The sequence below is a fragment of the Heteronotia binoei genome, chromosome 13, assembly GCF_032191835.1.
Source record: "Heteronotia binoei isolate CCM8104 ecotype False Entrance Well chromosome 13, APGP_CSIRO_Hbin_v1, whole genome shotgun sequence".
NCBI lineage: Eukaryota > Metazoa > Chordata > Lepidosauria > Squamata > Gekkonidae > Heteronotia > Heteronotia binoei.
This window is the reverse complement of record NC_083235.1, coordinates 25,802,533-26,038,454: the sequence shown is the minus strand read 5'-3', so window position 1 is coordinate 26,038,454 and position 235,922 is coordinate 25,802,533. Positions and strand designations below refer to the sequence as shown.

Sequence of the window (235,922 nt, the reverse complement as noted above, 5' to 3'; positions counted from 1 at the left end):
ATACAAAAGGATGCTTGGATTTATCTTTAAAATGAAATCGCTCTTTTGAAAGATAAGAAGCAGAATAAGAGGACTCAGTGGCTATATCTAAAAAACCCAAATGTTGTAACCAGTGTTCCCTCTAAGCTGAGTTAGAGTGAGCTAGCTCGCCGATTTTTAGCCTCCAGCTCACACATTTTTGTCTTAGCTCAGGAAGGATGACCCCAGAGCACAATAATCTATGCAGTAGCTCATAATTTTAATACCAGTAGCTCACAAAGTAGAATTTTTGTTCACAAGACTCTGCAGTTTAGAAGGGAACATTGATTGTGACAGAATTCCTCTCCCCACAAAATGTTGCTTTATACGGATCTCAGTAAGTCTTTTTTGGTTTAAATCCCATATGTTGCTTTGGAGATGTTAGTTTTCAATGTGCAAAAACCTACTGTGTGTGTGTGTGTTTTAGTAATGTATATGTTGGCTTAACTGGTCTGTGGAACAAAGACAATGCCTCCTTCCTGCCTTGTGGTACGAACAAGTGTACAAACAAGTTCAGTAGAGCCTACAGGAAACCATTAACTCCTCTGAAAACGGATGTGCGATACCTGCACTTTGTGCCCCATGCACTGAATTCTTTTAAACGAGATGTGCTTCATCTTGGTTTTTCCACATCTTTGTGGGAAATGAAAAAAAAAGAACAGAGCAGATCTCAGAGTGAAAGAACCAGGCGCTTGAAGAGGGCCGTTTGACACTGATGTGTGTCCAGGTAAAGCATAACTCTTAGATAAGTTAGACATTGCGCAAGTGACATCTGAAGTGATGAGTCAGCATGGCCTGGAGCCATGATCTTGGGTCTTTGTTCTTGTGGATTGATGGGAAAGCCTCGGGGGTTCATCTTCTACCTCCCTCTCTGTATGGAGTGGTGCCTTGTGACTGAGTCTATGTGGAGGATTGACTTAAAAGTTGCAACCCATTCACAGGGCAATCCTATCAGAGCTTCATCCTTCTAAGTCCATTGACTTCTATGGATTTAGAAGGGTATAACTCTGCTTAGGATAGATCCAAGTGTGGGCAGCCGTGTTCATCAGAAGCAACAGGACAAAGTTAGAGTCCAGTGGCACCTTTAAGACCAACAAAGTTTTATTCAGGGTATGAGCTTTTGCATGCATGCACAGTGGATTGCGCTATAAATCTGGCATTTAAATGTTGTGACCAGTGTTCCCTCTAAGCTGAGTTAGGCAGAACCCTCGATTATATGCACAATAACAATAAAATTCTTTTAATCTGGGAAATCTAGGCAGAACCCAAGACAGTGGCATCTCGTACTCTCTCTTGCCTTGGGCCTTTTGAATATTCTTTTATGCTTCCCATTTTCATGGGTATTAGGACATTTTTGGGGGGAGGGCAGGCTTTTAGCGGCTCATTTCCTTGGTGAAATAATTCATTTAACAAAGTGGCCTCTCTGGACCACAAACAAATCTTAGAATAAAATCTTGTTAGTTTTTAAGGTGCAGCAGAACTCTTATTTTTGTGAGAAGAGTTTTCTATATGGGGGGGGGGGTGTTCGTTAGCCTGTGGTTTATTAGGCACAGCAGGGTGAATCTTTCAGGTTTCATTTTGAACTGCAGGCTTCATTTTGGCTCTCAGAATTATAGCTGTGTCCCATGCAATTAAGTTCAGAGCACTCTCTCTTCCAGGGAGAGGAGATCATTAGCCATTTGCTTAGCTTTTGGAGCTGCACTGGGCCCCCATCTCAACTTCTGAAGCACAAGGCCTTTTTCAACCGTTCTTTCTTTTTTGGGGAGAGGGTATTTTTACGTGTGTGTGTGTGCGTGCATGCATGCACACGCCTGGAAGTCATCGTGACCTCTGGCGATTCCTACGGGATAATGGAGGAGGTTCAGAGAATTGACTTGATAGCCTGCTTCTGCCTTCCAACCCTGGTATTTTTTGGAGGTCTCCCATCCAAATACTTACTAGGGTAGTCCCTGCTTAGCTTCTGAGAGCTGATGAGGTTGGGCTTGCCTGAACTATTCAGGCCATGGCTTCGACCATTTTGTAATTCCCTGACTTGCCTGCCAAGAATCATGACTCAGAGAAAGATATGTCTGCAAACAGGGCTAAATGTTTGCTGTTTCTCTGATCAGGACGCCTCAGGTCATCTTCCCTAAAGCATAGATAATAAGCTGAGCGGAAACCTCTAGGAGATTCTTTGATTTGTGTTCTTTGGGTCCTGATCCCCTGAATCCGATTCCTGTGAGGTATGCTCTGACACTTAGCGTGTGAATGCTGACTATCAAGGGCTACAACTAGCTTGCTGGCTTTTCTGATGCCTGTAAAGCTTGAGCACAGCATATATTGTGTTTTCTTTCATAACAAGCCAGGTCTGAAGACCTGAGTAGGGTTGCCAGGTCTGTGTTGGAAAATACCTGGAGATGTTGGGGGTGGATCTGGAAGAGGGTGGGGTTTGGGGAAGGGAGGGTCCACCCTCCAAAGCATCCATTCAGGGGGAACTGATCTCTGTAGTCTGGAGATGAGCTGTAATTCCAGGGGATTCCCAGGTCCCACTTGGAGGCTGGCATCTGTAGGCTGAATAAAGAGGAAGGCAATGGCAAGGGTCCTCTGCTGCTTTTTTGACTTGAACACCTTGTGGTTGGGGATGTCATGAGATGGTTGCAACTTGACACCCTGCTCTTCTTAAAAATACAGAAGCGGGCCATCCGTAGGCTGGATGATGTAGTCGCGCTGTGAAGGGAAGGCAGGGGAACAGCGTTGGAGGGATGCGGTTGCATCCTTCCAAACAAATGCTAACAGGAAGAAAGTTGGGGAATCCCAGCAGGCTAGGAGAAAGCATCAGACTTGTTAATTTTATAGTTTCTCAAAACTGGTTCCTTAAGCCTGTAAGAAAAGAAAGCTCTCTGGGGGAAACCCTATGCTCCATACAGCTGTGTGATGATGTCTCTCCCTGCAATGGTCTATAAGAGCTTTCTGTCTTGCTTCCTGTTGCAACATCTATTCAAATGCTTCTTACAACTTCTGTTTTTCCACTTGATGGGGCAAAATATACATTAGAGGGGGAATCTGATTCTGCCCCCAACTGGTAGGCATTCTGCAAGTTACACTTACCCTGACTTACGGAGAACCTCAAATAGAGCCAGAGAGAGAAAAGTCTCAGGCATAGGATATGGTTAGATTGCTTGCCTAGGAAATCCCATCACTGGAGTTTCTTTGCATCTGTGGACAAAGCTACTTACTGAATTGTAGCACTGTTACCTTCCTCTTTCTTGGCTCTCTTTTTGAGTCATTGTTTATGCCTGTGAATGAAACTTCAAAGACGTTGGAAAGCCAGTTAGCTAGTCTCTGAAATAAGCAGCCATTTACCTAGGGTTGCCAGTCCCCAGTTAGGAGCAAGGGCTCCCCTGGTTTGGAGACTGTCCCCCAGCTTCAGGGTTATCAGAAAGCAGGTGAGTGGGGTTGAATGTCCACTGGGAACTCCATTATACTCTATGGAGACTGGTCCTCATAGGGTATAATGGAGAATCAATCTGTGGACATCTAGGGCTCGGGGGGGGCTGTTTTTTTTAGGTAGAAGCACTGAATTTTCAGTATAGCATCTGGTGCCTCACCTTAAAAAACACCCTACATTTCAAAAAGGTGGACCAAGGGGTCGAATTCTATGAGCCCCAAAAGAAGGTGCCCCCAATCCTTCATTATTTCTAATGAAAGGAAGGCATTTAAAAGGAACATGGTTACTTTAAATGTGATGGCCAGAACTTCCTTCAGAGTTCAGTTGTCCTTGTTATAACCTTGTTGCTGGCTCCACCCCCAAAGTCCCCAGGTATTTCCTGAGTCAGACCTGTCAACTCTACATTTAGCAAATGTGGCTTGGTTTAGGCTGCATTTTGAGGGTCTCCGTGAGAACTTTGGGAATGCAGGATCAGAAGGTGAACTGGAATCACCATTCCATGCGTGGAGTTCAAAGCATAATTATCCTACGGAGTTCATTGTCGCAGGATATTATAGTAGCCAGTAGCACAAATGTTTCGACTCAGTCTCAAGTCCTAGTTCCTTTCCTTACTACAGCCCCATCCACCCTGGCCCCACATGGCTTGTGTCTATACTGGTCCTATAATCCCAACACTACCTTTTTGGGTAGTTAAAATGAATCCCTGGTTGGATCCCACCCTGACTTTATACGTTCCCAAACTTAAAATGTGTTCAGTATTAGGTGACAAGAGATTCTTATGCTTTATTTTGGGGAGGGGGGAATCAACATGGAATTAATTTGCATAGGGGTTCAGAAAATCAGAGTAAGTTTAGAAGTAAGCCCCGCTTCAACAAGTTTGAGACTCTGCTAACTGAACAGAATCAGCAATGATGAGTGGTTTGTTATCTTGTATGGAGTGTGAGTTCTGACCAGGGCTTTTCTTTGTAGAAAAAGCCCAGCAGGAACTCATTTGCATATTAGGCCACACCCCCTGACATCACCATTGTTTCACACAGGGCTTTTTTGTAGAAAATGTCCAGCAGAAATTCATTTGCATATTAGGCCACACACCCCTGAAGTCAAAGCCAGCTGGAACTGCGTTCCTGTGCATTCCTGCTCAAAAAAAGCCCTGGTTCTTACTTGAAAACACAATTTTTATTTGGTAATGTATGGTAACAAATTATATTTCTTAAAAGCCCTGGTTCTGACCAACTTCAGTTCACTGTCCTGCACAGCATAATTGTGGATAATCTCAGTGGACTTTGATGGCTCTGGTCAAGCAGCCCATCAGGACTTGGTGAAGAGGCAATTCCTCCACCACCACTACCCTTCTTGGCTGAAGGCCAGTCTTTGTGTGTGAGAAGCGCAGTGATGATTTTGCAATGAACACAACACATATATTCTGTCTGAAGCATCTGAAGAACTTTGGGAATGCAGGATCTCCCTGGATCTGATGTGGGGTAGTGGATCCTTTGCCTTGTAGAAGTCCATTTGCTGTCCATGCATATTTCTAAATGCTACTGTTCCTCTCCTCCAAACTAAACCAGATAAGTGCCGGGCTGTAGAACTTTCACCTGCTTACCCAGAGAAGTGGCCTACACTCAACAGTATCATCATCCAATACCCTTGGGTTTTGTTCAGCTTGTTAGCATAGACATAGTAATATCAAATAGGACAGGTTTCTCTGCTCTGAAGAGACTGTGTCTCAGTGCTGTGCCTCATCATTCTTTCTTTGCAGGAGGAATCTCAGAACCCCACTGGGCACTGCTGTGCTCTCTAAGCCAACCATCCCCATCTTGATGAAATGCTTCCTGGACGATGGTGGCTGGAAGGACTGAACCGTCGTCGGAGCGAGTCCTCCCTGCGCTCCACAAGCTCTGTGATGCTTCAGGCCCTGTATAACTACCAGTACGAGGCTGAGGATGGAAGACGGGTGACCATCGTGGAGGGCGAGCTCTTCCAGCTTCTGCGCAAGACCAATGTGGACTGGTGGCAGGTGCGGCGGCTCAGTCAGCCCAAGCAGAGGAGGCCCATCTTTGTGCCTGCCACCTACGTAGCTGAACTGCCTCCTGGCACAAGGGTGGCCAGGCAGCCAAACGTTACCTCACATCTTCGTATTGGTATGGAACAGGGTGATGGCACAGGTGAGTTTTGTGGGGAACAGACAAATAAGGGCCCCCACAGTGACACTTCTCCTATGGAGGGGCACTGTATTGCCAGCGTAGTGTAGTGGTTAAGAACTGTGGACTCTCGTCTGGAGAACTGGATTTGATTCCTCACTCCTTCACAAGAACTTAGCTGGGTGACCTTGGGCCAGTCACCAGTTCTCTCTGAACTCTCTCAGCCCCACCTACCTCATAAGCAGTGTTCCCTCTAAGGTGAGTTAGTGTGAGCTAGCTCACCATTTTTTAGCCTCCAGCTCACACATTTTTGTCTTAGCTCAGAAAGGATGACTCCAGAGCAAATTCATTTATGCAGGAGCTCACAACTTTAATGCCAGTAGCTCACAAAGTAGAATTTTTGCTCGCAAGACTCTGCAGCTTAGAGGGAACATTGCTCACAAGGTATCTGTTGTGGGGAGAGGAAGGGAAGGAGATTGTTAGTGGCTTTGAGATTCTCTGAAAGTAGATAAAAGCAAGAACTGAATGGGGTCCCTATTTAATTTATTGAGATATTTATGCCCTGCTTTTCTCCTCAGTTGAGGTCCCAGTGTGCCTTAAAACATTGTTCTCCCCTGTCCCATTTTTCCTTGCAACAACAAATGTGTGAGGTATGTTAGGATAAGAGAAAGTGAGTGGCCTGTGGTCACTCAGTGAGAAGACAAAGAGATTGGATTTATACCCCACCCTTTGCTTGGAGTCTCAGAGCAGCCTACAATTTCCTTTCCCTCCCCACAAGCCAAAACGGATTCCCTGGCTGCAATTATGCACGCTAAATAATGCACTTTCACTTTCAGTGTACTTTCCAACTAGGTTTTACTGTCTGAATGGCAAAATCCAGTTGGAAAGTGCACTGAAAGTGGATTGAAAGTGCATTATTCAGCATGTGTGATCGCAGCCCCTGTGAGGTAGGTGGGCTGAGAGAGCTCTGAGAGAACTGTGACTGACCCAAAGTTACACCAGCAGCTGCACATGAAGGAGTGGTGAATCAAATCCTAGATTAGAGCTTGCCACTTTTAACCACCAAACTGGCTCTCTTGGGACTGAGCTTCCAAGGCAGAGTGGCAATTTGAGCCTGGGTCTCCCACATCCTTTTAGAAGGATATAGACAAGCTGGAATGGGTCCAGAGGAGGGCGACAAAGATGGTGAGGGGTCTGGAGACCAAGTGCTATGAAGAAAGGTTGAAGGAGTTGGGCATGTTTAACCTGGAGAGGAGGCACCTGAGAGGTGACATGATCACCATCTTCAAGTACTTGAAGGGCTGTCATATTGAGGATGGAATGGAATTGTTTTCTGTGGCCCCAGAAGGTAGGACCAGAACCAGTGGGTTGAAATCAAATCAAAAGAGTTTCCGACTCAACATTAGGAAGAATTTCCTGACCATTAGAGTGGGTCCTTGGTGGAACAGGCTTCCTCAGGAGGTGGTGGGCTCACCTTCCTTGGAAGTTTTTAAACAGAAGCTAGATGGCCATCTGGCAGCAATGAAGATCCTGTGAATTTAGGGGGAGGTATTTGTGAGTTTCCTGCATTGTGCAGAGGGTTGGACTAGATAACCCTGGAGATCCTTTCCAACTCCATGATTCTATGATCCTACTCTGGCACTCTAAGCCTCTATACTACACTGACTCAAGACATAGACAGCTCTCAAGTGGATAACGTGTACATTGGCAATATTGGTCTTGTCTGTTTGCACTATGATGTCTAGGATATATTGTAGGTCCTGGTTAGAACATTAACTGGTCTGTCCCTTCAGGGAATTACTCTGCCGGAGAGGGTGCTGAGACTCAGGTAGCCAGGACTGACAGACAGCAGGCTACAGATACAAATTCCAGGAGGGGCTTGGTGGACCCATCAAACTAGGAAATACATTTGTTTTCTTTATAGATATACTTCAGTGGCGACCCAAAGCTGCTTTCATCATTCCTGTTCCCCTTCCTATTATCCCCACAACAGCTTTGTGAGGGAGGTGATGCTGAGAGTTTGTGACTGGCCCAAGTTCACCCAAGAAACTTTAATGGCAAAGCTGGGTCTCTGTAGATTGATGAGAAACTTAAAGAGAAGCTTTAGAGGTGGCCAAAGGGGAAACAGTAAGAGCCCCGTGGCACAGAGTGGTAAAGCTGCAGTGCTGCAGTCCTAACTTCTGCCCATGACCTGAGTTTGATCCGCAGCAGAAGCTGGGTTTTCAGGTAGCCGGCTCGAGGTTGACTCAGCCTTCCATCCTTCCGAAGTCAGTAAAATGAGTACCCAGCTTGCTGAGGGGAAAGTGTAGATGACTGGGGAAGGCAATGGCAAACCACTCCATAAAAAGTCTGCCATGAAAACGTCATGATGTGACATCACCCCAGAGTCGGAAATGACTGGTGCTTGCACAGGGGACTGTTTTTCCTTTAAAGGGAAAACATGTTTATAAAATTATGTGCAAGTGGATAGAGGGAGTTGCTTCTCCCATTCCCAAAATACTGAGATTGAGGGTATCCGATGAAATTGTTAGGAAATAGATTCAGAACAGACCAAAGGAAATACCGGTTTACTCAACGAATAATTAAACTAGGGGATTCACTGCCAGGGAAGGTAGTGAATTCCCTGGACATGCACATAGACAGCTTTGAAAGGGGGTTAGACGAATTCACGATCTATCAGTTGCTACTAGATGTAGTGACTGAAGGGAGCTTCCATATACAGAGACAGCAAACCTCTGAATACCAGTCTTGGGAGGCAACGGTGGGCCTTGGCCTCTATACCCTGTTAGTTTGACCACCATAGCAACTGGCAGGCTGCTGCAGGAAACAGTATGCTGGACTAGGTGGACCAGTGGTCTGATCCGGCAGGGCTTTTCTTAGGTTTTTAAGATTTGTCTGGGGATTCCTGTCAGCTCTCAGCAGCCCTGCCAGAACCTGAAGGTGGGACATTTAGTATATAACACCATTCCCTAGTTGTGCTGGCCCCACAGCACTGTAGCAACCTTCAACAGATTGCTTTTGACACTAACATTCACCCTTTCTCTACCTTCCAGTACGTTTGGAAATGCTCTCCTGTTCTCTGGAGGACCTGTACATGCCCCCTCATCCTAAAATGGGCCTGGTGTCCAGCCACAGCCTTAGTCTACCAGTCATGGGATCCTGTCCCAGGTCCGTTGGCAAGAGTCTCAGCATAAGTGACTTATCCCAAACAATCAGTACAGATGTGGGACAAGTGGGCGAGAGCCAGGGGCAAAGGTCTTCAGAAAAGAGGTTGGCAAAGGTAAGAGTCTCCAAGGGGTAAGAGCCTATAATATAGTGGGTTCTATGGATCAATGAGGCGAGGTGGTAGTGAAACATCAGCTCTTTATTGATTACATAGTAAGGCTAAGCATAAGACTGCTGAACTGGGCCCACAGGGCCAACTATATACACACCCGTGTTCCTGTGCAAGCGTTTGATTGGTCCATTCAAGCCAGTAGGGGGCCTGTGATTGGAGCAGGGCGGCAGGGTTTTGGATTCTGTTGCCCATCGTTCCCAAGTCCCCAAGCTCCGGCCGTTTGACTCCAGTGAGCCAGGCAGGAACACGCATTCATTTCTCACTTGAATCCGCATACAGTACATCCCTCCCCTCCTAGTTCACAAGCCCTGACATACATAGTCTTTTAGGTAAGCCGGCTTGCGGTGCTCCCTTGTTGGCCGCCTGGGTGCCGGAGAGGGTGGCAGTGTGGCGGCTGCTTCGGGCGCGGTGGATGGAAGGGCCGGGGATGCGAAAGCTTCTGTTGGTGATTCCAGGCTCCCGGCTCCAGTGGAAGGTCGGGGGTCAGAATCGCAGCAGCAGCCGGTCCAGGGGCTGTCAGAGCCAGAACCGCCGGTGGGTCCCGCGGCCCGCTGACTTCCTCGACCTCGTCCCCAGGCGCCTCCCGTGACCTCAGTTGGTCCACATACGTTACAGAGCTCTTCTTATCTCAAGTAGTTTTGGATTACTGTAAATGTATTGTGAGAATGGGCTGTACCAACTGCAGGTATTGCGAGGTGCCATTCCAAATGCACCTATGTAAAATAACAGCAACAATATAACACTCCTTCAGGACAGCACAATCTAGCTAGTGCATTGCTGTGCTAGGTTTCCGTTAGCAAGAAGACTTTAAAAACAAACATAGGCCACTTTTTAAAAAGTGATTATCTGAACTTGTATGGTTCTTTCTACCATCTCAGGCATCTACTACTTCTTTTCCAAAACATTAATGTTTTATAGCAAAGTTAGTATCCTTTCAGGCCATCAAAGTTTTATTCAAAGTATGAACTTTCATGTGTACACACCTCAAATGAAACTTCGTTGGTCTGAAAGGTGCCCCTGGACTCTAACTTCATTCTGTTGCTTCAGACCAACATGGCTACCCACCTGGATCTATATGCATGTTTTATGTGTAGACCAGGCTGCTCATCAAGTCCAGCATTCTGTCTCTCCAACAGCATCTCGCCATGGGAGCTCATGTACCGTTGCCAGCTCTAGATTGGGGAATACCTGGATATTTGGGGTATGGAGCCTGAGGAGGGCAGGGTTTGGTGAAGGGAGGAACTTCAGTAGGGTATAATGCCATACTGTCCACCTTCTAAAGCAGCCATTTTCTCCAGATGAACTATTCTCTATCCCCTGGAGATCAGTTGTAATCCCAGGAGATCTCCAGCCACCGGCTGGAGGTTGGCAACTCTAGAGCTGATGGGGAGGCTGAAGCCCTCCCCGTGGTCACTTGTTCCCAGTCCCAAACACTCGGAGGTATTTCTGCCTCTGATCATGGAGGTTCATTGAGATTAATGTACAGACTTCTCGTCCAGGAAATTGCCTTAACTTGTTTTAGGTGGGGGAGTTCTGTGCTTAGAAATCCTTGAATGTCATTGGACTCTAAACAGTGGCTGTGGGGAAGGGGCAGCATGGGATCAGAGCTGGGGAAGGGGGGGAGGTTAACTCTTTCCTGGCTGCACCCTGCTCAAAAATGCTCCCCCTCCCCCTTTTCTTAAAAAAAAATCACCCACACGCAATCTTTTTGACTCATCAGGGAATAAAGCAGCCCCCCCACCGGGGGGGGGGGTATTTTCAAGAGGGGAAATGGCTCAGGAAAGAGTTTACCCCTGCCCTACAGCATGAGCCTCTCCGCCCTGCAGTTTTTTCACCTGGGGTTTGATGGCAGAACATGCATATTAGCCCTCAACCAGCAGTCATCTTGTGGCAGCTAATTCCATAATCACCTATTATGTGAGGAAATACATTGTTTCATCTGTCCTGAATGTTCTGCAAGATTTTTTGAGGGTATGAGTGTTTGAGAGTCAAAGCGCTCCCCTTGTCAGAACTTTGCCTTTTGAAAGCTCATATCCCCCCCAGAATCTCATTAGTATCTGAGGTGTGACAGGACTGATTCCTAGCTGTTACGCTGCCATCCTCTGAAACTGTCCTTTGTAGACTGACCACGGTAGGGTTGCCAGGTCCGACTCGGGAAATATCTTGGGACTTTGGGGGTGGAGCCAGGAGGCTTTGGGGGTGGGGCCCCAAACCCCACCCTCCAAGGTTGTGACTGGCATGACTGAACTTCAAAAGGAGTTCTGGCCATCACATTTAAAGGGGCTGTGTTCCTTTTAAATCCTTCCATTGGAAATATTGGAGGATGGGGGCACCTTCTTTTGGAGTTCATAGAATTGGACCCCCTGATCCAATCTTTTTGAAACTTGGAAAGGGGGGGGAGTTGAGAAGAGGCACCAGATGCTATGCCGAAAATCTGGTGCCTATACCTAACCCCCCCCGCTCCTCTCAAGAGCCTCAGATACCCATAGATTGATTCTCCATTATACCCTATGGGAATTGGTCTCCAAAGGGTATAATGGAGTGCCCAGCAGATATTTCCTCCCCCCAGCTTTCTGATGACCTTGAAGCAGGGAGGGGCCTCCAAACCAGGGGATCCCCATCCCACAACAGGACACTGGCAACCCTAAGAGGGGATGGCAATGACAGAGTGGTTAGGGTGGACTCGGGTAGGGTAATGGATAGGGTAGGGTTGCCGACTTTGGCTCAGGAAATTCTTGGAGATTTGGGGGTGCAACCTGTGGAGGGTGGGTTTTGGGGAGGAGAGGGACCTCAGCAGGTTATAATGCCATAGAATTCCCACCCCTCCAAGCTGCCATTTTCTTCAGGGGAACAGATTTCTGTATTCTACGGTTCTGTAGTCTGGAGATCAGTTGTAATTCCAAGAGATCCGCAGAGCCCCCTTGGAGGTTGACAACACTAAGTTAGGGTAACAAAATGAGCAGAAAGATTCAGGTTCTAGTCCTTGAGTCACAATACCTTGAGAGTCTAACCTGCAAGGCTGTTGTGGGGATAAAATGGGTGATGGGGGATGGAAGAACCTTGTAGCTGGTCCTGCCCTTCTAAGAAGAAAGGTGAGAAAGGTGCAAAAATATTTAGATACATTTACTAGGGGAGAAAGTTGCTTAGCCTTTCCCTTTTTTGTTTTGCTTTTGGAAAAAAAATTGAAAGAGGCCTAGCAGTGAAAGAGGCAGTTTTCAACACAAGGAGCTTGTAAGACAAAAAATAAACCTCTAGTTGGGGAGGAGAAACTTGGTTGGGGGGAGTGATAGGGTTGCCAGGTTGGGAAATATCTGGAGAATTTGGGGGTGGAGCCGGGAGAGAGGGGAGCTTGAGAAAGGGAGGGGCTTCAGCATGCTACAGTGCCAAAGACTCCACCCTTTAAGGCAGCCATTTTCTCCAGGGGAGCTGATCTCCACCAGCAGGAGATCAGTTGTGAAAGTGGGAGATTCCCTGGCCCCATCTGAGGCTGGCAACTCTAGCGGGTGAAAGTGCAGTCTTCAGCAGAATTACTTCAGCAGAACAATTCCAAGGGTCCAACTGGAGTCACGCCGCTGCTTAGAACGGCGCTGTTCTGCTCTCATGGCATCTTCTGGGTCCACAGAATGGGCTGAAGAGCGAAGGGGGCGGGTTTCTCCTCAGGTTCATGTGGGACTCCGGGGTGTTCACATTCTAGCAAGCGTTCTTCCGCACCACTTCCCTTTTTGCTCTTTCCCTGATTGGAAGGCGGCGGGAGGCCACGTTCACCCACAGGATGTGGGCAAGCCTGAAGGAGGGCCTGTCACTTCTCAGGGTGTGCCTCTTTGCTCCACAGCTGACACAGCCCCAGCTGCAGGCTGTAAGTATTAGCTGAGGAGGGTCCTCGAGGGAGGGCATCAGCCAGGCCCAGAGGCTTGAGATAGGAGAGGGGCAGAGGGCAGGTTAGATGGGGATACGGGGCAGGGGGAAAGTGAGGGACAGGAGGCTCTCCGGACTGTGGGAAATCATGACAAACTCCAGCAGTGAGGCTAGGGTGGTTCTCCCCCCCCCCCACTTCCTCCAGAGCTTGAGCAATGGGTGACAGCCTTAAAACGGAATAAGGGCTGTGTGTCCGGTTGAGGGTTTGGCAGGACTGGACTGGGAAGCCAAGGCTAGGAAGGATTTGTTGGAGACTGACAGAACTGCAGAGGGCCCATGTGGACCCTGGTAGACTTCAGTGCGTAGGACCACTTTTAGGCTTAGCATGAGTGGAGCTTGTGTGGTGCACAGAACTGAGCTTTGGCTAGCTGGTCTTCCTTCAAAGAGCTCAGGGTGGCATAGATGGGAATGCCTGATGTTTTACCCTCAGAATTACCCTTTGAGTTGCTCAGGCTGAGGGAAGGACGGGTCTAAGGTCATTCATTCCCCTTCATGGTTCAGCCCAACTCTCCCCAGTCCAAGTCTGATGTTCTAACTAGTTCCAGCATCCTATACCAGCCTTGGCTTCTCTCATCTTTGATTCCCAGCTTCCCTGGGATAGCTAGCTACAGGTAGGGTTGCCAATCCCCAGGTGGGGGCAGGGGATCCCCCGGTTTGGAGGCCCTCCCCCCACTTCAGGATCATCAGAAAGTGGGGGGAGGGGAGGGAAATGTCTGCTGGGAACTTTATTATTCCCTATGGAGACTTATTCCCATAGAAAATAATGGAGAATTGATCCGCCAGTATCTGGGACTGGGGGGGGGCTGGTTTTTGAGGGAGAGGCACCAAATTTTTGCTATAGCATCCAAAACCTCCCCCCAAAATACCCCCCCAAGTTTCAAAAAGATTGGACCAGGGGGTCCAATTCTATGAGCCCCCAAAGTAGGTGCCCCTATCCATTATTTCCTATGGAAGGATTAAAAAGGTGTGCAGTCCCTTTAAATGTGATGGCCAGAACTCCCTTTGGAGTTCAATTATGCTTGCCACACTCTTGCTCCTCGCTCCACCCCCAAAGTCTCCTGACTCCACCCCCAAAGTCCCCAGATATTTCTTGAATTGGACTTGGCAACCCTAGCTACAGGTGATCAAAAAAAGAAGACTTAGATCTTCAGAAGCAAGGATGAAAGGGGACAATATTTGCATATGTTAATTTACAGTAACGTAAGTGAATGTGCACAGAATTGTTAAGAATGAAATAGCTGTGCAATTCACTATAGTGCTAGTTCTCTCTGGTGCAGCAGGAAGAACTCAGTTCCTTGAGCGCCAGCCTGTCAATTGAATATTTCCAAAAACTTCTTTAGGCAAAAAAATCAGCTATTTTTTATTGGACAGAAGCAGAACCCAGAGACCTTCCTTCCTTCCTTCCTTCCTTCCTTCCTTCCTTCCTTCCTTCCTTCCTTCCTTCCTTCCTTCCTTCCTTCCTTCCTTCCTTCCTTCCTTCCTTCCTTCCTTCCTTCCTTCCTTCCTTCCTTCCTTCCTTCCCTCTTTCCCTCCTTCCTTCCCTCCTTTCCTCCCTCCCTCCCTCCCTCCCTCCCTCCCTCCCTCCCTCCCTCCCTCCCTCCCATGCTTCTTCCAGAGAGGACAGGGGATGCTCTGTTTTTATACCAGTCCTGCAAGACAGGTTAGGCTGAGAGAGTATTCTTCCCAATGCCCAGCTTCACAGCAGGGTCTGAGCCCAGATCTTCCTCATGCAACCAGCATTCCCTATGTCTTGTTAGGCTAATGTTTCTGTCCTGTGTCACCCCATGGTCTTTCACAGCTGTTTCTCCTATACTGCATTTCTTTTGTAATTACTACATTAGCAAGTCTGACCCATTCCTGGTTTTTTTCTCCGGCACTCCCATTGCCTCCAACTGTCGCTCATATGTGACCTCTTTTCTCAGCATGCATAATAGATGGCTGGTGTATGAACAGTGCGTCTTGACACATTTCTCCAGTGGGAACTTCTCTCATTGGTACTATCCCAGTCTCTTGCATTGATACTTAAAGGGAATGGTCCCCCAGCAATACATTATATCAATATCCAAACATCTGTACTTGGGTAGATCTTGCCACATCCTTAGTAGCCTCCTTCCATCTTAAGCAGCTTTTTCTCCAACGGAAGACCCACTTTAGTTAAAGAATGATTCCTAAGACTGGATAGATGATAGATAGATAGATAGATAGATAGATAGATAGATAGATAGATAGATAGATAGATAGATAGATAGATAGATAGATAGATAGATAGATAGATAGATAGATAGATGGGGGAGGAGTGAGGGAGGGAAAGGTGGAAAGAAAACAACTTCAACTTTAAATGCATTCTCCAAGCCTCTGGTTGGCTTGGCTTGGAGAAGTGATTTAGAAACAAATGCCTTCTCCAAGCTGGCTGATGAGTTGGTGGGGGCTTTAAGAGCCACACAATATGTGTGAAAGAGCCACGTTTGGCTCCTGAGCCACAGTTTGGCCACCCCTGAGCTAGGTTGTTCAGCCACCTGAATTGGGCCGGACAACTCCTGCTCGGCCCACTTGCTTCAGTGTAAGGTTAAGTTGTGCCAGTGCAGTGAACCAGATTGCACTGTAATAATGTAATGACAGTGGGGGTGGCAACCCTCTTGCCCAGGCTGCAGGAGTGGGCTGTGCATAATCATCTATGATATCTTCTAAGCCCGTAGTGCCTGTGGATACAGGGCACCTGCCAACATCTTTCCTGGCACCCACCAGGTGTTTTTGGAAAGTGGGTGGGGCCAGGTGGGGTTTTTGCCCAACAGGTTTTCTGACTGGCCATTGAATATTTGATTGGCTGTGCAGTGTTTTTTTTTTTTAATTGGAGGGTTATTCCGGGGTGTTACTAGCAGTGCCAGATTAAACCCTGTGGAGGCCTCTAGGCAGTGAAAATCTCAGGGGCTCCCTCACAAATTATCTCAGAGTTGGAGCTCCCCCACCACTACCCATGGCCCCCGCTGCAACCTGCAGGCACCTTCTCAAAAGCCCCTTTGACAAAGCTGCAGAGGAGAAGCAGAGAGAGGCAAACTTGGCAATGATGCCAGCAGCAGCTGCACCAGCCAAGCTGGGCAAAGAGTGGCTCAGTCGCTGGCTGCGCGTGCAGGCTGTGAGGGGGGAAATGGGGGGGAGCCAGCCTGGGGCCCCAAAGGCATGGGGGCCCATAGGCCCATGTCTACTTGGCCTAATTGTTGATCTGGCCCTGGTCCCCAGCACAATGATGTCAGCTGGAGGTGACATCATCATATCAGGGACATTGTGTGGTGATGCTGTGGTTTGAGGGCAAAACTCTATGGTAAAACTGGCTTCAAACCATTGGGCGTTTTCGCACTCACCTTCAGCCGGCGCGACCCCCCTCTTCACCGCGCAGGATCTGCGCGGATTTCGCACTAAACGCCGTGGAGCAGCCGGAAGAGCCGGAAACTCCCGGCGCAAAAGCCGCGCAAATGGAAACTGCTTTTTGGCGGTTTCCGTTTGCGCCGCAAAAGCGCCGGGAGTTTCCGGCTCTTCCGGCTGCTCCGCGGCGTTTAGTGCAAAATCCGCGCAGATCCTGCGCGGTGAAGAGGGGGGTCGCGCCGGCTGAAGGTGAGTGCGAAAACGCCCATAGAGTTTTTGTCCTCAAACCAGAGTCTCGCTGTGTGATGATTGCGTTGCAGATGTCACACAGTGACATCACAGCTTGGGGGTGGGGTGTCCCCCACTGGCCAGCTGGTCGGCGGGGGCAAAAGCCCCCAAAACCAGGGGAACCCTGACCCAGACCTGGGGACTGGCAACCTTAGGCTGCACCTACCGCGTTCTGTCAGAATTCCCAAAGTACCCACAGAATAAAAGAAGTTGGGAACTCGTGTTCTAAGTGATAGGGAGATGACTGAAGTGAAAGTATTCCACCTTTCCAGGAACTGCCTTGGAGTTTTTGATCAGGAGCTGCTCTCTCTCTTATGACCTTGTGAAAAGCACAGCGGGTTTTTTTTCTGCTAGATGTTGGATGTCTCCCGCTGTGGAAACCCTCCCAGCGTATTGCAACCTGGACGAGATGAAAGAGCTAGCCTCAGTGCGCCCCCAGCCCTCATAGTCCCTTGCCTCGAGTCCTCACAGCCCTGGGAGCTCCAGATTGATTCCTGCTTGCAGCACGGTTACTTTTTTAAGCCGGCGACGGGTGAGAAATCGTAGAAGCCGCCACAGAGGAACAACCGGGAAATGGTGAGGCTAGTGCTGTTGTGTGTGAGCGTTAGCAAGGGGCCCTTTCTTCTCGTCGCTTGGAGCAATTAGCCCACCATTGCAATCAAAACAGCAGGATGGTAAGCCTGTTGTCATCTGGCTCCTATCATGATTGTTTGATCAGAAGGCACTCGGCTACTAGCAGGGGGTGGGGGTGGGTAGGGTCGACTGGAGATTTGGGGTTGGAGCCAGGGAAGGACAGGGACCTCTTGTGGGGTCAGTGGGGTGGAGTCCACCCTCCAAAGCAGCCATTTTCTCCAGGAGGACTGATCTCTCTAATCCGAGGGATCCCCAGGCCCCACCTGGAGGATGGCATCCCTAACTAGCAATGCAGCTTACAGAGACACTGCCAGTCCTGTTCCCATATTCCTGTGAGTGCATGTCCATCCTTGCATACATCTGTTTGTAAGAAAGAGCCAATATGTGCAGGGCAGGCCCTGCCACTAGGCAAACTAGGCAATTTAGGGAGCCGGTAGGCTTCCCAACCCTCCTGCCCTGGCGGGGGACCCCAGGATTTCCACCCTCTTCCCCCACTCCCCAAAAAAAGGGAAGCGGGAGGAGGGGGGGGGAAACGGCGCCGGGGAGCATGGCGAGCCGCCCCATCCCGGAGTGGGCAAGGCCGCGCGCTGTTGCCGCCCCCTCCCCCTCCCTGCCCACCGCAGCTGCTCCTCCGAGATGGGCCCAGGCTGAGCCCATCTCGGAGGAGCAGCCAAGAGGCGGCAGCAGCACAGGCAAAACCAGAGAAGGGAAGGGCGGAGGCAGGCCAGGAGCATGGCGAGCCGTGAATCCGGGCCCTTCTAGGACCTGGACTTCCGGCTCGCCACGCCCCCGGCCCGCCTCCACCCCCCCCTCTGATTCCACCCCAGAGGCGGAGCGGAGCGGGCGAGGCCGCCGCGCCGCTGCCGCCCCCACCCCACCGCAGCTGCTCCTTCGAGATGGGCTCAGCCTGAGCCCATCTCGGAGGAGCAGCCACGGCGAGCGGAGAAGAGGCGGCAGCTGCGCAGCGGCGTCGCCCATTCCGAGACGGGGTGGCTCGCCACGCTCCCCGGCGCCGTTCCCCCCTCCCCCCTAGCTCCACCCCAGTGTCTCCTGGCTCCACCCCCAAAGTCTCCTGGCTCCACCCCAAAGTCCCCAGATATTTCTGGGATTGAACTTGGCAACCCTAGGAGCCGGCCTTCCGGGGGAGCCAAATTGGGCACCCTGCCATGGGACTCGGTGAAGTTATCAGTGGGGGTGGGGAGCAGGGCTGGTGCTAGGCTTTCTGGTGCCCTAGGCGAATCACCTACTAGTGCCCCCCCCATTATTAAAAAATATAGGAAAAATGAAGAGCACAAAACTTGAAACTTTTCACATAATTTAATTTACTGATTTTTAATTTTAATTTTTTTTAAAAAATATGATGTTATTTAAAAATTGCAAGAATAAGTGCTTGCCGGCCAAGTCAGGAAGGAGGGTGGTGGGATAGGATGAGGTGGGAGAGGGGGGTGGCTTGGCTTTGTTGAGGGCAGCTTGGTGATGGGAGAAGACAAGGTGACAGTAGTCAGGAACCAGAGTAATGTGTCTGGGAGGGGGACTCAGTGGTGCCTCCTAGGCCAGGTGGCGCCCTAGGTGACTGCCTACTCCCACGCACCAGTCCTGGGGGGGAGAGAAGTTAGCCTTGCCTAGGGTGCCAGACAGTCTAGGCCTAGCCCTGAATGCGTGTTCAGTTTAGAACTGGAACCAGAGACTGGTACCTGTGTAAATGTGGGCTTTGTATAACATGACCGGCTGTATCTGAGTTTAATGTAACATAAGAAGTGCTCGAGAAAAACCAACACCGATTTCCCTCTAGCCTTACGCCGCTCTCACTCGCCTCTTCTCTGCAGGACTGCTGCTGGATTTTGCACAGGCTGCCCCAGACCAGCAACTTTCCCTGCCTCTCTTCCCTCCGCAGCAAGCAGAATCCTCTGAAAACCAGTGTCTGTCTGCCGCAGAAGGAACTTGAAAAGGGGTGGGGCAACTCGCTGCCTCAGGGCAGCTTGTGCAAAATCCAGCAGCAGCCCCGCAGGGAAAAGGAGCAAGGAGACTGAAACAAGGTGAGTGGGGAATCAGTCCACGTGTGCACTGTACATGGATCCTATGTGCATCCGCTTGTAAGGTGCCAATCTCTGCTTGGGAGATACCTGGAAATTTGGGGGTAGAGCGGAGGGAAGATGGATTTTGGAGAGGGATGGGACCTCAGCTGGGCATAATGCCATAGGGTCAGTCTTCTGAAGCAGCTATTTCTCTCCAAGGGAACTGAGCTCTGGCATCAGGACATCAGGTGTAATTCCAGGAGATCTCCAACCTGGAGATTGCAGCAACCAGGAGAGAATCATGGGAAAAAAGAATGGCAGGAATACAAGCCTGAATCATCTGGAGGCTGGCAATCCTATTTAACTCTTAACTTACAAACAGGGCTTTCTGTCTAAGACCAGCTATTTCAAGTAGCTCTAGACTGAAGTAATTCTGCAATAGGATTATGCATTGCTAGGAAGGCATGAGCAGACAGCAATTTAAAAGCGGGAGCAGGTAGAAAAAGCCTGTCCCTTGGGACACTTTCCTAAATGGCAGGATGCATTCTTGCCCCTGATGCATCATTTTTGGGGCTGAGGTCATCACAATGGTTGGTGATGATTATCGACAGCAGTTTTTAAACTACTTCTTAGAGATGTGGTTATTCAGCAAATTGGCAGATTCATTTTGCTCCCCCCTCCCCATTCCTGGCCACAGATGCCCATCCCCAGCTGAGCCCAGTCTCAGTTTTTGCCACAGAGCAGAAACGTGCAGAAGGAACGTGTGTAGCTTTGGATCGTTGCTTGCTTTGGGCCTTTGTCAGTAATGGATTTGGAAATTCCTGGAGATTTTGGAGGTAGAGCCTGAGGGGAGAGGGGTTTGAGGAGGGGAGGGACTTCAGTGGGGTATAATGCCATACAGTCCACCTTCTAGGGTTGCCAACCCCAGTTGGGCAAACTGGAAACTGCAGTGTACTGATTAGCAAACACTAGAAATAAACCACTGCTTTTTTATGTTGCAAATAAATGCTTAAGCAATTTCTTTCATAACGGTGCAATTATATTATTATCATCACAAGCCAAAATTCATTAAATGTCCATAGAAAAATCAAAAAGTTATTTCACACCACTCTTGTATGGTAATACTTTACAGTCATCTGTCTCAGTTCTCCTTTGCTTGAAAGACGTAGATAGTCCCACACTTGTATATGATTCCTCCTATGGGTAGCAGACCGAAGTCTGACAGGTGCGGCGGCTGCACAGGTCCTAGGTTCAGTTCTGTGTTTCGTTCACCTTCCACTGGCCGCTTTCTTTTAGCTTTGGAACCCGTGCTAAAGGGAATTACTCGCACATTACAATACAATGTTACTTTGCAGCTTGCAAAGGTCCCAGGTTCAGTCCCTGGCATCTCCACTAACAAGGGTCTAGGCAAGTAGGCGTGAAAAACCTCAGCTTGAGACCTTGGAGAGCCGCTGCCAGTCTGAGTAGACAATACTGACTTTGATGGACCAAGGGTCTGATTCAGTATAAGGCAGCTTCATATGTTAAGTTTTAATATAAGCTTGGCTGCCACCTGGTGGCAGCATTGTAGTATTGTAATGTGCTTGGTTACCTGGGATGCTTTTAGTGACCAGGCTCTATTCTGAGAGGCAGCAAAATACTTAGCAATACTCCCTCTAATCTGTGGAGTCTTGTGAGCAAAAATTCTATTTCGTGAGCTCCTGGCATTAAAGCTGTGAGCTACTACATAAATTAGTTTGCTCTGGGGCCATTTTTCCTGAGCTAAGACCCAAATGTGTGAGCCGGGCGGTAAAAAACTGTGAGCTTGCTCCCACTAATTCAGCTTAGAGGGAACATTGCTTTGAAGTTAGTGTTTCTCAGATTGCAGGAGCAATAACACCCAGAGAGGAGTAATGGACAGGGTGTTGGACTTGATCTCAAGAGACCAGAAGGTTGGGCCAGAACCAACAGTTTGAAATTAAGTCAAGAGTTTCCGGCTAAGCATTAGGAAGAACTTCCTGACAGTTAGAGCAGTTCCTTAGTGGAACCGGCTTCCTCAGGAGGTGGTGGGCTCTCCTTCTTTAGAGATGACCATCTGACAGCAATATGGATTCTGTGAACTTAGACTAATCATAAAAGGGAGGACAGGAAGCAGAAAGGATCCTGTGAATTTAGGGGAAGGTATTTGTGAGTTTCCTGCATTGTGCAGGGGGTTGGACTAGATAATCCTAGAGGCCTCTTCCAACTCTATGATTCTATGAGAGGAAGGGTGGGAAGGGTTGCATCAGTGCTTCATTCTTGTGGCCCTTTCTTATATGCCCAGGGAAATTGCCACTTAGGGGTCAGGAAGCAATTTCCTCTAGGCCAGTTTGGCCAGGGATTCTGGGTTTCTTTTTTTTTTCTCGACATCTTCTGGTCACTGGAGGTGTGGAGAAGTAGTTACGAATTTCCTGCATTGTGCAGGGGGGTTGGACTAGAAGACCCTGGAAGTCTCTTCCAACTCTATGATTCTATGAAATCTCTACTCAGTCATGGAGTTCAGTGATTAACTATGGGCCAATCACTGTAGGTTTTTCCTTTTCCCCAGGGTTGTTGCGGTGAGAAAGGGGTAAAGCCACATACATCACTTTATACGATGAGAAGGGATGCAAATATTTGAAAATGAATAATGCAAGTTTGTGCAACAGTAAAAAATACCCCACATTGTTACTTTAGTGACAGCATGGATTGAGTTGGCGTATGTCCAACGCAAGCATGTGTACTACATGAACACACTATGCTGCCCTACGCTGAAGTTCTTGGTCCCTCAAAGTCAGTGTTTTCTACTCAGACAGGCAGCAGCTGTCCAGAGTCTCACATCACCTGCCTGGTCCTTTTTAGCTATAGATGCCAGCAGGGCTTTTTTTTTTTTGTAGCAGGAACTCCTTTGCACACCCCGATGTAGCCAATCCTGGAGCTTACGGTAGGCCCTGCGCTAAGAGCCCTGTAAGCTCTTGGAGGATTGGCTACATCAGGAGTGTGTGGCCTAATATGCAAAGGAGCTCCTGCTACAAAGAAAGCCCTGGATGCCAAGGAGTGAACTGGGAGTTCTGCAGATGCTCTCTCACTGAGCCACAGACTGCATGCCTGAACATTTAGAAAGGCCTCCTTCCTACCCTCCTGATTTTGTGTAAGAAAGATTACTCTTCTTGGGGAGGGGGTGGGTTCCCAGGGAGTCCGCCCACCAGATCTTGTACTGAGGAGGCTGCTCTGCCATTGAAGATCTTTGTTGACAAATGTTTGGCAGCCCTCCCCTCCCTTCCCAAAAGACTGCCTCCAAACCCCATCGCTTCCTGGCACCTTACGCCACACTGGACGTTTGGGCTGCCAGCCAGGTGCCTGAGAAATTCTGCAATAATTACTCTAACGAATGGACAATGTGTCCTGACAGAGGGGAAGGAGAGGACCTGCCAGCTAATCTCTGAGCCCCCTCCTTTCCCTCCTCCATGGCCACGTGCCCCCTGCCGGGGCCCGAAGGCCTGGTGCGTGCCAATGGCAGCCAGGGTCAGGGCAGGAAACGGTGAAGGGGGCGGCACAGAGACAGAGGAAAGCCATGTGGGCCAGGGAGGACTGAGGGTGATTGGCAGTGGGAGTCAGTGACTGAAATAGCGTGGGAGACCCCCTGTGGATTACGATCATAGGGGTGGTTAAAGCTGGGGAGAGGAGGAAGGGAAGCTGTTCTTTCTGTTGCGCAGGTTCTGGCTTGCCCACTGCCCTGCTCTCTTGAGAGAAGAAGTATATTTTTGCAATTGTTTCTTTTTTTTCCTGTTCCAGAGTTTGGGACGGTCCGAGAGACACAACCCCTCACCCTCAGCAGACCCTGCCCTGGGTGAAACATCGGGCAGGGAGGAAGACAGAGGGAACGGTGAGCCGCCTGGTAACCAGGGTCTGAGAAAGCTGAGCCACACCAAGTCCATGGTACTGCCAGAGACACGGGGGCCCAAGGTAAGTCATGAGGACTGGGAAGCTGCTGGATTGGGGTGTCCTTCCAGAAAGAGATGAGGGAATGAATGATCGTATGGCAGTGGGTATGGTATGAACATATACATATGAAGCTGCCTTATACTGAATCAGACCCTCAGTCCATCAAAGTCAGTATTGTCTACTCAGACTGGCAACAGCTCTCCAGGGTCTCAAGCTGAGGTTTTTCACACCTCTTTGCCTGGACCCTTTTTTTGAGATGCCAGGGATTGAACCTGGGACCTTCTGCTTCCCAAGCACCACTGAGCCACCGTCCCTCCTGGTATGGCCAGGAGATCCAAAGATTGTCTGGCAGCCTGTAACTCTAGCTCTTTTTGTGGCAAGCTAGATTTATTTGGGGGGCTGATAGAACTGTGACTGACCCAAGGTCACCCATCTGGCTTTGTGTGGAGGAGTGGGGAATTGAACCCGGTTCTCCAGATTTGAGTCTGTCACTCTTAACCACTACACCACATTGGCTCTAGGGTTGTAGTGGCTTACAATCACTTTCCCTTCCTCTCCCCACAACAGACACTCTGTGAGGCAGGTGGGGCTGAGAGAGTTCTGAGAGAACTGTGACTGACCCAAGGTCCCCCAGCTGGCTTCATGTGGAGGAGGAGTGGGGAATCGAACCTGGTTCTCCAGATTAGATTCCACTGTATTTAACCAGTACACCAAACTGGCTCCCCCAGGGATGAGGGAGAGAGAGAGGGGGATGGCCGTAACAGATGACAGAAAGTGGGTCTGGAACAGGAAGAAGGGGAAGATGGCGCTGGCTGTATGAAGTGGTTGGATGCACCAAGTATTGGGGCACATCCCTTTCTTTCTTGGCTCCCTCCCAGGGAAGTCATCGCCGGAACCTTTCCCAGCACAGCTATGCGGCCTGGGTGGTGGATTACCCCCCGCCAGGCACTGCCAATGGCTCCACTTCCAACTTCCCTGAGCTGATGCACGTGAGTAGCAGTCCCTTTTGTCATCTACCCCACAGCAGGGCCAGCCTACGGTACTGCAGAGCACCCAAAGGTCCAGGTTTATGATATTGGATTTATATCCCACCCTATACTCTGAATCTCAGAGTGGCCACAAACTCCTTTACCTCGCCCCTCCCCCACAACAGACACCCTGTGAGGTAAGTGGGGCTGAGAGAGGTCTTACAGCAGCTGACCTTTAAAGGACAACTCCTATGAAAGCTATGGCTGATCCAAGGCCATTCCAGCAGCTGCAAGTGGAGGAGTGGGGAATCAAACCCCATTCTCCCAGATAGTTCAGTTCAGTTTATTATTGCAGTCATTTACCAGAACATGTAAGTCATTTTGAACAACCTTAAAAGTACCTTATAAAAAGTCCCACAAAGAATCTACATATTAAGATTTGATGACTTGAGGGTTATAACAGTTATATATATATATATATATATATATATATATATATATATATATATATATATATATATATATAATTATTATTTAACCCTTTAAACCATTTAAAAAGTCACTTTAAAATTTTTTAAAAGATTTACAGTTTGGCCTATCTGTCTCACTTTTTGCGTTCTTTATAAGCCTGGGAACAAAACCTGGGAACAGATAAGAGTCCGCGCACTTAACCACTACACCAAACTGATGCCAAACCAGTCCAAATCCCCTCCTTTGGCAGGGCTGGAATCTCCCCTCTCCCTTTGTCCTTCATCTGAAGCGTGCTCATCAGGCAGAGGGTGAAGAATAAGCATAGGGGGCAGTAGGGGAAAGGGCAGTTTGCCGTAGGGTGTGGGTCTGAAGGGTTAATGAAGCAGAAGGGGCTGTGGAGGCAGAGCACTGGCTTTGAGAAGAAGAGTGCTGAACGAGGTAGGGAGGTGCCACTTTTCTCCTTGGATATACTCCCCAGCATGTATTGCATCTTCCTCTGTTTCCCCATCTCCTTTTGAGATGTGTATGAGTAAAACTAGACACATGACTGTGAAATTCCCACTAGGGATGGGGTGGCTGTTTGTCATATTGCTCCCCAACATCATGTACGTCTGCAAAATCAGGTTGGGGGATCCAACTCATGTCGCACATTTGCCTTGTTTACATGGTACGTTTTCTCCAGGCCCTCTGCCACTCTATGCCATCAGATGTATGTTCCCTGCTCTATGCTGGGAACACACGTGGACCTGATTTGCATCAGGACCACAACATATGAGAAAGGGCTTGATCCTTCCCCACCCTGCACTGTTATCCTGACGTAAAATGACCCCAAGAGGCTACTATTTACCCCATTAGGAAACTGTGGTGATAGTATGCCATCAGTTCACAGGGTACTCTGCTTCCCCAAGGCCATTTCCAAAAAATAGCATGTGGAAGTGGCTGAAGCCACTGGGGTCTTAGTACAGGGCCTACTGTAAGCTCCAGAAAGATTGGGTACATCAGGGGGTGTGACCTAATATGCAAAGGAGTTCCTGCTACAAAAAAAAGCCCTGGCTTCAGCCCTTTCTCATCTCATACCAAGGCCCCCCTGTGAACTGGGGCCTTCTCACCTAGAATCTGAATTCTCAGCACAAACTAGAAAAACAGAACATGTAGATAAGCCCTCAGGGCTGATGCACCCCCTCTTCAGATTGTTGGCTCCTTTTTTCCTGTACATCCAAAGCAAACTTTCTACCTTTCTGGTGAGTGAGTCACTCCTGGGAATGAGCTTTGCAAGCGAGCTTTGGCAAGCAAACGTTGGGGGTAATAAAGTTCTCCGGAGAGCAAGAGTCTGATATATGCCGAGAGAGGCCAGAGGACTGACTCACGGCTCCCGTGGATTTTCTTTTTCTTGGCAGCAGATGGTGGAGAAAGCCGGACATCTGAACAAAACCAAGATTGCTGAAGGAGGCCGGAAACTCAGGTACCCGACTTGAGGAGAGGCATCTGGCTCACCAGCCCCTTTGGCAGCATCTGGGATGCTTTCGGTTCTCTGGCCTTCCATGCTAACCTGGCTGGCGCCTCGATTCTGGCTGCTGCAGCATTTCACAGCTGAAGGGATTTTGACAAGCAATGTCCTGGCTGCGAATGGACAAAAGAGTTAGGAAGAGGGTGTTAGTGGATAATGGGGCCTTTCTCGACAGGACAGGAATGGACCAGTCAAGCTTCAAAGAAAGCAAGCGGAGTTGAGGTTGGGTCCTGTGCATATGAGAGAGAGAGAGGCGGTGCGAGGAGAGGAAGAATTATTGGGGAGCTGGGAGTAGGGTGGGTCCAACTGATCTTTCTTAGTTAATCCTGTTGTGAAACACAGAAGATATATGGATGCATTTAGTAGACACCTCATGTGTGAGTGGTTGAGGATGAGTCTGCAGACGCCCCACACTTTCTATGCCATTCTAAACAGGGTAGATCCATGTGGGCAGCTGTGTTGGTCTGGAGCAGTAGAACAATGTAGAAGTCCAGTAGCACCTTTAACCTCAACTTGCTGACATTACAACAGACTCTTATTTATAGCCCTTCACACTCAGGATACCTAATGACATAGTCAGCAGTCTGCTATTCTGGCATTTATTGCCTTTGCTGTTGTTTCTGCCCAGTCAACACAAACTAGCAATCACCAGACACCCCCCCCCCCCCCCAACTTGTGATTCTTTTAATCTGCGAAAAAACATTTCCATGATTTTGCATACTGATTCACTCCCCACTCTCTCTAGGACCGCTTTCCATTCCATCTTATTATCTGATGAAGTGTGCTTCTAGCACACGAAAGCTTGCATTCTGAATAAAACTTTGTTGGTGTTAAAGATGCTACTGGACTCCTACTTTGTAGGGAATCGGATAAACGTATGGAGCAGAGGTCCATCAGTGGCTATTAGCCCTAGCATATTGATGGAACTCTGTCTGGGGCAGTGATGCTCTGTATTCTTGGTGCTTGGGTGGGCACAGTGGGAGGGCTTCTAGTGTCCTGGTCTCACTGATGGACCTTCTGATGGCACCTGAATATTTTGGCCACTGTGTGACACAGAGTGTTGGACTGGATGGGCCATTGGCCTGATCCAACATGGCTTCTCTTACGTTCTTATGAACAGGGTTACTCCTTCAAAGTCCTTTGAAGTCACTAAGATTAGAAGGGTGAAACTGTGCTTGGGACTGCACTGGTAGCCTAAGATCTTGGGGTCACGGGATATTTACAGAATACAGGAGACAAAACTGCTGAGTCTTGATTGACTTCTATATCCGCCATCAGTCAACCATTTTAAAACCCAGAAGGGAGCCACGACCTGAAGTAGTCTCTAGGGACAACACCGCTGTCATGAGAAAAACTGGCATTTCCCCATGTGTAAGGTGATAGGGAAGGAAGTGCAGAAAGCTTTTTCTACAGTGGCCATTCTTGCAGGGCCTACTCAGCAATGGCCCCAATGGTTTTTTGTTGTGGGAAAGTTGGAGAGACATGTATATCACTGTTTTTTCCCCAACAAGGTAATAAAATGCTAGCCATCCAGCACCGAATTGGCAAACACACCTATTAGAACATTTATTTTAGGATTTTTTTGGGGGGGGGGTGCATGGAATATATACACTGTAGGTTTCTTCCTGAATTCTCCCCCTGCTTCTGCTTTTCTTATGACCCTCCAGAAAGAGCTGGACATCCTCATGGCTGGTGCTGGCTGGGAACAGCCTGATGTTCTACAAGGACCCCAAAGTTGCAACTGAATGGGTGAGTGGAGTGATTTGGCAGATGGAAGGAAAAGGATGTAAGCACTGATTGCACACAGCATCAGAAGGCACTCTTGTTCTCCCTCCCCGCTGGTCTCAGGGACACAGCAAGCTTGGCGTAGCATCCGGGAAGGTTAAAAGAAACCTGCTGTTTCATCCCTGCAGACTCCAGCAAGCAGCCGACCTGAAAGCAGCGTGGATTTGCGTGGTGCTCGCATCGAGTGGGCTAAGGACCTTTCCAGCAAGCGGAACGTTATCCATGTAAGCACGTGAATGCTCAGGGAATGGGTTCTGACCTGCCCAGCCTAGGGCACGTGAGGACCAGAAGTCATATTGCTGATAACTAGACGCTCCCCCATCATGGACTGATTTGTTATTCCCACACTAGGCCACCAAGTTATCTTTTAGTGGCTCCATATTGGACTTTTGGAGGGTCCTCAAATAGGAGCTTCTGTTTGTGCAATCAGTGACATATGGGAAGAACAGTTTCCAAGCACGTGGAAGGGGCTGTTGCTCAGTGGCAGAGCATCTGTTTGGCATGCAGAATTTCCCAGGTTTCATCCCCAGCATCTCCAATGAAAAGGACCAGGCAATAGGTGATGTGAAAGACCTCTGCCTGAGCCCCTGGAGAGCTGCTGCCAGTCTGAGTAGACAGTCCTGACCTTGATGGACCAGTAGTCTGATTCCGTGTAAGACAGCTTCATATGTATAGATGTTGCTTGGTTTTCCTGGGAAGTGGGCCTTAGGAATCCCTTCCCAATAGACTCTGTTCAAATGCAGCCACCAGTTTCTAAGAGTGAAAGCCATCTTCTTAACTGGCCTTGTGTTTTCTTACACAATTTCCCCTTCAATGATCAAATCGTGCCTTCAAGAAAGAAATAATAGTGGATGTGGGGGAACATCATCTACCCTGACGTAGCTATTCCTTTTTTCTTCTATCCACAGTTCCGCACGGTGACTGGCAATGAATATCTCTTGCAATCAGACAGTGAAGTTATCAGCCAAGATTGGTATCAAGCTATCAAAGGAGTTATCCGTAGGCTGGTGAGTGGAGGCTGCTAATGAGAAGGAGCTGCTAAGAAACTGTCTTATTCTTTCCAGGCTGGGAGATCACATGGGCTCAACTAAGCAACTCTCTCAACCTGGAGAGTCTGGGTTAGCCCGATCTCGATCTCGTCACATCTCAAAAGCTAAGCAAGCAGGAGGGGTAGGGCCGAATCATTGTAGGAGCTTCCTGGGCTGTGACATGCTAATGGAGGAGCTTTCCGGAGGGGATTCTTTTGTATACAGATTGGCTGTTGAAATACTAATCTTATCTGTAGTGCTGTTGTAAGCTGTAGAGCATTTTGGGTTTTTCAGAACTGGAAGCCATGCCCTATTTATTTTCCAGTCCTGAAAAACACAGAATGCCCCACAGCTTGCAACAGCTCTACAGATAAGATTAGTATTTCAATAGCCAATCCATATACAAAAGAACCCCCTGAGGAAAGCTCCCCCATTAGCATGTCACAGCCCAGGAAGCTCCTATGCGAAGGTCCCAGGTTTAATCCCCAGCGTCTCCAACTACAAGGATCAGGCAGTGGGTAATGCAAACAACTTTGGTCTGGGGCTCTGGTGAGCTGCTGCTGGTCAGAGGAGATAGTACAGGACTAGGGGTGGACATTGAAATGAATGGGCTTAGACTGGAGTCTCCTTAGGATTGCACTGTTAATCACTACACCAAACTGAAAGGAAGGAAGGAGAATAGATGGGTGAGGGAGGTGGAAAGAAAGCAACTTTGAATGCATTCTTCAAACCTCTGGCTGGCTTGGCTTGGAGAAGTGATTTAAAGAGAGAAGTGCCTTCTCCAAGCTGGCCAACAGGGCTGTGGGGGCTTCAGGAGCCACACAATAAGGGTGAGCCACATGTGGTTCCTGAGTCACTGTTTGGCTACCCCCAGTACAGACCAATGGTTTGACTTGGTAGAATGCATAGTTAGGTTTATGGGTCAAGGAGGAATTAGAATATAAGTGTTTGGCCAGCTGGTGCCGTCTTAACTGAGGACTCTGAACCACAGAAATGGCACATTGTACAGTTGGAATACGAGATGAGTACGAAACCCAAAATTAAGAATACAAAATGAAGCATGTTTGGTGGTGGAAAGTGTTAAGTTACAGGTGGCTTATGGTGGCCCCTCAGGATTTGCAAAGCAAGAGACAAACCGTTGCCTGACTCCCCTTAGCAACTTCCTTGGTGGTCTCCCATCAAAGTACTAACCAAGTACTAAGCCAACCCTACTTAGCTTCTGAGAGCTGACCACTTGGAGCTAGCCTGGACCATCCAGGGTCAGAGTCACGTTTACAAGAACCAGTTTTGTCCCCTCATCTTTCCAGTCTTAGGGCGATTTCCCACACAGCTTACCGAGGAGCGAAGTCCCTCCTCACCGCGCAGCATCTGCTGGGATTTCCCACCAACTGCTCCGCGGAATCAGGAAGTGCCGGACCTTTTGCGTCTCAAATGGAAATCGCTGAAACCCTAGTTTACGTTAGCAACGCGAAAGGTCCGGCACTTTCTGATTCCGTGGAGCAGTTGGTGGGAAATCTCAGCAGACGCTGCGCAGTGAGGAGGGACTTCGCTCCTCGGTAAGCTGTGTGGGAAATCGCCCTTAGCCTACTTGCCTTTCACTCTCCAGGACGAAGAGAATCCCCTGGATGAGCCTCTTCTGTATTCCCTCTGCCGGACAGGCAGCGCAGACCTTGTGGACCTCAGCTATGACGAGGAAGACGAATTGGGATGCCTAAAGAGTGAGACCTCGGCAGGTATGGGCTAAGCCCAGGACTCTTTTTTTAGCATGAACTCCTTTGCATATTAGGCTGTACCCCCCTGATGTAGCCAATCCTGCAAAAGCTTACAGGGCCTATATTACAGGGCCTAGTGTAAGCTCCAGGAGGATTGGCTACATCAGTGGGGTGTGACCTAATATGCAAAGGATTCCTGCTACAACAAAAGCCCTAGCTAAGCCGATCAGGAGTGGAGGGGGGGATGGAGAATCCTACAAAGTTGCTGCAATTGCGGCTTCCATTGCATGAGTGAAGGAGGGGGGATTGGGTAAAAAACAACAACAACCCAGCCTCATTGCAGTTGGGGATGGAAAGTGGAGTTGGAGCCACAAAGGCTTTGATTGACCAGTGGACTGACTTGGCATAACGCAGCTTCGGAGGATTTGTGTCTCACAGCAACCTCAGCTCCCCCTCTTCCTTCTTAGCACCTTCAAGTCCTGACAGAGTCTACAAAAAACGGGTCAAGAGCAAACTGAGACGGTTCATTGCCAAGCGGCCAACACTGCGGAGTCTGCAAGAGAAAGGACTGATTCGAGGTGAGTTTCCAGGGCCTCAGCCTCTGGTGGCAACCAGCATAGGACGTGTGCAGAGGATGCATTTTGTGCAGAGGATGCCTTTTCTGAAAGGGTCCTATCACACTGCTGTTGCCCAGGACACGTGAGCTGAGTCTATTGTGTGCTGACTGGATTAACCCTTGTTACTTAATGCATCCAGTGAGACCCTGGAAAAGTCAAACTGTGCCCCCATGAAAAGTGGGACCACCCCTGATGCAACAGATCTCTGTGTCAATCCCAGGTTCAGTCCCCAGCATTGCCGGTTGAAAGGATCAGGCAGTAGGTGATATGAAAGCCCCCTGCCTTAGGCCCTGAAGAAGCCCTGTCAGTTAAAGCTGACAGTACACCCCTGATGTAGCCGATCCTCCTGGAGCTTACAGTAGGCCCTGTAAGAAGACCCCTGTAAGCTCTTGGAGGATTGGCTACATCAGGGTGTGTGGCCTAATATGCAAAGGAGTTCCTGCTACAAAAAAATGCCTTGGGTTTAGCCCAACGGTTTTTTTTTTTGGCCACTGTGTGACACAGAGTGTTGGACTGGATGGGCCATTGGCCTGATCCAGCATGGCTTCTCTTATGTTCTTAATACTGATTTTTGCTGCTTCCACACGGGGTTGGAACCAGGCATGAGTGGAACCATGCATGAGGAGAGTATTTGCCTGCTCTGCCCCATCCCTGTACTTCTTGCTGCTGCTCTGACCTCTTCCTCTCTGTTTGCAGAAGTGCAAACATGTCAACAATCTTGTTAAGTTCCCCCTGTGGCCTGGCTCTTCTTCCTTAACACTTGATCCTTGTGTGTTACCTGTTAAATTTAATAAATCCTTATGAAGCAGAAAGGGAGGGAGAAGAATGGTGCTTACTACCTCCATTTTGAAGGCAGAGCTTAGCTCCACCCCCTCCTTGGTTATGGACGCTTGCTCACAGCTGACTTGCCCATTTCCTTTTGAGCTGGATCAAAGAGGTCTGGCTTCTTGCTCTGGCTCAAAGGGGAAAGTGCCAGGAGTCAAAAACTTCATGTTGAGATTAAGCACAATGTTGTGTGGAAGCCATGGCTACCTCCACTCCTACCCCCTGACAAAAGCCTCACTGGAGGTATGGAGTGCCTAGGGTGCTGGCCACCTGGGGGCACTGAGTTGGGTGCCCTCCATATGACTTGGTGACGTTATTAGTGCAGGGAGGGGGCAGGGCACCAGACGTTAGCCTTGCCTAGGGTGGCAGACAGTCTAGGGCCAGCCCTGGGTATGGAAGGAAAGTGGAACAAAAAGCTCTATGCGGAAAGTGCCTTTTATAGATCAGCAGGGTGACTTGGAATAAAGGAGCTCCAAGGAATTGTCAAGTTAAACTTGTTTGAGGAAGGGACTCCGTAGCAGAGCATCCGTTTTGTACAGAGAAGATCTGAGGTTTGATCTCTGGCATCTCAAGTTAAAAGGATCAGAGAACAGGTAATGAGAAAGCACTCCGGCTGAGACCCTGGATAGCCACTGCCAGTCAGAGTAGACAGGACTGACATGAATAGGCCAGTGGTCTGATTTACTATAATACATGTATTCAGTTTGGTGTAGTGGTTCAGTGTGTGGACTCTTATCTGGGAGAACCGGATTCCCCACTCCTCCACTTGCACCTGCTGGAATGACCTTGGGTTAGCCATAGCTCTCGCAGAGTTGTCCTTGAAAGGGCAGCTGCTGTGAGAGATCTCTCAGCCCCACCCACATCACAGGGTGTGTGTTGTGGGGGAAGAAGATAAAGGAGATTGAGACACTGATTCAGAGAGAAGAGCGGGGTATAAATCTGCAGTCGTCATCTTATTTATTTATTTAATATTTTATTTAATAGGCTTATATTTCGCCTTTTCCCGTAAACGGGCTCAAGGCGGATCACAACATATAAAAATAACAATAAAAACCTACATATCAAAGTTAAAACATCAATTTAAAATTAACAGTAAAAAGAATAAATAAAACACTCCACCGGCGGACAGGGCACAGCATATCAGTAACCAGTTGTAGGCCCACCTTAAATGATGGTAATGACAATAAGATAGCACTGTAATAAAGCATGTTGTCACCACAAGGAAGGCCAAATGATGGAATAATAGGATGCCCACTGCCTCAGCCATAGGCCCGGCGGAACAGCTCTGTCTTGTAGGCCCTACAAAATGGTAGTAATTCAGGTAGGGCCTGGATCTCCACAGGGAGCTGATTCCACCAGGCAGGGGCCAGGGCTGAAAAGGCCCTGGCCCTGGTTGAGGCAAGTCGGACATCCTTAGGGCCAAGGGTGGTCAGGAGGTGTTGCGTAGCCGATCACAACGACCTCTGGGGTGTTTATGGGGAAAGGTGGTCCTCAGGTATGTTGGTCCTAGACCTCATAAGGCTTTAAATGTCAGTACCAAAACCTTGAAGTGGATCTGGTACTCAATAGGTAGCCAGTGCAGTTGGCGCAGCACTGGCTGAATGCTTGCCCGTAAAGGCATGCAGTTAACAGCCGTATTGCCGCATTCTGCACTAGCTGAAGTTTCCAGATCAGCTGCAAGGGTAAGCCTGAGTAGAGCATGTTGCAGTAATCCAACCTGAAAGTGACCGTTGCATGGATCACAGTTCTTCTTCTGTAGACACCCAATGTGTAGTGCCCCTAACAAATAATATACTCCACACCCCAGTACCCACAGCAATTTTGGATCCGACTTTAGAATGGTATATCGCTTTCTGTTTGACAGTATGTGTGCATATTCAGATATCCATGTAATAACCTGCGCAGACCTTGTAAAAAGTGCAGCTTCCCTAGGAAGTGAAATGGACTTGTCCAGAGTTGCTAAGACATCCCCTGTTTTCTGCAGCTTATTTGCAATTCCCTTTGTATCCCCCAGCGGCCCCATGATGCAGAGTGGTAAAGCAGCAGTACTGCAGTACTATGGTCTGAACTCTCTGCTCACGACCTGAGTTCAATTCCGGCGGAAGCTGGATTCAGGTAGCTGGTACAAGGTTGACTCAGCCTTCCATCCTTCCGAGGTCGGTAAAATGAGTACTCAGCTTGCTGGGAAGAAAGTGTAAAAGACTGGGGAAGGCAATGGCAAACCACCCCATAAAAAAGTCTGCCGTGAAAACGTTGTGAAAGCAATGTCACCCCAGAGTCAGAAACGACTGGTGCTTGCACAGGAGACCTTTCCTTTCCTTGTATCCTCCAAATCTGTAATCATAACCCCTTGCTTGCTTTGGCATGAAGCATCTAATGTGGCTCAGAACATTTCAATACACAGAACTGGCTTAATCCAGTTTCCCCCCCTCCCTCTGCCCCTTGAGTGTGTGAGTGGCTGATGGGTCTGGTGAGGTAGTCCAGGGCTGTAATCAAAGCTGCCTTTAGCTGTATCGCCCCCTGCAGGTCCACCAAGTGCACAGCAGTGCTTCTCGTATTATGTCATCCTACCCCGCCTTGCTGATCCCCTGTCCTTTTTATCCTTAGACCAGGTCTTCGGCTGCCGTCTGGAAGCCCTGTGCCATCGGGAAGGGGGCACAGTGCCACGCTTTGTTCAACAGTGTGTGGAGGCTGTCGAGCAAAGAGGTAAGGGAGCCTTTACCTCAAGCCCCGTTTGGGCTGCTATGTTTTCCCCAGCCCTGACAGTACACTCCTGTGTGCATCCAATTACAAAAGGTTTGTAGAATTCATAATGGCCTCTCTCCCTCCCTTCCAGGTCTAGATGTGGATGGTATCTACAGAGTCAGTGGGAACCTGGCCATTATTCAGAAGCTAAGATTCATAGTTGATCGTGGTGAGTGTTTACAGTAATGTCTGGGTAAAAGGTAAAGGTGGTCCCCTGTGCAAGCACTAGTCGTTTCTGACTGTGGGGTGAGTGGGAGTAAAAGCAGGGAAGAAAGTTTAAGGGGAAGGAGGTACGGAGCCTCCCAGCCATCTCTTCCCCTACAGTGCTTTGCTTTGGGGAAGGACAGATTTGAAGAGCAGCAGGGGCCAGTTTGACATCATCTCCCATTATATTCATTTCAAATGTACTCTTTTGAGTCCTGATTAAGCTTTGAAAATACTGGCCTGCATGTTTTTTGCATGGTTGACTGAACTGAGGGAACAGCTGTCAGTGGAAGGCACTTACTGCCTAGTGACCATGCCATCAGCAACACCTATCCTCCACCCAATCTCCAGGCCATTTTGCCTTTGTGATTTCTTTAAAAATGCAAACCAACATTTGATTTGCTGATACTTATGAGTGTAAGGCAAGTTCTGAAGCCAAGATTGCACTGTGTGTGAAGGACGCACTACGTCCACTGTTAAAATGCTACATCTGCCTTTCCTTTTCTAACATGGCCCTCTGTAACTATTACGTTGCCTTGCAGAGCGAGCGGTGACATCGGATGGTCGCTATGTTTTTCCAGAGCACCGGAGCCAAGGTAACATTGTGTGCATCTTGGTACCTTTGTGTCTATATGATAGATCCTGGCAGCTACACTGGTCCCTTAGAGCAAGTAAGACAGTCAAGAACATCTAGCCGACACTTTTGGAGCAGCTATGTAGTGTGCAAACTTTTGAGTTCCTTCTGGCTGAATGCTCAAAAGAACAAAATACTTGGATACTTGGCTGTTTCTGTGCCAGGACCTCACATAATTATCCTAAGCTTGGGGTCTTCTTTAACCTGAGATGAAGAGGGAACTTTGGATTATGTTACAAATAGGGGAGATTTCTGCAATTAAGTAATGCACGAAACATTTCTATTGTCTTTAGAAATATATATAAAAATAGATTAAGGCATGTTGTCTTTTTAAAGCATTCTTTGGACCTCAGATATTTTTTGCAGGAGAAGGAAGAGGTGGGGCATAGGAGCCTTTGAAATGGGTTCACTATGTCTGGGGCAGGGATGCTCTATATTCTTGGTGCTTGGGGGGCAACAGTGGGAGGGCTTCTGGAGTTCTTGCCCTGCTGGTGGGCCTCCTGATGGCACCTAAGTTTTGGCCACTGTGTGACACAGAGCGTTGGACTAGGTGAGCCACAGGCCTGATCCAACATGGTTTCTCTTATGCTCTTATGTTCATAATTTTTTTTAATGAACCTTGGCATCTGGGATGCAATTCTGCATTAGCAGCAAGTGAGAATGGAACCCAGAAGGCGATAGCTACTATCCAGTGCTTTAGTCTGGGTTTGATCTGTTCTGTGTGGCACAGGTGCTGAGCTCAGGGGCCTGCTGCCACCCCTCAGGTACCACACTGACTCTGCTGTTTACCCCCACCAGAAGATAAGTTGCGCCTTTCCGACCCTCAGTGGGATGATGTGCATGTAATAACTGGGGCCCTCAAGCTTTTCTTCCGGGAGCTGCCTGAACCTCTAATACCATACAGCCTTTTTGATGAATTCATAGCTGCCGCCAGTAAGTGCCTTTCCCGTTCCTGTTCCTTTGTCACAACCAGCGTGCGCAATATGGGGCTTAGTGCTGAGTCAGGGTTGAACATCGTTGTATCCAGTATCAGAGCTCAGCTCAGGAAAAAAAACATGCTAGTGGGATATAAGTGAACTTGTATTCATATTCCCTGTCGGAGAAAGCGATCTCTCCAAATTCCCTTTGCAGGGCTTTTTTTTTTATAGCAGGAACTCCTTTGCATATTAGATCACACACCCCTGATGTAGACAATCTTCCAAGAGCTTATAGGGCTCTTAGTACAGGGCCTTCTGTAAGCTTTGGAGGACTGGGTACATCATGGGTGTGTGGCCTAATATGCAAAGGAGTTCCTGCTACAAAAGAAGCCCTGCCTCTTAGCACCTTTCCAGACACTACCAAATTCTAGTGCAGAATAAGGTCCAGAATAGGAAAAGGGCCATAGCTGAGTAGAAGAGTATCTGCTTGGTATGCAGAAGGTCCCAGGATTATTTCTGGAATCTCCAGTTAAAGAATCTTAAATAGCAGGTGCCAGGAAAAATCTTTATCACTCTTGAGGGAAGCTAGCCGACCTTGAATTTTGTGAAGCTGCATGGCTGTGAGATGGTGTTAATTGGGATCCTGAAAAAGATGATTTTTTTTGGCATGAGTGTGAATAATTAGACCAATAGAATTGCTCTTAAGTGGAATAAGACTGCCTGCTGGGCTACACTCTGAAACACGCTAGCACATCCAGAAATCACATTGTATATTTCAGGAGGCTTCAGTACATCAGATTATATTCACTTTGGGAATATTGCCAGCAAAATACCTTGGAGGAAGATTTTCTGCTACATTTCAAGGACATTGTTTATTAACTGAGCCTTTTAGTCTTTTGATACTCGTTGTTTGTTATGTTGATATTGTATATTATTTGCATCAGGCCTTGGATTCAGTGGGAGCTCACAGGAGCACAGCTCCTGAACCTTTCTGAGAGTTCCACCTCCTCCTGCTGAGAGTTCCACCTCCTTGTCCATTGACTAGTATGTGCAGCTGCATAACAATCCCTGGATGAGCTCCACCACCTATTTTTCTACAAAATGACCCCTGATTTGCATGATCTTGTAGCGATATTTGAACACAGTTTCTTTGTAGTTGTTTCTTAGGTACTTCACTACTGTGTTCCCCTTCCATTTCATTTGACTGATTCAGTATAAGGCAGCATCAGGTATACAGGACAGATAATGTGTTTTGCATATGTCATTTGCCTCTGTTAGAAAACATAAGGTTTTTCTAGCCCAACTGTTCTGGAGGGGCCACAGCCAGATCTTGTACATGGATGCGGCACCAGGGTGTAAGGTCAGGGTGAAGATAGATGTTAGAAGCAATAAGGTGCAGTTTGAAAGCTCTCACCAGTACAGATATACCATTTTCTGACTCAGGGCAGTTTTTGATGCTGAAAGTCTGATTCTGCAACATGGAAACACCATCTAAGGAGGGCCCCTACTGGACAGTGACCATATTATCATTCACACACTTATCTTAATCCCTGCAGCTGTTTTGCAACTTGTTTTGAAATGGTTGCTGTTTTTTTAAAAAACAAAGCTAAAAATGAATGTATGTTTAAACATATATACAGTACTTAAAATGCATTTCTTAAAAAGATCCAGAGAAGGAAAGAAGTACTTTCTTTGGTCTCTTCTGAATCTGTTGCCCATAAACATGCTCCTGCCCGCCCCCCCCCCCTTGCAACTGAAGAATGGCCTGTTACGTTTCCCCCCATGCAGAGTTGTCTGATCCTGAGGAAAAAGTCTCCAAGCTGGCAGGGCTGGTCCAGAGCCTCCCCCAAGCCAACCGGGACACCCTCCATTATTTACTGGAGCATCTCCGCAAGTAAGGGGTTAATCCTACCATTCCGTGTTCCCTGCTTTCTTACCCGTTTCCTGTCACTGGTATTTGCTAGGCTTGTTGCTAATATTATGGCTGACCCATCAAAGTGTATTCCTCTGATAAGTCTGTTTCCAGCTGTCTAGTTCTGGCAATCGCATTTGCTTTGCAAGTGTATTCTAAGTTCTGCAAAAACTGAAAATAGTAGCATTTGGCAGCTGGAACTGCATGACACATTGCCAGGGGGGGCACATATTCAAATTCACAGCGTTGAAATGTCAAAATACGTATTTCTAGGCTGTAGATAGATGGAAATGTTAAGGTTTCAAGATGTGCAGAGATAAATCCGCAATTTTAAGCATGTGCAGAGTGCCCTTCCCACATCCTCAGGGATCCCCAGCACTTAAAGATAAAATCCAGATTTTATTTATTTTTCTATATAGTCATAGCCCACTTTTTCCTCCCCAAAGGGGATCCACAGCAGCTTACAATGTTGTTCTTCCTGCCTCCATTTTATCCTTATGTTAACAACCCTGGCAGGTTGATTGAGCTGAGAGGACGTGAGTGGCTCAAGATCACTAAGCAAATGTCTGTAGCAGACCAGGGATCCACAGCTAGGATCTCAGGATACTAGTCCCACACTGTGACTGGTACACCCATGCTGGCAGAAGATCTTTGCACAAGCGGGGCCAAAACTTGTCGGGAGGGTGCATCCCTTCTCCCCCTTTGCTTCCTTCTCTAACAAACTCCCTCCTTACTTCCCCCTCCCTTTCTACTTCTTTCTTTGTTTCTCCCCCTTCTCAGACTATCCCCCTTATCTGACCACCAAACCCCTTTCTTTCCCCCCATCCCTTCTCTCAATCTACTCCTCCTCTTCTGTCAACCCTACCCCCTTCCTATCTCTCCCCCTCTTACTCCCCTTCCCTTATCTGACAACCTAAACTCCTCTCTCTTTTGTCCCCCCACCCTTTTCCCATCAATCTCCTCCCATCCTTCTCTGTCAACATACCTTGGCCCTCTCTAATTCTTTCCCCTCTCCTCTGTGGATCCCCCCTTCTTTCTCCCCCTCTACCCTTCTTGTTCAATATTCCCCCAGCTCTCTCCCTCTCCCTTTCCTTATCAGTAGAACCAAGCAAGAGTCAAGTTGCACCTTTAAGATCAGCAAAGTTTTATTCAGAATGTAAGCTTTCGTGTGCTAGAAGCCCATGTACTAAATGGATATCAATCTGCTATTCCAACGTAATTGTCGTTGTTGTTTCAGTCCAGTTAACATAAACTAACAAACATCAGACCCCAGCTTGTGACTCTTTGAATCTGCTAAAAAAGCTATTTCCATGACTCTGCATACTAACTCACTGCCCACTTTCTCTATATTTAGGAGTACTTGCCATTCCATACTTTTGTCTGATGAAGTGTGCTTAGAGAGCACACGAAAGCGTACATTCTGAATAAAACCTGGTTGGTCTTAAAGGTGCAACTTGACTCTTGCTTTGTTCTGCTGCTTCAGACCAACACGGCTGCCCACCTGGATCTTTCCTTACCAGTGTCAGGATGTTGCTTTCTGCAGAGGAGCTCCTGCTAGAAAAAGAGCCCTCTGCACCCAGAGCAGCAGGAGAAGCAAAAAACTGTGTACAAGAAATAAATATATTCCAAAAATTTATAGACTCTGATTGATTTCGCACTCACCCTGCACTGCTCTGACGATCTTCTTTTCAGCGCAGCATCCTTCCAATTTCCCACTATCTGCCCCTGGGCTGGTTTTTAGCGGTTTCTCTTTGTTGTGCAAAAACGCAGGTGCAAGCTGAAGCCCCGGTGCAGGTAGTGGGAAATCGGAAGGGTGCCACGCTGAAAAGAGGAATGTCAGAGCGGCGTAGGGTGAGTGCGAAACCAGTCATAGTATAAATTTCTTAAACAGATGTAGCTTGTGCCTAATGGAAATGCAATAAGATTTTTTGCTTGACATCAAATTGTGAATATTACAGAACAGTAAGGCTCTTGAAAAAGCATTTTAATGTGAAACGTGGTCTGAAGCCAACTGACACTTAAGGAATATGTCTACTCCAGAAGTTTATTTGGAGCCACATCATCTAAGAGGAGTGTTGGATTCCACACAGAGTTTTTGGAAATGTACAAAGACTATTTGTGAACGTGAACGTGGACTTTATGTGCAAAAGGACTGTCCTTTCTCTGCATTCCCTCATGAAAGAAATTGTTTTTACTGTGTTACTTGGTATCTCTGGGTGTTTAAGAAATTGACATAGAGTCTATAAATTTTTGGAATATATTTATTTCTTGTACACAGTTTTTTGTTTCTCCTGCTGTTCTTTACTGCGTTGCCACTTGCTTTTTCCTGCACCCAGAGCAGCTTCCTTATCTCTGAGCTGGGCAGGCCTCCAGGCCTGGTCACAGCAACGGTAGAGTCTGGGAGCTCCCCCAGGCCTAGAGAGCCTCCTAGTCACCAGTGCTGCTATGGCAGAGCCCAGAGAACCTCCCAAGCACCAGCGCCCCCTGCAGCTGGGCCTGGGAACCTTCCCAGATGGCCATGTTGCCAACAGCTCTGAAGAGAAAGGCAAGTGCATTTTCTGCACGTGCAGATAACCCAAGGCTGGATTAACAAATAGGCCAAGTAGGCACCGGCCTATGGGCCCCCATGCCTGCGCTGGCTCCCTCCCCCCCCCCGCCGGTTTTCCCTGGTTGTTAATGTTTGCTTTGTGTTCTAAACTGGCTTATGAAAATTGTTGGTTGGTAAAATTAAAAACATATTAGGAGCTAATTTGTGAGCCCCCCCCCCAAGATTTTGACTGCCTAGGAGCCTCCACAGGGTTTAATTTGGCACTGAGACGATCCCCCCACAGTTTATTTTTAAAAGCTGTCTCATTTTTCTGCAATGAAACCTCTGGAAACCTAATGAGACCTCTGGAAGGTCTCCTTAGTTTGAAGAAAAACCTGTCTGGTGTCAGCGTGGCCCCGTTCTATCACTTTAGATATCCACAGATGCGGGCCACGCTTGAGAAAGACATAGATAGCTATGGGCATGTTAAATGGAAGTTGGCAAAGGGAGGTGTTTCTATTCCCTTCTGTTCTCTCCGCTTCCTTCAGAGTGATGGAGCACTCGGATGTCAATCGGATGACCACGCAGAACATCGGCATCGTCTTTGGGCCGACGCTGATGCGACACGAATGCGATGTGGCCAGCCTGGTGGAGGGCATGGTGTACCAGAACCAAGTGGTGGAGCTACTCCTAGCGGAGTTTCCTGGCATCTTTGTGGCTTCAGGCACTGAATGACCTTGCCAGCAACCTGCCTCTGTCCCTGACGATTGTATCCTAAAGGTACTCTGGATCACAGATCACTATCAACCTGGAGCAAGCATTGGCTTTACCAGGCTCTGTGCCATTGCTACTGGTCCAGCTTAGCATCAGTGACTCATGCTATGGGACAGGAGGAGGTGGCTTTAGGCTGTCGCAGGGCCATCTTTCAGAAACTTCAGGCTGAGTCAAACTTGAAAGCTGATATCGCCGACAGAAGACTTTTGTCAGCACTCCCCATCTCGAGCACTGTCTGTTTCAGCTTCCTCAAGTGCAGCTAAGGCAAAACACAGAAGGCAGAATGGGATCGGTCTAAGTCCCGTACAGTCCCTTAGGCACTATGTCTATTGCTGAGCAACACTGTGGAAACAGGAGCCTGTCCCTGGAACCCTATTCACCCGACACCCTCCATCAGCCTTGTCAGTAAGTTCCCCAGCTTCGAGCTCACAAGACACTTTGCCCATATCTACTTGAGGCTCGTTGTTGATGGCTCATCTACATCATGGGAACAAAAAGAGAGCCGAGTCGCTCCCTGTTCACAGTTTTTACTCCAGTGGTGACCAGGCAAGTTGCTATTTAAAAGCCTGCTATTCATCAGGACAGCTCACCAAGCCCAGAGCTCAAAAGAGGGCATAAGGCAGACTCCTCTCTCCTGGCCCAGGCTGGGAGTCAAGAAAGCCATGAGCCTCAGGGAGTCGCTAGTGCCTCTTCTGTTAAATCGCTCGGGCATCTGGGAGGCCTCAGGTGATTCAACTTTACAATTCCTCATCTCTCTCTCTACAATTCTCATCTCTCTCTCTCTCTCTGATATGCCAGGCTGCCTTGCTCTGGTTTTTATACCAATTTACAGGTTCCTGATCGTGGCCCTGAAACCATTCAGGAAACTGGGTGCCCAATAGGTGGCCACCACTGATACGATGTGAAGGTACATCCATGCTAAAGAAGCTTTGAAACAGTTCATTGGTCATGACTTAGATTCCTGTTTCTTTCTCATAAGGCCGTTGTCTCTTTGCAGCACCACAGTGCCTGGGTTTTCTCGGGAGCCCTAGGGTTTCAGGAGAGGTGTGAACAGAATCTGGATGGTATACGCTTGGTAATCATTTCCCAGCCATCTGAGTGCAGGACTTTGGTGCCTTCCATAGCTCCTAGTTCTGGGATCTCTAACAGGTAGCTCATAAGTTATCGGTAGCCTGTGTGCTTCCTAGTAAACTTAGGAAAAGATTGCAAAAAGAGACACACTATACCCCCCCACACACCTTTTAAGCTTTTATTTTACAGGATTTTTCTCTGTGCTGCTTAGCAGGTAGCTTCATTCCTGCTGCTCTTCCTAGCCCCTATTCTGCTTCTAGGACACAACAAAACTTGGTATCGTGCTAGAGGGGATGGGGTACTGGTCTGTGGCCTGTTATCAACCAGGCTGTGAGTTGTATAACTATTTCATGATATATTACAATGTAGTAATGATAAGATGACGACATTAGATTTATATCCTGCCCTCCACTCCAAATCTCAGAGTGGCTCACAATCTCCTTTACCTTCCTCTCCCACAACAGACACCCTATGAGGTGGGTGGGGCTGAACTCTCCCAGAAGCTGCCCTTTCAAGGACAGCTCTGTGAGAGCAATGGCTGACCCAAGGCCATTCCAGCAGCTGCAAGTGGAGGAATGGGAAATCAAACCCGGTTTCCCCAGATAAGAGTCCGCACACTTAACCACTACACCAAAATAAAGTGCACAATTGTATCATCCCAAAATCACTCCCCTCCCCCCAGTCCATGGAAAAATTGTCTTCCACAAAACTGGTTCCTAGTGCCAAAAAGGTTGGGGACCACTGTGCTAGAGATGGAGTTAGAGAAGTAGCTGGGGGTGGTTGGGTTATTACTTAGAGGTAGCTGTCATTATAAGAAGAGGTGGGCCACCTCTTTCCTAGCTCCTTGCAGAAACAGGTACACCCCAGCTCCTCAGTGGGCTGAAGTTAACTCCTGCATTTCTGGCTTGGGATGGGAGATCCACTGCACCATCAGGGCAGATCGTGCCCATCTGACCACCTCTCCTCGCTTCTGAAGTCCTGCTGGGGCTAGGAACAAAAACATCTGTTTTCTCAGGATGTTTCATCATAAGAACATAAGAGAAGCCATGTTGGATCAGGCCAGTGGCCCATCCAGTCCAACACTGTGTCACAGTGGCCAAAAAACCCAGGTGCCATCAGGAGGTCCATCAGTGGGGCCAGGACACTAGAAGCCCTCACGCTGTTGCCCCCCCCCCCCCATGCACCCAGAATACAGAGCATCACTGCCCCAGAGAATTCCATCAATACCATGTGGCTAATAGCCACTGATGGACCTCTGCTCCATATGTTTATCCATTCTCATCTTGAAGCTGTCTGTGCTTGTAGCCACCATCACCTCCTGTGGCAGTGAATTCCGTGTGTTAACCACCCTTTGGGTGAAGAAGTACTTCCTTTTATCCGTTCTAACTTCTCCTAGGCCGCTTGTGCAGTTTGCCACAATTCCTGGCCAGGCACTGCTTAGTGCTCCATGTGTCAAGTTTTTTGATACCAAACAAGAGTTCCTCAAGGCAGCCCGAGAAGGGAACTGGACAACTCAGCTGCAGGTCTGCCGAGAAGAAAGGGGGAGAGATTCAGCAGGTGGGAAGGGGGCTTCTTCTGTACTCACCAGTTTCCTCCAGGAAATTCATCTCCTCCCTTAAGCTTTACAACTATCTACGTGTCTGTGGGGGGGTTATAGCAGAGAACCGGCAGTCATAGGATGACTTAAGCCCCTACCTTCAGATTGTGCCATGGAAAAGCCCCTCTATGCTGATAGGGTTGGATCCCAGACTAAATTTTCGATCAGAACACTCCTCCTCCCACTGTAGCCCTTTGATTTCCATGAAATGCTGTTCGGGGGGGGGGAGGGGGCGGAATAGGTGACCTTGAGGAACAACACGAGGGGAAGGAGCAGGAACAACATGAGCAGTTAGAGGCGTCCACATCAATTGCCGATTTAGACTGGATCCAACCCTTGAGCTCCATCCTTGACGTTACATGAGAGACACTGAATTAGGAAGCCCAAGTTTCCCTTGCAACATCTTGATTCTGCTCTCAGTTCCCGAATGTTCAGTGTGACGCAGGGGACGGATAATCACCAAGATCCATTTTGCTGGCTGTTTAGGGTTCCCTCCCAGCAGATCCACTCACCAGCAAATCTCCCCCCTCCCCCCCACACAAGGGAGCATGCTGGCTGAGTCATCTGCAGGCAAGGAGGGCTCCAGCTGCGGTGGGCATCAGTCACTCAGCCGACTGCAGACTGGCTTGGCTGGGCATGGCTATGCTAGCCCCAGGTGGCTGGAGCCCTCCCTCCTGACACAATGAGCCGGAACGGTTTAGTCCACAGCTTCTCAGACTGTTTGGAACAGGAGCCCATTACTAAAAGGGCAATAGGTTATGGCACTCACTTACAAGTAAATCCATGCTACTCTCTAGCCCCAGCAAGCAGAAAGCACCAGGATCTTAACATCAATTAACAATGAACAGTTTTCATGTTTAGTATTAATAAATATATGAGTGAGCAGCTATATTTCTTGCACACTATCAGAGCTTTTGTTGCAGGAACTCCTTTGCATATTAGGCCACACACCCTGATGTAGCCAATCCTCCAAGAGCTTACTGTACAGGGCTCTTCTTACAGACCTACAGTAAGCTCCAGAAGGATTGGCTACATCAGGGGGGTGTGGCCTAAAATGCAAAAGAGTTCCTGCTACAAAAAAAGCCCTGCACTCCACGTATTCTACAAACCAAACATGCCAGAGTCTCCAGCTTTCCCTATTCCTCTTCCCCACCCTTGGTCTCCTAGCCTACTTTTAGGTCCTTTTAGGTTTGAAAACCACTGAGTTAATCATTAGAAGGAACCAAGAGAAGAATGGTGAAGCTGCTGATGACTTAGAAACATAAGAGCTGGAAGGGGCCTCAAGGGTCATCTAGTCCAACCCCTGCACAATTCAGGATAGTCACAGTTGCCTCCCTGTCTCACTGCCCACAGTGACTGTGCCCAGAGGAAGACAGAAGAACCTCCAGGATCCCTGAGCCGATCTGGCTTGGAGGAAAATTCCTTCCTGACCCCAAAGTGGTGATTGGCATTGCCTCAGGCATGTAAGAAGGAGCCAGGAGAGCTGGGCACTGGCTCATGTCCCTTCCTGCCCTCCTCACAGTCTGCCTAAATTCACAGGATCAGCATTGCTGTCACAAGGCCATCTAGCCCCTGCTTAAAAACCTCCAAGTAGGAGGGCCCACCATCTCCCAAGGAAATCTGTTACATTGAGGAACCACTTCAACTGTCTTGAAGTTCTTCCTAATGTTTCACTGACTTGCTACGGTGGTGATGATTTGTGGCCCAAAGGATGCTGGCTGCCTTCCCTGGAAACAAGGAAATGCCAGGAGAAAACGTGATCGGCCGACCTTCCTTCTCCTTAGCTCTGCTAACCTCATCCATGTTCTGCCTCCCCCATGAACTACTTTTTGCAGCTTAATTGCACATACCTGGATGGGGCGAGGAGCTGTGGCTCAGTGGAAGAGCCTTTGTTTGGCATGCAGGAGGTCCCAGGTTCAATCCCCAGCATCTCCAGTTAAAAGGACCAGGCAGTAGGTGATGTGAAAGACCTCTTGCCTGAGACTCTGGAGAGCCACTGCCAGTCTGAATAGACAATACTGACTGATAGACCAATGGCTTGGTTCAGTAGAAGCCAACTTCATGTGTGTGAGCACAGATCCTCAGGCTCAAGTGTGTTTTGACCCAGGAAGTGATATCTTTGGGAACAACATCTGATCATCTAATTAAGTAAAAGCAGGGCTTTTTTGTAGCAGGAACTCCTTTGCATATTAGGCCACACACTCCTGATGTAGCCAATCCAACGAGAGTTTACAGGGCTCTTAGTACAGGGCCTACTGTAAGCTCCAGGAGAATTGGCTACATCAGTGGGGTGTGGCCTAATATGCAAAGGAGTTGCAAAAAAACCCCTGAGTAAAAGGGGGTTCTTATGAGTTGTCTACTCCCAGATAACCATGGGCATAATGAGAAACGTTTTTGGGGGAGGCAAAAAGCTACAGGAATGGACCAGAGGGCATCCGTGTGCCAAACCTGAACGATACAATTCTCTTGTGAGATATTAAAGCAACGGTTTGAAGCATTTTTGTTTCTTGAAGAAATACTTTCTTTAATTATTTTATATTGGTGTTTTTTGTCCCTAAAAAAAGAAAGACAAAGAGGGAGCAAGAAAGGGGGCGGGGAAAGATTTACAGGTAAAAAATACTCGCGCACGTATATACTATATACAGACCATCAAAATACATGTCATGATATGCCTAGAAAAATGTGTTTGTGTTCCTCCCCACACCCCCTTTTGCTTTAACACCTTCTTCCCTCTTCTGAAAGACGAAAAAAAGTCATCTGGTGAGGACAGGAATCAGTTTGGCTTTCAGGCTAAAATATATATAAAAGGAACAAAAGATACAAAACGAGAACTAGAAGGCAGGGAGTGAAGGGATATATTCTTTGGTTTCTCAGATTTAACAGAAGTTTTTGTTCAGAAAAGAGAAATCCCCCCTTTGGCTCTGAAGCTCAGGTCCTGCTTCTGGAAGAAAAACTGTTTCCACTGATTTCCCCCTTTTGTCCAGAGATCTCCCCACTCTGAGTTGTCAACCTCCAGGTGGTGGCTGGAGAGCTCCCGCTATCACAACTGACAGAGGTCAGTCCGCCTGGAGGAAATGGCCACCGTGAAAGGCGAATTCTCTGGCATTATACCCCCCACGGAGGTCCCTCCTCTCTCCCAACCCAAAGCTGGGACCCCTACCCCCACATTTCCCCCATGATGTTCCTAGAGATTCACTACCCCCTGCCAGGGAGCATAATTTTGGAGTGCACAGAAGGCAGGTTGCAACAAATGGGAATGCTGCTCCTCCTGTTTGTGTGAGACAGGGTCCAAGCAAAAGACCCCTAAATGAAAGGCATTTAAATGTTACGTAGACATAGGCTTCTGTTTAAAGAAAGCTGGGAGCGGTAGGGTCAAAATGTGGTTGCCTTACGTGTGCCTGCTTTTCTTTTTGTCATCCTCGATGACCTTGGCGAACCAAGTTTTTGAAACTTTACCAAAACCTGCTTCTCGGAAAAGACAGAGGCGACAGCACTTCTGCACGCATCATCTTTGAGACTTGGGGGTGGGGAGATTGCCTGGCTCCAACCTGAGATCTCCCAGATCATCACAACACTGACTTTTGCCAGATCTGTGCTTGTTTGAAAAATCCACCCAGAACAAGACCTCTCTGGCTCACACACCTCTTTGCTCCACAGAGGATTTTGGACCTGGGAATTCTGGCCCCTGAGTCATTTCGGTGATATGACCTGAGAAGAAGGGAGGGAGGGGATGAACTATAAACAGAGTTAGAGAGCATAACTTTGCATGCAGAAGGGCCCAGGTTAATCCCCCAGGGTCTTCACTTAAGCAGGCCTTGGGTAAAGTGCTGTAGGGAAGCCCAAGACCCTGGAGAGCTATCTTTTAAAAAAAACATATATCTATAGCCAGGCCTCAGATTCAGTGGGAGCTCATAGAAGCGCAGCTCCTGAACCTTTCGGAGAGTTCCTCCTCCTCTTGAGAGTTCCACCTCCTTGTCCATTGAAAGGTAAGTGCAGCTGCATAACAATCCCTGGGCGAGCTCTACCACCTATTTTTCTACAAAACAGCCCCTGTCTATAGCTGTGTGGTTAGTTGACACAGCTTCTCCCACCAAAGTGCCATCAAGGGGCCAAGAGTTGCACCTGTCTGCCTTTGATTCAGCTCATGGGCAGCCTGGTCTGCAGTGTAGGGGGAACAATGTAATGGAGGGTTGCAATGTGCGACCTGGACCCCATCCATACGTTCCCTCCCACTGCCCTGTCGTTCACCCTTCTCTATTTGCTTTGTGGCATACCAGGAGCTCTAACCATCACAGCAGGTGTGGGGCTGGGGCATGGGGATGGTGTTGGATGACATGGCTTGGGGTGGGAGGACAGGCAGGAGTCCTTGTGGCTTCCCGCAATATCAGGAGATTTCAAGGCACATGAACATTTGGGCTTGCAACCTGGTCCCCCTCTGTTTGCAGCTTCCTTCCCCCCACATTACGGGGTGCAAAGGACGGATCTGGTGTCTGCACCCCGCATAACAGTTGGACATGGCCTGCATGTTCTCTTCAACTCCTGTGCATTCAACTCCTGATTCTGACTGAGACAATGGCACATGTGGACGAGGAGTTCAGTGATTCTGATTGGGGGAATGGCACATGTGGACGAGGAGTTCAGTGATTCTGATTGGGGGAATGGCACATGTGGACGAGGAGTTCAGTGATTCTGATTGGGGGAATGGCACATGTGGACGAGGAGTTCAGTGATTCTGATTGGGGGAATGGCACATGTGGACGAGGAGTTCAGTGATTCTGATTGGGGGAATGGCACATGTGGACGAGGAGTTCAGTGATTCTGATTGGGGGAATGGCACACGTGGACAAGGAGTTGAGCATCCTCCCCTGCACTGTTTTTTCAGCCTGAAACAATCTAGGGACAGGGACGCTCTCTGGCTTATTAGGGACGACTACAGGTTTCTCCAGCTGGTCAAGTGTACCTTCATGGGGCCCTGGAAAAGTATATAACACTGCTTAAGTGCCATTTGACCACTATCTTCCAGGTGTAGCACGGGGACAATGGAGAGGTACGTTTGGAACAGAGAAGCCACCCGGGCAGGAGTTCTTACAGGACAGGGCTATGCACAGACCCGCAAATAGAAAATTTCTACGGCATTGTGGTCTGTGAGTGGCTTTTTCTCGGTTGTCCTTCATGCCTGATGGCTAGCCCCCTGTGCAAGCCCCAGTTGTTTCCGACTCTGGGGTGATGTCACATCACAGCGTTTTCACGGCAGACTTTTCACAGGGTGGTTTGCCATTGCCTTCCCCAGTCATTTACACTTCCCCCCCCTTCCCTCCAGCAAGCTGGGTACTCATTTTACCGACCTTGGAAGGATGGAAGGCTGAGTCAACCTTGAGCCACCTCCCTGAACTCAGCTTCTGCCGGGATCGAACTCAGGTTGTGAGCAGAGAGCTCGGACTGCAGTACTGCAGCTTTACCATTCTGCACCACAGGGCTCCCTAATCTTGTAGGAAGAATCTACTCACCAGCTTACACCCAGCCTACAAAATCCAGGCAGGAAAGATATTGGCCTAAAAAACCTTTCTGCATGGGGTGGAGAAAACCCTGTCTGTGATCAAAAGAACTCAAGATAGGTTGCCATGTCAAAAGACTCTCTGAAACAGTGCACCATGGGCTCAAAGCTACCCTCAAACTGTGGGACAGGTGGAGGACCCTGGGGGAAGAGGCACTTTGGAATGAGGCTTACCAAGAGCACTGGCTTCAGTGCGGTTGTTTGTGAGGAGCTCCTGAGTTTGCTCTGCCAGCTCAGAGAGTGGACTGCAGGGCTTTTTTTTGTAGCAGGAACTCCTTTGCATATTAGGCCGCACCCCTCCAATGTAGCCAATCCTCCTGGAGCTGACAGCCCTGTACTAAGAGCCCTGTAAGCTCTTGGAGAACTGGCTACATCAGGAGTGTGTGGCCTAATATGCAAAGAAGCTCCTGCTACAATATGAAGCCACTCCCTTTCCTGCAGATTCCCGGCCTTCATCCATCACCAGCCCCTTACGTAAGGCCGAGACTCATTCAAGAGGTCTGAGTATGCACAACAGATGCGGTTTGGTACCAAGAACTACCCTGGATGTTACCAGCCGGGGTCCTTTTCCTCTGCGAAGACCCCCCACCCCAATTCCTGACCCTAGGTTATTGAGTCCAGCCCAGTAAGAGCTACCTTTGTTACTTCTCGTACCAATCTGGTTTCAGTTAGAAGCAAAACCCTGCCCCTGAAGCTGTAAGGCAGTCCCTACTAGGACAGGGTGTTAAGGAACTGGTTCTCCCCTGCCAAGGAGTTCAGCATGGAGCTCATGTCCCCCACAGCCATGTTGGCCGGGACGCCAGCGGGGGAACCGGGGCCGATGGCCTCCGCTTCGTCCAAGATGGCCGTGAAGTCCAAGTGGGTGTTCTCCAAGTCCAGGGTGTCCAGGCTGTTGGACACCTGCTCCTCGGGCAGATAAGAGAAAGAGTCTGACTTCAGGCCGTCCAGCCCGGGGGGGTAGGGCCCGCCCGGATCCTCGGCCGCACAACTGGACGGGGGATGATGCCTAGGGTGGGCCCCCATCAGCTTGGTCCCGGGTGCTTTGCCCAGCTGCACGTGCATCTGGCTGGGATAACATGCCTCCTCGGGGCCGTGGAGAGGGGGCAGGCGCATCATCCGGCGGGGGCTGGCATCCCCACCAGAGGGTTCATAGCTCAGGCTGCTTTGCCGACTCAGCGGCTTGGGCCCGCCGGGCGGATGTGGGACCATCCCCGGGTTGTAACACTGGCTGTTGGGACCGGAAAGTGCTTTGTTATCCATTGCTGACGGGGGCCTGGCGGGGTAGCTGGGGTACTTGGGGGTGGGGTAAGGCTGGTGCTGATGGCACTGCCCGCTCTCTATCCCGTCCACGCCCATCAGGATGTCGCCGCCCGGCTGCTGCTCACCCCACATCAGAGCTTGCTGGGACTGCACGTAACTCCGCACCATCATCTCCTTGACTTGCAGCATCGGGGTCTGGGATCTCCTGCCGGGGGCTGGCCCCATGCCGAAGCAAGGGCCCTGCTGGCTCGCCGCCGGGTATTCGCCGCCTCCGCACATCGGCAGCACCTGGCTGTAAGGCTGCTGCTTCATGCCTTGGCAAGAGGCGAGGGCCGGATTGGCCGTTTGGAACTGTTGTTCAGCTTTGATGTGCGGCTGGCCAAACTGGAATGCGCCCCGCTGGCCTTCGCTGCTGCCAGGATCCACTCCAATGTGCTTGGCGTCCGGGAGTGGGTACTGGGTAGAGTGGCACTGCCCCATGCCCGCAGGAGGTGGGGGGTTCATCCCTGAGCTGTTGCTGTCCCACTGCCGTGCCGCGTGGAACACTGGGTTCATCGGGCAGGGAGGCTGGATGTAATCCGGTTGCTCAAAGCTGCCCTCGAGCTGCCCGTGGCTGCCCGGGCTTATCTGCAAGTCAGGCAGCGTTTTGGGGGTGCCCCTGAGAGCCGGGTCACTCTGGAGTTCCATGCTCACTGTTTGGCACGGGTAGTTTTGTTCCTGGTAGCCGAGGTACGGTTCGATCTCGAGCAGTTCCGGCTCTCCAGCCAGGCTGCCGCTCTCCATGGCCGCGCTCTCCAAAAAGACATTCTCGCTGATGCTCGGTGGGCGTGGCGAGAAGAGGTGGCGCTGCAGGTTGGCGTCAGAGCCCCCGATCGCCTGCCCACTTCCTCTGCCCATGCCGGCCGGGCTCATGTTGCTGAGACTTTTGAACCGTTGCACTCTGGGAACTGGGTGTGCCTCACCCACAGTCTGAGAGGGATCGCTGGCCCGGCGGGTGTTGTGATTCGGGGCTAGGTGAGGGTGGAGCATGCCAGTGCTGTAACTGTGGTACTCATTGGCGCTGTGCCTTCGCATGAAAGGAGGCGGGCCAGAGCCCGGGTAATCCCCTACAAAGCCGGGCTGACAAGCCCTTTCCATGTTGGGTAGAGGAGTCGGGGGCAGCCCGCCTGTTGCAGCAGCATACTTGGCCTTGAGACGGTACTGCTGGGCTGGCGTCAGGTTCCCCAGCCCCGGAAGACCTCCTCCGCAGTGGCTGGTGTCACTGGAGCGCCTTGAGGCATCCGGAGAGATGGGGTCATACCCATCAGGGGGCCCCAGCCCATTAGGGGCTCCCCCTCCCGGCAGATAAGGAGACACCATGGAAGAACGACGACTGACGGTGTAGGCTGAGCTGACAGTGCTGGTGGTGCTACCGCGGCGTTCCCCTGGCACGGGCAAGGAGGGCAGGTCACCGGATGACAGCTCCATGATGCGTCGATGTGAGACAGTGGAGGGCGGCCCGCACAGGCCAGACATCTCTCGAGGGGGGCCTGTGAAGAAGCAAAACAAAGAGGCTACCAGGACAGAGAACACAAACACACAAGGTTGATGTGCTGAACAGTCTTTGATCCAACAAAGCAGTATAGGAACTGCTTTAAAGTAGAGTTATGTCTATAGGCATGAAAATAATATTAACCGACTGTGCACTCAGCTTACCCTGCGGTCACGTTCCTCTTCTCTGCACAGCGTCCGTCAGATTTCCCACTATCTGCCCCGGAGTTACAGGAAGTGTCGTAGCTTTTGCGCAGCAAACGGAAACCAGTTTCCATTTGCTGCGCAAAAGCCACGACACTTCCTGCAACTCCAACGCAGATAGTGGGAAATCCAATGGACACTGCGCAGAGAAGAGGAACGTGACCGCGGGGTAAGCTGAGTGCGAAATGGGTCATTGTTCCAAATAATCATCACTGTTGGAGTGTCATTCTGTGATTGAAATTCATGGCGTTCTTTCCCAGTATGTGAATATTAATTGTGAGAAGCTTGAAGAAGCTAATAACGCGAAACAGGAACAATAGCACAATCCTGTTGCCTTATGATCGCTGACTGCATAATATTGCACCATCAATTTTCTTGTATCTGGCATTTATTTGCTTGAGAAGAAGGAATTGGATTCCTGATGATATATCGTTCCTTGGAGGGATTGAAAGGGATTGCCTTCACTGACTGTAAAACAATTGTATTTGATACTTTTGTATAATTTTGACTCTTGGTTTAATTTTTTGGAGGTTGAATATCACGGCAGCTTTATGTTTTGTTTCCCCTGCCCACCTGGGGATTGGCAACTGTAGTCTAACAAGTTTTCCTCACATCCTCTCCGAGTCTGCACAATCAGATGTGTGTCGTGAGCACTGTTGCTTGGAATTTTACTCCCAGGCACCCATAGGCTGATTCTGCCAGCACCCTCCCCCCACCCCAAACATAATTTTCTCAGCTGGGACACCCAGGGGCTACAGCAGTTGTGTGTGTGTGTAAAACCGCTTTCAAGTTGTCAATGAGTTACGGCGACCACTCATGGGGGTTTCAAGGCAAGAGATGGTCAGAGGTGGTTTTGCCCTTGCCTGCCTCTGTGTAGCAATGAATGCAGAACAGAGAATCCCTGCCATGTGGAAGCGGCCATAACTGTGTCTTCCCTGCTTTGGCTAGGAGGGCAGAAACCAAAATGAGAGAACCATGAGAAAAAGATGCAATCCAAAAGCACTCAAAACATACAGCGATGAAACCACTAGAAACTAGCTTAAAGTCATATGTAGCTAATACATTCAAATTTGTTACTAATCTGAGTAGTAACTATTCCAATAACAACTTGAACAGATTTAATTCATAAACCACATTAACAGTCTCCATCGGAAAGTGCAAAACCAGTTACACAATTTTATACAGTCCCATTAGGTAGTCCTTTAATTCAGGGGTGGCCAACGGTAGCTCTCCAGATGTTTTTTGCCTACAACTCCCATCAGCCCCAGCCAGCACGGCCAATGGCTGGGGCTGATAAGAGTTGTAGGCAAAAAACATCTGGAGAGCTGCTGTTGGCCACCCCTGCTTAAAGTGACCTTTGTACCATATCTTCTTAATCGATGTTCTTAAGTTCCAAGTTTTTGTGAAGGTTTATCTCTTGAAAAAGGCAGAAACACTCAGAAAATGTGAAAAAAAATCCTTAGAAAATTGCAAACAGATCCTCTATGTGATCCCACGTGAACAAATGTGTCAATCTCTTCCTGAAAAATCGATCCGTCTGTTGCAATTGCCAGCTTAAAGGTGTTTCACAAAGACAGGCTGTCAAAGACGGATTTGTTCAATAATCAGCTTCGCGCAGTTCAGTCTCCTACCTATTACATCTCTGGCAGGTACCAAAGTGAGAATTTGGTGATGTTGTTATTGGAATTTGTCAATGTTGTTATTGGAATAGCTAATATTCATATTGGTAACAAATCTGAATATATTACTTGCATATGACTTCAAGCTAGTTTCTAGGGGTTTCATCACGGTGTGTTTTGAACGCTTTTGGGCTGAATCTCCTAGAAAGACAGCAAGGGTCAGCAGTGTTGTTTCTCAATCAGCCATTTGGTGAAATCTCCCTGCAGGATTTGTTTTGTTATCTTCAGCTATCCAAGGACTGAAGATCTCATTTCGTTTAAACCAGGGGTGGCCAAACTTGCTTAACATAAGAGCCACGTAGAATAAACATCAGATGTTTGAGAGCCGCAAGACATGAACGTCAGATGTTTGAGAGCTGCAAGGAAGGAAGGCAGATAGATGGGGGGAAGTGGAAAGAAAGCATGGAAAGAAAGCAACTTTTAATTTTAAATGCATTCTCCAAGCTACTGGCCGGCTTGGCTTGAAGAAGTGATTTAAAGAGAGAAATGCCTTCTCTAAGCTGGCCAACAGGAGTGGTGGGGGCTTTGGGAGCCACACATTCTGTGTGAAAGAGCCACATGTGGCTCCTGAACCGCAGTTTGGCCACCCCTGGTTTAAACAAAAGTTTGGGGATCTGGGGCAGCAAACAGCATATTTCTTTATTTTTAGCATTTATACCTCAACTTTCTTCCTAAAGGGGAACCCAAGTAGCTTTCTCTCCTCCATTTTATCCTCACAACAACCCTAGGTTAGGGCTGAGAGCATGTGGGTGGCAGAAGGTCACCCAGCCAGCTTCTATGGCAGATTGGGGAATCAAACCTGAGTATCTCAGATCCCAGCCCATTCCCATAACCACTACACCAGCAGTCCCCAACCTTTTTGACTCAGGGACTGGCCCCAGGACTGGCCCGCCCACCATGTGGAAGACTGGCAAGGTGGGGGCACCAAATTCAGCCTCCCCCCGCAGTGCCTCCTCCTCCCTCTGTTTTCACAAGTTTAAGGCCAAGGAAGGAGCAGTGAAGCACCTCCCCGGCTCTTTAAAGGCCAACACCCCCCCCCCCCCCCGATCAGTTGATCAGTGGGGGAAACCGCGGCGGCAGTGGCAGCAACCCACTGAAAAAGCTGTGCTGCCCTTGCCTCCTACCCACTTCCTCCCTGGGCATGGGAAGGAAGTGGAGAGGAGGCAAGGGCGGTACCGCTTTTTCAGCAGGTCGCTGCCACCGTTTCACCCACCAATCAGCTGATTAGGGCAGTGTGGCCCAGTTCTAACAGGCTGCGGACCGGTACCGGTCTGCGGACCGGGGGTTGGGGCCCCCTGCACTGCACTATCCCTAGACACAGAATCTAGAGGAAAACCTGGACAACTGGATTGTTATGACTTTCCTACGGTCTAGCTTTTGGGCTTCCACTGAACTTTGCCCACCTACCTGCTCCAGAGATGGAAGGCAACTTGACTCCCTTTCCCGACAAGGGCTTGCGCATCTGCTTGAGCTTGTCGATTCGCAGGTTCTCCAGCTTGCGCAAGGCCGACAGCCCCGAGGTCCCCATGAGCTCCGAGGGCTCCTCCAACGCCGACAGGTCCTCCAAGCTGCCACCTGTGTTGGCGTTCATCTCCACACCGCTGTCGTTGTTGTTGGCGCTGCCCAAGGGAGAGCGCTCGCTGCTGCAGGACGACTGGCCCCCAGGGCTGGGCTGCGGTTTCTGGGGGTGTGGGGGGGGCAGAGCAGACAGGGTCGTGGTTAGATTGTGGTTGGTGACTTACAGTGGCTCCCCAAATTTAACTTAATTTAATTTTTCAATTTATACCCCGCCCCACCTAGCAAGCGGCTCTGGCTGGCTTACAACATAAAAAAAAACCTTACAAAAACATTAAACAAAACCAGATCCAAACTAAGAATATCATAATTACGGAATTAACAGAAACCATGATCCACATCATTGGCAAGAAGTTATTAGTCCCTCTTACTGCTTCCTGAGATGTACACAAAGGTACATTTTAACAGGGCTGCCAGTTCTAATTGGTAGTTTAACCAATGGAACTTTTAGTCAGCTAACTGAAAGGGCCAATTGCAACCAGTGGGGGTAAATTTATTTATGAGACTTGCATCCCACCCTACCCCTCAGTTGTAGGGGGCGGAGCAACTAATGAAAGCTGCTGCTTCCCAAGCTCAGCCAGATCAGGAAATTCTTGCCACATCAGTTGACCTGTCAAGGAAGCAGGGGTGGAATTCTAGCAGGAGCTCCTTTGCATATTAGGCCACAAACCCCTGATGTAGCCAATCCTCCAAGGGCTTACAAGGCTCTTTTTTGTAAGCTCTAGGAGGATTGGCTACATCAGGCATGTGTGGCCTAATATGCAAAGGAACTCCTGCTAGAATTCCTCCCCTGCAAGGAAGTCAGTTTGTCACAGTCTTAGAGGGTTGCCAGCTCTGGCCAGGGAGATTTCTGGAGATCTAGGGATGATGCCTGGGTACCGGTAGCACTTGGGGTGGGAGCTCAGCAGGCACGTGATGCCATACAATCCGCCCTCCAAAGCTAGACTTTTTCCCCAGAGGAGCTTATATTTCTTGTCTGGAGATGAGTTTTAATTCTGGGAGAAGGCCACGGTTCCCACCCTGAGGTTGATAACCTTCGTGGCAGAGGATTTCAGGGCATGTTCTGAGACAGACAGTCAGGAGATACTTATATTACACTTAATGGATTAGGAGTCATTCCGTCTCCCAGAGAATCCTGGGAATCAATAATTTTGTTAGGGAAGCTCAGGGATTCCCCACTCTACCTGGGGAACAGTATCCCTAGTTGCCTCTCACCCACCGGTCTCCCTTTATCAATTTAAGTTGCCTTGATTTCATTCAATCTGCGGTACTTACCAAGTTAGAGTCAGGCACCATTAGCTTGCCCTCTTCCTTCCTGCCCTCGCTATCCCTTTCCTGCTTCATGTCTCCATGGAGGGCCAGCATCCGGCTGCTGGGCACCGTATCGCCGCGGTGCTTCTTGGTGACGTGAGCATCTGGCCCGTGCACCGTCTTGACGTGCTTGCGTAAAGAGCTGGGGTCTGTGTAGCGCTTGGTGCAGCCCGGGATCTTACAGACATAGGGTTTCTGCCGGAATACCGACAAGATCATCAGAACCTTTCCATGAGCTTCAGAGACTGCATTAACCTCCTTGGTTGATCTGCCTCTACATTATGCATTGAGTGGGACCGTACCACAGGATGCAGCGTGTCAGAACCAAACTACACATTACAGCAGTCATAGGTTTGACTCATGGTTATCAATACCATTTTGCAGAGAAATTTGACCATTTTTAAAAAAATGCCATGAGGGGCCAATATTGATTGGTGGGGAGAACCAGGCGATCTTGTCCCCCCCCCACATGCCTTTTCAAGTACCGAAACCACTATGAAGGTTTTTTAAATGGTCAAATTTCTATTAAAATTGTAATGGTGGCCAGGGGTTAAACCCATGGTGACCATAATATGCATTTTGGCTCTCAGCAACAGCACAACCCTAGGCAGAGTTACACCTTCCTGACTTCAACAGACTTAGAAGGGTGTAACCAGGGTTTTTTTTTAAAGCAGGAACGCAGTTCTGGCTGGCTTGACATCAGGGAGTGTGACCTAATATGCAAATGAGTTCCTGCACTCTTGTATAGCGCAATCTAGGTCAGCTCTATGAAGCAAGTTGGACGTAGGACTATCCTGTCTGCAGGTCAGGGCTTGTCTCCACATCACTCCCTCCAACACTTTACAGATTTTTAAAAAGGACACTTGTGTATAGCCAGCACTCCACTTCTCATATATTAAGGGTCACCCTTCACATTTCTAAAGGTGTTTCTCCACCTGCCAAACACTGTATTCAGGGCTTTTTTTGTAACAGAAACTCCTTTGCATATTAGGCCATACCCCCTTGATGTAGCCAATCCCCCAAGAGCTTACAGGGCTCTTAGTGCAGGGCCTACTACTGTAAGCTCCAGGGGGATTGGCTACATCAGGAGTGTGTGGCCTAATATGCAAAGGAGTTCCTGCTACAAAAAACCCCGATTGTATTCTAGTAACCCACTACAGTCAGGGCCAGCCCTAGACAGTCTGTCACCTAGGCAAGGCTAACTTCTGCCCCCCACACTGAGAATGTCACCAAGTCACATGGGGGCACCCAATTCAGCGGCCCCAGAAGGTCAGCACCCTAGGCAATCGCCTAGTTTGCCCAGTGGCCAAGCTGACCCTGACTACAGTTTGTACTGGGCACTTTTAGGAAACAGGATCGAAAGGTTTTCTTGCAAAAGAAAAGCCTGCTTAATCTCTTGATGGATCTGGTTAAACAGCTGTAGCTCAAGCTACATTAAGTATCTGCAAAACAGTAAAGAGTCCCGTAACACCTTTAAGACTAACAAATTTTACTTTCAAGAAACACGAGCTCATGTTTCTCGAAAGCTTATTCTACAGTAAAATTTGTTAGTCTTAAAGGTGCTACTGGACTCTTCTGTTTTGCAGCAAGAGACTAGCACAGCTAACTCCTCTGGATTATCTGGAGAGGTCAAGGTGAGCAGCCCTGTTGGTCTGAAGTAGTAGAACAAAGAGTCTGCATATGTCTGAAGCAACAGAACAAAGAGAAGCATATGGAGCAGAGGTCCATCAGTGGCTATTAGCCACGGTGTACTGTTGGAACTCTCTCTCTGGGGCAGTGATGCTCTGTATTCTTGGTGCTTGGGGGGCAGTAGTGGGAGGGCTTCTAGCCCCACTGATGGACCTCCTGATGGCACTTGGGTTTTTTGGCCACTGTGTGACACAGAGTGTTGGACTGGAAGGGCCATTGGCCTGATCCAACATGGCTTCTCTTATGTTCTTATGTTCCTATGTTCTTAGTCCACTGGCACCTTTAAGACCAACAAAATTTTATCCAAGGGATGAGCATTTGTGTACACACACACTTCTTCAGATAAAAAGACATTTGGGGAGGTGTTACAGGGTGGGGGGCTGGGATGAAAGCAGGGCACTGCTATTTCGTGTCCACACGTGTACATTTGCATGCATGCACCAAAGAATCAAGACACACAGACTCCTTCCCACTTAGATCGTCAATTTCTAGTGACCCAGGGAAGGACAGTCAATTTCTAGTGACCTCCAAACTGAAACATGAAGGTCTCTAGTGCACATGGATGCTTGCAACCTTCTTGGAATGCATCTCACAAAATCGCCCCCCAAATGGAAGAATCAGGATAAAATTAAGACAGTGATTTCAAGAGGGACAGTGTTTGATATCTGGACAAAAGGGTTATCCCTGGTAAATTGGGGTTGTTGGAGCATATGCCATACCTCATTGGAATGTGTCCGGTTCTGGTGCTTGGCTCGGTCAGAGGCATTGGAGAAGGCCTTATTGCAGCCCTCATGCTCACAGACATAGGGTTTCTCGCCCGTGTGGGAGCGCAAGTGGGTCTTGAGGTTCTCCAGCCGTGAGTAGGCCTTGTTGCACCCTTCGAACTGTAGGATGACAAGGTTGTGACGGTTGACAGAGCAGAAGGGGAGACCCCTTGGAGGGCCTTTGTCTCTTCCAACCCCAGATCAGAATTTCCTTCTCCATGCTCGAGGCTTTGCACCCAAAACCATCCCACAAGGCCTCCAACCCTGCCCATTCACAACCAACAATGCAGTCCTAAACAGAGTTACAGTTTTCTAAGTCCATTGAAATTAATAAGATCTGAAGGGTGGCCTTAGGATGACACTGCAAGCATATGTTGAAGAAGTGCCAAATACCCCTGCCCTGGATAGCCTAGGCAAGCCCAATCTCATGAGATCTTGGAAGCTAAGCAGGGCCAACCCTGGCAAGTACTTGGATGGGAAACCTCCAAGGAATACCAGGGCTGGGATGCTGAGGCAGGCAGTAGAGCCACCTCTCTGAATGTCCAAGCCCCCAGTAGGGGTCACAAAAAGTTAACCATGACTTCCAGATATACACACACACACAGTTTTTTTTAAAAAAGTCAATGGGACATAAACAAGTTGAGTGGCAGTTGATGGACCAGTGGGTGAGGAAGTGAGCATCATGGGCCAATGGGAGAATCAGAAAGTACCAATACGCCTGGGCTTTTATATATATAGCATGTACATTCTACACTAACCCATTACAGACACACATGATTCACAGGCCATATAACCAGAGTGGTGAGGGGAGAGGGATGGCAGAACTCCTGCGTGTTTCAGAGTTGTTGCAACAGAAGACGTTTTGACCTGTTGAATGGCACTGAGAATTGCTTTGTCTTTATGCAGCCCTTCTGTGCAACGGCATACTTTATCTGCCCAACCCTGACAGGTATGAGAACTCTGCCCTCCTTGGCATAAATTCACTGCAGTGCACATTTTATTCAAGATTAAGGCTAACTCTCTTCCAAGTTTGTCTGCTGTGTTTTGCTCCCTGCTCTAATGAACAGTTAAAAATGCCTGAATGTTTAAACCCGACTCTGTGGACGCTCAAATACTTAGATGTATACTAACAAAGCTCATTCTCCACAAGAAGGTTCCAAAGTTTAATAGGGAGGGTGCCTTCTGCATCCAGCCTTAATTTTTGTCTTTGCACAAGCACACTTTGGTCCCAGCTTCATGATAATGGAAGAAGCGGTGTCCACTGTGGCCAAGCCTGGTGGTGGCTCCCAGATTGTGTTGCAGCTGCCGCCAGGCTCCCAGGGTCTGCAATAGCCGCCACTAGGCCTGCTGCAGCTCTCAGTGGCCTCTGCAGAACAACCCTAAGTGCACTGTCCATGTACAACCAATGCTTTTTTCTACTGGAGGGCGCTTACAGCTCCCTTTCCCAATCAGCATTCCCTCTAAGCGGAGTTAGCGTGAGCTAGCTCACAGTTTTTTAGCCTCCAGCTCACACATTTTTGTCTTAGCTCAGGAAAAATGGCCCCAGAGTAGACTAATGTATGCAGTAGCTCACAACTTTAATGCCGGTAGCTCATGAAGTAGGATTTTTGCTCACAAGACTCCGCAGCGTAGAGGGAGTATTGCTTCCAACACATTTTTGTTAAGATCTCTGGTTTTTCTTCACACCTGTTCCCCCAAGTGGGCAGAGAAATTTGTTTAGCAGCAGTGCAGCAGTCTATTCAGATATCTGCAGTTGGAAGCAAGACCTCGTTATTGAAGATATCAGTTTGAAAACCCTGTGCATGGAAGCTCTCTGGCCCTGGCCAGGCAAGTGCACACCTAGAGATGGAGACATACAACCGGCCAGCTCTTGCTGCCTCCGTTGGCTTTTCCTGTGCTTTCGATGTGCTGTGAGCAGGCCCAGAATACTAGGACTGATGCTTCCCTCGTGCCAACCCTGCCTCTCTCCCCAGATACGCCAGCTGGAAACCAGCCAGTCGTTTTGGGGTCCCTCCACCCCACTTACTGTGCACTTGTGGGGCTTCTCTCCCGTGTGGCGCCTCATGTGGACGACGAGCATGTACTGTGCTTTGAAGGGCCGCTGCTCCCGTGAACAGTCCTGCCAGTGGCATACAAACTCCTTCTTCTCCCCGTGGATGTGCTCGTTGTTAATGTGCTGCAGCGGAGAGAAGCAATACAGGGAGGGGAGTCAGTGGAAGCCGGCCGAGCATTCGGGGGATGCATTCCCTGCCCTGATAGTTCACCAGCAGAGCTAAGAAGGGAACCCAGCTGTTCCTCCTCCTGTCCATTTAGGACAGGCCCAGAAACGATGGGGCTAAATCAGAGGTGGCCAAACTTGCTTAAGGTAAGAGTCACAGAGAATAAACATCAGATGTTTGAGAGCCACAAGACATGAACATCAGATATTGGAGGGAGGGAGGAATAGATGGGGGAAGAAGAGGTGGAAAGAAAGCAACCTGAAATGCATTCTCCAAGCTGCTGGCCAGTTTGGCTTGAGGAAGTGATTTAAAGAGGCAAATGCCTTCTCCAAACTGGCCAGCAGGGTGGTGGAGGCTTTGAGGGTCACACAATATGCGTAAAAGAGACACTAATGGCTTCTGAGCTGCAGTTTGGTCACCCCTGGGCTAAATCAAGGCTGGCCACTGATTAAATTTCTCCCCCCCACCAGCTGAGGTAGCCATTAAGGGAGGGCAGGGCTCAGTGGTAGAGCACCTGTTTGGCATCCAGAAGGTCCCAGGTTTAATCCCGGCCATCTCCAATTAAAAGATTCCTTTAATTCCTTGGAAGTTTTTAAACAGAGGCTGAATGGACATCTGACAGCAATGCTGATTCTGTGTACTTGGACAGATTATGAGAGGGAGGGCAGGAAGGGCTGCATCAGTGCTAAATTGTTGGGGGTTTTTTGCCATCTTCTGGCCGTGGAGCAGGGTTCCCTGGGGGCGTGGGGTGGGGGAGGTAATTGTGAATTGCCTGCATTGCGCAGGGGGTTGGACTAGATGACCCTGGAGCTCCATTCCAATTCTGCAGTTCTATGATTAGGTAGTAGGGAATGTGAAAGGCCTACACTGAGAGAAGGGAGAGATGCTGCCAGTCTGAGTAGGCAGTATTAACTTTGATGGACCAAGGGTCTGATTCAATGTACGGCAGCTTCATCTGTTCATGCGGCTTTTAACTGATTCAATTGCATTTCTGTAGCCTATGGGGTGGGGTGGTGCTATAGTGAGAACCAGGGGTGGAATTTTAGCAGGAGCTCCTTCACATATTAGGCCACACCCCCTTAATGTAACCAATCCTCCAAGAGCTTACAAAAAAGAGCCTTGTAAGCTCTTGGACGATTGGCTACATCAGGGGTGTGTGGCCTAATATGTAAAGGAGCTTCTGCTAGAATTCCACTCCTGGTGAGAACATTGGGCTTGGATCAAAGTGGCCTAAGTTCAAGTCTTTACTCAGCCACAGAGAGGACCCCCTGGCATGATTTTTGCCTGGAGGATCACAGCAACCTCATCGGCTCATGAAGACAGGCAGCTACCCTTATTATAATCTGGGACACTTTTTTTTCTTATCCTGATTTATTACAGGGTTAAGCAGGAATTGCTCGGGGGGGGGGGGTTTGGTGAAGTCAGTCCCTCCTCAGAGCAAACGGGTGAGTGCCCCATCGACTCACATGCACCAGCTGCTCTTGGGTGTCGAACTCTTTGGAGCACCCTTCCCAGTGGCAGTTGGTCTCGTACACAGCCTCCGCCTCCACCTTCCCGTCTTCCTTCTCCAGCTCGTCCCGAGGATCCAACATACTTAGCAAGGGGTCCTGAGATAGAAAGAAGACGTGACGCATATTTAGAAGTTCTTGGAGATAATCTGGCGAGAATCTGGCCTATCCCTTCCCTCCCATTTCCTCCGAGAACAGTTCGCAGAAAGAAGGGAAACGGCTGTCCAATGAGTCCACATCCCGTGGGAGCTTGATGCGCTTGCCTGAAGCCCGAGAGTCACATTTGCACTGTTTTTTACAGGAGAGAGAAACCATTTTGTTCTGGGCCCATCAGAGGAACCGCAGCTCAGTGGCAGGGCACACATGTTTTACATCCAGGAAGTCCTAGTTTCAGCCTGTGGCATCTCCAGTTGAGTAACAGCAGAATCTGCTTTTAGAATCTGAAGCGCTGCCACAAAGTAGACTAGGTGGACCAACGATCTGACTCAGTATAGGGCAGCACCCTATTTTGACTGCGCACCTCTCATGTGCTCTCTTGCAAGCATCGTGCGCAGGGGTGGGATTCTAGCAGGAGCCCCTTTGCATATCAGGCCACACACCCCTGATGTAGCCAATCCTCCGAGAGCTTACAAGGTTCTGTTTTGTAAGCTCTCGGAGGATTGGCTACATCAGGGTTGTATGGCCTGATATGCAAAGGAGCTCCTGCTAGAATCCCACCCCTGATCATGTGGTTGTGCAGGTAGAAACAGTGGGTCCAGGTGCATGGCCAGGTTTCTCCTGAGAAATATATTGTCTCCCTAACCACACATTTAACTTTTTTATTTGCATCCATCGAATGCCTTAAAAAAAAAAAAAGGCTAGTGCCAGTAGAAATGTGTTAACATAAAACACAATAAATGACAATACCTTCCCTTCATCCACTCACTCAGCCCCAACCAATGACCACTCACCCAGACAAAAATAAACTCCTGGCTGGGCTCTGGTAAGCCTCCAGAGGAAAACAATCAGATAGAAGCAGAGCAGCTATGGAGGACATCTCTCTCTGTATCCTTGGTGTTTGAGCTTGACACCATAGAGAAGATGAGTGCTTTTTCTCCTCCTCAAGGATCACCACAGGATACAGGGAAGGAAGCCCTGCACATGCACCTTTTAAGTGCCCAAACAGCTGTGGGGTGGGGGTGGGGAATGCAGCCATTTTGGCACTCGATAAGATGGGGGAAACAAGAGTGCCTCAGCCTGCCACACTGTGCAGGCCCTCATGAGCAGGCTCTCGTGGTGCATTAAAAATGACTTTGATGTGGTGGTGGCCTTGTGGCAGCCTTGAGGACACCATCATATCTAGTTTGACCCTCAGACCTTTCTCCCAGTGCCATGTGACTGACCTAAGATGGCCTCCAAGGGGTGCCATTTGCCCTATTGTGAAAATTTAACTAAGGATGAGTATGAATGAGAAAAATGTGGTTTGTGTCATTTCAACCGAACTGGGAGATTTGTTTCCGAACCAAACAGTTTGTAGCCTGTAAAACCCTGTTGAAAGGGACCATAGTCCCTTTAAATGGGGCTTAAAAATGGGGCTTGCAGAAAGCCAAAAAAATCAGCTGAGTTTTTTGGCTGCCTTGTGCAGTCCCTTTAAAGCTTAAAGGGACTACACAAGACAACCTGAAACAGCTCAACTGTTTTTGTGGGGAACAGAAAACAAGGGTTTAAAAGGACACTAAGGCTATGATCTCACACTGTAAATAATGCACTTTCAATCCACTTTCCAACTGGATTTTACTGTTTGAACTGGCAAAATCCAGTTGGAAAGTGCATTGGAAGTGGATTGAAAGTGCATTATTTAGTGTGTGTGATCACAGCCAGAGTCCCTTTAAACCCCTGCTTTCTGCTCTATCCATGAATCATCACAAACTGCTTTAAAAGTTAGTCGAGATTTGTGATGGTGGACCTGTCATGGGCCAAGGTCAGACGCACATAAACTGACGAGATGGGCATGGATGAAAGCCAGATGCATGTCGGATTTCATGTGGTTGTCCAAACATCAGCATCTGGCAATGGTCGTTGGCTTGTTCGTGTCCCGAACTGCCACGACTGAGACGCGGACTTTTTTGATAGTACATTAAATCCAGAATAAGAATGCTTCCGATGACTTCCGCGCGTACTTTCTATGTTTGAATGCTCCATTGTAGCTGACTCGTCGCAAGCGCACATCCGCTTCCCTGCGAGAGCCCACTCCAAATGATATCATTGCACCAGCAATTGTTGACTCAGTCTTCCAACCTTCTGAGGTCGGTAAAATATGCACCCAGCTTGCTGGGGTGGGGGGAAGTATAGATGACTGGGGAAGGCAATGGCAAACCACCCCGTAAAAGGTCTGCCATGAAAACTTTGTGAAAGCAGCATCACCCCAGAGTTGAAAATGACTGATGCTTGCACAGGGAACCTTTCCTAAATGGAGGGGGGGAGGCAGATCGCCCACCTTTGCTGTCTGCCTACCAGGGGAGGAAGATGACCCACATTTGCCGTCTCCCCGCCAGGTGGAGAGACAGCAAAGAGAGTTGCCATGCTCTCCCCCCCATTTAAATACCACGTCGGGGTGTTTAAATGGGGGCGGGGAGGAAGATCACCCACCTTTGCTGTCTCCTTGCCAGGCGGAGAGACAGCAAAGAGAACTCCTGGGCTTCCCCTTCCTTTCTGGGTGTTTAAATGGGGGGGGGGGGGGCAGATCGCTCACCTTTTCTGGCACCTTAAAAAAAAAAAGCCAAGCACAATATCCCATGTACTGCGCTTGCGCAAGTGTGAAATGCCATCTCAAAAAATGAGGTCCTGTTGAGACCTCTGATCAACCAGCTACGGGACCAACGCTGCTTAGAACTGAAGGATGGAGGAAATTCTTTTTTTTTTTTCCCCCACAATAAGTGATTTTATTTCAGTTCCAGAAGGATGGAGGAAATTCTTTGTAAAAAAGCTGTGGGGTATAATAGCGACGGGTTAGGGATGGATTTAATGGTGAGTGTGACCACGGCCATGAACTTTGGTTTGCGAACTATGAACAGGGCATGATGAATGAATTTTTCTTCGTGGTTCGATTTGTGCCCATCCTTAAATGTAACATGTACGTCATCCAAATGCATGTAGCCCCCAACAAGGCAAATAGCACTCCCTGGTGCCATCTCAGGTCATGAAAACAGCACTGGAAGAGGTCTAAGTCTCCCTTCTCCATGTGTCATGGTCCTGATCTACATGGGACCAGCAAGCACTGGAGAAGCATACAGCTTCAGAACATGGCTCCTCCACCTGACCTGGAGATGTCCCTAGGAAAAATGTAACATGTAGTTAGGTTCTGTGGTGCAGGGAAAGTGGATGGGCCAGTGACTTCAAGCCCCTTCTATTCCTTGTCCCATCAGAAGACAATATTCTGAGTTCTAATCAGGTAAAGCTGAGCTGCTTTCCATGGGATGTGTAACCTACATGAAGCCTGTTTCTTGGAGGGCAAGAACACAAGGTACATTTTTTTCCCGAGCAATACCACTTTAGACTGCCAATAGAAGAATCTCATATTTGAGCGTTTCCCATCCCTCTCTCCACACAGAATTCTATGAGCGCTACATTTCTTCCCCTCGTGTGGGATTATTCCAATATCATAACCCTCTATCCACAACACCACTTGGAATCTGGAAGGAAAAAAATCAGAAAAGTCAAGGAAAAACTGTTCCGTGTGCTTTTGCTGCATGTGCTGATTGGTTCTTTTCGGTTCACCAATAGGAGTCAAGATGGGATGTAATCGGGGGTGGAATTCTAACAAGAGTTCCTTTGTATATTAGGCCACACACCCCTGATGTAGCCAATCCTCCAAAAGCTTACAAAATAGAGTCTTGTAAGCTCTTGGAGGATTGGCTACATCAGGGGTATGTGGCCTAATATGCTAAGGAGCTCCTGCTAGTATTCCACCCCTGGATGTAGTAACTCCACAACAAGATGGATACACCCAGAGCTGAGATTTGCATTACAACAGGACAAAAGGCATTGAGAACACCCTGTTTTCGCAATGCTGGCTGGGAGAATTTCATTCTCTTTGTCCGAGAACCACTCCAAGCCCTGAAACCAGGCTGTGGCTCTGGACAGGGTGTCCGTTTGTGGCTCTGGACAGGGTGTCCGTTTGCACAAATGCAAGCATGTCGGCTGTGGCCTGGTGTTACCTGTGTCCCCGTAGAGGCTGGGCTGGAAATGTCACCCTCCGAGCACTCCTCCGGGCACTTGGTGCTCAGGGCATCCAGAGGGCTGCCCAGGCTCGGCTCTGACTTCAGCTGTGGGAAAGAGACGGCGAGAGCTCCAGGTGATGGCGCCCTCTCCAACCCCAGCCCCACACCCAAACGAGGCCCGTTTCCCGCTCGTCTCGGCAGCCACCCATCTTTCTCCCCTGGATCGATCCTTCGTTCTAAGGGACTGCTGAGTGTGCCAAAGCACCCCTGGCTTTTAAAAAACAAATTATTCGGGGGCTATGCTCCAGGTTTTAATGCTGCACAACAGGAATGACATGGTCACCTTGGGGACTTTTGGTATTGGCGTGCTTCGGAACGATGCGCTGAGAAGGGTGGGCATGGCAGACAGGGGGCCCACTTACCTGGCAGTGCTTCAGCATCCCGCAAGGTGGCGGCATGTGGTGTATCATTCCCGTCCGTCCGGGGAGGTGTTCATGAGACCCACAGGGAACCATAGGGGGGTTGTGACCAAACGACATCCCCTGGGCTTTCTGGTGGCCCATGGGGTTCTGGAATCCAATGGAAGGGCTAAAGCAATGGGAAAAGAAAACACTGGCAGGACTGCTTCATGTGTGGGACAGTGTGTGCGGGTGCATGCATCAGGGCTTTTTTTGAACAGGAATGCAGTTCTGGCTGGGTTGGCATTGGGGGTGCGGCCTAATATGCAAATGAGTTCCTGCGGGGCTTTTTCTGCAAAAAAGCCCTGGCATGCATAAACATCACACCATGATTCCAAGGAGTGAAGTACAATTGCAAAGTGTGCTACTGGACACAGAATTTGGGTTCGCGAGTACTTTTGTTTTCATTTTTTAAGAAACAAGCTTCAAGCCCTTATGTTTAAAAATTGTATGGGATTTTTCAGTGCTGAGCATCCATTCCTCACTGGGGACTAGTGAAAGAATGAGTTTCCATTCATAATATGCCAAGGAGTTAATTTGTAACCTCAAAGTGTGCCTCTTCCCCTCAAGGCGTGGCTCTTCTTCCCAGCATCCTTCTTCCCTTCAAAGCATGCCTTCAAAGCATGCAGCATCCTTCTTCCCCTCAAAGCATGGCTGTTCTTCCCAGCATGCCTCTTCCCCTCAAAGTATGGCTGTTTTTCCCAGCAGACCTCTTCCCCTCAAAGCATGCCTCTCCTCCCTAGCATGCCTCTTCCCGTTAAGGCATCCTTCTTCTTCCTAGCATGCCTCTTCCCCTCAAAGCATGGCTGTTTTTCCCAGCAGACCTCTTTCCCTCAAAGCATACCTCTTCTCCCCAGTACGCCTCTTCCCCTTAAGGCATCCTTCTTCCCAGCATGCCTCTCCAACTCAAAGCATACCTCTTCCTCCCAGCATGCCTCTTCCTCCCAGCATACCTCTTCCCTTGAAGGTGTACCTCTTCTTCCCAGGATCCTCCTCCAAGCATATCTCTTCTTCCCAGCATGCTTCTTCCCCTCCAAGCATGCCTCTTCTTCCCAGCATGCCTCCTTTCCTCCAAGCATGCCCCTTCCCCTCCAAGCATGCCTCTTCTTCCCCATGTGCCTCTTCCTCCAAAGCAAGGAGCCCAAAGGTGACATCTCCTGAAGTTTTCTACTCCAGTGAAGTGGACGAAAGCCAGGACGGGCTCATTGCTTTGGGCAAGAGGCCAAAAAGGCCAAAGAAAGGAAGGAACGAGAGGGCACAAGGAAGCAAACCAGCAGGTACCATGGCAACCAGTGCCCTACAGGGACCAAGGGAGGCCTTGTTTTCCACTAACCTCTCCCAGAAAGGAATGCCTACCTGACGGTACCAATCGAAAGGTGTCCGTAGGAGCCACTGGCTGAGGCGCAGCGGGAGTTGATGTAGGCCACCAAGGAATTGGGTGAAGTGCGGATGACCGTCTGCAAGTCAATGCTGGCATCGGAGAGGGGGGAGATGGACAATGCCCGCTTCTTGGTCAGCTTGGCTGTACTTCGGGGGGTAGAAAAGCGTGTCCCTGATGGGAAACAGGGAGAGGTTATGTTGTCTGGGAGAAGAAGTCCAGACCTGGGAAAGGACATCACAGCACGAGTCACATGAAACAAGAAACCGTGACGTTAATGAGCCTTGGCAATCCTTTCTCTCATGTGCCCCCCTATTCCCTTTTGTCATGATCCTGGGCCTAGTGAGGCCTACAGGCTCCAGAAGCCTGCCTAGAAAGCCTACATCTCCCAGGATCCCCTCTGTCCCTGATTGGGTGGCAAGGTTTTGGAGGGAAAACTGGCCCAGAGAGGGGTGGGACCTGGGAGGAGAGCATAAAAGGGCCAAGCACAGACAGGGTGTGTTCTCTCTCGAACAGGCTGCAGGAGAGAAGGCAGCAAGAGAGATTGGTATTACCCAAGAGGGAGAGTTTGGTATTAGAGCACGGAATGTCTAGTTGGGGCCTCCTGTCTCCTTGGTCACAATTAAGAGGTATTTACTAATAAGGAAGATACAGGGGTGGTTGGGTGCTCTGGGTCCTCCCATGCAGACCCTTACCAGAGTGGTGGCAGCCAGTAGAAGGCCCTCCTAGGCCCCTGTTGTGTGACACCTTTCTTCTCCCTTCTTATGTGACATGGAAAATAACCACTTCTGTGGCATGTCTGTTGTTTCCTCCAAATGGCAAAGTACAGTTAATCCTCTCCCGCTTGGAGGCAAGAGAACAAATCATGGGGCTAGGACCAAAAGCAGAATGGCTGCCGGGGGTGGGGGGCTGGGGCTAGCCACAAAAGGTTGGGAAGCTCTGGGGCAGGCATCATCCTCCAATGGAGGCAGCTGCTTCTGAACAGGCGCACTTCCTGCAGACACAGGAAGTGATGCCTCCTGGATTCCCGTGAAGCACCTCCAGCTCCAATGAGATGGTGGAAAGAAAGGATGGGCTCCTCCCTTGCTTTTGAGAAGAAGTGCTTTGGCCAAGAAACAAATGGGTGCCAGGAAACCCACTGGTGAGAGTCAGTTTGGGGATCCTCGCTCTAGACTCACCATCAGCATGAGCAGGGTGCTCACTCCCAGGCGCCACCCCGTAGTTGTGGTGGTTTCCCAAAGAGTTGGCCTGGTGGTAATATGGCAAGTCGTTGATACCTGGAAGAGAACAGAATGAGCCATTAGAAATGGAAGTGGATTGTCCTGGAGACCTTCCCACTGCCCTATGCCGCATTCACTCAGGGCCCAGAGCCAAACTACAGTGCTATAAGACCTGCTGGACTTGGGACAATAGGCCATGTCTGTGAGGCAGAATTTGCCATTTTAGTACCTGTTGTTACTCTGTAATTTTAGATTTTATATATTTTAAATTGGCTTTTTACGGTTGATTGTTTTTAAGATGTAGCCCGCCCCGAGCCTGTTCTACAGGAAGGGCAGGCTAAAAATCGAATAAAATAAAATAAATAAAAATAAATAAATACAGGGATCCTGATCAGATGGGAAAGCGTTATAAAAAATGTTTCGAACGAATAAATGAACAAAACTAGACATTACTGCTGCCTTCCTTGCAATGCTCAACACAAGTTGCCAGCAGGAACCGGGCAGCCGTTTTGCAGTGGCAAGTCCCTGCTGGCTGCTCCTGTGTGAAAGTGCAGCAGCAGCAGCCGCCTATTTCACATCAGGCCTCTAGTGCAGTGAGGGGACCTTGCTGCAGTTCTCATCGGAATCAGACCTCTGCTGTGCTTTTAACTCAGGAGTTGCTGCTGGGTCTCGCAGATATATAGTATGGCTGTAAGTCCCCATGTCTTGTTTGGCTCTCGGATGGTTCTGCGGCAGGGATAGCGATGGAAAGGCAGACGGGGGGCACTGATGGACAGAGAGAAGCAGGGCTTTTTTGTAGCAGGAACTCCTTTGCCTATTAGGCCACACACCCCTGATGTAGCCAATCCTCCTGGAGCTCAGAGTAGGCCCTGTAATGAGCCCGGTAAGCTCTTGGCAGATTGGCTATATAAGAGTGGTGTGTGGCCTAATAGGCAAAGGAGTTCCTGCTACAAAAAGAGGCCTGGATAGAAGAATGCAGATGTGGGACTGAGATGTAGCAATTGTTATAGGACAAGAAGAGCCCTGTGGCATCAGTCTAAACATCTTTCTTGTCCAGGATTTTGTTTGCAGAAATGGCAAGATGGATAACCTGTTCTGAGGATTAAAATGGAGGGAAAGGAGAATTTATGTACACTGCTTTGGTTCTCCAGTGGGGAGAAGGAAAGGAAAGGAAAGGTCCCCTGTGCAAGCACCAGTCATTTCCGACTTTGGGGTGATGTTGCTCTCACAACATTTTCTCGGCAGACTTTTTTACGAGGTGGTTTGCCATTGCCTTCCCCAATCATCCACACTTTTCCCCCAGCAATCTGGGTACTCATTTTACCAACCTCGGAAGGATGGAAGGCTGAGTCAACCTGGAGCCGGCTACCTGAAAACCCAGCTTCCGCCGGGGATCGAACTCAGGTCGTGAGCAGAGCTTAGGACTCCAGTACTGCAGCTTTAACACTCTGCACCGTGGGGCTCTTAGTGGGGAGAAAGGCGGGGTTTAAATTAAGTTGTGAGGTAGTGGTTAGAGTGTTGGACAATGATCTTTTCTGCATTCCTGCTTTCCTCACGTATAAGTTCCTGTTTCTGTTTACTCCCTCTAGTGGTCAATTGGATATTCTATCAGTTTATGTATGTCATATCTTCCAGCAGATTTAAGGTGCAAGTTTTTATGGCAGACATAAACCAATGTAGTATCAAATTGACCACTAGAGGGAGCAAAACACTTGTGGAAAAGAACCACATACACACACACACGAAGCAACAGGAACTTTACAAGCGGGAAAAAAAATGAGAATGCAGAAAAGCCCTATGACCTGGGAAACCCAGAATTGAATCCTCAATCTCCATCTAAATTTAAAACATGCTCATATCCTGTATTGCCAAATGTTATACAAAATAAAAGGGTCTGATAGCAGATACAGAGTCATTCCTGAGAACACTAAATCAATATGAAAATTGTTCTGAGAGGCTTGAAAAACCTTAAGGAATAGGTGAATGGGTGAGCAGATTGATGAGATTATGGGCATTCTCATTTTACTTGCTGCTAAATGCCTGTGTTTTTGAGGGGTTCCCCCCTTTTCCACAAGTGTTTTGCTCCCTCTAGTGGTCAATTTGATATCACACAGGTTTTATTTCCAGCATATCTTCTTGTATAGATTTAAATGTTCAGAACAGAACACCCTCCTCCAGAAAAAAAAAGCACGGACTTAGCAGTGATTAAATTGGGAAGGAGAAAAGGCTATAATAAATAAATACACAGAACATGATCCATTTGAAGATTTCCAAGTGCACTAGGATTCTTCCGCAAGTGGAAGTATCCACAAAACTTCATACTAGTACCTTCTGCTCACTGAAACCTAGGGTATCTCAAACTGCTTTTCCACTCACAAGAAATGTTGCACAAGCCATTTCTGGGCAGTGAAAGACACAAGGGAGAAAATGCTTGATATTGCACAAGATCTTGTGAAAGCGGAACTGCACTGTTAACATTTCTGCTCGCACACTGTGGATACAGGGCCACAAAGTATGATCCCTAGACCACAGACAGGAGGTGACAGTGACACCAACCTTCCACCATGCTGCCGGGTTGGCTCTGCCCATGGAGCGGCCGAAGGTAACAGTGTTCCACGTAGTTGTTGACTGGTGGGTTCATTGGGTTGAACATGGTTCATCAGAGGCCGGGCGCTGTCATGGGCACATCTGCTTTGGCACGGGATGAGGCAGGCAAGGTAGAGGCCTCGTTCCTGCTGAGGGATCCAGATCTGCAAGAGACAGGATGTGCTTCTGTCACTAAGCTGGAGAGACCAACACTGAGAAACCCACTGCCATGGTAGCTCAAGACGAGTTCCCACCATATTTTGGCTATGCATTCAAAGGTTATCCTCAATCCTAGGGCTTTTTTTGAGCAGGAATGCACAGAAACACAGTTCTGGCTGGCTTGGTGCCAGGGGTGTGTGGTCTAATATGCAAATGCGTCCCTGCTGGGGGGTTTGCCCTACCCCAAAAGCCCTGCTCAATCCCAATGTATGTCTTCTGTGACTAGCCCCAGTCATGGTATCACACACGTTTAAATAAATTGTTGGGTATACTCAACATGAAATAGCAAAACAAACAAACAACTAAAAATCTACCCTCTATGAGCCTTGTAGGTCCTTACGATCAGCAACCCAACAACTTTTGGTAATGCCTGGCCCCAGAGACGTCCATCTGGTCTCGATGAGGGCCAGGGCCTTCTCAGCCCTGGCCCCTGCCTGGTGGAATGAGCTCCCCCTGGAGATCCGGGCCCTGCGGGATCTGCTTCAGTTCCACAGGGCCTGTAAAACAGAGCTCTTTCGCCAGGCTTTCAACTGAGGCACTTTTTGCCAGGCTTTCAACTGAGGGCAAACAGATTCTGTAGCTTCACACTCAGAAATTAAACAGGTGATGCTTTGGCTGGCCTTGGAAAAGGGGGAGGGGAACTGCTGCTTGCTTAGTCTTTGCATTGCAAGTTTCTGTGCTGAAGCGGAAGGCTGTTATAACACAGATGGGCCACCCTGCTCACAAACAGTGGCTATGGCGTACCTAGAAGAAAGTGGCCAGAGTGGTACCTTCCACATTCTGCTTCGAGCTCTCACATGACAGACAATAAGGAATGCAAGTTATCTTCACCCCTGCCAATGGTGTGGATGCTGAAATACACAGCAGCAGCAGCAGACTCAGGCAGCTATTGCATCACATCTTAGTTTTTAGCATTTTATTTGATGCTTCTCAACATCCAGCAATACCTCCTTCATTCCAGCAGAGGGAGCAAGGACCACAGCAAGGAGAGATGCATATTTTCCCCCCACCCTGACCTGAATAGTCCAGGTTAGTTCTGATCTCCGAAGTTAGGCAGGGTCAGCTCTGACAGCCATCTGGATGGGAGTTCTCCAAGGAATACCAGGGTTGTGACGCAAAGGCAGGCAATAGCAAACCACCTCTGAACATCTCTTGCCTTGAAAACTATATGGGGTGCCAGAAGTCATCTGTGAATTAATGGCACTTTCCACCAATCCATATTTTATCCTCAGGCTGATATAAGGATTTTGATGGGGGTGAGGGCAATGTCAAAGGGGGAAAGGTTAAAATCCCTTCCCCTAATTACTGTACCGGGGGGGGGGGGGAGGGATTGGCAGCAGCCTACATGTTCTGTAAACCAACAACAAAAAAATCAATTCAAGATGTTTCATGATCATAGATTTGGAAGGGGCCATACAGGCCATCAGGGCTTTTTTTGGTAGCAGGAACTCCTTTGCATATTAGGCCACACACCCCTGATGTAGCCAATCCTCCAAGAGCTTACAGGGCTGTTAGTACAGGGCCTACTGCAAGCTCCAGGAGGACTGGCTACATCAGGAGGATGTGGCCTAATATGCCAAAGAGTTCTGCTACAATAAAAGTCCTGCAGGCCATCTAGTCCAACCCCCTGCTCGATGCAGGATCAGCCTGCCCAAAAGCATTCCTGACAAGTGTTTGTCCAGCTGCTGCTTGGAGATTGCCAGCAAGAGGGAGCTCATCGCCCACCTGGGAGACCTGAGTTCAAATCCTTGCCATGACGAATACTTTGAACACACATGAACACTTAAAGCTGCCTTATTCCAAGTCAAACCATCAGTCCATCAGGGTCTGTACTGTCTACTCAGACTGGTAGCAGCTCTCCAGGGTCTCTGGCAGAGGTTTTTCACATCAACTACCACCAGGGGTTATTTTGTCGAAAAAGAGATACTGGAGCTCATTAGCACAACTCATTTTCATATGCCACATATTATACATCAGCTCAGCATCTACCTTAAAATGCTTCTTGGATTATAATTGTCATAATAAAACTTTACTCCAATTTTCCCTCTAAGCTGCAGAGCCTTGTGAGCAAAAATTGTACTTTGTGAGCTACTGGCATTCAAGTTGTGAGCTACTGCATCAATTATTGTGCTCTGGGGCCAATTCTCCTGAGCCAAGACAAAAATGTGTGAGCTGGAGGCTAAAAATCCGTGAGCTAGCTCACGCTGACTCAGCTTAGAGGGAACACTGCTCCCATCATACTTTTTCAATTACTTTCTCCTCTGTGGCCACAGTGACACGATGAGTTCCAACTGTCTCTTTATATGTTTTGGTTATTTCCCCCTTTTTTTGTGCGGAAAAATATTAGAAACTTTGTCAAATCTTAGAGTTCAGCAAAATTCTCTCAGGGGTTTGAAGAATAGAGCCCAGAAGCAAGTATTGGGGGGGGGGGGTAACAAAGAAAGAGCACAATCAAATTTAGAGGTTCTGGAGCTCTGCTCTTTTGAGCTCCTGCCCAGCATGAGACCCGACTACCACTTTCTACTGGAGGTGCTGGGGGTTGAACCTGGGACCTCCAGAATGCAAAGCAGGTGCTCTGCCACTGATTTGCAGTCCCTGTTTTGGCTCCTTGCTATGCAGGATGTGTCTTAAGGAACAACGTTTGACCCTTTAATATGCATAGTTCCCAGGTTCTTTCATCCAGCTTTTTTGATTACCAAAACAAAATTACGTCACCTTCGAGTACCAGACATCCTTCGCCCCCGACTGTGTTTTTCTCAAGAGACACCGAACAGCTTGTAATAGACAGCTGCCTCAACACTATGAAATGCTCTGAACATTTTGAAACCCTCTGCATTACTAAATGTGGTATATGATAGTCGGAATCCCTCCACGTTTACTCGGGAGCAATGTTCACTCTAAGCTGCAGAATCTTGTGAGCAAAAATTCTACTTTGTGAGCTACTGGCATTAAAGTTGTGAGCTACTGCATCAATTAGTGTGCTCTGGGGTCATTCTTCCTGAGCTAGGGCAAAAATGTGTGAGCTGGCGGCTAGAAATCTGTGAGCTAGCTCATGCTAACTCAGCTTAGAGGGAACACTCCTCTGGAGCCCAGCCACCTTAGTGTGTAGTGGCTTAAAGTATCAGAGTAGGAGCTGGAAGACCTGCATTCGAATCCACCACTTCTCTATGAAAACTCAATGAGTGATACTGGGCCAGTCACTCTCTCTCTTAACCTAAGAGGTTGATGGAAAGAAAAAAATGGATCATACCAGTGGTCCATTTAGCCCAGCATCCTGTCTCACACAGCAGCTAGCCAATTCCTATGGATGGCCAACAACAGGGCATAGAGGCCAAGGCCTTCTCCTGATAAGAACGTAAGAAGAACCATACTGAATCAGACCAGTGGTCCAGCATCCTGTCTCCCAGATTGGCTAACTAGATCCTCTGGATGGCCAACCACAGGGCAGAGAGCCAAGGCCTTCCCCTCATAAGAAGAGCCCTGCTGGATCAGACCAGTGGTCCATCCAGTCCAGCATCCTGTCTCGCACAGTGACTAACCAGTTCCTCTGGATGGCCAACAACAGGGCAGAGAACCAAGGCCTTCCCCTCAGGGCTTTTTTTAAATAGCGGGAACGCACAGGAACCCGTTCCGGCTGGCTTGGCATCAGGGGGTGTGGCCTGATATGCAAATGAATCCCTGCTGGGCTTTTTATACAAAAAAGCACTATGTGAAACAGTGGTGACATCACAGGGTGTGGCCTAAGATGCAAATGAGTTCCTGCTGGGCTTTTTCTACCAAAAAAGCCCTGCTTCCCCCCATAAGAATGTAAGAAGAGCCTTGCAGGATCAGACCAGTGGTCCATCGAGTCCAATATCCTGTCTCACACAGTGGCCAGCCAGCTCCTCTGGACAGCAAAAAACAGGGCTCAGAGACCGAGGCCTTCCCCTGAAGTTGCCTCCTGGCTCCTTGGTGGTTTAGCCTTAAGTAATGGTTCACTGACCTTTGAACACTGAAGCACTTCCTTCGCTGCTGTTTCAGATGCCACCACCTTTCTACTCTGAATCATCTTCAGGTGGTTCATCAGGAAGTCGCAAAGAAGCCATGAGAAATTCTCAGCTGTTCCAAGATGTCTCCAGACAAGCAGCCCCAAAGGGCCTGCATCTTTTGGCAGTCCTTGGGGAGGGTCCTTGTTGGTCACGTCCAGGGCTTTTTCTGTAGCAGGAGCTCCTTTGCATATTAGGCCACACACCCCTGATGTAGCCAATCCTCCAAGAGCTTACAGAGGGCCTACTATAAGCTCCAGGAGGATTGGCTACATCAGGGGGCCTGTGGTGGCCTAATATGCAAAGGAGTTCCTGCTACAGAAAAAGGCCCTGGACTCACAACTCACAACAGAATTGATGGCCAGGCTGGGAGAGCAGATAAGGGGAAGCATGGCTGCTCAAACGCCTGGCAAGCAGGCACCTTCACCTCCTTCAACCCAATCTCAGGCTTTAATGACGATTAAGAGAAAGATCCACTGGCTGTCATTTATTTACTAACTTCATTTATATCTCACCCTTCTTCCCAAATGGAGACCCAAAGTGGCTTACAGGATTCTCCTCTCCTCCATTTTATCCTCACAATAACCCTGTGAGGGAAGTTAGGCTGAGGGTATCAACCAAAGGTCACCCAGTGAACTTCCATGGCAGAGTGGGGATTCGAACCTGGGTCTCCGCGATCCTAATCCAATACTCAGGGGTGGCCAAACTTACTTAAGGTAAGAGCCACATAGAATAAACATCAGAGGTCTGAGAGCCGGAAGACAGAAATGTCAGATGTTTGAAGAGCCACAAGACAGGCAGGCAGGCAAATAGATGGAGGAAGGGAAGGAGGGGTGGAAAGAAAGCAACTTTAAGCTGCCATCTGGTTTGGCTTGGAAAAGTGATTTAAAGAGACAAATGCCTTCTCCAAGTCAGCTGATGGGGTGGTGGGGACTTTGAGAGCCACACAGTATGTGTGAAAGAGCCACATAAATATATAAATCATAAATAAACTAAACTAAACTAAACATGTAGCTCCCGAGCCGCAGTTGGGCCACCCCATCTAACCACTACACCACAGTGGCAGAGCTTGGAGGTGCTTTTCTATTTACACAACAATTCCTGAAGATATCAACTGTACTTATGAAGTCCAAGGACTGAACCTGACGTACATTTGGAGATATGGGACTGGTGCTCCCAGTCGGTTTTTAAAGACTGAAATCTCAGGTTCGATAAGAGTCCGGTACACCCAAGAACGGAGTTGTTCAGAATTGCTGGGAGTTCTGGATGTGGCTTTTCCAGCACAATTCTGCTTTGATCCTAAGAAGCAGAATTTTCGCCCCACCCAGGGGTTGGGCTTCTGTGGAGTGCCTCAGATACTTTGCGTGGGATCCCCTATAACATTTTATTCACATTATGATGAAGCGTTACCAGATGTGCCTTTTCGCTTCAAACAGCCATCCTCCAACTCATTCGTCCGGGTGAATGCCTCTTCTGCAGCTCGGTTTCTAAGTCTGGTCCCGGCAACATTTCAGGCACCAGAATCTGCTTTCCTACCCCAGCCCATTATTGAATGACCCCACATGCCTGCCCCATCCTGCCTCCTCCAGTCCTGTCTTCTATGGATTCCTGCCTTTATCTCCTACTGGCCTTGTGGTAGACCAGGGGTGGCCAAACTTGCTTAACGTAAGAGCCACAAAGAATGAATGTCAGATGTTTGAGAGCCACAAGGCATGAATGTCAGATGTTTGAGTGCCACAGGATGGGAAGGGGAGGGGAGGGGGGAAGAGGAGGGAGGGAAGGGAGGAAGGAAGGAAAACAGATGAGAGAGGGAGAAGTGGAAAGAAATCAACTTTAAATGTCTTCTCCAAGGCACTGGCTGGGTTGGAGAAGTGATTTAAAGAGAAAAATGCTTTCTCCCAGCCAGCTGACAGGGCAATGAGGGCTTCAAAAGCCACACAATCAATGTTCCCTCTAAGCTGAAGAGACTTGTGAGCAAAAATTCTACTTTGGGAGCTACTAGAATTAAAGGTGTGAGCTACTGGCATTAAAGTTATAAGCTACTACATAAATTATTGTGCTCTGGGGTAATCTTTCCTGAGATAAGACAAAAATGTGTGAGCTGGAGGCTAAAAATTTGTGAGCTAGCTCACGCTAACTCAGCTTAGAGGGAACACCACACACAATATGGGTGAAAGAGTCACATATGGCTGCCAAGCCACAGTTTGGCCACCCCTGTGTTAGACCTAGGACACGGCATGGCCTCCCACTGACCCCCAAGACTTCCAGTGTGAGTTCCATGCATGCTCCTAGTTTCAGAGGGGTACTCATGATGATAGTCTGCGGCAGCTAAAACAAACATGAGGTTTTATTCTAGCACAAGTTTTTATGGATGAAAGCCTACTTTACCATGTATCTGAAGAAGCAGCTGTAGGGTATGAAAAGCCTTTGCTAGGGGGAAACTGACACACTGATTTATTTTAACATTTTCAAGAGGACTTGCAAAAAGCAATACTAGGAAGCAAAATAAAACCAAACACCACCAAAGATCAAGCTCCAACAGCCAGCAAGGGAAGTGGTTAGTGTCAGGCCAGGAGCCGGGAGGCGCAAGTTCAAATCCAAGCGCTGCCATGAAAGCTTCAGGGTTGCCAAACTCCAGGTGGTGGCTGGAGATCTCCAGGGATTAAAACTGATCCCCAGAGCTCAGGTCATCTGGAGAAAATGGCCTATTTGGAAGGTAGATGGAGTCCCCTTTGGAGCCCCTCCCTTCCCAAACCCCACCTTCCTCAGGCTCCTCCCCCCAAATCTCCAGGTATTTCCCAACACAGATCTGGCAACCCTACAATGTAGGACGGCCTAGCCTCCCTCACAAGGGATGTTGCTGTGAGCAATAAATAGAGGACAGGAGAAAGTTGTAAGCCACTTTGGGTCCCCATTGGAGAGAAAAGCAGGGTATAAATGAAATGGAATAGATGGATGAATTAATTAATGCCAGAACATCCTAATATCCTGCAGTCTTCTGTCAAACCCAGTATTCCATTGTCCACCAAAACCCTCTAAAACAAAATCTTTGAATGCCGAACCCAAAAAAAAGGGCGGGGGGGGGGGGGGAAGAAAAATGTATTTATTATACTCTTTATATTTCTGCAGGCAGACTATTTTGACCCTGTGATTCTGCCTCTGAAAATCCGTTGCCAGAACTGAGAAGAGAGGGTATGATAAGGAAGAAAACCTCTGAAAAATACAACTGGTGCATGGAAGTATATAAGGAGTTAGGAATGGGGGGGGCCCAGGACATGAAATGCCTTAAGGGGTGGGGGGTAGAAATAACCCTAAAACCAGCACTTGATTTGGGTCCAGAAGCAAACAGGTAATCGATAGATATGCAGGTACTCTAAGCAACCTATCTAGACAATAGCCTAGCTTTTATTCAAGGTATAAACTTTCGAGTGCAAGCACACTTCTTCAGCTTGCACACAAAGCTTATACCTTGAATACAATTTTGTTAATCTTAATGCTGCCACTGGGGACTTAAGATTTGTTCTGCTGCTTCAGACCAGCATGACTACCCAACTGAATCTAAAAGCCTAGCTTGTTAGTCTTCCAGGTGCCACACATTTTCTCTTCATTTTAGTCTTCTGGTTTTGCTTTCCTTGGTTCACCAAATGTTGACTTCTTGGCTTACCATTATAGATGCAGGGAGAATCAAGTGGCCCACAAGGCCACACTTCTGGCTTCTCACTGAGGGAAACCACCATACCAGAGGAAAGCACTCTACAGTTGGACATAGCGGGGGCATATTACTCACCTTCTCCTGACTCTGTGTAACCCTGCCCTATCTGTCTAGCATTGGGTTGCCAAACTCCAGACTACAGAGATCAGTTCCTCTGGAGAAAGTGGATGCTTTGGAGGGTAGACTCTATGGCAGGAGTGTCAAACATCTGGCCTGGGGGCTGAATCAGGGCTCCTATCAGGACCCTGAGCAACTGGCTGTTATCTCCTTCCTTCTCCCTCTCTCTTCCCCCTGTTTGGAGGCCCTCGCCCCGGCTTAAGGGTCATCAGAAAGCAGGGGGTGGGAAGGGGAGGGAAACGTTTGCTGGGAACTCTATTATTCCCTATGGATACTTATTCCCATAGGAAATAATGGAAAATTGATCCATGGGTATCTGGGGCTCTGGAGGGGGGGCTGTTTTTTAAGTAGAGGCACCAAATTTACAGTATAGTATCCAGTCCCTCTCCCCAAATTACTCCCCAAGTTTCAAAAAAATTGGACCAGGGAGTCCAATTCTATGAGCCCCCAAAGAAGGTGCCCCTATCCATTATTTCCTATGGAAGGAAGGCTGTTAAAAAAGTGTGCAGTCCCTTTAAATGTGATGGCCAGAACTCCCTTTGGAGTTCAATTATGCTTGTCACAATCTTGCTCCTGACTCCACCCCCAATGTTTCCTGGCTCCACCCCCAAAGTTCCCAGATATTTCTTGCATTGGACTTGGCAACTCTATATGAGAGATTCACAAGAGGGTTTCCACAAAGAAGAATATATGGTTTGGGTGTATTCAACAAGCCAAAATTTATCTCTTTACAGAGCAACTGGGCAAAAATACTGCCTGTGTCCCCCCACCCCCACCCCGCAATAAAAGGTCCAGAGAGTTAGTCTTTTAAAATAAAAATAAACTTCATGGAAAGGGAGCTGGAATATCCTTGGGCTGCGCAGGCTCCATCAATTGTTTATGGCCTTACTGGGCAAGAATGCGTAGAGAAACGCAGAACTAACAGCCATGTACAAAGTATATTTCTTGCCTTGCATTCTACTTGTATCAAGCCTAAGAAACACATCAGGCTAAGAGCCATTTTCACGCTGTAAGAAATCCAGGCTTGCCAACCACAACCCACATGGTGCCATGGATGGTGTCAGACTATGTTTTGCAAGCAGATTGTAAACTGCTCTGAGACTTCAAGTGAAGGGCGGGGTATAAATCCAAGCTCTTCTTGCTTTTAAGTTCCTGTTTCTTTGGGGGTAGGTGTCTGTTCTGCATTTGTTTTGCTCCCTCTAGTGGTCAGTTCAATATTACACCAGTTTATGTCTGGCATATCTTCCTGCAGATTTAAATTGTGTGGCCTAATATGCAAATGAGTTCCTGTTGAGTTCCTAAATAGAGGGATCAAAGCGTGCAGAACAAAAGCCCCCCCCCCCCCAACTGAAGAAACAGGAACGTACAAGCGAGGAAAATAAGACTGTGGAAAAGCCCTTGTCATCCTTTTCTGAAAGGGGCTGCCCTCTGCCTTAAAGATCAGGTCTACAACTTGAAGGAGCAGTTAGATCAAGCATTTTGATACCCCTGTAGCACTCAAAGCACCAAGTGCTTTCTTAGGATGGTGTATACCAGCTAAAGCTTTGTCTGCATGGAGACAACTTTTGTACAGTGAGCCACACCCTGGTAACATCCAGCTTAACTTTTGGTGAAGCGCTGTATGCAGAGCTGCCCTTTAAATATTATTTGGGAACTTCAGCTGGTTTGGAACACAACCACAGTGTTGCTAACCAGGATTTGCCCATCTGAGCATAGTTAGCTGGGTTCAAAATAACTTCTGTTCTGTTTCCAGGCGCAATTCAAAGTGCTATATATAACCATGAAATGGCTTATGGCCAAGCTACACCTTCCCTCTGTATGACCTAGCTTTTTCCTTAAGATCAGCTTCAGAGGTCGTGCTCTGATTGTCTCCCCTACCCACCTTCAGAGATCAGGCAGGTGGTATCTGAGACACCCATGCCATTGATTCTGTTGTCTTTTTGATATCAGGTAACAGACTTTGGCCCTGACCTGGATAGCCCAGGCTAGCCTGATGTGAGTAGATCTCGGAAACCAAGCATCACCATCCATGGTTAGTCCTTGGATGGGAGACTGACCAACAAGGAAGTCCAGAGTTGCTATGCAGAGGCAGGAATCGGCAAACCAGCTGCTTGTCTTTCCTTGAAACCCCCATGAGAGGTTGCTGTAAGTCAGCTGTGACCTGACGGTGCTTTTCACCACCAATGGGATTTTTAAAAGTGTCCCCCACGTTTGGCGGTTAATAGGATTTATTGCTGCGATTGCAGCTGTTGTTAGCCACTTTGTTATGCCTTGTGGAAGGAAGGTAACACATAACTGTTTAGAATAAATAAAAGCATATCTGGACATTCATTCAGCCAGATAATATGTCCATGGCTGGATCAACAGGAATGTTTCCACAGATGGAAGGGTTTTCTTTCTATCTTTTGAGTGCAACTTTATTGCTTTCCCCCAAATGCTGATCTTGGGAGGTAAGGGAACCTCAAGGAACAGTGTGGTGGGGGATTTTGGATAGTCACGGGATGGGTGGTGAGGAGAGAAAGTCATGTTCCACAGTTGTGAACATTTCTGTCCGTGGTAACTCACCAATGGGTCCAAACCCACGGGTGTGTGCCAGTGCCGGATTAAACCCTGTGGAGGCCCCTAGGCAACTGAAACCTTGGGGGGCCCCTTGCAAATTATCTCTGAGTCTGAGAGCCTGCCCCACTGCCCATGGCCCCCACTGCACCCTGCAGCGGGGGCCCCTTAAAAGCCCCTTTTACTAAGCTGCAGGGGAGAGGCAGAGAGTGGCAAACTTGGTGAAAATGCCAGCAATAGCTACATCAGGCAAGTTGGGCAAAGAGCAGCTCAGTTGCTGGCTGCACATGCAGGATGGGAGGGCTGCAAGCAGGGGGAAAGCCGGGAGGGGGGTAATAATAATAATAATAATAATAATAATAATAATAATAACTTTTTATTTATATCCCGCCCTCCCCGCCGAGGTAGGCTCAGGGCGCCTCACAACATAGAAATACAATACACAGTAAAACCATAATACACAATAATTACAATTAGATAAAACCATAATTAAATCAACTTATATTAAAATTAACATTATGGTGCTATAACTCAGATCTTCTATAAAATTCAGTGGCTAAAACATTTCCAGCGAATCTATCTTGGCTCAGCATTAAGTGAAGGCCATTTTAAAGAGGAAGGTCTTGCAGGCCCTGCGGAATTGGTCCAAACACCGCAGGGCCCGCACCTCCTCTGGGAGCTGGTTCCACAGTAGTGAAGCTGCAATAGAGAAGGCCCGTTCCCGAGCAGTCTTCAATTTGGCTTCCCTTGGCCCAGGGATATTCAGCTGGTTCTTTCCAGCTGACCTCAGCGCTCTCTGGGGTTCATATGGGGAGAGACGGTCCCTCAAGTAGGCAGGTCCTCGGCCATATAGCTGGCCCGGGGCCCCTAAAGGCATGGGCGTCCATAGGCCAATGCCTACTTGGCGTAATTGTTAATCCAGCTCTGGTATGTGCATATGAAAGTTCACATGTTGTCAACATCAACCAACTAAGAAATACGCATAAACCAGCCAACATGTGCATTCATTGGACATCTTGGAAAGTGCATAAAAATGACCAGCGTTGACAAAGGAGTATACATCCTTCCTGCCCAATGTGCACAGTCTCCGAATAATGATGGAGAATATGTAGAACATCTGGCCTTCTATAGATTATTCAATGCCTTGCTTAATCCTTTTGCTTATTCTTCATTTGAACATTTTCACTTTCATTAGCCAGTGTGTGTCTACTTCATGATCTAACATGACTTGAAGGTTATGTGTATTGATCAGGCAATTGTACACAGTTCTCTATCCATTGTCATATGGACACATTTTCGACAATCTCATAAATTCCTGTGGCTTCACCCTGCAAATGGGTAAGATCAGCGGTTGCCGTATCTGAGCGTTCCCTGTTATGGCTCACACTTTTATCATCCCACAGAATGCCTAAAATGGAATTAGTCAAGAAAAGATTTTCGTAAATGAAACAGGGGCATGTAGTATTAACATCAGTGAAAAATTTAGGTGGTTTTTTAATTGCAATAAAACCACGTTGAGCAGTTTTAACACATTATACTTTTTTGCTTGCATTGTTTTCTAATGCTGCAACCCAGTTTTATTGCATGCAGGATACTGTTTTGATGGTGCTGTCCTCTCAATTTGTAATCCAGTTTTATTGCTATGTTTATGGTTATGTTTCCGTCTGCATGGTTTTTCCATTGGACATTCCGTCTTGAGTCCCAGCCAGAGGGGCAGACTATAAACGAAGTCAGCAAAAAAACGCCCTGCCAAGCCTACCACTAAAATAATTCCACGGACACAAATGGCAGGGACTGCTGCCATTCCTTTCGAAGATGTGGACACACGTGCCAGAAGCAGATTTGAAGACACAGGAGGTAAAGTACAGAGATTGGAAGAAGAAGAAGACATTGGATTTATATTCCGTCCTCCACTCAGTCTCAGAGCGGCTCACAATCTCCTTTATCTTCCTCCCCCACAACAAACACCCTGAGAGGTGGGTGGGGCTGAGAGGACTCTCACAGCAGCTGCCCTTTCAAGGACAACCTCTGCCAGAGCTATGGCTGACCCAAGGCCATTCCAGCAGGTGCAAGTGGAGGAGTGGGGAATCAAACCCGGTTCTCCCAGATAAGAGTCCACGCACTTAACCACTACACCAAACTGGCTCTCGGAAGAGCACATTACAAATGGCAAAGAGGCTACTACAAGCCTCTCCTGGCACTCCCAGCACTCATGCAGCCCACCAGGGGTCATTTTGTAGAAAAATAGGTGGTGGAGCTCATTAGCATAACTTATTAGCATATGCTGCCCCCCCACCAGCCAACAGCAACCTGACACAAGAAAGGAGAGCCTCGGGCAAGCGAGGCCTGCTTGGGCTGGCTAGAGATCCAGGGGTTCTTCTTGGCAGCCCCCCACCCCCAGTCAAAAGGCAGCAGGCCCCCTGCCACTCAAAATCACATAAGAAGTGCAGAAAGGGTGGCATGGGCTTCTCCAGGGGTTAATGAGGGCTGCTGGGGGCGTGGGAAAGCCTCTGGTGGCTGGCTGGCTGCCCGCTCTCCTAATCCAGGGATTGTTATGCAGCTGCACCTACTATTCAATGGACAAGGTAAGTAGGGACGAGGAAGAGGAACCCTCAAAAAGGTTCAGGAGCTGTGCTCCTGTGAGCTCCTGCTGAATTCAAGGCCTGGAGCCCACGATTAAGGAGACAGACACATGCTCCTCCAGAGTATTGTACTGGGAGTATTTCAGACCATTCTTCCCTTTCTACCTCTGCTTGTGTGTTAAGTGCCACCAAGTCAAACCCTGTAGGGCTTTCTGGGTAACAGACTAACAGAGCTGGTTTGCCATTGCCTTCCTCTGCGTCGCGGCCCTGGACTTCCTTGGTGGTCTCCTATCCCAGTACTAACCAGTAAGCCCTGCTAAGCTTCTGAAAACAGAAGCTACTGAGTCAAGTCTCTCTTCCATCTATTGACTGAGGTTCTGCCCTTCCTGGTCCCCTGGGTAAGGAAGGAAAGAGCCAGAGCTTCCTTTGCCCAGTTCCCTGGATCCCACAGGAGAAATACAAAGAAAGTACCTTTAAAACCAAAAAGTGCTAATGTTTTAAGTTTTTTTTTTTTTAATTGTGTTTGTCTGTGTCTTTTATAAAGTTTATATCACCACTACCTAATCTTAAATAGGCACACACATGGCCCGGCCTGCCACGGCCCAGCCCGACAAGGTCTCATTTATGTCATATCTGGCCCTCATAACAAATGAGTTTGACACCCCTCTGAGAAGTTTGCTTGAACATCCTTGGTTGGTAGCCTTAAAGTGCCATTCAATTTCCATTGTACTTTTCTTGGCAAACAAATTCAGGGTTGATTGAAACCCCAGCAGTGCCATGCTGGTTGCCAGCTGTGTGTTGGGAAATACCTGGAGATTGGGGGTGGAGACTGAGGAGGGTGGGGTTTGGGGAGGGGAGAGACTTCACTGGGGTATGATGCCATAGAATCCACCTTCCAACGCAGCCCTTTCCCCCAGGTGAACAGATCTGTGGCACCTGGAGTTGTCAACCCAACTTTCTAGCCATCACCCGGACAGCAATCCTCTTATAGCACAGCAGGTCCTATCAGATAGTGGAAGCAGCAACGCCACTGATCCGACTGAGAAATATACGTAGTTTGGTGCAGGACCGGATCTACATTTTTTTGAATGGAGGGGGGGGGGGCAAAATTAAAAAATGGCGCCCCCTTATCGGCCCATAGAATAGAATGTACTGCATACCCAATTTGGCGCCCCTCCTCTAGTGGCGCCTGGGGCAAGCACCCCCTCTGCCCCTCCTCCCCCAGATCCGGCCCTGGTTTGGTGCAAAGGAACCCAGGGAAACAGGCTTAACGATTTGGAAAGAGAAAAGAAAAGGGTTGATGTATATTGATGGAAGGGAGGATTAACGAGATGGATGGGGGGGGGGGGGGTCAGACTTAAGCAGTTTTACTTTCTTCTGCCTTTGCCAAAATCCAACAGGGGGGGGAGGGAGTTCCCTTATCCCCCTCCCCACAAAAAAGTGGAAAAGATTACAAGTGGGCCTTAGGGTTGCCAGCCTCCAGGTGGGGCATGGAGATCTCCCACTTTTACAACTGATCTCCAGCTGGTGGAGATCAGCTCCCCTGGAGAAAACCGTTGCTTTGAAAGGTGGTCCCTGGGTCATTGTATCCAGCTAAGCCCCCTCCCCTCTCCCAGATTCACCCCCAAAGTCTCCAAGTATTTTCCAACACAGACCTGGCGATTAGGCTTGCCAAGTCCAATTCAAGAAATATCTGGGGACTTTGGGGGTGGAGCCAGGAGCAAGGTTGTGACAAGCATAATTGAACTCTGAAGGGAGTTCTGGCCATCACATTTAAAGGGATCGCACACCTTTTAAATGCCTTCCCTCCACTGGAAATAATGAAGGATGAGACACCTTCTTTTGGGGCTCATAGAATTGGACTCCCTGGTCCAAACTTTTTGAAACTTGGAGGGTCTTTTGAGAAGAGGCATTGACTGCTGTGCTGAAAATTTGGTGCCCCCCCCAGACCCCAGATCAATTCTCCTTTATTCCCTATGGGAATCGGACTCCAAAGGGAATAATGGATTGCCCAGCAGGCATTTCCCTCCCCCCCCCTTGCTTTCTGATGACCTTGAAGCGGGGGGAGGGCCTCCAAACCGGGAATCTCCTGCCCCTATCTGGGGATTGGCAACCCTACTGGCGACCCTAGCTGGGCCGAGCAAAAATCTCTCCAAAAGATTCACACGCAACTGCCTCTCACGTGGAGAAGATTAACTTCGAGAGTGGGGAAAGAAGCGGGTTTCTAACCCGCAAGGAGATGGAAGGCAGGAGTCGAGGGCTTGCGGGCGGGGTTGTATCTCTGGGGAAGCCCTTCCCTCCCTTTCCCCGCGGCGGAGGGGGCAGCCGCTTGCAAAGTCTGCCTTCCCTTCCGTCCCGGTCCGGCACTCCGCGCTCCGGGTTTCCTGGCCCGCCGCAGCCCTTCCCAGCGAGGTGGGTGTTCTCGGCGCGTTTGTTATGACTTGGAAGCCGATAATGGCAGATCTTATAGACAGCTCCGTTCCTCCCGCCGGGCGGCTTCGCTGCGCTACAGAGAGGAGCGCGCTTGCTCGCTCGGCTGGCTCGCTGGCTTCGGACGGCAGACGGGGCCGCTGGGGCCTCCCCAACCCCCGGTCCTTGGATCCTGCAAGCCGGCGGGGCACGGGGGACGAGGAGGCAGGAAGGGAAGGGCGGTGGGAACGCCGCGAACTCCAGCAAAACCGATGCTTCTCTTGCACGGCGGGGAGGGAGACAGCTTTCTTGGCCAAACGGGACCCGCACGGCTCCATCGCCGCTCAAAACAAAACAAAACAAAAAACCACCCACCCCCACTTGCATCCGATCTAACCCTTCCCCTTGCTTCCTCCAACCCTTCCACATTTGCAAAACGGGCCATCAAGAAGCTCTGTGGGGCAGATCTGTTTTTGAAGCCGAACGCTGGCCTGCCCTTTGCACGTGTGCAGGGAAACTCCCTTCAGCAACCAACCATAACCAGCCCTTGCACATTTGGGGAGATGGTGTTGGGGTGAGAGAGGGGGGGGTACTTTTAATATAAAATAGAACGAGGTTGAATTCTGCTGTGCATTTTGTGTGCATGTGAAGTGTGCATGTTGCACAGGAAAGCTTATACCCACAATACGTTGGCCTTGAAGCCAATGGACCGAAACTTTGTTCTGTTGCTTCAGACCAACGCAGTTAAAAGGTAGAGGTAGATCCCTGTGCTTGCAATGGTTTCATGGCAGACTTTTTACCGGGTGCTTTGCCATTGCCTTCCCCAGTCATCTACACTTTTCCCCCAGTAAGCTGGGGACTCATTTTACTGACCTTGGAAGGATGGAAGGCTGAGTCAACCTTGAGCCAGCTACCTGAACTCAGTTTCCACTGGGGTTGCACTCAGGTGGTGAGCAGAGCTTGGACTGCAGTACTGCAGCGTACCACTCTGCTCCATGGGACTTCCTCCAACGCAGTTACCCACCTTTGATAGAGGTACAGGGACCTGGACAGCCCAGGTCTAGCGTTTGGACAGGAGACCACCAAGGAATACCATGATTTGTGCATAGGGCCAGGTGATGGCAAACTACTACTGAACACCTCTTTCTTACCTTGAGAACCCTACAGGTCCAGAGCTTTTTTGGCCAGTCCCTGTGACTGCACAATAAGGAATGGGTGACAATTATCAATTTATATAGCACTTTGAATACCTTGAAGTGCTTCGGAACAGCGATCTTATTGCAAATGTTACAACAACCCCATTTGGCAGCGGCAGGTCTGTATTATTTCCATATGACAGGTAGGGAGGATGGAGAAAAAGTTCGACTCGCATGCTGAAGACCTACATAAATCTGTAAAGTTCAGTTTCAAAGAGAGGCTCCTGGGATTGTTCCCAGTCTCTTGCACAATGCACTTCTAAAGAGAAGGATGTAACATTTTTTAGGATTGCACCATTAGCCAGTACTGACATTGGTTTTAATTTATTTTATTTACGCTATTTATAGCCTGCCTTTCTTACTCAGGGCTTTTCTTGAGCAGGAACGCAGTTTATTTATTTATTTATATTTCGATTTATATCCCACCCTTCCCACCAAGGTGGCTCAGCCAGTTCCGGCTGGCTTGGTGTCAGGGGGTGTGGTGTTTTTTTTTCTTCAAAAAAAGCCCTGCTGGGACTCAAGGTGGGATTGCACTGAGTGAGTCGATACGTTGGACAGCATGGAATAGTCAATAAGCAGTACAATAGGGTTAGGATTGTAGAACCAATAAGAAACCTTAAAAGCAGGGCTGAAATGAAGCATTATTGACACAACACATTAAATGGTACAGAAATTACATAGCAGGTCTCTAGTTTATAGAAGTATAGACTGCAGTCCCTAATAACTTGTCTAAGTAACTGTGACTAGTTTGTTTTCATTAATTTTATTTTTATCTCACTTTCCCACCCAGCGAGGTTCCAAAGTGGTTGACAACATTCTCACCTTCTCCGTATCATCCTCAGAACAACCCTGTGAGGTAGGTGAGGCTGAGAGTGTGTGCCAGGTTCGAGGTCACCCAGCAAGCTTTCATGGCTTAGTTGGCATTTGAACCTGGGTCTCCCAGATCCTAGTCCAAGGGTGGCCAAACTGTGGCTCGGGAACTACATGTGGCTCTTTCATACATATTGTATTGCTCTCAAAGACCCCACCACCCTGTCAGCCAGCTTGGAAAAGACATTTGCTTTCTTTCCATCTCTCCTTCATCTATTTGCCTGCCTGCCTTCCTGTCTTGCAGCTCTCAAACATCTAAAATTTATTCTATGTGGCTCTTTATGTTAAGCAAGTCTAGCCACCCCCTAGTCCTATATTGAACTAGAACACCACGCTGGCTACCTATGTGACAGGTGTGTGGAAGAGCCCTAAAAATGCTTCAGAGGTGTGGAAGTCTTGGGTCACATGGCCACACAAGGCCTCTTGCATCACATCAGGGCCGGATCTGGGGGGTGGGGCGGAGGGGGGTGCTTGCCCCAGGCGCTGACAGAGAGGGGGGGCACCAAGTTGAGTATGGAGTACATTGTATTCTATTTATTTAGTTATTCTTGCTGATTTCTAGTCCGCCCTTTCCCAGGTTGAGCTCAGGGCGGATTACAACATAATAATATGGGACCATAAGAGAGAGTGGCCCATAAGAGGGCGTCATTTTTTAATTTTGCCCCCCCCCCCTCCTCAAAGAACATGTAAATCCGGTTCTGCATCACATGCTAATCTGGCACCATTTCAAGCTATTTCTGCCTTGAGCCACCGCTCAAGATGTTGGTGACTTAGTGCTGAAAGTGAGCAGGGACCATAAGAATATAGATCTTTAGCAGCAGTTTGGGAGTGCCATCCTAAACTACACACTTAAAACACACCCCACGCATGCTTCTTGCCTGAGTTCCCAGCAAAATGGTAGGGCCACGGCTTACAGCTGCTCCCAAAGGAACAAAAGGGTACAGAATCCCGCAGTGCTGTAGTTATGGAAATGTACTTTGCACGTGTTCAATAGGTACTTTCTTTGTATCGCACAACATTGCTATAGGAACAGACAAGAGGCATGGTCAAAGATGCTTCTAAAGGGGTGTGGTTGAAAAAAAGAGGAGTTGATCTATGCGACTAAGGGTCAAATCAGACTTGGGGAATGCCTCAAATAAGGTTTTTTTTCCCGGGGAAGGGAGCTATTTTTTGCACTTTATGTATGTGTGTGTGTTTGCGTCTGAAAGTCATGGTGACCTCTGGTGACTGACTCCTACTAAAGGGATGGAGGATATTCAGGGATGGTTAAATAAAGCTTGCCCCTGCCTTCTGGCTCTGGCATTCCAAGGACGTCTCCCATTCAAGTACCTGCCAGAATCAACCCTGCTTAGCTTCTGAAATCTGACAAGATCAGGCTTGCCTGGGCTATCCAGGTCAGAGCCTTGCAGAAACTTTTAGTGAGAGGTAGAGAATAATGTGCTGACATGGATAGCTCAGGTTAGCTTGATCTTAGAAGCTAAGCAGGGACGGCCTTGGCCAGTATTCGGATGGGAGACCTCCAAGAAATACCATGGGAATGATGTGGGGGCAGAAGAAGAAGACATCTGCAGATTTATACTGCACCTTTCTCTCTGAATCAGAGACCCAGAGCAGCTTACAATCTCCTATAACTTCTCCCCCCACAGCAGACACCCTGTGATGTGGGTGGGGCTGAGAGGGCTCTCACAGCAAGCCCTTTCAAGGACAACCTCTGCCAGAGCTATGGCTGACCCAAGGCCATTCCAGCAGCTGCAAATGGAGAAGTGGGGAATCAAGCCCGGTTCTCCCAGATAAGAGTCCGCACACTTAACCACTACACCAAACTGACCCTCAAGTTTATTTGAACAGATTATTGCAGTGGCAACCTAGGCAGAGATCCAACAGACCACCATTCAGTGCCATTCCTTATGTCAATATCTTATTCCTGGATGAAGTCAAAGGTTACTGGAAGAGAGTTTTGGAAGGTAAAGTCTACTGGAAGCTGCGCTCCTGTGAGCTGCTGAATTCAAGGCCTGCTGGTACCTATTATAGTGTGTGTGTAGTAGTACTTTATTCACGGTCATCCGACCAGCTTAATACAAACAGAAACAAAATCATAAAAACAAACCCATCACCTCTTACACAAAGTTCCTTACGCCAACTATTACACATATTGTTAAAAATCATAGCCAAGATTTACATTCTCAATTTCCCTCCTTTCCAACTGAGCAACATAACAGAAACGGGCAATCTTAGTTGAAACATCAGAGTGAGTGTCAGACAGGAGGAAGGCAATCTGCTCATCCTCCGGCCTGCCCGCCAAGGACCCGAGAATTGGAGAGATTAATCTTGCCCTCAAGTCATTGTAATTTGGACACCGCAAAACGATGTGGAGAGTTGTTTCGACCTCATTGCAATTACAGGGGCACAATCTTTCCAGATATGGGGACCCAGCGTAACGTCCCAAAAGCACCGAAGAGAAAAGTGCGTTGAGTCGTGCTTTTGAGAAAGCTATCCGATATTTTGGGATAGTGATGTTGAAAAGATACCTGGCTGGGGACAGTACTTCAGCTTGCTTCCCTAAGAAAATGTGCGCAGAAAGACTAGCTCTAGCAGATCTCAGTTCCAGCTCAACCAACCTCAGGCGCAAAAGTTCTTTCGCATCCCTCAGTTCCATCATTGCTAGGGACTCAGGGGAGAGATCACAGAGTCTAAAATAATCTAGACACCTTTTCTCCCAAGTTCCCACAAAAGAGTCGAAGAAAATCAGATGGGGAAGGCCACCTGGCTTTGAGAGAACCCTCAAAAAGTAACAAAGGGTGTTTAACCACATAGACGTCTCGATGCTTGGGACGCCAGATTCCAACCTGATGGCAGTGTTTGGCACACAACTGGGAACGGACAGAAGCTTGCGCAAGAGTTTGGTTTGTACTATCTCCAACGGCTTGGTGGTTGAATAAGGGCCAATTTCAGCGCCATAGAGCAACTGGACCCTGGTCTTTGCAGTATGCAGCCTTAGTGCTGCAGGCAAGAATTTGGCCCCTTTAGAGATGTAAAAACGGTAGATGGCATCAGCTGTTCTTTGCGCAGATTGTGCAACATAGTTCTTATGTGCCACACGCTTTCCCTGATAATGAAAAATCACCCCCAGGTATTTAATAATTTTAACTTGCTCAATGGGTTTACCATTTAGAAACCAGCAATGAGCCTTGAAACGTTTGGTGAAGACTAAAACCTTGGTTTTATCTAGATTAATTTCCAACTTTTCCTGCAGACTGGTCTGGGTTAGATGGCGAAGGGCCCTTCGCATACCAATCTGCGTCCTGGATAGTATAAGCACGTCGTCAGCATACGCTAAAACTGGAATATGCCGATCGGCGAGCTTGGGAGGATGTAAAGCCAAATCATTAAAGGAGGTTAGAAGTGAGTTTATGTAGAAATTGAAAAGCAAGGGGGCGAGCACACAACCCTGTCTGACACCTTTGTTCACTAAAATTGGTTGGGTTAGATGGCCTTGAGATGAGCATCTTATCCTGATGCCCGAGTTGCTATAAAGGCTAACCATTAGCAACAACAGCCGTCTGTCAATAGACGAAGCTGCAAGCTTGTCCCATAACCTGGATCTGGGTATCAGATCAAAGGCAGCCTTAAAGTCGACAAAGGCTGCAAAGAGTCTGGAGCCCTTTGTGGCCAAATATTTATCAACCAGAAATTGCAGCACCAAAGTCTGGTCAAGGTGGGATCTTCCAGGGCAGAAGGCAGAGATGGGTGGGCCAGCCCCAATCTATGGGGAGACCCCAGCCCCAGTGGTGAAGAATTGGGACATCAGGTGCCCCACCCCAATGTATCACAAATCACGGAGGCTTGGCAGACTGGCCACCAATAATGCATTCAGTCTCAAGGGTAGAATCCCATCCCCCTTAGCATCGAGCAGCATCTGAAGATGGACCAGATGTTTCCATCTCAGCCACAAGCACAAACTCAGATGTTCAACCAGATGTTTGGGTTCTTGAAAACTCCAGTTGTGCATGCCTGGAATGGACAAGGAACAGAGTTGCTGGTGACAGATCTTGTGACTGTGTTCGTGTGTATGACAAGGACCAGATCCTGAATTGCACTTACGTTTTTTTTTTTAACATTCTTGCAATGGCAATCTAGGCTGAGATCCAGCGGACCACCATTTGACACCATTCCTTATATCAATACCTTATTCCTGGATGAAGTCAAAGGTTATTGGAAGAGAGTTTTGGAAGGTAAAGTCCACCATTGTTAAGAACCAACATCAGAGAGGGGGCATTGTGCAATATGTCCCCAATAGTTATTCACATGCTGTGGGCCAGAAAATCCAGGCTAATTGTTTGTGCTGGCGTGAGCCCGCTATACAGACTTGGGAACGCGTCACGGAACTTAACATGTTGGAACAATTTGTGACAATTATGCTCCCACTCACAACCGGGGTGCTATATACTCTTCGGAAGCGTTTGAAGCCACCAAATTGCTTACAGAATCATATACATTCCCAATTGACGACTGGGCGCTATGTAACTCTGAAAATGTGAGAAGCTGCCATATTCGTTACCAGTTCACAGCAGTGACATAGTACTACCCCCAATGTATGGGGAGGGACACTGGCTCAGTGGTAGAGCATCTGCTTGGTAAGCAGAAGGTCCCACGTTCAGTCCCTGGCACCTCCACTAAAAAAGGGTCCAGGCAAATAGGTGTGAAAAACATTAGCTTGAGACCCTGCAGAGCCACTGCCAGTCTGAGTAGACAATATTGACTTTGATGGATCGATGGTCTGATCCAGTATAAGGCAGCTTCAAATGTTCATGTTCATATGTGCTAGTGCAGAAATTCTCCCGCCCAGTAGAAACAAAAAGCTGGAAGGGGTCTCAACTGGTCATCTAGTCCAACCCCCTGCACAATGCAAGAAATTCACATCTACCTTCTCCCACTTCCCCAGTGATTCCTGCTATATGCCCAGAGTAGGCTTTGCCAAGGAAATTCTTACTAATGATACCATTTCATGAACTGATTCTCATCATACTTGATTGACACTCTAAGCCATGGAGTCTAATGAGCAAAAATTCTACTTCGTGAGCTACTGCCATTAAAGTTGTGAGCCGCTGCATAAATTAGTTTGCTCTGGGGCCATTTTTCCTGAGCTAAGTCAAAAATGTGTGAGCTGGAGGCTAAAAAACTGTGAGCTAGCTCACACTAACTCAGCTTAGAGGGATCACCAGTTGACACTGAAAGCCACAACTGTTAATATCCCATTCTCAGGCCAGTAAGTCTGTGGGGTGGTTTTAGCTGCACCTTGGAACAGATGTTGAGGAAGTTCGTAACTCTCAAAATCTGAGCAACGGCATCGTTGTTATCCTTCTCTCATTCTTTTCTTCACCATTCAGGAGGTACTGTAGTTCTCCTGGGGATCTCCTTATTTAGTTGAGATCTACAAACATTATGGCACCTCCTTGGAGAGGGAAGGAATAGCCAAACTATCCCTGTGTGCTCTTCCCTTCTACACTGTGCTCGGCCATGGATAGGCTACCATGGGCACAGTTTGGTGTAGTGGTTAAGAACCAGAATGGTGCAGTGGTTAAGAGCGGTGGACCCTAATCTGGAGAAGGGGTTTGATTCCCCACTCCTCCTCCACATGAAGCCAGCTGGGTGACCTTGAGTCAGTCACAGCTCTCTCAGGGCTCTCTGAGCCCCACCTACCTCACAGGGTGTCTGTTGTGGGGAAAGGAAGGGATGGTGATTAGAAGCCACTCTAGACTGCCTTTGGGTAGTGAAGGGTGGGGTATAAAACAAACTCATCTTCATACAAGCCAAGGAGGGCACCCTTTTGCTTTGCACCTTGGACCAGATCTCTGCCCAAGCAACCAAGGCACCAGCAGCACTGCAGGAACTGGCAACGTGGGAGAGGGCAACAAGCATGGCTTAGGCCTCCCCGTCCTTTATCAACTCCCCATCCCACCACAATGAATCCAGGAGATTTTGATTTTGTCAGCACTGCTGGAATTTAGCTTGCACCAAGTATGTCTGGGCAAGTTCAGCTCCCAAACACCCACCCAATTTGCCAGCCCACCAATATCTTCACTGGGAGAAGCTGCATTTTTTTTTTTTAGTACTTGGTTGCCTCACCCTGTACTAGGTTTAGGGGGTATTGTGTCATGGTTTGATTTCCACTGTGGCTACTCTGAGCAGGGCTCCCTGTCTTCAGAAAGGAAACAATGACTTCTGAATCAAGTTCCATGAGTTCAGATATGGGCTATTTGACAGGTGTGCAGAAGATCCCTTGAAATGCTTCAGAGGTGTGGAAGTCTTGGGTCACATGGCCACACAAGACCTCTTGCATCACATGCTAATCTGGCACCATTTCAAAGGATTTCTGCCTTGAGCCACCGCTCAAGATGTTGGTGCACTTAATGCTGAAAGTGAGCAGGGACATAAGAATATGGATCTTTAGCAGCAGTTTGGGAGTGCCATCCTAAACTACACACTTAAAACACCCCCCCCCCCACACACACACGTTTGCTTCTTGTCTGGGTTCCCTGCAAAACAGAAGGGCCATGACTTACAACTGCTTCGAAAGGAACAGAATGCTGCAGTGCTGTAGTTATGGGAAGGTATTCTGTACATGTTCATAGGCACTTTTCTGTATTGCACAGCATTGTCATAGGAACAGACAAGAGGCATGGCCGAAGATGCTTCTAAATGAGTCTGGTTGAAAAAAAGATTTTTAGCCTCCAGCTCACACATTTTTGTCTTAACTCAGGAAGGATGATCCCAGAGCACACTAATTTATGCAGTAACTCACAACTTTAATGCAAGTAGCTCACAAAGTAAAAATTTTGCTTAGAAAACTGCAGCTTAGAGGGAATACTGGCTATGGGTGTATTTTATTACTGTTCCCTTGAGCGGAAATGGTTTGAGGGTTAGCCTGGTGACTTGACATGGATGGCCCAGGCTGGCCTGATCTCATCAGATCTCAGAAGCTGAGCTAGGTTGGCTCTAGGTAGTTACTGGGTGAGGGACCACCAAAGAAGTCCAGGGTTGCTACACAGAGACAGGCAATGACAAACCTCTTCCACGCAGCCTGCCCTGCCTTGGATGGTCCAAACTGGCCAGATTTTGTCAGATCTTGGAGGCTAAGTAGGACCAGCCCTGGTTAATACTTGGATGTAGGGCTTTTTTGTAGAAAAAGCCCAGCAGGGACTTATTTGCATATTAGGCCACACCCCCTGAAGCCAAGCCAGCTGGGACTGCATTCCTGTGCGTTCCTGCTGTGCTTGGATGGGAGACCACCAAGGAAGTCCAGGGTTGCTATGTAGAAGTAGGCAATGGCCGACCACCTCTGTTCATCTCTTGCCTTGAAAACCCTACAGAGTCACTGTAAATTGGCTGTGACTTGCCAGTAGTTTACAGTATGGATGGGTTAGCTCTGTTGATCCTGGTATTAGACAGCTGGTTGTGCAGAAAGCTCCAAATTTACCGCATTAAATCATTAAAGGAGTGGCAGAAGTAATGAAGCCCTCTTAGCCAAAACAGACCGACTAGAGCTGGAGGTGGAGTCCTGAACAGTATCAGCAACACTTGGGATACATGCCTCACCTTGTCTCAGATCTGGCAGGTAAAGCCACAAAAACTGCAGTTCTCGGTGTATTATTTGATTTCTCAATAATATGCTTTTAACTACCCCTTCCAAAGAAATTGTCCCCTATGGGGCTTGCTGGAATCATTATGGGTGATCCTAAATAAGGGGGTAGAAGCCATGCTGGCTTTCAAGGCAACAGAGGATTCACACATTCCCAAGGCAGACAACGGGCCTTGGCTAATCAATCTCACAGGAGGGTCCACTTTTGCACAGACTTTAGGGTAGAAAGTTCTATGTGTAAGATTGATGGTAAAAGGCTATTAGCCACAAAGAATAGATGGAACATTTGTGTCCTGGGCAGTGATGCTCTGTATTCTTGATTCTTGGGGGGGGAAACAGTGGGAGGACTTCTGGAGTTCTGGCCCCTCTGGTAGACTTCCTGAAGGCACCTGGCTTTTGGCCACTGTGTGACACAGAGCACTGGACTGGATGGGCCTTGGTCTTGGATCATAAGAACATAAGAGAAGCCATGTTGGATCAGGCCAATGGCTCATCCAGTCCAACTCTGTCAGTGGTCAAAAAACCCGGGTGCCATCGGGAGGTCCACCAGTGGAGCCAGGACACTAGAAGTCCTCAGTGCACTAGATCCAACATGACTTCTCTTATGTTCTTGTTATCTAGTATCCCAGGTCACTTTATTGCTGAAAAGATTTGGTTATTGGAAATGTAGTGGAGAAGAGAGAAGAGAGATTACCAGAGGAAAAAACCCTTTACTGATGGTGATGGCTGATGACTTCTCTTGGGCAGCATCAATAATGGGAATTTATCTGTGAATCTACCAACAGGTATAATGAAACCTGCTTTCCAGCTTCTGTGATATGTTTGTATTATGGAGATACAGGACTTTTTTTTTGTAGAAAAAGCCCATCAGGAACTTGTGTATTAGGCCACACACCCCTGACATCCCCATTGTTTCACAGAGGGCTTTTTTTGTAGAAATAGCTCAGCAGAAACTCATTTGAATATTAGGCCACACCCCTGACACCAAGACAGCTGGAACTGCATTCCTATGCATTCTTGCTCAAAAAAAGCTCTGTGGAGGAGATGGGTTTTCCCTGATGTTAACCTGTGTGGTTCTTAGGAGGTTTGCAGTGTAGCAACCCTGATAACGTTGTTAAACTAGACTGAGCAGTGGCAATTGTTGGTAGCGTGGACTGAGAAAGAGCAATTGTGAAAAAGATTATTTGGATTCAGCCCCTCCTGAATTCTCCTATGGTGTTTCTCCCAAGTTTCGGTCCTTTGCCCTATACTTTTAAGCATTTATACAAGATATTTGAATGAGATCATCTGAAGATTTGGAGTGGGGTGTCATCAGTATGTTAATGACACTCATCTATGTCTCTCTAAACTGCCAGATGTGGTTGTCTCTGAATATAACTGCACGTTTGCTCCAAAGTCCTCAAACCCTCCACGCAGACTGTCAATCAGATGTGTACTGTGGTGTCCCCACTGAGCACTCATCTCCCTGCACCTGACTCAGACTGGACTACTGTAATGCACTCTATGTGGGGCTGCCCTTAAAGGTAGCCCAAACATTTCTACTAGTGCAGAATATAGCAGCTTGCTTTTTAAGCGGTACTGGGCAGCCCCACACATATGGCTCCAATCTTTTAAGAGTTGCCCTCTTCTGTCTGTTTCTAGACTCAATTCAAAGTGCTGGTTTTTAAAGCCATTAACAACCTAGGACCACACACCTGAAGCCACATCTCTCATTCCCACCCACCAGCTCAGAAATCTTTTGAAGGTCTTTTTTCTTCTGCAAGGTGCAATTGGTGTTCTCTGTGGAACAGCCCCCCAAAGGAAGTACGAAAATCACCTCCTCTGGGAGATTTTATAAATTCTGAAAGGCTGTCCTGTTTCAGTAACCTTGTGACTAATTCTCTGAGCTGTGATCTGTTTTGATGAGCTTATAATGATTGTTTGTTTATGGCATAGTTTAATGAGCTTTTCTGCTGTGTGTTTTGATAATGGTGGGTATTGACTTTTTTGGGCTATGAGTTGATTTTAATTATTTTTTAAGCTTCTGTTTTTATGAATTTTGTGAGCAGTAATAAATGATAAAAATAACTGTTATTGTTACTATTGTTATCAGGGCTTTTTTAAAGCAGGAACGCACAGGAATGCAGTTCCAGCTGGCTTGGTCAGGGGGCATGGTCTAATATGCAAATTAATTCCTGCTTGGCTTTTTCTACAAAAAGCCCTAAGTGAAACAATGGTGCCATCAGGGGGTGGGGCCTAATATGCAAATAAGTTCCTGCTGAGCTTTTTCTACCAAAAGAGCCCTGGTTGTTATCATCCTCATTATTACTATTATATTTCTGTGAGAGACTGTGGCTTCTCCAGGGTTTCTGAGAGAAATTAATGGCAGAGAGATCTCTGAGATACCTCTGAGATCTCAAATCAAATCTCCCTGCTCCAAGTCCTGTATATCCTACTCCATGCTGTGCTGATTCTTGAATCAGCTTTGGTGGATTCAACTCATAAGCAATGCTCCCTTTAAGCTGCAGAGTCTTGTGAGCAAAAATTCTACTTCGTGAGCTACTGGCATTAAAGTTGTGAGCTAGTGCATAAATTAGTGTGCTCTGGGATCATTCTTCCTGAGCTAAGACAAAAATGTGAGAGCTGGAGGCTAAAGTTCTGTTAGATAGTTCACAGTAATTCAGTTTAGAGGGAACACCATGGATTATCTCTTATGGTTGCTTAAGGTGCTTGAGGTAATGTTCTTCAGACTCGTAAAAGATCTGCTTTTAATATTTTCATATTCCTTTACGATGCTCAGAGGATACTTTGCCACCACAGTCCTCATCTGATTCTTTAATACTCCTGGGAATTAAATGGAATGGAATGAAAGGATATGGAGAAGACAAAAATATTTCTGAATATGTTATCTGTAAGAGAGGATGCAAAAGGGTTGTGATGCCAAGGGGACAGATACTCAGAGATGATCAGGGGATGTGCTCTTCCTGGTTAGAAGTGCTGCATAGTGTTTGACTAGGATCTTGGAGACCAAGGATGGACTGGGAAGCCAAAAACACCCTGGAAAAAGGCTTCATTCCCCCAACAGAAAGAAGGAGGACCACGTTGTACAAGGTTGGGGTAGCTCATGGCTGCTGCAGTTTCTGCTCACCCACACTGTACAAAGTAAGGACTGCTGGCTCACAGCAGTTTCTTGTTTTGTGTGCCACCTGGAGGTTGGCAAGACTGCTTGAAATGTTGTTCCAAGGATCAGACAGAGGGGGGACAGAATCCTGCCTGCTGCTATGAGCTCTTTGCAGGAATGGTAAGATGAAAATGTACTAAATAAAAAATAAACAAACCCACTGTGCTGTGTTCCTTGGGTCAACTCCACAACGCCACACACGGCCCCATCGCTCTCTGTCCATGAATGCAAGAAGAGCTCAGCAGGATCTTATAATAGTCCAGTAAAAGGTATCCTAAGAGCCCCGTGGCGCAGAGTGTTAAAGCTGCAGTACCGCAGTCCGAATTCTCTGCTCATGACCTGAGTTCGATCCAAGTAGAAGCTGGGTTCAGGTAGCCAGCTCAGGTTGACTCAGCCTTCCATCCTTCTGAGGTCGGTCAAATGAGTACCCAACTTGCTGGGGGGGGAAGTGTAGATGACTGGGGAAGGCAATGGCAAACCACCCCGTAAAAAGTTTGCCGTGAAAACGTTGTGAAAGCAACGTCACCCCAGAGTCGGAAACGACTGGTGCTTGCAAAGGGGACTACCTTTACCTTTTTAAAAGGTACCCTGCATCAGGAGGGGGAGGGTGTAGAAAAAGCCCAGAAGGAACTCATTTGCAAATTAGGCCACACCCCTGACACAAAGTCAGCCAGAACTCCATCCCTGTGCATTTCTGCTCAAAAAAAGCACTGCCCTGCATTATGGAAGGGAGGAGTGAAGGTGGCAACCCTTGCTGGCCATAAGACAGCTGTGACTTGACCCAATGACACTTTACACACTCGTTGTAGAAGGGAAGTACCAGGTTGTAAACCAGGGCTGCAGGAGACTGTAGTTAGGGACACAAGTCTAAATGCGGAGAGGGAAGCCAAGAGACAGCAGCAAACAGCTGGCTGCAGACGGGAAAGAACGTTTATGTACAGAAGTGCTATCAAACCATAACTGACTTAACAGTCAGGACGAGACCTGCATGTTTTTTGAGGGGGGGGGGCGCAAAATTAAAAAATGACGCCCCCTTATGGGCCCATAGAATAGAATGGATTCCATATGCAATTTGGTGCCCCCCTCTCCATCGGCACCCGAGGCAAGGACCCCCCTCTACCCTCCCCCAGATCCAGCCCTGTTAATGGTGACCCCAGCAAGGGACTTTCAAGTGAGAAGCAGAGGTGGCTGGCCCTCACCTTCTCTTGCAGAGCCTTCCTCGGTGGTCTCCCATCTAAGGACCGACCCTTCTTAACTTTCGGGATCTGCCGAGGTCAGGCTAAACACCATGCTGCCTTCCCTACCAAAGAACAGTCAACTGCGGCACAATCAGGGCCTTTTTTTGTAGCAGGAACTCCTTTGCATATTAGGCCACACACCCCTGATGCAGCCAATCCTTCTGGAGCTTAGAGTAGGCCCTGTACTAAGAGCCCTGTAAGCTCTTGGAGGACTGGCTACATCAGGGGTGTGTGGCCTAATATGCAAAGGAGTTCCTGCTACAAAAAAAGCACAATTCATGTGAACGTCTGATCCCTGGGTAAAGAAGGATGACGGAGCAGCCATCTGTAAGGAGACGGAAGCCCTTCCTGCGTTCCATCCCTCTTTCATAGACGTGGCAGTGTCATTCAGTGGAGAGAATGCAGATGGGGCCCTTGGATCAAACCTCCCGTGTCAGCAACAGCCTTATAGCTCACATATCTAGCCGAGGATGATCTCATTTCCTTGAATCCTCATTTCTTGTTTACTGGGTGGCCTTAGGCGAGCAACTCCAGTTGCTGAATTTTCGGCAGCTTTCCTGTGCCTTCGAGGATGCGCGGATTGCGCCGCTTCTAAAGACACAGTGGCCCTGCCAGAGAAAGAAAGCTTTGGCAACCCTACATGTTACGCCTGTTCAACCAGAGTTACTCCATCTAATAAAACGTAACAACATTTGTGACTTTCCTCACAGGTGTGATGGGAAGATATCGACGGCAAAGCGCTTTGCATCTTAAAAGCTCTGTTATATAAACAACCTTATATTGCATGCCTGTACATATATATGATATAGCTAAAAATAGCCAGTTCCTAATATTCTCTCTTTGTGTGCAAGCCAAAGGAATTATTACAGTCTCTTATCACTTCGAGAATCCAGGGCAGGGAAATGCGGATGGCTGACTGCAGGGCTTTTTGTTGTTGCAGGAACTCCTTTGCATATTAGGCCACACCCCTCTTATGTAGCCAATCCTTCAAGAGTTTCCAGGGCTCTTCTTCCAGGGCTACTGTAAGCTCCAGGAGGATTGGCTACATCAGGGGTGTGTGGCCTAATATGCAAAGAAGTTCCTGCTACAAAAAAAGCCCTGGCTGACTGGCTCAGCAGCGGTTCTGCACTGAATTCTGTGGGGCGGGCTGTAGTCCGGGACAGTAAAAGGAGCGCATCTCCTGCTCCTCTTCCTACTGCAGTCCTGAGCATAGTTAACTTAGAAGGGTGGATCTCTGCTTAGGATTGCACTGCCGGTTACTATGGGCAGAAGCAGGGCTTTTTTTTTTTTAGCAGGAACATACAGGAACACAGTTCCGGCTGACTTGGCGTGAGGGGGTGTGGCCTAATATACAAATGAGCCCCTGCTGGGCTTTCCCCACAAAAAGCCCCATGTGAAACACTGGTGACATCAGGGAGCATGGCCTAATATGTAAATAAGTTCCTGCTGGGCTGTTTCTACCAACAAAATCCCTGGGCAGAAGGCAGTTTTAGCCCCTACTCCAAGGGTGATTTAAACATTATGGAGAATGCAGATTGAGTCCAGGTTCCCATCCCGTAATACTGTCCCACATGAAATCAACTTTGAGTCCAGTGGCACCGTTAAGACCAACAAAGGTTAATTCTAGATATAAGCTTTCATGGGCACTTCTCCAGATACTCATGTGAGTTGTGGGTTCTCTTCGATTCTCCCTTTGCTGTCTTCCCCCGGCCATAGCATTCCCCATACCAGACAGCTTCAGGTCAGAAAAATGATGTAGCTGGAATGTCTGAAGCCCCTTCTCTGCATATACCACAACAGTGTTCAGGGCCGGCCCTAGACTGTCTGGCACCCTAGGCAAGGCTAACTTCCAGCACCCCCCTCTGCATTGAAAACAGCACCGCGTCACATGGGGGGCGCCCAATTCAGTGCCCCCAGAAGTCCAGCGCCCTAGGCAGTCACCTAGTTTGCCTAGTGGCAGGGTCAGCCTTGACAGTGATCAGGTGAATCAGGTGCAGTGCATGCAGGAACTGAGGAGGACCTGCCATTCACATGTGGCAGTCACACAGGCGGGGACTCCTGTGTTCTCCATAATGTATGAATCAGTTCTAGTTTCTCCCAGATGCATGTTTAGCTGCTGTTAATTTTTTTGCATTTTTTTATTTTGTGTTCTGTGTGTGTTTGTGCATGCGTGCATGTGTGTGCATGGGAATGTGTGTGCACCTGGAATTCCTGGAGACTTCTGTGACTGACCCCGACCTGGGGGCTTGGAAGATATTCAGAGAGTTGGCTGAATAAAGCTGCCCCTGCCTCCCAACTGCTGGTATTCCAAGGAGGCCTCCCATCCAAATACTTGCCAGAGTCAACCCTCCTTAGCTTCCGCGTAGGGTTGCCAATCCCCAGGTGAGGGCAGGGGATCCCCCGGTTTGGAGGCCCTTCCTCCGCTTCAGGGTCATCAGAAAGCGGGGGGCGGGGGGGAGGGGAGGGGAGGGAAATGTCTGCTGGGAGCTCTATTCCCTATAGAGACTTATTCCCATAGGAAAAAATGAAGAATTGATCCGCAGGTATCTGGGACTCTGGGAAGGCTGTTTTTTGAGGTAGAGGCACCAAATTTTCAATATATCCAGTGCCTCTCCCCCCAAAACCCTCCAAGTTTCAAAAGGATTGGACCAGGGGGCCCAGTTCTGTGAGCCCCAAAAGAAGGTACCCCTATCCATTATTTTCTATGGAAGGAAGGTATTTTAAAAGGTGTGCAGTCCCTTTAAATGTGATGGCCAGAACTTCTTTTGGAGTTCAATTATGCTTGTCACACCCTTGTTCCTGGTCCCACCCCCAGTGTCTCCTGGCTCCACCCCCAAAGTCCCCAGATATTTCTTGTATTGGACTTGGCAACCCTACTTCCGCGAGCTGATGAGATTGGGCTTGGCTGGGCTATCCAAGTCAGGGTTAGCTGCTGAGAGCCAGTTTGGTGTAGTGGTTAAGTGTGTGGACTCCTATCTGGGAGAACCGGGTTTGATTCCCCACTCCTCCACTTGCACTTGCTGGAATGGCCTCGGTTCAGCCATAGCTATCACAGGAGTTGTCCTTGAAAAGGCAGCTGCTGTGAGAGCCCTCTCAGCCCCACCCACCTCACAGGGTGTCTGTTGTGGGGGGAGAAGATATAGGAGATTGTAAGCCGCTCTGAGTCTCTGATTCAGAGAGAAGGGCGGGGTATAAATCTGCAGTCTTCTTCATTTTTATGGGGGATCACAAAGCACAGCCCTCGGGGACAGTGTGCTAGTGGGTGTATGCCCATCTGCATCTATATTCCGCTATACGTAGGCATGGGAAGCTGCTGTTTGAAGAACTAGTGATGTGAACCATTTCCACATGGCCCACACCCACAAACACTAATAGATCTCATGCCCACAAAACCTTACAGCCAAATATATATCGACTGCAACTTATTTGGGTGGCCCTTAGGAGCATGTAAGCAGCTCGTGGCACAGAGTGGTAAAGCAGCAGTACTGTGATCTGAACTCTCTGCTCACAACCTGAGTTCTATCCCAGCGAAAGCTGGTTCAGGTAGCCAGCCCAAGGTTGACTCAGCCTTCCATCCATCCGAGGTCTGTAAAATGAGTACCCAGCTTGCTGGGGGGAAAGTGTAAAAGACTGGGGAAGGCAATGGCAAACCACCCTGTAAAAAGTCTGCTGTGAAAACATTGTAAAAGCAACGTCACCCCAGAATCGGAAACGACTGGTGCTTGCACAGGGGACCTTTCCTTTCCTTTCCTTTCCTTTCCTTGGAGCACGTAATTCTGTGATAGATCATGGATGCTGTTTACAACAGACTTCTTCCCTTGCTTGACATAAATGAGTAAAGGCAAACGCACAAAAATAAATGATAATGAGTGTAAATATCACCACACATATATCCACAGTTAATATATTGAGACTGACATATGATGTATACAAGATAGCAATGCATGCATCTACCAAAAGAGATTATGGCTTGAAGAACTGCCTTTCCTGGAAGGACTTGTGTTTACATAAACCAGACTGGATTGTAGCGCATTGGACTGCGATTTGGGATTTGCACCCAATATGCAAAAGAAGGCAAAACCACAGCTGTTTCCAGCCATGAACTCATAAGGCTGTAAGTATGCACACGAGTCTGCACACTACAGCATGTTCTCTCTCACAGACATCCTATCAAGCAGGGCTTTTTTTGTAGCGGGAACTCCTTTGCATATTAGGCCACACACCCCTGATATAGCCAATTCTCCAAGAGCTTACAGTAAGTCCTGGATGAAGAGCCTTGTAAGCTCTTGGAGGATTGGCTACATCAGGGGTGTGTGGCCTAATATGCAAAGGAGTTCCTGCTACAAAAAAAGCCCTGCTGTCAAGGATGTGTGCACATATTACATTTTGCTTCTTGGGTCCCCGATCGAGAGATAAGGTGGTCAGCACTGAGATAACCCTCAAACAGTAACTAGAGGGAATACACAGGTAGACATGGCTCAGAAATCTACCGGGGAGTGGTGGGGGGGAAGAGATTCACTGAAGCTGAGCTATAATAAGAACAAATATCACACAGATTTAATCTTCACACATTATGGAGCCTAAAGGTTGGTTCTATGGAAAAAGCCCAGCAGGAACTCGTTCGCATATTAGGAGAAAGGGCTTCAGACTTCCTCTGTTCTAGGATATATGGAGATGGAACATTACTACATGTATGGGATACATTAAGATCTTCAGGAATACTGTGAATTCTACAGGAGTCCTGTGGCTGTGAATTTTACAGTACCGTGAACTGTATTCAGAAGGATTGGACTGAAAATTTTCAGCATAGCTTCCAGTGCCTCCCCCAAAATACCCTCCAAGTTTCAAAAGGATCAGACCAGGGGGTTCAATTCTATGAGCTCCAAAAGAAGGTGCCCCTACCCTTCATTATTTCCAAATGGAGGGAAAGCATTTAAAAGGTGTGCGGCCCCTTTAAATGTGATGGCCAGAACTCCCTTTGGAGTTCAGTTATGCTTGTCACACCCTTGCTCTTGGCTCCACCCCCAAAGTCCCCAGGTATTTCTTGGATTGGACTTGGCAACCCTATGTCGTGGGGGCAATCTAATGCTGCTTGTGTTCCTAGGGTAGCCGAGGGCCGCACAGGGAACTGCTGTTACTATCCCTCATCCTCTAGTTTGAACCAGGCCCAGATGCAGCCAGGCAAGGCAAAGCCCCAGGGGGCCCTGCCTGCAATTAGAGTGGCCTTGTCTCCGACTAAGAAAGAAAACTTGAGGGGAGAGAAAGGTGAGGTGGGGAAATGAGAAGGAGCTGACTGAGAAGGATGAAACGGGGAGAGTGTGTGTGGGTTCTTGCCTGTGTGTGGCATTTGGGAGTGTCTCCCCCCCCTTCCAGTCACCGCTTGTAAAGAGAGCGAAACAGAGCATAACCCCCCAAAAGGGAAAGGGCAACCGAGACAGAGCCCCTCACCCCGCTGGGAGAAAAGGGTTTCATTGCTGGTGCCGAGGGTAGCGGCCTTCCGCATGAGTTCCCCCTTTCAGGGCTCATCTTCCCCCATTGTTGGGATGTCACTAAGGAAGAATATGCTGATGGGGTTGGGGAGGTGGTGAGGAAAGGGAGAGGCGAGGTGGAGGGCCGGCAGCAGCGAGAGGTGGATGCTGTAAAGGGGGGGAAGGGTCAGGAGGACGGTACTGTGAAACAAATTTGGAGTTAGGGCAGCGTGAGGGCAACTGTCAGCACTTCTGCCTGAGCGAGTGTCACAGGCCGGCCCACTCTCCCTCTCTGTATGAGTGACAACCAATGTTCCCTCTAAGCTGCAGAGTCTTGTGAGCAAAAATTCGACTTTGTGAACTACTGGCATTAACGCTGTGAGTCACTGCATCAATTATTGTGCTCTGGGGTCATCTTTCCTGGGCTAAGACAAAAATGTGTGAGCTGGAGGCTAAAAATCTGTGAGCTAGCTCACGCTAACTCAGCTCAGAGGGACCACTGGTGACAACTGATGATCATAATACCCTGCACATAGAATGTTGCCCAGAATTATTTCACGTCTGCGTTAATGGATAGTTTTGACTTTAATATAGTATTTATTTAGATAATTGCCCTGACCTGGATGGGAAACGAGGTCAGCCCTGGTTAGTACCTGGACGGGAGACCAAGGAAGACCAGGATTGCTATGCAGAGGCAGGCAATGACAAACCACCTCTGAATGTCTTTTGCCTTGAAAACCCTATGGGGTCGCTAGAAGTTGGCTGTAACTGGATGGCACTTTCCACCTTTATATAATTATACTCAGGGCTTTTTTTTTGTAGCAGGAACTCCTTTGCAAATTAGGCCACACATTAGCCAATCCTCTAAGAGCTTACAGGAAGCCCTGTAAGAAGAACCTTGTAAGCTCTTGGAGGATTGGCTAGATCATGGGGTGTGTGGCCTAATATGCAAAGGAGTTTCTGCTACAAAAAGCCCTGATTATATCCTACTTCCCTGCCTAAAAGTGACCCAAGCAAATTACACTCTTCTCTGCACCTCCCTTTTATTATCAGAAACAACTCCATGATGTAAGTTAGGTTGAGATTGCGTGACTGGCTGAAGGTCACCCTGTTAGCTTCCATGACAGAGTGGAGATTCAAACCTGGGTCTCCCAGATCCTCATCTGGGACTCTTACCACTACACCGCACTGACTCTGGGCAGTACATATAGAATTGATACGCTACCATTAGTGAAGAGCTATGGTAGTGACCCCAACCCAAAAATCTTATGCATAACAGAATACCATTATCAGAAGAACCTTGCCCAGATCTGCCCAGATGTCTATCTAGTCCAGCATCCTGTTTCCAGCCTTAACCAGCTGGATGCCTCTAGAAAAAAATACAAGCCGGACTTGAAAGGCAACAGATCTATTGCATTGTTTGTTTTCAGCATCTGGGGCTGAGAGGCAGGGGTGGAATTCTAGCAGGAGCTCCTTTGCATATTAGGCCACACACCCCTGATGTAGCCAATCCTCCAAGAGCTTACAAAAAAGAGCCTTGTAAGCTCTTGGAGGATTGGCTACATTGGGGTGTGTGGCCTAATATGCAAAGGAGCTCCTGCTAGAATTCCACCCCTGCTCAGAGGTATACTGCAACTTAGAGTGGAGGTTCCATTCAACCATCATAGCCAACAATTCATACTCGATGAATTTGTTTGTCCAATCCTTTCCAAAAGCCATTTAAAACAGTGGTGATCTTGCCCTGACCTGATTAGCCCTGGCAAGCACAATCTCGTCAAATCTTGGAAGCTAAGCAAGGTTAACCCTGGCAAGTATTTGGATGGGAGACCTCCTTGGAATACCAGCAGTCGGGAGGCAGAGGCAGACTGTGTTCAGCCACCTCTTTGAATATTCTCCGGGCCCTCAGTAGGGGTCAATCACCAGAGGTCACCATAACTTTCAGGTGCACGCATATGCACACATACAAACACACACAAAATACAAAAAGATCTCCTGATCTTGTGGTAGTGAGTTCTGTTAAGTTTAACAGGGCTTTGTACACAGAAACTTCTGAACCTGCTGCCCATTGCTGGATGACCCTATTAGGATAGAGGAAGGCATTTTTCTCATGTTGAACTGCTTCACCCATTACAATCCTTGTTAACTCTTTCTCTCCTCTCTAATCAGCTCTAAAGTAAAAAAATAAAAGCCATAGGTGCATTAGGGAGGACGGTGGCTCAGTGGTAGAGCATTTGCTTGGCAAGCAGAAGGTTCCAGGTTCAATCCCCAGCATCTCCAAAAAAGGGTCCCGGCAAATACGGTAGGTGTGAAAAACCTCAGCCTGAGATCCTGGGGAGCTGCTGCTAGTCTGAGTAGACAATACAATACTGACTTTGATGGACCGAGGGTCTGATTCAGTAGAAGGCAGCTTCAAAAATATGTTCTCTTTACATTAGATGCTCCAGTCCCTTGGTTATTTTAACTGCTCTTTTCTGCTTCATTTCGGACTCTAGAATAGCCTTTTTGAGAGGGGATGATCAGAACCCAGCACGGTCTTCCGCCTCTGGGGTGAAATCAGAGGGGGGGTGGAGGCGGGCCGGGGGCGTGGCGAGCTGCTAGTCCGGGTCCTAGAAGGGCCCGGATTCACGGCTCGCCATGCTCCTGGCCTGCCTCCGCCCTCCCTTCTCTGGTTTTGCCTGCGCTGCTGCCGCCTCTTGGCTGCTCCTCCGAGATGGGCTCAGCCTGGGCCCATCTCGGAGGAGCAGCTGCGGTGGGCGGGGAGGGGGCGGCGGCGGCCTCACCCGCTCCGGGATGGGGCGGCTTGCCATGCTCCCTGGCGCCGTTTCCCCCTCCCCCCGCTTCCGTTTTTTGGGGGAGCAGGGGAAGAGGGTGGAAATCCTGGGGTCCCCCACCAGGGCGGGAGGGTTGGGAAGCCTAACTGTCTGTATCCTTTCGTTGATAGACGTGTACAGTACCAATAAATGTGCTACTTCTTGCTTGAGTAGCAGTTCAAATTCCAACAGGTGCAGCGAAATCCAACAGGTGCAGCAACACGGGACCTAGGTTCAGTCCGTGTTTCATTCACCCTTCTACTGGCCGCTTTTTTATGTTCTGGAACCCATGCTTAAGGCAAAAGCTCACATGACATATTATGTCTCTTCAGTTTGCATGAACCACAGAGTATCACTGCCCCAGATAGAGACTTCCATCTATACCCTGTGGCCAACAGCCACTGATGGACAGAAGCGATCAGATTTCCAGCTGCACCGTTTCATTTAACCTGGGAAAGCTCCATCAATAAGTCGGCATTTAAAGCCCTGGCAAGCAATGCACCTCCTTTTCAAGAACGGGTCAGAAAGCTCCCAGCAGCTCCCAACCCAACGCAACTCCCACAAACAATTTGTGTCTCCCTAGTGATTAATTCCCTAATGATATTGCAATAGTCAAAGTTTCTCTTCTGTTGCCGGTGCTGTGGGGCAGGGCTAGGCTGTGGCCTCTGCCAGAACACTCTGGAGCCAAACCTGGCAAAGGGAGAAGGGAGAATCCTGAAGGACTCCAACACATCCAAAACCCTCAGGCAAGAATTCGGGCTTTCCCAGCTGCTGCGGCCAAGGGAATTCTACCCCCGATTTTTTAAAAAGTACATTTGGGTCACCATAGCCCTACATTGCAAATAATTAATTTCACTTCCTGCCAAGGATTAGTGACCCTTTCGTGAGATGTTTGTGCTTGCAGGAAGGAAAAGGAAAGGTCCCCTGTGCAAGCACCAGTCATTTCCGACTCTAGGATGCTGCTGCTTTCACAACGTTTTCACGGCAGACTTTTTAACGGGGTGGTTTGCCATTGCCTTCCCCCGTCATCTGCACTTTCCCCCCAGCAAGTTGGGTACTCGTTTTACCGACTTTGGAAGGATGGAGGGAGGGCGGGATATAAATAAAATTATCTAATCTAAATTATCTAATCAAAGGCTGAGTCAACCTCGAGCCAGCTACCTGAAAACCCAGCTTCCACCAGGGATTGAACTCAGATCGTGAGCACAGCTTAGGACTGCAGTACTGCAGCTTTAACCCTCTGTGCCACGGGTTTGCAGGAAACCTAGGTTCAAATCCCTAATCAGCCCAAAGCATTGCTGGTTAGCCTCAGTAGTCCATCTCTTAAATGGGAATAATGTTGACCCACAGGAAAGGATTCTTGTGAGGACGGCAGGGCTTTTTCGAGCAGGAACGTACAGGAATGCAGTTCTGGCTGGTTTGGCGTCAGGGGTGCAATAATATGCAAATGAGTTCCTGCTGGGCTTTTGCTGCAAAAAAAGCTCTGTGTAAAACAATGGTGGCATCAGGGGGCATGGCCTAATATGCAAATGTGTTCGTGCCAGGCTTTTGCTACCATAAGCCCTGGAGGATGGTAAAATACTGCAAAAGACATTGCACATAATAGTGCTAGAGAAGAAGAAGAAGAAGAAGAAGAAGAAGAAGAAGAAGAAGAAGAAGAAGAAGAAGAAGAAGAAGAAGAAGAAGAAGAAGAAGAAGAAGAAGATGATATTGGATTTATATCCTGCCCTCCACTCTGAAGAGTCTCAGAGCGGCTCACAATCTCCTTTACCTTACTCCTCCACAACAGACACCCTGTGAGGTGGGTGGGGCTGGAGAGGGCTCTCACAGCAGCTGCCGTTTCAAGGACAACCTCTGCCAGAGCTATGGCTGACCCAAGGCCATGCTAGCAGGTGCAAGTGGAGGAGTGGGGAATCAAACCCGGTTCTCCCAGATAAGAGTCCGCACACTTAACCACTACACCAAACTGGCTCTCCAATGAGCAACTAGCTTTGCCACCAAAGGCCTTAATTTCTGTAATAGGGTTGCTAACCTCCAGGGGGTGGCTGGAGATCCCCTGCTACTACAACGGATTTCCAGTTGACAGAGATCAGTTCCCCTGGAGGAAATGGCCACTTTGGAAGGTGAACTCTGTAGCCTTACACCCCACTGAAGTCCCACCTCTCCCCAGACCCTGCTGTCCTCAGGCTCCATGTCCAAAATCTCCAGGTATTTCTCCACCCAGAGCTGGCACCCCTGCCTCTGCCTCTCCACAACTCTCAGCTACAGGAACTTCTCCTTTCTGCCTGTTGTTTCTAGGTTTTCTTCTGCCTTCAACCTCCTGCTTTTGGCTCTTTGCCTCCTTCTTCTGGACCACTCCAACACTCCTTTCTTAGACTTCCGTTTCTCAGGACTCCTCCAGCCAGCTTTTTTCACTAGGTGGGGCTACAACTTTTCCAAGGTGTAGCCAGACAGAGGCTGCAACACTACCAACTAAATAATGCACTTTCACTCCACTTTTAGTGCACTTTCCAACTGGATTTTGCCAGTTCATACAGTAGAATCCAGTTAGTGCATTGAAAGTGGATTATTTAGTGCGTGTGATTGCAGCCTCTCTCTGGTGGTTAGGGTTGCCAGGTCCAATTCAAGAAATACCAGGGGACTTTGGGGGTGGAGCCAGGAAACTTTGGGGGTGGAGCCAGGAGACATTGGGGGTGGGGCCATGACCAAAGTTGTGACAAGCATAATTGAACTCCAAAGGAAGTTTTGGCCATCATATTTAAAGGGACCACACACCTTTTAAATGCCTTCCCTCCATTGGAAATAATGAAAGATAGGGGCACCTTATTTTGGGACCCCCTAGTCCAATCTTCTGTCTTCCTTCCCCCTTCTATGACATCAGGGCAGCTCAACCAATCATTTTGTTGGGTGTTCAACACTGGGGGAAATGGTGTGCTCAGTAAGGATAAGCCTTCACACCCTGGTGCTGCAGTGTTAGTTAGGGTTGACAATGGCCTAGAGAAGACATGGCCAGTCCTTTTAATAGAAGCTTATTTACCAGGTGATGTTACTTCCTTCTACACCATGCCATGAAAAGCGTCAGCTGGCCATTTCCAAACACAAACCCTCTATTAAAGGGAAAGCGCACTGTTTTCTTCAGGCCAGTTGGCAATTTTAGTTCCAATCCAATTCAGGGGCCTTCTGAATTTTTTTTAAAAAAAGAACTTGAAGAAAAAATAGCAGGATCATGGATGCCTAGCATTTCAACTACTTTGGCCTTTGCGGAGACCAGTCTGCTTGGAGGGAAGGCTGTGAGCAAACATTTTGCAGCAAAATAAACAGCAGAAGAAACACAAGCCATTTCTCGACCCAGAAGAAAGTGCTAGAGAAATGTTTAAAAACACATAAAAACAGGCACGCCATTTAACCATGCAGGTCCTTTGAGAAAATTTAGTAGAACGGCAGTGTGTATTTTGTGATTCCTGCCTAAACCACTGGAACTGGTGAGATGTGAAGAATTCAGCAGCCCATCCTGATAGCTTGTGCAAGATCCTAGGTGCTTAAGGGTGCAAAGGTGTGGCCAAAAACATAGGGGAAATACCTGATGACATTTCAAAAGCTGGAGGGGGAGTCTGAGGAGGAAATTCTGAAAGACTTCAACGCTTGACTGTAAGTGGCAGAGAAGAGATTATGAAAAGCCAGCACATGCATGCATCTCTTTAATTGCATGTGAATGTAGAGTAATACCTAAAGATGTACTGCATGCAAGATATCTGCCATTCTAAAACTGTTCTTAATAAACAACCCTTCCTTCCTTCCTTCCTTCCTTCCTTCCTTCCTTCCTTCCTTCCTTCCTTCCTTTGATTTGTAGGCTGTCCTCCCCTGAAAACTGGGCTCACTGTGGCTTATAGCAATGATAAAATTACGAATTGTACAAGAACATTGTTGTTATTATTAATCACGGCTATTGCGAATAGCTAGATTCAAGTCCAGTAACACCTTTAAGACCAACATGATTTTGGGCAGGGGTGTCGAACTCATTTGTTCCACCACTCATAAATGAGACCTTGTCAGGCTGGGCCTGTGTGTACCTATTTAAGATTAGGTAGCAGAGATATAAACTTTATAAAGGACACAAACACAATTAAAGATTTTTCCTTTTTAAAAAAAACTTAAAACATTAGCGCTCATTGGTCTTAAAGGTGCTTTCTTTGAATTTCTCCCATGGGATCCAGGGAACTGGGCAAAGGAAGCTCTGGCTCTTTCCTTCCTAGGGGACCAGGAGGGGGAGGAGCCTCAGCCAATAGAAGGAAGATAGCCTTGGCTGAGTAGCTCTGCTGTGTGATAAAGAGAGCCTGGCAAAGCAAGCTCTGCCTCCCCCCCTTCCTTCCCAAGGGAGGAGCCTTAGCCAATGGAGAAAATAGAGGTTTTGGTCTGTAGCTCCTGTGCAATTGAGCAAGCCTTGCAAAGCAAGATGTTATGCAGAAGGACACAAAAGAGAGGGAGAAGGAAGCAGTTGACAGCTGTTGCTCAGGGGCCTGATAGAAGCCCTCTGGGGGCAATTCGGCCCCTGGGCCACATGTTTGACACCCCTACTTGGGGGTATGAGCTTTTGAAAGTCAAGGCTCTTACTGTGCTTATCTTGTTTACAGCTTCAGTTTCCCAAATTATACCACTTGCCTTTCTTGGCACTTTGCAACTTTTTATCCAATAGTGTATATGCACGCACACACAATCTGCACACATGCATCTGATGAAGTAGGTTCCAGCCTACAAAAGCATGTGCTAGAATGATTCTGTTAGCCTTCAAGGTGCCTTTTTTGGATGTACTTGTACCAAACAAATTGCTGACTTTCTGGAATAATTCATAATTTCTTGGCACGGAATCCTGATGCCAGGCTTTAGTGCAGAATGTTCACATTTATGGAGTTTAGGAAACCAAACTGTGCCCTATGCTAATTTGAGGAGGCAGTGGAGGTTCTTTAAGAGATGCCAGCCTTCAGGTGGGGCCTGGGGATCTCCTGCAATGACAGCTCATCTCCAGACTACAGAAATAATTTCCCCTGGAGGAAATGGATGCTTTGTAGCAGTTGTGGCCAAACTGTGGCTCTTGAAGCCCCTGCCACCCCATTGCCTGGCTTGAAGAAGGTATTTCTCTCTTTAAATCACTTATCCAAGCCAATAGATCCAAGTGGGCAGCCGTGTTGGTCTGAAGCAGTAGAACAAAGTAGGAGTCAAGTCGCACCTTTAAGACCAACAAAGTTTTATTCAGAATGTAAGCTTTTGCATGCATGCATACTTTTTCAGATGAGGCGATAGGGTGCAGTGGGCTGAAATACATGTAGTTGGTGGGTTAAGAGTGTAAACTGATACAAAGGATTAAATGGCAAAATTGTGTAATAAATTGGAAGGCCATTTGGTCTGTATAGCAATAAAAGTTGCCTGTTTATTGCTGTTGCTGAAAGTCTAGGTCAGCCAGTGGCTTGGGGAATGTATTTAAAGTTGCTTTCTTTCCACCCCCACCTTCCACCCCTCTCTTTCTTTTCTCTCTCTCTCTCAAACATCTGATGTTCATGTCTTTCATCTCTCAAACATCTGATGTTTATTTTATGTGATTATGTTAAAGCAAGTTTAGCCACCCAGCTGTAGTCTGGAGATGAGCTGTAGTCTGTAGTTTGGAGGGTGAACTCTATGGCATTATACCCTTTTCCTTCCCAGGCTCCACCCCCGAATCTCCAGGAGTTTCCCAACCTGGAGTTGGCAGTTTTATCCCCCTGCTAGTGGCCGGGGGGGGGGGGGGGCGGTAACCAACTCTATTGTAGAATCAGATTCAAAATACAAAGCTATAAGGGAACACCGCGACCGGCGGGAAACTTTTGCCCCAAACAGCATCCTATAGGGTTAAAGAACAAGAACGCTCTTATAAAGCCTGCAGGATATCAAAAGGAAGGTTAGTATCTCTCACGTATTTCATAGTGCAATTGGTGCGACGCTGTTTAGGATTACACCGTAAACAGAACGTGCATTTTGGAGATTAGCGACAGATCTACGACTTAATAACGTGGCCACCAAAAAGCAAAACAACAGAAACGTAGCGCGAATCACTCGCCGGGTAGTCGCAGAGGGCGCGAGCGTTTGTCTTTGAAGTGTGGAGGAACAGATGCCGCCAATGGGAGAGGGGAGCCCCGAGAGGCTGCGAGGAGAGGAGCCCTGAGAGGCCCCGATAGGCTGCTGCACTGCATTGACAGCCAACCGCAATTAGGACGGCCAGGGACGCCGCAGACTCCTCCAGTGGGCTGCTTGCTCGGCCTGAGATCCGCGTCGCCCCCGAAGGGTGTCCTTCGCCGCCGTCTTGTTTGAAGCACAAACACTCCACCCTTCCCGCCACTCCACTCGTCTGCTCCCTTCCCTATTCAACAAACGCCGGCTAATTCCTGAACAAACTCCACTATTTGCTTTCACACACCCGCCGCAATCCACACCATGCCCCCCTCCCCCCCCCCGGCACAGGCAGCGTGACCCACAAGTGGTTTGAAGTGCCGTGTTGACAAGACTTGCCGCCTGCCCGATCCTGGAAAAGGGGAGGGGGGGTGGAGTGGCGAAGTAGCGAGATCTGAAGGCTCAGAGAAGGCCGATGCCCGCAAGCGCCAGCCAGAAAAGAACGCAGGAAATGGGATCCTGCCACCAGTGTTCCATCTAAGCTGAATTAGTGTGAGCTAGCTCTTTTTTAGACTCTGGCTCACACATTTTTGTCTCAGCTCAGGAAAACGCCCCAGAGCAAACTAATGTACGCAGTGGCTCACAACTTTCATGCCAGTAGCTCACAAAGGAGAATTTTTGCTCACAAGACTCCACAGCTTAGAGGGAACATTGCCCGCCACCAGTGTTCCTCTAAGCTGAGTTAGTGTGAGCTAGCTCACAGTTTTTTAGCTTCTGACTCACACATTTTTGTCTCAGCTCAGGAAAACGCCCCAGAGCAAACTAATGTATGCAGTGGCTCACAACTTTCATGCCAGTAGCTCACGAAGTAGAATTTTTGCTCACAAGACTCCACTGCTTAGAGGGATCATTGCCTGCCATCACTGACCTCCTAAAGCCAAGCAAGCAGGGCAGAGCTCCACAGCATGTTTGGATTTGGCTGGGAGGCTGGATTGCAACTTCCATGGACACCCATGGTCGCCAACCTCCAGGCAGGGCCTGGAGATCTGCTATGACAATGAATTTTCAGATGGCAGAAATCAGTTCCCCACTTCCCAGAAGAAAATGGCTGCTCTTGAGGGTGGACCTGAGTCAGACTGAGGTGACGAGAGAGGAGGTCCTACAACTGACATTAAAAACTGATAAATCACCTGGCCTGGATGGCGTACATCCAAGAGTTCTGAAAGAACTCAAAGATGAAGTTGTGGATCTCCTGACAAAAATATGTAATCTTTCACTGAAATCTGCTTCTGTTCCTGAGGACTGGAAGGTAGCAAATGTCACCCCCATCTTTAGAGGAGATCTGGGAATTACAGGCCAGACTTCAATGCCAGGAAAGTTGGTGGAAACCATTATTAAAGAGAGAATTAGTAGGCACATTGATGAACACAAGTTATTGAGGAAGATTCAGCATAGGTTCTGTAAGAGAAGATTTTGTCTCACTAACCTGTTAAAGTTCTTTGAAAGGGTGAACAAACATGTGGACAAAAGGGACCCAATAGATGTTGTTTACCTTGACTTCCAGAAAGCTTTTGATAAAGTTCCTCATCAAAGGCTCCTTAGGAAGCTCGAGAGTAATGGAGTAAAAGGACAAGTCCTCTTGTGGATCAAAACCTGGCTAATTAACAGGAAACAGAGTGAGTATAAATGGGCAATTTTCGCAGTGTAGGATGGTAAGCTGTGGGGTGCTGTAGGGCTCAGTACTGGGTCAGATGCTTTTTAACTTGTTCATTAATGATTTGGAGTTGGGAGTAAATAGTGAAGTGACTAAGTTTGCAGATGACACTAAACTGTTCAGGGTGGTGAGAACCAGAGATGGTTGTGAGGCACTCCAAAGGGATCTGTCGAGGCTGGGCGAGTGGGCATCAGCGTGGCAGATGAGGTTCAATGTGGCCAAGTGCAAAGTAATGCACATTGGAGCCAAAAATCCCAGCTATAAATACAAGTTGATGGAGTGTGAACTGGCAGAGACTGACCGAGAGAGAGATCTTGGGGTTGTGGTAGATAACTCACTGAAAATGTCGAGACAGTGCAGAAAAGGGCAACTAGAATGATTAAAGGGTTGGAACACTCCCTATGAAGAAGGGTTAAAACACTTGGGGCTCTTTAGCTTGGAGAAACGGAAGAAAGATTATACATGGGATGGAGAAAGTAGAGAAAGAAGTACTTTCTCTGTGGCAGTGATGCTCTGTATTCTTGGTGCTGGGGGGGGCACAGTGGGGAGGGCTTCTAGTGTCCTGGCCCCACTGATGGACCTCCTGATGGCACTTGGGTTTTTTGGCCACTGTGTGACGCAGAGTGTTGGACTAGATGGGCCATTGGCCTGATCCAACGTGACTTCTCTTATGTTCTTACTCTATGATGTTATAGCTTGCTGAGGTTCCTCCCCTCCCCCAAACCCCATCCAAATTTTCAGGTATTTTCCTAAAACCAGAGCTGGCAATTCTATGCATACATATGGAGAAATGTGAAAAGGTGCGTCTTCTGATAGTACCAGACTGAGTTGTTTTCTGTAGTGTGTAACCCGCCCAGGGTCTCAATGAGAAAGATGGACTACAGAAAAGTCAATAAATAAAATAAAACCAGGAGGTTTTAAATTGTGTCCAAGACAAGCAGCAAACATAAGAACATAAGAATATAAGAGAAGCCATGTTAGATCAGGCCAATGGCCCATCCAGTCCAACACTCTGTGTCACACAGTGGCCCTCTGTGGCTAATAGCCACTGATGGACCTGTGCTCCATATTTTTATCTAACCCCCTCTTGAAGGTGGCTATGCTTGTGGCCGCCACCACCTCCTGTGGCAGTGAATTCCACATGTTAATCACCCTTTGAGTGAAGAAGTACTTCCTTTTATCCATTTTAACCTGTCTGCTCAGCAATTTCATCGAATGCCCACAAGTTCTTGTATTGTGAGAAAGGGAGAAAAGTACTTCTTTCTCTACTTTCTCCATCCCATGCATTATCTTGTAAACCTCTATCATGCCACGCCGCAGTCGACGTTTCTCCAAACTAAAGAGCCCCAAGCGTTTCAACCTTTCTTAATAGGGAAAGTGTTCCAGCCCTTTAATCATTCTAGGTGCCCTTTTCTGGATTTTCTCCAATGCTATAATATCCTTTTTGAGGTGCGGCGACCAGAACTGCACACAGTACTCCAAATGAGACCACACCATCGATTTATACAGGGGCATTATGATACTGGCTGATTTGTTTTCAGTTCCCTTCCTAATAATTCCCAGCATGGCGTTGGCCTTTTTTATTGCAAACGCACACTATGGGCGTTTTCGCACTGACCTTAATCAGCAGCGACGCTCCTCTTCACCTCGCGGGATCGGCGCAGATTTCGCACTAATTGCCGCGGAGCACCCGGAAGAGCCGGAAAGTCCCGTGGCTTTTGCGGCGCAAATGGAAACTGGTTTTTGGTGGTTTCCGTTTGTGCCGCAAAAGCTGCGGGACTTTCCGGCTCTTCCGGGTGCTCCACGGCAATTAGTGCGAAATCCGCGCCGATCCTGCGCGGTGAAGAGGGGCGTCGCTGCTGATTAAGGTCAGTGCGAAAATGCCCTGTGAGTTATCTACCACAACCCCAAGATCTCTCTCTTGGTCAGTCTCTGCCAGTTCACACCCCATCAACTTGTATATGTAGCTGGGATTCTTGGCCCCAATGTACATTACTTTGCACTTGGCCACAGCGAACCGAATTTGCCACGTTGACGCCCACTCACCCAGCCTCAACAGAACCATTTGGAGTTCCTCACAATCCTCTCTGGTTCTCACCACCCTGAACAATTTAGTGTCATCCGCAAACTTGGCCACTTCACTGCTCACTCCCAACTCTAAATCATTTATGAACAAGTTAAAGAGCATGGGACCTAGTACCGAGCCCTGCGGCACCCCACTGCTTACTGTCCTCTACTGCGAAGACTGCCCATTTATACTCACTCTTTGCTTCCTTTTACTCAGCCAGTTTTTGATCCACAAGGGGACCTGTCCTTTTACTCCATGACTCTCAAGCTTTCTAAGGAGCCTTTGATGAGGAACTTTATCAAAAGCTTTCTGGAAGTCAAGGTAAACAACATCTATCGGGTCTCCTTTGTCCACATGTTTGTTCACCCCCTCAAAGAAATGTAACAGGTTAGTGAGGCAAGATCTTCCCTTACAGAACCCATGCTGAGTCTTCCTCAATAATCCATTTTCATCAATTTGCCTCCTCATTCTGTCCTTGATAATGGTTTCTACCAACTTTCCCAGTATTGAAGTCAGACTGACTGGCCTGTAATTTCCCGGATCTCCCCTGGAACCCTTTTTAAAGATGGGGGTGACATTTGCTACCTTCCAGTCCTCAGGAACGGAGGCAGATTTCAATGAAAGATTACAGATTTTTGTTAGAAGATCCACAAGTTCAACTTTGAGTTCTTTCAGAACTCTCAGATGTATGCCATCCGGACCCAGTGACTTATTAGTTTTTAATTCGTCTATCAGTTGTAGGACCTCCTCTTTTGTCACCTCAATCTGACTCAGTGTTAATGCTGGTTACAGATGCCTTCAACGTGGCTTCTACAACTACAAGGAACTAAGTTCTGGCAAGCAGGGTGCAAACAAAGCACTCTCTTCTCCACAAGCTCATCATGTTTTAAGATTAATTATGCAATGCCTGTCTATTAACAGTGAACAATCAGAATGCCATCCCTGCTGCTAGAGGTGTGCTTTTAAATCTCTATATAACATTCCTCCTTACCTGGGCTTTTAACTGGAGGTTTTTATATGGCATGCATTTTATGGTTAGCTTCTATCTACTGCTGTGTGTGTATTTTATGTGGGTGTTATGCCCTGGCTTGAGGGTTTCCAAACCACAGGTGGGGTCTGGCGAACTGCCAGAATTATAACTGATTCCAGACAACAGAGACCAGTTCTCTTTGACAAAATGGCTGCTCTGGAAGATGGACTCTATGGCATTGTACCCCACTGATGTCCCTCCTCTCCCCAAACTTCACCCTCCCTGGGTTCCACCCCAAATCTTCAGGAATTTCCCAACCCAGAGTCTCCAACCCTACCAAACTGGCCAACCCTATTAAAACACAAACATGAAATGCCATTACAACCATTATTTTCATGGCATCATCCTCTTTTTTTAATGGTTGTGCTTTAATGGGTTGGCCTGTTTATTTTAATGGATTGTTTTTAATGGCTTTTTAAAAACTGATGTTTGAATGGTTTTGTTATCTTGATTGTAAACTGCCTTGGGGATGGAAGGCAGCATGGTGTAGCCAGATCCTGTAAGAGGCTAAGCCGGGTCTGTACTTGGAAGGGAGACCACCAAGGAAGACTCTGCAGAGGAAGGCAAGGGTAAACCAGCTCAGCTTAATCACTTGCCTTCAAAACCCCTTGTCGAGGTCGCCATAAGTTGGTTGGGACTTGACAGCACTGGGCACCAGTGTTCCCTCTAAGCTGAGTTAGTGTGAGCTAGCTCACAGTTTTTTTAACCTCCGGCTCACACATTTTGTCTTGGCTCAGAAAAAATGACCCCAGAGCAAACTAATTTATGCAATAGCTCACAACTTGAATGGCAGTAGAATTTTTGCTCACAAGTAGAATTTTTGCTCACAAGACTCCATGGCTTAGAGGGAGTATTGTTAGGCACCCACACAAGCTGCCTTGTCTCTGGACAGGGAGTATGTAAGTTTTCTAAACACCGATTATGTCCATGTTCACAATGCATGAGAAAAGAGGTTGTATTCTATGTTCCCTCTAATTCTCTCCCCCGCCCCCCATACTGAGTTTGGAACACTTCACATCTTGAGCAGAATAGAACTGCTGTAATCTTCAAATGGGCAATGTGTGACCCTGAGTGGCTCCAGGTTGCTGCTGAATGGGGCTTCATGTGTTAATGAATGGTTGCTCATGTGGGCACAGCTTTCAAAAAGGAGGAGGAGGAGTTGGTTTTTATCTCCCACTTTCCTCTACCTTAAGTAGTCTCAGAGGGATTTACAATCTCCTTTCCCTTCCCCTCCCCACAACAGACATCTTGTGAGGTAGGTGGGGCCTAGGGTTGCCAATCCCCAGGTGGGGGCAGGGCATCCCCCGGTTTGGAGACCCTCCCCCCGCTTCAGGGTCATCAGAAAGCGGGGGGAGGGGAGGGAAATGTCTGCTGGCAACTCTATTATTCCCTGTGGAGATTTATTCCCATAGAAAATCATGGAGAATTGATCTGCGGGTATCTGGGGCTCTGGGGGGGGGGCTGTTTTGGGGGTAGAGGCACCAAATTTTCAGTATAGCATCTAGTGCCTCTCCCCAAAACAGCCCCCAAGGTTCATAAAGATTGGACCAGGGGGTCCAATTCTATGAGCCCTAAAAGAAGGTGCCCCTATCCTTCATTATTTCCTATGGAAGGAAGGAATTGAAAAGGTGTGCCGTCCCTTTAAATGTGATGGCCAGAACTCCCTTTGGAGTTCAATTATGCTTGTCACAGCCTTGATCTTGGCTCCACCCCCAAAGTCTCCTGGCTCCACCCCCAAAGTCCCCAGATATTTCTTGAATTGGACTTGGCAACCCTAGTGGGGCCGCGAGAGCTCTGAGAGAACTGCTCTTGAGAGAACAGCTCTGAAAGAACTGTGGCTGACCCAAGTCACCCAGAAGCTGCATGTGGAGGGGTGGGGGGATGAAACCCGGTTCTCCAGATTAGAGTCCCCTGCTCTTAGCCATGACACCAAATTGATACTCAGCTTAGAGGGAACATTGGTTGTGTGTGTGGGAATCCTGGGCAGTGAAGGGTAGTGCATATTAAAATTAAAAACTAATAAGTCACCGGGTCCGGATGGCATACATCCGAGAGTTCTGAAAGAACTCAAAGTTGAACTTGTGGATCTTCTAACAAAAATCTGTAATCTTTCATTGAAATCTGCCTCCATTCCTGAGGACTGGAAGGTAGCAAATGTCACCCCCATCTTTAAAAAGGGTTCCAGAGGAGATCCGGGAAATTACAGGCCAGTCAGTCTGACTTCAATACCGGGAAAGTTGGTAGAAACCATTATCAAGGACAGAATGAGTAGGCACATTGATGAACACGGGTTATTGAGGAAGACTCAGCATGGGTTCTGCAAGGGAAGATCTTGCCTCACTAACCTGTTACATTTCTTTGAGGGGGTGAACAAACATGTGGACAAAGGAGACCCGATAGATGTTGTTTACCTTGACTTCCAGAAAGCTTTTGATAAAGTTCCTCATCAAAGGCTCCTTAGAAAGCTTGAGAGTCATGGAGTAAAAGGACAGGTCCTCTTGTGGATCAAAAACTGGCTGAGTAATAGGAAGCAGAGAGTGAGTATAAATGGGCAGTCTTCGCAGTGGAGGACGGTAAGCAGTGGGGTGCCGCAGGGCTCGGTACTGGGTCCCATCCTCTTTAACTTGTTCATAAATGATTTAGAGTTGGGAGTGAGCAGTGAAGTGGCCAAATTTGCGGATGACACTAAATTGTTCAGGGTGGTGAGAACCAGAGAGGATTGTGAGGAACTCCAAAGGGATCTGTTGAGGCTGGGTGAGTGGGCGTCAACGTGGCAGATGCGGTTCAATGTGGCCAAGTGCAAAGTAATGCACATTGGGGCCAAGAATCCCAGCTACAAATACAAGTTGATGGGGTGTGAACTGGCAGAGACAGACCAAGAGAGAGATCTTGGGGTCATGGTAGATAATTCACTGAAAATGTCAAGACAGTGTGCGTTTGCAATAAAAAAGGCCAACGCCATGCTGGGAATTATTAGGAAGGGAATTGAAAACAAATCAGCCAGTATCATAATGCCTCTGTATAAATCGATGGTGCGGTCTCATTTGGAGTACTGTGTGCAGTTCTGGTCGCCGCACCTCAAAAAAGGATATTATAGCATTGGAGAAAGTTCAGAAAAGGGCAACTAAAATGATTAAAGGGCTGGAACACCTTCCCTATGAAGAAAGGTTGAAACGCTTAGGGCTCTTTAGCTTGGAGAAACGTCGACTGAGGGGTGACATGATAGAAGTTTACAAGATAATGCATGGGATGGAGAAAGTAGAGAAAGAAGTACTTTTCTCCCTTTCTCACAATACAAGAACTCGTGGGCATTCGATGAAATTGCTGAGCAGACAGGTTAAAACGGATAAAAGGAAGTACTTTTTCACCCAAAGGGTGATTAACATGTGGAATTCACTGCCACAGGAGGTGGTGGCGTCCACAAGCATAGCCACCTTCAAGAAGGGGTTAGATAAAAATATGGAGCAGAGGTCCATCAGTGGCTATTAGCCACAGTGTGTGTGTGTGTGTGTGTGTGTGTGTGTGTGTGTATATATATATTTGGCCGCTGTGTGACACAGAATGTTGGACTGGATGGGCCATTGGCCTGATCTAACATGGCTTCTCTTATGTTCTTATGTTCTTATGCTTAATGTTGTTAACGATTTGCCACTGAATTGTAAATAAACCAGGGTAAGCAGTGTGTGTAAAAGGGATTCAGGCCATATAACCATGAGCACCTGCAAGGTGTGGTGATGCTAATTACAGCTCTCCATTTACGGGCAGCAGCTTCGAACCCGAACGGAAATTAATTGGTTGTTGAGGTGCTGCTGGATATAATGTCCCGGTCTTGCTCAGCAGTTTCAAAATTTGACTCAGGGCTGACTCATTTGGGCAAATTTACATCCCGAGTTACAGAGTGAAGTGGATCCCCAGAATGCCTGCCGAACAATGCCCTCTAAAGCAGTCTGGATGCACATGAAAGAACTGTGTGTTGACAGATGTGAAGTTCTAGCTTATACGTTCTATATATACGTTCTAGGGTTTGCCTGGTAGTCAGATGGTTGTGCGCGTGGATGTATCGTGGGTTTTACAGAAAGGCATGTGCCAAGTGCTTGGGAAACATGACAGCTATGCAAATAGTTAAAAGGTGCATACGTATTGAAGTTTTCTGATGCGCAAGTGATTCCCACGGAGGCTGAAAGCTGCACGGGCATTTGGATGTGAATAGGGTTTTGCACACAAAAGTGCATGTTGAGGGTTTTGTGCTGCAGGCAGGTTGTGTGCATGTAATTGACGCCATCAGCAGCCAGCTATTCCTCTGAAAGAGAGGGAGAAGGAACGACACCCAGTGGATATGTCAGTAGAGATAGCAGCAAGCAGGGCTTTTTTGTAGCAGGAACTCATTTGCATATGAGGCCACACCCCCAGATGTAGCCAATCCTCCAAGAGCTTACTGTAGGCCCTGTAAGAAGAGCCCTGTAAGCTCTTAGAGGATTGGCTACATCTGGGAGGTGCAGCCTAATATGCAAAGGAGTTCTTGCTACCAAAAAAGCCCTGGTAGCAAGTAGTCACCTGTTAGGACAATGGGAGGGCTGGGGAGAAAAAAATGGCTACTGCTGTCTTCCAGCCCTAAATGCTGCTTCTGTTGCTATTAGTACTGGTGAAGGAGTCATCTGGTCAGGTCTAAGCACCTGCCCCCAGAACCACACGTGGCTGCTGGGTGTCTGGGTCCAGCTGGAAGCACCATCTCCCCCCAGCACCCCGCCACAGACTGCTGGATGGCCAGCAGAAAGCCAGCCCCAAGCAGCAGCCAAGAGACAAAAGGACTGCGTTAACTTGAATTCTGTTATGTACATTCTGTCTACGCCAGCATGGGATCAAAGTGCTGAAATGCCAGGTAGAAATAACATGTGGGATGCACATTTTGGATGTGCCAGGTGTACTCTGTTGGACGCCCTCCGTGTTTATTTCTGTCTGAAAATCGGGATTCTCTCCCTCTGCAGGAAGGCCAGTCGGCAGCCTCCGATCTTTGGTCTTGTCTTGTCCTCATCTGACACGTGCGTCTAGAAATTTGTTTGTTTGGAGGATGTCTATTCTGCTTTTCTATTGAAACAAGGCAGAGCTTACCGAAAAAACCCCCGTAAAGCTTTTTGAAAAACAGGGGTTTTTTGGTAGCAGGAATTCCTTTGCATATTAGGCCGCACATCCCTGATGTAGCCAATCCTCCAAGAGCTTATTGGGCTCTTAGCACAGGGCCTACTGTAAGCTCCAGGAGGAATGACTACATCAGGGGTGTGTGGCCTAAATTAGGGTTGCCAAGTCCAATTTAGGAAATATCTGGGGACTTTGGGGGTGGAGCCAGGAGACTTTGGGGGTGGAAACAGGAGACATTGGGGATGGAGTGAGGAGCAAGGGTGTGACAAGCATAATTGAACTCCAAGGGAGTTCTGGCCATCACTTTTGAAAGGACTGCACACCTTTTAAAATGCCTTCCTTCCATAGGAAATAATGAAGGATAGGGGTGCCTTCTTTTGCGGCTCACAGAATTGGGCCCCCTGGTCCAATCTTTTTGAAACTTGGGCGGTATTTTGGGGGAAGGCACAGGATGCTATATTGAAAATTTGGTGCCTCTACCTCAAAAAACAGCCCCCCCCCCGAGCCCCAGATACCCACTGATCAATTCTCCATTACTTCCTATGGGAATAAATCTCCATAGGGAATAATAAAGTGCCGAGCATACATCCCGCCCCCCGTTTCTGATTACCCTGAAGTGGGGGGAGGGCCTCCAAACCGGGGGATCCCCTGCCCCCATCTGGGGATTGGCAATCCTAAAACTCACTTACTTGCTCTGAAATGAAAGCAAAACAAATGGAGGGACTGCTTTGACAGGTCTACTGTTGACTCTTCCCAATGAAGTGCTTCCTGCTCTTATTTAAAGGCACACACACACATTTTAAAACAGAACCTATTTGCAGGTTTCTAAACCTGCCCTAGATCTAGAGGTAGGTGGTGGCTGTGTGTGGGGGGGTGGGGCTTCCCCCCAGCTGGCTGGGGGCAGGGGGAAGCCTGTAAAACCAGGGGATCCCCCGCTGGGAACTGGGAAGCCTAGGCCTAATATGCAAAGGAGTTCCTGCTACAAAAAACCCCCTGCATTTAGGGCAATTTTTTTTAGCCTGCCTTTCCACCAAGGAACACAGGGAGGTGTCCTTTGCTTCCAGCACGTTACCTGTGTGGTAGGTTAGGCTGAGAAACAAAAAGAGTGGCTGACCCAAGGTCACCCTGTGGACTTCATGGCACAGCAGGGGTTTGAACCTGGGCCTCCCAGTTCCTGCTTGTACCACTGTATCACAATACACAAACAAAACTGATTTTTTTTTAAAAAAAATCACAACTGGCAGCAGTACAAACATAACAAATCATAAAAATAACAGCAAGTCAACAAAAAAAAGACCACAAATAAAATCAAATATAAGAGAAGTCACGTTGGATCAGGCCATGCATCAAGTCCTATACATAACTGACAAAAGGAAACACTTCTTTACACAAAGAGTGATTAAAATGTGGAATTCTCTGCCAGAGTATGTAGTGATAGCCACAGGAATAAACAGCTTTAAAAGGGGATTAGATGGACTCATGGAGGATGAATCTATTATTGACTACCAGCCATGACAACAGGGGATCCTCCACATTCAGAGCTACTAAACCTCTGAATCCCAGATCCAGGAGGCAACATCAGAAGGCCTCGGTCTCTATGCCTTGTTGTTAGCCCTTCAGAGGAACTGGTTGTCCACTGTGTGAGACAAGTTGCTGGACTAGATGGACCACTGGTCCGATCCAGCAGGGCTCTTCTCATATTCTTACAAGAATATTCAGAAAATATTCAACATCAAAACTGACAAGGTCAGGGTTGGAATTCTAGCAGGAGCTCCTTTCCATATTAGGCCACATACCCCTGATGTAGCCAATCCTCCAAGAGCTTACAAGGCTCTTTTTTTTGTAAGCTCTTGGAGGATTGGCTACATCAGGGGTGTGTGGCCTAATATGCAAAGGAGCTCCTGCTAGAATTCCAACCCTGGCCAAGGTAAAACGTATGGGCAAGGGGAGGATGTCATTCTGGTCTCCTTATTGCCAGGAATTTGCCTTGGAATGGCTCTGCCGAAGGCTGATTGCATCCCCTTTGCCTTCACTGTGGTGGGGGCTTTCCTTTGTACTCAAACAGTCCCATCACCTGTACAAAAAAGACCACACAGTGTTGTTGCTACAGCTGCATCGGAACGAGGTGAGCTGGTGACCCCTTCCAAGACACAGCAGAAGCACGGTCCCTGTCCTGCCGGGGTCACTTGGGAGGCTGTTGATAGAAGGCCACACCTGTTCTTACCCCACCCCCACTCCCCATGAGCAATCTGTAGGAAAGATTTGCGGGAACACACACTTTCCCTGGGAAAGACAGCAACATTTCCCCCCTGGATGTTTAGAGAGAAGCTGAGGTCACCAACCAGACAATAGCAGGCAGTATGGTCAAGGGTCACCGGTAGGTGATGGTGCCCATATCAAATCTCCTTTATCTGCCAAGCTCCACACACACCCCTCCCCAGTCAAGCTAGTTAAAAGGCATCACCCATAGCCTGGGCCCTAACGTATCTCCAACTTTGGCAGTCCCACAGCGACAAGAACATTGTAGTATCCCTTTTTATTTAAAAAAACAAGTTCCTGGACCTTATTAATTTATTCATTCAAATATTTATATACACCACCTTTCCCTTGTGACTTAAGGCAGCTTGCACCATTGCAATTTTACAGTTTTATTTAAGACTTCATTTGGCTGATTTTACAGTGTTATTTAGGACTGAATTTGATTTATTTATTTACATTTATTTATTACTTTTGATTTCTATCCCACCCTCTCCACAAGCGAACACAGGGCGGCTAACAGTCAGTTCAGATATAAAATTACAATTTAAAACTAATAAAATACAATTACATTTAAAACATTTTATGGTGCTGTACAACTACGATATAGGTGGGATCTTTCATTTCAGATAGTGATCCTATAATGATTATAGCTTCTCAGTGGTGTAGAGTGGCATTATTTTTATTTTTGGTAGTCCTGATTGAGATTTCAAATGGTGGTCTTTTATCTGTTTTTCATCTTTGTTCTATTTATATTGTAAACCACCTTGAATCCTACAAGGTACAAAGGTGGCAAATACAGGAAGGAAGCCAGCCAGCCACCCAGTCAGCACGCCCTAGATAGTCCAGACTAGCTCAATCTTGTCAGATCTTGGAAGCTAAGCTGGGTCAGTATTTGGATGGGAGATCACCAAGCAATACCAGGGTTGTGACACAGAGGCACCTCTGAACCTCTCTTGCCTTGAAAACCCTATGTGACTTGACAGCACAATAAACAAATAAATAACAGAAACATAGAAATAACTATAAAAACCCATTTACCCTCCTTTTCATGCAAATGTATGTCATTTAAACCTTATTTAAAGCTAGAAGAAGAAGAAGACTGAAGATTTATACCTGTCCTTCTCTCTGAATCAGAGACTCAGAGCAACTTACAATCTGCTATACCTTCTCCCCCCACAACAGACACCCTGTGAGGTGGGCGGGGCTGAGAGGGCTCTCACAGCAGCTGCCCTTTCAAGGACAACTCCTGTGAGCTATGGCTGACCCAAGGCCATGCCAACAACTGTAAGTGGAGGAGTAGGGAATCACACCCAGTTCTCCCAGATAAGAGTCAGCACACTTAATCACTACACCAAACTGGCTCTCCTGATTAATTATCATATAGCACTATGTGTAATATAGCTAGGAGATCCTAAGATTGTCTGGCAGCCACCTCTATGCACCACTAGGTGGCGAGCTAGACTTGTTTTCAAGGCAAGAGGTGATTGCTGTTGCTTGCCTCTGGTATTCCTTGGAGGTCAACCATACAAATACTAGCCAAGGCCAACCCTGCTTAGTTTCCAAGATCTGACAAGATCGGGCTAGCCTGGGCTATCTAGGTCAGGACTCTGTTTAAAGCTGTCAGATATACAACAGCTACATAGCACCTCCTAAGAACGTCTAAACACAGCACCCCTCCTATCTCCTCAGGTTACCTGTTCACAATGGTGGGAAGCCACCATAGAAAAAAAAGAGGGTCAAGTAGGCACCACAAGGACCACATTAAGTGAATGCATGAACACATATATCTGCCATACTGGGTCAGACCTTTGGTCCATCAAAGTTAGTATTGTCTACTCCAGGGGTGTCAAATATGTGTCCCAAGGGCCAGATCAGGACTCCTGGAGGGCTCCTATTAAGCCAGCGAGTGACTCACTGTCATCTGTTTCCTTCTTTCTCTCTTTCTTGCTTCCTTTGCATCACTGCTTGCTTTGCCAGGCTTGCTCAATCACACAGGAGTTACAGAGCAAAGCCTCTATTTTCTCCATTGGCTGACCAGCACATGAAGCAACTTATGTACAAAAGCGCACAATGCCCAGTCATTTCATTTCCCCCTGGGTTTTAGGCTCAAAGCATTGATCATGAGATTTCTGTAATGAATGTCAATAAATCAAAAGTGGGATAGATGAAAGAAGTTATTAATGATGCAAGAAATATAATTTGTCACCATATGTTACCAAATAAAATTGTTTTAACCTACAAAAAAAATAAATCAAAAGTGGGCTTGCAACTTATACACACACACCTGAACAGCACCTGAACAACATAATCAAAATTGCTACAGCACAGACATTGTCTCCAGGTTTTGATGCAATAATTCAGAGCAAGAGGTGTCAGTTATCAGAGAGTGTTAAATAAACAAAATATTGCAAGAGTGTTAATCTTTTAAGTGTGTTTTAAGTTTTTAAAAAAGTATTTGTGTTTGTCTGTGTCCTTTATAAAGTTTATATCTCCGGTAGCTGGCATTACATTTGATGACACACATAGCCTAGCCCAACAAGGTCTCATTTATGTTGGATCTGGCCCTCGTAACAAATGAGTCTGACACCCTGGTCTACTCAGGCTGCCAACCACTCTCAGGCGGGGATCTTTCACATCACGCATACTGCCTGGTGCCTTTTAACTGGAGCTACTGGGGATTGAACCTGGGACCTTCTGCATGCCACAGGGAGAACAACAAGGGGAACAGCCAGTAGGTGGCCACCTGAAGGCCACAGCTGATGCATGAGGACAAATGGGAAGAGGCAGTCCTTCAGATATTTGGGTCCAAGACTATGCAGGGCACTAACGATCATACCCCTTGGAGTGAACTCAGAAACAAACTCAGCCAAGGTAATCTGGGGGCTGCAAAGATTAGTTCAAACCTATAAGGGCAACCCCGATTAAACTCTCCAAAGCTGCAGTGGGGGGCTGATTAGGCTCCCCGATGGGTTGAGGGTGTTTCTGGTTCCTTCTCATTGCTAGGAAATACTCAGCAAAAGAAACGAATGTTAAATTTTGCTTCATTTGCATAATGGTTAATTCACAATGCATGGGAGGAGGAGGAGTATAGAACAGACAGCTGGGACCGCTGGTATGAACACAGCAGGTGGGATGTGAGGAAAGACAGAAGAGCAAAAATGCTGTGGGTTGACGGCCAATTGATGTGGCCAGGAGATTAGTTTGTCCTGCTTAGATTGCACCAGGCTTGTGACAAACAGGTGTCCTTTGGAAAGGGTACAAACAGCAGTTTTGTATGCTAACCCCCAACAGGCTCTTCCATAGACATGCCCAAGCACCTGCCCATTTTGGCTCATGTCCTGCTCGCCAGCTGTGAGCTGCGAGTCGATCATTCAGCCAGCTGTTTGGATGTATCTGAATGAATCTGGATGTGTCTATTTGTGTGCTTCCTCTCCTTTCTTGCACAAATGCAGTGTTCTTTCATGGTTGCCCACAGTTTAAAGAATCAAAATCACCTTGAGATTTTGGAACTGAGACTTACTACTAGAGTCTCTGTGCACCTTCTGTGTCTGCCCATGAACCTGACTAATCTTGCAATTGTTCCTTGAATATAGATTCTTCTGACTGTAAAATGCAGGCAATGCCATGTCCAACAGCACAGGTGCAAAGAAGGAGCAAACTGTAAGCGATTCCGTTTTATGATACAAGCAGGTCATTTCAATGACTGAATCATGGCTAAACAGATTATCAAGATGGGTAGCTGTGTTAGTCTGTCTCCCTCAGTGGAGCACTGTTTTTTAAGCTGATAATTTTGTATGGCGCACAAATTATGTTATAAATATCCAAATGGCCCTTGGCAGAAGAAAGGTTCCCCACCCTTGGCTTAGAGGGAACAATGGTCATTGCAAGTCACCTAAAATTTGTTGGCACTTTCCACCGCATCCTGTCTCTCGATGTGGAAATTGTGCTTTTGGCTATCATAGCTAATATGATCTCTGCACATGTTTTCTCATCTTTTTTTAAAAAATGCTCCGTATGCTAGCTTTCACTGCAATAACCAGTTCCAGATTCAAACATTATAGAACAGGGGTGTCAAACAAGCGGCCCGGGAGCCAAATCAGGCTCCCAGAGGGCTCCTATCAGGCCCCCAAGCAACTGTCTCTTGTCTGCTTCCTTCTCCCTCTCTCTTGCTTCCTTTATTTTTTAACTTTTTATTTCTATCCCGCCCTCCCCGCCTAGGCGGCTCAGGGCGGCTAACAACAACTTACACATTAACATAAATAATAATACTTTAAATTTAACAATTAAAATTAAACATATAAAAACCAGTCAGTTAAGTTAAAATACATAATTTAACTTTAACTTTTAAATTTATAATTTAAATTTAAATTAATTTAAATTTAACTTTTGCAAGGCTTACTCAATCACACAGGAGCTACAGAGCAAAACCTCAATTTTCTCCATTGGTTGAGGCTCCTCCCCATCCTGGTCCTCTGGAGAAGGAAGGAAAGAGCCAGAGCTTCCTTTGCCCAGTTCCCTGGATCCCATGGGAGAAATACAAAGAAAGCTCCTGTAAGACCAACCAGTGCTAATGTTTTAAGCATGTTTTATTTTAAGTTAAAAAAAAATCTTTAGTTGTGTTTGTCTGCGTTCTTTAAAAAGTTTATATCTCTGCTACCTAATCTTAAATAGGTATACACAAGGCCCGGCCCGTCATGGCCCAGCCTGGCCCGACAAGGTCTCATTTATGTCAGATCCGGCCCTCATAAGAAATGAATTTGACACCCGTTATAGAATATTCAAATTAGTTCTGGGGTTCCCAACCTGTATAACAATCAGATACGAGCTGTAGTTACTTTTCAGTTGCTACATGCATGGTGCCTGTTTTGGAGTGGGACTACAGAATGCATGGAGAAGGGGCTTATACCTTATCCCTTGCACTGTTTTCTCAGCCTGAGAGAACCCCAGGTGGCAGATATTGCCTGCTAAGACTGTTTCAGGTTGGGGAAAATGGTGCAGAAAGGAAGGCTGAATTCCCTTCTTCGCATCCGTATGCTCCAGTCCTAGTTTGAGCACTATGCAAGCAGGGACTGAGGTAAATCTGCAATTCACCCCCACTTGTTACAAGGAGTAAAAATGCCAGAACCAACCTGTATGAATCAACAGGTCCTCCCAAAATTGATTGAACTGGAATGGACATGGGATGGTCAGAATGTGCTCGACAGCTTTTACAAGACTGGTCCTAAGTGCCAACCCAAACCCCCACCGAGTTGACCTTATGCGTGAATTCACACAAGCCATTTAATCAGCACTTGTCAGCACACCTCCTGCAGTGGGTGTGCACACCTCCTGCAGTGGGTGTGCACACCTGAGAAACATAAAGGCAAATGGGCTTGTATCAGGTTTCTGAGTTGGCTGCTGGCTGTACAGAAAAGCCGGTTTACAAGCGCATTTCAGTCTTCCTGCGCTTTACAATGTGAGAGTGATTTAACTCCTAGACAAGAAGAAGAGGGGGGGGGGACACCCCGCCACGTGAATTGCCTTTAGGTTTATGAGTATCAAATTCCCCACCTGGCCATGAGATGGCAACCCTAAACAGGAGAGCAATGCATTTGAGCATCCAGCAAGGTAATGAGGCAATTCTTTTCCCAGGGCTCCGGAGTTAGGAAGATTCACACCCTCCATCCTTTATCCCTTCCACCCACAGAACTGGCCAGAGGCTCTAGGTGCGGCGGGGTCAAGACAGAGTCGATCTGGAGTACATCAGCATTTCATTAGTTTGCTATATAACTGCTTTTTCTCTCCTTGAGAGAGAGGAGGAGGTAGAGCTGTACGCAGAGCCGACATCATGCGTGCAAACACACCCAAGTAGGTGAATCCCATATCAAGCCCTGTTCCTTTGGACAAAACTATATCCCCTCCCCCTTCCCAAATCCTATCCCATCCACAGGAAACTCTTGAAATCAAACTGTCCCTATGATTTCTGAAAGGACACAGACCCCAACACGATGCTCTTGGACATTACGGCATCCATCAACACCTTTCTTGGTGCACCCACCCCCCAAAAAATGTTTTTAGAAAGTGGGTAGGGCTACATGAGACTTTTGCTCAGCAACGCTTCTGATTGGCCACTGGAGACTGGATTGGCTGTGGAGATTTTTTAAAATGTTGCTTTGGCAGCCGCTGCTGCCACAGGACAAAGATCTTCACCGTGTGACTAAAGATAAGCTGCGGCTAGGGTTGCCAATCCCTGGCTGGTCCCTTCAGGTTTCAGTTGATCTCAAGATGACAGAGGGCAATTCCCGTGAAGAAAATGGCTGCTTTGGAGGGTAGACTATGGCATTATATTAGGGTTGATAGGTTTTATTTTGGCTGGAGCGGGGGGCGAGATCTTGGGGGGCATTCTGGGGGTGAGCAGTGATTTGTGTATGACACCTCTGACCTATGTTCCCTCTAAGCCGCAAAGTCTTGTGAGCAAAAATTCTACTTTGTGAGCTACTGGCATTAAAGTTGTGAGCTACTGCATAAATTAGTGTGCTCTGGCGCCATCCTTCCTGAGCTAAGTCAGAAATGTGTGAGCTGGAGGCTAAAAATCTGTGAGCTAGCTCACGCTAACTCAGCTTAGCTGACTGCCCCTGATATGATGACATCACCTGAAAGTTATGTCATTGCTCTGGGGGACATTGCATGGGGAACACTCTGGTATTTGGACAAACTCTATGGTTTTTTCAGCCTCATAACCATAGAGTTTGCCCAAATACCAGAGTGTCCACGCACAATATCCCTGGCACAATGACATCACTTCCAGGTGTCATCACTGCATCAGGGATATCATGTGGTAATGTCCCTGTTTGGGGGTGGGGCTCTCCCCACTGGCCAGGTGACTGGCGGTGGGCTGAAACCCTGAAAACTGGATTTTCCCCTGGCACTGCAGGGGGAATGATAAGCCTACATTATAAGCTGCTGAGACTCCTCCCTTCCCCAAACCCCACCCTCTCCAGACTCCACTCCCAAATATCCAGGTTCTTCCCAACCAAGAGCAGGCAGCTTTAACTCTAGCAGCCATATTGTGGCTGGCTGCACCTGTTGCAGCAGCCATTTTGCGGCTGTGCCCACCACACAGCATTAGAAATCCAGTACTGCCTGCAAACAAGGCTGGGAACCCCTGAGATAAACGAACCATATCACGGGCAGCTGGTGTAGCATAGAAGAAGAAGAATAGTGGCATAGTGGTTTGAGTGTTGGACTAGGATCGGGGAGACCCAGGTTCGGATCGCCACTAACTCTGCCATGGAAGTTTTCCAGATGACCTTAGGTCAGTCACACACTGTCGGCCTAATCCCCCTCACAGGGTTGTTATGAAGACAAACTGAAGGAGAGGATAACAGCATGACCTGATTTGGGTCCCCATTGGGTTGATTTATAAATCAATAAATAGCATGGACTGGGTCCACCCTGGACCCTAATAAAGCATGCCATTAGCCACAGCATATAGTTTGAACTCTCTGTCTGGGTCAGTGATGCTCTGTATTCCTGGTGCTTGGGGGGGCAACAGTGAGAGGGCTTCTAGTGTCCAGGTCCCACTGATGGACCTCCTGGTGGCACATGTGGGTTTTTTTTTTTTGCACTGTGTGACACGGTGTTGGACTGGATGGGCCTTTGGCCTGATCCAACATGGCTTATGTTCTAACATTATGTGCTCATTGCCTGCACTCATATCTGAGGGCACACACAGGAATCACCACATAGGAATTCTATGCCCCTTTGGTCCACCTTTTATGAAGGACAATGCCTATTTTCTTGCTCTGTGTCCTATTCAGCAGGGTGTTCTCAACATGTATAATCCAAATCAGTTTACTTGGCTGACAAAATGCCAGTTGTGGCTGATTGTTTGCTAGTTCATCATGTGTTTTGACATTCCTAAAAACTGTACTTGTGGAGAGCCCTGCTTGTTAGGCACACTAGGAAAAAGAGAGAATGATTTGTGCTCTCAAAATGTTAAAAATGCATTTCCTAGGAGACAAGAAATATGCACTTTTTGAAAGCAACTTCACAATTCTTTAATGGGGAGTGTCTGTCACTGAATCCAATGGAAAAGAGCAGATTGTATCTAGGCCTGTGTGTTTGAACATAATTAAACTGGGAAATTCTGCATCCAAGTATTCCACATTCTGCACCAAGAAAAACTGAATTCCACAATCTGTATCAGTTATACAAATGGAACACCATTACTCTGCAGAATTTGATTTGATTTATTTACTGTTAGTGAGCATAGCAAATTGTAATTTGGTTAGTGATGGAGCAGGAGCAGGGCTTTTTTTAGTTGAAGAAGCCCAGAAGGAACTCATTCGCATATTAGGCCATGCCCCTTGACATCACCATTGTTTCCCACAAAGCTTTTTGTAGAAGCCCAGCAGGGATTCATTTGCATATTAGGCCAGACCCCCAATGCCAAGCCAGCCGGAACTGCGTTCCTGTGTGTTCCTGCTCAAAAAAAGCCCTGGGCAGGAGTGACAAAGGCACTGAAGTCCTGCTTAAACTGCAAAACATTTTATTCATTCACCTCTCTGGCTGAGATAACAGATTTGCCCATGCACTTTCAAACATCTGCACAGCCATAATGACCGTCCTCTTTCTTTTTGCACTGAAAGCTGAATTCTACACTGAGTGTCACAGTCTTCAGCCCTCAGGAATCACAGTATACTACTTTGCTTGCAACCCCTTTGTGCTGCTGAGGTGCTTGACCCCTGAGTGTAAAAGAAGACAAATCTGGCAGATGCTGGATGGCAGGCATCTGCAGAGACTATGTTGCTCAGGAACGAGGCATAGCTTAGGAGCAGAGCACCTGGTTTTCATGTAGAAAGATCTGGGTCCAGTCCCTGACATCTCCTGTTAAAAGGCTCAGGTAGGAGTTGATGGGAAAGACCTCTACCTGCAACCCTGGATGGCTTCTGTCGGTCTGAGTAGACAGTACTGACAAGGGCTTTTTTTGTAGCAGGAACTCCTTTGCATATTAAGCCACACACCCTGATGTAGCCAATCCTCCAAGAGCTTACAGGGCTCTTAGTACAGGGCCTACTGTAAGCTCCAAGAGGATTGGCTACACCAGAGGGTGTGGCCTAATATGCAAAGGAGTTCCTGATACAAAAAAGCCCTGGTGCTGACCTTGATGGACTGACTGATGCTCTGATTCCAGAAAGTCCTCCGTCCGAGACCCTGTATAGCTTCTGCCAGTCGACAACAGAGAATACTGACCTTGATGAATATATACTGAAGGTATAAGGCAGCTTCACATGTTCATATATTTTATATGCATATTGCAGCAGAAGATCCAGTGGCCAGCCATAACAAAAAATTGTGGTGGCAGAAAGCACTGTCAAGTCACAGCTGACATATGGCAAGCTCACAGGGTTTCCAAGGCAAGACACATTCAGAGGTGGTTTGCCATTGCCTGCCTCCGCATCACGACACTATTCTTGGTGGTCACCCATCCAAATACTAGCCAGGGCTGACCCTGCATAGCTTCTGAGATCTGATGAGATCGGGCTAGCCTAGAATCTTTAGGTTATGACAATAAGAACAACAACAAGAACAAAAGTGACACAGCAGGAAAACTTTAAGAGGGAGAAAAGGTACTGAGCAGATTTGGAAGACAAGGAAAAATACAGATTTTGTGCTATTCAATGTTTGTCAAGTAGATGTCCTTTTGTAACATCGGTAAGGAGAGTCTTTTCAGGGTTAGGACCCAATACCATTCAGGGTCACAAACAATGGTGGTGTGATTTCAGCAGACATCTAGCACGGTGTAACATCCAGAGTGTCAGATTAGGGCTTCAGGGACTCAAGGACTGAACTATAAATGACATTGTCCTCAGGTATTGTACCCACGCCTGTGTCTGTCCCAGTTCTGTTAACCAACTACATGCTGGGAGTTCTTTACTTGGAAGTTAATTCCCAAGTGTTTAAGAATCGGGACTAGGGATGGGCACGAATCAAAGCACGAATAACGATCTGTGGCTATAATAGCTGATTTGTGGTTCGTTCTGAATCGGTTCAGGTACTCGCACTATGCACCACTTGCAAAATGAAGTGGCTTGTTTTGGGGGCAGATCATCTGTGTTGTTATCAGCGGGGAATCCTCTTTGTGTGTCACAATGTGCGTGGTGTGATGGCGTCACCCAGAAGTGATGTTATTGCACCAGGCACATAGCAACTGGTTAATGTGCCCAGCGCAATTGCGTCACTTCTGGGTGACGTCTTCATGCTGGGCATGTTTGTGGCAAGCCGCTGCTTTCTATCCCTCCTGAACCAAATGAACCAATGAACCACAATTTTTTAAAAAAATGCACTGAACTGAACCAACAAACTACAAAATGGAACAAACCACCATTTTTGTGTTCTGTGCCCATTCCTAATCAGGACTACAGCACACAAGGAGAGGGGTTTCCCCTCTTCACCATTTTCTCAACCTAAAACACCCCCGGAGAGTCACTATTCATCCCACAGGGGAAGCATATGTGTACTGATGGACTGTATATAAGTTTCCCCAGCAAGGCAAATTACTACTTCATGGGGCCATTTTGGGTCCAGGAAATAATGCAAGGGGAAGGCTTAACCCCCATAATCCCCAGAGGTCATGGCCCCAACCTGAATTGGGCCCCCACAGCTGGGAATTAAGTTCTGAGCAGAGTACATCTGGGACAAAGAATAGGAAGAAGAGACACGGGGATGAAGTGGTCCTTGTCTTCAAATTGGTGCAGTGCCTTGAAGCTTCCTGGGTGATCTCAGACCACTGCTCTCAAGGCTAGCCTACCTCGTGGTTTTTTTTTTTTTAAACAACATGAAAATTGGGAAAGCCAACTACTCTATCTGGAGTTCTTTGACAGAAAGGTGGGATAAACGTTAAATAAATCCAATAAAATAGGATCCAGTTTCCCAAGAGTCAGAATGTGTGGAGGTACTTGTTATGCCCTTGTCGCCTCCAGGTTAGATGACTAATGTGTTCTGGATGGAGGCTGCCTTTGAAGATGGTTTGAAAACCTCTGTCAGTTCAGAAAGCAGCAACAAGTTTGGTTTTTCAGGCGATGACTGCAGGCAACGTGTGACACCAGCGGTTAAGAGCTTCACAGGTTGCCTGAGAGTTTCTGGGCCCAATTCAAGGTGCTGGTTTTGACCTCCAAAGACCTAAATGGCTTGGGTCCAGGGAACATGAAGGACTATCTCTTCCTGGAAGGCCCAGACCAAGTAGTATGTTCTATCATCTCCCGTTCTGCTTCATGTCCCTCCCTTTCAGAAATTAGGCAAAGGACCAGGATGCAGGGGGCCGTTTGGGTCTTGGCTCGTTGCCAGCAGAACGTTGTTTCCCCAGCTCTTTAAACCGGCATTGAGTTTGCCAGAGTTTTTGAGGGACCAATCAAAACGTTCTTTTTTTTATCCAGGCAAGCTTTTAATGAGCAGGTTTTCATACTACTAATACTTTGGTTGATCCCCCTTGGATTATATTCTTAATTGTGCTGCCGAGAATTTAATCTCCTTGCTGGTTCTGTGCTGGATGAGGTGGAAATTGCTGTTTTCAGCTGCTGACGGTTGTTGTTTTTGAAACTTGTCAATTGCTTAATTCAATGATATTCTTTTACTGATTATGACTGCATTGATTCTAGCTGGGAATCACTCTGGGATGACTAGTTTCAGAGGAACCGGCATAGTGGAGTGTCACAACCAGACCTGTTAATCCAGGTCCATTCAGCCATCAAGCTTATTGGCTGGCCACGGTAGGACTGCTACGTCTGTTGGAAATGCCGGCAGGGGGTGGGGTGGGAGGAACGTTTTGGGAGCCAGAAGCATCGTTGTGTGACATGCCAACGTCATCTGGCAATGATGTAGGCACACTTGTGATGTCAGGAGTGACACTCTGGTTCAGGGTTGGTCAAACTTGCTTAACGTAAGAGCCACATATAACAAACAAAGGGGAGGGACGGTGGCTCAGTGGTAGAACATCTGCTTGGGAAGCAGAAGGTCCCAGGTTCAATCCCTGGCATCTCTAAAAAAGGGTCCAGACAAATAGGTGTAAAAAAACTCAGCTTGAGACCCTGGAGAGCCACTGCCAGTCTGAGAAGACAATACTGACTTTGATGGACCAAGGGTCTGATTCAGTATAAGGCAGCTTCATATGTTCATATGTTCAACATCACATGTTTTAGAGCCACAAGACATGAACGACAGATGTTGAGAGCTGAAAGAAGGGAGGCAGGCAGGAAGGCAAATAGATGGGGGAGGAGGGAGGGAGAGGTGGAAAGAAAGCAACTTTAACTTTAAATGTATTCTCCAAGCCGCTGGCTTCCAGGTAACATAGGCGTTTATTTCTGGCAACCAATGACAAACCATCTCCAACCAGCTTTTCCTTTAAAAACCCCACATGGGGTCAGCACAAGTCAGTTGTGACTTGATGGCACACACACAAAAAAGCTAGCTACTATTTGAATGAAGAAGCTTAAAGAGGCTCCCACCTTTTCTACTGTGCAGGAAGACAATTAATTATTTCTGGTTTTGTAGCAAACTGTAGTTTAACCATGACATCTGACAAACTGTGGTTTGTGCTCTCTCTGCAAACTGGGATTCCAAACCTGGGTCAAACCAAACCACTATTTGGAATCCTGGCTTTCAGGAATGGGTCAATGTGCAGTCTGCCCTTTCTGATGTAATGGCAAACTGTGTCCTACAGAAACTGAAATAATCTGAGCTTTTTTTAAAGAAAAAAAGATGAGCAGGAACTCATTTGCATATTAGACCACACCCCTTGATGTCACCATTGTTTCACATAGGACTTTTTTGTACAATAGGCCCAGCAGGGACTTATTTTTACATATTAGGCCACACACCCTTGATGCCAAACCAGCTGGAACTGCATTCCTGTGTGTTTCTGCTCAAAAAAAGCTCTGGAAATTAACTATGCGCTAAATGTAAAATGTGCGCTGACCTGGATAGTCCATGCTAGTTTGACTTCATCAGATCTGGGAAGCTAAGCAGGGTCAACCCTGGCGAGGTTTTTGTTTTTGTATATTTGTGTGTGTGCATTTGTACCTGGATGACATGTCGACCTCTGGTGACTGACCTCTACTGGAGACCTGGAGGATATTCAGAGAGGTGGCTGAATAGAGCCTGCCCCTGCCTCCTGACTGAGTATTTCAAGGAAGTCTTCCATCCAAGTACTAACCACAGTCGAGATCGGGCTTGCCTGGGCTATCCAGGTCAGGGCAGACCTGGCTACTATTTGGACGGGAGACTGCTTAGAAATACCAGGGTCATGACACAGAGGAAAGCAATGGCAAACCACCTCTGAATGTCTCTTGTCTTGAAAACCCTACGGGCTCGCCATAAGTCAGTTGTGATGTGGCAGTAAAAAAACAGTAAAGGGTAATTGAGTTGTTACCGCCAATTATTACCTCCCATCTCTAAGTTTCACATGCAGGAGTTATCTCAAGTAGGCAGGCACAGAAGTCTTACAGTAAGTCATATTGTATCGGCAATATGGCACGCCATCGGCTATCTAGGGACATGGATTTGCTTATGGAGTCCTTTGCTTAATTAATTACAGTAACCTACATTCGTTGCAGGGCATAAGACTGCAAGGCAGGATTCAAAACTGTTGGGAAAGCTGGGGGTGGGGGAGATAGTTAATCAGTGATTTAATTAGTAAAATTGGAAATTCCTACATTACACCTGCTTGGGAAATCACTTCTTCCAACTTTGAAATGATCCGCTATCACCAGACAGATAGTGTGAAGGGAAAGGGGGGCCTCTCTGCACATATGCAGAGCATTTGAAGACTTGGCACTCAGAAAACAGATTATTTTTTACACAGATGTATTTGTACACACACACATACACAAACAGGGGTGGATTCTAGCAGGAGCTCCTTTGCATATTAGGCCACACCCCCTGATGTACCCAACCCTCCAGGAGCTTACATATGCAAAGGAGCTCCTGCTAGAATTCCACCCCTGTATATGTGTGTGTGTGTGTGTGGAGAGAAAGAGAGAGAGAGAGAAGATGAGACAGACAGACAGACAGACAGACAGACAGACAGACAGACAGACAGACAGACAGACAGACAGACAGACAGACAGACAGACAGATAGATAGATAGATAGATAGATAGATAGATAGATAGATAGATAGATAGATAGATAGATAGATAGATAGATAGCCATTGAGTCACAGTAGACTAATGGGAACCTTGTAGAGTTTTCAAGGCAAGAGATGAACAGAGGTGGTTTGCCCACTGCCTGTCTCTGTACAACAACTCTGGACTACCTTCCAAATACAATCCTGCTTAGCTTCCAAGACCTGACAAGATTGGGCTAGCCTGGGCTATTCTGGTCACAGTACAGATTTATTTGGAACCTATAAAAGACCTGTTTTTTCTGCCATGTGAAGTGATGGGGATTCACACTGCCTGGATATTTTGGCAGTACTTTGGCCTCCTGTAGTAAATGACTTCTTTTTCTGTGGTGAATGGTTCTGGGACTTTAAAACCTGTCATCAGGAGGTCCACCTTCAGAGCCGGAACTCTAGAAGTCCTCCCCAAGCACCAAGAATACAGAGTATCTTTGCCTCAGATTTAGTGCTTCATCTAAACTTTGTGGCTAATAGCCACTGATGAACCTCTACTCCACATGCTTATCCAATCCCCTCTTGAAGCTGTCTATGCTTGTAGCCATCACCACTGTCTGTGGCAGCGAATTCCACGTGTGAGTAAAAGGTGTTCTGCACGTGCTCTGAGGCCTGCATTCCAATACACAGGCAATTAGTGGAAAGTGGTAAACAGTGGGGTACCACAGGGCTCGGTACTAGGTCCAGTGCTTTTGAACTTGTTCATTAATGATTTGGAGTTGGGAGTAAGCGGTGAAGTGGCTAAGTCTGCGGAGGACACTAAGTTGGGCTCAGCCATAAGCTTCCACAGCTCCATAGGACATGACTGTTTGTCAGGCCTGTTTGAAATTTTGCAGTGGGCAGTCGAAGATCAAGGAGGAGACAAAGAACTAGTTTGAAATTATAGCAGAAAGGGTTCCAGATGGAGTTATGGCTCTCATCCTGTCTACAGGTAGGAAGGGCTCCCTCTAAAGACAGCTGCATTCTGGACTAACAGATGTTTCTAAACAAGGCAATCATATAGGTTTGCCAGTTCCAGGATGGGAAATACCTGGGGTTTTTGGAGGTGGAGACTGGGGAGGGCAGGGTTTAGGGAGGGGAGGAACCCATGTAGGGTATAATGCCATTGAGTCTACCCTCCAAAGATGGCATTTTCTTTAAGGGAAAATTTTTCTCTGTAAAAATCAATTGGCAGATCTCCAGCCCCACCTGGAGGTTGGCAACCCTTCAGTCACAAGGGGACTCCTTTACAATTGCCACTCCAGTTTTGTGCATGTGAGTAGAGTTGTGAAGAAGACAATGCACCTTGCAACAATGGTTAAACTCATGGTGTTAGATAGGGAAAAGATAGTTAATTTGTTTAGCACAGACTGGAAACTCCTTATAGACTTTATGCAGGGAAAAGATAGTAATGGTCTGATGATTGTGGTTTTGATGATTAAGATATTAGGAGTTCTTTTGTCTTATTATATAGCAAGGTAAAACTTTGTAATCAAATGTATATTTGTTGTAGAGAAAATTCGAAGTCTTTCTATTTTATGCATGTCTTTGTTTCTTTTGTCTTTTTTTATCAATAAAAACTAGAAACTTGGAGAAACAAATTAGTTGATATCCTCCCCCCCCCCACGTTTTTATGTAGGAAAAGTCCAGCAGCAACTCATTTGCATATTAAGCCACACCCTCGGATATCACCATTGTTTCACTCAGGGCCAGTCAGTCAGTCAGTCAAGATTTATTATGGCATCGAGCCATTTACAGAAATATAAAATACTGGGAGCATATGAAGTACAAAATCACCTGGCATTAAAGCATTCCAGTTCTGCACACATACTTGTCTCTTTTTTTTTGTCACAGCTGGGTCTCCTACATTTGGGTTTGCGAGTAGTTGCTTCCTAGTGCAAAGTGCGTAGCTTTCAAGAACTGCAACATCATTCATCTTAGAAGTTAAACCTCTGTCACAACCCAATTTTAGGGTTGCCAGCCCCCAGGTGGGAATTGGGGCTCTCCCAATTTCGCAGGCTCCTACCCGCCATCAGCCAACTGGCTAGTGGGGAAAAGCTTCACCCCCAATAGCCATGATCTGGTGTGATGTCCCTGAAGTGATGACATCACGCAAAAGTGATGTCATCATGCTGAGGATGTTGCACATGATGGTCTGATCTGATGGGCAAAACGCTGAGTTTTGCCCAAAATACCAGAGTGTTGCCGAGTTACATCCCCATCATGACGATGCCACTTCTGTGTGATGTCATCATATCAGGAATGTCACACGTGGTCACACTGCCCTGCCGCCCCACTCCCAGAAAGCTGCCTTCCACCCCCTGCTAGCAAGGAGGTAAGACCTAGCAACCCTAAAACCCATGGACCCAGAAGGATTTAGAAAATCCCCTCCACCGGTGATTGGTCACTCTCTCAGGATCAACCTAGATGAGATCCATGAACGGATCTTCCCAGGGTATTTAAAAAGGGAAAGAGGAGCCGTGAAGTGCTAAGATTGCCAGCCTCCATGTGAGAGGTATAGTTCTCCCAGAATTACAACTTATTTCCAGACTTAAGAGATCAAGTTCCCTTGGAGAAAATGGCAGCTTCAGATGGTGGAATCTATGACATCATATCCCTGCTATACACCCTTCCTCCCCAAACTCTGCCCGCTCCAGGCCCCGCCCCCAAATTTCCAGGAATTTCCCAACCTGTAATTGGCAACTTAAGGCGCTCCAATTTGTATTGGGATCATTGTGCAGGAAGCTAGCCCCCACCTTTTTGGTGCTGTATTGTTTTGCTAACCAAGATTCCCCAAGGACTAAGATTCACTCTGAAAGGGGAAAAAAGACAGGACCCCTCTCTTGGCCTGTCTTTTTCTTCTCCATAGCTAATAACTGGATATTGGGACATGTCTGCTTCATCTGGGGGGAGAGGGTTAAAATCCACTCCCTCTGTCACGTGGACCAGATCCAAATCACATTCCTTATCCTTATGGCTTCTATGGGGGGTGGGGGGATGGAAGGACTGGAGATCCATTTGCAGTTCCCGAGTCTCATCTTGGTTGCTGAATCTTTGTGGAACTGCCTTCTAGGTCTAGGCTTGCACTGAGTGGTTCACTGAATTCAGTGGTACTGAGTTACTGACTTCCAACCAAACCTGCGCAAATTCCTGCTGCCAGGCTACAATTCCATGCATGCTTCCTTGGGAGCTAGCCCAATTAAAGTCAGTGGGACTAGCTTTCGAGAAGCGAGATGAGGGTGCGGAGTTTCGTTCACTTGGTGACGCTTCTCGCGGCAATTTTGCCTGGGTCGTAAGATTATCTATCACAAGAAGCATTTGCGCATGCTTTGCTGGCCTAGATATTGCTTTGTCCACGAGCAAGCCCGCAAGTTCAGGACTACTATTATCTGTTTAACGTTTGGCCTAATTAGTCAAGGCTTTGCCATAAGCGGCATTACCTGCACCCTAATGCATTCATTTTGTCCTCATTTTACAGACTCTGCATTTCACCTTAAGTTATCTGTACACCCTCACATTGACCTTTCTGTAAGACTTCTCACAATCCTTATCGTATTAATTATCCCAGCCTATCCTACAAGGCAGGGTAGGGTTATACCTATATAATTCCCCGCTGCATGGATGGGAAACAGGCAGTTGGGGGAAAAACTTGCACAAGAAAAGATAGCTAAACCCCAGAATTTAGGAGACTGTGAGTGAGTCACCTTTCTCCTACCTCCCCAAAATCCAGAGATTCAGTATAACCCGTCAGGGAACTTCCAAAAGTTTTCATTTGCCACCACAATTGCAGTGTTTTCCCAAGGAAGGTTACCTGGACCTGAATCTTTGTCAGGAGGGATATGGACAGATGTGGGAGGGAATTACACCTCCCTAGCTGTCAGCAACATGAATGGAGTGCCTTTCTGAATACAACTGGCTATACTGGCCCAAGATTCTAACAGCAGCCATCCAGATACCCCAAGAAACTAGCAAGCAGAGTGTGATTATGGTGTCCCTTCCTTGTTAATTTCCAGCATCTGTTAATAAATGAAAGACATTCAGAAGCACATACAAGCACTCTCAAGCCTTCCAAAAGCCTATTACCACAGTAATACGCCCTTGGAAGGTTTGCAAGTGCTTGTATGTGCTTCTGAAAGTGTCAGAAAGAGATATTCATAAATATATGAACAGCGTAGAGAAATTCCATTTTTTCTCCATTGAAAGCTCCCACTTTCTCAAGCCTTTCTCCATCCCCTTCCCCTCTGAAAACCTGATTTACATGCTACAGAAGCCCAGTTCACACGTTACAGTGAATGCATGTATATTCTGTACACTAGACAGGGTTGCCGACTTCCAGGTAGAACCTGGAGATTTCCCTTTATTACAATTGATCTCCAGATGGCCGGTTCCTAGGGTTGCCACTTCCAGGTGCCCTTGCCAGTCCAGCAGAGGGATTTGGGGGGGTATTCCAAGGATGGGCAAGGAAATGTCATCACACTGGGGACATTACATGGGGGATACTCTGTTTTTTTGTGGGCAAACTCTGTAGTTAAATTGGGCATAAACCATAGAGTTTGCCCAAAAAAAACAGAGAACCCCCTTCCCGACATCCTCGACACGGTGACACCACTTCTGGGTGATGTCATTCCTGTTTAGTGGAGGGGTTTCCCCCACTGGCCAGCTGGTCTATGGCAGGGAGAAGCCCCCATTGGGACCTGGGGCTGGAAACCCTATTAGTTCCCCTGGAGAAAATCGCTGCTTTGAAAGATGGACTCCATGGCATCATGATGAGATGACGAGATGAGACTGGATTTATATGCCACCCTTCACTACCCAAAGGAGTCTCGGAGTAGCTTACAATCTCCTTTCCCTTCCAACCCCAGAACAGACACCTTGAGAGGTAGGTCAGGCTGAGAGATCTCTCTAAGAACTGCTCTTGAGCAGAACAGCTTTGAAAGAGTCACGATTGACCCAAGGCCACTCCAGCAGTTGCACATAAAGAAGAAGGGAGTCAAACTCAGTTCTCCCAGATAACAGTCCATGCCAGGGCTGGATTAAACCCTGTGGAGGCCCCTAGGCAGTCAAAATCTCAGGGGGGGGGGGCTCGCAGATTATCTCAGAGCTGGAGCGGTTGCCCTGCCGCCTGTGGCCCCTGGCGCAGCCTGCAGGCACCTTCTCAAAAGCCCCTTTGACAAAGCTGTGGGGGACAGGGAGAGAGAGGAAAACTTAGCGATGATGCCAGTATCAGCCGCACCAGGCAGGTCAGGCGAAGAGTGGCTCAGTTGCTGGCTGCACATGCAGGTTGGGAGGGCTGCAAGCAGCGGGGAAACCGGGGGGGGGGGGGAAGCCGCCCAGAGGCATGGGGGCCCATAGGCTAATGCTTACTTGGCCTAATTGTTAATTCGGCTCTGGTCTGTGCACTTAACCACTATAACAAACTGGCTCTCTGCCCTCCCCAAGTCCCGTACACCCCAGGCTCCACCCCAAAAATCATCAAGTAATTCCCAGACCAGAGCTGCCTAGTACATATGCTTTTCCTAGTACCCTAGTACATATGCTTTTTCTTTAAGAATGTGTTGACTATTTCCCATATTACACTGAGTGCATGTACAACTTGAAGTAGTAATTTGCACCACACATCCATCCAGGTAACTGGTCCCTTGTTTCAACAGTAAAGTGAATGTGTGTTGAAATTAGGGACCAGTTTGTTGGCTCTTTTTTTTTTTTTCAAACAAATGTACACACAAAGTTCATGCAGAATGTACACGTGTTCACTATAACTTGTGAACAGGGCTAAACTGCATATTTATCCAGGTCGTGGACCCCGATTTCATTTGGAAAGTGCATTGGCTCTTGCCAGGTCTTAGATTCAGCAGGAGCTCACAGGAGCACAGCTCCTGAACCTTTCTGACGGTTCCCCCTCTTCCTCCCTCCCTCCCTTGTCCATTGAATAGTAGGTGCAGCTGCATAACAATCCCTGGATTAGGAGAGCGGGCAGCCAGCCAGCCAGCCACCAGGGGCTTTCCATGCCCCTAGAAGCCCTCATTAGCCCCTGGAGAAGCCTGCATCCCCCTTTCTCCACTTTCTTATGTGATTTTGTGTGGCAAGTGGCTTGCTGGCCTTTAAGGGGGGGGGGGAAGCCCAGGAGAGCCACAGGCGAGCAAGGCCTGCTTGGGCTAGCTGGATCTCTAGCCAGCCGAAGCAGGCCTTGCTCGCCCAGGGCTCTCCTTTCTTGCATCAGGTTGCTTTTGGCTGGGGGTGGTGGTGGTATATGCTAATGAGTTATGCTAATAAGCTCTGCCACCTATTTTTCTACAAAATGACCCCTGGCTCTTTCTTACAAACATATACATGCTCAAGTATGGGGGAAAAAAATCAGCATGGTATAGTCCAGTCTTGTCAGATCTTGGAAGCTAAGCAGGGTTGGTACCACAAAGGAATACTTTTGCAGAGGAAGACAATGGCAAACTGCCTCTTCTTTTTATTTGACTCGAAAGCCCTTTACTGAGGTCGCTGTAAGTCTGATGCAGCTTGATGACATTTTACACACACATGCGTAAAATGTACATGTGTTCACTGTAATATGTAAACACGGGAAGGAATGAAGGGATGGACCGGACTGTACAACATCATAGCAAAGATGAGGAAGCAAATTTTCAAATGCTTCCATACATTTTAAAAAGAAATCCTGCAACTGAAAAAGTTAGCACAGCGGACAATCATAGGATCATAGAGCTGGAAGGGACCTCCAGGGTCATCTAGTCCAACCCCTACACAATGCAAGAAATTCACAAATACCTTCCCCCCCCCACACACACCCAGTGACACCAGCTCCATGCCCAGAAGATGACAACCGCCCCCCCCCCCCGCAAAAAAAACCCCTCCAGGATCCCTGCCCAAGCTGGCCTGGAGAAAAATGACTGCCTGACCCCGAAGTGGTGATCAGCATTTTCCTGGGTGTTAAGAAAGGGCCATGAGAATTAAGCAGTGATGCAACCCTTCCTGCCCTCCTTCTCATGACCTGCCTAATAAGAATCAGCATTGCTGTCAAACGACCATCTAGTAGGGTTGCCAAGTCCAATTCAAGAAATATCTGGGGACTTTGGGGGTGGAGCCAGGAGACATTAGGGGTGGAGCCAAGATCAAGGCTGTGACAAGCATGACTGAACTCCAAAGGGAGTTCTGGCCATCACATTTAAAGGGACGGCACACCTTTTCAATGCCTTCCTTCCATAGGACATAATGAAGGATACGGGCATCTTCTTTTGGGGCTCATAGAATTGGACCCCCTGGTCCAATCTTTTTGAAACTTGGGGGGTATTTTGGGGAGAGGCAGTAGATGCTATACTGAAAATGTGGTGCCTCTACCCCAAAAAAACACCCCCCCCCAGAGCCCCAGATACCTGCAGATCAATTCTCCATGATTTTCTATGGGAATAAATCTCCATAGGGAATAAAAGAGTTCCCAGCAGACATTTCCCTCCCCTCCCCCCGCTTTCTGATGACCCTGAAGCGGGGGGAGGGCCTCCAAACCAGGGGATCCCCTGCCCCCACCTGGGGATTGGCAACCCTACCACCTAGCCTCTGTTTGACAACCTCTAAAGGAGAGCCCACCACCTCCTAAGGAATACACTAGATTAAAATTGTTCTCCCAGCTGTGCTGGTTTTGCCTTTTTCGTTTTTTACCTGGAGGAGAGTTTTTTGTGTGCTTAACATTTAAAATGGGAGCCCCCCGCCCCTGCACTTGTGCACTGAATTGGTACAGTCTATTCTACTTCTTCAGGATTCTGCATCTGTAGCCTAAACTACAGACCAGAGCTCTTTTTGAGCAGGAATCCAATTGGCTTGGCATCTAGGGGTGTGACGTAATATGCAAATGCATTCGTGCTGGGCATTTTCTACAAAAAAAAAAAAGTCCTGCTACAGACATGGCTGCTGAGGCACAAATCTCAGAACTGAGCAACTGTATTTTAAATTAAGGTAAACCATGGATTTATCTGGGGTGGTAGTGGAAAGCACTGTCAACAGCCAATGTACAGTGACTCCATCGGGAAGAGAATAACAGAGGTGAGTTGCCATCGCCTGCATTTGAGTAGCAACTCTGGACTTCCTTGGTAGTTTCCCACTGAAGTACCAACCGGGGCTGGCCCTACTTAGCTTCCCAGATCTGATGAGATCGAGCTAGCCTGGGCCATCCAGGTCAGGGCATATATTTCTGTAATCTATATATCTATTTCTCAAGCATGGCCCCCCTCCGTCTGCAGATACCTAAATCTGTGGATTGGGGCCACACTGGCACTAAGCAGATTTTTCTGCAAATTTGGGTGAGTTTTGCAGAAAAATCTGAGAAGCTAAAAGAAACACGCAGGGGTAGGGTTGCCAAGTCCAATTCAAGAAATATCTGGGGACTTTGGGGGTGGAGCCAGGAGACATTGGAGTGGAGCCAAGATCAAGGCTGTGACAAGCATAATTGAACTCCACGGGAGTTCTGGCCATCACATTTAAAGGGACAGCACACCTTTTAGAATGCTGTCCTTCCATAGAAAATAATGAAGGATAGGGGCACCTTTTTGGGGGGCTCATAGAATTGGACCCCCTGGTCCAATCCTTTTGAAACTTGGGAGGTATTTTGGGGAGAGGCACTAGATGCTATACGGAAAATTTGGCACCTCTACCTCAAAATACAGCCTTCCCAGAGCCCCTGACACCCGCGGATCAATTCCCCATCATTCCTTATAGAAATCGTTCCTGGAGGTGCATAATGGCTGTGGGGGTGGAGCTTCCCCCGCCGGCCAGCTGGCTGGGGGAGGGGGAAAGCCTGTAAAACCAGGGGATCCCCCGCTGGGACCTGGGGATTGGGAAGCCTACACAGGGGAGGTTTAACTTCCCATCCCTAAGTAAAATAGTATTCTCTGTGCTTATTTTACTACTCGCTTTCGGCAGCACTTGCAAACCAACCCAGGGGCTGCAGCGGGCCCATCAGAGGCAGTTAAGTAGGCCTGAGCCTGGAGGTGGCTATAGGTGAGACTGGGGGCTGCATCAGGCTTAACAGCCTGGAGTCTGTGCTGGGCCCAGAAGTGGCTGTGCTGGGCCCAGAGCTGGCTGCAATAGAGCCCAGAGGCCATGCCAGCAAGATAGGGCTGCCAATTTTCAGGGGGGGGGCAGGGGATCCCCCGTTTTGGAGGCCCTCCCCCTCCTTCAGGGTCATCAGAAAGCAGGGGGAGGGAATGTCCAATTCCCATAGGGTATAATGGAAAATTCATCAGTGGGTATCTGGGACTCTGGGGGGTGTTTTTTGAAGTAGAGACACCAAATTTTCAGCATAGCATCTGGTGCCTCTCCTTAACCCCTCCCCCCCCCAAGTTTCAAAACATTTGGACTGCGGAGTCCAATGCTATGAGCCCCAAAAGAAGGTGCCCCTATCCTTATTATTCAAAATGGAGGGAAGGCATTTAAAAGGAGCGTGGTCCCTTTAAATGTGATGGCCAGAACTCCCTTTGAAGTTCAATTGTGCTTATCACACCTTTGCTCCTGGCTCCACCCCCAAAGTCTACTGGCTCCATCCCCAAAGTCCACTGGTATTTTTTGAGTTGCACTTGGCAATCCTACAGCGAGAAAGTGAGGGGATTCCCAACCACAAGTCTCACAGGTCTAGCAGCAGAGGCCTGGAGACATGCCAGCATTAACGTTGGGGAGAGGGGTGAGTTCGGCAGCCTTAGGATTGCCAGTCTCCAGGTCCTGACAGTTTCCGTCCGTTTTGGGGGCTTCTGCCCATCCCCAGCCAGGTGGCCAGTGCAGGAAACCCAACCCCCAAATAGTGATATCACCACAGGACGTCCCCGATGTGATGATGTCATCCAGAAGTGATGTTGGGGATGTCACGTGGTGGCACTCTGGTTTGAGGGAAAAACTCTACGATTTGAAGCTGGTTTCGCCATAGAATTTTGCCCCAAAACTAGAGTATCGCCATGTGACGTCTCCAACGACATAACAGCATTTCTGGGTGATGGTATCACATTGGAGACATCTCGGAATGCCCCCCAAATCCCTCTGTCAGAGCAGCAAGGGTGCCTGGCAACCCTATGGGCAGCAGTGGCTGCAACAGTGGGATGGGGAACCATGACATGGGGAGAGGCCTTCCATCTCTTAGCCGGCAGTGACGGCGGGGGGGGGGGAGAATAAAGTTAAGAGGGGGGGATCGGGAGGAATCCCCCCCACAAGTATTGCAGGTCTGTATTTGTGGCATCATCTCTGCAACATCTTTTTCAACCCTTTTTCTTTCTGAACACCCAAATTTGGATTTTTTAATTTGAAAGTGGGAGTTGACATTTTCAAAGTAAGGTGATTCATATGAATCCCAAGATCTTTTTTCTTGGGCAATTACAGTTAATTTGCCCTGACCTGGATGGTCCAGACTAGCCTGATCTTGTCAGATCTCAGAAGCAAAGCAGGGTCGGCCCTGGTTAGATCTTGGATGGAGGACCACCAAGGAAGTCCAGGGTTGCTACGCAGAGGCAATGTGTTAGTTGCGGTTGAGAGAAAAAGGACATGCTCAAAGGCACTGTAGGGGCAGGATGCGCAGGAACAAGAAAAGTTAAAGGAAGACTACCTCTGTGCTCATGTACTTTGGCCTTGTTTATTTTGGCAATGGACAGCATATGTCTACTAGGAAGTAAGTCCCATGCTATTCAATGTGGCTTACTCCCAGGAAAGTGTTGTTGGGAGTGCAACCATAGTTTAGGGTCCTTAGGAACCTTTCAAAAGCCTCTCAAAAACAGTTCAGCAAATGATTCCTTGAGGTTTTTGACTCACAGAACAGTAATCTAGGGTTGCCAGGTCCAATTCAAGAAATATCCGGGGACTTTGGGGTGGAGCCAGGATACTTTGGGAGTGAACCCCCAGTCCAATCTTTTTGAAACTTGGAGGGTGTATTGAGGAGAGGCACTGGATGGTATGCTGAAAATTTGTTTCCTCAAAAAACAACCCCTCCTCAGAAGCCCAGATACCCACAAATCAATTCTCCATTATACTCCATAGGGAATAATGGAGTGCCCAGCAGACATTTCCCTCCCTCCCCCCCCCCCCCCGCTTTCTGATGACCCTGAAGCAGGGGGAGGGCCTCCAAAGCAGGGGGTCCCCTGCCCCCAACTGGGGATTGGCAACCTGAGCAATCCTAATTCACAAAGTCCTTTACTGTCTGTTACAGAAGTGGCTTTCTGATTTCAACGAAGTTCTCTTCTTGTTGACTCTAAGCCTCATAGGAATCATTACATGCCCTCCCCAACTGCCACCAGACCTAGACTGCAGGTTGCCAAATCTGCACCATGATTTGTCCCCCCACCCCACCCCTGGCCACTAAAAGGTACCGTCTTCCCATTGATTAACACCATGGTGGGGGCCTGTTCAAGCAATAATTTTGAGAACTTTTGTGTCATTTGGCATATTGAGCTGGTCTCCTATAAATGCTCCTACGCAGGGTCAGTCAACCTCCAGGTGGAGGCTGGCCTTAGGGTGGCCAGCCTCCAGGTGGAGCCTGGAGATCTCCTGGAATTACAATCAACCTCCAGATGACAGAGATGAGTTCTCTTAGGCTTGCCAACCTCCAGGTACTACCTGGAGATCCCTTCTGTTATGGTGGCGCTCCAGACGATAAAGACCGGTTCCCCTGGAGAAAATGGCTGTTTTGGAGGCTGGACTTTATGCATTATACCTTGCTGAGGTCCCTCCCCTCCCCAAACCCAACCACCCAAATTTCCAGGTATTTCCCAACTCATAACTGGCAACCCTAGTTCTTCTGGAGAAAATGGCTGCTTGGAGGGTGACTCCATGGCCTTATATACTGAGGCCCTTCCCTTTCTCAAACCCTGCCCTCCCCAGCTCCACCCTCCAAATTTCCAGAAATTTTCTACCCCAGAGTAAGCAACCCTAAAATTTCCTGACATTACAATGATGGTTGCCAACCTCCAGGCAAGGCCTAGAGATTTCCCAGAATTTCCACTGATCACCAAACTACACAGCTTAGTTCCTTGGAGAAAATGACTGCTGGGTGATGTCTGTGGCATTATACCCCGCTGAGGTCTCCCTCTGCTGGCTCCACCCCCAAATCTCCAGGAATTTCCTAACCCAGAGTTGGCAACCTTACTCTCACACCTGTCCAGATTGCAACACACCACACCCTGGAGAACCTTCCACAAGCTGATTGACAAACCACGGTAGGGTGAGTCATGATTTGGACACGTCTGAGCAGTTTGGAAAGGTTGGATAGGTATCTGCTATAAAATGCTTCAGGTTTAGGATACCTTGTCTAGGAGGGAATTACAATAGATCAACCCGTGGGTCTGTTCCAAGTGTTATTTATTTCGCAAGAAAGAGGTTCCATGTGTAGAAAACTCTTGCCTTTCTTTGGCCACTTTGGACCAGTTGTGTGGCTCAGTGAATTCATAACTCTCCGTGAGGCGAGATCTCTTGTGAGCTGCTTTGTAAAATCCTTTACAGCACAGACGGTTTTTAGATATGAGGAGGAAAAGGAGGGAATTTAGGAAAAGATAGCTCTTTTGGAAGGACAACTTTCCTCTAACTGGCAGTAGCAAACTCTGAAGGGGCAAAGGGGGACGGTCAGAAAATTTCTTCTCTTCTTTCTTTTTCATTTGCTTGCAATACCATGATATAATTTTCATAGGCAGTAGGTCCTCTAACACCCTTGCCTGAAGTGTTCCAGAAATTCAGACTACCATCTTTGAACATTTGCGTAAAACGACCACGTCTGCTATGCGGGACTGACTGACACTGTGGATTTTGAATACGCTGCTGTATCCTCACAGCCTGAAGCAACTCAAGAGTTGCTTGAGAGTTCAAACAACAATTGGGGGGGGGGGTAACTGTTGCATTGTGTCCTGAGGGGTTGTGGGGATGCACTGCCCCATGAATGTTATCAAAATCCGCTTTCTGTGGGGAGAAAGGGGGGGAAGCAAACCAGGATATATGTGTGTGTGTATACGCGTGCAGGCGGACTGCAGCCAATGGGGAGGGAACGCCTGTTCCTGTGAGGAGTCACCCTCCTCCCCCTCCCTCAGCACAGCCGCCTCTGGCCCACCCAAGTAGCAGCCGATGGGCATAAATTTGAGAACCGAGTACTAGGGCTGGATTGAAGGGAACCTTCCCCTCTCGGCCTCCGTGCCTGCCAAGAAACTCAAACCGAAACACATTCCCTCCTGGCTCGCCTGCCAAGAAACCACGGCGCGAGGCCAGCAGCACTGAGGCTGCTCCACGTAAACACTACTGGGGGAGGCAGGGCTACTGCCCCCCCACTCCATTACCAACCTAAGGAGGAGCATTAATGCTTCGTTCTGGAGTGCTTACGCCCACTACATACGCACAGCTGGCTCCCTAGAGAGAGCTGGAGTCATCCCCCTTCCCTCAAGATTTTGGCTCTTGCAGGCCTTTGTTAAGAAGAAGCGTCTATATATGTATAAATAAATATCCTGTCCAGGAAAGAGGAACGGGAGGCAGCTTGAATTAGGCCCCAAAGCTCAGAGACACCCCTAAAGTTGACACTTTGAACTATGGGAGAGGAGCCTCCCTACCTAAGGAGCCCATGAGAAAACTCAGTGCCATTTGCCTGGCAACAGTATGGAAAGGTTAGGCTGCTGTGAGGAAGGGTTAGGCCTCAGAAAACAAGACGGACCAACCCCCCAAATTTCCACCCGCAGTTTCAGAGAAATACCAGAGAGGTTTCCTTCTTGTTCATGGCTAGATCTGGCTGAGACACAGAAGCTGGGCCTAGAGCCCCTCACATTAAGGAGTTTCCCCCCACATGAGGTGATATTTTTGAAGACCCGTTTCACAGCTGGCATGCTACAGATTACACATGAAACAGAACCCTGCTGCTGAGTAAACATTTAATGGGCCTGCCTGACTAGGGACACCAAATCTACCAAAGAAGGTTCATAGGGAAAGGACTGAAGGATATTGTGTTTAAGCCCTTAACAACTTCAGCAGAACAGAGTCCTCAGATCAGGGGCACTGAATCGGGTCCCTTGAATAGAGGTTTCATGTGTGGCAATGGGCAACTGAAGCTTTCCACGGCATGGAGGTAAATGAACTAGTAAATAAGCCTCTATAAAAGTAGAGATGCCAGCCTCCAGGTGGAACCTAAAGATCCCCCAGAACTACTTTGGTATGCTTTGGAGGGTGGACTCTGTAGAATTGTACCCCTCTGAGGTCCCTGTTCTCACCAGGCTCTTTTCCCCAATCTCCAGGAATTTCCCAACCTGGATCTGGCAACCTACCCTCCATCCCCTGCTGGCGGATAGAGGGGACCTGGCAACTCTATATGAAAGGAACATAACATATTTTTCTCCAGGCAGTCAGCAACCTCAGCAGTGAATAAGATGATCCAGCACTCAAAGCATTTGTATGCTCTGTTTCAAGAACTCAATGATACCAAAGAGACCGCATCAGACTATATAACCTGGACCCCCCAATCACAAACCATAATCTTGGAAATTAGAAATGCACTAAAGGTAGGGGACTAACAAGGAAAACTTAAATCATAGTTCATGGTCACAGATAACTGATAGGGGACCATACCAATCATTCTCCTCTGTCCTGCTTTCCTAAAGCTGCCAACTGCACAAAACTGTACATGTTACAGACCCTCTATTAAAGACCCTCTGCCCATTAGAAATAGAAGACAAATTCTGTATTTAGAAAGCCTTATTTAGAGGTTCACTTTGTTTTTTTGTTTTTTTGCAGAACAGTGAATTTATCAGTGAATCTTCCACCTATTTTAGAAATGTCTGAGGAAAAACAACTATTGGAAGCATTAACGAGAAATAGTACGTTTTCTATTCCCACTACTACCACCTAACAGAGGAGTGGTTTATGGAAATAGCATGAGTAATCAGTATGATTTGGTCTATCATACCAGCTGTAAAAACTGAAATTGCTTCATCGGGGAATAAAGGGCAATAATGGCCATTTCACAGTGTCCAGTTTTCCAACTACATATTTAGGAATATATAATGTGATTTCTTTGCATCAGTATAATCTTTCAATAGGACTTGGTTTTCAGATGATAGCGAGTGTCTATCTGGTACATGCTTTTTTGGCAGATTTACATTCTTCATCAAACCATCTTTTGGATGGCTCTCGCCAGAAATCCACAGCAACAAGTTGATTTGCTTTATTTCAGGGCGAGATAGAATTTTTATCTAGTTTTATATTATTTCCCTAAACTGATATCTTTTTATTTTATTCTGATCTATGATTGTAATAAATATATTGATTGATTGAAATAAAGTGGTTTGTAGGTTTGCATGGATGATACTATGATTGCAATAAGCCTTTGTCACCTTTTCCCAGGGTGTGTTGAAAGACGGTACTATTCAAACTAAAAGTGAAAGCTCATTTGTAACCTTTGCGACAAAACCTTCTCCCAGATCTCCTCCCCATTCTAGCCAGTCTTTGCTTTAGTCCTGAACCACAGAGTGTTCTGTATCTCTGGCATTAGGCCAGACATTGCTGTCCCCTTAAAATAAAGGGCAGAAGAAGAGAAGGAGGAGGAAGAGACTGAATTTATACCCCATCCTTCATTGCCCAAAGGAGTCTCAGAGCAGCTTACAATCTCCTTCCCTTCCGCTCCCCACAACAGACACCCTGTGAGGTAGGTGAGGCTGAGAAAACTCTGACAGAAACCAATCCTGAGAGAACAGCTCTGAGAGTTGTGACTGACCCAGGATCACTCCAGCAGGTGCATGTGGAGGAGTGGGGGATCAAACCCAGTTCTCCCAGATAAGAGTCTGCACACTTAACTACTGCAACAAAAAGGCTCTCAAACTACACCAAACTGGTACTCAAATGTTTTTAAAACAACTGGGATTTAAGCAAGCTACACTCTCTAGATTGGGTGCAGTGGTGTCCATGCTAAATCCTGATGATAGCATTAGAACATAAGAACATAAGAGAAGCCATGTTGGATCACGCCATGGCCCATCCAGTCCAACACATTACTTCTAAATCAGGGCCATGTCCTATATGCCTGCCTGTATTCCTTTTACTTATGCGCACACATGTAAATCCCACTACTCAGGTACGCAAGGTTAGCTGTCCTGATCACGATGGGTTGAATCCGGTGATCAGTCAACAGAACCAATACCTAACCTTTATTCCACTCTTTTCCAAGACTAGGAAAGATGACTCTTGAAGTCAGGGAAAATGTGGGGATTAATAGGCGGGAGGCTGTGTACTGAGGAGGGTGAAAGGGCAGAATTGTTCTGTCCTCCCTTTTCCATAAACAGAGTTTGTGGGAGAAGTTGGAGGGCTGATTTTGGCCCTTATACTTCCTCAAGACTGCTTTGGGAAGGTGAAAGAAAAAGATCCATGATCCTGGCACTCAGGGATCCCTGGAATCTAACCTAAATTACTGTGGGACGGGACTCTTCCTCACTAAAAATGTTCAAGCAGAGATTGGACAGCAACTTGTATGGAATGCTCTTGCTAGGTCGGACTAGATGGTTTCAAAGACCCCTTCCAATTCTAGGACTCCATGCACTCAATTAGCATATTTAATATATGTACTGCCCTGACCTGGATAGCCCATGCTAGCCCAATCTCACTAAGGAGGGTTGGCCTGGTTAATGCTTGGATGAGAGACCACCAAGGATGTCCAGGGTTGAGACGCAGAGGCAGGCAATTGCAGTTTGGTGTAGTGGTTAAGTGTGTGGACTCTTATCTGGGAGAACCAGGTTTGATTCCCCATTCCTCCACTTGCACCTGCTGGAATGGCCTTGGATCAGCCATATCTCTTGTAGTTGTCCTTGAAAGGGAAGCTGCTGTAAGAGCTCTCTCAGCCCCACCCACCTCACAGGGTGTCTGTTGTGGGGGAGAAGATATAGGAGATTGTAAGCCACTCTGAGTCTCTGATTCAGAGAGAAGGGCAGGATATAAATCTACGGTCTTCTTCTGCAGTCTTAAGTATGCAGACTCTTATCTGGGAGAACCAGGTTTGATTCCCCACTCCTCCAGCTGCTGGAATGGCCTTGAGTCAGCCATAGCTCTCACAGAAGGGCAGCTGGTGTGAGAGTTCTCTCAGCCCCACCCACCTCACAGAGTATCTGTTGTTGGGGGGGGGGAGATTGTGACTTCTCTGAGACTTGAGATTCAGAGCGTAGGGCAGGATATAAATCCAATATCATCAATATCATCAAACCACTTCTCATTGCCTCTTGCCTTGAAAACCCTATGTTATCACCATAAACTAGCTGAGATTTGATGGCAGATGATAGATAGATAGATAAACAGACAGATAGATATAGACAGATGATAGACAGACAAGCACAAACTCAAACTTCAACTAATTCCTTGCTCTTTAATTCTTTATATTCTTTTTTTTAAGTATAGGGAAGCAAGCAACACCTCCCAAACTGGGGGGGGGGGAGCAATTGCTCATTCAGCAGTATAATGTATACATTCAATCTATACAAATTATTAAATTGCCTCTGAAGCTGAAACAACAACAATCATGCAGGGCAAAATAAAACCAAAAAAAGTACACAGTTAAGAACAATCTAGGCAGTGATATTAGAGCTAGAGAAAAGGCTGCTGTCTTAGTCTGTTTCTGGACCACCACTTAGACTAGGGCTCTGCAGCCTCCGAAGGGCTAACAACCCCCCTCCCACACATACACACTCACACACACTGTGGAGGAATGTGATGTCATGGCTGGATTAGCAAGGGCTGCTGAGATCCCAGGCTCGATAAAAAGGCAGCTCAGAGCTGTGTGTGGCAAAATCCATCTTCCCACCGACAACACAGGTCCCCCCACAGTGTGCGTCTGGTCTGTGCAGGCAAGCAAAGCCGGCCCAAAAATTGCTACTGGAAGCTGTGCTGACTGGTGGGGGGATGGGGGCTTAGGGTTGCTCGATCCAGGTTGGAAAACTCCTGGAAATGTGGGGATGGAGCCTAGGGAGGAAAGGGACGGGGGAGGGTACAATGCCACAGAGTCCACCCTCCAAGTGAGAGGTGTGGACAGTGCCGTCAAGTCACATCTGACTTATAGCGATCTCATAGAGTTTTCAAGGCAAGAGACATTTAGAGGTGGTTTGCCGTCACCTTCCTCTTCATCATGAAGCTAGCGTTCCTTAGTGGTCTCCCATCCAGGGCTTTTTTTGTAGCAGGAACTCCTTTGCATATTAGGCCACACAGCCCTGATGTAGCCAATCCTCCAAGAGCTTATAGTAGGCCCTGTAAGAAGAGCCCTGTAAGCTCTGGGAGGATTGGCTACATCAGGGGTGTGGGGCCTAATATGCAAAGGAGTTCCAATCCTGCTTAGTTTCCGAGATCTGACAAGATCAGCCTAGCCTGAGCTATCCAAGGTCAGGTTCCACCCTCCAAAGCAGCCATTTTATCCAGTCTGGATAAAATGCCTGGAGATGACCTGTAATTCCTGTTGATTCCTGGGTTCCAACCTGGATGCCAAAATCCCTACCTCCTGTGAATATGCAGATAGATATCTACTCATAAATACATCCTGTAGGTCAGAGATCCTGGAGATTATTTTTTTTTTGGGGGGGGGGCAGAGTTGCTATCTTCTGGGCATGGAGCAGGGTTGACTGAGAATGTGTGTGGGGCATTTGTGATTTTTCTTAATTGTGCAGGGGGGTTGACTAGATGACCCTGGAGGACCCTCCCAAATTTATAATTATATGACTCTACATATAGAAGAAGAAGAAGACTGCAGATTTATACCCTGCCCTTCCCTCTGAATCAGAGACTCAGAGCGGCTTACATTTATCTCCTTCCCCCACAAAAGACACCTTGTGAGGTGGGTGGGGCTGAGAGAGCTCTCACAGCAGCTGCCCTTTCTAAGGACAACTCCTGCAAGAGCTATGGCTGACCCAAGGCCATTCCAGGAGGTGTAAGTGGAGGAGTGGGGAATCAAACCAGGTTCTCCCAGATAAGAGTCCATGCACTTAACCACTACATCAAATTGATAAACAAAGAGACAAGACATTCTAACAGATCTGATGCCTGCACAATTCTTTCAAATCAGGACTGGGAGGCTTATATAGAGGACCAAACTGATAGAGCAGATATTGTTCCTACCAGGGCTTTTTTTTTTTTAGCAGGAACGCAGTTCCGGATGGCTTAATATGCAAATTATTTCCTGCCGGGCTTTTTCTACAAAAAAGCCCTGTGTGAAACAATGGTTACATCAGGGGTGTATGGCCTAATATGTAAATGAGTTCCTGCTGGGCTTTTTCTACAAAACAAGTCCTGGTTCCTACTTACTCAATATAGCAGAGCTTGTTCCTACTGGAAAAGTTAATACTAGGGGACATGAGGCACAGTATTTGGGAGGGAGGAGCTGTGGGTCACGCACCACTTGCTTTTGCCTGGGATACTGCTTGCAATTTCAGTTGCTGCTACTACAGCACCCAGCCAGCTGTAGTACTCTCAGGGATGTCGCTGTAGGATGACTATGAAGTGGTACTCAAGAAACATCAGGTTTCAAAGCAAGATAGTGAGTCGGAAACAGAAGAATCAGCTGCTGGGGAAAGGGTGTAAATAGGTAGACCTGCACAGGTAGGCTAAAGTAAAAATTGTTTTTTGCATTTATTTGAACTATGGAGATTTCCCCTCAAAGAACCCAGGGGACTGCAGTTGGGTAAAGTCTCCTAGTAAGAGAACTCTGGTCACCTTCACAGAACTACAGTTCTCAAGATTTCATGGCATGGGGGACTTAACATCAAACCATCTTACAGTATGGGTACGGCCTGAGACTTGTAGGGTTGCCAGCTCAGGATTGGGAAACTCCTGGAGAAGCGGGGGGAGGGGGGAGTTGTCCAATTGTTTTTATAAGTTCCCAACCGCTTCAGTGCATTCACAACTCACATCAAGCACAAAAATTTCTTCAGCGGAGAAAAACTTCACAGAAAAGCAATTGGACAACTTTCCAACCCCTCCATGAGGAAGGTCTGACTGAAACGTGCTGACCAGCTAGCGAGCGACGTAGGAGGTGGTCTTGGGGTGTCCCATGTAAGGTTCCAGATTTTGCATCATTATTTGAGAAGAAATTCAACACAATCGCTTTATTGGACTGGACAAGTTTATTATACCACTGAACAGGATTTACATTGTTGTTTTCAACTTTCGTATGAACTATGCCCTTTGAATGTTTATGATATTTATGAATTATAATGAAGAATATTTTTGTCAATAATCAGATCACAGTCTGCTTTTGTACAATTAGCAACCTCTAGGTGGTGGCTGAAGATCTCCCAGTATTACAATTGATCTCCAGTCAACAGTTCCTCTGGAGAAAATGGCTACTTTGGAAGGTAGATTTTATGACATTATATCCCACTGAAGCCCCTCCGCTCCCCAAATCTCACCGTCCTCAGGTTCCACTTTCCAAAATCACCAGGTATTTCCCAATCCAGAGATGGCAACCCTAGGGAGGGATCTCAGCAGCATATAATGTCATAGAAGTCCACCCTCCAAAGCAGCTGTTTTCTTCTTTAATCTGGAGATCAGGGCTTTTTTTTTAGCAGAAACACACAGGAATGCAGCTTGGCATCAGGGTGTGTGGCTTAAAATGCAAATGAGTCCTTGCTGGGCTTTTTCAACAAAAAGCTCTGTGTAAAAACAACAGTGATGTCAGGGGGTGTGGCCTAATATGCAAATGAGTTCCTACTGGGGTCTTTCTACAAAGAAAGCCCTGCTGGAGATTAATAGTAAAAGCCGGAGACCTCCAGGCCTCATCTGGAGGTTGGCAACTCTACCTAATGGCCTTTTCACATCTGAAGCTTAAGCTCTTTCTTATTTTCTTCTTTCCTTCCTTCCTACTAATGCCTCACTATTGTTAAAGAGAAAGTGGAGGAGGCATTTGTAATAGGAATGAGAACTCTGGCCAGTGTAGGATTTTCCATTCAGATTCAGCATCATTTTCCATGACTTGTTTATTTAAGGCTCCTGTGTGAAAACGCCCAAAACCTGTGTTGTCCTGCAGAACAAAATCAACCTCTCTAATGTCAGTAATCAGACATATTGTACAAGGGAATTGCCTGGCCTGTCGCTTTTCAAACATTAGCAGTGTGATTTCGGGGCAGCCGAGAGGCCGTGGCTCAGACTGTTGGCATCTGTATGGTTTTCACACCCGTGTCATTATTGCACAACTAATTTCAGCCCCAAATTCTTTCTTAGCACCCATGGGCCCACAAACCAAGATCTGCACAAGGCTTTGGGCAAACAGAAGAGCCAAAAATCAGGAAGGCCAAGGTGCAAACCACAGAGCTGGACTTAACGGTGAGTTGTTTCAGCAGCAGTTGAGCTACACAGGGAGATGAAGCCTGCAAGCCAATTAATAAATTCTTTTTTTAATCTTAAATTTTAAATGCAATGTCCCCTGTTATATTATGGTGTGTCAAAATAGTCTTATGAGCACTCCAGCATGGGTTGAGAAGGACACCACTCACCATAAGGGGATGAACCAAGACAGTGAGCTTTGGGATTTTACCTAATGTCCCAAAACTCTCTCAGTGTTCAGAACAATACAGAAAAGCCAGCTGGAAGTGAATTCACTGGGTCCAAATAGCCTGCTGATTTGGCCTTGAGTTTTACTGCAAGTTGTGGGACTGAAGAATGACCAAAAACAAGGGAAATCACAAGACGGGTTGATAGTGGATGCTTCCGCAATAGGTTATTTTCCTCCGGCACTGACCCTAACCCTAATTTATTTCTCCGGGTAGTGGATTGCTGCTGCTTTGTAGCCTCCACTGCAAATTGCAGCACAATCGTTTCAGGTGTGACCAGACATAGTGTTGTTGTCTTTCTTGGTTTGCAGGTGTGGTTTTTGATCTAGTTGTTGATGGCGTGTGGTGGTGACTTTCTATGATACCAACATGTCGGTCCCTGTGCTATTACTCCCTTCCCTCTCTTCTGCTAGGGAGAGCTTGGAGAAATCTCATCTCAACAGCTTTGGGGTTTTCTGATGACCAGCTGGGAGGGGGGAGGGACGCTGTCAATTCCATCTTCACTATGAAAGCAAATGCTGGGTAGGGTGGTTGCCACAGAGATTGGTAATGGAGGCCTTTGCTTCCAATCTGCTGTGGTAGCAATGATCAGTCATAGAATCAAAGCGGTGGAAGGCACCTCCATGTCTATTTTAAACCAGTTATTTTTATTAAATATACTACCGATGGACCTTTCAAGGTAGAATAAACATTTGATGATACACATTATTACTGCAGCAAGACTTTTGATAGCAGAAGGCTGAAATCACCATGAAGCTCCGAAGAAGCAGGACTTGATCGATAAAATACTAGAGAAAGCTGAAACAGATGTGCTTGCGCTTCGTCTTAAGGGTAAACTAACATGAGATGAAGAAAATCCTTGGAAACTTTTTTACGAATGGCTTCATGCATAAATATGATTTTGTATGTGGTCTGTTGCACTTTTTTGTAAGTTCTTCAATTTTGATATTATAAAATTTATACTAGCTAATTATTAGTTATAATCTATAGGTTACAAACTTTTAAAGACTAAAAGTATCATTTGTAATCTAACGATGCAGAGTATATGCTGTCAAATGCATTTTATTTTATTTCCTTTCCCCCTTCCCTATTCTGTATTCCCTTACCCTGTCCCTTTAAAATTTCAATAAAATATATATAACCAAAGGCACCTCCCGGGTCTAGTCCAGGGCCATCTGCACAATGCAGGAAATGTACAAATATCTCCCCCTAAGTTTACAGGATCCTCATAGCTGTCAAATGGCCATCTAGCCTCTGCTTAAAAACCTCCAAAGAAGGAAGGACCACCACCTCCCGAGGAAGCCTGTTCCACTGAGGAACCGCTCTGTCAGGAAGTTCTTCCGAATGTTTAGTCAAAAACTCTTCTGATTTAATTTTAACCCATTGGTTCTGGTCTGACCTTCTGGAGCAACAGAGAACAACTCCACACCATCCTCTATATGACAGCCCTTCAAGTACTTGAAGATGGTGATCATATCACCTCTCAGTCATCTCCTCTCCAGGCTAAACATACCCAGCTTCTTCAGCCTTTCCTCGTAGGACTTGGTCACCAGACCCCTCACCATCTTCGTGGCCCCCTGCTGGACACATTCCAGCTTGTCTATATCCTTCCTAAACTGTGGTGCCCAAAGCTGAACACAATACTGTAGGTGAGGTCTCACCAGAGCAAAGCGATACCATCACTTGTGTAGTCAGTTGTGTTGTCATGATCAGGTCCTTTTCACACATCAGTGTGCCTTGGTCTTCACTAATCTACAATATAAGTTTTCAAAGAATACATAGTATTCCAAGTTTTTTTTTAACTTAAACAAACCCTCTTCAGAGCAACAGCTATGGCAGCAACAGGAGAAAGGGGTGGACTGAAAAAATGGCTGCCATGGTGGCTGGACGCTCTGTAACAGGGCTTTCTTTAAAGCAGGAACTCCTTTGCATATTAGGCCACACACCCCGATGTAGCTAATCCTCCTGGAGTTTACAACAGGCCTTGTACGAAGAGCCCTGTAAGCTCTTGGAGGATTGGCTACATCAGGGGTGCGTGGCCTAATATTCAAAGGTGTTCCTGCTACAGAAAAAGCCCTGCTCTACGGAAGAAGGGTTCTGTTGTGTAGTTTCTTCAGCAGCTTCTATCTAGGGCTGCCAGCTCTGGGTTGGGAAATACCTGGAATTTTTTTTTTGGGGGGGGGGGGATGCATCCTAGGGATGGCAGAGTTTGGGGAAGGGAGGGATCTCAGCAGTGCATAATGGCACAGAGTCAATGCTCCAAAGCAGCTGTTTTCTTCAAAACAACTGATCTTGGACATCTGATGATCGATTGTAATAGTGGGAGGTCTCCAGGCACTCCTTGGGGGCATGGCAGCCCAGTCTATGATCTTTGCTTAGCACACAGACAATGCACACCTAACAGGCCAGCATAAATATAACATTAATACAAACGTTGTCGGTAAGATCTCAATAGTGATCATCCGTACATGGCCTACAGAATGGTGTGCTGCATGAATTAATCAGGAATAATTACCAACTCTGATTTCCATTTTCTTACTCTCTAATGCAAAATCGAACTCCATGCAGACATGAAAGCATGGTGAACTCTTGGATTTTATGCTCATCATGAACCATCTTGGTAAAGAATACCTATTTCAAATGGTGATTTGTATTAAACACTCCTGACTCCTGCAATGAGGAACTCTTGGGATATAGTTGCCAAAAACACAGCCCCTCCCAGAAGCTGGAAGCAGGTTGACAGTGGCCCTTGACCAGAAAAGAGTTCTTTGATCCAAAGGCCTGGCATTTCTGTGGGTCTTCAGCCTTACACCCCCCCCCCCAACCAGGATTGCCAGCCTCCAGGTGGTGCCAGGAAATCTTCCACTTTTACAACTGATCTCCAGCTGGCAGAGATCAGCTCCTCTGGAGAAAACGGTTGCTTGGAAGGGTGGACTATGGCCTTGTACCGTGCTGAGGCCCCTCCTATCCCCACCCCCAAAGTCTCCAGATATTTTCTAACACAGAGCTGGCAACCCTATCCCCCAAACGCCCTCCCCCTAGAACAGCATGAGAGAGCAGCTGAATTCCCTAAGAGCAGCAAATAGTTCTGCCCTACCCCTTTGGGGCTTGGGTGTCCTAGCCAACTCCTCCCTGTAGAACAGTGGCCCTAGGCCATAGGGCAAGCCCGCTTCCCAAGCCTGCCAGCATGGCACTCCCAGGGCATGGCCTTAGCGCAGGCAAAATGCCCAACCCCTGTTGGTAGGCCAGCTGGCCTTGCCCCATTATACAAAAATCTATTGCATCCTTTGGGAGCGGCAAGGAGAATGTGGCCCCTTCCCAAGGCCTGGCGTTGTTCTCACCACAGCTATAGTCATCTGAGTTTTGGGTCTGGATGATCTCTATTAGATAGTGCAAATCTCTCAAGAAGGTGGAAGGGAATAGGGTTGCCAACTTTGGGTTTAGAATTACCTAGAGATTTGAGGGTGGAGTCTGGAAGGGCGGGCTTTAAACAGGGGAGGTACCAAAATAGGGTGTGTAATGCCATACAGTCCACCTTCCAAAGCAGCCATTTTCTCCTGGAGAATTGAAACAAATGTTTTACATAAACAGGGCTTTTTTGGAAACAGGAACTTCTTTGCATATTAGGCGACCCCTGATGTAGCCAATCCTCCAAGAGCTTACAGGGCTCTTAGTATGGGGCCTACTGTAAGCTCTTAGAGAACTGGCTACATCAGGGGTGCATGGCCTAATATGCAAAGGAGTTCCTGCTACACAAAAAGAAGCCCTGCATATAAATAAATAAGTTATCTATATAGTCTGGAGATTAGTTGTAATTCTGGGGGATCTCCAGCCCCTACCTAGAGGATGACAACCTTAGGGGAGGAATTAGTCTTCGCCTATACCTGACATTTAACATATTGGGTGCTTTCAAAAAGGGACCATTTGCAAGTGGATTTTGCTATTCTTGCACCGTAAAAATCCAGTTGCAAAGTGCATTATTTAGCATGAGTGATCATCTCCAAACCACATTTCCCCTTAAATTCTTACGACCAGGGCAGCTGGAAAGAACTGAAATACAGTTGGTACAAAAGGAGCACTTATGAACATGTGCTACTATATATTCCTAATACACCATGTATTGCCTGTCATGATTCAGCCAATTACATTTCTGTAAATGGTACCACAGTGGGGGGAAATGATCATGAGGATGAACATGCAGCCTTTGACAATGATTCCCATCTCTGTTGCCAAGCTTTCTATGAAATGAGGGGAATCCTTTTGGCGATAAGAACTATGAGGGAGGAGGCCCCGGTTACCCCTATTCCCCACCCCCTGTGACCAATTGCAGGGGAAAGGCCTCAAATGCCGTTTCCAGATTCTTTAACTGTTCTCTCACAGTTATCCAGAGATTGAGGTGTGAGGTAGGGGAGAGGGGAGAGGAAGCTGTGTGTGTGTGTGTGTGTGTGTGTGCGCGCACGCGAGTGTGTTCCCAGTTCTTTCCCAAAACCAAAGCCGAACTCCCACCCCATGTGTGAGCCAGGCTGGGTCTCCCTCCGACCTGAATAGGGTTTTTGTGTGCCCCCACCATGACAGGAAAGAATCCCTTTTGCTCACCTCCTCTGTGAGCCGGACCACTTCTGTCTGGCCCACCACCCTCATTCACTCTCTGCTCCCCTGATGTTGCTAATCCCCCCTGTCCCAGACAGCTGCCTCAGAGCCTATTGTTTCAGGTTCACAGGCTTTGAAAAGGCTGGGATTCCCTGAGATGGTGTCGGCTGCAGTCCTAGATTCAAGGTGGTCCACACACACTAGCAGGGAATGTGGAAGATGGGTCCTGGCTCCACAAACTCCCTGATGCCCCAGCTGCGACACCCACAACTTCTAAATAAGCTATTCAATAGGGTCTAGGGTTGCCAATCCCCAGGTGAGGCAAGGATAAAGGTTACCATGAACCTCCACACAAACCAGCCTCAAAATTAATACACCTTAAATATCCCTCGTAACACTCAGTAATTATACAAATTATCAAATTTTCATTAAATTAATCAGAAGGTTATAGAAGATATTAAGGAGCAAGAGTCCACACCCACAGTCTTTTAAAAACAAATTAATGTCCAAATAATGTAGATTGCAGGGTGCAGACAGGAATTCAAGAGGTAGAGTCCTCTGTACAGCCAGGCACAGGAGATAAACGCGACGCGGCAGTACTCAGTCCACGTTTCGCTGATGCTTCTACGAGCTTTCTAGAAGAAATTTTAACCCAATTTCAGTGCTATCACTTACAACAATATCCTTTCAGTATGGTCAGTATGGAAACTGGCCATACCGAATGGATATTGTTGTAAGCGATAGCACTGAAATTGGGTTAAAATTTCTTCTAGAAAGCTCGTAGAAGCATCAGCAAAACGTGAATTGAGTACTGCCGCGTCGCAATTATCTCCTGTGCCTGGCTGTACAGAGGACAAAATTTATGGAGTATGGTTCTCCATTTGAAGAATTTTTGAAGTTCAATTGGAATACGTTAGGAGTAGCGCTCCGTGTTTGAAGACTCTACTTCTTGAATTCCTGTCTGCACCCCGCAATCTATATTACTTGGACATTAATTTGTTTTTAAAAGACTGTGGGTGTGGACTCTTGTTCCTTAATATCTTCTATAACCTTCTGATTGATTCAACGAAAATTTGATAATTTATATAATTACTGAATGTTACGAGTGATATTTAAGGTGTATTAATTTTGAGGCTGGTTTGTGTGGAGGTTCGTGGTGACCTTTATTCCCTGCTCCCATATCCACATTGCTCTTTTTTGGTTGCTCAATCCCCAGGTGGGGGCAGGGGATCCCCCGGATTGCAGCCCCCCCCCCCATGCTTCAGGGTCATCAGAAAGTGGGGGGAGGGAGCAAAATGTCTCCTGGGCACTCCATTATTCCCTATGGAGACTTATTAGCATAGGAAGTAATGGAGAATTGATTCACGGGTATCTGGGGCTCTGGGGGGGCGGATTGTTTTTTTAGGTAGATGCACCAAATTTTCAGTATAGCATTCAGTGCCTCTCCCAAAATACCCTCCAAGTTTCAAAAAGATTGGGCCAGGGGGTCCAATTCTATGAGCCCCCAAAGAAAGTGCCCCTATCCTTCTTTATTTCCAATGGAAGGAAGGCAGTTTAAAAGGTGTGCGGTCCCTTTAAATGTGATGGCCAGAACTCCCTTTGGAGTTCAATTATGCTTGTCACACTCTTGCTCCTGGCTCCATCCATAATGTCTCCTGGCTCCACCCCCAAAGTCCCCAGATATTTCTTGAATTGGACTTGGCAACCTTAATAGGGTCAGTACCAATTTCTAATGCATAGATTCCATGGAGTACCCTATTCAGGTAGATTATGTGGGTGCGGGTCTCGGGCAATTGAAACTTCATCTCATATTTTCTTCGATTTGTAAGTTGACTGTCCCTTTGTAAGGTGTGTAGATACAGATGGGGATAGTTTCCAGCCAGGAATAGTTTCCAAGGTTCCCCTTGTTTCTGTATTTCTGGTATTACTTTGCCTGTGGCTAAATTTTGGCAGCAGTGGCTTCTGTGCAAGGGTGGAAATTGCAAGGGTGGTATTTGTAAGACTGGTTCTGCCCAAGGCCACTCGGTCATTGGACTGTTAAATAAAGAAAGCATAGTAAATTTAACAATGCTAACAAAATGTAGCCATTAAATGGACCTATTGCCAGCTTTTCTGCTGTGGTGCTAAACTGGGGGGGGGGGATGTGGATTTCTTTATAAAAGGGGTGACATTCCACAATTCTCAAGAAAGTTGAAAGCAATTTCAGAGGAGCATCCATGCTAACAGAGTATCCCACCTTTGCCTTTGATCTAGGAATGCCAACCTACAGGTGGTGGCTGGAGATCTCCTGGGATTACAACGGATCTCCAGGCGACATAAATCAGTTCCCCTGGAGTTGGTGGGCTTGGGATGGTGGACTCTGCGGCATTATATCCCATTGAAGACCCTCTCCTCCCCAGACTCCATCTCCCCAAATCTTCAGGAATTTCCCAACCCAAAGTTGGCAATGGGTTTAGAAACTATGCAAAAACCACAGTAACCCATTTTCTGCTTCCTGAGGCTATTTCTGCACTAGTGGAACTCTGGAACAGCATTCAATGTTGTGCTGCCCAGCAAAGGGCTGGGCCTCTGCAAAGAAGTACAGTACAGGGAAATAATGTGTTCTACAATGGTGGTGACATGGCACAGAAGGAGCCTGAATAGCAAATCTGCATAAGACATACATTGTTAAGGGCATAATCCTTGTACAGCTGGTCTGCACATCATGTCATAGAGTTCAAACAGCAAAATGTCCAGAAATCCTAGAACCACAGAATCATAGAGTTGGAAGATACCTCCAGGGTCATCTAGTCCAACCCCCCGCACAATGCAGGAAACCCACAAATACCTACCCCAAATTCACAGGATCTTCATTGCTGTCAGATGGCCATCTAGCCTCTGTTTAAAGACCTCTAAGGAAGGAGAGCCCACCACCTCTCGAGGAAGCCTGTTCCACTGAGGAATCGCTCTGTCAGGAAGTTATTCCTAATGTTGAGCCGGAAACTCTTTTCCTTTAATTTCAACCCATTGGTTCTGGTCCTACCTTCTGGGGCCACAGAAAACAATTCCACACCATCCTCTATATGACAGCCCTTCAAGTACTTGAAGATTGTGATCATATCACCATATCCTCTTTGATTTTTTTTTAAATGCTTTTTATACTTCTTTATGCCCTCCTATGTAGGCTTTAATACTAATGTGAAACATTTTTCAAAGCCCCTTTAATGAGGATGGTTCCCATCTTAATTGTCTGCAAAATTCACTTCTATGCCTATGCATTCTCTTTCTTTCTCTTTGTTTTTCTCCCCCCCCCCCCCCCCTTTGGCTGCTTATGCTTAAATACTTTGCCACTGGCTTTCCTGGCTAAGTTGTCTCCCCGTCCCAATGACTGCTGAATTAATTACTGTTGAATTGGAATTACTGCTTGAATCGAAATTCATCAAGAAGTTTGATACCATCTCTGGAGGATTCAAGAAGGGCTTGAGACTCCTCAGTCATTACAGGTGTCAACCAGCTTAGCAAAACCTGGGGTTCCATAGCTATTACAGGTGTTAACCAGCTTAGCAGAACTAGGGAAACTGTGTCAATTACTGTTATTGTGCATGGTGTTTGTGCTATTCCTTATTGCATCTGAATTTCACCAGATGACATCTCACCTTGGGCTTCCTGCATTGATCCTAGTGGTTAAAAACCAGCTGATTTTACAACCTTGTATATACATGCATGAGATCCCCATGGTGCAGGATGGTAAAGCTGCAGTACTGCAGTCGGAGCCTTCTGCTCATGACTTGAGTTCGATCCCAGCGGAAGCTGGTTCAGGTAGCCGGCTCAGGTCGACTCAGCCTTCCATCCTTCCGAGGTCGGTAAAATGAGTACCTAGCTTGCTGGGGGGAAAGTGTAGATGACTGGGAAGGCTATGGCAAACCATCCCGTAAAAAGTCTGCTGTAAAAACGTTGTGAAAGCAACGTAACCCAGAGTTGAAAACGACTGGTGCTTGCACCTTTACCTTTTTATATACATGTATGCCTAGTGAGGGCCCTAGTGAAGACAATGTGCATTTAACAAAGCATGTTCTCTCTAGTCCATGAAAGCTTACTTGAGAATTGAGGCTTGCTGGTCTCAGTGTAGGCAATACAACTAGGATTGCCAACGACCAGAGGGGGGTGGGATATCCCTTTAACACAGGCTTAATGAGATATTCTTTAACAACTAATGTTACTTACCTCCAAGTGGTAGCTGGAGATCTCCCGAAATTACAATTCATCTCCAGATAGCAGAGATTACTTCACCTGGAAAAAATAGCCACTCTGGAAGGTGGACTCTATGGCATTATATTCCACTGAAGTCTCTTCCTTCCTCAAGCCCTGCTCTCCTCAGGCTCCACCCCCCAAATGCCCAGATTTTTTCCAACCTGGACACACCCCTGAAGCTGCCTTCTACGGAATCAGACTTTTGGCCCACCAAGGCCACTTTTGTCTACTCAGACTGGCAATGGTCCTTATAAAGAGGCCTTTCACTTCTGCTGCCACCAGATCCTTTAACTGGAGAAGCGGGGACTGAACCTAGGATCTTCTGCATGCCAAGTGGATGCTCTGCCACTGAGCCACAGCAAGCCTACTTCTGTACCATTCCCATTTCCACATGTTAAGTTTCTATTATAGGGGCAAGACATTTATCTCTCACAGTCTCCTTACTAGGAACTGGCTGTCAAGGCACCTTACAGATAATCAAAGGCTCACAGTGACAAAAACATTTATGAAAACCTGAGACAAATAATTTAAAACAACAGCCAATATATAAAAGGTCATAGAAGAAAGACACTGGATGCTTTCACATGGTGACTGTTTGCAAGTGGATTTTTCTATTCTTCCACAGTTGTACAGCATATTGCAAAACCCAGTTGCAAAGTATGTTATTTAGTGTATGTGAATACACCCATTGTGTACTAAAGGATCCATCTCTTAAAAATCAGTGGGGATGCAACGTAGAAAAAAAAAATAAAATGCTTCGGGGAATAAATGCATCTTCACTTGGCATCATAAGGCTTGGTACCAGGCAAACAGATAAGAGGAGAGCATTGCAAAGTCAGGGTGCCACAACCGAAACAGCCCTGCTTCTTATCACTGCTTGTTGTGAAAGAGGAGGGAGACAGACAGGGCTTCTGAATGAGTTCTATCTGTCTGTCTGGTTCTTATGAGAGGGTGCCCTTAAGGAGCCCTGGTCCCAAGTCTTTTTAAGGATGTTTTGACGGCTCCAGAAAGATACAGGCAGCCAATATAATTGCTACAATATAATTGCAGCAAATAGTGAAATGTGATCTCTATAATTAATTCCAACCAACAACAGGGTTGCCAGCCCTTAGCTTGGGGGAAGGACAGAGACAGGTGGGAATAGCATCATGGGACACCACATTACCACTTCTGGCTGCAAAACCAGAAGTGATGTCACCATGTCATGTGACATTACGCTTCCCTGAAACGCTATCATAAAAATTCAAAGAGATTGGGAATATTCCAAGAGCACTGCATAATGTAGAAACATCACTTCTCGGCTCCTTGTCAGAAGTGATGGTCTGGCATCATCAGGGCTTTTTTGGTAGCAGGAACTCCTTTGCATATTAGGCCACGCATCCCTGATGCAGCCAATCCTCCAAGAGCTTACTAGTACACTGTAATAAGAGCCCTGTAAGCTCTTGGAGGATTGGCTGTGGGCTGTGTGGCCTAATATGCAAAGGAGTTCCTGATACAAAAAAAACACACACACACCAGCCCTGGGCATCATCATAAGGTTGCCAACCTTCAGGTGAGGCCTGGAGATCTCTTGGAATTATAGTTGTTTTTCAGACAAAGATCAATTCCCCTAGATAAAATAGCTGCTTTGTAGAATGGATTATGTGGCATTATGTCCCACTGAGGTAAATCATTTCTCCAAACCTGCTCTTCTCTAAACCTCTAGGAATGCCCCTACCTGGAGTTGGCAACTTGAGGTCATGAGGCACAATTCTCCCCCCCCAAAACTCTTCCCCCGCCACTGAGCACCAGAAGGGGGAGTGGGAAGCTCTGGGAGGGTTCCCTCACCAGTACCAATCATCTGGCAACCCTAACCAGTAACTTGGCTAGGGAATTTTGTACTAACACATTTCCAGACCATCTTCAAAGGTAGCCACTGGTTAGGAACCTCCAATGGCTTACTGAGATATAGCTGAAAAGGAGACATTGAGTTTATAATCGCATATTGGAGACACCCCACTCCAAATCCGCAGATGATTGTGCCCACTGGTTTCATATAAACATTAATGAAATACTGAGGGGACTCCACAGGATTAACACCATGAGGTTGAACAATTATCTCCCATCACCATCTTCTAATACTAATAACCAAGCAGCACAGAGCTACTAATGTCCAGAGCCTCCAATACCTAATCTCAACTAGTTACTCCAGAAGGAGAATAAACTGCTCAGTGGTTTAGCATCTGATTTGCACGCAGAAGGTCCCCAGTTCAACCTCCAGCATCTCCAGCTAAAAGGGTCAGGTAGCAGGTGATGGGAAAGATCTCTAGGGAAGACCCTGGAGATCTGCTCCCAGTCAGAGAAGACAATATTGACCTTAACAGACCCAATGGCTTAGAGTCATAGAGTTGGAAGGAGCCACATAGGCCATCGAGTCCAACATTCTGCTCAGTGCTGGATCGGCCATGATTCAGTGCAAGGCAGTTTTAAATATGTGTTCAAATAAGTTGTACTGGAAGCCAATGAGAGAGAATAAAAAAGATCACATATCCCATCCCTCTTCAAGCTCCTATTGAGCATTTGGGCAGCCAAAACAGTTTCGGTTCCAAAACCAGGCCTGAATCCAGAATGAAGTGGGGAAAAATGGGTAAATGTTTTCTAAAGTATATGATCCAGGGCTTTTTTTGAGCAGGAACGCACAGGAACGGAGTTCTGGCTGGTTTGGTCTCAGGGGGTGTAGGCTAATATGCAGATGAGCTCTTGTTGGGCTTTTTCTACAAAAAAAGCCCTGGGTGAAACAATGGCGGTGTCAGGGGTGTGGCCTAATATGCAAATGAGTTCCTGCTGGGATTTTTCTACCAAAAAGCCCTGATATGATCTACAGCGCTATCATTGGCAAAGTTTATGGATGCCAGACTCCAGGTGAGGCCTGAGATTCTCCTGGAATTGCAGCTCATCTCCAGCCTAAAGAGAGCAATCTCCCTGGGAAAAAATGATGCTTTGGAGGGTAGACTCCGTGGCACTGTACCCCACTGAGGTCCCTATCCTCACCAGGCGTCACCCCCAAATCTTCAAGAGTTTCCCAACCTGGAGTTGGCAACACTAGCAGAGGCACACTCTTTTAAGTCCACTTAACATTATGGACCATTCCCTTAAACTACCTGCTGTAACAACAAATTAGATAGGATAGCGAGGTCAGTGCCTTCTCTCTCCTGTCAAGTGTTATTCCTTGTCGGTCTCCAGCAGGGCTTTTTTGGCAGAAAAAGACCAGCAGGATCTCATTAGCATATTAGGCCACACCCCCTGACACGCCATTGTTTCACACAGGGCTTTTTTTGTAGGAAAAGCCCAGCAGGAATTCATTTGCATATTAGGCCACAGCCCTAATGCCAAGCCAACCGGAACTGCATTCCTGTGCATTCCTGCTCAAAAGAAGTTCTGGTCTCCAGATTGCTACTCTTAGGAAAAATTCCCCCTTCTTCTCTGAGGTGCCACATTTAGTGTCCTCTCTCTCTCTCAGCTAGAGCTGTAGTTAGGAACCTATCTCTGTCTCTCCTCTCTCCTATCTAATATATTAGTTCCTAAATAAACCTTTATCTACTCCTTAAACAGGTTGTGCACCGTTGCTGTGTGAATTACGCCACCAACAATTATTTATTTACAGAATTTGTGCATCTCTTCTCATCCCTTCTCAAAGGGTAAATTTCATAAACTAAATAGGGCTGTGATATGTGGATGCAAGACAGCACATGTGGATGGTAAGCTTGGCAGCAAGGGACCTGTAGGAACATGCAGTAGCAGTACGGCGTAGCATCTGAGCTGGGCTTTGCCACAGGCTTTCAATGGGTACCATGATTTCCCCCCCCATCTTTATTTTAAGAGTTTGGCAGCCTACTGCTTGCTAATATGCTAAATGGCTACGCAGATTTGCAATATCCACCTATACACAGGAATGCAGATCTATTTAATACTTTGTTTTAATTGTTATTTTATGCAGAGATAATGATGGCACACCTTTCTGACAAATGCTTTCATCAAGCCTCACAAAGTTCACGCTCTTGCCCGTATTGCTTGCTGTGGACAACGTAGTCAGAGATCTGTCGAACTCATCAAAACCAGATACGAGATGACTACCTTGTTTTGTTCAGTACTAAAGCTTTCTGTCCAGCTGTGCATTAGACGTAATAGTGAAAACAATACATTTGTTTAAGCCTGTTTGCCTAAATGGTGCTCAATGATTGTACGACATGGGGTAATTTTTAGAGAATGTGTTCCTCAGAAAACAGTCAATGAAGAACTAAGTGGAGAGTGCACCCTTTCTGCTTTAGGCACACATTGTGGTGACTATGGAGAGGGGGGCTTGCTCTTCAGACTATGGCCTACTATGCACACACAGCTTATTTCCGACTTTCATAAGTCAAGTTGGCAAGGCTTCACTTTGAATGTTGTGCCCAGCGATCTCTCTAACCTGAGTTAGTGTGAGCTAGCTCCCAGTTTTTTGGCCTCCAGCTCACACATTTTTGTCTTAGCCCAGCATGTGAAGGGAGCTAGCGAGTGAATAGCCAGGCATGCACAGCGCTGGCAGTGCCTCCTGCCCAGCATGTGAACAACACCAGCATCCATACTGTCTATTTGGCAAGTTCTGATCTGCTGACCTTCCCCAGCATGGGTCACAAGTCAGACGGGTAGTTGAGCTCTGCTTTTTTTTACAAAAATGATAACAGCCTGGTAAATTTGGCTTCTACCATAGAGTTTTTGCTCAAATAACAGACTGCTGCCCTGACGGGCCAGACGTGACGACATCACTTCCATGTCACATGGCCCGTGATGTAGACACAATTACTATACATTGGCTGGATCTCCCTCTTTTTCTGAGCAAGTTCTCCCCATCTGCCAGCTGATCAGCGGCAGAGAAGAGTGACCTGGCATCAGCAGACCCCTACCTCCGCTGGGGCATTTGGCGACCCTGCCTCATCAGGGTATAGTACCACACAGCCACCCTCTAAAGCAGCCATTTTCTCCAGGGAAACTAATCTCTATAATCTGGAGATCAACTATAATACCAGGAGATCCCCACCTCAAGGGTAGCAACCCTAGTCCCTAAGGAATACTGGTATATGCATGGCTTGTCCCCACATCTTGGCTAGAGAACATACCTCATCTCTGTATAGAAGACAATATATTACATCAAGAAGACAGTTGGACAATGCTGAAAACTCTTGTTATTTTACATGCCAGAATCAAATAATAAGTGCCAAATACTGATCCCTAACTGCCATACATTTAGTTTGCATCAGTCAAGTAACTAAAATGGATCTGGCACCTTTACTAGTTCTGAGGCCTACATGTAGCTATAGGCTGCTATGGCCCTGGTGAGGGAGTTTCATTTCCCTCTTGGGAGTTCTGGCACCTCTTTTCCCAGAAAAAAAAAGAAAAGAAAAAGCCCTGCTCCTATCACATATACAACATTTTCCCAAAGATATCACATTATTGGGGATGTACACTTTAAGCCACTTTAAGGTAAAGGTAATCCCTGTGTTAAATTGGTGCATTAATCATCTAAAAAGAGGGTGTTTCCCTCATATAGAGAGCCCCGTGGCGCAGAGTGTTAAAGCTGCAGTACTGCATACCCTAATTTAAACTGGATTTAAAGGCCTTCCTGCTAAGAGCCCTAGTGTAGTTTTGTGTGAGAACTGCCTGTTAAAAAGCCTTGGTTACCTCACAATTCTCAGCCCTCCTTACAGGTGAATCCATATCAGGAATACAACATTTTGAGACCCTAGCATAGACATGCCTTAGAGTTAACAGTGCTCCACCGCTTGTGAAAAATGTTCTTGCCAAGAGGGTCACTTGGACATAAAATGAAATATGAGTGATACTCAGCAACAGAGCGCAGAGGCTGATTAATTACAAGAACCGATTTCCGGAAACCCAATACGGTTCAAGTTATATATTCCTCTTTATCGGGGCAATAATCAAAATAGGTGTTGACATAGAAGTATCACCCCACAGGCAGATGAATGCAAATGACTGAGCCACCCTTTTATCAAAATAGGATTGTTATGCTCAACCTTACAAAGCACTTTCAAGTCGCGCTTGATTCTCTCCACACACTTGCTGACTACATCTCTTTCTCTTGGGAACTTAGGTGCATTTTTTCGCCATTGTGCTACAAGCAGGTCTAAACCCTTGGGAAACCTTCCACAGGCCATACCCACCAACTATACTTCTTCATTAGAAAGACTTCTCCAAACCAGACGTGGCAGAAACATGACCCATCCCTTCAAAGGTGGTGGCTCTGCCCCATTCTCCTGTGAAGTAGAAGATGGAGCAACAAGGAGTGAAAAGGGCATGGAGGTAGGGTGTGCTGAATCCTTCCCATGCTTAGCATATATTTCCCTCAGCCTCACAGGCACTTTCCCAGAAAATCTCAGAATCTGAATCTGGCTGAGAGAAGAAGAAAAAAAGTCTGTGGAAAGATACTGAGGTGAGGTGAATTGCTGAGAGAAAAAAAAAGTATATGGGAAGATACTACAGTGAAGTCAACTGCCAGTGATGGGAAGGTTCGACATTTACCTGGTGTCCCCTTTGCCTCTACAATTCAGTCCATCTTCCCAGACTTTAAACCAAATGAAGGAAGACCCATACATTCCACATTCATATCTTGGTTGGCTGACAATATCTATATTCTCATAATACACCCACATTTCTGGAATGAGCTCAACTGGTACCGAGTGGAGAAGCATGCCAGTCAACGTCATCTATTTTTGACCCCCCCCCCCTTTTATTTGGAGACTAGATCTCACTGTTGTTTTTTCAGCAGTTATTGAGCTCTGAAACTGGTTTCTCTGTACAGAAGATGTATCTTCAGAAATTAGCTCATACTCATGAAGTAACTCCTGTCAGAAGAATGGGGCTCCTACTAATGCTTACTGTTCAGCCAGGGACACTAACATGATTTGTAGCATTCAAAACAGATGTTTATTTATTTTTATGTCCTAAAGCCGGACTGTGAGATGCAGAATTGTGCCATGTTCTCCCTATGCACAAACCATTGTGTCCTGTCCCCCCCATTACCACCTTTCTGTCTCCCAATGTCCCATTGTCGGTAAGATCATGAAATATGTGTGAATATTAATTAATGGAAGTGAAACATGAACTATTTTACAGGCATTCCTCCATGCTAGGAAACAGATCATGGCTACAGTGAGTGTGTACTGAGTTGTGGGCAGGATTAAGGGAAATCAGAACAATCACTGCCAGAACAATACCACATCTGGAATAACAGGTGTTTAAGATGGACAAGCATGAAGAACACAAATGTGGGAGAACAGGTGTTTTAGGTGGTCAAGCTTGAAGAATACGAATGTGGAAACTGTGCCACCTGCCTGTTCTATTCTGGTCTCTTTTTCTGGCCATGTTTCTATTATGGGAATTTGAATCCTTCTTTCTAACCAAAAAGCCAAGCATTTCCTGGAACAAGGCAAGGCAGCCATTGCCTCAATAGGTGGTCCTGGGGCCACAGTTCGGGTGGAGATCGCCCTGGACTGCCAGCATGTTTGCTTTGGCATTCACCACAAAACCTTACACATTTCCCCTTTAAAGTGGCCACAGGAATTTGTATGCTGTATGGAAAAATGTGAGCAAGTGAGTGTGTGTGTGTGTAAAAAAAATATGGGATTAATAAATCAGTCTGTTTCATATTCACCTGCTGGATCTCCTTCCCTCCTTGTTGCCCCCAAGTCCTCATAAGCAGTATCTCTGGTACTGTCCCTCTTTGGAATAACAGCTACATATTCATATTCTCCTACCTAAAAAAATTTTTCCCCTGAGGGAATGCAGCAGAACGGAGTTCCAGAACCTTTTTGTGGAAACAACATTCCCAAAAAATGCTTTAAAAGTTCATGAGGGGCACCTGTGTGTTTCTCCTTCATTTCCCTCTTGAGAGTTCTGGCACCTCTTTTCCCAGAAAAAAAGAAAAGAAAAAAGCCCTGCTCCTATCACATATACAACATTTTCCCAAAGATATCACATTATTGGGGATGTACACTTTAAGCCAAAGGTAATCCCCCGTGTTAAATTGGTGCATTAATCATCTAAAAAGAGGGGTGTTTCCTTCATATAGAGAGCCCCGTGGCGCAGAGTGTTAAAGCTGCAGTACTGCAGTCCTAAGCTCTGCTCACGACCTGAGCTCAATCCCCGGTGGAAGATGGGTTTTCAGGTAGCCAGCTCGAGGTTGACTCAGCCTTCCATCCTTCCGAGGTCGGTAAAACGAGTACCCAGCTTGCTGAGGGGAAAGTGCAGATGACTGGGGAAGGCAATGGCAAACCACCCCGTAAAAAGTCTGCCGCGAAAACGTTGTGAAAGCAACGTCACCCTAGAGTTGAAAACAACTGGTGCTTGCACAGGGGACCTTTCCTTTTCCTTCCTTCATATACTGCTGAAGAACTTCACAGGAGTTATCTGGCTGGCTACTGCTGGAAAGGTTATTGGGCCATTGGGATGGTCTGATTGGCGTCTTTCAGCATTCTTGTGTAAAATTTTAATTCTGTTAATCAGTGAGGGTCAGGTTTGACCTATGAAGCTGAGAACTGCAACACATTTATTTTGAAAATAGTTTACTAAAGCTTAATTTTGTAAAAATATATAGAGTATTGATTTTTGCAGATATTTTAGCTCTGGTGTTTACTGTAGTAATAATAATGGAAAAATAAAAAAAGCATTTCCTTCTCAACATGAATGACTGTCCATCTGTGCGAAACCACATATTCTCACACTTCCTTCACCTTCACAGAAGGAGACCTATACTGAAATTTTAGTAATATGCAGTCCTGGGGTACATACAGAAATTCCTTTGGAAAAGAGCAGATGGAATGTGTGTGTTTGGAGGGTAGGGTGCTATGAGGTGAGCTGTTTCCCAATCCCTAAGTTGTCCCCATAAAGATACAGTTTCATTTCAATCCAAATGCTGATTGCCACGTAATTTCTCCCCTCCAGGCTTCAATGGGCTTGCTTCCCTCACCTCCCTAAAGCACCTACTGTTTATCTAACCAAATGTGTGTTCAGTGCTTTGTTATTTATTCAAAGTTTGGCTACATTTCTTTTTAAAAGACAGTGTTGCAGCTCTAATGAAGAGAGGAGAATGGAGCTTATGTGTGATTGGTTGTTAGAAGAACCGGCTAATCAGTGCTCTGCAAACTAGGCCTTTCCGCAAATGGAGGTGTGTGAAAATTACTCTTGATCCTGGGAATAGGGTTCCCAGGCAACCTCTGATCACTGGTGAGGGGTAGCGGGCAGGGATGGAATTCTAGCAGGAGCTCCTTTGCATATTAGGCCACACACCCCTAATGTAGCCAATCCCCCAAGAGCTTACAAAAAGGAGCCTTGTAAGCTCTTGGAGGATTGGCTACATCAGGGGTGTGTGGCCTAATATGCAAAGGAGCTCCTGCTAGAATTCCATCCCTGGTAGCAGGGATAGTGTAACCAGCTCCAGGTTGGGAAACTCCTGGAGATTTGGGGCTGGAGCCTGAGGAGGACAGGGACCTCCATGGGCTGCAATGCCATAAAGTCCACCCAGCGAAGCATCTATTTTCTCCATGGGAAATGACCTCTGTCGTCTGGAGATGAGCTGTAATCCCAGGTCCTAGCCGGAGGCTGGCATCTCTACTGGGATCCATGCGTCATAACTACAGCGATTGTGCTTCCACAGCTGACTTACTGCTATTAGCAAATGTCTCTCCACACCTATATTTAAATCTAACTAATTAATTGGCCTGGTGGCAAATAATTAACCAACTAAAAGGAGTTATAATTGGTTGACACAGCCATAAGCATTACATGCTCCGATACTGCCTGCTTAATAGGAATGGTGCCTATCCTGCCCTTTTGGATATCCAAGTTGCTGGCGTGTGCTGAATTTGAACCTAAATATCGGATAGCCGCCTCCTTCTTAACACAGCGACAGGACCAAGATGGCTCAACCATGTAGGCAGATCAGACAGCTATGCTGGGCATCAGCAAATCTCAGTTCTCACACTGTTTCCAGTATGGCTGCCCCCCCCCCCCAATGAACTGTAATCGTGCTCCAAAAACTTGTGTGATAGTAAGAGAAAGTTAAGGAGAGAAATCTCAGATTTTCCATTAGGGTTGCCAATCCCCAGGTGGGGGTGGGGGATCCTGCGGTTTGGAGGCCCTCCTCCTGCTTCAGGGTCATCAGAAAGCAGGGGGAGGGGATGGAAATGTTTGCTGGGAACTCTGTTATTCCCTATGGAGACTTATCCCCATCAAAATAATGGAGAATTGATCTGCGGGTATCTGGGGCTCTTGGGGGGGGCTGTTTTTTGAGGTAGGGGCACCAAAATTTCAGCACAGCATCCACTGCCTCTCCCCAAAATACCCTCCAAGTTTCAAAAAGATTGGACCAGGGGGTCCAATTATATAAGCCCCAAAAGGAGGTGCCCCTATCCTTCATTATATCCTATGGAAGGAAGGCATTTAAAAGTTGTGCAGTCCCTTTAAATGTGATGGCCAGAACTCCCTTTGGAGTTCCATTATGCTTGTCACACCCTTGCTCCTGACTCCACCCCCAATGTTTCCTGGCTCCACCCCCAAAGTTCCCAGATATTTCTTGTATTGGACTTGGCAAGCCTATTTTCCATTGAAGTTGCAAAAAATCCCTAGAGAAAACCCTGGTATTCAGAAAATAGCATTGCTGGCTTTCTTACACAGCTACCAGAACTACTAACTGTTCATACTGAAACTCTGAATATTGAAGGAGGACCCCAAGTGAAGGACAAAAAAGAAATTGGGGGATGGGGGACTAGATGGAGGTTTCACAGAATAGGACAGGGTTGGCCAACAGTAGCTCTTCAGATGTTTTTTGCCTACAACTCCCATCAACCCCAGTCAGCATGGCCAATGGCTGGTGCTCATGGGAGTTGTAGGCAAAAACATCTGGAGAGCTACCATTGGCCACCCCTGGAATAGGAGTTCCCAACCTTTTTGTGCCTGTGGACACATTTGGAATTCTGACAGTGTGGTGGGCACAACAACAAAATGGCTGCCACAGGAGATGAAGCCAGCCCAAAAATGATTGCTACAGCTTAACTTCAGTTAATACAGTGTCGATTCTTGTGCTGTGGTGGCAGCTGCTGCCAAAGCAACATTGTAAGAAAATCTGCACAGCCAATCAAATCTTTGACATAGAAGCCAAAGATGTAGGATAGCCACGTTCCTTCGCAGCTACGGTAGGGGACTCCTCTTGTGCGCTTTTGCACGTGGGATGTGATCACTGGAAGTGATATGCAGTGGATGCCCTGTGCAGTGGATGCTCTAGGATTTGTAGTAAAAACTCTATGATACCATAGAATATTATTGTGAATCCTAGAGCATCCCTGGAGCACCATGCCCTGCATGATGATGTCACTTCCAAGTGACATCATCATGCAGGGGATGTTACACAATGATGGGGCTGTTTAAGGGTGAGGATCCCCCCCGTGGTCTGCTCCATGTTGGCAGGTTGGGGGCCCCCATACCGGGGGATCCCTTGCCCCTGCCAGGAGCTTGGTAGCCCTACAAAGATGCCTGGCTGAGAGCTGAAGGGGAAGAACTGCAACTGGAGAATGCTCATCTTCAAGGAAAAGGGGGCACCAGGAGGCAGTGGCAGCAGTGTAGTGCAGGGTGGTGATGTCAGCTGGAGTAGCAATTTAGCAAAAAAGCAGAGAGACTGGCATTTGATGGGCTGAGGCAAACTGGTATATGTCCCTTTTCTATGCTATGCAAACCTCAGTTGATAAAGGGCTCGTAAAGATAAAGTCTCCCCTTTATAACCAGGCATCTGGGGCAAGTGTGTCATTGGCTGCATGTCACTTACTTTATTGGAGGAAGGTTTGAGATCTTGAGTGCTGGATGGGAAGGGTCCGTGGAAGTGGCCTACAGGTCATAATTTGGATACCTGTGGGCTATGCCTTCCATTTCCTCCTATGCTGGCAGCCAGGAGCATGATGACCCCCAACTGTGCAGTTCCAAGAGCTGACAATGAATGCAAGCCAAGTTCATCATTTGAACATATGAACATATGAAGCTGTCTTATACTGAATCAGACCTTTGGTCCATCAAAGTCAGTATTGTCTTCTCAGACTGGCAGCGGCTCTCCAGGGTCTCAAGCTGAGGTTTTTTCACACCTATTTGCCTGGACCTTTTTTTGGAGATGCCAGGGATTGAACCTGGGACCTTCTGCTTCCCAAGCAGATGCTCTACCACTGAGCCACTGTCCCTCCCCTACTTCTTGCGCCCTGCTACCCAAAGGGAGCATGCTAGGTCCCAGTGGCATGTTGGCACCTCCAGAGCTTGCTTCAGAAAGAGATGCTGAAAAATGTAGGTTCAGAAGGTGACTGAGGGCGTAGGCTGTGCCCATTGCCTCTTCCCACAAGCTGGCAGCAACTGGGAGCTTGCTGAGCCCCAGCAGTGGGGTGAGTGCCCGAGCTGGTGGCGGCACAGATCTGGGAGGCAGTGGCAGGTGCAAGCCACACCTGTCACCTGTTCCCAGGCAATTGCCGCCAACTAGGAGTGGGCAGAACCCCAAGCAACACCTCAGCAGTGACTTCTCTTCATGGTGTCCCAAGAAGCTGATTGGGTCACTTGCATGGAGAACTGGCCCTGGCCCAATCTACTTGACTTCAGCAACAGAAGCACATAGAGAGTATTGGTATACTTTGGGATCTTAGACTAGAGTGAGTTTGGCGTCGCACTCACAACAAGGCAGCAAGACCACCCTATATGACATTTCTGAGATCCTATGAGATGGTGATGAAGGCCACAAAGAAAGCTTAATATGCAGCTTCCATTGCATCCACAAACTCTCACCCAGCTCAATTGTTTAGAGTAGTTACATCCTTTACATCCCTAGTGTGAGACATCCAAAACTCTAGAGATTCAATTATCAGCTGTGAGGCTTTTATGAGCTATTTTGTGCAGAAAGTCTTCTCATTCCACCATGACCTCCCCACCAGTGTTGATACAGTGAGTGAACTAGAGGCCCCTTGGCTATCACTGGGTTCAGGATTAGATCAGATGGCTAGCTTTGACCAGTGTTGACAGGATCCTGCCAGCTGTCAAATCCATCACCTGTCCCCTCAACCTGTGCCCTTCCTTGCTAGTTAAAGCTAGCATGGAGAGGGTATGGAGGGCCAATTTGGTGTAGTGGTAAAGTGTGCGGACTCTTATCTGGGAGAACTGGGTTTGATTCCCCACTCCTCCACTTGCACCTGCTGGAATGGCCTTGGGTTAGCCACAGCTATCGCAGGAGTTGTCCTTGAAAGGGCAGCTGCTGTGAGAGTCCTCTCAGCCCCACCCACCTCACAGGGTGTCTGTTGCGGGGAGAGAAGATATAGGAGATTGTAAGCCGCTCTGAGTCTCTGATTCAGAGAGAAGGGTGGGGTATAAATCTGCAGTTTTCTTCTTCTTCCCTGGCAGACTTCATCAATCTCTCCCTGGGTTCGGGCATCTTCCTGGGAATACTGAAGGAGGCAGTGATGAGGCTGAAAAAACCACTGCTAGATATTTCTGATCTATTTATTTATTTATTTATTTATTTATTACTTTGCATTTATATCCCGCCCTCTCCGCAAGCGGACTCAGGGCGGCTTACAGTATCAACTAGTATCAACTAGTATCTAGCCAACTGCCAACCAGTTTTGAATGTTCTGTTCCTAGGTAAAGTGGTTGAATGGGCAGCAGCACAACAGCTGCAGGCTTTCCTGGAGGACACATCCAGCCTTGGACCCATTCCAGTCCATCTCCATCCTGGCCTTGGGATGGAGACAGGGCTGGTTGCCCTTACAGATGATCTCCGTAGACAACTGAATTGAGGTGGGTCTGCACTGCTGCTGTTGCTAGTTTTCTCAGCACCGTTTGACATGGTTGACCAACACCTAGCCACCACTGGATTATACGGAACAGTCCCTCAATGGCTGTGCTCATTTCTCCAAGGGTGGGGACAGAGGGTAGAGCTAGGGAAAAGGGTCTCATCACAGCACTCACAGATGAGCAGAGTCCCTCAGGGGGTGATCCTCTCCCCAATGTTGTTTAACATGTGTATGCTCCCTCTTGCTCAACTAGTCAGAAGATTTGAGCTAGGATATCAATATGTAGATGACACCCAGCTGTATCTGTTAATTGACAGTTGCCCAGATATCATCCCAGAAGATCTGGCCAGTTTCCTGGAGGCTGAAGTGGGATGTTTAAAGCAGAGCTTCTTGACGCTGAACCCATTGCAGATGGGGGTTCAGTGGCTTCCTACTCCTGAAGGAGTATAGCTAGTACCACCTCCCTCCATCAAGAGTCTGGGTATGATCCCAGATGCCTCCCTTTCATTGAAGGCTCAGGTCACAAATATGGCCAAGGTGGTGTTTTCCATCATCGCCTAGCCCAGCATCTGATCCTTTATCTGTGCCATGCAGAACTGGCCACAGTGATCTATGCAACAGTCACCTCTAGATTAAAAAGGTAAAAAAGGTAGTCCCCTGTGCAAGCACCAGTTGTTTTCGACTCTGGGGTGACGTTGCTTTCACAACGTTTTCACGGCAGACTTTTTACGGGGTGGTTTGCCATTGCCTTACAACAACAACAACAACAACAAGCCTTTATTGGCATAAAACAGATTTAGCAGTACAAATAACAATATAAGTAATATAAAATCCTGGATAATAGAGTACGCAGGGGAGCTAATGTACATAAAATGAGTAAAATATACGTAATTTCAAGTTTAACAAAATTAAATGAATAAAACAAATAAGATATGGTCATTCCAGAGCCAGTCTCTGTCGGATTTCCATGGCCTGTTGAAGAAATTCGGCAGCCGTTAAAGTTAACTCACAGCAGGTGTCACTTAAAAGTCTGTAGACTTTGCCTGAATCAGCACAGCTCAACATATCTGCTAAATTATCTTTCAAATATGTACGACAAATATCATCATAAAGGGGACAATTCAATAACACATGGGAGATAGTTTCGATACATTTGGGATTACAAAGACAATGTCTGGCAGAGTAATCAATCCTATTAAATCTGCCAAATAAAATATCAGATGGTAATGCATTGCTTCTTGTTAATGAGAAAGCACGCCGTTGTTGTGGTGCTTGCAGAGAAGAGAAATATGACGCTAATTTCCCTACAGAAAGAGTAAGTTCAAAATTCAGCGGGGAGCAAGTTTTGTTGGCCAGGCTATATAATGTTTGCATTTTGATATCCAAGATTCTAAGCTTAAGTTTCAAGAATGCATCTTTTAGGGATAGCATAAAAAGTGAATCTATATCAATGCCCATAGACTTCATTTTCCTCTCAATAAATACTAACCAATTTGACATATTGGATTCTGAGAGCAGCTGATATAGAAGGCTCTCCGAATCAGAGTAGAAATGTAGCCGTAACCAATATTTAAATAACATTAGCCATGCTTGTGTTTCCACAAGATTCATCCCTGTTTCTAAACATAGAACTGCATATGGTATGCACTTCGGGAATCCCAGGATTTTCCGTAGAAATTTTGATTGGACACCTTCAATGTTGTTGTCCAAGGCTGTGATCCAAACTGGGACCCCATATAAGAGCTCTGGTATCACTTTAGCCTTAAAGATTTTTAGTGCAGCTGGGACAAACTGATTGCCTCTACAATAAAAGAAGCGCTGAATAGCTGCAACGTTAACATTGACTGACTTAATTATACAGTTATGGTGATTAGTCCAAAGTGAGTTATATTGGAAATGAATTCCTAAATATTTATAGTATTTTACTTGTTCCATCTCTTTGCCACCTATTGACCATTTAATTGGTTTCCAAGATTTGGAAAATACAACAATTTTAGATTTGTCATAGTTCAAAAGGAGCTTATTGTAGTTAAGGAAACTGATACAACGGGCAAGCAAGTGTTTTAATCCAATTCTGGAACAAGATAGTTTTCGACTCTGGGGTGACGTTGCTTTCACGGCAGACTTTTTACGGGGTGGTTTGCCATTGGCTTCCCAAGTCATCTACACTTTCCCCCCAGCAAGCTGGGTACTCATTTTACTGTCCTCGGAAGGCTGAAAGGCTGAGTCAACCTGGAGCCGGCTTCCGCTGGGATCCAACTCAGGTCGTGAGCAGAGGGCTCCAGTTGCAGTACTGCAGCTTTACCACTCTGCACCATGGGGCTCTTCACCTCTAGATTAGACTACTGTAACTCACTCTACACAAGACTGCCCTTGAACTTGCTCTGGAAGATTCAAATGGTCCAGAATGCGGAGGCGCAGGTCCTTACCAGTGCTCTCTGAGAGCACAAATATAACCGGTGCTCTATCAACTGCACTGGCTCCAGACTGAGTACCATATCAGGTTTAAGGTTTTGGTTTATAGGATGTCGTTTAAGGTTTTGATTTGTAGGCTTAAGGTTTTGATTTGCTTTAAAGCCCTAAACAGTCTGGGACTATCATATCTGCAGGACCACCTCTCCCTATATATCCCCAGAAAGCCTTACACTCTTCCAGTAGCAACATATTAGAGGGAGGGACAATTTCTCAGTGGAAGAGCATCTGCTTGGTAAGCAGAAGGTCCCAGGTTCAATCCTCGGCATTTCCAATTAAAAAGGGTCCAGGCAAATAGGCATGAAAAACCTCAGCTTGAGACCCTAGAGAGCTCCTGCCAGTCTGAGTAGACAATACTGACCTTGATGGACCAAGGATTCAGTATAAGGCAGCTTCATACGTTCATATATCCCTGGCCCCAGAATGGTTCAGCTGTCCTCGACCAGGGCCAGGGCCTTTTCATCCCTGGCCCCAAGCTGATGGAACTCCTTGTCTAGTGAGACTCAGGCCCTGTAGGTTCAATTCTGCAGAGCCTGTAAGACCAAGGTGTTTTACTGGGCATGTGGTTGAGGACAGTGACAGACAGAGGTCTGCTGGCCTCCCTTCCCCCTTCTCTCCCCCTCTCTCTTCCATTTCTTGAGCTGGCTGCCCCCCAGCTGTTCCACCTGTGGTGGGTATTAGGACGCCATCTGATACTGTAAGAAATTTTTAGGTTTTAAACTATACTGTGGATTTTAAAACTGTAATATGTAGAAGTTATTGTATTTTGATTGTAAGCTGCATGGCAGGGAATGGACCTATTTATAAGTCTAATAAATAAAGCAGAACGTATATTACAGATTACCTTTTGCAGTGATGCACATCCAACTACAATGCACCCTATTTGCACTGTGTATAATTATTAGGCGTTGGCAGACAAATGTAAGTAAGCATAACAACATTGATGAGGCTGGCTTACACACAAATGCTCAGCCATCATGTTAATCTGCTGAAGTGATGCACAGTTACCACTTTAGTTTCCTTAAAACTCCCTTGATTAAGTTAGAAATATCCTCCCTTGAGTGTATAGCATTCTGACCCCCACTCCCAAAAAGCAAGTTGCAAACCCAGAAAAATTAATTAACAATAAATTTAAGACAAACTGAACTATAAATTATGACCCTTAAAAATGGGGAAAGTTAGTAAAGCCAAAGTTTGTTTCTGAAGTTTGAATAGAGGGCATGGATTTTGTGAAATGCAAACCTGAGGAGGGGAAAAGAAAACACACACCCTGCTTTAATTCAAACATTTCTTTTAGCCCAGAAGGGATCTCCAAAGGACAAGCAGTCTCATCCTTTTCCTGACATGGGTCAGGCTTAATTCCACCCAACCCACTGCTGGCAGATCATTATCTAGCCGACTTTTAACACTCCCCATCCACCAGCACGTTGTACCTTGTTCTAATTCCCAAAGTTTCTCCGGCACTCTTGCGGCTCCGCCACCTGACTCTGAAAGTGTGGGAACACAACTCTACCATCCTTGACCGCATAATACTGGGAAGGTGGTGGAAAACACTTTGTTGAAGTGTGAATAATTTTTAAAGCTCAGTATTACCCCACCTGCCATACGGGGCGGGGGGGGGGAGTGCCTTTAGAAATACCGGCAGGTAGACCAGTTGCGAGGATAGGTGGAAGGGAGGATTAGATCTTGGTTCACAACCGCACCACATTCAAAGCTGGTTTCCCAGTGATAGGAAACATGCAATTTACTGACACCATGACCACCCAGAAAACATTTAACACATGAAGCTGCCTTATATGGAATCTAAACCTTCATCTATCAAAGTCAGTATTGTCTACTCAGACTGGCAGCGGCTCTCCAGGATCTCAAACAGAGGTCTTTCACATCATCTGCTGCCTGATCCCTTTAACTGGAAACAGCAGGGACTGAACCCAGGACCTTCTGTGTGCTGAGGAGATGTTCTACCACTAAGCCATGGCCCAGAGCTTCCAAGAATCACCTTCCTAAACCGATAAATATATTCAAAATTAGGCTTACTTAAGGGGGAAATGAAAGAGGAGGCTGTAGAACAATAGATGGAATGAAGGACATCACAAGAAGCTTCCTCAGGTAGCAGAAAATCTCTTAAGGGACGAGTAAGCATTCCAATGTTATAGTTCCTTCATAAGACCAAAGGAAGAACCCTGCTGAATCAGACCTGTGGTCCATTTAATCTAGCATCCTGTCTTACACAGTGGCCAACCAGTTCCCTCTGGACGTCCAACTGGACCCAGAGGGCAAGGCCCTCCTGGTACTGATATTCAGAGGTCTGCTGCCTCTGAATGTGGAGGTTCCCCTAAGTCACCATGGTGAGTAGCTACTGACAGACCTATTCTCCATGAATCTGTCTAATCTTTTTTTAAAGCTGTCTATGCCTGGATGCCTAAAGCCTAAAAAGCCTACTACATCCAGGGGTGGAATTCTAGCAGGAGCTCCTTTGCATATTAGGCCACACACCCCTGATGTAGCCAATCCTCCAAGAACTTACAAAAAAGAGCCTTGTAAGCTCTTGGAGGATTGGCTACATCAGGGGTGTGTGGCCTAATATGCAAAGGAGCTCCTGCTAGAATTCTACCCCTGACTACATCAATTGGCAGCTAGTGAATTTAATCACTTCAATGGCCATTACCATGACTGATAGGTAGACCTTAGATACTGATTGTGATATATGGATTAAAACAAATCAGTACCCATGATATACAAATACATAATGAGGATAGAGAAGGTGTTCCCTGCCTTCCCACCCACAATATTTTTCAAGGCAACGAACAGGAAATGAAAACAGCCAGAACAAAGCATCAATATACAGTGTTTAAATTCAACAATTAAATTAAGTGTTATGTATCCATTATTCAAAAACTGGATATCCCACAGGAAAGTTAGTGCCTGCTTGATAAGGTACTAACTTTTACATGAAAGAAGCAGATCAGGTTGGGTCCTGTGACAATGCAGACTGCACAGGCCATTACCAGGGCCTCCAGATCCAAGCTGCAAGACAATCAAACAGATCTAAGGATACCTATACAGAGATGACTCAAGGCACCCTATATGAGTGAAGATATTACACTTTGTCACCCTAGATGAGTGAAGATATTACATTTCTTTCACTTTGTGGCATGCTGGAAAGCTTCACACTGGTTCATGAAATAAGCAAGAGTTCCCCAGGGACAGGGGGTTTTTTTGAGCAGGAATGCACAGGAACGCAGTTCCGGCTGGCTTGGCATCAGGAGGGGTGGCCTAGTATGCAAATGAGTCCCTGCTGGGCCTTTTGTATTTAAAAGCCCTGTGTTAAACAATGGTGATACCAGGGGGTGCGGCCTAATATGCAAATGAGTCCCTGCTGGGCTTTTTCTACAAAAAAGGCCTGGCCAGGGCACTTCTAAGGTTATTGTTAGCCATGCCCTGTTCCTTTATCTTCTCCATTAATTATCATCATCATCACATCATCACATTTTATTTGTATCCCGCCCTCCCCGCCGAAGCAGGCTCAGGGTGGCTAACAGCAAGAATTCAATACATACATTGTATAATATAACATTTAACTACAATTAATTAAAATCCAGTAAAATTCTTAAAACAATAAAATTAATATTTTTGTGCTATTACCCGGATGGCAAGTTTTATTTAGCAGTTCTACTCAGTGAAGGCCATTCGGAACAGGATGGTCTTGCAGGCCCTGCGGAACTGTTCAAAGTCCCGCAGGGCCCACATCTCTTCTGGAAGCTGATTCCACAGCTGTGGAGCCATGACAGAGAAAGCCCGAGTACGGGTACTCTGGAGTTTTGCCTCTTTTGGCCCAGGGATAGTCAGCAGGTTCTTCCCTGCTGACCTCAGTGCTCTCTGGGGTTCGTGCAGGGAGAGACGGTCCCTAAGGTAGGCAGGTCCTCGGCCATATAGGGCTTTAAAGGTGATGACCAGCACTTTGTAACGAATCCGGTACATAACTGGCAGCCAGTGCAGTTCACGCAGCCCTGGCTGTATGTGCTCCCACTTTGGGAGCCCCAGCAGCAGTCTAGCAGCCGCGTTCTGCACTAGCTGCAGCTTCTGGGTTCGGCACAGAGGCAGCCCCATAACCACAGACTCTGTGAATTAAACAAATACATTCCAACATTTCTGCTTCTTAGGCATAATTTTTGATGCCACATTGTGCATGTTAACACGTGTTCACCAAAGTTGAAAACTAAGTCCATATCGGTCACAAGGCCAGCCACTAGCACGACCATACCCATGATGGACACAGACACTAATGCTCAGCATAGAAGGACATCAGCTGATTCTAGAGGTGCTGGTTCCTCTCTAGAATACACCAGCCAAGCAGTATATGCTGCATAGCATCCCATTTGTGAATGGCAAGTGCCATGTTGCTTCAGGCATACATGCACAGTGGCAAGGGGGGTGCGTGACTAGAGGCTGGCCGGCCAGCAGCTTGGGGTGGCAACCTTTGAACTGCTGCATCAATTTGCATCACTTCAGTAATTGAGTTGGTCCTCCTCACCTACTTCCTCTTGTGCTACCGAAACTGGACTATGTTTTTATCACTTGCTCCTAGTCTATTTTTTTTCCTGTCGCGGTTCATCTTGATACGGGCATAGACGTTTCACCGCAGGACTAGGTGTAGTGCTTAGAATGCTGGGGCATGGCTTGACTAGACCTGAGAATCTAATGTTCAAATCCTTGCTCAGCCAGCATGTTCACTGGATAACCACAGGCCAGCTACACACACAAACCTACCTTCACAAGAGTATTATGAGGACTAAACAGGGGACAGAAGAACCAGGAATGCAACTTTGAGCTCCTTGGATGAAAAATTAATAAAGAGAGAGAGAGAAAGAGATCCTCATAGTATCTAAGTATTAAGGCTATTCAATTGTAATATCTTTAGATACTGGAGAGTCAGTGTTTTGTAGTGGTTAGACTGTCGGACTAGGATCTTAGAGGCCCAGGTTCGAATCCCCACTCTGCCATGGAATTTTGCTGAGTGACCACCAATCACACACTCTCAGCCTAACCTACCACACAGCAAAAGAACAGTGGCAGCACAATATGTAAAATACAAAAATACAAATTATTGTGCAAAAACAAACACTCTTGACTGGTGTATACAAAATTCTATTGTCATGAAATGAACAGCCTACAACAGTGGGCATGCATTCATATAGTATAAATAGACAACAAAAGTCTCAAAACAATATTCCAAGGAGGACCCCACACAGTCTCTGAGTTTTCCAAACTGAGTACTAAGACTCAATAATAAAGTTCCATAGGATTCCCTCCGTTGCTTGTTGACTTCTGAAGGAAAAATTCTAGCCTTCACGCAAACCCCGGCTTTGATTGCGTTCCGCTGCTCCTGCAGCTTCCTCGTAAGTCAACCGAAACCTCCAGCCAAGTTCTCTCTCAAACGCCCAAATGTTGTAGGCTGTTCATTTCATGACAATAGAATTTTGTATACACCAGTCAAGAGTGTTTGTTTTTGCACAATATTTTGTATTTTTGAAACCTACCACACAGAGCTATTGGAAGGATTAAATGTGGGAGAGAAGAATAATGTAAATTGCTTTGGCTCTCCATTGGAAAGAAAGCCAGCAAATGAATGAATAAATGAACATTATAGGAAGCTAGAGGAATCATGCTATAGTAAGGCATGTTAGATGAAACTATCAGCATTATAGCACTAGTCCAAAAAGGCTAATAGAATACAAATAGGCTTTGGCAGTTGTGCAGAGACCTGGATCAATTTTTCATTAGGCTTGTTCCAGTCTCTGAGCCCTTATTCCCCAAGCCAGTTTGGTGTAGTAGTTAACTGCACAGACTCTTATCTGGGAGAACCAGGTTTGATTCCCCACTCCTCCACTTACAGCTGCTGGAATGGCCTTGGGTCAGCCATAGCTCTCACAGAAGTTGTTCTTGAAAGGGTAGCTTCTGGGAGAGCTCTCTCAGCCCCACCCACCTCGCAGGGTGTCTGTTGTGGGGGAGAAGGTAAGGGAGATTGTAAGCCATTCTGAGACTCTGATTCAGAGAGAAGGACAGGGTATAAATCTACAGTGGTCTTTTTCTTCTCCTTCTCCCCAATTTTGCACAAGCTGCCACGGGGCTGCAACTTGTCCTGCCTCTTTCTCACGGCAAGCAAGATCCTCTGAAAACCGGTTTCTGCTTGCCGCGGGAAAGAGGTGGGGAAAACCACAGCCCCGCGGCAGATTGTGCCGAATTGGACAGAAGTGCCAGGAGGAAAAAGCTCTGAGACCGGAACAAGCCTAGTGAGAAATCAGTCCTGCTGTTTAATGGGGGGGAAATACCAGAACCAGAATGCAATTGTGGTGCAGCCTGCCAAACTATTTTCCATCTGTCATAGGAATGTGGGGGTTGTGCTTTCCAGGGAGATGTGATGGAGCTCTTTGAACTCTCCCCAGCCATAAAAGAGTGGACTGAAAATCTAGATATTAGTATTTAGAGGAATTCCCCAATTGGTCTGCATACCCATTATATCAGCTTGGTTACGTATTTTATATTTTCAGGGTATTTCTTCTGGGGAAACGCACCAGAACAGAATTCTGGAACCTTTTAGTGGAAACAAAATTATCAAAAATGCCTAAAAATTCATGAGGGGCACTAAGGCAGCATGACAGTCTTTGATCTGACAAAGCATGTCAAAAACACTGTTACTTCAAGGTCATCATTCAGCGTTAGGTACCAACAGCAAGAGCCAAAAGAGAACGAAGGAAGTTGGTGACACGTCTAACATTTGGAAATTGCTTTAAAGTAGAGGAAAGTCTGTAGTGCATGAAAATAATATTGTTTCAAAGAATCCTGTGTGTTTCTCTTTCATTTCCCTCTTTGAGACTTCCAACACCTCTTTTTCCAGAAAAAAAAGTCTGTATATTATTATATACTTCCTGTGTGTAACTCTGCCATACAATCAATCAATCAATACTAGCCCAAACTAAGGAATTTACAGTGTGGATAGGAAAGTTAGATGCAGCCTTAAAAGCACAGCTCAGACATGTAGGCCTATGTTAATCATATGTTCATGCACTCCATGTCAATGTAAAGGATAATTGGCTAGAATTAGGGAGGGAACCATTTGACACACCCCATCATGAGCAAAGAGGGGATATTCTGTCCCACATAACTTCTTTTCCCAGGAATTAGGAGATGCTTCTCCCATTGATCTCTTGCCAGTAACCAAAGCTCCTTCTAACAGCTTCCATCAGATGGCACACCAGAAAATGTCCATCTGATGGGGAAATGGCCACCAAATGCAATAAATGGCAAGGGAGGGGGGATGAACAGAACAGCAACCACCAAACAGCAGAATTAGAAATAACATCTACTGGCCAGGCACAGAATTTGTTACACGTTTTTTAAATAGGTTGTTTTTCTAGAATAGGCAACAGAACCTGTGCACACAGGAAAAGACCCCAAGGATTTCCATGGCGGAATCTGGAAGAAAGGGGGAATGACTCACCCTTGTGGGAGTCTCCCTGTTGTATGGCCCCAGAAAAATACTCCTTCAAGGGTAACTTCCAGAACACCAGATATGTTAAAACCTGTAGCAACAACAACAACAGCAGCAAAAGTATCTATGCTGTGAGCTATGTTGGCCACTGTGATTTTTCTACACACATACAAGTTGCATTTAGGAAAAAAACTTGTATGCCTTTTATACCCAAGTCCTTTTCAAATATTAAACCACCTGTACCAGGAGTCCACAGTTGAGAGCACTGCTCTCTTCATATGAAATGGTGACCACGTGTTGAGAGCATTGCAGGCAGTGCACATTCCCACTGGTGGTAACCCCAGAAAAGGACCATTGTCATGGACAATAAACACATGGATATCTATTTTGCACACAAGCTAAGAGAAGCACAGGCAATCTTCACTGATGCCATAAAAGGAAAGGAGGTGACAGCCAGCATACTTGAGCCTTGCAAACAACTGCTTGCAAGTTCTCTTCTGTTGCCCCAAAAGGTCAAACCAGAACCAGTGGATTGAAATTAAATCAGAAGAGTTTTCAACTAAACATTAGGAAGAACTTCCTGACAGAGCAGTTCCTCAGTGGAACTGGCTTCCTCTGGAGGTGTTTTGCCATCTTTTGGGCTTGAGGCAGGTGCCATTGGGGGTGTGAGGGGAAGTATTTACAAATGTCCTGTATTGTGCAGGGGTTTGGGCTAGATGAACCTGGTGGTCCCTTCCAACTCAACGATTCATAATTTGGAGTTGGGAGTAAGCAGTGAAGTGGCCAAGTTTGAAGATGTTACTAAATTGTTCAGGGTGGTGAGAACCAGAGAGGATTGTGAGGCACTCCGAAGGGATCTGTTGAGGCTGGGTGAGTGGGCGTCAACGTGGCAGATGAGGTTCAATGTGGCCAAGTGCAAAGTAATGCACATTGAGGCCAAGAATCCCAGCTACAAATACAAGTTGATAGGTTGTGAAGTGGCAGAGACTGACCAAGAGAGAGATCTTGGGGTCATGGTAGATAACTCACTGAAAATGTCAAGACAGTGTGCGATTGCAATAAAAAAGGCCAACGCCATGCTGGAAATTATTAGGAAGGGAATTGAAAACAAATCAGCCAGTATCATAATGCCCCTGTATAAATCAATGGTGCGGTCTCATTTGGAATGCTGTGTACAATTCTGGTCACCGCACCTCAAAAAGGATATTATAGCATTGGAAAAAGTGCAGAAAAGGGCAACTAGAATGATTAAAGGGTTGGAACACTTTCCTTATGAAGAAAGGTTAAAACGCTTGGGGCTCTTTAGCTTGGAGAAACGTCGACTACGGGGTGACATGATAGAGGTTTACAAGATTATGCATAGGATGGAGAAAGTAGAGAAAGAAGTACTTTCTCTCTTTCTCACAATACAAGAATTCATGGGCATTCAATAAAATTGCTGAGCAGTCAGGTTAAAACGGATAAAAGTACTGATTAAGGGTGATTAACATGTGGAATTCACTGCCATAGGAGGTGGTGGCGGCTACAAGCATAGACAGCTTCAAGTGCGGATTGGATAAAAATATGGAGCAGAGGTCCGGATGAGCCATTGGTCTGATCCAACATGGCTTCTCTTATGTTCTTATGATTTTAAGTTCATGTATTTTACCAGCCCAAGCCCACACATCTGTGTCAGTCATTCATGGCACACTGAGAGCATGAACAAATTATACTTCCTTGCTAGGTTGCTTGAAGGCAGTTACACGGAGTAAGATAGACTGGTAGACGCTGAAGGAGAAGAATCATTTTTATTTATTGCACATTCTTCTTCCAATGATCTTTAGGTAGTATCCCTCATTCTCCCCTTGCCCTATTGTATTGTCAGAAAAGTTAGGCTGGAAGGAAAGGCAGCATGATATTATAGTCTGATCTCGTCAGATCTCAGAAGCTAAGTGGGGTCAGAACCTGGAAGGGAGATCACCAAGGAAGGCTTTGCAGAAGAAGCAGGCAACGGCCATCCACCTCTGATTGACACTTGCCTTGGAAGCTCCTAGTTGTGGTTGCCATAAGTTAGTTGTGACTTGGGTTGTCAATCCCCAGTTGGGGGCAGGGAATACCCTGGTTTGGAGGCCCTCCTGCCATTTCAAGGTTATCAGAAAGTGGAGGGGGTGGAAATGTCCACTGGGCATTCCATTAATTGCTATGGAGACTGCTCTCCATAGGGTATAATGGAAAATCGATCTGGGGCTCTGGATGAGAAGTTTCTTTGAGGTAGAGGCATCAAATTTTCAGCATAGCATCTAGTGCCTCTCCTCAACCCCCTCCCCCAAGTTTCAAAAAGATTGGACCACAGGATCCAACTCTATGAACTCCAAGAGAAAGTGCCCCTCTCCTCCATTATTTTCAAGGAAAGGAAGGCATTCAAAAGGAGTGCGGTCTCCTTAAATGTAATGGCCAGAATTCCCTTTGGAGTTCAATCATGCTTGTCACAATCTTTCTCCTGGCTCCACCCCCCAAAGGCCCCAGGTATTTTCTGAGTCAGACCTAGGGCTGCCAAACCCCTGGGCCAAGCGTGGGTTCTCCCACCTGGGAGGTTCCCAACCTGGCAGCCCACATTGGGCCAGCGGGGGGAACCTCCCCCGACGTCGCCGACGGAATGACATCACCTGCAACTTATGTCATCGCGCTGGCAACATCATGTCACGGCTGGGGCCGGGTCAGGCAAAGTCCAGAGGCAGTCCGAGGTCTGTAGCCAGTAAGCAGGAGGGTCCGAGGCGCCAAATCCGAATCACTGTAGAAGTATCGCAGGTCTGAGGTCCAGAAGCCGAGGTCAGGGAGTCCAGAAGTCCAAAGCCAAAGTCAGGGAGTCAGGAACCAAAGTCAAGCCGGAGTGGATGCTAGAATGTCAGGGAGATGACTAGTTGCTTCCACAAAGCTTCCTCCCAAAGCCCACAGCTATATAGCCCTCTGCTGGCTGTTGCCCGTTTGGGCTAATTGCTGGCTCAGGGAGGCAGCCAGGATCCTGTTACCACTCAAGCATCCTTGCTCTTAGAAGGGCCAGAATCCTCTCAGAACTCAGGGCTCAGGGAGCGTCTTGCTTGTGAGCGTGCCGCCCTCCTCCGATCCCTGAGGTCCTGCCGGAGGCGGTCACGCACACGAGCCACCCGAGAGGGCGAGGCAGGGGGGCTGGGATCTTCTCCAGCAGGAGGCAGGGGCACTGGTGCAGGTGGCAGGGGCACAGTTTCCTCATCAGACTCAACTTCCTCTGAAGGGTCCCCAGCACCCATGACACTATCCCCCCCCCCCAGGGCCCCCCTCCGTCGAGGGACCTGGAAGGTCGGGGTGGTCGTTGTGGAACTGGTGCACCAAGTCCGGGGCATGAAGATTGTCCTCGGGCTCCCAAGACCGGTCTTCTGGGCCGTATCCCTCCCAGTCCACCAGGTACTGGAGGCCTCCACGATGGTACCGGGAGTCCAGGATCTGGCGCACCTCATATTCTTCCTCGTCATCCACCAACACTGGTGGTGGCGGCGGTGGGGAAGGAGTCCGAGCTGGGTCAGGGGGTGCAGCCGGAACAAGGAGGGAGCGATGAAACACGGGGTGAATGCGGAGGTGGGGTGGCAACTGGAGCCTGAAGGCGACGGGGTTTATTTGTTCAACGACGGGGTAGGGTCCAATGAACCGTGCATCCAGCTTGTGAGACCGACCAGGCCGGCGCAGGTAGCGAGTTGAGAGCCACACCTGATCCCCCGGCTGCACTGGAGGGCCTTCTTGCCTCTTTCGGTCCGCAGCCCGTTTATATGCCTCCTTGGCTTGCTGTAGCTGCTCTCGGAGCAAGTCTTGGCTGGCACGGAGTTCTTGCAGGTAGGCATCGACGGCGGGGACATTCGTGGGTGGTAGGATCGCTGGGAAGAACCGAGGGTGGTACCCGTAGGTTGCAGCAAACGGGGTCATTTGGGTGGATGAATGGACCGCGTTGTTGTATGCAAACTCCGCTAGGGGCAATAGAGTGGTCCAGTCATCCTGCTGGTAACAGGTGTAACAGCGGAGATATTGCTCTAGCGTGGCATTGGTGCGCTCTGTCTGGCCATCTGTCTGTGGGTGGTAGGCCGAGGACAGGTGCACTCGAGTACCCAGGCTGGAATGGAGGGCTTGCCAGAACCGAGAGGAGAACTGAGGGCCCCGATCGGAGATCAGATGGGCTGGGAGTCCATGCAGACGAAAGATGTGTTGCAGGTAAAGCTGGGCCGTCTCCTGAGCTGTGGGGAGTTTCGGGCACGGAACAAAGTGGGCCATCTTGGTAAATAGGTCGACGACCACCCAGATACAAGTCTGACCCTTGGAGCGTGGAAGTTCCGTGATGAAGTCCATCGAGATGGTATCCCAGGGTCCTGAAGATGTGGGCAAGGGCTGCAGCAACCCTGAGGGTTTGGCTGGGATGTCTTTGGCCCGTCGGCAGACGTCACAGGAGCTGACATAGCGGGCAACATCAGCGCGAACTCGTGGCCACCAGAATTCCCTTGTCAGCAAGTGGGTGGTCTTATGCTGTCCAAAGTGCCCGGCGGGTAACGAGTCGTGGGTCAGGCGTAGCACTTCTGCCCGCAAGGGCCCGGGCGGCACATAGAGGCGTTCGCGGTGTAGCAAGAGGCCGCCTCGAGTCGTGAACTCCCCTGTTGGGTCATCTTGGAGAGCCTGGAGGTGTTGCTGGACCCAGGGATCATTGGCCTGGCTAGCCCGAATGTCCTCCACGAGTGCTGGTGAAGTGGAGGTGGCTGCAAATACTGAGGGCGGCAGGATTGGAGCAGCGGGCGCGGTCTCAGTTGAGGCAGGGGCGTATTCCGGTTTCCGGGAGAGCGCGTCTGCTTTCCGGTTCTGGGTATGGGGGATGTAGGAGATCCGGAAGTCGAAGCGAGAGAAGAATAGGGACCACCGGATCTGGCGCTGGTTGAGACGGCGGGTGGTCTGGAGGTGTTCCAAGTTCCGGTGATCGGTGAGCACTTGAACAGGGTGGCGAGCCCCTTCGAGGTAATGTCGCCAAACCTCAAACGCCGCCTTGATCGCGAGCAACTCCCTCTCTCAGATGGTATAGTTCCTCTCTGCAGCAGTGAGCTGCCGCGAGTAATAGGCGCAGGGCTGTAGTGGCTGGGACGGCTCCTCGCGCTGGGACAGCACTGCTCCCAGGGCCACGTTGGAGGCATCAGCTTCCACCGTAAAGGGAAGCTGGGGGTCGGGGTATCTCAGGAGTGGCCCGGTGGCAAAGCGAGTCTTCAGGGTGGAGAAGGCGTTATCGGCCTCTGGGGACCAGTGGAAGGGTTCTTTGGGGCGGAGTAGTTGAGTCAGGGGTGTGGTCAGGGATGCGTAGGCCGGGATGAATTGCCGATAGTAGTTGGCAAAACCGAGGAACCGCTGCAGGTCTTTGCGATTCTGAGGAGCCTGCCAGGTCAGGACCGCTTCTACTTTTTTCGGGTCCATGAGGATCCCCTGCGGTGACACGATGTGCCCAAGGAACTCGACGGAGCGCAGGTCGAAGTCGCACTTCTCCAGCTTGGCGTAGAGACCATGGGCTCGTAGGCGCTGCAGGACCTGGCGGACGTGCTCGGCGTGCTGGGCAGGATTGCGGGAGTAAATTAGGATGTCATCCAGGTATATGATCGCGAAGCGGTCGAGCAGGTCCCGGAATATGTCATTCATGAACCTCTGGAAGACAGCGGGGGCATTGGTCAGTCCGAAGGGCATTACCAGGTGCTCGTACTGCCCGTATCGGGTCCCAAACGCGGTCTTCCATTCGTCTCCGGGCCGTATGCGCACCAAATTGTACGCTCCACGGAGGTCCAGCTTGGTGTAGATTTGGGCCCCCTTTAGGCGATCCAAGAGTTCAGGGATCAGTGGTAGAGGGTACCGGTCGCGGATGGTGATCTTGTTCAGGGCCCGGTAGTCATTGCACAGCCGGAGCTCCCCACTTTTCTTCTTCACGAAGAGCACTGGAGCAGATAGGGGAGAGGTTGAGGGTCGGATGAATCCGCGTTTCAGGTTCTTGTCCAGGAAGTCTCGCAGAGCTGCCAACTCCAGCTCCGACATTGGGTACAGACGCCCCACCGGGAGTGGTGCCCCAGGTACCAAATCAATGGCACAGTCGTAGGGCCGGTGAGGGGGAAGCTGATCAGCTCCTGTCTCTTCGAAGACATCAGCAAAGTCCACATACTTCTGAGGGAGCTGAGGACCACCACTCGGGATGCCAGCTGCTAGAGTGGTGGGAGGAGTCAGATGGGGGCATGGGTCTCGGAAGCATAGTTCCTGCTGGGCCCAGTCCACGATGGGGTTGTGCAGCTTCAGCCAGGAAAGGCCTAGAATCAGCGGGAAGCGAGGCATGCGGGCGACATCAAACCGCAGCTGTTCTTGGTGCTGCTGGACGTGGAAGGTGATGGGACAGGTCTCCTGGGTGACGGGGCCAGAACGGAGGAGGCGCCCGTCAATAGCCTCCACCAGCGACGGAATCCCTTTTGTCTGCACAGGGATCTGGTGCTGCTTCACAAAGGCGGCATCTATAAAACAGTGGGCCGCTCCCGAGTCCAGCATGGCATACACGAACAGCCAGCGTTCGTCAGGCAGACGGAGTTTGACTGGTAGCAGGAATGGCCCTGGGGTATCAGCCCGCTGTTCGGAGGACCCAGCTAGTCGCCCCAGGCTGGGGGGTCCACTTACGCCTGGGGCTGCCCTTTTGGCGGCGGTGGCAGCGAAGGTCCAGGTATCCGATGCTTAGCAGGGCAGCCAGAGGCATAGTGGCCTGCCGTGCCGCAGTAGAGGCACAGATTCTGCGTGCGGCGTCTGGTCTTTTCCTCTGGGGTCAGGCGGGGTCGAGCAGCTCCAAGCTGCATAGGCTCATCCTTGGTGCTGGTACTAGCTGGGGACGGGCGAGGAGCCAGGTAGCACTGCGCAGGGAGCTGGCGCCCTCTGGTCTTGGCTTGGCGGCGACTTTCCAGGCGGCCATCGATGCAGAGGCAGAGGGTGATAAGTTCTTGGAGCGTGGGTGGCTGCTCCACCCTGGCCAGTTCATCCAGGACCTCCTCTGCCAACCCCTCAGTAAACTGGTCCATCTGGGCAGCCTCATTCCACGCCAAGTCCTGGGTCAGGAGCTTGAATTCAGTGGCATATTGAGCCACCGAGGAGTTGCCTTGTTTCAGTGCCCTGATCTTCCGGTTGGCTGTGGCTGCTTGGACTGGGTTTGAGAAAGCAGCAGACAGGTGGGCCTCAAACCCCTGGTAATCAGTCAGTAGGGGAGAGGACGCGACCAGTAAGGGTGTGGCCCATTTGGCCGCCTGCCCCTTTAACAGACTGATGACGAAACACACCTTGGTTTTGTCATTGAGGAAGTCCCGTGCTCTCAGTTCAAAGTACAGCCGACACTGTGCTAGGAAGGCAGGAAATTCTTCCACGGCACCCCCAAATCTGTCAGGTGGGGGAACTGGGCACTTGGCTGGAGCACTGGCCGCAGGTTGTTGCTGCAAGTGCACTACTGCCTGTGTTAGCTGCTGTACCTGGGCTTGGAGCGCAGCCAGTAGTTCTGTGGTTTCACTTGCTTCAGCATCCATCCTGTGGAGTGGGTGTTTGTCGGTGGAAGCAATCTGTCACGGCTGGGGCCGGGTCAGGCAAAGTCCAGAGGCAGTCCGAGGTCTGTAGCCAGTAAGCAGGAGGGTCCGAGGCGCCAAATCCGAATCACTGTAGAAGTATCGCAGGTCTGAGGTCCAGAAGCCGAGGTCAGGGAGTCCAGAAGTCCAAAGCCAAAGTCAGGGAGTCAGGAACCAAAGTCAAGCCGGAGTGGATGCTAGAATGTCAGGGAGATGACTAGTTGCTTCCACAAAGCTTCCTCCCAAAGCCCACAGCTATATAGCCCTCTGCTGGCTGTTGCCCGTTTGGGCTAATTGCTGGCTCAGGGAGGCAGCCAGGATCCTGTTACCACTCAAGCATCCTTGCTCTTAGAAGGGCCAGAATCCTCTCAGAACTCAGGGCTCAGGGAGCGTCTTGCTTGTGAGCGTGCCGCCCTCCTCCGATCCCTGAGGTCCTGCCGGAGGTGGTCACGCACACGAGCCACCCGAGAGGGCGAGGCAGGGGGGCTGGGATCTTCTCCAGCAGGAGGCAGGGGCACTGGTGCAGGTGGCAGGGGCACAGTTTCCTCATCAGACTCAACTTCCTCTGAAGGGTCCCCAGCACCCATGACACATCACACGCTGGCCGCTCTAGGGGTTTTCAGGAAAACTCTATGGTTTTCCTGTATGCTCTAGCATTTTGGGAGGAAAAACTCTATAGTACAATATGTACCATAGAGTTTTCTCCTCCCAAAATACTAGAGCGTCTAGGAAAACCATAGAGTTCTCCCAGAAACGCCTAGAGCTGCCGGAGAGCAACATCGCCAGCATGATGATGTCACTTGCAGGTGACGTCATTGTGCCACATGTGCTGTGTGCGCGTGAAAAAACTCCCCGTCGGAGGCCGCAGGGGACTTGGCAACCCTAGTTGGACCTGGCAGCCCTGCTCTTGAGGGCACTTTACGCACATGCACAAGCTTAGGATGACAGTGAGTAACTGGTCCAAATTTACCAAGTGAGCTTCTTGGCAAGACAGAGACTTAAACCTGAGTCTCCCTAATCTCAGTCGATGACATCGTAACTGCTATCCCACCTCTTGTGGTCCTCAACTGCATTGCAGGGAAAAGAGCTGATGGGATTAACTCCAGCTCCATCCCCTTTATGGGAGAAATTGCGCAGGTACACCACAGTCCCAAGCCTGGCCTCTTGTAACCTGTGATGTGTGACCCAAAGAAAACAGGAAGATGTTATCAAAGATTCCATTTGAATGGGAGATAACTGCCACCGTTTAAAATGCTCTCTTTCATAAGCATTCAAAGTGCCTCAGACATTGCCTCAGCAATCCTTACAACTGAAAATCAGGCCACCCGCTTGCATACTGGGGCCCTGGCGAGACGGAGACCCAGAGACTCAAGGGCTGGAACTTACGAGCTCAGGCATCCTGCAGGTCAGGTTAAGGGTGGATGATGGCAGAGATAGGCAGGAGGTAAAGTCTCAGGGCCAAATGAGACATGACAGTGCCCTCGAGGCCAGCACCACATTAAAATTGTTCAAACGTGATGTGGGCCCAATCCTGATTGGACTTGCAGCATAGCAGCTCTTGTCTCCACCACAACTTACCAAGTACTGAAACAGCTGTATTTCCCCCACCCCATGGCTGTTTCAGCACTTGAAATGGCACAGGGAGTGTGGGTGGGGGGAAGAGAACTGTGCAATGATCCTGGTCAGGAACCGGCCCTCTCAGCACTTCAAAATGGCACTGGGTTGTCAGCCCCCACATCCCAGCAAGGGCCCTCCCACTTTAGGGGGCTGGGGAAACCCACCCTCAGACAGGGACTTTGTCATGTGACATCACCACACAATGACACCACTTCTGGGTGACATCATCATGCCAGGAACGTTGCACTGGGATGCTCTGGTATTTCGGCAAACTCTACGGTTCTGAGGACAAAAAACCATAGAGTTTCAACCAAATACCAGATGTCCCTGTGTGAGAACCCAGATGTGATGACATCACTTCCAGGCGATGTCATCATCACACTGAGGACATTGCTTGGCATCCTCATCCACCCTCAGAACTTCCCCTAAATCCCCCTGCTGGACAGACGAGGGGACTTGGAACCCCTAAAATGGCAGCAGTATGCTTGTGGTGGTCATGAGGATGCCATAATCTCTCGTCTGGCCCTCAGGCACGGGGAGAGCAGGGGGAGGTGGAACCTGGCCAGTCTTGTGGGGTGAGGGGTAGAATTGGATGTAAGGAAGAGCTGGTATCTGAAGCGCTCATTCGGAAGTTCTAGGGCTGCCAACTTTCAGTTGGGGCTTGGAGATCTTAGGAATTACAGATGACAGAGATCAGTTTCCCTGGAGAAAATGGCTGCACTGGAGGGTAATGCATTATACCCTGTTGAGGTCCCTCTCCTTACCAAACCCTGCCCCCCCCCCCCCGCAATCTCTAAGAATGTACCAACTCAGAGTTGTCAACCCTATTTAGATATGTATCATCCACATATGATTATATAACAATAAAGCAAATAAACATCCTGGATATTGTGAATCAGCAAATCTATATATAAATCCAATAAAAATACAGAGATGCAAACATGGGGGAAGAGGGGCAGTTCAAACATTTGAATAGGGAAGGGAGCTGGGGATAATTCCCCACAGAAAGCAGCTACCCCTTTGCCTCTGACGTCTTGCCCTAGCCTTTTGTGTCCCAAAGGAGGGTAAAGCCCTGAAACTTCAGCTGCATCCCTGAGATCTTGCAATCCTAATTGTAGACAGCAGGCTGAGGCAGCCTCGGCTCGCCTAAGGCCACCCAGCGAGTTCACAGCTGAGTTGAAATGTGAACCGGAGACTTCCGAGTTAATAACTCATGATCCTAACCGCTAAACTACACCAGCTCCAAGTTACCTTGGCTCCAGATGCAAGAGCTGGGAAACACACTGGTTCGGATTTCTCAGACCTTACGACAACCAAGCCTTCCTAACGGATCCCTTGCGCCTCACTGTCGAGTCGAAGCTGCTAAGCGGCCGAAGCATTAGGACTGACCGTATTGCGGTGATCAAGTTACCCTCGGCAGACCAAACAGGCAATTAGGAAAGGGCTGGCCACAGTCTGGATCTTGGCCCAATATGCACATGAAAACTGGAGTTGGGGATACCAAAGAGAAACTTGCCTCCCTCCTAGCAGCTGGTTATGCTTCCTTACACCCTGTGTAAATCCTGTGCAGTTTCAGTTTCATACCTTTATTGTCATAAAGTAAATCCTGTGCTAAACTGCAGCACTACATACCTTTCCTGTAGCCCATAAATCTTTCCTTATAATAATAATAATAATAATTTTTATTTATATCCCACCCTCCCCGCCGAAGCAGGCTCAGGGCGGCTCACATAGCATAAAATACCACATTTCAACAGTATACAATACAACATTACAATGCCTCTAGGTACCCAACAGTTTCTTTGCTACGCCAAAGAGTCCTTAAAAAGGTAAAGGTAGTCCCCTGTGCAAGCACCAGTCATTTCTGACTCTGAGGTGATGTTGTTTTCACAACACTTCCCCCCCCCCCCCCAGCAAGCTGAGTACTCATTTTACCGACCTCAGAAGGATGGAAGGCTGAGTCAACCTGGAGCTGTCTACCTGAACCAGCTTCCGCTGGGATCGAACTCAGGTCATGAGCAGAGGGCTCCGACTGCAGTACTGCAGCTTTACCACTCTGCGCCACGGGGCTCTTAGAAGAGTCCTTTGGAGGGGGCATTTAGCACAGCAGAAATGAAAAGTGGGTTATTTAACCATCCTCCTTTCTACCATTTTTCCTTTGAACCCTGCCTCCCCACCATCACACATACACACAGGTTCCACACTACTGGTGAAATGTACCGCTACTACCATTATTTGGACACACATCTATAATGAAGAGTATTCCAGATTACAAACAGGGTTGCCAGATCCCCCCAGCCCCCAGAGGAGGACAGATGGATAGGGCTGCCAGATCCAGGTTGGAAAACTCCTGGAGATTTAGGGATGGAGCCTGGGGAAAACAGGGACCTCAGTGGGGTACGATGCCATAGAGTCCATCCTCCAAAGCATCCTCTTTTTTTTGGCGGGGAGGGGGGGCTGATCTCTGTACTTCGGAGATGAACTGTAATTCCAGAGGATTCCCTACATCCCACTTGGGGTCTGGCATTCCTACATTATAATCAAGCAGCTGTTCTCCCATGCTTTTCCCATCATGCTCTTCTCTTTTTTTAGGAACTGTTTTGTGGTGATTCTTTTGTTTTTGTGCATAACAGAAGCCCAATCTCGTTTGGGCACATTGGAAAATTAGTCCAAGTCTGGCTGCTGCCCTGACCCAGATGACCCAGGCTAGCCCGATCTTTTCAGGTCTTGGAAGCTCAGCAGGGCTGGCCCTGGTTAGTATTTTGATGGGATTCCACCAAGGAATTCCAGGCAATGGCAAACTACCTGCCAATGTCTCTTGCCTTGAAAACCCTATGGGGTTGCCATAAATCAGCTGTGATGTGATGGTACTTTAGAAGATGATGATGATATTGGATTTATATGCCGCCCTACCCTCTGAATCTCAGAGTCTCAGAACGATCACAATCTCCTTTTACCTCCCCCCCCCCCCCACAATAGACACCCTGTGGGGTAGGTGGGGCTGAGAGAGCTCTCACAGAAGCTCCCTTTCAAGGACAACTCTGCAAGAGCTATGGCTGACCCAAGGCCATTCCAGCAGCTGCAAGTGGAGGAGTGGGGATCAAACCCAGTTCTCCCAGATAAGAGTCCGCGCACTTAACCATTACCAAACTGGCTCTCGCACTTTACACACATATACACAAAAAACTAGCTGCTGCTACAGTTTTGTTTAGGTTTTTTTTACATTTTTAGTATTGCCACTGTTATACCATTACATTATCTGAACTGGTGCCATTTCTACTATCAAGTGATATTCCTGTGTGATGTCTTGTGAGGGAGGCCCCAGGTGAAGTCTATCCTGGCGGCCCATGGAGGCTTCGGATTTCCTTGACATTAGGGAGGGAAGAAAATTCAGCATTCATTAAAGTGAACAGTGCTCTCTGTTTTTTCCATTCTTACTGCTCACTTGCCACCTAGTGCCTGTGAATCCCGCTGGTTGAATCCAAAAGTCAGTAATAACGACAAATATAACCTCAAAAGTTGTACAAGTGCTGTGGAATCCATGACTACATCGTTCACTTTCTGAGGAGGAAAAAGCAAGTAGAAACAGTGGGCATGCTGTCATAGTGGATAATGCTACTAGGCTCAAAAAAGGGGGGGGAGGGTTTACGTCTGCCAATGTTGAATGAAAAAGGAAGTAGATTCCAATGGTAGCACCAGAACCATTCCTGTGTGGACAAGAAAATACAGGAGGTAAAAACAAGAAAGTTCAATGGCAAAATATCTACCAACATGTGATTTCCATGTTTTAATTCTGGATGCAAATAATAGTATCGTTACCATTTGATTATGGAGAATAGCCCCAGGATGGAACTACTCATATACTCTCCTCTAGCAGGTAGGGTCAGAATTTTTTTTTTGGGGGGGGGAAGCAGATAGGAGGGGAGAATGGGTTAAGCATCATCTCTCCTTGACCATTTTTCTGATGCAAAGCACCGCTTCCCAAAGAATGATTTCAAGTGATTGTATTTTGGGGGGTGGGGGTGGGGGGAGGATGTAACTTGGTTGATAAATTCCTCTGGGCTGATATGGTCTTGACAGTTGTAGGCAGGCATTATGCTATTTTCAAGGGCCAAATGATTGCAGCTGTTGAAGGGTGGGGTTGGGCTTTGAACATATGGAGCTTCCTTATACAGAGTTAGACCCTTGGTCAATCAGATGTCTACTCTGACTGGCAGTGGCTCTCCAGGGTCTTAGGTTGAGGTTTTTCATATCACCCAATCCTGTTAATTGGAGACTCCAGTGACTGCACCTGGTATCCTCTGCACACAAAGCAGTTACTCTAACACTAAGTAACAGATTGATTTTCCTACTATCTCATGAGCTACTCTGAACTACTGGAAGGGTAGGACATCACTAATTCATTTAAAAATAAATGTTAAGTCTCAGGTCTAACACGGTTTCCAGGTTTTAAAATCCATAAAACAGCAGGTGAAGTGGGAAACCCTGTCTCTGGAGTTCCTGACACAGCAGCTGGGGCTCACATGACCAAATCCTCCCCTGTGGGCAGAGATTATTTTTTTGTATACAGATGCTTTCAATCCCAGGAGCCCCATAATGAAGGGTACAAACCAAATGCAAGTCTGTTGTCTGTGCTATGTTTGAGAGAACTAGGCCTCAGGATCTCCAGGCAAAGGAGTTGAACCTCAGGGTCAGGATCCAAAGGCAAATGGTTAGGCTATTTACCTCATGATTACCTATTTACCTTCAGCAAAATTACTCATACTGTAAGGGATCTAGTCTGGCGTTTTCTCTCTGAATTATTTATTATTTATTTATTTTAATTAGCACATATTTATCCTCCAAGGAATTCAGATTGGTGTACATAATTGTCCCCATCTCCATTTTCTTCTCACAACAGCCCTGTAAGGTAATTTAGGCTGAAAGTGCGTGACTGGCCCAAGTTCACCCAGAAAGCTTCCATTAGGCTTGCCAACTCCTAAATCAGGGTGGGGGATCTCCTGGTTTCAGGGACTTCTCTCTGCCATAGACCAACTGGACGGTGGGGGAAACCCCTCCCCTAAACAATGATTTCATCGCACAACATCCCCAACATGATGGTGTCACCTGGAAGTGATGTCACTGCATTGGGGATGTTGTGCAGGGAATGCTCTCGTATTTGGGCAAACTCTATGGTTTTGATGGTGAAAAAACCATAAAGCAGGGGTGGCCAAATGGCCAGCGTGCAGAAGGCATTTGTTTCTTTGGCGGCTTGGAGAATGTATTTAAAGTTAAATGTATTTAAAGTTATTTATTTATTTATCTATCAGATTTATATCCCGCCCTCCCCCGACAGGCTCAGGGCGGCTAACAACAGTTTATAAACATTAGCAATTTACATTAGCAAGTTAAAGTTGCTTTCTTTCCACCTGTCCCTCCCCCATCTATTTGGCTTCCTTCCTTCCTGTTTTGCAGCTCTCAAGCATCTGACATTCATGTCTTGTGGATCTCCAACATCTGATGTTTATTCTCTCATTTAAAAGTTTTATTGATTTTAAACAGGGGAAACGGGGGGAAATGGGACTAGAAAAACATTAATACAGCTAGTAATACAGTTATAAACCATTCTGCATAATGATGACAATAATAAAAGATATTTCTATCACCATAATATATAGATTGTAAGTCCTCATTTGAACCATCTGTTTTTCAAATTATATTTCTATTTTGGATAACAAAGAAATTAAAATAAAGTAAAAGTTCACATCAGTAAATCTTAAGTATCTAACTACATATAAAACTTCTCCCAATGTTTTCTGGCTTTTTCCTTAGATTTCCCAGCAAGCAGCTGGGATAAGTAGTCCATCTCTGCTGTCTCGAGTATTTTCTCAATCAAGTCTGCCCTCATAGGAATTTCCTGACATTTCCATTTCTGTGCAAGTAAAATCCTAGCTGCTATAATAATATGTGATATTAGATGTCTTGTCTCTTTTTTATAGTCACTGGGGTATATATTCCATCTGATGTTTATTCTATGTGGCTCTTACGTTAAGCAAGTGTGGCCACCCCGTCATAGAGTTTTTCCCAAATACTGGAGCATTCCTATGCAATGCCGTACAAATCCCCCCAAAAGAGTGACAAGGGGACCTGCCAACTCTACCTTCCATGGCAGAGTGGGGATTTGAACCTTGGTCTCTCAGGTGCTAGTCGGATACTCCAACCCATAGGTGTCAAACTCATTTGTTACAAGAGCTAGATCTGACATAAATGTCACTTTGTTGGGCCAGACTATGAGTGCCATAAAATGTAACACGAGGTACTTGAGATATAGACTTTATAAAGGTGATTTCAGATGTCAAGTGGCAATAGCAAATGAATGACAACAGCAGGCTTGATTGGATTAGGTGTGATACACTGAGGAGTAGTAGGTGTAGAGATACCGATATTGGCAATGAGACAGGAAACCTAGATCTCAATTCCATCAGGAGGATTCAGTCCAGGAGAATGCAAAGAATAAATGGATGTAAGTCTGACATTAGGAACCACAATATTCAGTTGCTGACCTAAGAGCAGCGGTGCTCTTACAGAGCAACTTAAAAGGGAAATTAGAAAAAGAGACTGCTGAATTGCAATTGATAATGAAGCTCAAGACAGTGCATCTTCCTGGACTGAACTGAGAGCTAGTCTTGCAGGAAGGCAATGGCAAACCATCCCATAAAAAGTCTGCCGTGAAAATGTGAAAGCAATGTCACCCCAGAGTCAGAAACAACTGGTGCTTGCACAGGGGACCTTTCCTCCTCCTCCTCCTTCCTAACTCATTAGTATTTACCAATGCGTGCTATTATCGTTTGGCATCTGAAATCACTCCACTCCCCAAAAATATAAGGACCAATCCAAGTGTTCCTAATCAGGGTCTTTTTGAAAGAAAATAAATCCAGAAAGAAACAGAGAAATCTAATTTTCAAAAAACAAACAAACACAACTTTCCAGAAAAAAACAAAATAATTCTCTCATTGTACTTGTAAGAAGAATCCATCCTTCTACACTCCCTCCTTCCCAAGAAGTGTGCTTGCACACAAAAATTTATATCTGAAATAAAAGTCTTAAATCTGCCATAGGAGTGCAACATTGTTCTCGTTCTCTCTCCTCCCCCTTCATCCCCAAACGAGGAGAAACAGCCCCGGAGAAGCAAGCAGAATGAGGGGGGGGGGGTGAGAAAGAGAGGCAGAGAAAGAGAGAGGCAGAGGCAGGCTAGTCTTTGTATCTCTCCTGCGTAAAGCAGCCACAGAGCTCTCCATGTGCCTATATGTGTGTGTGTGTGTGTGTGTGTGTGTGTGTGTGTGTGTGTGTGTGAGAGAGAGAGAGAAAGGGAGGTGGGAGGGAGGAAAGAAGCAGGAAGCAAAGAGCTATGGAAGGAGCTGGGGGAAAAGCAAGGTAAGGCTCAGCTGCAGCAGCAGCTCTGTAAAGGAAGCAGGAGAAGGAGGTTGCTTGAGGAGAGGGTGGATGAATCTGCATGGGATAGATATGGCTCACAGGCTGCACGTTTGACACCCCTGCTCTAACCACTACACTATGCTGACCCATGATTTTACCTGCTTGTCCACAAACCCCACCCAAGATGTCCCACGTATTACCTGATTCTATCTCCTGTCAGGCACCCCTGGACTCCACCCATTCTACCTGGCACAATTATTTAAAATATTTATAACCCACCTTTCCATTAAAACAACACCAGAAGTGGCTCATGACTAAACTAATGCTAACCACTGTCCAGACATTAAAGACAAGGCCAAGTGTGGCACCAGCCAGACTAAAACCAGACACCAGCATAGAAAATCAGGAGGAGGCCATCATCATTAAAAGTAACACTTAAAAGTAGTAGCAAAATAGAATGAGGGTGGGGGAAAATCTCAGCCAAATGCCTAGGTCAGCTAAATTTCACCAGATGCCTAAAGATTATTAAGCTACGTGGCAGACTTTCCACCACTGATGTGCCACCATAGCAAGGCTGGATGCCACTAACCACATCTTTGAATGTGTCCTTGAAAGGGAAGCAGCTGTGAGAGTCCTCTCAGTCCCACCCACCTCACAAGATGTCTGTTGTGGGGGAGGAAGATAAAGGAGACTGTGAACCGCTCTGAGACTCTGAGATTCAGAGTGGAGGGTAGGATATAAATCCAATATCATCATCTTCATCTCTGAAGTGTGAGGCTAGGCCACATCTCCATGTGAGGATCTGAACCTCAGGAGATCTAGAAACCCTATCTGAACAACATAAGAACCTAAGAGAAGCCATGCTGGATCAGGCCAATGGCCCATCCAGTCCAACACTCTGTGTCACACAGTGGCCAAAAAAACCCAAGTCTCATCAGGAGGTCCATCAGTAGGGCCAGGACACTAGAAGCCCTCCCACTGTACCCCCCCAAGCACCAAGAATATAGAGCATCACTGCCCCAGACAGAGTTCCAGCAATACCCTGTGGCTAATAGCCACTGATGGACCTCTGCTCCATATGTTTATCCAATCCCCTCTTGCAGCCACCACCAACTCCTGTGGCAGTGAATCCACAGAGCTCCCATCATAGGCAGCCAGAGAAATAGGCAGGTCAGTCCCAATACTTTGGAATTAGAGAGTGATCCCTACCCATAAAGTAACAGTTCCTTTTCTGTTCCAGCAAGAAGAGCTTGGAGACTCTTCATATTCTTCCGTCACGATCTTCATCTTCCTGTCAGCCACAGGTTTCCAAAGCTAAAAATGGCCACTGCTGCATGATCCATTTTCATCTATCTGAACTCTGACCATCCCACATTAACCTGCAATCTCAGCCCTTCCCAAATCATTTGCACTGGTCTCCAGTTCTGACTTAGATACACAGAAGGCTAGCAATCCTGGTTGCCAGCTTCCAGGTAGCCCCTGGAGATCTCCTACTATTACAATTGATTTCCAGACAACCAAGATCAGTTCCCCAGGAGAAAATAACCATTTTGGAGGGTGAACTCTATAGCACTGGATCCTGCTGAGGTCCCCCCATACCCAAAGCCCGCCCACCCCAGACTCCACCTCCAAAATCTCCAAGTATTTCCCAACCTAGAGCCAGCAATCCAACTGATAACATTTTTTTTTTCCAATTTCTTATGCCCATCCAAGGTCTTACTAGCTTTGCCACTGCTTCAGCTTCAGTTCCAGCTATACAAGAACAAGACCCAAAACCATTCAGTTGTTGAATAGGCCCGGGAATATCTCATGAATTGAAGTTATCTATTGATCAATAGATAGGTACAGATATAGATATATATTTCAAATTCAAATGTTGTTGTTAATATTACAAGCCAGATTAAACATTTACTTAACCAGTACTGTACAGGCTGAACAAACTTTGGCTTGGATTCAACCAGCATTTCTGATGGTGAAAAAGGAAACAAGGGTGCCGTTTTGACCACTCAATGAGGTTATAATGGGGATCATGGGACTTGAGTGGGCATATGCCATGTCAGATGGGACTATAAGAAGGAGAGGAATTGGGTGAGATGGAGTGAAAGATTTGGGTGGATCCAACCCATTTTCAGCACCTAGACCCTGACTTCCAAGTTCAAGAATGTCAAAACTCCACACATATGAAATGAACTGGGAGAAGTGTGTGTCATGGATGTGAAATGAACACATGAAGCTGCTTTATACTGCATCAGACTCTTGGTCCATCAAAGTCAGTATTGTCTTCTATTTTGATTTCCAGTGGCTCTCCAGTGGGAGTTGTAGGCAAAAAACATCTGGAGAGCTACCCTTGGCCACCCCTGTTATATGACATCAGGGACTGAACTTGGGACCTTCTGCATGCCAAGCAGATGCTCTACCATTGAGCCATATCCCCTCCCTGTAGCTCCATGTATAGCCCTGAAGCCTCAGAGCTGCAGGGGAGCATTGCTCTATAACTCCATCCTTCATGTAGGTAAAGTTGGTAAGGGTGCAGGGCCTTCTCTATAGTGTCACCAGGGTTTTTTTTAAAACAGGAACACAGATCCAGCTGGCTTGTCATCAGGGGGTGTGGCCTAATATGCAAATGAGTTTTGCTAGGTTTTTTCTATTTAAAACAAAAGCCCAGAGTGTCACCAACACTCTGGAACTTGTTCAACGGAGGTCTTTCTCACCAGCCTTCTGGCAATAAGTAAAAGAAAGAAAGAAAGAAAAGCTTTTTAACAAGGCATCTTATGAATACTGTCGGTAATTTCTTGTATTTTTAAAAAGTTTTAAATGGTTTTAATCTGCTGGTTTCTATTGTTTTATTATGGCTTCTGTCATGCATGTATTATGTATGGCTGTGGGTTTTATTTTGTAAAAAGCATTTTAGCTGCACATAGAGAACATTGCTAAAAATGCTTTAAATACATACAAATAAAGAAAGCTCAGAATCAATGCGCAGAGTAGCTATCCAGATCTTAGCAGCAGCAAAGTTCTGGGGCTGGCATGTTTGTGCAACATGCTTTCCAAGGTATGCCAGCATGGGCATCATCCCAGAGCTGCAAGACTTTGCAGGGAAATGGACAAAGAATAGGTCGCTTTCAAAGGATACTTTTAGCCAGGGCTTTTTTTTTTTAGAAAAAGCCCAGCAGGAATTCATTTGCATATTAGGCCACATCCCCTGATGTCACCATTGTTTCAGACAGGGGTTTTTTTGTAGAAAAAGCCCAGCAGGAACTGATTTGCATATAAGGCCACACACCCTGATGCCAAGCCAGACAGAACTGCGTTCCTGCTTCTAAAAAAGCCCTTTTAGCTTGGCAATACTGAAATTACCGGGTAGCTTCCAGTCCTCACCCAAGCAGCAGTCAACTTCCTCTATTACAGCAACGCACACCAGCACTGAGCCTAACTCTCAGAACATCTGTGATAACTGTATGCCAGGCACACAGCAAAAAAATCAAGATTCAACACCATTTGCTTTACTTCGTAAGTAGTATATCATCATAATTAAAAAAAAGTTATATGTATCAGCCTTAAGAAGATATTTATTGAGAATACTGGTTAGCTAGCCTTTTGCTACCCACAGACTCAAGGCGGGTGGTTAAAAACACAACTTTAAAACAATTAGAACAGATACAATAGATAGCTCGTAGGCATCTGATCTTCTGCCAGATTATTTGCAGCGACAAGTCAACCGCCAATCAGGAACGTTTGTGCTGAATGTGTGTGCGTTATCAAGTGAACACTCAGGAGAATGTCTAAAAGGCTGCTCGCAAGATCGCAATGGGGTTACAGATGACTGATTGGGTGAATAACTAAGCCAATATTATCACCGCTGACGGGGTTAGGCTATGTTTTCAAGCGATCGATAAATTAAATTAGTGCTCAGTTTTCAAAAGCTCCCCCTTCAAGTATGCCTTGCCACATAAACTTGTCTGATAAGGAACTCTTATGTGCTGCAAAGGATTCTGGGTACAGGGAGTGTTGTATGGTGCCTGGAGTCCTGGCCAATCCTGTTGAGCTTCATCAACATTCTGCTTGAGAAAATGACCATTAACATGCCCTATGCTTTCCTACAACAGCATTAGCAGCTGGCAAGCGAATTTTCAGGACAGTTTGCATGCCCTTATGGCTTTTTTTCAGTGGAGAACCCTTAATAAGCTTTCAGAAAACCCCAAGACTCTAAATCTATGAATCTAATTGCTGTTAATATAGAAAAAGAAATCTGAGGGTGGGCATTTGTACCACAAATGAGCATTCTTGCCAACATTAAGCTTCATTTTCATGTCACAAGAGCTGCTTAAAGTCTTCTGTGTGAAAATGCTTGCGAAACAGACGGACAGATTAGATGGACTGACAGACAGACTCCACATTTTTTTTCAGCTGTGAAAGAATATCCCTTACTTTTATTCCGAATTTTCTTAAAACCACAAGCAAGGAAAACCGTTCCACTTCTTAAAATGTTATTTAAAAACAAACAAACCTGTCACTGCTTTATTCTCCTTCTGATAGTGAATGGTTACTTTTTCAGCATGTTTTTAAGCACTGTTCATACACTGAGTTTAATGTAAGTTTAATTGGGGTTTGTAATTTTGTTTTAACTTAACAAATTTTAGCAATTCAAATATATGTATTTTATCCCTTTGTTGTACACTACCCAAAGGCCAACAGCAGCTGGGATGGGCAATTCATTAAGCTGAAATTATTATTGTTGTTGTTATTAACAACAACAATAATAGTGAGAACTGCTTGCAAAAATGTATATAAAAGGCTGGAATAGTTATCCTAGTTGAAGTTAGCTGTGGTGAGAACACAGTAGTTTAATTGAATTACATGGTCTTGTGAATGCCCCTGGAGAATAAGCACCCACAGGTTTTCAAAGAATGAATGTGCATGTTTGAGGCTTGGCTTCCATTGCACACAAGTTGTGCAAGGCACCATTAACTGATTTGCACTGGCTTCTCTCTGTTTTTCTGCTTCCCAGCTGTAGCCACACACATACATCCAAGGCTTGTCCCAAGCCAACTGGCAAGGAGTGGGAGAGACAAACACACAAATAAACAAACAGACTGTGGGCACAGAACAAGGTGGGCAAGTCATGCCAGGCAAAGACTGGCGGTAAGAGGGTCTCTGTGCAGAGTGGTACAGTAGGTACAAACCCTTTAAGGTAGAAAAACATGGCCTTTTCCTATGGATCCCAGGATTTCACCTGAGAATCATAAAGACTGGCTGCTTTACCTCCACCTTGGAGAGAGACACACTCACACACACATAGAGGGCTATGCCTCATTCAGGACAACATGAGGGGCTACTTTGGAGAACCTAGCTGAAGGCCTTCTCAAGGAACATTTTATAAGGAAGTCTTTTCTACTGCTGTCCCTTCCCAGCATCTCAGATGTCAAAATCTTAAAGAGATATGTAAGCAAAGGAGTGGGTAAGACCTCTTCTAGCAGCAGGACTGAAGCAAGAAAAGAGCAGGAATGAGAAGACCATATTTTGTTGAAATTCACGGCTCATGTCCTTGACTGTTCAAGCTATACTTCCTTCTTTCATCTAGATACAGAACCCAAAACAGCCCTTCCTGTTCTTGCTCCATAATACACAAGATTGCCTTCCCTATTCCATTTAATGTTCTGTGAGAACTCCTTGGGGTTCTAACACACCCTTCAGTAATTTCTCCTTTGTCTATACAACATTCAGTTAAAAGTATGAACTTCAGGACGTCTCTTTGCCTCATCCTGAGGTGTATAGTAACAAATCCAAGCTTAGGAGGCCATTCTAATTCCCTGGGTATTTTATTTATTCATATTCCGATCTAAGACACCAGCTGCTTATAAACAGAGTGGCAAATGGGATCTCTCTATCTCTTTAGTAAGTACAAGGATAGCATTTTGACTGGGATTATATCCGGGTTGTCAGGGCCTGATACAGCCGCCACATGGAAGTTGACAGAAAGTGCCACACAGAAACTGACAAGAACACCATGGCTGTCCTAATTAGTGGGCTGTCCCACGCAGACTTCCACAAGTGGCTGTATGAGGGTAGTAATAGCCACGTGGTTTGAGATCAGGCACAACCACCCCTGCCCCATGTGGCTAAAGGAACTTTCTTTTAAAGCAGTTACTCCCTATTTCTGAATCCACTTACTATATTATCACAGCCATATGTGATGAGAGCCTATTGTTACGTTGCTTGACATGGCTAAAAGGAAGCAGACATTATATTTTGTGTTTTTGTTGATCTGGGATTCCTCCCCGCCACCACCACAGATTTTCAAAGCACACTGAAGACCTGGGTGGATCTGTTCCCTGCCTATGTATGAAATCTGCCAGCCATTTTAGCCTAGGCCTGGAATGCTGAATCACCAGCCAAATCAAAACATCTGATTTTGTTTTCCTGTAATCGTTCATTAAATGACCTGTATACTTTCTGCACAGTATCTTATCTGCATATTTGGGGGATTTTTTAGGCTAAACACAGTTTGGTTTTCTACATGCCTTTAATTTTTTAGGCTAAACACAGTTTGATTTTCTAAGTGAAAACTGAATGGTCCTGGGAAATAACAATGGAGAATACACATTTATGTAGAATCTTGCATCTTGCCAAGTTAAACAAAGATACTCTAAAGCTATTATTTCAAAATCCAGGTTTATATATTTAGAGAATTTATATGTCACCTCTCCAGAGACCACAAAGTAAAAGCAAACCTGATCTATGTCCTGCAAAATTTATTATAATCCAAGCGCATATTCATAGCGAAACATTCCAACATATTATTTCTACTAGAACCCCCCAAAGTCTCAACTGGTACTGTCCTGTGAGAATTATTCAATGTGATTAACATGATTATGCATGAACAATGGGGGACCATAATAGATCAAAAGTTGACAATTGGGTGACTGTGGTGGGAAGTCCAGATGAAGCCCTTATCCTGTACCATGATGGCAAAAATATAAAAACAGAGTTTGCTTCCCTGAAATAATTTACACCAAAATATTATATCAGAGCTATATCCCCTCATCCGGTTCACACATGCAATACAGACATCAATTTACAGGTTGCTCCAAAAAAAATAAAAACCATCATAACCAGGAAGATGTTGAATGTCTTTAGTTTCCTGCAGAGAACGGTATCCTTCCAGCAGATACCGCAGCAGATAATCCCAATGAAACCTGAAACAACTGGATCTGCTCTCTTGCTTAGAGCTTTTCTGCACATCAGACCAAGTACGTCCTAATTATATTTTAGTCACCTGCACACTCCTCCAGGGAATCCTTTGTTTTAGGATGGAAAAGGTAGGATTAGAAGTTTGAGCAAATGCCTGCTGAAGGCTGAGGATGGGCTTAGCAAAATTTTCAGAAGATGGGATGCCTTCAGTTCTTATGTAACAAGCCCGAAGCACGAGAGCTAATACATGAAAATTGTTTCATTTGTTTTATTCGTGCAGCCCATGAATATCCTTGGCACGTTGTTGTTGTTATTATTAATATTATTTTTAAAACCCTCAGAAGTATCTAACATTACGCTCTAAGCTACTTTGCCCATGGAAGCTTACTTAGCCGGGCAGCTAAAGGTACAAGTAGAAGATTCCAGTTCAAATGTGACCTCTGCCACAAATCCAGTTGAGCAGCCTCAGGCATGCCACTCTCTCTCCCCCAAACATCTTCCTACCACAATCTGGGATTTCAAAATAAACCTTATAGGCAGGTTGCTCAGAATAACATACTTTGAATAAACACAAAGAGAGCCATACAGGTGCTCACTAGCAGACCTGGAAAGTACAATCAACATTCTGAATGGCAGTGATGGAGTAAAGGTCTTGCTAACAAGAGGAGATGGAAACTGAGTGGGGAAGGAGAGAAAAGAGAAGAAACGAGATGTCACAAAACTACCTTGTTTTACTCAACAACCTGCTACTGGCTCAGAAATGTGGCCTGAAAAGTAAAAAGTCTAAAAGATTAAAATCTTGATTGTATATTTTAGATTTTTTTTAAAAAAAAACCTTTGGTATGTACACACACACAGTTACACAGAGATGCTTCTCATAAAATTTGAAGACACCTGACTTGCTTATCTAATCAATGAAATCTCTTGGGATTGAATTCTTCCTGAGTTTAACCTGCGGCAGATGGCACGACATCTCACCCAGGAAGTTGGCTCCAAGGAGCAAGGGCACCTAGGAGTCAACTCCGGGGTTGGGTAGCAGGGTTCTCTAGGTGGAGCGATCCCATCGTTTTCTCTGTCCCATGGGATCATCGATGCATTCCTGGTTCTGGGAAGCTGCCCGGGGCCTGTGAAAATTTCAGCCTCACCCCAAAGGACGCTTGCCTGCGTGGCGCAGCAGCCGGCTGAAGGCGGCTGTTCCCAAGATAACGCCCAAAGTGTCCCGTCGCCATCTGGTGCCCAGGGAGTGTTGGTTGGGTGTGCCAACCCCCCAAGATGGGATCTCAGGGTGTGGGTTCCTGACACAAGCCCATCTCCCTCTCAATACATGCTACAAAGGTAGGCAAGAGCATCTCTTTAGACGTCATATGGCTAAGAGTGCTGCAGCACAGAAGGTAATAAGGGGCAAGAAGCTGAGAAGTTTCATGGAGATAGAATGGTATGGAGATGCTGGCTCCAGTGAAAATCCTGTTACGTAAGGAACAAGAGAGAGAGGAGAGATTAAATGAACAGGTAGCACAAAAGTCATTCTCAGCTAGGTAAATGAATATTTACAGTACCATCATCCTGCCCTGGCCAGCTCAGATTAGCCCAATCTCATGAGGTCCTGGAAGCTAAGCAGGGTCAGCCCTGGTCAGTATTCGCGTGGGAGACCACCAAGGGCTGCAAGATGGAGTCAGGCAACAGCAAACCGTCTCTGAACATCTCTTGCCTTGAAGACTCCATGGATTCGCCATAAACCAGCTGATTCATGGCAAAAAAAGTACCATATTTGTATGCGGCAATTTACAGAATAAGAAAGACAAATCACTCTGAGACCTCATGATCTAAAGTTTGACAGGGTAGGGAGAACAGCAAAAAGGGGGGGAAAGTAAGAAAACCGACCTCAGGTGCTCCAGAATGTAGGTTTGAAAACTTTGCCTAGCCACAATCTTCTAGTATTACCTCCCAATGACTACCCAAACTGAGTTCAGCATCGATGAATATGAAACAGGTTTCCATCCCTAGATATAGGGATAAATACCCAGAGGTCATATATTTAAAATATTAGGAATCCTATTTCTCTAAAGAGAAACCAGAGTTTATTAGGTATCCTATTATTACATAGAATGTCAGTGATTGCCGCAGTTTCACCTGTGTAACAGCAACAAGAAACTGTGACAAGACACAATAAACACTATATGTAATTTTAAAAATTGGATAAAAGTGTCTTATGATCCTTAAACAACTTTTTTTTGTAAAGTCAAAACACGTGCATAGAAAATGATATATGTAAAAGAACAGCATAAGTCCACTGTTTTCATTGAATCAAAAAGACAATTCAAAGTCCAGCAGCACAAAACTCCCAGCAAAGTCCAGAAAAGACAATTCAAAGTCCAATAACTGAAACTCCCGGCAAAGTCCAGAATGCAGCATCAGGATTCACTTTCTGATGTTTTCAGCAGTCCAGCCTTCATCAACTGGAGTCGGTGAGACATTCACAACTAGGACAACGGCCCTTACTTGACGTCTTCTCAAGCCTCTAGCTATCTTTTAAGAATCACAAGACATTTTATTTTCAATTTTTTAAATTATATTTCGTGTGCATTGTGTCTTTAGTCACAGTTTCTTGTTGCTTTTACATTGCTTCTTGATTGGGAATCCTCTTGGATTTCAGTTTTACCACTGGCAATAGATATATACACTGAGTGATTAAAATGGGATATTCACTATCAGAGGATGTAGTGATGGCCAGCTTTAAAAGGGAATTAGACAGATTCATAGAGTGTGTGTGTGTGTGTGTATGTGTGTGTGTGTATATATATATATTCACTGCAATGAACTGCAGTAATCAGGCCAGGTAATAGCAGAAATCTGCTACTGCAAACAACACAGAGCTGAGAACCTGGGGAAAAAATTAGCCACTTACAGAAAAGCCAACTTTTGTTGGTAGAAAATAGATGGTAATTACGTCAAGTGGAAAGACAGATGATCTCACCATCTCACCGATTTGGCCCTAATTCTCCAATGCAGACCTACTCAAAAGGTAAGGAGTCTGTCTGACAGTTCTGTCGGTAATCCGGCCTGCTGTGAAAGATCAGAGGGCAGCATCCTTTTCCAGGCCCAGTGGCTGATCTGTTCTTCTTTTCTCCAACAGAAATGACCCCCAAGAGCCCTTGGGCAACCCTCCGCAAAGCCAGACTGAAATAATCTCTTGCCAATAACCACCTCTCCCTATTTGCTCAGCCATACAAACCCTCCTTTCCACCAGGATAGGCCACTACACCATAAGGGCCACTTCAGACTACTGTTTGGAGGACATCAAAAGTTCGCAACCCTCAGAGAGTCAAGTTCTTTAATGAAGCTGGTATCACCTAGCAATAAGGGCTTCAGAAGTTCTGAAAATTGTGGGTCTCGTATGATCATAGGGGCACTCGGTGAAAGAACCTTCTAAGAGGCCAACCGGCAGTGGAAATATGGCCCTTCTAGAAGACGCATGATGTAGCTATACATGAACTTATGCCAAATGTACAGCGTCCTGCTGCTTTGAAGCAAAACATTCTAAACACCACTTTGATTCATATTGGCTAGGACCGTGGGGAGGGGGCTGAAAAAGGTGCTTTTGGAGATCTGGCCTGTAGACTGCCAGTTGGCAGCGCGTGCACCCTTTGAAGCACAGATCTGCCTTTTCAGCATGCTCTGTCTCTGGGAGCTCGAAACAGCCACAGCTAAGCTGTCTTCCTCCTCCTTCCTCGGCCAGATGTTCGCCCACAGCCTTCACCAAACAATTTGCAAGCAACAAAAACTCACTCTGATCTCAGCTTTTTCTCCTTGTGTGTCCCAAGCTCGGAGCCAGAGACTTCTGTTACAAAACACTGAATGGACGGGAGTGGGTTTTTTTCCCAACCGGCAAGATTTGGGGATGCTTGGAATCCCACCTCCCATCACCCTTTAATGCTCCCCTCAATCCATCACTCATGGCAAAAGGTTCTTAATCTGAGCTGTGGAGTCAACAGGCCATCCCAGCAACCCAATCCCCCCTTTAGCAGTTCAACAAGTCCACACAGGTCACTCCAGCTGCCTTTTGCAGCAGACAAGGGAAATGGATTCTTAATTATTTTTCCAAGCTTGTCACGGAGGGCTTTGTTTCCCTTCTTTTCTCTGTTGTGTCACTGAATGTTGGCGATGAGTCATGCTCGGGGATTCCTCGGGGTGGGGGGGAAGGGCTGGATTCTTCCACACTGCTAATCTGAGCAGAATAACCTTCTGGCTTCTTAAACTGAGGGGGGTCACCAGGCTTCCTCCCATAAGAGCATTTGCAGATGGGACGTTAAAGGGCGCATCTACACTAGGCAGTTCGTGCTGGATTCAACTCAGTTTAGTTATTTGCAGTGTCCTCAAGCGTGCTAGGAATCGGGAGGCCGCTGTGATTCGTGCCATGAGGATTCCCTAGCTCTCTCCCCAAATGATACTCCATCAACAACAAGACCAGAATCAGGTTTAACTCTCCTGCCTAATGTGCCATATGAATGGCACCAAGCCTGGAACGTTTGTGTGAACTTTGTTCAGGCAGGATAGAAAAAGGACAAGAACCAACGCATGCCTGCAAAACTCATGAGGATTTGTGTTTAAACTAACAGGCACAGGAGGTGTCAAACCCCCCCCCCCCCAAAAAAAAACTGTGCATGAAAACAAATTAAAAGTTTGACTCTGAAAACGGCTTGAACCTTTGTGTCTAGCTATGAAAGCCTATATGAACCTGAGAGTGCTTGTTCGAGTTTGGATAATATGGAATAGCTATGCCAACAATGCCAATTTCACACATCTGCAGGGATGCCTCAATTGATGGAAAAATACCCCCTGATGTTAAACAAATGTAGCATCCACTTGCCTCAACCCAAACCCTGTGAATTCTGGCCTGTGCGCCTGAGAGAAACGTAAAAGTCTACTCTCCCTTGTCCACACGCACACATACTGACCCCAGAGTCCCCCCAAATGCTTGGTCTTGAAGCATCCAGCACCCACTGAGGTGTGAAAAGCAAACAGAGGAATAAAACCTGGAGAAAGGGCACTTTTACAGCACATATTCTCTTCCCTCACAATCTGTCATTACAGCCCAGCAATTGGCCCTGGGTTTATTACCGCTCCCGCCCTAGCATTAATTGGATCTGAACTGGTTCCAGGAGTTTGGGTGAAGAGACTGGAGAATCTTCTTGGACTTGTTTGGCCCAGAGAAATGAGTGGAAAAGTAGAGGGGAGAAATCTGACTTTTGTTTTGTTTTGTTTTCTATCTGTGGTGGGGAATGAGAAGAATCCGCAGTTTCCCTCACAAGCTAGAAAACACGCAGTTGGGTAATCCGTGAAGGCATCGCCACAGATGGGACACTTTAGAAGATGGAACTTCAGTCTTTTTACAGCTGTGCCTTCTAGAAGTACTTTTCCACAGAATTAACCACTAGGGCAATCTTTATCCAGTCACAAAAATAAAAAGCTCCGGTTCCATTTTCCCAAGACTTAGTCATAAACCCTAAAACCATTTGAAAGGCAACTCTGCGGTTGGTCTAAGCTTGACACTCAGAGTGAACTGCAAAGAGAGCTTTTAACCCGCGCCCCCCCCCCCAAAAAAAAATACATTTCAAGCCATCAGGATAAGACATACCTTTCAAAGGCTGGGAGGGAAAGGTTGGAGAGTCATTCGAGATCTGCCGGTCCTGGCTTTCTGTGGCAGGGTGGTTGCCACCCCCCCAAATCGAGATCTGGTTCCGAAATGCCACCTTCTCCTTCTCCGTAGACTTTCTTCCCCAAACAGCAACATCCAGGGCAAAAAAAAAAAAAAAAGGTACTTTGGGAAAACAAAACAACAGCGTAGTAGAATCAAAATGGTCCCAGCCTTTTTCACCAAATGCCCCAAATTTTCCACATCTTGATTGCGCTTGCTTTTAAAAAGAGATTCCAAACGAGAAGAACGCTTTTAATAATAATAATAATAATAAAAAAAGTTGTTAAAAATAATAAAGCCAACGCGATTTGGGGTGCCGCTTTTGCCCCACACAGGCAGCATGCGTTATAAATATTCTATGCTCCAGACTGCAGCCGGGGACCACCTCGAAGCAGGAAGTTTTGATTTTCTTTCAAAACTTTCCCGATGCTTTGCTTGAGCTTTGGCACATGGAGCCAATCAGCCGCTCCGACTGCGCCGCTGCTGTCTTTTGAAGGAGGACTCGCTTGCCTGGGACTTTGCAAAAGGGGATCGGATGGAAAGAGGCTCTCTCCCCCCTCCTCTCTTCTACCCCCCCCCCCCTTTTGCTACTTTCAAGCTGCTCGGAGAAGGTGGAGTTTTTTTGGAGAAAAGTTTTAAAGACTTTTTTTTTTTTTAAGGTGGGATTTTTAGCAGCCCGGAGGAGGGTAAGCTGAGCCCTGTGTGAGGTTTGGAGATGAAGGAGCCCCTCTCTGGCGGAGTTCTCACAGCATGCTGCCCGGGAGTTCCGGAGAGATGTGGAAAACCTGGCGTGGAGCTCCGCGCATATTTATACAGGCGCCCTCGGCACGCAGATGTGCGCACGCAGGCCTGTCTGCTTTTCGAGGCCCGTCCCAAGCTATTTTTTATCCCTCCTGCTCAGTTGCTGGAGAGTCACAGGTAGGGAGGAGCAGAATCCCACGGGATTGTTCTGAGATCGAGGGGATCCCGTGGGACTTGAGCCCAGGAGGGTATCTTTGAGCTTTGGGGTGGGAGCCTACGAGTCCAGAGGCACCTCTAAGACCAACAAAGTTTTATTCAGAGGTGCCGCTGGACTCCTAACTTTATTCTATTGCTTCAGACCAATACGGTGACCCGCATGGAAGGCACCACACGCTGTACAGAATGGATCTCTATCAAACATAGAAAATGCCTTGAATAAAACTTTGTTGGTCTTAAAGGTGCCACTGGACTCTACCTTTATTGCTTCAGACCAACATGGCTACCAGTGTTCCCTCTAAGTTGAGTTAATGTGAGCTAGCTCACAATCCCCCCCCCCCCCCGCCAAGCTCACACATTTTTGCCTTAGCTCAGGAAAAATGGCCCCAGAGCAAGCTAATTTATGCAGTAGCTCCCAAGTAGAATTTTTGCTCGCAAAAACTCCACACTTAGAGGGAACACTGAAGGCTACCCACCTTGATCTCACAATTCAGAGAAATTTTAGATAGTATTGTCTTATTTTATGTAATTTTGGTATGGAATTTTACACTGAAGAATACACCTTTTGCACCTGATTGATTTTATATATGATGGACTGGGTATTTTATGTAGGTGATTTAGAATCAGTGTTTTGGAATGGGTGGGATATAAATCGAAGGTAAATAAATAAAATAAATACTCCATGACTGTTGATATGCCAGTAAAGGTCTATGATGATGATTATCCTATGAGTGTTTTTTTGGAGACATAATCCATAGGATTTCAACATGGCAGACTTTTCCAAAGAAAATAGCCATCGTGCCAGGTTGGTATAGTGGTTGAGCAGTGAAATAGTGATGGTAATGATGGCCACAGGCTCCAAAAGAGGATTAGAAAGATTCATAGAGGAACGGTCTATCAGTGTTTAACTAGCCACTGTGGACTAAAAGGAATCTCCGCATTCAGGGGCAGTCAACCTCTGAATACCAGTGGGCAGCATGTTCAGAGGCAATCAACCTCTGAAAACCAGGAGGCAGCATCAGGGGAAGGCCCTGCCTTCTATGCCCCTGTTGTTAGATCTGCAGAGGAACTGTGTGAGACAGTTATGCTGGATGAGATAAATGAATACGCGAAGCTGCCTTATATGGAATCAGGCCCTTGATCCATTGAGGACAGTATTGTCTACCCAGACTGGCAGCAGCTCTCAGGGTCTTTACCATCACCTGCTACCTGATCCTTTTAATTGGTGCTTAAGATTGAGCCTGGGACCTTCTGAGAGCCAGTTTGGTGTAGTGGTTAAGTGCGCAGACTCTTATCTGGGAGAACCGGGTTTGATTCCCCACTCCTCCACTTGCAGTTGCTGGAATGGCCTTGCATCAGCTGTAGAGAAAATGAAACAAAGGAGGAAAGGTGTAAGCTGTTTTGGGTTCCCACTGGAAAAAAAGTAGAGTAAGGCTGCTAACAGACCACACTTTGGGCCGACTCAGAGACACCTCAGAAATCGACACAAAAAATCCATCCGCACATAAACATCTGCTGCCTGTCCTCGTCCTGTACTCACCCCGTCCTCCTGTGTCCTGGTAGCGAATTTTAGAGCCGAACACCAGTGGCCTCCTTGCCATCTGGAAGCAGAAGGGCACAAGTGAGGTGACTTGGTGGTGTGTAAGCGCCAAGCTGCCCCAAGCCACTTCCAGCTTTTTTTCCTTAAAAATTGCCAGGAGCACATGAGCGCTTGAGTGCTTAACTTATTGGGGGGGGGGGGCAATCTGGCTTCTGAGGCGCCTCCCCGTCTGAATGTGCGAAGCCCCCTCCAGATTGGGATGGGGCCACCTTTCTAAACAGCTGGGAGAGTTGCTGAGAATTTCTGAGTTTGTGTAATTGCTGAAAATTCTGAGTTTGTGGTTGCTGGGGAACTGCTGTTTGGTTTGAGCGGGCTGAAGGTGATTGTTGCTGATTGATTAGGAGTGGCTGTGTTCCTGGGGCAGACTGAGGCTCCCACCCTCTTTGCATTATTAAGCTGCACCTTGCTAGAGTCGCAAGCCTTTGGTGCGAACCAAAGGGCGAGAGCTAAAGGGCTCTTGGCCTGGGGGCTGTGTAAGGACCAGGAATCCAGATTCCTATTTTCCTTGTGTTCCCAATAAGGTAAGTAGACCCTCCAGAAGGAGAGTCACATAAACAAACAGGATTTAAAAGGGGACTGTATATTTTTAAAAAAGCTATCATGAAGGCAGAATGCCAGCAGGGGGGTGGGGGCTTTCCAGTGTTTTGCACTGAGTGTGACATGTATGACTATCTGCCCATAGGACAGAAGTCTTGGGTGTGTGCTTGATGCAAGGAGCTCCTGGTACTCAGGGAACGAGTTCGTACCCTTGAGGCCGAGGTGACTGACCTGGAGAAGCAGAGGCAGGCACTTGGAAAAGACTCTCGGAGACATATTAGATGAGCCCAACTCTGAACGTGGCAGCCCCGTTATTGCCAGGGAGCATGAGGGTCAAGAGGGAACAGGGCACTGTGCTGAGGATATGGGGAATGCGCCCTCAGAAGGGACCTCTTCTTCAGTTGGTGAGCAGGTATCCTTTCACGCCAAGGAACCATCCCTGGGCAGGGAGAGAGGTCTTGGTAGTTGGTGATTCGATCCTTAGGCAAGTAGACAGCTGGGTGGCAAAGCCGCATACTGACCATATGGTGACTTACCTGCCTGGTGCGATGGTAGCGGACATTACGCGTGTTGTAGGTAGGCCGATAGACAGTACTAGGGAGGAACCAGAGGTCATGGTGCATGTTGGCACCAATGATGTGGGGAAATGCAGTCGTGAGGTCCTGGAAGAAAAATTTAGGCTGCTAGGCAGGGGACTTAAGGCCAGGATGTTCAAGGTAGCCTTCTTAGAAGTGCTACCTGTTCCAAGTACACGGCTGGAGAGACAGGCACAAATTAGAAGTCTCAATGTGTGGATGCGACGATGGTGTAGGGAGGAAGGGTTTAAGTTTGTTAGGCACTGGGATGCTTTCTGGAACAAGTGGGAGCTGTACAAAAGAGACAGTCTCCACTTGTCCCCAGATGGAACCAAGCTGCTGGTGCTTAAAATCAAAAAGGTGGCAGAGCAGTTTTTAAACTAAATCTTGGGGGAAAGCCAACAGGAGATGAAATGTCTCTGGTTCGGGAGGACTCATCTCAAAGAGATGAAGGGTTAGCTGTTACTTTTCTACCAGGTAATGGATCAGAGTTGTCCACTGAGATGGTGACAAACAATATGGAGTGTCTGCCAAAGTCTTGAGGCAGCAGGAGGAAGGTGCGGGCCTAACTTGCCTGGGAAATTATAGATGTTTGTATACAAATGCTAGAAGTGTTCGAAGTAAAATTGGTGAGTTGGAATGTTTAGTGTTGGGGGAAAACATAGACATTGTGGGAATTTCAGAAACTTGGTGGAATGAGGAGAATCAGTGGGACACGGTGATTCCTGGATATAAGTTATATCGGAAGGATAGGGAGGGAAGGGTTGGAGGTGGGGTGGCTCTGTATGTCAGAGAGGGTATACGGTCCAGTAAGACTGAGGTCAAAGAATTTGATTCCCTTCTAGAAATGCTTTGGGTCGAAATAGAGGGCCCAAAAGGAAATTTAACTATGGGAGTTTGTTATCACCCACCAAATCAAAAGATAGAGGATGATTATAATATGATGGAAGGATTAAGGATAGTGGCTAAACGTAAAAACTGTGTCGTAATAGGTGATTTTAACTACCCACAGATTGATTGGGACAATATGTGTTCAGGTCGAGAGAAAGAGATTGAGTTTCTAGATGTTCTCAATGACTGTGCTATGGAGCAGATGATCACAGAACCTACCGGGATGGGGCGATCCTGGATTTGGTCCTAAGTAATGCCCAAGACTTGGTGAGAGATGTAAAAGTGATCGCACCGCTTGGGAGCAGTGACCATAATGTTATTGATTTCACCATTTTTATAAATAGGGAGTTGCCCCAAAAGACCAGCACAACCACGTTTAGCTTTAAAAGGGGTAAATTCTCTGAGGAGGCATGTGAAGAGGAAACTGAAAGGAAAGGTAAATACAGTCAAAACCCTTGGGGAAGCTTGGAGGCTATTTAAAACTACAATCCTAGAAGTTCAGATAAAATATATACCATAAATTAGGAAAGACACAAACAGGTAGAAGAAAAGGCCTGCATGGTTAACAAACAAAGTAATGGAAGCTGTAAAAGGTAAGAAGGACTCATTTAAGCGGTGGAAAGTTAGTCCAAGTGAGATTAATAAAAGGGAACACAGACTGTGGCAAATCAAATGCAAGATTGTGATCAGACAGGCAAAAAGGGACTATGAGGAGCATATTGCAAAAAACATAAAGACCAACAATAAAAATTTCTTCAAATATTTTAGAAGCGGGAAACCAGCCAGGGAGGCAGTGGGGCCCTTGGATGACCAAGGGGTAAAAGGATTACTGAAGGAGGATAGGGAAATGGCTGAGAACCTGAATTTATTTTTTGCCTCAGTTTTCACTGTGGAAGATGAGAAGTGTTTGCCTGCTCCAGAACCACTAAGTTTGGAAGGGGTGTTGAAAGACCTGAGTCAAATTGAGATGACAAGAAAAAAGGTTCTACAATTGATTGACGAATTAAAAACTAATAAGTCACCAGGTCCAAGAGTTCTGAACGAACTCAAAGTTGAACTTGTGGATCTCCTGACAAAAACATGTAATCTTTCATTGAAATCTGCCTCCATTCCAGAGGACTGGAAGGTAGCAAATGTCACCCCCATCTTTAAAAAGGGTTCCAGAGGAGATCTGGGAAATTACAGGCCCGTCAGTCTGACTTCAATTCCGGGAAAGTTGGTAGAAACCATTATCAAGGACAGAATGAGTAGGCACATTGATGAGCACAAGTTATTGAGGAAGACTCAGCATGGGTCTGTAAGGGAAGACTCAGCATGGGTTCTGTAAGGGAAGATCTTGCCTCACTAACCTGTTACATTTCTTTGAGGGGGTGAACAAACATGTGGACAAAGGGGACCCAATAGATGTTGTTTACCTTGAATTCCAGAAAGCTTTTGATAAAGTTCCTCATCAAAGGCTCCTTAGTAAGCTCAGAGAGTCATGGAGTAAAAGGACAGGTCCTCTTGTGGATCAAGAACTGGCTAATTAATAGGAAGCAGAGAGTGAGTATAAATGGGCAGTCTTCACAGTGGAAGACGGTAAGCAGTGGGGTGCCGCAGGGCTCAGTGCTGGGTCGCATGTTTTTTAACTTGTTCATTAATGATCTGGAGTTGGGAGTAAGCAGTGAAGTGGTCAAGTTTGCAGATGACACTAAATTGTTCAGGGTGGTGAGAACCAGAGAGGATTGTGAAGCACTCCAAAGGGATCTGCTGAGGCTGGGTGAGTGGGCGTCATCGTGGCAGATGAGGTTCAGTGTGGCCAAGTGCAAAGTAATGCACATTGGGGCCAAGAATCCCAGCTACAAATACAAGTTGATAGGTTGTGAAGTGGCAGAGACTGACCAAGAGAGAGATCTTGGGGTCGTGGTAGATAACTCACTAAAAAGTCAGGATAGTGTGCAATTGCAATAAAAAAGGCCAACGCCATGCTGGGAATTATTAGGAAGGGAATTGAAAACAAATCAGCCAGTATCATAATGCCCCTGTATAAATCGATGGTGCGGTCTCATTTGGAATACTGTGTACAATTCTGGTCACCACACCTCAAAAAGGATATTATAGTATTCAAAAAAGTGCAGAAAAGGGCAACTAGAATGATTAAAGGTTTGGAACACTTTACCTATGAAGAAAGGTTAAAATGCTTGGGGCTCTTTAGCTTGGAGAAACGTCGACTTACAAGATTTACAAGGTTTACAAGATTATGCATGGGATGGAGAAAGTAGAGAAAGAAGTACTTTTCTCCCTTTCTCACAATACAAGAACTTGTGGGCATTCAATGAAATTGCTGAGCAGTTGGGTTAGAACGGATAAAAGGAGGTACTTCTTCACCCAAAGGGTGATTAACATGTGGAATTCACTGCCACAGGAGGTGGTGGCGGCTACAAGCATAGCCAGCTTTAAGATAAAAATATGGAGCAGAGGTTCATCAGTGGCTATTAGCCACAGTGTGTGTGTGTGTGTGTGTGTATATATATATATATATATATACACATACATACATACACACGCACATATACATATATGTATGTGTGTGTATGTATGTATGTATATGTGTGTGTGTGTATACACACACACATATTGGCCACTGTGTGACACAGAGTGTTGGATTGGATGGGCCATTGGCCTGATACAACATGGCTTCTCTTATGTTGTTATATTCTCCTCGGGGAGCATGTGGAGGCTTTGGGATGGCTCTTTTTGAGCTAGCCCAATTCGGGATGCCTCCCAACTACCCCCAAATGCCTCTCTGTTAGCAGCTTATATGTAGCTACATTAAGGCCACTGCCTCTGGGGCTGCTTCTGCAGCTAAACAATTGAGGAAGGTTCTGATGCATCTCAAGGGCTTGGCTTACTCCCAGCCTTTAAGGACGCAGGAGGTGATGACCAGCATCATCCAGGCCCATGCTGGCCAGACCCAAGCCAAACCATTGTTGCAGAGCTGCAAGGTCTTGAGTTTGTCCTGGCAGCCTGCAGGAGTGGTGCAAAATACTTTGAGTGAATCCTCACCAGCTCCGTTGAGATTCTGAACTATAGGGGAGGCGTCATATTGAGAGCAAACTGCGTGGAGTTCCAAAATTCTAATCCAGCAACATGGAACTCTCTCTGATGTGCCGCATGAATTTATGGACACTGTGGAACAGGGATATCCCATGTGTTGGAAGAAAGACAGACAGAGCTATGCCAAGCACCACTGGAACTGCTTTGCTGGGTCAGACTGAAAGACTGCTTAGTATGGCACTCTGTCAGTCTTATGCCCCTGGAGTGCTCTCAAACAGGACATAGTGGAGATAATGGTCATCCTCTCTGTTTCCCAGTTTCTGGAAAGCAGAAGTATGCTGCATCTAAATATGGAGGTTTCACCCTCACCCGGATGGCTCAGGCAAGCCCAATCTTGTCAGAGCTTGGAAGCTGGACAGGGTAGACTCTGGCAAGTACTTGGATGGGAGACCTCCTTGGAATACCCGACCTGAGAGGTGGGGGCAGGCCTTATTCACCTCCCCTAATATCCTCTGCAAAAAGCCCTGGGGTGTGGCCTAATATGCAAATGGGTTCCTGCTGGGCTTTTTCTGCAAAAAGCCCTGTGTGAAACAACGGTGTTGTCAGGGGGTGTGTGGCCTAGTATGCAAATGAGTTCATGCTGGGGGGGGGGTTCCATAAAAAAACCCTGCCAGTAGGGGTCAGTC

The 235,922-nt window shown here is 47.2% G+C and overlaps 2 protein-coding genes across 4 annotated transcripts; one reads left to right on the top strand and one right to left on the bottom strand.

Moving 5' to 3' along the window:
- The first annotated feature begins 5,209 nt into the window (after window positions 1-5,209).
- On the top strand, window positions 5,210-42,642 carry ARHGAP9 (Rho GTPase activating protein 9). 2 transcript variants are annotated; one of them, XM_060253312.1, is made up of 16 exons: window positions 5,210-5,610; window positions 8,640-8,872; window positions 22,927-23,097; window positions 23,955-24,065; window positions 25,916-25,977; window positions 27,690-27,771; window positions 27,936-28,031; window positions 28,716-28,814; window positions 30,442-30,568; window positions 31,015-31,125; window positions 34,597-34,695; window positions 34,826-34,903; window positions 35,481-35,534; window positions 36,371-36,505; window positions 38,278-38,383; window positions 41,477-42,642. In XM_060253312.1, exons 1-16 carry the CDS (start codon window positions 5,271-5,273, stop codon window positions 41,661-41,663), a joined length of 2,091 nt encoding a protein of 696 aa, XP_060109295.1. In that variant the 5' UTR covers window positions 5,210-5,270; the 3' UTR covers window positions 41,664-42,642. The 2 variants fall into 2 exon arrangements, with proteins under 2 accessions (XP_060109295.1, XP_060109294.1); XM_060253311.1 differs by lacking the exons at window positions 5,210-5,610; window positions 8,640-8,872 and having other exon boundaries at window positions 22,930-23,097; window positions 25,913-25,977.
- Window positions 42,643-50,536: 7,894 nt separating this feature from the next.
- GLI1 (GLI family zinc finger 1) lies at window positions 50,537-227,734 on the bottom strand. Of its 2 annotated transcripts, XM_060252976.1 has the most exons (12): window positions 227,581-227,734; window positions 73,475-73,668; window positions 70,877-70,975; window positions 69,677-69,872; window positions 68,285-68,450; window positions 67,860-67,967; window positions 63,622-63,762; window positions 61,963-62,112; window positions 59,892-60,056; window positions 57,448-57,678; window positions 56,005-56,278; window positions 50,537-52,713 (listed from the first exon to the last, which is right to left on the bottom strand). In XM_060252976.1, exons 2-12 carry the CDS (start codon window positions 73,569-73,571, stop codon window positions 50,636-50,638), a joined length of 3,705 nt encoding a protein of 1,234 aa, XP_060108959.1. In that variant the 5' UTR covers window positions 73,572-73,668; window positions 227,581-227,734; the 3' UTR covers window positions 50,537-50,635. The 2 variants fall into 2 exon arrangements, with proteins under 2 accessions (XP_060108959.1, XP_060108960.1); XM_060252977.1 differs by lacking the exon at window positions 67,860-67,967.
- Window positions 227,735-235,922: the final 8,188 nt, after the last annotated feature.

What these genes read in the sequence shown, in the direction of transcription:
- GLI1 (XM_060252976.1), bottom strand. Translation starts at nt 73,571, where the DNA reads ATGTTCAACCCAATGAACCCACCAGTCAACAACTACGTGGAACACTGT. An exon ending in ACCCGGCAGCATGGTGGAAG is followed by an intron (nt 70,976 to 73,474) that starts GTTGGTGTCACT and finishes GTTCTCTTCCAG; the next exon opens with GTATCAACGACTTGCCATAT. An exon ending in AGAAGCCCCACAAGTGCACA is followed by an intron (nt 60,057 to 61,962) that starts GTAAGTGGGGTG and finishes GTCATCCTACAG; the next exon opens with TTCGAAGGGTGCAACAAGGC.
- ARHGAP9 (XM_060253312.1), top strand. Translation starts at nt 5,271, where the DNA reads ATGCTTCCTGGACGATGGTGGCTGGAAGGACTGAACCGTCGTCGGAGC. An exon ending in AGAGGTTGGCAAAGGTAAGA is followed by an intron (nt 8,873 to 22,926) that starts GTCTCCAAGGGG and finishes TTCCTGTTCCAG; the next exon opens with AGTTTGGGACGGTCCGAGAG. An exon ending in GGAGGCTGTCGAGCAAAGAG is followed by an intron (nt 34,696 to 34,825) that starts GTAAGGGAGCCT and finishes CCTCCCTTCCAG; the next exon opens with GTCTAGATGTGGATGGTATC.